Here is a 288,358-nt window from a genome sequence, read left to right as displayed (position 1 = left end):
GTTGTACAGCTGGATTTAAAAAGATTTAACGTGATTTTAAAAAAAAATATATCTTCACTGTTTCATCACTGATCAACTAAGGGAGGTAGCTAACAGAAAAAAAAATCAAGCCTGTTTTTAGTGTGTGCAAGCAAAAGTGACAAAAACATAAATATGTATACCAATATGGCATAAATGTTTACTCTCTTATATTAAGCTTTGACCACCTAATCTCTCAATGCAAATTTCAACATTTTTAAAGGGGAACTTCCAATTTTTCCATATTTACCACTTTAGCAAGAGCATGAAAATATTGTTTTTTTCTCCAACAACATGCCTAAAGAAAGTATTTAAATGCAATGAGATGTGCTTTGGTGAAATGGGATAAAGTGCTGCAGAAATTATTAACATAGGAATCGCACCACACTTCTTTTCAACCAAAGGTTTCACTTGATGAAACATCTGGGGAGGAGTTCAGCTGGGACCTGGTCTCAGTCACTCTAACTAATGAAAACTCTGAGAATTCTGTGCTGTGGCCTCGTAGACTTACTTGTCCATTGGCACCTGTAAACTGTGAAGAGGAACCAGATCTCGAGGTCTGGAAATTAGACTTGAAGTTTGGATCAAACGTGTTAATCTGAAATGTCTGCAGTATCGCTTGAGAGGAGTCTGTCTTTTTGGAAGATGACACCTGTTCCAGGAAGTCCTCCTCAGAGGGGGACACTGTCGAAGGGGGAGTGGTTTCATCACCTGAAAATGAAAATGAGTGCTGAGAGTCCCCGACTAGTAGTCCAAAGTGAGGTTTCTCTATAGTGGATCTCAATGGGGAGCTCGTCCCAGATTTGAACCTACTGGGAGAAGGTAACTGTTTCTCGGTGGAGAACAGTGGCTGCCCCGCTAAGGTTGGGTTTTCCGTGACCAAGCTGAGACTCTGGCTCGTCAGGTAGCTGTCGTTCTGACTGGTCCTCTCCAACGCTTGCTGGAGAAATTTGGAATATTCTTGCAAGAGAGTAGCTTTCTCAGTTGGTGGCTGAGTCGGAGCACTGGCAGCGCCAAGGCTCTCCGCTGGGCTGCCATCTGAGGAATTAATGGATATGCTTGACGTAACCTCTGTATCAGCCACGCTAAAGGAAATTTCGGATTGGCCGTTAGCTTTGTTGGAGTAGTGGTCCAACAGAGTCTGAAGAACCTCGTCTGGCAACACATTCCTGTCATGAGTAGCCTTAATCTCTGTGTTAATAGGCTGCGGTTCCAGAATGGTGGCAGGGACCGTTTCGTCAATGACTGCCGATACCACACTTTGAGTAACAGTTGGCTGAGAGGAGATGGTGCTCGTGTTCAAGCTGTAATCGCGACTGTTGTTGGCCACCGCTGCTTGAAGGTAGCGTTTCTTCTTGAGGAACTGCATGGCGTCGTCATAGTTTGTGCTGCTAGCCGCAGGCTTTGCTGGAGTTTCCACTGATTCTGTGTTGCTCACTTCATCTAAAAGGCTTTGCTTGTCCACGATTTCAAAGGTATAATGTGTGACTTTATTGTTTTCCTCAAATGAGGACAGAGTTGCTAGGCAAGAAGCCTGATCACTGGATTGTTTAAGGCTCCTCTTAGATACCTTCTTTAGGACTAGTTTAGGGGTTGCTGCCTCCTCTGGTGACAAGTCTTCATCTTGGTGTTGGCTGGTAGTTTCCTCTGGAAGCTCCACAGAGTATTCCCCAATCACATACTCGTGTTTGACTTTGGAGGACACAGCAAAAAGAGGCATAACATCACTTTTATTTAGTCTCTCTTCCTCTTTCATTTCATTTTCTTTAACAGTGGCAGTGAGCTCTTCTACTCGGCCAGCATTGGAAGAGCCAGAACTGTCGGACTTGTCCGCACACTTTTGCCGTTTTTTCTTGGGTAATGTGCACTCTTTGGTGAGAAATGGGCTTAAACCATCTGATTCATGCAGCACTCCACTTTTACTGGCAGCCTTGTTGCTCTTTCTCTCTCGGTTTTCATGGCACATTCTTCTGTGCTTTAAAACACGGTCAGTTCTGGAAAAGTACTGTGGAGGATAAAATAACAATTATTGTACTGTGGCTCTCAAAAGTAAAGGATGACTAAAGTTCAAACATATAATATTGATACCGTACTTCTTAAAATAGTGGCCAAGTTCATTTTTCATATTCATGGGAAGCTTTTTTCATAATGCAGGGCAGTTGGAGGTAGAAATAATTGTTTATCATATGTCGTATTAATTTTGCGACTTCTTTCTTTTCAACCCCATTACCATGGGATGGTTTGTTAAAAGCAGTAGTTCCTAACCAAGGTGCCGTGGAATATCATCAGTGGTGTCATGCGAAATTATCCAATTGAATTAACTTTGTCTGAAAATTAATATTAATTCCGAAAATATCTTTCTTCATCTAGCTATGCCAGCAATACATAGTAACAGGCAGAATAATTAAATGCAGGTACAATTTACCTATGTTTCCACCCGTTGCCATTCATTCAACAGAATATAAGTCATGGCCTTCTGCAAGTGTATCAGCTTTACATTCAATTAAACAGGCCCATATTTCACACAGAGACTGGGGTTTCACACTACTAAGTCCGCCCAGAGTGCTTGCTTTAAAGGTTTTTGTTTGCGTCATCATAACATTCTGTTTCCGCTGTTTTTTTTTTTTCGGTGACAAACGTATTTCGGTCAAAACACTGAAAACGCACTTTTATACCATTTTCAGCAAACACATTTTCGGTGCATCCTTAATTGAATCATTTAGAAAGGTTTAGTTTCAAACACTTTGCTATTGCATTTTATAGAACCACTGCTCTAAAGAATAAAGCTGAACCATTTTCAATTAGAACTGTGTGTTATTAGGACCAGCAGTGGAAACAATAACCAAATCAGGCTGTACCGTACTGAACCGCCTTGTGGAAATATGGCCAGGGTAAAAGGGATAACAGCTACCTTGGCATGTAGCCAACAGATCCAGGGACTATTTGAGGGATCTATTAAGAGTGGAGCCCACTATTTGAGGACAGAGTAATTTGATCCATGCTCCCTTTTGCCCCAAATTCTCATCATACATTACACCACCACATGAAAGCAGCCACAAAAGTAACCTGGTGACAGTAGTCGCATTGGTAGGGCTTCTCCCCACTGTGTGTCCGCTTGTGTCTCTCCATGTGATATTTCTGGATGAACTTCATACCACACTCATCGCAGCGGAAAGGCTTCTCACCTAAGTATAAGAATATACAAAAAATACAACATGACCAACTTAGATCAATAACGTCAAGGTAAAATTGTTGGGTTGTAACACTCACCGGTGTGGATTTTCTCATGTCTCTGAAGAAGGTATTTCTGAATGAAGCGCATGTCACACTGGCTGCACTGAAATGGTTTCTCACCTACAATTTCACAAAATAAATATGGGCAGATTTAATCTAAGATCTTGATATCTTATACTAGTTATAATTCTTCAGTTCTTTTTTACACACTGTCATACCTGTGTGAATAAAGACATGCCTCTGTAGATGGTAGTTGGTTCTGAATGCTGCATTACAGTGAATACAAACATGGCACTTGGGGCTTTGTATGCCAAATGAACCGTCCTCATTAATGCTTAGAATCTATAACCACAAATTGAACCATACAACACATTAGTATATGTTGCAATTTTTGGGAAATTGCCTCTACCATATAAATACGTACTTGGCTAACAGAGGGGTGTCAATTTTCTGCCTCGTTCTTACCTTTGCTGGTGAGCGCTGTTTCCTTTTCTTCTTCTTGGGACACACTATCAGGTCCTTGACTGCTTTTTTGTCCTTCTTTAGCTGGAGTGGCTGCTCAGTCAATTTTAATTCTTGCTTAATGTTGAGCTGTAACAGAAGGAGCATAGACAGAGAGGACATTTAGCAAACTCCATGACTCAAACAAATGCGATGCATGCTGAGGAAAATTAACCAATCATGAAGATGCCTTAAAAGTGAGCAAGGACTTGTGAACAAATCAGAGAAGCAATGGCAAATGGTTCAATTAAGCCCCTGCAGGAACACTCTTCAAGGCAACGCAGGTTTAGAAACAGCCAAGTAACAATAAACAAAATAATTATAGGACCCTTAGTTTCTTTTTCTCCGCTTAGTGATATTGTAAAATGATTTATTTTTCTGAGCAGCCTCTGTGATATGTTTTTATTTGAAATGTAGACATTACCTTTGAAGAGAGGAAAGTACTGTATGGAAGATGATTTATTTTTGCAGTGATAACGAGTGGACCTATTTTATTATTTCATTTTTTGTGATTAATGGAATGTAATTGCAGAAGTATATTTTTTTAACGGGAGTTAGAATCATTATTCCCTCTCTGTGTGATGTTCATTCAACCATGACTTGCGACTCACTAGTGTACCACTAAAGAGTGATGCAGTTAAATATGCTTAAGAAATTCAGTGGAGGAGAGGGGGCGGCAGTGGCGGCAACACATAGAGATACGATTCACGGGACTTCCCGGTGGTGGCCGCTGCGAGCCAGGACGCTGGCTTCGCGAAGCAGAGGTCCACATGTTGTATGTTTTGCTAGCTTGCCTGTGAGTATTTTTGACTTTCCACGGGCAATCTGCAATCGGTAAACTTCGAGCCCTGCTCTCTCTTTCACAACATTGTGGAATGGAGGCATCACAATGCATGACAGAGCAGTCTGGCATTACTTTTCCCAGGCTGCTTATTCACCAAGATTGTGCTTGACAGCCTGCGAATGTGCCACTGTTTTATTTTATTTTTTTTCTCTTGTAAAGACAGATACCGGATGAGAACAAAACTTTTGTGATAAAACATTTTTTATTCCAGACTGGGGAAAATAATACCTGTGTTTGTATTGACTGTGAACTTGCTGATAAGATAACATTCATAATGGGTGAATGTCAATATTTGCAGTCCCCGTGTTTGACTACAAGTTGGTGTTTGGTGTACTATCTCGGGAACTCAGTAAATAACCAGAAATGTTTTAATCAGTCTAAACCAATACAAATATAGTATGTTGTAGTTTGTTTAACATAACACTTAAGTATAGTTGAATGCCCCTAAAGCTGCCCAGAATTAATTTGTACGAGAGTTAAAAACGATGCATGACGTCGACTCATTATATCATCAAAGAAATTCAATTGTCATTATTTCTTACGGAGAAAACTGTTTGACCTAAGAGCTAACAAAAGTAGAAATGAAAATGTAATCGCTAGCTTTGTTTTTTATTTATCAGGAAGTAGCTTCTAATTAACATACGGACAAACATCCATCCATCCGTTTCCTGAGCCGCTTATCCTCACAAGGGTTGCGGGAGTGCTGGAGCCAATCCCAGCTATCATCGGGCAGGAGGCGGGGTACACCCTGTACTGGTTGCCAGCCAATCGCAGGGCACATATAAACAAAGAACCATTCCCACTCACATTCACACCTACGGGCAATTTAGAGTCTTCAATTAACCTACCATGCATGTTTTTGGGATGTGGGAGGAAACCGGAGTGCCCGGAGAAAACCCACGCAGGCACGGGGAGAACATGCAAACTCCACACAGGCGGGGTCGGGGATTGAACCCCAGACCTCAGAACTGTGAGGCAGACGCTCTAACCAGTCGACCACCGTGCCTACGGACAAACAAAAATATATATTCACTTTTGTTTACAGATAGAGCAAGTGTTTTTATGATAGCATTGCTAAAACCCAAAAAATCTAATAGTGTCGTACAACTTTTGCACAGTGCTGCTGTATATCAGTGACATATTTTCTGAAGTTTTTAACCAGCATGAACTCACAGGCAAGCAGGGCAATTTATGGGTGAGCTTCAGGGGGAAGTGCACCCCCATCTCGGCTCCTCCCTCTTCATCACCTCCTCCACTGTTCTTGGACATCTCCTGCATCATCAGCTGCTCCGGAGGTACCAGGTCGTGAGTCACTAGCGAGCTCACGGTCAAGTTCTCATCTTCATCTTCATCCTCGTCATCTTCTGCCAACAACGGGTGGTCTGCCAGCGATCGTTCCCCGAGAGTCATCACCAGTCCGACTCTCCCTCCGCTGTCAATCCCTCCGCTGCTACACTTAAACAGCATGCCCTCCAACCTGTCCTCAGTGTTCATCTTACATAGAGTAGCAACTGACTCTGTAAGAATAAGATACATGAGGTAACATTGTGTAGTATGAAAGTCTGATATTTGCAGTGCAGGTTACTGTGGTCATGCATACATCCGTTTTCTATAACACTTGTCCTAATTCGGGTCATGGTAAAGCTGGAGCCTATTCCAGCTGTGGTAGGACAGTCACGGGCATTCACACCTATGGACACTTTTGAATCTTCAATGGACCTAACGTGCTTGTTTTTCGAATGTGGGAGGAAGCCAGAGTACCCAGCCAAAACCCACGCAAGCAGAGAGAACATGCAAACTCTAGCAGGAAGGCCAGAGCAGAAATTCGAACCCACAACCTCAAAACAGTGGGGCAGATGGGCCAACCACTAGGGTGCTGTGGTCTTCATAGACTAAAATGTTTCTCCCAAGAGAATTACACCACGCACACCCATCCATGTCGTGCAGATCCACAAACAAGTGGAAAATTATGTAACAGGTCACCAATTTTTAATTGAATCGTCTCATCTCACAAACTGTTCTGCATAATGAGAACTGCGAAGTATCACTGAAATTGTTTGTTCCTGCTATTGATCGAAAAGATATGACTGCACAATGTTGAATAAGTTATGCAAACATGCTCCTAAGATTTAAATAAAACATTGAGTATTCCGTACAAGTTGGTATTTGCATGTTTTCAGGGGCGCTGACAACAGCATCTGGCTAGACACTTTGTAATTTCAACATTCCGCTTGTTTTTACGTTTCTAAAACGAGACACAACCAATGCTAACTTGCGATCGAGCCATCAATCTTAAACCGTTCGCGTTTGCTAAGTTAGCTCATGGGACACTTGGCAGACGTGTGACAACCGTACAGCAAGTAAAGACTGACCCGGGTGAAAGAATGGCAAATGGAAAGACGGCAGCCACTTGTTTCCATGTGTGTTGCCAACCTCTGTATGTTGTTCATGTAAAGTAGGTTAGGACTGACTAGTTAGCTGGTTAGCATTGCTGGTAAACGCCGTCACATCCAAATTTAGAAAACCACTGCGGAAACACTGAGTGATCTTTCAAAATAAAAACTTTCACAACTAAACGTCAGAACAAAATTGGTTATTTGAAATTATTTTATGAAATATGATCCTAGTTTATTACTAATAGACACGTTTATATTAAAATATGAAACCCAAAGAGGGTCTTCTGTAAAACACGTTACAGTTTGCGTTTTATTTTGAAAGAGTGGCCGGAAAATGCTCACGGATGTTGACGCTACTAGACGGGCCTGCATCAGGGGAGTTTGCTAGCTGCTAGCAAGTTGCAGCTAGTTTAATGTTAACTGTGCTTATATCCACTTATTTTGTTTCTCTTCACATGCAACAATTGACCGCTAAACGTAGCTTTTTTTTGTTTAACTCACGATTAACAGCATCCGCTTGCATTACCTGCCCAGAGGTGCGCTTCACTTTGAGAGCTAGTAGCGCCTTACGTTTCCTTACTCACTTCGCTCAATAGGCCCATATTGTACAGTACTCGGTTAGTAAAACTCGATAACTCGCTAGCTCGCCGACGCTCACACGATACCCTAAGTCTCAGTTGGCACATAAGATGATAGTTACACTCGCTTCTTACCTGCAACTCGTCCTTTACGCCCGCTTAGCTGTCATGATTGCTATGCAAAACTACAGTGTACTCAGTGTGCGGAATAATCAAATGTCTCACGTTTCACGGACACCTGAAAATATGGATTTGTCGCCACCGGGTGGTTTGTATGTATTAGTGTGCTGAACAGCTTGGTATTAATTACTGCTGTTGCTGTTTTATTCAACATTTCTACTTCCTCACTGGTCATATTACTTATTTATTAAGACAGTCAAAATTCTGGTAATAATATTCGATATGTATGCAATGACAGCGAGTTTGTAACATTTAATGAACACATCCATGATTTTGACTTCTATTGGATCTTCACTTTAAAAAAAAAAAGCACCACTATAATGACCAACAATAAAATACTTAAAAAGTTAAATATAACTTTACTTAAAAGTGTACTGGAAAGGTAAAACAAAATATGAACATGAACACATCCATGATTTTGACTTCTATTGGATCTTCACTTTAAAAAAAAAAAAAAAAAGCACCACTATAATGACCAACAATAAAATACTTAAAAAGTTAAATATAACTTTACTTAAAAGTGTACTGGAAAGGTAAAACAAAATATACACTACTGGATTAAAAAAAAGGTTTAAACATACATTATGCATAGCTATGAGCTTGATTCTAATATATTTGATTCTATTGCATGTTAAATGTAAAATTGTATTTAGATTTATTTTAGTGATTCTTTCTCGTACCACCAGAGAGAGCCTGTGCACCACTCGTGGTATTGGTACCACACTGAAAATTACTGATCTAGATTGTGAGGACCCAATGTTGTGACTCGTATGTTTTTAATTTGTCCTCTTGTTTTATATTTTCAATCTGTTGTGCATGTTTGTTGTTAAATTACCCATACATGTTTGCTTTTGATTGTATTTATGGCACTACTAACCTCATTCAAACATATAAATTGCGCAAAGTGGAGAGGTTTGTTTTTATACAGTCACTTCTAATGTAAAAAAAACAAACGAAACAAATACTTTCCAAAGATACTGTGTGCTCATGATGCACAGATGGATAATGGATGGATATATACTTTATTAATCCTGTGAGCGGAAATTAAATTGTGACAGCAACAGTGTTCACACAATAATGCATGCACAAGAAACAAAATTAAAACTAAATAAATAGGATTGAGGGGGTTATAATAGTTGCATTCATTTAACAATGTTTATTATTGCGGTTTGCATTGCTGTACATTTGCACTGCAACACTGCTGTGCTTCTCTAATATTTTGACCGTGTAACAGTTCACCACAATATGAGAAACATCCCTCAGCGTGTGTTGAATCTGGGGGTAACTGCATTGGATCTGTTTTTCTAATATTGAAACCTTCTGACAGATAATCCAAATGTTGCAAACACATCCAAGTGTGGTGCAATGCAGCTCAACGCAGCTACAACCACAACAATAAAAGTGTGTCAGTGTAAATGTGAACATGATTGTGTGAATGTTTGTTTTTGACACAGCTTTTTTGGGGGGGGGGGGGGGGGGGCCGCTGCAGGTGTACCTAATGTTATGGCAGTTCGAGTGCTTATGGCGCACACACGCGCCACGAGGAATTCTAATCAACCTGTTCGCAGCACACGAGCACATCTCCATCCCCCATGTGGCGAAGAAACTTATCTTTTGCATCTTAAGCCCCCGTGTGGCGCTCACAAGGCAGCCGCTGTCTGCGATTGTGAGCTGTCACCACACTCCTCGTCTCTGCCCACCGTCGTGAGAGTGGAAGTGAGGACAGACAGCCCACCCACTCACCACCGCCGCCACCCCCCCTTGCGCCGTCTTTAGTGAGGGGAAGCCCCTACCACGCTTGACTCGCTGAGTGGATCTCCTGCATCGTGCGTGTGCGTGTGCGCGTGTGCGTGTATGTAGCCCGGGGCTCCGTCCGCTTCAACAGTTGCCACCGGAGAGGAGGAGAGACAGCAGACCGAGGACGGAAGGGACGCGGAGAGCCACGCAGCTCCTGCCCCGGGTTCTGCTCCTGACATGCAGTCGCTCATCTCTCCGGTGACCAAGGCCATCCTCGTCGCGCTCTTCATCTTCGCCATACTCCTCATCCTCTACGTGATCCTTTGGTACATTTGCAGGGACGTAGACTGCGACCACGGCATCTGAGGATTCCTTTATTTCAAACAAACAAACAAACAAACAAAAAAGAAGGGGGAAAGGATATCACACATGGAGGAGCCCGGGGTCACCCTGTGAGTCTGCTCGTTTCTTTTAAAAATTGTGTGTGCGTGTGGTTGTTTTTTCCCCTTCTTTTAAGTTAAGTGTCAATGTGTGCGCGCGCCGTGCGTCAACCACAATCACCCCTTTTCCAACTTAAGCGCAACACCCACCACCTAATTACAATTTCGACATGTTGCAGACCCCCCGTCAGTGCGGAATAGTGAGAAAGATGTCATCAGGATGCACGTCAAGGCGGGCTCGGGTCGAGCAATGACCGTCAGTGACATTGCGGTATAGGAAGCACGCGAGTCTCTTAAGGTCAGGAACCAGCGATGTTTTCCTCGATTTGACAATATTGTCCCCCCTTTCCCGCCTCTCCACTTTTTTTTGGGCGGGGGGGGGGGGGGGGGGGGGTGCTGCAGCATTAGTTCATGTTCAGTTCCTCTTGGTCTCAGGGGAGGTTTCCACATGGGCATTTTACATACCACTTAACTGGGTTATCTCTATTTGGCTTCTTTGGAATCTTTCTTGCATTATGTCTCCAACTCCATATCATGAATATGCGTTTCATGCAATCTATTCCCTTTGACATCAGGAAGGTTTTTGTTTTTTTTTTCCATCTAGTCAACCTGCTACATCCAGTGCTACTTAATGATGTTCTCTTCCACACCCATATTGCCCACGGTTAATGGACGTCTCAATATTACAGGCATATTGGACTCCAGTGCCAGCATGCGTGCTATCACGTGACCCATAAAGCTATTAAATTTGAGGGAAATATGATTGGCATTCTCACATCTCCCTCCAGAGAGCCCTCAAATCAGGATAGTTTAAACATTTGCATATACAGTGTATTCCAAAGTGGAGGGTGCGAAGGACACATCAAGGACACGCTGCTTTCATAAAGCAGGAGGCTTCACATACTGTACAAATCGCTAGTTCATTCCCAAATGTCATCTTTTTGCACTCCTATAAGTCTATGCGACGTACATGCGAATGATAAGAGGGCAAAGTGATAGAAGCTGCCTGCAGTGTTGACACCTGTCTGTGCGTCTACCCATCGCTATTCCCCTTTTAACAGCCTGGAGGCAATAAACAGCAGAGCAGCTCACAAATGAAGTGTCAGTTGAATATTTTAAACCTTGGCGCACCACTGCGATATTTTAAAATCCATGAGTAACCTAAGTGCAGCCTCCTTAAACTGTTTCGTGAAGGGGAACAGGCCAGGGTTCTTCTGGTAGGGGCCCAGTTTGACCAGATTACAAAATGATTGCTGTCAGTTTTGAGTGGTGCCACAACCAACCTGTGGTGCCTTAAACTATAGCTCTCTCTCTCTCTTGCTTCTACACGCACGCACACACACTTGCATAATGTAGCTGTTAAATGACAGCTCAGACCCCACCAGTCTCAGAGTGTCTAATGACATAAAGGAGTGTGACAACAGTCAGTCTGATTTGAACACTGACCCGGTTTATCTTTGTTGCTCACCTTGGCTGTGGAGTGAGCAATGTACATTAAGGTAGGAGGGAAAAAAACAACAACAGCTTCCGTGTTTGTGTATGTGTGTGTCAGCGTAGTAGGGAGTTTAACACTGACGTGTGTGTGTGTGTGTAAAGACCTACCTTTAATTGTGTGAATTTTCTTCTGTTTTTAGAGGTTATCCAAACATATTTAATAGTACACGTAGCACCCCCCCCCCCTCCTCACCACACAAAAAACAGTTGGTGCCTGTCGGAATATCTCACCATTGATACACCTTGATAGAGGCAAATTCGATCAAGATTGAAGTCATAAAATATGTAAGATTGAAGGTGAATTATTGAAGTTGCAGGAAGTTGGTATTCTGGCTATGATCGTAGAACCCAGAAAAATTTGTGTCTTTTCAACGAAGCCCACTGATTTAGTCCTTCCAGTTCAATATTAAGCTGGCCTTCACAAAGGTGCAACAAATGTCAGTTGTCACAAGTGTAACCTAAATAGATTTCTATACTTGCAAAGGTTTTGGGCTTCTACTGGCAGTGTTGTTTTAATAAACCTTTTTTTCACAGCCGTCATTTTGACACAGTAAATGGGTCAATATTATTATTAAGTGCCTTTGTTGTCCCCATCGGAATCTCTCAGCCATCAAGAAAACGTAGCAGAATAACATTGAACAGATTGCATGTGTCCCTGAAAATGTGGCCAACCCTGTCGTTGTGGGGTAACTGTCCCTTTAAGACACCTTCTAACGTTGTCAGTGATATTATGACCAGCATTTTGTCATTCCTCAGTGGAAGCTGAAACAGTAGTTATTATTAAATATTTATACTTGTAGTTCTTAGTTTTCATCAACTATTAACTATCGTTCACCTACGTGTGTAGTTGGATGTTGTCAAGCCCAAAATATCCACTTTGCCCTAGTAAAATATCACTTGATATAAAAACCTTTCATACATTTGACATTTGTTAAACAGTACACAGTCAGATGGGTAACTGAATCATGTTGCTAAGTGAAGGTCCACAACATGCTCATAAAATGCTATCATCAGCCAAAAATGTCCAGCCCTGTCAGCAAGCTCACATATTTTGCTATTTGCATGTACTGTACATTTTCTGCTTGCAGTTCATTTATTTATTTTTAAAAAAAGTGTGGGAGTTTGACCAATATGCATTTCTAACAGCATTACAGCTACTTAATACAATGAAGTTCAATGGAAATGGGGAAGTCTCAAAGGCAAACTACGGTGATATTGACCCATACATCCATCCATTTTCTGAGCCACTTCTCCTCATTAAGGTCGCGGGCGTGCTGGAGCCTATCCCAGCTGTCATCGGGCAGGAGGCGGGGGTACACCCTGAACTGGTTGCCAGCCAAACCATTCGCACTCACAGTCATGCCTACGGGCAATTTAGTCTCCAATTAATGCATGTTTTTGGGATGTGGGAGGAAACCGGAGTGCCCGGAGAAAACCCACTGAGGCACGGGGAGAACATGCAAACTCCACACAGGCGGGGCCGGGGATTGAACCCGGGTCCTCACAACTGTGAGGCTGACGCTCTAACCAGTCATCCACCGTGCCGCCTGATATTGACCCAAATACTAATAATACAGATAGAGGATTAAACAAAAATCTGAAAACTGATTCTCACATTACTTTGTAGAGAGATAGTCCATGGTTCAAGGACGAACCTTTTTTTGTGTGTGTGCGAATTTGGATAAAGGTGGAGACATAGACATTTTTTGTGTGTGTGTTAGTTTTGTTACCATTAAAGTCATTATGGTCAATCAGTCATCAATCGAATTCTCCAAACCCAGAATCATATTCCTTGAATCAGGATGTTAAACAAAAACAAAAACAACAACCAAACAAACACAAATAGGAGACTCCTTTTTTTCTGTTGTTTTGTTTTCTTTTGTCAACAGTTCAACCTTGGTGGTTATATAGTTGTTTGCCTTGCATAGTTGTTTGAGAATATTTAAACTAACACAAATTACAGTTGTGCCTAGAACCCTGTAAGTATCATTCATGTTTCCAATCTAATTATAAAACCTTTTCACTTGCGTGCTTAGGCTCACTTGAGAGGAGAGGAGTTGATAGAAGTTGATCCCCAATGATGGCTTGGTTGAGGATGGAATATTGAATAACAGCAATAATCTAATAATACAATGTGTAGTTGTCGAACCGAATCAATAGCTTGCAGCAGTGCAATCCCCTCACAGTGCTCACTAAAATAGTCAGCACATCCACAGTGAAAAAACCCTTCAGCAGAACCAACACTCAGTTTTGGGATGGTCAGCTGTACAAACATTCTATACATGCGTTCTTGCCCACCTTCGCTGATGCTCCTTTTGTAATTTGTACTAACAACTTGTAATATGTCTCCAGACTCCTGAGGGTTTGGGAAATAATTTGCAACGCATTTATATAAAGGCACACCCTTCCATCCATCCATTTTTTGTACCGCTTATCCTCGCTAGGGTCACGGGCGTGCTGGACCCTATCCCAGCTATCTTTGGGCGAGAGGCGGGGCATATCATACAAAAAAGTGCATAATTACTTGTTGAGGAAATAACTTACCGTACATTAACTAAACAGGGTGAAAATCAAAATTCAAGTGCTCACTATGTCTAGTACAATGAATACATGTTTGAGTCTATCAAATGCATCAGGTGATGCAAAAGTAGAAATTATGACATTTATTTTGAGTTGGTATGTCTGTAGCTGTGACTATGAGGATGGTGACCGCCTCACATGTCAGCGCCATCACATCGCAGAGCATGACCCGCTGTGCTATTTTGTACATTTGTTATTGATGTAAGTAATGCGTGAATTGATTTCCGTGATAGAGTCTAATGTAAATCATCAGTATAAGCTTACTGTTATGAAGTTTTTGTAGATGTAGAGAAAAGGTAGGGTTAAGGTTAAGGGTTCAAATCTCAGCGCTGACATTTCTGTGTGGAGTTTGTATTCTGAGCACCTAAATTTCCCTCTGGGATGCACACTTAGTATCATTTGGGATTATTCATTCTAATTAAAACTCAAAAAGCACTCATTAGCCAAGGTCGAACTGTTAACAAGAGTTTTATGTGTGTTTGTTTGAAACGGAAAAAAATACATTAAGTTTCAATTTTATTCGGGTTGTAACGATACAGTATCAAAACGAAAATCATGATTGATAAATTGATGAATGATCATAATTGTGGTTCGACCCGTGGGTCAGAAAACAAGGTACGAATAAAATCTTACCTTTGGAATGGTGTTAAAGCCCTAATTCTTTATCCGTATGTGCCCAAAGATAAAATGGATTCTTGTTATGCATGTTAGAAACAGCCCACAACGTTTTTGTAATTGGTCATTAGTTTTGCTTACTTCTGCTTACAAACAAACAAACCAGCAAACTGTCCATCAAACAGTAATAAACAATAACCCTTGCCTTTATACTTTCATGCTTGGTGGAGTTAAAAACTAAATGATCATTCTGTCCTCAACTGTGTCTTTGGTCAGAGCAGGCAGAGAGGCCTTCTCAGATGTCCCAACGTCACAAATATGTCATCACCCTCAACTCAAATTGGCTCTCAGGAAGATAGTTGTCCTGAAGCACGCACACCTCAAAGCCATAAAAATAGATTGCAAGTGACTCAGCCGTTATGTAAAGTCCATCTCTTATAGGGCCGCTTCGGGAGCTTTATGTCAGTTTAGCTGGATGCCACTGGAGCTGAGGTGACACATGTCTTCTGTGTCCGAGCTTCAACACACACACACGCGCGCACACACACACACACTCTCACTCACTCACTTACTCATGCACAGAAATTACACAAGAGCTTCCTTCCTCCTTCCTTCATTTTTCACTTTCAAGTGTACATTCCCAAGTGTCTTTTTCCCAATAGACTAACGTGATACACTCAGGATGATGGAATCCCTTCAGGCTAAACTGCTACATTATTAGCATTTTAGAGCTCACTGGGAGGAAAACACCACTTCAGATATAAATCACATCCGCCAGCCCTCTGGCCAGGTAGCCAGTTCAATCCATACTGGTAAACTCCATCCAACACTATAATCTACACCCAAAGTTCAATGATAATTGAACTTTAAAAAAAAAAAAAAAAAAAAAAAAAACTTCACACACAAATGTATCTATTTTTCCTATTGCTTCTTTTAAACAGACGGTGATGCATACTCTCATTATATCATCTGCACTGACTTCCTGTGGGAACTCTGTAAGCTGTTTTATAATGAGACATCTTAATCATCTTCAATGCAGATGTGTTTCCTGTCGTATTAACACTGAGTTAATGTTAATGACACTGTTTCTGAGGCTTTCCCACCCTGAATTAGGAAACTCTCTTTTTAACCACACAGGGATTTGAGAAGACTCACAATTAGCACTTGATAGGACACTCCATCAAATGTTTGTTTGACATTTTAACTGTTATTATTATTATATATATATATATTTTTGCATTACAGTGGAACCTCTGTTTAGAAACAGTCTGGTTGACGAACAATTCTATTTACAAGAAAAATTACCTTGGTTTACACACTATTTTCGCTTCACGCCGCAGGCGTAAACATTACAGGCCCTATTTTCATGACCGGTGTAAATCCGGCACGGCGAGCGGTGCAACTGTGCGCCAGAGTCAGGTTAGACCGGTGTTGGTAATTTCATAAACCTGCGCAGCCAGACGGATGTGATAATGTGGGCGGGGTGTGCCTCTATGGATGTGTTTACTGCTGACTTCATTCACCGCCAAACTAAGCAGCTCCCCTCATTCCCTTTAAATGTGGCTGTATGACAGTCTTTACGGATACATCTCTGTGCCGAAGAGGACGATGCATAATCATAGCGATCCATGCATGAGTGGAGCACTGTCACCTCTCTTGTCCGGAGTAGCAACAGAGAATGTCAGCGGATACCCTTGTTAAACACAGAATGAGCTGGTGATAACCATTGGCAACTTAAATATGTCCGCGGACCTTAGTATTTGTCTGCCTGTGCCCTGATAAAATTCACCAAAATCACATTAGACAAGCAGTCTATCTTGCGCCAAGATTTAAACGTGGTCTATGTGTGTTTCCTTCAGACTGACTTTCGCCACCAAATTGTAACTCCAACGGGCGCATTTCCAAGGACACACCCTCGCTATGCTGGAACACCCAGCTTGGCGCAGACCAGTCTGCCAAAATAGCCTTGCGCTTGCATGAAAATCAGAATCCGCCGGCATTTGCACCTCGCCGCAGATGTGGTCCCACAGTATAAAAGCTCACTGGGAATAGTAACAGCAAGACTTTGTGGTCTGATGTTGCCCTCTAAATACCCTTCCCTTTCTTGCATTTTAATAGGCCGTCTTACACTGCACGACTACACAACTTTGTTTACATTCACTATGTATGTTGCTAGCCCAAAATGGCCGCCACATCCCAAAACACAACGCAGTTCCCAAAGCATACAGTAGACGACTCCTGTGGTGACCCCTGGTCGTAAATGTACAACAACATGCGAAAAGTCTCAGATGTTGGACAGTGATTCTGAAGCCAACACACCACGTTATCTCTTCCTAATAAAGTGTGTTTTCACTTATTTCTATATTATAATGTATTCATTTTTAATCACACATACATACAATACGATAAATATAACTTTGTCTTGGGGCTGGAACATATAGTTGTGTTTCAATTCATTTCAATGTGAAACATTATCTCTAGTTGCAAATGTTTTCAGTTCGCAAATGGAGTCATGGAACAAATAAAAATGATGTACTGAGGTTCCACTGAACTTTACAACAAGAGACCAGGAGAGGCGGTGTTGATTCATTCTCAACAACATGACATTAGGTGAGGCCTAAATCTATGCAGACTTTCTGCTATGGCACAACTGCTCCTGGTAACATTAACCTGCTCGATACAACCCTGGCAGGGAAATAGGAGTTCAGGACATTTAGCATCAAAACAATTATTATTATTTTTTTTAGTAAAGTGCAAAGGTAATTCCTCAAATAAAGATAGGGAAAATCACCATTTGGCTAGTACTGTATTTTATGGCACATAGAATTAATATTGAAATATTCCAAAATGTCTAAAAAGCAATACATTTAGTCAAATTCCCATCCCTGCTTACCATTATGCCATGAATCATCTGAGAGGGAATCACATTCTCCAATGCCTTGTTTCTCGTTTTATTTCCCTTTTGAGTCACACACCTAAAACCCAACATGTTTGTCTGTTGTGTGTGACTGGATGACCAGGTTAAACGGAGGGGGCGGTGAAGGGCTGGATGCCAAGGAAGCAGAGCGTGCACAAAGCACCTTGAAGGCTTTGTGTGTTCATGCGACCCTGAAGTCAGATGGAAAACAGAAAGGAACACAAGACTTCTTTTGATTTGTTAGGCACTAGGAACAGGTTTTAAACAGAAACAGTAGTGACTATGTCTGTGTGTGTGTGTCTGTGTGTGTGCATGTGAGTGCGTGAGAGAGTGAGCGATAGAGAGATAAAGAATGTGAGTAAATTAATGACAGACTTAATTGGTGCCTGCAACTATCCCTCCCATTGCTTCTTATTCTACGTCGACTAATGAAAAGTCTTCCACTCCCTGAAGACAATGTGAGGAAAACTGTGTTGGGATTTATTTGATGAATTGACACAAAAGCACCCACACAAACAGCCACACACTTGGGTGCACAAACACCACATTCATTCATGTATGCATCTACTGACACATGTAAAATAGCTACAGGCGCGCTTGTTTCAAGAAGCTACTACATGAAATGTGACTTTTTTCCAAATAGGAAACATGCACTTTATTTACATTAATGACTGCACATTCAAACTCATCTGAATTCATGTCCTGAATACTTGCTACTACACGTGTACACTGACTGGCCACAACATTAGGTACACCTGTACAAAGAAGTGAGATCCAATACAGAGGGTCAGATTAACAAAACGTACAGTTAATGTGTTGTTTATGGCGTTTGGTAAAAATAGATATACGGTATATACTATGGCGGCACGGTGGCCGACTGGTTAGAGCGTCAGCCTCACAGTTCTGAGGTGCGGGGTTCAATCCCCATCCCCGCCTGTGTGGAGTTTGCATGTTCTCCCCGTGCCTGCGTGGGTTTTCTCCGGGCACTCCGGTTTCCTCCCACATCCCAAAAACATGCAAGAATTGGAGACTCTAAATTGCCCGTAGGCATGACTGTGAGTGCGAATGGTTGTTTGTTTCGATGTGCCCTGCGATTGGCTGGCGACCAGTTCAGGGTGTACCCCGCCTCCTGCCCGATGACAGCTGGGATAGGCTCCAGCACGCCCGCGACCCTGGTGAGGAGAAGCGGCTCAGAAAATGGATGGATGGATGGTATATACTATAGCGTCTACAGTGTAGACAATGCTAAAGATTACCACCCCCCCCCCCCCCCCACACACACACACACACGCACATGCTCTTTTCTAAAGGCTTATCCTTAATAGGGTGTAGAATTTCTGAATGAATCCACTCATTTGGTATTCAAACATCCTATTTACTGTCAGAAGCTTTTACATGGTACATATCTGATACTGTATGTGGCGCATAGGAGATCCATCTGGTTTTGAATCTCTGTTGGAACATCTCTGTGTGGCGTTCTGCATGTTCGCATGGGTTTTCTCCGGTTTCCTCTCACATTGACTTGCGACCAGTCCAGGGTGTACCCCGGCGCTAGCCCAAAGTTGGATATGATAGATACCACCTCACCCCCGAGGAGGAAAGTGGTATTGACAGTGGATAGATGGCATCTGTAATACAATGTTTATTATTACAGTATGATCATAATGATGCAATTCAGCTTGTCACCAATTCACAGTACAACCCGAATAACAAACACTGTAAGATGGAAACCTTGCGCTTCATTATCTTTCTTAAGGCAAGTCTTGATACATTTCTAATGTTGGATCTACGGTACAAATTGACTTAATGTTATGCCCAGTGAGAGTAATGTAATGAACAATGAGAAAAAGAGTTCAGTACAGGGTCTCAAAAGTATGGGCAAACATAATTTCTTTCACAGAGTACCACTGCTTGGTCTGACTTGCCTCCTAACAAATACTAGATGCAGGAGCTTCATCCCCACCAGCAAAATACTGTCCTGCCAACTGTTGAATTGAAAGATGCAGTCACGCTCTGCCCCTTTGTGCTCCTTCTGACTGTAAATTGTAGTATTCCCTGTGGAGGTCTCTGCATGTTCACGTGCTGTCTCATTAGTGTCTGAGTTGTGAGTCCATCCCACGAGAGTCTGACTTTGTCTCTGTGAGGAACAGCCACAAAAGAAAAGGAAACTTGGAAAATGTTTTACCTCACCGCCACTGTCATATCCTCTTGGTATCTGTGATGAAACGTGCAGAAAACGTGCTGTTTTATTTTTGTAACAAAAGTCTTTCAGCCAACATATTTGGGCCATTTTCGGCCAAATATTTTTGGTCGCTGAAAATTTGGTGCATCACTACGATATTTATAATATGTGGATGAAATAGCAAAGCTTGCATTCATTCTCACCGGCGATGATCGTCACGGCAGGTTCAATTCAAATGAAAGGGAGCGCATGACGAGCCTAACCTCAAAATATCCCCCTCTCTTAATTATCACCCATGTCCCCTGTCAGGTCACATTCCCTATTAGTGGGCTAACACTCGCTTGGTGAATTGTGTTTCACAATGATAGTAAGACATCGAAGGACACAACGTCGCTATGAATGCTTGGCCGCCCCAAAGTTGTAGATGCTAGAAGATGCTGTGATATGGAAACACTGCCAAGCTGTTTTCCATATTTATATTGGTGAAGATGAGCAATCCAATCAGAAAAAAGCTTATTTACATGTCGTATTTGAATGCCAGGCATAAAAGACCAAATAGAATAGCTTGAAAAAGGACATTCTGGGCATTTCCAACTCAAATCATCTTGAAAGATTAGGACAAAAAAAATAAATAAAAAATGAGGGAATGGGCCCTCTTCCAATCAATTAATTAATAATTAATCAATTGACTATTATGCCGATGCTGAGTGAAAATGTGGCAGTTTTGGTTGAGAATCATCATGTACTTACTTTTTTAACACACACACACACACACCGACACCCACACAAACACTCATCATGTCCAGTGGCGCTAATGCCAGCCTCGATTTACAAAATGAGACAGGTCGGGTTTTGGAGCCAGCCAGTGGTTGTCATAAAAACTAGGTGACTGTTGGAGCTATTTTGATGCAGTTCACATATTGTTTACATCACACACCCTCCTGTCAAGTCCTATTTCCCGTATGCCCCCAAGTATGCGTGTGTGTGTGTGGGAGGGAGAGAGCGAGAGAGAGAAAGAGAGAGAGAGAGGGAGAGAGAGTATGAAGAGCTGTCTCCCTGACGTTCCATCATCCCAAATAATCATCCCACAGTCATGCGTGAGATGCAATTTCCTTTAAACAATAGCAGGCTGGCTCGCCTCGCTGACCCTCAACCTCTCAGGCTGCGAGAGAGCAAAGACGCACACACAATCACACACACGCACACACAATCACACACACATACACTCAGATCACATTAACAGCAACACGTGTGGAGGCAAAAATTATCATTTTTCCCCAGCGCTGTGGTGGTGACACAGTCTCTTGCTGCACATTTAAAAGGTTCCTAAGTCGAATAATTTTTGGAACCATGTCATTGAAATAGTTAACATAGCTAATTTATAGTTGGTGACACAAATCAATCATCTTTCTACTGAGAGGAACAAACTGAAAGGATGCTAAATAACCCCATATTTGCCCTTAAGAGAAATGGTTGAAGAGTTTTGGCTGGCCTACTTTGAATGCCGTGATAATTCAGGTGGCTCCTGCTCAGCACGCCAATCACAATCCAGCCCGGCAGTCGGTTGTCTGTTCACATTTGTGCTAATGCCGTGCTGCATCCATTTGCTTAAAATACTTGCCGATGACTGTAATGATGCTCTTATTCTGTCTCCTTTTGTGCCAAGCACTCTGCCCTCCAGTGTATCTGACAGTCTCAGCGTCCAAATTTAACATTCATGACACCACACTGACCATTTCAAGTCCTTAGAGATTTTGAGGATTGTGTCAACGTGGTGTATATTAATTGTGTGTGCGTAACTTGGGGGACATTGCCATGGCAAAACATAAAAATCGAGGCGGACCTCAGCCAAGGCTACTGTTGACAAAGATGAAATACAGAGTGGACCCTCAGAAAATCACAAATATTTAAACATGTTTTTTGAAAAATAGTTTTTAAAAACAGCTAATTTAATGCAATGCAAATGGTCAGTGGACGAGATTAAATTACGCAGCTGCCATATGTGGCCCGCGGACCGTATTATGCCCACGCCTGGCCTAGATGATAGACAGGGGAGAATTATGTTTCATAATGTTCAATGGGACACATGACTACAAATAATTTTCAATAACATTGTCTCATTTCAATCTTTTCATCTCTTCATAAAAACACCCCTTATCTTGATATTTAGAAATATATTAGTTAAAAAAAATTGGAAACTGGATGACTATATGTTCTCATTTGCCTTGCAGGCTCAGAGCGTTAAAATAGTACATGCCACGTTGAGTCACTTGAAATGTACAATTCTGAGCTCTCACTATGCATAATCACAATGTACTTTATGGGATTTAGTGGGCAGGATCTCTGCAGCTCTGCAAATGCTAGGTTATTTAAGTACAAATTGAGGGCACTTCTGGTTTAAAGGAATAAAGGAAATCTGTTGGTACACAGGTGGAATCAGTGTATGATGGAAGACACTCATCATTGTGGCATGGCTGCACCTTGTGTCGAATGAACCATCCCTTTACATCCATCATATTGCTTCCCTCTTCTCACTGACAGTCTTTTTGCTTGCTGCCCAAGAGATCATTCATGATTGAAGAACCAGAGCAACCAGTTTGAGCTTTCATTTCCCAAGATGTGCTCTAAGCATGTCTCTGGAGCAGGACCGCTTGTATTGTATGTGCATTCTCTCAGATGAATGCAAGGTTCTCTCCTGGCATTGTGTCACCCGTCTAGTCTCTTAATCGTACAATTGCAATGCTTCATAGAGCAAATTCATATGTCATACCCACACAAATAATAATTTTAAAAAAAGTACAAAGGAGAGCACTATTGATGTTAATTAATAAAACTTCACAGCCAAATAAATTTCGGTCATTTTCTGGATAATTATGAGGATACAGCATTTTTACTTTATGCTGCTTTTAACTGTACAGTCATTCACGGTTTTACCAACATAACCTTTTAGCGGGCGAAATCAACTGCTTTAGCCCATATAACTTTGGTGAGGTTCTGGATAAAGGTGTAGATATGTTTTTTTTTTTTTTCCCAATTTGCTGTTTAAAGTCCCTACAAACATTTCAACCGCAGAATTTAAATCGTATCATCATCCACATTTGTGACATCACCATCTTTCAGCACACAACATCAACTGTTTAAACCAAGGGTGTCCTAACTTTTTCTTCCGTGGGCCATATAGGCTCCAGAAAAATGGAAGGATGCAAAGGCCAATTGCAATAACTGGACATTCCTTCAACTTTAATGTATTAAACATGCTAAAATCCACCAATCAAGCAATTATGGATTACTTATATTATAGTTATTTTGAAAAACTGCTACTGTATGTCACAGCTTTCTGATAGATTTGATAAGGCCAATAGTTTTGTATTTTGGGGTGGCCGGCAGCCCTTTATCTCGTGGCATACCGCCATACCGCCATGTTATGGGCCCCCCTACAGCACCTGCAAAGTGGGCCCCCTTCAAAAATAATTTGTCAACTGGTGGGGATGCGGTCACAGTTTTGTGCACTGGTACATTCGCCTGACTTCGGTGCAGGCAGCGTGGATTCTTTTCCCACTCAGTGATGGTGTAAATATGAGTGAATGGTTGTCTGTATCTGTGACTCCCTGGAGACCAGTTTAGGGTGTATCCCACCTTTCGCCCGTAGTCTGCAAGGAAAGGTTTTAGTTCAGCCGCAACTTTAATGAGGATAAGTGGTAAAGAAAATGGATGGATGGTACCATAAACTACTTTGTATATTTTACAATAATTACATTTTTTTTTTTAAAAAACGTAATCTACTAATGACCTGGTCTATCAGCCTATTAAAAAAAATATTAAACGTTGCCTTTGAGAACAAAAGTTTAGCCACGCCCTTTTATTTATGACTTCACTTGTACTAAGGAGAAGATGAAAAGGCTGGGGGGGAAGAAAAAGAGTTCAGTTCGTTAACGGTTGAGCTACTTTTGAAATAGTCTTAAAGTGAAGTACCTTCAAAAAGTGTCTTCCTGTGAAATATTTGTGAGGAGGAAAGGACGCGAGAGTTGTCATTTTGTCAACTTCATATTGGAACGTGTCCTGCACACACACACGCACGCACACACTCTTAGCTCCTCGTCTATGCTAGCTCGGCTAGACCAAAACAAACAACCTAGATAGAATGTTCTCTCCCGTTTGCTTTCGTTTGGTGTCAGCTGTCAAGCTTTACCTGCTCGGCTTGAGGGTTCTTGTGGTTCAGCTGTGCAGCAAACGTTTCAAATTGCCAGGTTGGTTAAGTTTTACTTGATGTTGCCGGTTCGTGTTCGACAGCTCGCTACCGCGTCCAACACCACTTCCAATGACCTTGCTAGATAGTCTAATTTGCTTTTTACTGCATATTGTTCATGCCGAATATAGGATAAAAGCACAATAGTGATAATTGCGTTAAATGTATGCTCTCTGGCCACGTATATTTTGGTTGTCACGCGATGTAATGTTTAAATGGTCTCTTGTCATTATGCAGTCTGGTTGGAAATGGAGCACAAAACGCCCATCGGTTGCCAGTCAGTTATTTACCAGCCAATCACCACATAGCATAGTTACCGCAAAGCGGGTCCTCGCTTTACGACTGAGTTCCGTGCATACGACACTGACGTAACCAATTTTGTACGGCACATGCTGTTGTCCTGAGGTTGTCAAACTTTTTACACAAAGTAGCACTTCAAAATTTCTTCGCGTTAGCTGTTATTGTTGTAGGCCTGCATGAGATAAACAACAACAAGGTTTTATTGTTAAAAAGTATCATCAAGATAACATTATTTACATTCAGTCACCTCACATGGCTTTGAAATGGTCCTTAACATGATGTAAACGTCTTCCTTATCTGGTGACATTCTATCTGATAACTGTGTGTCCTCTTCTGCCTCTGCCAGTGATGCCCAGACAAGATGGCAAGGTTGCCATAGTGACGGGAGGAGGCAGGGGAATCGGCTATGAGGTCGCCCGCCACATGGCCAAACTGGGGGCACATGTTATCATAGGTACAGTATCATATTCCACATTGCCATCATGCAAACAGCATGAGCAGAAAAGATAAGCGGGTAAACACACATTTGACAGCGGTTTCAGATATTGGTGTCCAGCTTTTCACACTCAACATCATAAATTATGACTTGATTAATTACTTAATTTGCAACATAATGACAACGTGGATATAATTAGATTTGCAGTAACAATAGTAATAATTGTAATCATATTAATCCTTATATCATAATCTTCAAAGTGCTTTTCAACACGGGTCATGTGTTTTATAAATATGAACATAACAAAACACAGGATATAATTATAAATCCAACACAGCAATAATTCAAAGTGTTGGGGGATAAAGGTTCCAATAATAAACGTGAGTATGCTTAAGTGACGGTGGCAGTGTACTGGTCCACTCATTTTCTTGAGTCATAACCCCTTTCATCTGTTGTTGCTTTATATGCCATGATTTAGAAATGTGAGTCAGAATAGTCTTTCCTCGTGCTCTTGTACCTCCAGGAAGGTTTTGGAAACTTTTTTTTCCTGGTCCAGTCTGGGGAAGGCATGTCATTCAACTTAAATTTCATTGAGTAACCGTTTACATTAATTTTTTTTATTCAGAAAACAGGATAGATGGGAACAATAATAAAGACAAGAGCGGAAAATAGGCCCCAGAAAACCACTTGGTTAGGGTGGGTTTTGAGGAATAGGTGACGCCCAAGCAGTTTCATATTTTCTGAGGGTTAGCTGCTATAGGTAGTGGATTTGATGCCAAATATGTCTTTTTTTTAAAGGACTAACACAGTGATGCAGGGATGTTGCCATGCCAACTTTGCTCGCAAATATCAATCTCTTCTCTTTCTGCCCGTTTGTAGGGTTCCAATTACAAAAAGCTCTTTAACCTCTGTTTTGTTGTCGTGTTGAGCAGAGTAATTCTCCCCAGAAAATAGAACCACAGCTGAAAGGCTGCTGTATAACTAGTTGAAAGAGGCTTTGTTGCAATAAGGCCTTCTTTATTCAGCAACCTAGCAGAGAATTAGCTCTGTCCTCTGCTAGTTTCTTCTAAGTGGTTCACTCCATGTTTCAGTTAATTACAGTGGGAAAGTATGCATTTTTTTCTCTCCCATTTGTTTGTTCAGGAGTGCCATTTTTATAGTAGTCCTTTTTGCATAAATTTAAACAAAACATTTGAATCATGCCATAGAATAAGTCCACTTTTTGCTGATTTCATTTGTCTAAAGTCCCTTTTTTTCTTTTCAGAAAAGATTACTTGGAGTGTTAGCCTCACTGCACATTAGCATCAGTTTGATCGTACTGTGGAGATTGATGTCTCTTCTTTCGCTTTCATTACAATACCATTGTCATTATGAAACATAGTGACATTTCCAAAGAGCAGTGACTTTACCTTTTTGTATTCTGTATCAAGATGAAGTGAATAAAACGAACAATGAAAAATGTACACAGATTATAAAGCCGATAATATATCAAACGCCCTTGCAAAAAGGCCGGCTGTCGTATTGTTTATTCATTGTGTGATCTCATCCTCAACCACACACACATCAATGTACAGTACTTGTCTACATATCCTCTACACCAGTGTTCCCCAACCTTCTTTGCACCACGAACCGGTTAGGAGTCGGCATTTTTCTCACGGACCGGCTGTGGTGACGTGTATGCACACACACACACACACATACATACATATACACACACATACATAGATACATACACACATGCTTGCCTCACCTCTGCTTCCTCTTTTGCCGTTCGTGGTGGGTCCACTGTGGGCGCAATGCAGGAGTGGGGGTCGGAGTTATTGTAGACAGCCAGACCAAACTGGAGTTCTGTAGCTCCTCAATGAGAGTAGACTTTTAACTCCGTAAAAGTAGTTCTACTTGTGTCAAGCAGCAACCTACGACTGTATCTGTATCAGAGCGGACTTGGTGCGTGAGAGTTAACTGTTGTGATAAACCCGTATTTTAAGTAGGACTCCTGATATAGTGTTGTTTCGTTCGCGAACGTTTCGTTCAAAAGAACAAATCTTTTCAGTAACCATAATGAACTGAATTAGTTTATGAAATGATTTCATTCTTTGAGCTCTCCCGCCGTTAGCCAGCCCGCTCGGACCGGAAACAGAAGCGTTCGAGTCTCGACGTCTCAATTGAGACGTGCAGCTGGTGCGGCGGAGAAGATCCGGTCAATTTTCAAAATAAAACACATTGACACGCGAATTGCAATACAACAGAAATTATATAACTGGTCATTCATTCTCTGTGGCCTAGTAACAAACACCTCACGGCCTGGTACCGGTCCGCGGACCGGCGGTTGGGTACAACTGCTCTACACTATTCCCCACTGTCAGCATTAGGAAGCGTTAAACACCATCAGTGGAGTTTTTCATCCATAATTAATAGTTTGCCAGCGACAATAAGTCCCAGGTTGCTTTCAACGGGCTGTCATTCACCCTCAAAGAGCATGAAAAAGGTACTGACCCATGTGTTGTCCTTCCTGGATACATTCAAAACAGTAGAGAAATTCTAGTTATATTTTAGGAAGAGCGAAAGTAAAATATTCCCTCTTGTCTTAAGTTTCACAAGCAACTTTGGTACATTTGATATAAAACATACTTGACTTGCGCATTGGTATTCTACGTTTACTTTTTGACTGCATTAAGTAGACGCCCATGCATAAAATATTGAGATGAATCATCCGGGACCTTTCTAACTCCATTTTTCCAGACAAAGGTTTGAAAAATTTGTGACTTCAAGGTGACATTCTCCATTCCAATCACAAGCTTGGAAACAGAAAGTTTAGCTTTAGTCATTCAGCCTGCGTTTATAGAAGTCGGTGTCAGAGTATCCTTGAAGATGAAAGGGAACACAAATGAGACTTAAGCAGAGTGTATGATTACGCACATAAAATCAATACCTGAAGAACTTTAACATCTGTTGTAGTCTCAAACAATCCAGCTGAGATTGAAGCTGCTCCCTCAGCACCATCCTTTTATCCTGCGATGAGGTGAGAATGTTTATGATGACGTGGACGTGGATGCAGAGAGGGGTGCACATTTCAAGTGGGGTGGTAGTTTGGAAAGATAATATCCTTTGTTTAACAGTTGTACGATAGACTGTATCAATATCAAACAGAGGACCGGAACACCATCAATACAATGACGAGATGAAGATGAGATTGTGCACATGAACAAAAAAGGAATGAAGAATTAAAGTACAGTGGTACCTTGAGATAGGAGTTTAAGTAGTTCAATGACCACACTCGTAACTCAAAACACTAAATCAAATAATCTTTCCCCATTGAAATGAATGGAAATGTCATTAATCTGTCCCAGCCGCCCCAAAAAACAAATGACACTATAATATTGTTTTTTTTTTTATAAAAACAGAGTCATAATATAATTAAATATAATTTAAAGAATTAAACAGTTTGTGCATCATGATTTAATGTTGCAATCTAATTCATTGTGCTGCTTCTTATGGTGTGCCCATCTTGGCCACTGGGAGGCAGTAAAATACAGTCATGCAGATACAAATGAAGAATAAACTGTCTTCTACTACTACTGTAAGTGACTCAGTAAGATGCTGTAATATTAGGTATTTTTGTAGAAGATAAAGAATATATGTCTGCCAGTCTTGTTGTACTATCTGTCGACATCTGCTGCGCCACTGTTTTTGTCCAAATATCCATTGCTTCTGAAACTGTCTACCTAACTATCACTGTTTTGCATTGCTTGTTAGCCTTAAGTTAAGTGGACTTTCCCAAGACATAACTGTAAATACACAACATTTAATTATCTTTGTTTCATGTTTAGTTTGACAGTAAACTGCCAATGGCATTGAAAATGTTTAAAGCTTCTTTTCGGATGAATTGTTCACTGTTTTCCAAACTGCTGCTTGTGAAGTGAGTTAACTATAGTCCACTGCCACATACAGTTCTCGTATCTCAAGTTTGCGCTCACAAGTCAAAGCAAAAAAATCAGCCAAATGATGTTAGATGACTCATATCTCAAGGCACCACTGTATACTGTATATGCATGTGTAGATTGAATTCCATACCTGTACACATAATTTATACAGTTTAAATACATTCAAATGATAAACGAAGCACCACATGCTCATCCTTCATGTTTCTTATACAAACTCACATTGAAGTCTTTGGCACACGCTGTGGACATCTGGCTGTGATGCTACAGAAACTCAAAATGAAGGAATATATGGACCTGATGGCACCTTTGGAGCCCCTAACAGCTTTCTACACTATGTCTAAATTCAACTCCTTTTTTGGGTTACACTCTGATATTGTTATTGTTGACTTACTGTATTGTGGTTTTCGTTAAATTGTACTGAGCAGCCAATACAGAGTTGGGTGAAATGTTTTTATACATTATGAATCTGTTCCCTTTATAATTCTATGGGTCGTCACACGTTTCCTCTTGGATCCTTGGAAAGAGATCCTAGAAATTTGTCTTTTTTGTTTCCTGAAAGACTCCAAACCTATGTAATTGAAAATTTTCATTGTCTTTTAGACACCTCAGATCCTTAAGGGCCAACGTGTCGCTTTTGTTCAACATTCATTAAGAATGTGCTTTTTCTGTTCTTTTGAAGAGCATGCAAGTTAATACGTAGATGTTGTTGGAGCTACAATATAACGACTATTGTTTGGGAATGATCTTCTTATCCTGCGCTGTGCTAGAATGAGCTCAGAATACAGCTCCAATTCAGTTTGCATAGTTTCATTTCACAGTCACAAACCAAAAAAAAAAATCTAATCTCGCTAAATAAAATTTTCAATCATTCCACTTGATCGAAATTTGTAGAGAACATTCAAGATGCTGTGTGAGTGTTTTGCTGTCCCATTCAACGTCCACATTTACTTTGGAAATATGCATCAATTTTCACCAATAAAACAATCCTTGCAAGCAATGACCTTCTTCATGCTCAGAAAGTAAGTACACAAGCGTCAACATCGGAATGTGTAACACCCTCTCACTACTGGATTTATTAGGCAAAACCAATGCAGTATAATTCAACAACCACACAGTAAATCCTTCTTTTATGACAAATATAATCTTCAGAACGCTCTTTGAGGGAACTCTTAGTCCCTGCGAATTTGAGTTTAGTTGTCATTTTCCACTTGCACTTTTCAAGTTTTCAAACTTCCAGGGATTAATTAGTCCTGTCAGAATTGAACCTGACAAAAGTTAGATATTTGTTGACATCTCTTTATCAAAGAGGTTTTTGTTGTTGTTGAAACTTTCAAGGGTTATTGCTCACGAAAATATCTACCTCATTTCAATGTTCTATCTAAATTGGAGTTATTAAGTTAGTAGGCATCAGCCCATATGTTTCAGAGCTTTGGAGGTAGTGTCTGAACTGGTTTTCCACAAAGGTAATCACCAAATGGTTGGCAACTTTAGGGTAACAAGAGTTTTAATCAGCATTCTCAGTCACATTTGGCCCATAAGCAAATAAATATCAATGAATACGTTTGTCTTTTTTGGTTGTGGTTTGTGTGTGACTTTAGCAAGGCACCACCCTGAGGAACCTCATCCTCCAGCCCTGACTCAGCAACAGTACATCAGGCTAAATGATGCTGTGCCCTTGAAAAGGCCTGCATGATAATCCATGATTAGTATGTCTGTGAGTGCTTGTGTCTATACTCTGTTTCTAAGTGTAAATGAAAATTCCCTAGCTGGTTATTTGTGGGTATCGGTTTTTATAATTTTCACTCATTCTCTTAATAAAGTGATTGTGCTCTGAAAATGTTCAACCTGGATTTTTTTTAATAGAACAGAATGAGTATGAATGGCCTGTAAATGACCCGGCAATTACCGTCAAAAACAAACTAAAAGACAAATCACCTCAAGTGATGGTTCTTTTGAAAATTCTTCCCGTGTGTCTTTGATATCTCTTTTAAAGACGCATGCTTCATTTATATGCAGCGAATCTCTTTAAATGACAGTCACGGAGTTGGTCTGTGACCAGGGCATTTTTGGGTGTTATTAAAAAAAAGAAAAAAAATGGAATTTTTAATGTGTTGGAAAAGTAAGTGGTAAGTAAGTAAAGTGGTTACCTTCTTATTGACACGGTGCTGTGTGCAGTGGTGAAAACTTAATGCTTACCATAGTGAGGATGACCATCTAAAACAGCTCGTCTGATGTGTTAATTTGTCTCTTTTCCCTCCTCAGGTTGTAGGGATCAACAACAGGGTCTGGCAGCCATCACCAGGATCCATGAAGAGCACAGCGAGGCTAAAGGTGAGTGTGTGTGCGTGTCTGTGAATAAAAACATTACTTGAGACCTTTCCTACAGACAGAGCTTTCAGACCGAAAGTACTGTGGTAGGTAAGATACTGATGCATTTTGAGGATACTCGAGGGTGAAACAAGGGAATAAGAGTACTGTATTTTCACGACCATAAGGCGCACTTAAAAGTCTTAAATTTTCTCCAAAATGGATGGGGTGTCTTATAATGTTACCGAGTTACAACATCTATAAATGTTGTGTGATGAGCGCTCCGCTTGACTTTAAAAAAAAAAAATTTTTGATTAATTTATTTTTTATTTTTAGCATTACCTGCCGACATGCTGCTTACACAGAGGGAAAGCGGACGTGGCTGAGGACAGGGGAAGGATGCTAAAGCCACGCCCCCAGTAGGGATATAGCGCCGGGCTGTTTTTTGTATTATTATTATTATTATTTTTTTTTTTTTTACCGCTTTACTGACTGGGAGCATTTCCGGGGTGTGCATTGTGCAAAACAACATCGGTTTGGCTAAGTGAGCCCCGAGCAGCCGCGAGAGAATTCAAGATCAACGAATCCATGGTTCGCAAGTGGAGGAAGCAGGAAAACGAGCTTCACCAAGTCAAGAAGTTTTCGCGGAAAAAAACAAAACAAAACGCAGAAACAAGGCGAGGTGGCCCGAGTTGGAAGATCAGCTTGAGCAATGGATTAATGACCAAAGAATAACTCAGGGCTTGCCATCATTCCGGGAGGCTTGACGAACCGCTGGACATCGGTGTAAACAGGACGTTCAAAGTGAAGTTGCGAGCGGCGTGGAAGCGATGGATGACAGATGGCGAACACAGCTTTACTAAAACGAGGAGGCAGCGCCGGGCGAGTTACGCCACAATTTGTGACTGGATTGCGGATGATTGGGCTAACGTGTCTGCTCTCACTGTTGTTCGAGCTTTCGCACGGCCACGAGACTGACTTGAACCTGGTGTGTTTGATAGAGAACTTGCCCAGCTGTTCATTTCGGATACACTTTGATGGATTTGTGGATGAGGAGTGATCAAAAAATAACGTGAGTACATTGTTAAATACTTCAATAAAGTGCAACCGAACGCAGTTTTGCTCCCGCTGCCTTTTTAAAAACATTGTTTTACCGTGCAGGCATGCCACTGTATGTTTTAAGATAGCGCATGTTTTACCATGCCTGCACCCAATAATACAAGGGCGCCTTATATATGTGTAAAATACAGAAATAGACTCCGTAACTGAGACTGCGCCTTTTAATACGGTGCGCCCTATGGTCGTAAAAATACGGTAGCCCGATAGTTGAAGTCAGGCAAAACAAATATAGGAGATTGATTGTTCAGAATAGATGATACTGATCCACAGCAACTGCACATGCTTCACAGGACCATAAATGTATGTTGCAATATGAATATAAAGCCTAATAATACTGTCATTTCTAAAAGGCCTTAACCCTTTACCACTCTACTAAGAATGTTTAACCATTCATAATTGCTTCTTTTTAACGAGTTATGTTTATTTTTTATATAGGCTGAAATTTCATTACCTTGAATTCTCTTTGTCCACAGTCAGTGTATTTTGTGTGTTTTTGTGGCTGTGACACTGTTGGAGTGGCTGTGTAATTAGTGACTACCTAATTTCAGTATTGCTTGATTGACTCTTCCAATAATGGGCTAATCTTGCATCTGAAATCGCAAAATACCTTTCAAATTTGCTTAACTCTGTTAACTGAACATTAAGGCTTTTCTAGTTTTATTTTGACGATTTCACATCTGGGCACAGTGGATGACTGGTTAGAGCGTCTGCCTCACAGTTCTGAGAACCGGGGTTCAATCCCCGGCCCCGCCTGTGTGGAGTTTGCATGTTCTCCCCGTGCCTGCGTGGGATTTCTCCGGGCACTCCGGTTTCCTCCCACATCCCAAAAACATGCATGGTAGGTTAATTGACAACTGTAAATTGCCCTTTGGTGTTAATGTGAGTGTGAATGGTTGTTTGTTTGTATGTGCCCTGCGATTGGCTGGCAACCAGTTCAGGGTGTACCCCGCCTCCTGCCCGATGATAGCTGGGATAGGCTCCAGCATGCCCACAACCCTAGTGAGGAGAAGCGGCTTAGAAAATGGATGGATGGATGGATGGATTATTGTGAGAATTTTGCTGAGATTTATTTTATTTTTTTAATTGTATGGTGTTTTTTGTTTTTGTTTTGTTAGCGCCATCAGCAGGTAACAAAAATTGCAAGTATCCCCCCCAGCTGGGGAGCAACCTGCCTTAGCTGGCACTGCAGTACGAGCAGCTGAAGACCGGTTGGCTGGTGTCCTCCTTGTGTGTCAGTGGCTGTCAAGCTCAGCGACGGCAGCCATGTAGCTAGTGTTATTGAAGTCGATTTCCTCGAACGAGGCTGCGGCGGGATTGATCACTTCTTTTGTAATTGGCAGGCACTGAGGCATTAGGGACAAGGGGGTGACTGCTGCCAGATGCTTGTGCACTGAATGAAAATGTGTGTATATTTGTGGTTGAATGAACCGGTAATGGATTTTCATTAGTATGTGTGGCGGCACACTTAACATCTCTGTCCAAACTCCCTTTGGCATGCTTCCTTTTTTTTTGCACCAAATATTTTGGCCCTGATTAAATCAATCAGATAAAAGTATGATCTTTCATCTCTTTAAAAGGGGTAAAGCTACTTCCATGTTTGTAGCTGTTTTTTCTTTAGCATAGACCTGCATATATAAAATAGTACCAGTGTGAGTGTTATTTCACAACAATAGATGTACAGATTTGTGTGAGTTTGGGGAGTATTCTTCTAGCTTTTGAACATTTTGAAAACAAATCTGGTTGTCTGTTCCTGTGTTACCTACCCTTTGATTGCCTGGCAACCAGTCCAAGGTTTACCCTGGCTCTCGCCTAAATTCAGCTGGGAAAGGCTCCAGCTCCCCCGAGACCCTAATGACAACAAGCATAAGGTATAGAAAATGGATGGACTGATGTTGCTGTTAGTGTATCTTTAAACAGCGCTTCAAATAGTGTACATTTCAAGAACAGAATACTTGTAGAGCTCTAGAAAATCTGTTCAAGATAACATTTTCATGTGTGCATGCCATTGGAGTGATTACTTTTCGAACTTAGTACATGTAATTGCAATGAAATTCAATTAGGATGAGAGCCCAAAAATGACGGAAAGAAGTAGCCCGTACATTTGTTTGTCATGATGTACCATATATGTTGGTTTCTAAGGTGTAAACCTGTCAAATGGTAACATCGTTTAGCTGGCAAAAAAAAAGATTGCAGGAGCCAAAGGTCATATGAAAGATGGCCAATTAAATATTTGTGAGCAGATGACATTGGAAGATGGAAAAATACACTCCCCTCCAAGAGCATGGAACAGTGAGACCAATTCTTTCATTTTTGCTGTAGACTCGTTTGATTTGACATCAAAAGCCGAAAAAGAGACAGATCAACATTTCAGCTTTTATTTCCAGGTATTTTTATCTTGATCTGATACTCATCTTAGAAGATCGCACCTTTTGTTTTACCAGTAATCAATTTTCCATCCATTTTTCTTTTGTGTAAATGTTGGAACCTGTGACTGACAGGTGTGTCTTATTGCCCAAGTGTGTTCTATTACTTTGATTATTAAAACAATACATATGAATGTCTATGCTCAGTCTATCCTATTGTTTTAGAAGGAACAAAAATACATTGGCCACTCCAGAAGATTCAAACCACCCATGAGCAGGAACAAAACGAAGGCCAACAACAACAACAACGGAAAGAGACTGTTGTGAAAGCTTTGAAAAGCATCACAAAACTCTCATTCGACTTTTAATGTTCATATACCCAAACCTTTCAATCTACAGCAAAAGTAAAGGATTTGGCCTCACTTTTCAGTACTTTTAGAGGGGAGTTTGTTTTTGTCAAATAATTCATATGCTTATTCCTCACAAATGTTCAATAAAATATTTAGCACTTGAATATAATTTCTGTCCAATTAGTGCTAGGTGGATTTACCAATTAAACATCTAGGCTGAAGCTATACTATGAGTAGGAATAGTTTCAAAAGTATTACTATTATCCATCAGTCCATTTTCTGTAGTGCTTATCCTTACTAGATATTGTTGTTGTTATTATAATTGTTATTATTAGTGGTAGTAGTAGTATTAAACCGTTTGATCCATTTAAGGTTGCTTTGTCTAATGACCTTGTGACATCTTTGGTTCACTCGGGTCCGCTAGAAAAAAATCTAGCTATAAATCATTTTAGTTTTGATTATTCACACACACACAAAGATACAGGCTAGACACAGATACAAGGTGTTTATGCGTGCTTGCCACAGGCAGCTCTGTCTGTCCACTAACTTTAGTCACGCTGCACTTGAAAGTTACACAATCCGCCTCAAACCAAAAACTTGGATTAAAAATGTGAAGCAAGAAAACCAGCACATGTCCGTGTGTGTGTGCATGTGTGTGTAACAAATAATGTCTCTTAGCATAGGCGATACTTCTGCTTCTTACCCACACAAAAAAATCCATAATCCTAACTTCCCTCATGCATCTTGTCTGACAAGTCCTCACTTCAGTGAGATTAATACTAGAAGTGCTTTGCTTCTTCTTCAGCTTCTTCTGCTTCAGAGTTTTAAATATGAGTGATGGCAAAGACGAGAAATGTGATGAATGTTAATACGTCTTTGTTCGGGCTGCTAAATACAATATGTCTAAGTCAACAATGAATTTAGAAGGATGGAATTAATATCTTGTGTAAACTGATTGAGCTCTATTTTTGTGACCGGTGTAAATCAGTCGCGGCGGGCAGCGTAAATATGCGCGGAGGCGCGTTGCACCAGGTTTTGGTCATTTTGCAGACACGTGCAAGACGGTGCATTTAAAAGAAGGCGGTCTGCACCGAACCCGTCTCTTCTTGGAGAGACACGAGGCTTCGGTGGCAGGGGTCGGGACTGAAATTAGCCTACACTCTAATATTGCTAGCAGTTTCAAAACTTGCATATGGTGCATTTAATAGCTAAAATGTGTTATTTGTATTTCCATAATGAACTAAATTCTCAAGATGAACTATTAGAAGGTCAACCAGCGTCCCAGAACAGTTTATGGACAACTTTAGAGGTTGGTTTTTTGTTTTGTTTTTTTGTAATTTATGTGTTGGAAGACTAAATAATAAATAAATAAATAAAAGTAGGGTGCACTTGCAACCAAATAAATGGTATTGAATGACACAACCACATTGGACGTAGTCTTGATTAGGAGACTGTCATTGCATTAACACTGCAGGCTGGCGTTGACCGTCATGCTGCCTGCCTCCTGTCTGCTACCATCAGTTGAATAATAACAGCCAGTGGAGGAGTGAATACTGGCATGCTGCCCAGACCTAATATTCTTGACTATCGCAGCGTTGTTTATCCAATGTCTCTAAGTGAAACTAGAGACATTTACTTCCTTGTCTGGGTCTTAAAGAGGTGGTCTCAGAGGGGTTAGTTCATTGTACCTCCAGTTTTTATTTATACCCTTCATTTAGACAGAACTATATGGTTCAATCAAGGCCATATCTTAATATTTTTTTATGGTAAAAGACTTGATCCAAACAGACACGCTTTTAGTCAGCATATCGGTGTCTTTAATATCTGCCTTGAAGCATGCGTTTAAAGTAAAATCACCTTCCAGTAAGCAGGAGCACAAATGTGATGCGTTTACCAGAAGCAAATTTTAATATCAGCTTTAAGTACAGTATAATCCAGCCTAATCATTTCTACTGCAGCCACAACCAGAGCCCAAGATGCATTTTGAAGCCAGGTAGATTTATGCATCCATCATAATTTTCGTGTCGATCTTAGAAAGTTATTTAATCTTTTGCAGGGATGCTGAATTCATTTGACAGCTGCGGCGAGATGAAAGCCACAAATTGAACTCTAATAAGGCATTGGTAGAAGCCAACTTTCATATTAATTACCGGCTGTTCAGGGAGGTTTACTCTGGATGTGTCCAGGTATTCCTGGCAGGCTGTGTCAAAAGTGTAACAGCTGAGCTTGTAAATACAAGATATTTATTAAAGTTTGCTGTCCATCACTGAGGCCTAACTTAAAGTGTTGGAGTGTTTCAAAAATAAATACTGTTGAACCCAGTGACACTTTTATTAAATCAGAGCAGATGTTTGGGGAGATGTTGGGTAATAATGGTGTATGACCTGTTGCTGTATTATTTACTTCAAATATTTGCAACTTATAAAACAAGTTAATAAACTTTCTTGACTTGGTTTCTGTCCACGAAGGGGCTGTACACTCTGTTGCAAATGTTTTCTAAATTCTTTGAACTCCATCGCCTTTCTCACATGAAAAGGTATTTGCTAAGCCAGTTGAACGTTTTCACAGCGTCCTTTCAATTTTTCAGCTAAATCATGTTCTTTCTGGCATTTCAAACTCTTTGTTCACTTAAAGTACCAATGAATGCATTCTGTTCTAGAACACCCCCCTCACCCCCCAAAAAATATCACTTATCATCTGATTTTGTTGCATGTATTTCCGAGACCGACTCACAGTTTGATAAACTTATCTTCATCAGATATTAGCATTATGCTGATGTCATCTGAAACATCACAGATTGTCTTGCTTTGCCTATTTCAATTTGTAATTGTCAAGAAATTCTTTGACTTTTCAATTTTATTATGTCTGGGATGCCATTTGATCATATTGCTGTATCATATGAGTCTGTCCATCATAAATTTTCCATTGACTTACATATTTATCCAATGTAATATATAATAAGCAATGAAAAAACTGCTGTTTTCAATGCAGTATAATTTTTAGACCTACTTTAAAATGTAGCACAAGTGTCCAGGTGATGTCGAGGTGACATTGAGCTCTAAAGGCCTATGTAGACAATGATGGAGTGAGTCCTCTGTCGCAAGTCAGCTCTTGCACTGAAAGCTTTCATGGGTACCCCTTGGGTTGTCCACACAAGCATCAAAATTGCCACTAAAAATGGAACGGTCATTATCGTTCGTAGGAATAGACAGCTGTTCCGCGCAATTATCAAATATTATAGTTTCAAGATAATCATTTGAGTAATTGTAAGGCAGCTATTTTGTAGACGAGAGACTGGAAAATTTAAGATTAGGACGTGGTGACTCAGTCAGAGCATGGGGGTGGTTTTCATCTAGCCATGAGTTAACAGTGAATTACTGTGCTTTAATTAGTTCTTCATTAATTGATGAACAAGTTAATTTAATTGAAAATGTGTTAAAGAGAAGAAGTCAGCCTTGGGGTCCTTGCAGCAAAAATGAAAATTAATTTGTCAAATCAAAGCTCCTGCTAGTATGATGCTCAACTAATTTGGTGGGCTGATTTTGCTATTGTATGAATAATTGCAGTCTGGGCACGGTGGAAGACTGGTTAGCACATCCGCCTCACAGTTCTGAGGACCGGGATTTAAATCCCGGCCCCGCCTGTGTGGAGTTTGCATGTTCTATAACTATACCATAAAACACCAAAATAATCCCGATTGGTTCTATTTCACGTGGCCCCAGATATAACAGGTAAACTCGTGCAGAGAAGAGCCATCTTGTTGTAGACTGGTCACTGGTGTTGTGTGTAATGGTTGAAATGCAGACCAGCCAATGACAGTACCTGTCCACAACAGTTGGAGACATTAGGCAGACCTGAAGAACTGATGCAACAAGAGGAAGTATTCAGGAAAACATCTGATCACTGTAGTTTATGTATGTATGTGTATGTATCTGAATGGTTAAAAGGGCTGGGTATGTTTTTATACAGGTATTCAAAAGCAGTTGCTGTTTAGTTGTCAGTTTTAAATTATCCTTTCAGTTAAAAAAAATGTTCCCAATGGAGCTCTCTAAATATGACTGCCCTGCCTTGACAGGGATCCTTGGGGAGGGCAATGAGGGGGACAGGGGAATGCTGACAGACGACTTGCTACATCAGTTCATTCACCAAGGCTAGCTAGGGAACAACTGGGAATTGTATAAAACTATAAAAATAAAAAAAATATGTATGATACGTCAGTATAATGGCAGCTCTAGCCTGGCCAAAACGTCTTCGAGTACAACCAGAGCAGTCCAGTTGTGATCTATTCCGTGCCTCGAGAAAACTGCGGGCAGGAGGCGGGGTACACCCTGAACTGGTTGCCAGCCAATTGCAGGGCACATATAAATAAACAACCATTCACACTCACATTTATACCCACGGACAATTTAGAGTTTTCAATTAACCTACCACGCATGTTTTTGGGATGTGGGAGGAAACCGGAGTGCCCGGAGAAAATCCACGCAGTCATGGGGAGAACATGCAAACCCCCCGGTTTTCTCCGGGCACTCCGGTTTCCTCCCACATCCCAAAAACATGCATGCTAGGTTAATTGAATACTCTAAATTGCCCGTAGGGGTGAATGTGGGTGCAAATGGTTGTTTGTTTGTATGTGCCCTGCGATTGGCTGGCAACCAGTTCAGGGTGTACCCCGCCTCCTGCCCAATGATAGCTGGGATAGGCTCCAGCACGCCCGCGACCCGAGTGAGGAGAAGCGGCTCAGAAAATGGATGGATGGATGGATGGATATCCGCTCCAAGTCACTTCTTATGAGTCCATGCCATATCCCACCTTGAGCCTGATTTCCTGTTATAGTGTGTCACATCGTGATAGCGCTCAGGAACACGTAGCTATTAGGGTTCTATGTAAAGTGGCAATGTAACAGCAGTGCTGTAAGCTGCCTATATTGTCACATGAGATGCCACTGAGGCCGCTGTAAGAGATGATTAAAACTCTTTGATCTCTTACCAACGAAATGGTTAGTAGAAATAATCCCATTTGCAATGGCTCACTTATGTGCCTGTGTGTGTGTGTGTGTGTATGTGTGTGCGTGTGTGCGCGCGCGTGTGCATGTTCTCTCTAGTGGAGTTCAAGAAACTGGACCTAGCGTCTCTGCAGTCAATCCGTCAGTTCGTCCAGAGCTTCAAGGAGCGTGACTTACCACTCAATATTCTGGTCAATAATGGTGAGTGTCGGTGATTATATACACTCCCTGGACTCTGCATTAGGTACATCTGCAATCCAAATTCCCTTCACAGAAGTAACTACAATGTCACTCAGGAACGCAAAGAATACGTCCTTGAATTATGTCTGAACCACACCTTACCTATTGGCATTTACGAGGTAGAAATTGGATCAGTACTTTATGTATAATTCTGCTAACAAAAAATTATGTTAATGCACATTTTTGACACCTCAATATGTGCAGGTTTACCTAATATGACCTAAACCTGTGACCAGTGAGTGGACATCTTTTTATATGTATGCAATCTATAAATATGTAATGTGAGACAGAAGGTAGAGCGTACTGCATTTGTGGTGAAGGATGCACACATTCTATTAACATGCATTGTTAATGATTCAATCACAATTTAAACAACAGTCTTTTTGTTCATCCTCTGAAGATAATTTAACCATTACAAGAGTGCATCACCTTAGAGTTTTTTTTTTTTTGTGTGTGTTTGTTTGTGTAGCGGGTGTCATGCTAGTTCGTGAGGGTTGTACCGAGAATGGATTTGAGCTGCACTTTGGTGTGAACTATCTGGCCCACTTCTTTTTAACCTGTATGCTCCTGGACACATTGAAGCTCAGTGGCAAATCTGGCAACTTCTCCCGTGTGGTCAACGTCTCCTCCTCTGCGCACCGCAACGGCGAGATCCGACTGAATGACTTGAATTGCAGGTCGGTTCTCACACAATTAGCATTATTCCCCCCTCTCTAGCATGTCATATGCAAGCAGAGACACGTGTAAATGTCTGACAGTGTTCTTCCTCTTCAGACAGTGCTATTCAGCCCACGGAGCTTATTGTCACAGTAAGCTGGCACAGCTCTTATTTAGCTCCCACCTCCACCAGGAGTTGGAGCAGGGAGGTTTTCCAGTTAGTTCAAGCGCTGTGGATCCTGGTATGGTGGATACCTCTCTCTACCGCCACCTCTGGGCGCCCCTGAGCTTGGCACACGGTGTTGTGTCCCGCTTGCTTTTCAAGGTAGGCTCCTGCACACTGCCTCTTCCTCGTTTTGGCACAACCTATTAATTTTGAGGGGAAGAGTCACAAAATGAATTGCTCTCTCAATGCATTACTCCCGTTTATCGCTGGGGACACATTTACGACTCAGCTGCAGTAGGTAAAAATCTTCTTTTCTTTTTAATATAGCGTCAAACACCTTTCAACTTAGTACAACACACAAACCTATTAAAACACACGTTCTTAACACATTGTAAACATACTGTATGTGAACAAACACAAAAAACATTGCAAGCATAAAATGTACAGTACACAATATACTGTATGAATTGTAGTGTCCATGTTAGACATCCATGTGCCTAGGAAACGTGGGATGCTGTGTGATGTCGGCAAATTTGTGTCTGGGCGAGAGCTGCGGCTGACAGCAGTGAGTGTGATCAATGTCTTTTTGTTTTACTGTTCTCCCTCCCGGTGTAATAACAATGTAACAATAAAGCGCATCGGTGACTGCAGCTCTCCTTTCCCACATGCTAGGTTATTACAATAGGTATATTGTAAAATTCCATAAAAGAAAATCGCTTTGGGAAAAAATATGGGATATAGCAGGAGTGCGAACAATGTACCGCGGGGGGAAGGGGGCAAGTGGTTGGGGGAGTGGCAAATCTGGACTTCTCTGCTTAGGTTGCTGCCTCCGCAACCTGACCCCGGATAAGGGGGGAAAAAATAGATGGATATAATTTTGTCAGTTAGATTTTTATTGGGATGATAGTCTCTCAGAATGTTCTGAACTCCTCAATCCCAGTATAGAGCAGAATAATGGAGCCCAGAGGAGGTTTGCGTACGTCATAGGCCTTAGATGACATCACACCGTTCTTCTCTAGCCACAAACTGACTGACTTGCAACCAAGTGGCGCACTCTGTTTTGCCTCCATTAATTCAACACATTATTAATCAATCAATTCCACACAATTAACAGCATTATTAGGAATACATAGACCGACTTATTGATTATCATGCCCCTCTCTTATTTAAATCTTGTACAGTGCTACCTAAAAGTTTCATACAATTTGGAATTTGACAAAAATGAGGATGAGCGAGGAGAAGGAGCAGCGGGTGAAGATTGTGAGGTGGAAGCAACGATGAAGCCCAGGCTGTGGAATCATAAACGTTAACTGCTGATGTGGAAAGGTTTTCCAATTCCAAAAGTGTCCCGAAACAGATGTCGTTTGTCTTTTAAGTTTCCACGTGATCTCTAAAAAATAATGATAATAAATACAAGAAATCTTGCTGCCTACAGATTTAACTTTCCTTCAACAGATGTTTCTTGATTATGCAATTTTTCTCAAGATCCCACTAGAGTTAAAACAATCACTATGCCTATTGGCAGTATTTGCAGATTGTTTTTACAAGGTAACTCACAGATATATGAACATGTGCACACATACACAAAATGAGTCCATCACAGGGAAAGAAAAAGTGCTACTAAAAATCAAGGCAGCCCGCTCACTTTGCGTTAAATTTGAAAACGATCCTTGCGTAGCTTCAAGCGCAGGGCACAGGCTGCTGTTACTGTTCTAGGGATTTAATGTAAGGAGACTTGTGTGCGTGTTTGAGCTCAAACTGCAATTGTCACAGGGACTTGCCTGTGAGCACAACCTTTGGGATGGTTCTGCCCCACATACACAAACACATTAATCACACACACTCATGCATGCCAGTTCTTAACACGCATACACACACACACACACACATACACCATTCACGCCAGCATTGCAATGCACAAACAGTTTTTCTCGCCTGTCACAACATCTTACATCTCAAACAGTAAGATTTATGATAATAACGATGCATTCAAAGAAGCTGGGGTTTTAATGCAGTAATTAACCTTAAGAAAAAGTCCTAGCTGCGGTGTTAACATGCCACGTCATTCAACTAAACAGAGAGTGATATGTATGCGCGAATAATATAATATTTACACTGTAAGTGGAAGCTGAAGCAGGAAGGTTAGCACAAGGCTGAAAGTTATGCCCTGGTTTAGTTGAAGCGCAACTTAAAATAACACATTCCAAAAAGTGTTTGTCACGTACAAACTGACTTTTATTCTCCAAACAGCAAATATGAATAATTAAGTGCCATTGTGTTTGCTTGTAATGCTACCTCAACTAAAACATTGCTTTAAAAATCCCATTCAAAACCAATGGGTGTTAAAGTGTAAGTGGATTGAATTTAAATTATTGAGAAATGCTGTCATCCACAGTTAAAACATTGTCGTTTTTGAAGCAAAATGTCTGTACTCTCACATGTAGGAAACCTATTTGAATCATTGAAAAATTGCATAAGGTAAACCCTCGCGCATCTGAGGTTTGCTATTCATGATTTCAGCTATTTGCGTTTTTTTTTTCCAATAGAACCTATCCTCAGCTATTCGCTGAAAACACACACCATTTGCATATCTCTTTGTGCTTTCTGTAGCTCCCTAAGATGCCACGAGATGGCACTAAAGCACTGTCTAAAAGGGAAGTAGTAATTGGTGTCAAGGAAGTATGTTGAAGTGATCCATCTCGATGGTTTGCTCTTTATGTGTCGGTGTAGAACGAACTTTAGCCTGGTTTGTTAGTAGAAGTTCTGCAGAGCCTTCACCACATTTCCAGTGCATTTTTTTTTTTTTATCATCAATAAGCCATTTATTTTTAGGGGTAATGTTGTCCATCCATCCATTTTCTGAGCCGCTTCTCCTCACTAGGGTCGCGGGCGTGCTGGAGCCTATCCCAGCTGTCATCGGGCAGGAGGCGGGGTACACCCTGAACTGGTTGCCAGCCAATCGCAGGGCACATTGGAACAAACAACCATTCGCACTCACAGTCATGCCTACGGGCAATTTAGAGTCTCCAATTAATGCATGTTTTTGGGATGTGGGAGGAAACCGGAGTGCCCGGAGAAAACCCACGCAGGCACGGGGAGAACATGCGAACTCCACACAGGCGGAGCCGGGGATTGAACCCGGGTCCTCAGAACTGTGAGGCTGACGCTCTAACCAGTCGGCCACCGTGCCGCCGGGTAATGTTGTGTGTAATTATATTAAAGTGTTTTGATTTAAAAGTTTATATTTGACCTTTTTAGAGTAGGCGTCAATTGTGTTTTTTCATTTCATCAACCAAGCAACTGTTCATAAGTAAAACTTAAAAATGTAAGTTGGGGCACTCTTATGTCAAGGTACCATTGTATAATTATGTTTTTATTTCCACAGACTCCTATAGAAGGTGCTGCCACAGTCTTGCACGCTGCTCTGTCACCAGCACTGGAGGGCGAGTCTGGAGGAGGCTACTGGGCCAATGGACGCAGGGATGAGACAACACCGCTGACCTTTGACCCTCAGATTCAGCAGCTCTTGTGGAAAACCAGCCACAGGTTTTTGGTTCCACAGTAACCTTTACTGTATTTAATTGGGCCAATCAGCTTCTTTCTATTTATTTGCGGTTTCTGTTGAAAATCTCACAAGCCACTCCAGGACTGGACTTTTAATGGCTGTTTGGGGGTGAAAGACAAATTTTTTCTTCAATCTCGCCAAAGAAGAGTGACTGTGAATGGAAGCCTTTTCCCCATTGTGAGCTAGCAAACAATACACACATTCTAAATTTGGACCGCGATTTGATGTTGCTGCCATAAGTCTTTATCGGGTGTTTCAATTGTCATCTCTCGTTATTACTTCACAGTGGCACATCATGACACCTGCCTTATCACTTTTCTGTTCAATGAGGAGGTTGATCTACTTTTCCCAACACTTTTGCATCTTACCAATGTGATTCTAAACAAACAAGCCATGCTATTAGGAAGTAGATTTTGGCACACTGTTCAAAAATGTAAGTCAAAGCGTAGGATGCACTCCTGATTTCTCGCTACAGATTTGCCAAGTGATGTCACCGCTGAGTTTTAACACCTCAGTGATTCTTGGATCATCTCGTAATTAGGCCCATTTGACTGGGAGCACTTTGCATTTTAGTGCATTTTTCGTCTTGAAATGGCCACTTTTGAGTCTTCACCTTGTCCTCCTCTAGTCACGTGATTAGCTGTATTTAAAAAAACAACAACCCGCCAACTCTTAGAATTCCTACAAAATACCATCGTGAGAGATGCCATTTGCATGGCAACCAAATATATAAAGTAAGGTTGTTTTTTTTAATAATCCCCCCACCCTCCCTCTTCTGAAAAAGTGAAAAGGTATTGGTTTTGTTTTAGAAAAACACCATTTTCCCAAACCGAGATTTGTGCAGAAACAAAAAAAAAAAAGAAGAAAAACAATGGCCGCTTCAGTCTGTCCCCATTTTCCTTTGTGAAATGTGTTAATCCGTTTTACCTAATCAGTATCTGTGAGAATGTGCTTCATACACAAGTCCAAAATGAGTTTTGGCTCTGGTTTATATTGATGGTTTGCACAACAATGGTGAGATCTTACCGATTCCAGCCGGGAAGAAGAGCAAGGAAATGGAAAAACACTTTTTGTTGTTCAATTTTCAAGCTGTGATTGGTTCCTTGCTGCTTGCACATCTTCATTTGGCGTTTCTCCCAGTGCATTGTGGGAGTGAGATTTCCCAGTGGTGAGAATCTAACTCCATCAGCTAAGCTTCTACACACACACACACAGACACACACACACACACACTCATTCATAAACATTGGAGGAAGAACATGCAGGCACATTTATCTCAACAAGCACACAACAAACAAACACAACAGTTGTCGGCTCCTGTGATCTAACATTTTGACTGTGAAGATGGAACATTTTATCTCCCAAACAATTGTCACTGTACGTGTGTGTAATGATAACCATTCATGATTATGCTCACTTATAAGTGACTCAATATGAGCAATGTGTTGCTAATCGCAAACAGTACATAGACACACAATCAAGAACGTGTGTAAAACCAACCTGAATCCAGCCTTTTGTTTCCGATATGTCACAAACATCTAACTCTCTACACAGAAAACATGATCTTCAAAAATATGTCACACTTTTAAAGAGACAGACCTCCTCTCTTCAGAATCTAGGCCGTAGTGTGTTTGGGTGCTCAGCAACATGTATCCATTATTCACAGTAATGTTGTCTGGCACCACTCACACTCGTGACAGCTTTCAGACCAGCATCTCACTGGGCTAAATAGATGACCTTGTGTGTCCTACAAAAAGTGGCATAAAAAGCCAATGCGGGCTGGCTTCTGGAGAGCTTTTGACACAACACACCTATCACATTTCGGGGGGGATGCTAGTGATGCAGAAACCCTCACTTCATCATTCTGCTCAAGCAAGACAGTCGCTTATGTGAGGGTTTGAATGACAATGTAGTTCCTCATCCGTTAAATTAGGCTTTGATTAGCCTCCAATGACAGAGCTTAGCTGATATGGGTATCCTTAGTGAATATTTTATTTTTTTTGTCTTCCTCTTTATTTTGCAGAGCTGTCAGTGTTTTCACAGCTTTGCACTCATAATTTGAGGATTGTGGCACACACTTATCAAAGTAGCAGGTTACACCACACACTCACTTACCACAGTGACGCATGGTGGTGCGTAGTTGAGGCATCATCGTGCTTTGGGCTTTTATTTTCTTCAGCTGCAACTGGGGCTTGAGTCAAGGGGAATAGTTGCAAATGTCAGTCAGTTTTGGAACAAAACCCTCAGACAGTCTGCTAGAAAGCTGAAGAAGAGGAAATTCACCTTTCATTCAGCATACATCCAAATCAACAAGAGAATGACTCCACCAGAAGAATATTACAGTTTTGGAATAGCCCAGCCAGACCTGAATCCGAATGTAAATGTTCGAGGTCAGATATTAGTTGAAGTTGGGAGAATAAAGTCTAAATTTAACAAAAATAAAGTCATAATTTTAAAAGCATAAATGTATACAGTGAACATTCGCATATTCGCAGTTTGCCATTCACAAATTTCAACTCAATTTATAGAGCACTTTAAACGGCTGATACAAAGTGCTATACCTGTACATAAAGACCGAACAGTAAACATAAAAAACAATAATAAAACAATATTAATAGCTAAATCGCTCAATAAATAATAGATAATAGGATACAATAGAATATACTATGAGAATATTATTCAATTTTAGTTTTTTAAATTATATTTTAATTTTAGATAAGTAGCTGGAAAACTATTCGCTGTTTTTTTTTTGTGCTCAATCCAAAGCAATTAAAGTATTGCTTTGCTGCCATCTTGTGGCATCTTAGTGCCAAGGAACTATGTTGAAGTGGGTTGAGGAGCTTCACTTAGATGATAGTAGTTTAGTGGCATCTTGGTGCCAATGAACTATGTTGAAGTGAGTTGAAGAGCCTCCCTTAGATGATAGTAATTTGTTGCCATCTTGTGGCATCTTGGTGCAAAGGACCTATTTTGAAGTCACTTGAAGATCTTCATTTAGGCAAAAGTAGTGCTTTGCTGCAATCTTGTGGCATCTACATGCAATTGTAAACATCTTTAGAAGGCGTCAATTAATTTTCCCTATCCCCTGCAGTTCACTTTACCTGTCTTAAGATGGTTAACAAGTTACACTTATTTAAATAGAAGTTTATGACATATAAATAGTACATCAATAGTACATTTGGTACATCAATGCCATCATCAGTTAGAGTTTTTGTTTGCAATATTATGACTTATTTCTCCTGATGTGAGTCATCGCAGTGTCATTATATCTCTTAAAAACCTGATATTTTCATTTCGCTGTTCAAGCACATAACAAAACTAGTACATTGTCTTCATGAGAGCTTTTTTTAATATTTGCTTTCCATCCTCATTTTCTCAGTCTTGCCTCGGAATGAAACAAAGGTTGTAACTTGAGGGCTTTCTTGTTTGATTGTGTGGCTGCTATTGTAAGATGCTCCCAAAATAACAAAGCAAAACAAAACAACCGCGGGAGCATACACAGTTAACCTCCATCCTCTCACATTTCAATGAAGCTTGCACCTGAGCAGCAATATTTAAAAAGCATACAAGGCTGTTGCGTTAACTAAATCTGGTTAAAAAAAATCATGTTTTCATACTCCAGTAGGTGTTTTAAAGACACGACAACGCTTCTTTTTGCCAACTGAGCCCGCTCTTATCCAAAGATGAGATGAAGACGATCACGAGGCTCTTTTGTTGTTTTCAGTACTCTATGACCTTGTTGTAACACAGCATGTAGTGCCCTCTTGAACGTGTTCGACACGGACTGGGTAAAACATGTCAGGTGTTGAGTTTCAAAGACAGAATGAAAAAGGGCAGCAACCGCTCAAGTAAAACTGTCTGTGATAATGTCCGTGTGTGATTTACTCGTCTGTCCTCGTTTCAAAATGTTGCTGAAGGCTACGCACCAGAGAAGCTCTTTGTAGACTTCTTCTGATTGACCTGGAATTACATTTATATTAAATGTTCCTGGCTCAAGTTCTGTAAATCATAAATGTGTATATGTATAGGAAGAAAGAACATATATAATTATAGACAAGGGGCAGCCAGATGAACTGAATCCTTCCTCTGCAGATATTTTTGTGTCCTTCTTGCACTCCTTGCGTTCTCTCCTTAGTTGTGAGAGTCAAAGCCGACGCACATGATGTTTGCACGCTTTCCTCCTTAAATCCAATGTCAACATTCAGTCCATCTGGGCCCCTGTTGATTTTATGAAAAGTGCAAAAATGTTGTATTTTTTAACATGATTTCGTTGTTGAGATCTTCTTGCCTTTTGTTGCCTTGTAAAAGTAAATCTCCCCCATAATTGTGTAACTGTGACTTTTCCATGTAGAAATGAACTTGTTAAAACTGTGAAACTGTCTTGTCCCGTGCATTGCTGTAACTCTTAAAGCTGAGTGTGTGTGCGTGCGCATGCGTGCGTGTCTCGAAAAGGGAGTCCATGTTTTTTTTGTGTTTTTTTTGTCGATGGTTGTGACATTCCAGCAGTAGCCGCCACCTTTTCTATATTCCGAAGCCTCTCAATAAACATATCATGGTGTCACTCTCCCTCTCCGTCCTTGACAATGTGTGTGAGAGAGAAACTTGTCAGTCTGATGACACGCAGCATGAGACGCTGAGCCTGAGGCGCAGTCTGAACTTCAGCACCAGATCACACACCATCAGGCTCTCATTTGCTATAAGCGCACTGGAGTGAACTCTTCATCATTTTTAAGTGGCACATGCAGGCGCTTCAGCTAGTCACCAGTGACGAAGCTCTAAGCACAGTTACAGAATATGAACATTAAAAATAAAAATGTGGTAATATGACAGACAATCACGCTACAATTAAAAAATGTTAAAGGCCACATAATGTGTCTATAAAGTTGCACAAACACTCAGAACCATCATCATCATCGTGTGACAACGTGAGACACAAGCATACTGTAACAACACTGAGATTTCAACTCAATAAGCATCAGTTAACTCAACCAGTGTTGGGCATTTTCTTTAGATTTCAGAGGAATAAATGTTATGATCAAGGATGGAGATTGAATTTTTTGCAACGTGTTGATTCAATCAATAAGCAATCACTATCGAGACTGGAAAATAACTGTCAGGTATACAAAATGGTAAACAGAGCAATAAAAAGGTGTACCCACAGGCTTTTATTTGAAGTACTAGGCATGATGGGTGGATTACATTCTCTTTAAAATGGGGTACACACATACCAACCATGAAGAACGAATTTGAGCACTTTTCCTCCCTGTATGTATTATAGTCTCTGTGTGCATGGATGTGTCTCTAAGAGCCTATTGGCGTGGCATTTGACATTGACAAGCCTACGTGGGAGTGTCTGTATGAGAGCTGTGGTCGACAGCAGTTTCAGCGTGAGTGTGCCTACTGTGTTTTGCTGTCCTCCCAGCGTTAGATGAACAGCTGATGGCTGTGGATCTCCTCTACCACACGCGAGAGCATTACAGTAAGTACTGTAAAAACCCATTAGTTCAAACTGGGCTCACCAGATTACACATTGAATTTATTTATGCAGTTCAATATCTGAAACCGTTAGCGCAGCTACTAGCTACATGAATTACAACGTTTTGCAAACAAGGCTCTCTACTCTTCCCACCACTAAGAAGAAGAAAATAACCTTGAACTCTTGTAAACCTTTAGCAAATAAATCAGTCATCTCTGTGCTTCATTGGTAGTTACCTTTGGCAGGAATGAGAAGACGAGAAGGGCGGCTGCCAGCTCTCCTTGAAGGACAACGGCTCGTGACACACCTGATTAGGCAACAGAGCAGACATGAACCAGGCTCGCAGTGTTTGACAGCAGAAAGCACTAAAAAGAAAAACGTACCCGCCGACTCATCAATTGGCGCTCTCAAATGACAGGCTGCTAACATTCCGGCATATTCAAAACCACCTCGTTAGAACGAGGCGCTCCGTCCATTAGTTCTTTGAAACAATTTGAGTGCACATCCTGTGTGTGTGCTCTTAATTCACTGTCATCAGAGGTCACTCAAGCAGGAAATAGAAGGGGAGCGAGACGGAGCCACTGGAAATGACAAAATGATTGTCTCTATTCATGTCCCTGTAATTGCTGATCACATTCTCTGGACACTTTTTATAACAATTGAGTGTAATTCAGAAGGCTTTATAAACACTTAATGGATCCTTGTGTCGGCGTTAAGTGGTGGCTTTCCTTGAACACGAACGAGGAAGTGGCTAATAAGCATCACTTGATGTAATTAGTGACCAACAGCATTAAAGATATTATTCAGGACAAAACTGAAAAGGATATTGTAAAAAATGTTGCTCCTTATAAATTGATCTTTTAATAGTGTGTGATATTGTTCAAATGTGGTGTATTAGCCAGGCGGACCCAAACACAGGCTGACTAAAGAAAGAGATTTCCTATGACAGGTATTCAAGAAAAGTCCTCGGGTGCATGCACACACTGACCTTTCGCTCAAAGGCCCTTCCTTCCTTAAGATGGGTTCACACATACGATAATCAGGCCTAATTTTAGCATTTTTCCTCTCTTGCGATCAAAGTCAGCAAAGGCCTGATTAGTGGGATGTCTTGAAAAGATTATCCTGAGCGATTATCCTGTGACGTGGGGTGTGTCAAGACAGATTTTGGTTTTTTTGTACGCCCGATCTGCTTGGACAACGATTAAGGGCTGACATTGGTAAATTTTAAATCTGTTCAATATTTACAATGGTAAATTGTTGTAAGACAGGGACATTTAAATGTTACTACAATTGTTGTCTGTTCAGTTAAAGGTTTTAAAATAGCGACAATTTAAGCCTGGTGACATGAAAAAACTACATTATTTCCTATGGGTTTCTGAATTTGGGTTCACTTTTACACTCAGTGATGGTGTAAATATGAGTGTGAATAGTTCTCTGTCTCTATTTGCTCTTTGATTCAGCCAGTCAGATCGGACAGGCTCTCGCTATGGGTAATCCAGAACAGAAGAAAGGGTAGAGAAAATGGATGGATTGGTTTTAAAATTAGAACAACCTGCAAGTTAACCAGCATTAATAATGGACTGTGTTCGACTTTGGAGGTTCTTCTTGAGAATAATGGTAATTTCCTGTACTTTTTGGTCTTATGTAATCTTACATTATGTTGGAGCTTAGATAGTTGGGTACAATAAAAGACCCTTCGAAGGTGAATGCTGATACCAAACGAATGAAGACCCCTTGCAGCTCAGTGTGCCTTCAGGTCCTCGTATCGGCATTTTCTAAGTGCAAGATTAAGGCAGCCATTAATCTTTCAGACAGCAGTGGTTTGTGGGAAAGACTTGACAGTTCAGGGCTAAATGATACATGGACCTTGTCACCATTCTTGATAGAGGGATGGATAAAATGACCCACCCCCCCTACCCAATAAAAATTCAGCCTAACAGGCTGACAACATGACCTGAATAACAGATCCCTGCTGTTGTGTAAAACCAATTATTTGGCGAGAGAAAATGTATCACTGTTTTTCCTTTCTGTGGAAATGCACCCACGATGAATGCTGCAAAAAACACTCGGGGTGGGGGGGCAATAGGTACACCTGCGCAGTCTAATAAGCTAATACATGAACTATATCACATAAATGGTTCCTTGGTGGATTGGATGATAGAAGTCTTACCAGTAACACCATCACGTTGCCTCAACCAAAAGCAATTACTCTTTAATCAGTGCAGCAATCACTGTACCGTTGGCACCCTGCTTCTGGACACTCTGACCCTACGATCCAATTTCCGTTGGCAGGATCTGGACTCATTGCTAAACATACAGTACTGGTGGACCGGACAGTGAGAGCCTTTTCTGCTGACCTACATTTACAACATAAATTTTAATATTAGATCCATGAAATTGTATTAATTCACTTCCAAAATTCTATTCTATTCTATTCAGTTTGTAATGTTTCTCTTGGCTGCACTGCTTTCAGTACTATCTTGTATGTGAATGTTGGATTTTTTTTGTTCGCCCAATCAGATTTCAGCCTCTATTTGCTGCCGTGTCAATTTAATCTGCCCAGGACCTTCAGAATCAGTAGCGCTGGCTGATGTAACTTAAACTATTAGCACTTTAGTTAACACTGACGTCAGTAGTATTCTGTCTTCTAATTGGTTAGTCAGAGCAAAATTGGTTTTAGCCAACTCAGACGAGCGAAACACATCTGTAGCGTGCTGCACGCATTAATGCATTTTTTTACAATCAGCATCTCCGGTGGTAGTAGTAGTTTATAATTTTAATGTGCTATTATTATTAAGAGGTAGTTTAAGTTGGGTTTGTCCCCGCTGAAGGCCCAGGTAGCAAACAAAACGTTCCTCCACAAGTTCAGGTTTCAACGACCAATGCGAACCGACCTGATGGTGCGGGGCCATCACGGCAGGCTTCCTGGCAGCTTGGAGATTGGTCGTCTGTTCCAGATCGTCTGGACAGAAAGATTCTCCTCTAAATCTGTAGAAGACAGTTTGCGCTTCCCATGTGGTGGAAAGGTAAGGGAGTGCAGCTTATTATCATCATCTAAAATGGCTCGTTCAAACCAAAATGGCTGATTTCCTGTTCAATTTCCTGCATGTATTCTTGAGACTTTCATTTGTCCAGTCATGATAAACATAGTCACCCAATATAGAATCAGTGACACTGGTGTCGGGGGCGTTTTTTTTTTTTTTTTTTTTTTTTTTTTTTTTTTTACCTTTTAGGGGGCACTACTGAGGGAGTTCTGTGGCGCTCTGTTCCGGTTCCCCAAAATGCAGTACATAGGTACACCTGTTTTCACCAGCATTTAGACTCTTACAAAAAAATATATAAAAAAGTGTTTTCAGGCATTGCGAGTCCTCCAAAAACATGATTCTTTTGTCAGAAGAATACAAATAAACAGTGATTACAAGACAACCATCGCACTGCCTGGTTCCTCGGCCTTAATAAACGAATACTACTACACTGTCGGTCAAAACTGAGCAATATTATGAGCTTTTCAAAGGCCAAGTGTTTGTTGCAGCTCTACATTGAACCTCCACATATTTGTGGTTCGCTATTCACCAATCCACCTATTTGTTTTTTTTTCTGTGAAATCTATCCTTAGCTTAAAAAAAACAAAAAAAACACAGCGTTTGGTGTGTTTTTTGTTGTTGTTGATTTTTCTGTAATGCTCTAAGATGCCACAAGAGAGAGACAAAGATATTTGTAGCCTAAATCGGGGAGGAGCTAAATTTAGGTTGTTAGCGGAAGTTACGGCTCGACTTCCACGCATGTGTATATTTTTGCCCTCAATCAAAAAAGCTTGAACGACCAAATGACGGAGATATCGTTATTGCTTGGCAATTGTTATTTTCATGGGTTCCAAAGGCGACATACACGCCAGCGTCATTGCACTTTCAGTGCATTTTGTTGCAATCAAATGATCTGTAAGCCATTTTAAGGGTAATGTTCGAAGATGAGTTTTTAATTAAAGTAAACAAGATGGCGGTGCGAGCAGTCGATGCTCTTCAATTTTCAGCAACGTTAGGAGTAGTTTTAGCAGGTCTTTTTTCTGTTTATTTGTGTGTTTTTGCACTGATTTTTGCTGTTCCTGTGACCAAAGAAATCTATTATAATAAAATAATTTGGGGTCATAGTTTGTGGTATAGTTGCAGTTTAAACTATTAATGTGGGAAATTCTAAACATTTTTGGGGGAGTAAATTACTTACTGTAATAGGGATTTCATGTAATTCATTCAGTTGTGCAAGTGTACCAAATTTTGTGGCATGTATGTATAATTTGTAACTCAAACCAGGTCACCCACGAAAAGTGGGGTAGGCACATATTGAAAATTGGGCCAATTTTTATTTTTTGCATTTTTCAGTCAGAAAATGACTGATTGGCTCTATTTCTTCTTTTTGTACTGCTTCTTCTTTGTATTTTAGGGGATGCCCTGTGCCACTATAGTGCCTCTCACAGGTCAGTCTTGGTACTACGACAGACATCTGGTTTGGGGGAGGACACGATTGTCGGTTGAGATATTGCGTGTGGGTATGGTGTGCTGTGTTGGTCATGTGAGTACACCACACGGACAGCAGAGTAGCAAGAACATACCGTTAATTTTTCCTTGTCATATGTTGGGTGCTCACATTTTAAAACTGGGTTAACACGTTAAAAATCGGTATCTGTGTTCCTCACTTTGAGGAAATCGTATTGTATTAGATTGAGACTGTGAGGCAAATTTCTTGATATCTCTCTTGCACACACACGCATCCATACACTTGCAGCTATGTACTGTATAGGAAAGGATGGGATTTGCTGTCTAAAAATGTCTGAGGAGGAGGAGGAGGAATTAGTGAGAAGATTTGTGGAAATGTAGAGAGAGGCAAGAGAGAGAAAGAGGGGTGTATACAGTTCTCTCTTTCCTATGAAGAAAAGAGAAATGAGGGTAGACAAGGAAAAAAAACATCAGAGGGAACAAAAAGTCATACGGCTGCAGACAAAATCAAATAAGAGAGTGAATACAAAATTGCTTGCTATTCTGTAAGCAAGATTTATGTTTGTGCGATGACAGCAACGACCCAGTAAATCAGATAATTCATTTAAACCCACGTGAAAGGGACAGTTCGATTGTCTTGTTGTGTGAGGGCTTTTCACACACACACACACACACACACAGGCCCATCTGAAAAGCGGATGGCACAACAATCTCCAGGGCACAATGCTTCACTCCACCCACTCATCTCTGCTGAGAGAATGGAGAGACAGGGAGAAAGGAAAATAGAGAGGTGGGAGGGCAGAGATCTACAGAGAGAATGCCAGAACGAGTGGGTAGAGACCCACATCTGCAGGCGAGACAAGGAAGAGAAGAGAGAAGGAGCTCAAGGAAAGGAGTCAGGAAAAGAGGCAAGGAGGAGGAAAAGGAGGATGACAGTGGAGAGGCGAGAAAGGAGTGTAATGTTTGCGTCACATCTGCAGTGGAGGAGAAGTGCCTGACGCCATCAAACGCCTGCTGAATGACAATCTCCTCTCCTCGCTGCTGTCAGGTGGCAGACTTATCCCCGCTCCTTCCTTTTTTTTCTTTTCTTTTCGGGGAGGAAAACACTTTGCCTTCAGTGTCTTTCGGTGTCCTTGAAACTCAAACGCAGCAGGCTAACAATTCCGGGTGATTTCCCACCTGCCAATCCATCTTGTCTAAAACATTTTTTTTCTACAGATGTCCAGTCAATAACACAACATCGCAGGGAATTGTGAAAACACGAAGTGAATGCAGTCGTCACACAGATTTAAAAATGAGATGAGCTCCGTCGGGACTTCCTGCTCCCTTGCAGGTCTGAGGCCATTTTAAACCTCAGTAGAAGCAGTTAAACAAATTCATAAATGCATGATCAACAGGTTATAGCCCCTCTAATGATGGTGGCAAGGGGAATTAATTTGAAAGCTGCCAAATGGCATAAGCTTCCTGCCTCTCCACAGGTTTAACAAAATAAATACGATTATATTAACAAATTGGATGGGAGGGGCAACATCAAATTTTCACTGGGGTCCGGACTTTAATTACAGCTCAAACAGCACAGCATTATTGTGTGAAAAAAAATGGAAATGATATTATTGAAAATTAAATGAGAAACTTCTAATAATGCATTCTGAACAACATAGTGCTGTGTCATAGCATGGAATGTGGTCTATATAGTATAGCCTGTGGAAGTATGGTCGATGGCACATTTTACAAACTACAATTCCAAAACAGTTGAGACGTTGGATAAAATGTAAATAAAAACAGAATACAATGATTTGCAAATTTAGTGTTCAAACTGATGAATGTTATTGGGGTTTTTTTTGCAAATACCCTTGTTTTTTATTTGATGCCTGCAACAGGTTAACAAAAAAAAAACTGGAACAGGGACAACAAAATAGTGGGAAAGTTGAGGAATGCTAAAAAAAACAACAAAAAAAACATTTGGAACATTCCACAGGTGAACAGGTTAATTGGAAATAGGTGGTTGTCATGATTGGGTAAAAAATGAGCATCCCTGAAAGGCTCAGTTGTTCACAAGCAGGGATGGGGCGAGGTTCACCACTTTGTGAACAAGTGCATGAACAAATAGTCCAACAGTTTAAGAACAACTTTTCTCAATGTACAATTGTAAGGAATTTAGGAATTTAAACATCATCTACGGTACATAATATCAAAAGATTCAGATTCAGAGAATTTGGAGTCTATGACTTACTTACTTACTTACTTAGCGTACGGTCCATGGTATGTGGCTTTTAATGTGTGGCAAACGGTATGTGGTACTTACAGTCTATGGTCAAAGGGACATGCTATTTAGTTCATGGTCAGTGTTACGTGGTACCCGGTGTTTGGGCAATGGTACATTGTAGCAGTGAATGTTGCATTGTATATAATGTATGTTTCATGGCATAATGTATACGGTGAATGGTGCATGGTCCATGTTAACAGTGAATAAGCAAATAAAGCAATGATACACAGTATGTGGTGTAAATTTACAAGGGACATACAGTAATGTGTAGTATATGGTACGTCTGTTTTTTGTTCCTTTCAAAGTCATCGGAGCGTAGTCCTGTCAATACCTTCTTGGACTGGTAGAAAGCAAGACATGTAAAGTGAAATTGAATGTACGACTGTCTCGGCCTGACCCGTTTGTTGCACTGGTACTTTCGAGTGCAAACACTTCAACTAAAGACACTGCTGCTCCCAGGCTCCCTGTGCAATCCACCATTTGAGTCATTCTCCCTTCTTTCCTGGAACTAAGAGCAATTTCTAAAGAGCTCCTGGTCAGTCAAAAGGCAATAAATGAGCATTAACATTATAAACCGTCGCGCTGTGTCTTGCAGGCGTCGTTAGAGCACTAGTGTGACATTTTGGAAAATCAGTTGTTTGACGTCAGTCCCATGCTTTGAGGCAATTAGTGTCAGTTCATTCTCTATTAGGGCCAAGATACGTTTAGCCTAAATGGCAAAGAGAAGACGGTGATGGCTTTTAGCCATTGGTGGGCCCCTCAATAGCGGCGTAGAAGAACGTCTCGGAATCAATTTTTTAAATTGAATTAATTTCTCCCAGGGTCACCAACATAGATTCTTTATTAACTGTACAGGCAATGTTTTAAATTAATATTTTCTTCCATAAGAACTAGACACAGTTGTCTTTCTTCACTTATTGTCCACTTAGCTATAACAGCCAGGAAAAATCATCACATTTGACTTTCATTTCCAGCTCCTGTAAATCTCTTGAAAACAAGATGATAAAACCTAAAACCATTTTCTATAATATAGAAATGTATTCTATGTACTGGTCCTTGTAAGTAAAGAAGCTACGTACTCACACTGTACTAATTTGACTCCTTTACTTAAATCAAGAAAAACAAGTACAGACTCTGAAATGTAAATTACAGGTACCTGAAAAAATTATAAAAGTGATATTATATAATTAGGCGGCACGGTGGCCGACTGGTTAGAGCGTCAGCCTCACAGTTCTGAGGACCCGGGTTCAATCCCTGGCCCCGCCTGTGTGGAGTTTGCATGTTCTCCCCGTGCCTGCGTGGGTTTTCTCCGGGTACTCCGGTTTCCTCCCACATCCCAAAAACATGCATTAATTGGAGACTCTAAATTGCCCGTAGGCATGACTGTGAGTGCGAATGGTTGTTTGTTCGTATGTGCCCTGCGATTGGCTGGCAACCAGTTCAGGGTGTACCCCGCCTCCTGCCCGATGACAGCTGGGATAGGCTCCAGCACGCCCGCGACCCTAGTGAGGAGAAGCGGCTCAGAAAATGGATGGATGGATGGATATTATATAATTACAGTAATGTTACGACGACTTTGTTACTTGCCACCATTGCTCCTCCTCCGCCTTTGCTGCGGTCATTTTTCGTCACATGTCCTCTCCATCAATTCTATCAATAGTGATGTGCAATCAATCATGAGCTGAATCAATCAGTACAGAAGATTAGTCATTTAGGTTGACCTTCATCCTTGATATGACTTCTAGAGAAAATCACATTTGCTCCATCTAGTTGTATTACTGTTCTAGAAAATTGTAGGACTTTTACAACAAAGTAAAAACTCCCCTTTTGTTGGACTGCTGCCTGTATAACCAGATTTCAACATGTCATGCAAACAAACAAAATACAAATCTGGGTAGTTTGGTTTGTCGCGAGATTGAGGCCGGCCTAACAATGTGTGCTGTTCCTTTTCGGTTTAAAGCTCGAGACGATCACAGATCCGTGCGAAAGCAATTCACCTTTAGAGATAAACCAGGGTGGCTTGTGAATGTGATTCCAGCAGCTTGCACTGATTGTGTGGCTGAAACTTCCCAGAAAATGACTGGCACGAAGGGCTTTAGTGATTTACAACCCATGCTGAATAATAACCAAGCTGTTAATATGACAGATGGCTATTTTCTTCCTCTCTGGTGATACGATTTGAAACCCGTGGTGATGAGACGACTCGAGAGACCTTGGACAAGGAACCAATCAAATTGTTGTGTGGTTCCACCTGCCAGGCACCCTCAGGACCCTAAGCTTCTTGAGGCACAGAAAGAAACCTAACAAATTACCAGGGGAATTGGAAATGAAGCAGGTTGGATTTGGTTTGAAAGTAAGAAGAAAAGGAGGCTGTTGACACTATAAGGCTAAATACAAACCTGGCGGAATGTTGCTATTTGGTTTCATGCATTAGTCACTGACAAACAGTGGTGAGCAAATTAAATACAAAATGTGATGTAATCAGCATTAATTGGCATTCATTATTTGTATTACAAGACTCGAGTCTCTGAATTGTAATGTGCTATACTGCGTCTGTGTTCAAATGAATAAACTGATGGCCTTTAACAAGGCAAAAATGCCCAAACAACAGATTACGAATGATAATCATTTCAACAGGCCCGCATGTATTTTCTTGTTTTGCAACTTTTTTCCCCTTAGCAGAAACACAAAGCTCAATTGTGTGGTTTTATGACTTTATAGATGAAAAAACCCAAAACATTTTACTTTTAGTTCTCCAAATATCTCAATTCTGTCTGTTTAACATCTGGCCGTACACAAACAAAAACTAAAAATATATACTGTATTTGTAACCAACTACAGGTGCATCTGAATATGTTACAATATCAACAAAAAGTGTACAAAAAGACAATTTTCCACCTCAGTGGGCAATAAAGAATTGTTCTATTCTAAATATATTACTGTATATAAGTTCATTAAACACTACTAAATACTTTTCAGTACTTTTCAGAAGGCCAAATCCTACGTCATTTCTATATTCAAAAGAATGTTTTTTTGAGCTGGTGAATTTTGGATTTTCGTGATAAAAAGTCACAAATAAAACTTTTCCTTGATATTCTAATTTATTTATTGAAATGCACCTGCATATGTACACACATTGTCTCTTATTTGTTTCTGCTCCCCGCACGCACACACACACACAATCATAGTGAGACGTCCCTTTTTGTGTTACTATCATGTAATGGCTTTGTAGACGACAGCCCCAAGGACACCGCAGCACTGCGCACGACCCTAAAACGAATACTCTCCCAACCCTTGTATCCCCCGCCGCCACTCCCCTCGCCCGAGATCACCCACCATCTCACATGCTCATCCCTCCACCTGAACCTCCTTCCACTTCTTAATCTCGTCTATCTGTCTGTGTCTAATCTCTCGCTCCTCCTCAGGATGGAGGAGATGTATTAAAGTCGAAGAACATTCTGTGGCCCCTCAAACATTATCTGACACACACACACACTGTACTTGACGGGCTCCATTTCAAGTGAACATTTTTTCTCAAAGCGAACATTTCTTTCAGAAGTGGAGGAAACATAGCTGATAGTGTTTGTGCAGTAACTATATATAAATTGGTTGATGAAACATAGTACGTGGCAACATAAGACAGCATCTATACTATACGTCCAACTGTTCAATGTTTCAGTACTTTTTGCTCAACCTGCTACACCGACAACAAGGAGCTGAAAGGCAAAAATCACAACAGGTATTTGATCCAAGAAAATGTGAAATGACGTCCACGTCTATGCCTTTCTGTGACTCTTTGGGTCTCTTGTTGCAACCTGCTGATGACACTTTGACACGCTGAGCTTTTATTTTAATTATTACCTCATGTTTTTCCAGTGCGGCTTGTTTGTTAGCGGTGTCAAGCCTAAACAGATTTCCACAACATTTTGCAGAGCGGTGAAACATGAGTCAAAAAAAGAATGAGTTTGATGCAGCAATGTCATTAAATAACAAGTCATACAAGCTGTAAAAGAAGTCAAATTTCCGTTAGTATTTAGATTTGTTGAACTACTGTAGCTGCAGTGCTTTGGAATGGAATTTATACGTTTTTATGTTGACACTTCCAATTTAAGTTAGCACACAAATGTAAACTTTACTTCTGTTTATTTTTCCTGACATCTGGAGCAAGTGTGGGCCTGTGCATGTGTTTGTGTGTCTGTGTGTGTGCGTGTGTTGAAATCTGTTGTCTTCCTGCTCCACCACTCCTTAGACCTATTTCTTTTTTCTTATTTTACTTTTCTTGAGTTTTCCTGTCAGTCAACAATGCTCTCCTCTTACTCTGTGTGTGTGTGTGTGTGTGCGTGCGCGCGTGTGTGTGCGTGTTTGAACAAGGAAGCAGTTTTGCTGCAATTTCTTTTTCTTTTTCTCTTCACATATTTCATCTTTTTGTGTGCCTGTCAGTATTTTTGAGCTTTTCTGATTTTTCCCTGTCTCTTGCTCATGATGTAAGCGTCCCTATAGTGCAGTAATGAGGCATATTGGCTTGACAGAGCCTTGGGAAGGTCATGCTAAATGGAAGCATTGAGGAGGAAAGAACATGTGAGTCGTATGACTGTGAGCTCCTAATCACAAATCAGAATAAATCTGCACTAAATTAGCATAGTAGTCAAGTATCATCCTGTAATGACCTGCGCAAGGGAGGGGAGAGGAAGCTTCGGTGCATGAGATGTGTGCAAGTGAAATTTCTTGCCTAATCAATCAATCCATTGTGGCGTAAATCATCGACACCCCGTACAATGTGTTTCTTCAAAGTGACGAGGATGCTGCTGACCGTGCTACATTTGAGTCTTTATCAGCCTTTTGACTCAAATCATGATGCAGCTGTCAGATGGACGCACAGCATTGGGAGAGCAACACAAGTGACCTATACGCCTTCAATCGCTGAACCTTCTCATTGCAACCTTGTTTTAAATGAAACACTGAAGATCATATATCAATTAGACATTTTAATTCCCTCCTCATAAAATGTGAATTGGGGTGTTGAATAATTAATGACAATAATGCGACAAAGACGAAAACGTTTGGTGTTTCGTTTATGAATGTCCTTGTTAGGGTCGGGGTGAGCTGGCGCTTATCCCAGTTTACACCCTGGACTGGTCGTCAGACAATTGCAGGGCACATATCGTCGCTGACGGGCAGCAACATATAGTTAAATAGTTAAATTAGATTACAGGTTACATTTGAGTAAGACAGTTTTGTTAAAAATTGATAGCTTTAATGCTTCGGTGCAGAAGGAAGTGCATCATCCATGAAGGGAAATGCGTACAGATTCATTTGGGCCTATTACACTGCTTAGCTCATCGTTTTAACTGTTGCATCACTCCTGTCTCTAAGACCTTAGAAAATGAGTTTGGGAAGATGATGTAACCACATTTGTTTTGCTTTTGTGAAGTACCGAAGCCTTTTCGTCTGGTCGGGTGGTCAGCGTCAGTCCAGTCTTTGATGTTGACATCTACCTATTGCTTCCAATGTTTCCGTCCATTTTACGCAATGACAGCGTAATAAATTTGATAATTTTTTGGTATATTAAGTGATTAAAACTGATTTAGGGGTGGTGTTATGTGTGCAACAGTATATGATAGCGTTAGCATTAGTCTACTGCTTCAACTTCTGGGAGTGTGGCTGTTTAGCAAATAAGGATACACATTTTAATTACAAGAAAATAGACCAGTGCATAAAAAGTGGAGACTGTGAAATATAATACTCAAATGTCCAGAGCGAAGGGACAGCAACGGATAGAGCTGTGAGTTAGCATGTGCGTTGACTACTTGTCTTTCCTAGCCTCAAAAATTACAGTGACCTGCTGAAAATACTCGACGACTACACGAGTTCCCTGCTGATTCTCAGGTAGTTTGGAATTAGACACGTTCACCACCTGAAACTCGTTCACTTCAACCTGTCTGACCCTTGACATGAAAACATCAGAGCCTCTCAAATGTCAACGTTGTTAGAGAAGCGGAGCAGGGGCGGCTTCACCGCAACAGAGAGGCCGTCAGAGTGCAAACAATAAAATTGGTGTTGATTTGAGTGTTTGTTGAGACTCTGCAGTGCTGAGATGGTTCTCTACGTGAGGAGCTCTCTTAAGGCACTTGAGTGCACACACCTTTGACTGAGTGCTTTTAATTTTAGCACGCGTGTGCTTCAACCCACGTTGATGTGATTAAAACACAGTGGCGACACATTTGCAGTCGAATTGAAAATGGGTGGACGTCAAATATGCTTCTAAACACATCACGTATAATCATAATTTAAAAAAAAGCATTTTTGTGCTTATAATTAACACATTCAGTGCCATTGACGGCTTTAGAAGTCAATTAACAGTGGTGGTGAGTGGTTTGTACGTTCGGGTTTTGAATTTCAGCTCCGGCCTTCCTGTGTGTGTGTGTGTGTGTGTGTGTGTGTGTGTATGTATGTGTGTGTGTGTGTCGTTTGCATGTTCTCCCAGAGCTTGTATAGGTTTGATTGGGAAAGTAAATTGTTATTTGTCTCTACGTGCCCTGAGATTAGCTGACAACCAGTCCAGGTTGTAACCAACCTCTTGCTTACAATCTGCTGGGATGGCCTCTAGCTATTAGCGCTATAAAAATTGGATGGAATGGATAATTAGCAGTTGTGTATAACCCCAATTCCAATGCAGTTGGGACGTTGTGTTAAACATAAATAAAAACAGAATACAATGATTTGAAAATCATGTTCAACCTATATTTAATTGAATACACTACAAAGACAATATATTTAAAGTTCAAATTGATAAACATGTTTAGCAAATAATCATTAACTTAGAATCTTATGGCTGCAACACGTTCCAAAAAAGCTGGGACAGGTGACAAACAGAGTGAGAAAGTTGAGGAATGTTCATTAAACACCTGTTTGGAACATCCCACAGGTGAACAGGCTAATTGGAAACAAGTTCACCTCTTTGTGAACAAGTGTGTGAGAAAATAGTCGAACAGTTTAAGGACAATGTTCCTCAACGTACAATAGCAAGGAATTTGGGGATTTCATCATCTACGGTCCATAATATCATCAAAAGGTTCCGAGAATCTGGAGAAATCACTGCATGTAAGCAGCAAGGCCGAAAACCAACATTGAATGCCCGTGACCTTCGATCCCTCAGGCGGCACTGCATCAAAAACCGACATCAATGTGTAAAGGATATCCCCACATGGGCTCAGGAACACTTCAGAAAACCAATGTCAGTAAATACAGTTCGGCGCTACATCCGTAAGTGCAACTTGAAACTCTACTATGCAAAGCAAAAGCTATTTATCAACAACACCCAGAAACGCCGCCGGCTTCTCTGGGCCCGAGCTCATCTAAGATGGACTGATGGAAAGTGGGAAAGTGTTCTGTGGTCTGACGAGTCCACATTTCAAATTGTTTTTGGAGATTGTGGACGTCGTGTCCTCCGGGTCAAAGCGGAAAAGAACCCTCCTTGGAATGTCAGCAAAGGGCCGATTGTCGGATAATGCAATTTTTTTGTGGTGTGCGGGGTGTTAAGAGTGATTTTTCTTCCAGACAACAGTAAATGTTAAAACCTGTTCAATTTTTACTATGTAACCGTAGACGTGTCCGGTCAACACCGAGTTCGGCTGACCTACGGACTCCGTGATTGCGACATGAAACCGAACCATAGCCAGTTAGCTGTGGCCGGACACACAGAGGAGCAACTGGTTATGTTGAGTGTTTTTATAACATGGCTGCAATATACACCAGGCTCAATTTGTATTACAGGTCACCTTTGCAGTTTCTTCAGTGCACACGTTAAAAACTATGGAGATATTTTTCATCCCACATGATGAAATTATCAGTAATTATCACTGCGCTGCTGCATTAGCATGTCTCCTTCTAGCTGCAGAATCAATGTCAGATAGCACAGCTGCCACTCATCTATAGGGAACATGCTGATAAAATCATGTGGGCCAAGCTGTGGGGAAGCTGTAATAGTGTTAATAGGACGAGGGGCCTGCTGCAGTCGGTGTGATTAATGTGGAGTGAAAGTCCCCCCCGGGTCCAGTCAAGTGCTCACCTTTTGTTACCCAAACAAAGAAGGCTGAAATCGAATCCACTGGGGGAAGTGAAGCAAACCTTCTGCGTGAATGGCAGCAATAATGTTGGCTTTGTTTTCAATCAAGAGTCCAATTAGTTTTGTGAATATCACATGCAATAAATCATTTTGGTTGTTTCATTTCACCCAATAGAAAACCCATCTAAACTGAGGTGGACTGGTCACCAGCCACACCAATGGGCAATTCTTCAAAACGTGCAATGTTTTTGGAATACGAGAGGAAGTTCTGGAGAAAACCCACACAAGCATGGGCAAAACATGCAAACCCTTAACCACAGAAATGTTAGGCAGATGTGCTAACCACTCCTACACTACAGTGACTGCCAACAACTGTGCTGCAGCACATTAGTGTGCCTTAAGAGAGGTGTGCCGCGTGAAAATTATTACGTATTCACTACAAACGATGTATCTATGTTTATTTATCTATGCCAGCGAGGTATTTGTGAGTGAATTGAGATCTTAATTATGTCAATATCTATGATTTGTGACATTTTTGGTTGTTGGCGTGCCGTGAATTTGAATTTGAAAGAAAGCCATTTTCCATTTTGTACAAATCTGACAGCAAGGTTTCCTTTTTTGGGCACTTTGTCTTTGTTAGACCTCACTTAAACACTTATTGAAATAAATTGGACAACCTCAACACGCTCACTTTGTCTGAATGCAACAGTTGGTTGGTCACATTTCCGCTACCCAACCCTTTTTTGGGCCTCATCTCTCACCCTGTCAGGCTCCCACTTTGTGTGCAATGGCGTGCCCATTATTATGTAAATCACTGAAAACAGATATGATGGGCTTCCCTGACTGATGACTTTGATGTGACATTGATTTGGCGCATGTTGCTGCATCACACATGGTTGGGACTTGAAAAAGAAGAAACAACTCTTTTTTTGTTTATTGGGGTAGATATTTTGTTTCTGAGTGTATGGTCTGAGAACTACTATGACACGACTGCCGTGATTTGTCGGTAAGTAAATCACAGAATCAAACACAACGGAGGTGCATAAAGGGAGCACGAGGGAGGTCTAAGTCCTATTTCCAAGGTCATTATTTTATCTCCTCCGTGCTTCTGCTGGGGGGCTTCATGTGTGTCTGTCACCTCATAAGACAGCACATGATGGGCACCTTCACAGGTGAGGGGAATTCTTAGTGAAGGCAGTAAAGTTCACATCCGTTTTGGGTTTTGTTGACCTTGATGAATGATGATAGTGCAATTGGGTATTATGTGAAATATAGACATTTATATTTTGGTTATTGGTTTGTTTTCTTACCAGTTTACAGGTTTAATTTAAGCACTGATTAATGTACTTATACTTGTAATAGATAAAATAAAATCACAGACGTGCTTTCAGTTTGTCTTGAATGAAAAGCGCAGCCATATTGATTCTGCAGAGACTATTTTTGGGACACGAAAGGCAACAATGGAACTTTGAGATTGGAACCAGAGATAATTGTTATCTGCATAGAAATGAATCCACTGGGATCTTAAATTAAGCAAGGTTAATTGATTCAAAGGACCCTGGGAAAAGCAAGCATTACAAAAACAATGTGCTATGCAAGACGTGCTGTGTACTTTAAAGAAAACCAAAAAAAAAACAATAACAAGGTAACAAGCAGGCACGTGCTTTATCGGAGTGCGGTCATAAAAATCTTGCAAGAGATGGCACAAAGGAGGGGAAGTTGCAGAGTTTTGATAAGTTTCAAGTTAGAATATTTTTATGATTATTTTTTGGCTTTTATTTATATATTCAGTGAATTTGAAAATTAAAGTTCCCCTATTTGATTAGTAAGTGTTGATTCTGTCAACAAAACTAAATATGCAAGTTAAATATATAATACTCAATTTTATGAAGAATTTTGGCAATGGGTGTACTTTTTTTTTTTTTTTTTTTGCTTTAGCACCTGTCCCCTAAAATGTCTGTACACGTGCCTTGGTAACAAGTAACAAATAAGAGAACGCTCACAGATAAGATTTCTGACTGAATTACATTTTTCATTGCCCTTCCTCCTTTTCACCATCAATATCAACATAAGCGCAATAATTAAAACGTAGTCTCGTGAGATTTGACAGCGATATGAATGTCTAAACCTGACTTGTTTCATTTCCATGTTGAGATTCATTGAAAATATTGAAATACATGTATTTGCATACTCAATGCTTTGACATTAAGTTGGAGTTATTATTACATACAGTAAGTTAAGTAGAAACTGATGAAAGTTAAAAGGTTGAAGAACCACCACAGTTATTAGACCAATCAGAAATGAGACAACAATGTAATGACTGGTTGATTGGCTCACAAAGAAAGAAGGCAGGACTGAGGAGAGGATGTGGAACTAACGAGTGAGAGACAAATTTTAAAATGAAATTAATGGGTGGAAATGAATGTGCCCAAAATGAATCCGACAGACGCAGTCCAAGCAGGACTGTCACAGTTTAATAAAAGGCAAAGAAAAGAGATAAGAAGGTTCATAAATTCGATACTCATTAAAGATACATAATTTACATTGAATAGCTTTGTTTTTTTCCTATTTCATTATTTTTAATGAAGCCTCAGAGCTAATATAATTTCACTATTATGCGTATGGAACATGGGGGGTGGGGGTGGGGAGTATAGAATGTTTTTCATTCCGCTGCAGGATATTGTTAGTTATGCAACAGCATCACCAATTTGTATTGAATTTAAAAATATTACATTCACTTCAATTCCAGGAAGCTTAGCATGTTTAAATTCTAAAGGATCAAAATGTTCACATTTCAATTGAGCAGCAATACGTTTCCCAATAGTGGTATATAAAGTTGAAAATGTGCCTTTAAATTGAATGCATGTGTGATAGAAGGACATGTTTGAGTACATTTGAGAGAAGTCTTTCAAGGAGCAATTTTGTGTTCAGTGTCACATCGTTGCCGGTTGCAAATATTCGATTATTCTCTGCTGCATGTCATCAGGTCTGCATGCTTATATGCAGGCACTTCTAATCACTCATGTACAGTATGTGCTCGATGGTATTGCGCAAGCAGCATAGTATGTGAGGAAGATTCTGCATCATAATATAAGACCAATTCCCACTGTGTAACTTCCACAGTTGAGGAAAATGTGTTCCAGGGCGACCTCTGATTGACCGACTGCTGATGTCTTGTGTGACATCATGCATGATGGCAGTTAGCGACAAAGTTTTGTGCGATTCTCAGATTTTGGTAGAATTCCAAACTCTGATTAACCCCACAAAATTCCAAGCAAAAGCCTGAAGGTTTTGTGCTCACACTGACTGCTGTTTCGAACTGTTCATAATTCCCTACACCTTGCCTAAGGCCTTGGGCCCAGCTGAAGAAAAGCAGCCCCCAAGCATGAGGCTGATATGGTTTTCTTTTGGTGATGAGCATGTGTTTGTGCTAAACATACCTTTTGGAATTAGGGCCAAAAAGATTCAGCCTTGGTTTCATTAGACCATAATACATTTTGACTACGGCTGATGAAAACTTTTCCCGATCGAATTACATTCGTCAATGGAGTTGGGGGTTGTGAGGTGGGCGCGACAGCTTTAATGCCCACCCAACCCTGTTTGAATGCCCCCCACACACACACACACTCACCATTGTGTTGCTTTTTGGATGCTGGAATAAATTAATGGCATTACAATGGGGAACGTTGATTTGCTATACAGTGTTCCCTCGCTATATCGCAGTTCACCTATTGTGGATTCAGTGTATTGCGGATTTTTTTCCCATATTCATACTGCGCATAATTCACCAAATCGTGGGATTTTAAGTGTATTTTAAGAGGATGGTAGGATGGCTGGTAGAGGTTAATAGGAGTGTGGGGAAGATTAATAAGAGTCTAGGGAGGTTCATACAGCTTTAATATATGTATAAATAATCCTGAAAATATTTTGGTGCTACTTCGAAGATTTCACTTGCTGCGGGGGTGGTCCAGAACATAACCGCCACAACAAACGAGGGATTACTATACTAGTAAATTGAGTTACGACCAAGGTCACGAGATGAATAAAACTCGTAAATGAAGCTACAACTGTGACACGGCAAGAAGTGTTTCCAATATGTTGTTTTACGATCTTATTCGACTACAGTACCTGACAAGGGCCAAATATTGGAAAAAGCGCTCTACTGTAAATAATCACAGGTTTTCCCCAACATTCAACTCTGCATGTAGTTGCGTACTGGTACTGGTTTTGAAAGCAACCCTGTAGAGGATCTTGCAGCAGGGAGATGCTGTGACTCTGCTTTTTATAACCAAGTAATGACAAACTCACCAGAGCGCCCTCAATGCATGACTCATAAACGATATTATTTTTAAAATGCTAATGAACGGAAGATTATACAGCGTGAAGAGCGAGATCGAGCAAGGAATAGTGAGCTTGACGCTAAAAGCAGAGAAAAAGCCAGTGCTCCTCTGTATCTCGCTTGCTCTCTTTTTTCTTTTTTTCTTTTTTTTTTGCCAGAGCTGACAGTCATGCTTTCCCAGTGAACGTATAAGATAGTTTTCAAATAATCTCTCTTTACCCGCTTTCGTATTTATGACTTTGCGATGACTCAGAGAGGGAAAAAGAGGGAGTTTAGACGGCGCAGCCTGCAGCACTGTGAGAATGTGCGTTCCCCATTCCCCCCCAATCTCCATGGTGCAGTGTGAGAGGGCTAAACAAGGTTAAAGAGAAGGTCAAACAGAGAAGGACTCACTTAATCTTTCTCCTGTCGTTCTGGCCGCGCGAGACAACGTTCCCGCAGGGCACACTCAATTATTTGTCTAAGCAGAATACACTGTCTTGGTTTTATCCTGAAATTTAACTTGAGCAGAAGGGGGAAGGTGAGACGATCTGATTGATGGCGTCTAGTCGGGACCCTTTGTACAATTGCAGAAGCGTTTTTTATTTTATTCAGCCTGTTGTCTTTCCTATTGACCTCCTTTCCCCCCTATTTTTAATGACACACGCTGTGCTATTTCGACTCCATTTTTCTCATTTTGGAAATCATTTCTTTCATCATCTTTGTTGCACCCCTATATCTCATATTCCCCATATTCCATTTAAAGCCGCCCTTCTCTCCCCTCCATGCCTCCATTCACCCCCTTCAGAATTTTCCAACTCACACCACTCACTTTCTGTTTTTCTCCCGTTTTCCATATTCTGGTGTGTCACGCTGTGGTGAAGGTCATTTCTGTGTTAGAGGTGGGAGGAGGGCGTTGCAGTTCAGCGTAACTGCTGTCCCGGATAGCAGCGGGAAAACAGATGCACCAATGATAAGAGCTAGGAACGGTAAAGACTGGGGGGGGGGGGGGAATGGAGGGTTACGGAAGTGCCTGAAACGTGTGTCAGCATGCTGAGGAGGAAGCCATGCTCTCATACATGTTGCTTCATAGAATTAGTGGTAATAATTATACTGTCTCCATCCACCTGGTTAAGTATTGTAATCAAACTTTGCTAAGCCCTGTCTGTAATGTTTTCTATGGTGGCAAATGTGCGACTTTTCAAGCTGAGTTCCTAAATTGGAATATACAGTATATATATGATGCCTCAAGATGGCAGCAAAGCCCTCCTTTTTCTAAATGAAGCTCCTCCACCTACCTCAACATAGTTTTTTCGTACCAAGACGCCACAATACTTTTATTGCCAAAGCATTACTTTGATTGCTTCAAATTTGCTTTTATTCCTGTGGACTGAGCACAACAAGTAGGTGGGGGTTTTCAGCAAATAACGGAGGATAGGTTGCAAAAACGAGTAAAGAGGCAAATTTGCAAAAGCCAAACTGCGAATATGTGGGGGTTCACTGTAAATAATAAAATATTGCACAAATACTCAAGTTTCTACTGCTTTTGTTTTCCTCTCATTCTGTAGTGCCCCCAAGTAGCATATAAAGCTTTTTTGGTGTAGTGGTTTATTCATCTGACTGGTTTAAGTTCCCACTTTGTGGCGGTGTGAATTTAAGTGTGAATGGTTTTCTGTCTCTAAGGTTTACTTCACCTTTTGCCGGCTGTCAGCTGGGATAGGTGTACCAGGCTCTGTACCTTTATATAAAAGTGCCTCAAACACGTCATGTGAATTGCTCACCACTTTAGAGACTATCTTGTCTCATAACATCACCAAAGAACCTGCCCCTTGCTCATGCAAGCATTTGTACACATACAGACCTCAATTGTAAAAGAAACCCCCCTAAAATAAATGTCGTTCAGCTGTGTAAATAAACACATGCGGTCACTATTTGCTACTTGATGAGGCCGTCTGAGAATGAAGTCTGAGCCTGTCTAACAAATCAATCAATGTTCAGGGGTTGTGAAGATGGAGAGTGGTCTTAAATCAGATGCTCCTCGCATAATTCTCTGTCCTTCTGAAAATGGAACTAAAGGACAAAAATGACTAACAATGATGACGATACGTCAACAAAAGCAACTCCAAGCACTCAATAGATTTATTACGCGTCTTGGGCGATTCTATTGCTAGTCGTGCAGTCCTGCAGAGTCAGGGAGACAAGTCAGGCTGATGCCAGGGAAACCAGTCAACTCACACTACACGTACAGGACAAGTTAACAATTATTTTATAATTGAGTCAAAGCTAGAATTACGACAAAAACAACGGACCAACAATTACAACGAAATGGAACAGCACCCTCATTACTGTAATGGCTAACAATGGTGTCTTTTGGTTTTACTATGACAAAATGACTGCTGTGAAAAAGGTCATTAAAATACTATAACAAGGATTTTAGCAGTGCTGTATGTTTTAGAATATGATTTACCGATATATAATTAATTATCCAAAACTGTCAGTCTTCTGATCATCCCGAACAGCTTGTGGGCTTTGCACAACTCCTTGCGGGACAGTCAGTGGGGTGACCTTGGCATTCACGCACTAATGAAAACAATCATGGGAAATATGTTAATGCGCCCGCTTGGGTTTGCTGAAATAAACTGTGATCTTTAAAAAAGGCCAGATGCTCCTGTGAGTAATAACCTCCAACAGATGAATCATCACCCCATTAAGGTGCTGTAGTTGGCCCCTACACGCAAAACTGTTGATACGCAGCTGCTGTGTCACAGATTGACTATTACTATTACTTTGTCACTGAGTACAGATTATGCATGATTAGCATCCAGGTAACAACCAAACCCACAGAGGTGTGAACCTCATTAACATGCAATAATTCTGTCAAAGCAAAAACAAGAAGTGATATACGCCACTGTTGACCAAACCTGAACTAATTAATACATTAATGAGCAGAACAATTTAAGTGCATCCTGCACGGCTGCTGGATCAATGTTGATAATGCCTGTGCAGGAAGAAATATTCAGGGAGGAACCGCAATGTTTAGATAATACAGGAAAACAGTGCAAATGAGATGTACTAAATGGGGCAAAGAACACATACAAATGAAATGTCATAATTATTTTAATGGGGGGAATAAACATTTCTGTAACTATGAATAAAAGAACAATGCACTTTGTTAGTTGCCATTAAATTGTCCATCTGTTTTCACTACTAAGAGTACACTGAACTGCTTTGTTGTAGTCATATTATGCAAATTTTATTTATATGCAAAGGTTAGAAAAAATACAGTAGTTTCCAATATACCAAAAAAAAAAAAAAAATAGATTAAATATTCATGAAAATATTACAAACGGTCATTCCATTGGAATGTAATCTGTTGAAAATGTCTTCACTTTGCAACTGCAATTTACCCTGGCGGGTTGAATCATTTCTATTGCTGTATATATTATATATGTTTGCTACCCATGTAATTGGTCCAGCATGTACTATGCCTCTCACCCAACGTCAGCCAGGATCGCCTTCAGCTCATCTGTGACCTGAACGAGAACAGGCGGTATTAAAAAATGGATGAATATTTTCTACCTGCACGACATCATACTGAGTGATTGTAATATTTGGATTACCTTATAAAAAGGGAAACTAATAGATCATCTTACATCTCAGTACGATGTAACCCTAATAAACAGGATTATATTGTTATATAAAAAAGCCGAAAATAAATCATAATCAAAAATTCATTTTGTATTGGAGGTGTAATGAATAAAGTGCCCAGTGTCAGAACAGAAAAAAGGAAACGTTTTATGCAAGTCCAGCACTGTTCAATGCTGTGGGGGGGGGGGGACGGTAAAACTTTATTTATGCATGAACATATTTTCCCCACTCCTGAATTGAAAAAAAAAAAATCTCTCTTCACGCAGTGCTGTTTGAAATGAAAAACTATCTCCACATTAAAACATATTTAGTGTGTTCACAAAGCAGTGAACCAGCAAAGACTGAGCAGGAGGACTAAAAATCACATTTGATCCGAATCAGCTGATTCTGATTCATTTGATGACAAACATTGGGCCCAAGTGCTTGCTAGGATTTGATTGGCAAAGAGAGTAAAAAGGGTGGGGCTACATAAAGACCTAATCTCAAGCAAATACAATTATACACACATATACATCATACTATTAAATACGCATTGTTCAGGAAGGATAATTGAAAAGTAAATTTTCACTTAAATACAGATTCCCTTAATTCGGTAAAAGAATCTATAGAGTACATTTGAAACCAGACGTTACATACACTTGATAAAAAAAATAATAATAATAATCTTTTTTTCTTCTCACTGTCTGAAGTAAAAGTCAGTTGGCTCACGTTATATCTCTTTGCATTTAATACTGTTAGTCCTAGAAGGTGACTTTATTTGGGGAATTCGGGAACTACTGCACTGAAATCTGACGCAAAAACAGAAATCATGTATTTAAGTAATAGCGCTTGTGGTTTGTGAAAGAAAATGAACAGAGTAGTTTTTTTTAACTGTATCAAGGAACTCTTCCAAATGATTTGCATTGATATAATCATGTATAAAAAGACCATTTGAGCTAACGAATAGTGACTGTAACCAAAAAGCTTTTTGTCTCTGTCCTGTCACTACATTGACAACTGCCAAGTGACATGAGCGTTTCGTTTGCCTGCTGCTGGTTCAGAGGCCATGTTGGGGGCCTCTTGGTAAACACAATTTAGATGTCACCTTCAGTGTGGCTGGTGTGTGCGTGCGTGTGTGCCTTCCATAGCTACTCGTTAGCGGCATCAACACTGTGAAAAATCACTTTAATAAAGAGAAGCAGTTGGCTGGATTCATTGCTTATGGCTTGCCTGAGGGTTGCGCGTGACGTCAAACCCGGTACGTATTCGCTCCTTTCTTTTTTGGAGGGGTGGGCATGTGAGAGGAGACGTGACAACATTTTGGCTGAAATATGTCTGCCGGACAGTTACACCCTCCTAGTGTGTCTGTGTGTGTGTGTGAGAGAGAGAGAAAGCGAGAGAGAGAGAGAGAGAGAGAGAGAGAGAGAGAGAGAGAGAGAGAGAGAGAGACACTGCATTTAGCCATGCTAAGGGGCAGGACAAAGATACAAAAACAGAATCGATTGCAAGTGACAGAGAGGAGGAAGGGCAAAAAGTCGTTATTAAGTAGAGAAGTGTATCCTGCACACGCACACACACACACGCACACACGCACACACATGCATACAAACAATGACCAAACCTTGCCAAAGGTCTTCAGCAGCATATTTTGTGTTTCTCAGTATTTGTAGCTCTTGAAAACCAACAACAAACAGACTGTATGTACATGTGTGTGCGTGCATCCGTGTATGTGTGTAGCCTACAGGGCAGACATCATTGTCCTCAGTTCAATACTGCTGTCACAAGGCCATGAATTATGGAAGTGTCGGAAAGTGACAAAGCACGGCTTACAGCCAAGAGACACTTTTATTGAGTTTTGTGGTGTGTGTGTGTGTGTGTATATAAGGTCATGTCAGCCACAATTCCAATAAAAAGACATCTCGCTGTCACGCCACACCGGTTCCTCCAGTGCTCCGTTGAGGATGTATTATATTCAACGATTGCAAGTAGTTTTTAATAATGAAAAAATGCTGAGGGCCACCAGTCAATCTATGACAACTAGCTAATATCGAGCACCAGGAGATGTTGCTTTGAGCTTTGAGATAAAGCCAGGCGACTTGACTCAAGTTGACTTTTGGTGGTTTTTGTAGCATGGCACCAGAGCACAGGTTGAGCCCTCGTGAAGTCATAAATCCAGTCATATTTTAATCAGGTTTTCTTGAAGGTGCGGCATTATAGAGATAAAGGATATCAAAAGGAACGTTTGTTGCTTGCATAAAATAAGAAGAATAGTGAGGATTCTGTCAAGTTATACTCAATATTAATGTCACTCGAGTGAAGTGCGGGGGAAAAAAGGAAAGCCACAGTTGCCGATGCATTTTATTGAATGCTACATTGTCAAACACACAAATACAAAATGAGAGCACTTGCAATGAGCTACAGTGTTTACTTTTTGTTTCCTCTGTAGCATCCCTTCATCTACTTTGTTAAGACGGCAGTTTTATTATTGATTGTTGATTGTGTTAACAGAAATAAATAGATAAGTTAAATACATACTACTGTTTTTTTTTTTATTACATGAATAATTTTGGCAATAGGTGCCCTTTTTTTTTTTGGCCCCCAGCAATGTGTGTGCCTTGGCCCACCTCTTCCAAACGTGTCTGAGGAAGAGAACACGCCTGTGAATATTCTCATTTATCCAGTTGATTTCATTCTCAAGGCATTGAATCGACCCCAACTGGACTGTTCTGGTTGTGTTAGAGCAGGGGTCTCAAACGATATTTTGTGGCCCCCACCTTAATATGAAAGTTTAATGTTAGTGCGGCCCTCGAGTTATATATGAATGGCACTTTTACAGTGTTGTGTGCGGAGCTGACGAACCTACCAATCACGGTGGAGTATATGGCTCTCGGGGGGGGGAGACATCGACCGGGCTTGATGCAAGCAGAGAAACATTTTTCAATGAGTGAAAGTTACAGCAGCGTTGCCATGGAGATTTTTCTTCTGTGCCCGACTAGACAAACGCAGACATTCGTCCCAGCGCGCTGTGTTTACAACACGTCGCAAAAAAAAAAGTGTTTTAAGTTGCTGCCCAGCGTGACGTTATACGCCGTATATAGGTTATGTCTCTCTCTGAATAAATCAGTGATGCGTGTGCGGCATGGCAGTGGATGGGGGTTTCGGCGTGCGGCGCGTTCGGTCTGGTTGTGGCGTGCCCTTGCGTGGATCTGGTCTGGTCAGCGTCCTTGTTGATCTTATTTTGTGTTAAAAAATTAAAAAAAAAAAAGTTTGAGATGATTGGATTTTTTAAAATGTATTTTAATTTAAAAATGGCGTGGATGGGCCGCACGAGGCTGCGGCCCATCCTCAGCCAGACTCTGCCTCCAGCGGCCCCAAGGTAAATTGAATTGGAGACCCCTGTCTTAGAGGATGTTTCGCCTCTCATTCGAGCAGGCTTCATCAGTTCATGCAACAAGGCTTAGTTAGGACAGCCTAGCCTGAGTTGATGTGGAAAAACTCAACTACTGATGCTCAAAATTGGAGGCACGCCCCAAACCATGTATGGTATCGTTTTGCAGTGCACAAAACTAGACCCAAGCACAGCACAGGATCCCTGGTGTGAGTGCGTGCTAAATGGCAGCTGCTAACTTACAATTTTCAGTGAAAATGTACTAAATTTACATTACTCAAAGAGCTGAGAGCTTTAATAAGCGTGAATACACACACATACACACGCATGAATGTTCCCTGAAATGGCCCAAAGTTGCTATCTTAAAGTGTCATCCTGGAGCTGGAGGGTGTGAGATTGCGTGACTTCCGGAACAGAGTCAGTGTGTCCCCAAAAAGTGTTGTACTCTCACACATACGCACACACAAGTGAATGCCGACAGGTGACTGCATCCTCATTACTTCCACACACAAAATACGCACTGTTCCGCACATGGCTCCAAGTCAGCCTAGTGTGTCATAATACTCATGAGACTTCTTGTTCTCAACTTTTCATTTTCTCCTTGGAGGATACATATATGTAGGGTAAATAATCACGTAGCACTGTACCAGTTACACAAGATGGTTTGTGATTTAATAATACATTTACAAATTCGTCTCTGGGTTGCGCTCAGTTAGAAAGAAACAAGCGAGATTGCTTAAAAATGCATCAGAGGTCGCCCGCTTGAGCTGACCCAGAGCCATCAGAGTTATTTCGGGATTGTATGTTTCTCTGATTTCACTTCAGGGAGAACGAAGGAGTCTAGACGTCCTCAGCTCACCTACAGCATATGCATCCCCTTCTTTGTCACCGTTCCCTATTTTTATATAATGCTGGCTTTACAGAAGCATCTGTGAAACCTGCTCAATTTGAACTGGAGGCTGCAGCTTTAATAGCTTCATGAGATGGAGACGTAAATGGAAGCAATGAAGGGAGGAGGGGGAAAAAATGGAGGCACCTTCATCTCATCTCCAGTGAAGTTGAAGACATGGACCCGGGTCTAAATCATTGACGAATGTGAAACAAAAGCAGCAGGTCAGTGCTTGAATAGACGCTTTCCAATATCGCGGCACTGGAAATAATAACGAGAGGCTTGAATGCAGACTGCAGACAAATTAACATTCTTGCTGCAAATCTGGCTTAGTGTTGTAATATTAGCAGCCACAACAATGAAAAGTTTCCAGCTCGTCACGTTTCTAATCCTTGACCAGCTCTCGGGTCTTGTGTTATTACCTCCTCCAAACTGTTTTTTTTTTGTCCTTGTTGGTTTTAATTGTCCTTTTGCCACCATGCCGTCGTCTTCAAATCAGGTGTGGCAAAATTTAGTCACCTTGTTATTTGTAGGTCGCCACGGCGACGTCGGAGGCCCGCTGCACACCAAGCGAATGAATTGGTGCGCTGTGTGCTGAGTTCTGCAGCCAATTTTTTTTTTTAACGTTTTCACAAATGGTTAGACCGTCGGCAACTATTTTTGATGAGACTTCAAATTTGAATTGCAGATGAACGGCGTCGCAATGTCGCACATGTGACGGCCAGTCAAAAAATGCCATATTGTATCACATGAGCTTTCGCAACAAAATTTACGTTTCCGGGTACGAACAGCGATTCACCCGGCCGACACCGAGTCGTACAACTTGTTATATAGAACTACATAACTTGCTCCCACATTCCAAAAACATGCATGTTAGGTTCAATAGACTCAAATGTGTCCTGCCGTGAGATGTGTGTGATCGGTTATTTGTCTATAATGTGCCCTGCGACTGACTGGCGACCAGTCCAGGGTGTCAGATCGGATTGACTAGGAAAAAGGATGTTGAATGTATGAATTGGTTCCTTTTACAATTAAGCATAGAGAAGCCAATGGATGTTAACTTTGCAACTTATTTTAGGAAGGTCTTGCATTGTCTAATCTGGTTTCATTGTGAGTGAAGGCTTAGACATGATAAGGTATTTAAATTAAGTTCAAGAATTCAGATGGGATTAATTTAAAATGACTGCCAAGATTAAATCTCAGCAAAGGTTGCACAAAGAGCGGAAAAGAAAAAAAATAGTAAAACTCCAAGTTTAACGTGAGCCATATGTATATGCAGCCATTCGTGTCAATTTGTTCTATCAGCGAGTCTCTACACAGGTCAAAGTGTCACCAGCCTCAGAACTTCATCCCCGCTCATTAGGTTGACTCTTTGTAAAGCCGCCCTGGTGGATTTGACATCATTCCCATTTGCGGCGCTTGGAGGTCTGATTAATTCATAATTATCGTGAGAAAGAGAAGGAGAGGCGCAATTTGCAGTCGACTGAATAAAGAGAAGGGATCCCTCTCAACGACCAACTCTGAAGGTTGATTCTAATCAGTTTAAGACAAAGATGCTCACATTTGATTATTTCTTTTCATGCCTGAATACATTAATTGGATATTTAATTGTATCGGAGGATAGTTGGTGTTTTCACTTTACCCGATGACAGAATGTGGAACTTCTGCTGTGGGAGGATGTGGCACCAAGGCAATTTTGTTTCACTTTGTAGACATCATTCTGTCAATTCTGTCTCGTGGCTAACAACAAAAATGGCTCTGGCAGGATCTAGCAATATTGAGCAAATGTAAATATATACGACATTCCTCCCAGGCCTATTGTTACAAAGTCTGATGGATTTTGTTGATTTTGAACCAAAAATGATTGCAAACTGTGGAAAAATAGGTGCTGTCCACAGAAAAAAAACTTCTCTTTTTATGCAAGAATAGTCACAACAGCGCATGCTATGCTGCGTTGCAAATGTAGAACATTAAGTTCTGTATTTCTTTCCCTCTAATTAAACCTGCAGAGAGCTGCGCTGTCACATTTCCCCCGTTCTATTTCTCAGAAGTACCACTAATACATTATGCAAATGGTAATCCGTCAATCCCATCTCTCTCTTTTTATTATTTTAGCCTTCATTGTTCAGTCAGAAACAGCCGCTATCGCAATGGCATATTTGCAGGTACTGTCTGTACTTCCTTGAGCCTGAACACTAACTCCATCATCTCGTTTGACTTGCTCTCATATTTTATATTTGGCAACTGTCTCAAGGTTTCCCACTGCGAAACACCTAGTACGTGTGCCACATATGTTAATATAACAATAAGCAAGTTAAAGATTGAAGGAAGGAAGAGAAAGAAAGTACAATTATTGCAGTCTCTTTTAACATGCAGATACCGATCCGTTGAAATGAATTGTGCTTCAAGAATACAGAGGAAGTGTTAGGAGACTGCACTCCATGAACAGCCACAGCACTCAGTGTTACCGTAATGAAATATTTATATTTAGAACTTATTTGGGATTCTTCTCTCGAGGTTTATGAGCCAAATGGTCAAAAACGACACCCGGCCTCCCCAAGCTGTCACATTGAATGTAGGAATCACTTAAGTGTGTTCCGACTTCATGTCACAATGTTGAAGTTTCATCTTTGATATTGTGATTAGCCTCCCATTCTGTTGTGTGGCTGAAACAAAAGACGAGCCAAATGATTCTTAAAAATGGCATCGTCTATAATCTGAAAATGGTAAGAGGTTCAGACACGATTTAGGCTTGAGAGATAAGACATGATATCCAAGCGAGTTCATCATCTTAGGAAAAGAAATGCATACTGCAAGGATCCAATTGAATTTTGAGGACATTTACAGTTCAGTCAGGCCTGAGTATGTCTCTTCCTTCCAGCCATCTTTCTTTTATCATTATGGCTGTTTAGCTCGCTCTTCTCATGATGTTGTTTAAACGAATGCTTTGGCAATTTTACAGTGGTCTAGATAGGACTTAGAATGTTGACGACAGTACTAACTATATTAATATAATGATGTTGAGTTTGTATTCATAGTATGTGAGAAACAAATGAGAGAGGGAATGAAAGCAGGTATGCAGGCACTGTAGAGTTATTGGAATTATTTCACATATCTCAAAACCCCAATGCAATGCAAGGACAATTGACATGAATTAAAAGGAAAAAAAAACACTCGAGTACATTTGAAGTTCCGAGGGTGCGATTTAGAGGTGAACTAAATACTGTATGTAATTACACAGAGCTGGGTATAGAACACAAGGGCAGGGGAGGAGCTGATTGGCTAACACAGAAAGAGCAGGGTGGGACTGACATGACCAGGTGGAGTCGATGAGAAAGAAAAATAGTCAAACACACCAGAATACAAAATTTATCTTGAAGTAAGCGTAAGCATCATTGTGAAGTTTCAGGGGTGGAGGAGCAATATAGGGAAATTTAGACCGGGTTCATGTTGGGACATCTCAACTGTGTAAACTTGACTTCCTAAAAAAAACATTACATCTCAGGCCTGCTGAAGGAGAGATTGATTATTTATCTCTCATCAAATATTGCATGTTTGCACTTCCTGAGACCAATTAAAAGTGAGATGATTGAAAAAATTGGACTTCCTGTTGATTTATGTGTGGTTATAATAATTCAAATGTGTGGGAAAGGATTAGTATCCATTTTAACATGCAAACATGCATTTTTTTTTTTAACGTACATCAGTCCGTGTGAATACATTTTTAATTGGCCTGCATTTCCCAGGGGTTGAACTACACATTGAACTAATAAATGACAACGAGTTAAACAGATTCTAAACTCAAACTCTACAAACCGATGATATAGCACAGAAACACCATTTTGGAATGATCTTAAGTACAGTGAAAGTTTTGGTTAAAGCGGGATCTTATTATGTTAATGTATGAATCCAATTTTAAAAAGAATAATTGCATTCCGTAAAGATGAATTTATGAGCAGAAGCTCATCAATTACGATAATGCGATAATGGCATGTTCATTTACTTCAAACTCTACTGGTATGAATATTTTTTTCCAATAGTGATTCATTTTTATCCAAAGCTCATGCTTCTTTAAAGCCCAGGACGGCATCATAGATTTTGCCTGTGAGACGGTACTGGATGTTGGTGAACCCGGCGGCAACCAGCAGGGAGCTGTACTGGGCCCCTGTTCGCTCTCGACCCTCCGTCTGCACCAGCATGTTCAGGGAGTAGAGCTGCGCTGTGAGCGGGCCCGAGCCGTCCTCGTAGAGCAATGCCTCCACCAGCAACACAGCGCCTCCTATAGGAGAAATCAAGAACGGACGATAGCCTTGCTAGTTTGTGACATTACATGAATTGTGTCAGGATGTGTGATGCTCCTTGTAAAATTTTGGTGACACCAAACAACACCAACAGGTTGATAACATCATGAAAAAAAATACTAAGAATTTCTAGAAGTTCATTTTGTTAATACAACAAAAATACAACATTTCAACATGTATGCGAGGTCACAAGCTGTCCATGGATGAAAAATCCCATTTAATGTAGACATTTGTATTGCTGCAAATCTCATCAGATTAGTATTGTAATTAGTTTTTCTTATGTGGGATCCTATAAAAAAAAAAAGTACTCCCTAATGGCTTTAACTACTAAGATCCAAGAGGCTTTTAATTGATTTCAGAGGTGGTAAATGTTTAAGCCTTAGCAGGAGTCTGCGCACTTGTTTGATCTAAAATGGAAGCAGCAAACAAATCTCCAGCATGAAACTGGTTGATATTTACCAACCTGGTTTGCAGGCTCTGTGGACTCTACTGAGCAGTTCTACACAACGTTCGTCTTTCCAGTCGTGGAGGATCCTGGCGAGGATGTAGAGGTCTGCCTCAAGCAGGGGGTCTTTGAAAAAGTCCCCTAAATGGACACACGTGTTTAATTAAAATACACTATAAAGCCATTGTTTATGCTGTTCATCCTGCTCAGGGTTGCAGGGAGCTGGAACTTATCACAGGTGACTTTGGCAAAAGGCATGTTACACCCTAGACTGGTTGCCAGTCAATCACGGGGCATATAAAGACAGAAAAACATTCACCCTCACATTCACACCCACGGGCAATTTTTAATCTTCAATGAACCTAACACGCATATTTTGGAATGTTGGAGGAAGCCGTAGTACCTTGAGAAAACCCACGCAAGCACATGGAGAACATGCAAACGCCACACAAGGAGGAGATTCGAACCCCGAATCAGACAGACGTGCTCACCACTAAGGCGCCCTGCTGCCCTGAATTTGAATCATTTCATGATATTTTTATAACGTGTGATAAACGCTGATACCACAATGTTTCGGGTAATGAAATGAAGTCAAAAGCATGAGATGTGCATAATTTCAAAGAGCTAGTGACACAATTTCACGTCACGGTTTGGAAAATGATTAGGGATCCAGCATTGAATTGAAGAATCTGAAATTAATGCAAGTTATGGAGAAGTGTGTGACTACGAGTAGTGCTGTGTGCATTCACCAAGAAGTATTTTTTCCAGAGTGATAATGAAGTTACCTTCAATGAAGCTTATCCTGTGGTCAGCCTCCTTGACAAAATGTTCTCTGGATGTCTGCACCACCTTGGGGAGGTCAAAGATCCTCACTGTGCACTCTGGGTAGGCCGACGTGCACTGCTTGGCTAATGCTCCGCTGCAGCCTTGGGAGAGAACGAGAACACACAGAATTACTTTGAGTCAGTGCACCATGAAGACACACAACCGCAATTAAAATCCTAGGAAATCACTCACAAGTGGACAAATAAAGTCAGTCGAGCGGAACAGATGCTTGCAGGTATGTCGCCATTATTATTTATTATTGCATGATTTGTATTCAGTTGTGTACGGCAGCCTTAGAGACACGGTTCAGCTAACATTCATGCCTACAAAGCAGATCGAATTGAACTGAATTTGGAATGACAGAGAGACAGATGCATCGTACGCAAACAAAGCAGGGACTGTTCTGTTAGAGAAGAAGCTGAAGGACCCTAACATGTAATGCCAATAGAATGGACTACAGATTTGCTCGACCCTAGTGAGGAGAAGCGGCTCAGGAAATGGATGGTTGGATGGATGGATGGATAGATAAGCAGCAGTAGCCACTTTTTAATTCTGTGCATGGAAAACGTCTAAATTCAGTTGTTATACCATATGCGTGACAACACAGGTAGAGGTTTTACTCAAGTTTGCAATTTTGTGTTTGTCCTCACTAGGGCTGCAGGTGTGCTGGCGCTCCAATGGACAACTTAAGAGTCTTTAAGTAACCTAACATGTATGCTTTGGGGTTGTGGGAGGAAGTTGGAGTACCCGGAGAACATGCAAACTAAATACAGGACCAGAATCTAGATTGGAACTCAGATTCTCTAGACTGTGACTGGGAGGCAAAGTACTTTTATTCTTAAATGTGGTACGAGGCCTCCCTCTAGTGGTATGTGAAAGAATCACTGCCTGAGAGTAGTTCAGTTGTATTTAACTTTGAAATTCAATACATTTGCATTGAATCTTTAAAGTTTGTTTTTAAACCTTTATTTAGCTATAATTTATGGCAATATATTTTCATTAAATCATCATTTAAGTACAGTTTTTGATTTTCTTATATTTCGGTGCAGTTCTAATGTTCCAACTCTACATGACGTTCCAGCTGCTTACAAAAATATTAAATGAACTTTTTTTGAATAAAATCTCCGTGTCATTTTTGGTGAACACATTAGGCCTACTCCATACTGCATTTTATGTAGTTGGTGTAAAACGTTTGAGAGCCACTGGTCTATACAGTTGATAAAGGTTTTATGATTGTGATAGTTTGAGACTTTTCCTTCATTTTTTTTAGGCTCACAATGATTGGTTGCAGGCAATAATACAATTCTTATGCAGTTAAATATTAATGCCTCTGAGTTTTCAGTTGTGTCAAGTAGATACCCAACTATTGTTTTTCTTTAAGGCGTATTTCTTCCTCAATACTGCCATTACAGATTTATAGATTAATGTTGATGATCACACACTCAGCATATTGTAACACTGCGAGTTAACAGTTGGGCCTCATCCACATGAAAGGTGCTGAAATCGCACACATACACAGCATGTCAGGGCAGAGTGTGGCTATTAACTTCATACTTTTTTTTTTTTTTTTTTTTTTTTTAAATCAACCTCAATCTGAAGCAGCAGGACAGCAAAAAGAGTATGAATTTGATGGAGGGACAGAAAAGCAGTGAGGTGGAAAACAGGATCAAAAGATCTAATTTTGACAAAATGGCAACTGTTTGTTTGTTTGCGTGTGTGTGTGTGTGTGTGTGTGTGTGCGTGCGTGTGTGTGTATTCTGCTTTCATTCTTTCATTGTATGGCACAAACCTTGACCTATTTCTTCTTGGGTATCCTATGCTGTACCCCTTTATTTTTCAACATGAACTGCTATTACCTCCGTCAATATTCCTACAATTCTGTCTTTTGACACACACACACACACAGAGAGAGAGAGAGAGAGAGAGACATTGGCCTTCACATCAAACAAGGGTCAGAAGAGGTTGAAAATCAAAGAGTAACACAGGGGAGTAAAAGCAAGCCCAACACGACATCACAACATATGAGACCCAAACTGACCTGGATGAGTCAGTTTGTTAATGACCTCCTTTTATGGGAGCTCTGTGACTGTTGCTGTGCACTTCATGTAAAGTTGTCGTCTGGTTTTAAAGTTTTTGGATGACATTTTTTTTTCTTCCAATTTTCCCTTTCAAAATAATGGAACAAAAAATACAGGTAATCAAATAAAAAATAGTACGGAAAGGTCGTACACCGAGGACTCCCTGTAATTTGTTCTTGGCTTTAACTTTTTTCTTTAACTTAATGAAACTGTGAAGGTAATTTTGTAAGAAACATTCTAACCTGTCATGGAAGTGTAAAAATAAGTTAACCTCTCTTAATATTAAGATGTGAAAATAATAAATAATCATCTGTATGAATGACAGATGACGGCATAATATGTAGGTGAGACTTCACATTTCACTTAACAATGTTCGCAATTGTCTCAAAAGTGTAAAAAGAAGTTAACCATTGATGTACAGCTTCATCTGTTCAGTAGTCCGGGGTCTCCGTCGTCGTATTTTACACTTCATTATGCGCCACACATTTTCAAGGGGAGACAGGTCATGACTGCAGGCAGGCCAGTCTAGTAACACGTGCAGAATGTGGTTTGGCATTGTCTTGCTGAAATAAGCAGGGGCGTCCATGAAAAAGACGTTGCTTGGATGGCAGCATATGTTTCTCCAAAACCTGTATGTACCTTTCAGCATTAATGGTGGCTTCACAGATGTGTAAGTTAACCATGCCATTGGCACTAACACAGCCTCATACCATCACAGATGCTGGCTTTTGAACTTTGCGTCCATAACAGTCCGGATGGTTCTTTTCCTCTTTGGCCCGGAGGACAGGACGTCCACAATTTCCAAAAACAATTTAAAATGTGGACTCGTCGGACCACAGAACACTTTTCCACTTTGCATCAGTCCATCTTAGATAAGCTTGGGCCCAGAGAAGCCGGCTGCGTTTCTGGGTGTTGTTGATAAATGGCTTTTGCTTTGCATAGTAGAGTTTCAAGTTGCATTTACGGATGTAGCGCCGAACTGTATTTACTGACATTGGTTTTCTGAAGTGTTCCTGACCCCATGTGGTGATATCCTTTCCACATTGATGTCGGTTTTTGATGCAGTGCCGCCTGAGGGATCGGAGGTCACGGGCATTCAATGTTGGTTTTCGGCCTTGCCGCTTACATGCAGTGATTTCTCCAGATTCTCTCAACCTTTTGATGATATTATGGACTGTAGATGATGAAATCCCTAAATTCCTTGCAATTGTACGTTGAACATTGAACATTGTCCTTAAACTGTTCGACTACTTTCTCACGCACTTGTTCACAAAGAGGTGAACCTTGTCCCATCTTTGCTTGTGAATGACTGAGCAATTCAGGGAAGCTCCTTTTATACCCAATCATGGCACCCACCTGTTCCCAATTAGCCTGTTCACCTGTGGGATGTTCCAAACAGGTGTTTGATAAGCATTCCTCAACTTTTTCAGTCTTTTTTGCCACCTGTCCCAGCTTTTTTGGAACAATAAGGTTTATCAGTTTGAACATTAAATATCTTGTCTTTGTAGTGTATTTAATTAAATATAGGTTGAACATGATTAGCAAATCATTGTATTCGGTTTTCATTTATGTTTAACACAACGTCCCAACTTCATTGGAATTGGGGTTGTACATCTAATCTCTTATTATAATAATTCATTATATCAATTTTGTATGCTGCGACAGTGGACTCAATATTCATCTCTGCTGCTTGGCACAAAGTCGTACGGCCGGAGGAGCTGAGCAGCAGGTGTGTGCAGACGTAACAGATGTTGGGTGAGAGACAAAGACTTAATGGGACACTGTGGTTATGCCCTTCGCACCCCTGCTGTCCATACACACACATATTTGTGGAGACGCACCCTTATTATGCATATGATATGATATGAATATGAATATGAACACAACAAGCTGCACTGAGAAGTGCAGAGGAAGGATGTCCTTGTGTGTGTGTGTGTGTATGTGTGCATGCATCCCTGTTTCAGTAACTTCACAGCTCCCTTGTGTGGCCAGTTAGGGTATCACATGCAGTTTGTATTGTCTTTATTAAATAACCACTGTACATTCTGAAATACATGAACAATATAAGAGTGCAGTAACCCCCCTCCCCTCCAAGTGAAATCATTGATATAGAAATACCCTACTTAAATATACCCCAAGCATGTTTTTATAGCATTGGAATTTTTTTTAGAGGTCTTTAAACACACTTCTAAAACAATACAAAACACATTTAAACATCATATATTGAGAGAGCGAGAGCAAAGGCAGTGGATAACACAAAAATATTGTACAACCGGTGTAAAAAAACAAAAAACAAAAAAAATGTAAAAACTATAACAACACTTATAAGGGAAAAAAACAGTTACTAAAACAATACTAAAATGGGACCGTGAGGTGTGAACCACGATGTAGCGGGGGTTTACTTTTTTTTTTTTTTTAATGTCGTAAATATTCCCCCCCCCCAAAAAATTCTGCTTGTACAAAGAAAATACCTGTGTGCTTACTTTTGAAATACGTATTCATTTAACAATGACTTTAAGAGGCAAAATATTAGAAGTCTCAGTTTGATGCAGTGTATTTGTACAACCACAATAACAAAAATCACCTTATGTTGGATCATATTTCAAGTGTTGAGGTGTACCTAATAAGCTGTACTGTGAGTATATTTTAATACAATTCAATCAATTGTAATTGACGTGTACCTGCAATAAATTGTGATTTGAGGAATACTATACATTGAGAAATAAGCAGTAATCAGCTTTTTCCTTGATAGAATTCTGTTTTGATGAAATTAGGGAGAGTGATTAAAGTGTTTGATATTTACTAAAATACTAATTACTATCCTCTCATGTCAGTAAACTGTCATGAAGGCCATCCATGTACCTACTGTAATTGGAGTCCCTGTGAAGTGTGACGGGACAACCATTGACGGCATGAATATGTATGTGCACCTCGGCCAGCTGTCTCATTTAACACATGATGACACTGACAGTTTGAAATGTTAATGGCCGTGGACCGACGACCTCACTGAAAATTACTTTAAGGTGATTAACATAACACACGCACACACTTACCGCCGAGGTCACAGATGACCTTGAAAGGCGCAAGGTCAAAGGCCGTGAGCACATCTCGGCCACAGATGTTCCATATGGAGTTCATTAGCTGCATGAACTTCACCATCTCCTCGTCAGACCTACACACACACACACACACAAACGTCAGTGTTATTTACTGCAGTCATCTCACACTAATGTTTTGACGTGTCCCTACATTGAGCTAAGAACTTATTTATTGCATGCTGTTACCAAAGGCTCCACAATACACACACATACATGCGCACTAACACACGCAGTGTTTCTCCCCTTGCAGAAAAGCAGCACCCCATGGCGACACATTGTGTGTGTTTGGGAGAGACACTGTGCTGCAACTTTGAAGAGCCTGTGGTGACTGCTGCTGTTCTGAGAACTCTCCACCTCATCACCCAGCACTTTACTATGCCACGAGGCTCACATGCGCACACATACACACAAATCAAAGCTTCTTCTGTTCTGTACCACTACAGACTTGCAAGTGTACCAGACTTGAGTGAAGGAAAGGGGTTTTGATACACAAGCGAACTTCGAAACACACACTGACCTCCGCAAGAACTCTGAAAGTGACTCGTTGTTTTATTGCTGCCGTTCTACCCCAGATGGGAACAAGCCAAATGACTCTGGGTCCAAATAAACGACCTGTCAGTTGTAATTTTGGCAATGTTTTATCAAGATGTTTCACCCCCAAATACAACAAATGACTTTTAACAATGCAGGTGGATACTTTGGTGACTGGTTAGAGCAACTGCCTCACAGTTCTGAGGACCAGGGTTCAAATCCCCGGCCCCGCCTGTGCGGAGTTTGCATGTTCTCCCCGTGCCTGCGTGGGATTTCTCCGGGCACTCGGGTTTCCTCCCACATCCCAAAAACATGAATGGTAGGTTAATTGAAAACTCTAAATTGCCCGCAGGTGTGAATGTGAGTGCGAATGGTTGTTTGTTTGTATGTGTCCTGCGATTGGCTGGCAACCAGTTCGGCCCCGCCTCCTGCCCGATGATAGCTGGGATAGGCTCCAGCACCCCCGCGACCCTAATGAGGAGAAGCGGCTCAGAAAATGGATGGATGGATGGATGGATGGTTTCCAACCATTTCTGTTCAGAAGAGATAAAAGGATTTGCCCCCCCAAAAAAAATTGTCAAGAAATCTATTCTTAGCGGGGTGCAATTTTGAAAGGTAGAGTTATAAAATGTTGTGGTGTCGGGATTAAGCCAGCTTCTGCAACAGAGTATAGAAGAACTTACTGAAGAATATTTGATTTCCATTTTAGAGATAAAGGCAGAAGTGTGTTCAACTGTTATATCTGCCCAAGGTGGCTAGTACAAAATACATTTTGGTTTATAGATTGATTACATGGCTTCTTTCGTAACTTGAATTGTTCCGTAGCACTAAAATGCCACCAGATGGAGCCAAAGCAATCCATTTATGTTAATCAGGATTTTGGCCTAAGCACAAAAACAGACAACAGGTGAGGTTTTCAGTGAATAACGGAGCACAGGTTCCAAAAGAAAATCTGTGAATAGCGAAATTCAAATACGTGTACAGTAACTTTGTTGTTGAGGTTCTAGAGCTTGTCAGCACACGTTTTCTTTGCGGGGTACATTTTTGAGGTGAAGCCGTTGAAATTTTGTTTCTAAGATGGTGGAAATTTGATCAAGGAAGGCTACAAAAAGTATTAATGAGTTATTGAAAATGACTATTCTTAACAAAAATGATACACTACCTTGACACTTACTGCTGGTTCCCTACTTAATGCCAATTTCCTTGTTCACAGGAAAAATTAACTGAGCAAAAGATGCAATAGAATCTCTGCGTTTCTGTCTGGGGTCCAGATGCAGAACATCTACATATTTCCCCTTGAAATGACATTAATTCCAGTGAGGGGTTTAAAATCATCTGACCGTTTTAGAAAAGACGTCATTCACTTTAAGCAAAGTGGATAAGTGATGCAAATAAGAGGGGGGCATTTATGTTGCTTTAATTTTCTCATTATGCAATCTCGTACGTGCTCTGAATCTCCAAACGTGTCTAAAACTGTGCTTTCTAGCCTTGTCGCACGCTCCTTTTTTGTTTTGTTTGTTTGTTTAGTTCTTTCAGTGTTAGAATTTGAGCCATATTCCAGACTTGGCTGTAAATTATTCAGGTGCATTATGCGGCTGGTTAAATGGCAAGGAGTAAACAAGTGTCTGAGTCATGCAGCCAAGCTTTGAATCATTCTGCTGCTGCTCCAAGAAAGCCCTCAATGACTTCCGTGCCTGTTTCCTGCGCTAATTTCCCCTCAGTATTCTCGGGGGAAATCAGCGGGGACAAACAACTGCGGCTCCTCATTTCGCCATTGTGAGCAGGTGTTGATATTTAGTTTTCTATCAATTAGGGGTGAATTACAAATTCATCATTCCGAGTACGGATCACATTGTTGCTGCACGTATCATATTTGGAATATTCTCAGATGGAGTTCGTCTTTTTAAATGGCACCATTTCTGTGGGATAATCAGACGCTCTGCATGGTGACATTATGAAACCTCTAGAACACAGCAATAGTGTAATCAATGAATAAGGTGCAGCAATGAGCAGGATCCAAATACACTAGATACATTGGATTATACTGAAAGATGGGCTAATTCTCACTAAACTCTATAATGATGAAAACGTAGTTACAATACTGTGTAAATATTTTAAAAAATAGAGCATCTTTCACAAGCAATCTCATGAAGCTTGTTTTTTTTTTTTGGCGTGTGCAAAATTCTCTAAATCAATCAACTTTTTGGAATCTCTGCATTATTCATTTTCAGCGGTGAGACCTGAAAAAGCACAGCATGGAAATCCCCTCCCACCATGTGAATGCCAGTTGCAGATAAGACAGAGACGACAAGTGAACCCAAACCTGTGTTACGTGTGTGTTGTTCACCCCCCAAAAAAAGATAATTACCTGTAGAGAGCCTGAAACAACTCTTTGGAGCTGACACCGAAGGCTTTCTCATGTTGATTTATTCCCTCCCTGCAACATAGAAAAGACACAATGTTCTTATTTTTATACTATAAATCTTGTTAGTACTTGTATGCAACTGGTTGGATTTACATACAGGCTACTGAGGGTGTCGGTAAGTGAGATAAAGTCACATTTAGACAAATTCACACCTATGGACAATTTAGAGTCTTCGATTAACCTAACATGCATGTTTTTGGGATGTGGGAGGAAATCAGATAACCCGGACAAAACTCACGCAAGCAGGGGGAGAACATGCAAAACTCCACACAGGAGTTCAAGAGCCAAGATTCAAACCTCGGACCTTTTGACTGTGAGGCAGACAAGACAAGTCACTGTGCTGTCTGTCATAAATCAATTTTGGAAAATAGGCTATAATAATCTTCTCCTTTACATGTATGTTCAAACAAGTAATTTTTATATTCATTACTTTCCAGGGTGTGGGGTTCTTCTCTTCAGAGGATCGACACCGCACACACAAAAAAGACAATTAATGAATTCAAATTAAATTTGAATATAGTCCTTATTAACCCAACCCTGAAAGACATAATTCTACTGCATGGAAAATATTTGATGAGTAATTTCCGAGGCTCAGTTACAGTGGCTTCATCTCCATGGTAGCATTTTTTAATGACTCTTCTTCAGTTTCAGACTTGAACAATGTCCGCTACAGCTTCTCAGAGATAATGATACTGAAATCTATTTGGGCAGACTGAGGCTTTAAAGTTCAATATCCCAAATATGTGATAAATAAATAACTATTCAGTCATATCTCAGCCATTCATTTTCTGTACCGGTTAATCCTCATTAGGATCAAAGGTGAGCTGGAGTCTTTCCCAGCTGAGACGCTGGACTGGTTGCCAGCCAATCACAGGGCACATATACAAAAACAACCATTCTCACTCACATTCACACCTAAGGACAATTTTAGAGTCTTCAACAAACCTAATATGCATGTTTTGGGGATGTGTGAGGAAGCCGGAATAACAGGTGGAAAATCAGGCAATCACAGGGATCGGAACCCCAGTCCTTAGAACTGTGAGGCAGATGTGCTCCCCACTCTTTCATTGTCATTCATCGGTCATATAACTTAAAACCCCTCAGGTGTAAAAACTCTCTGTTCACTGACCTGACAGCATCAGTCAGGTAGTGCCAGCAGAGGTACATCGTTCTGGAGCTGTACTGGACAGAGTCGTAGAGGGTTGCAGGACCAGAGCGGGTCAGGTAGAGGCTGGCCTGCTCAGTATTACTGTAAGACACTGACATAGACAGGAGGAGGAAGGAGATGAGCGCAAATGAGTTCTTGCAGGTGTCGAAACACCATTTCACCTTTCAAGATGAGATGTGGGGGAGGTGGAACGAGAGACGAAGGGCTGGGAGTGTCGGGCCTGATTGTGTCATTGGCATCTTGGTATGAACTAAATTCATTGAAATGTGGCAGTGAGATTCTTAAAACCTTGAAACCTTGATGCTTCACTTTGCTCGGTAACTCTCCTAAATGTCCTCAAAATTGGTAATATGAATTTTTCAAACGCAACCAACACTCTCTTAACACAACTGTCTTTCCTCAACACTTATACCATTTTGAGTCGGGCAATACCCATTCAATAAATAAACATTCATTGAACACAAAATGAGGTCAGGGTATGGATGTGTTTGCGTTTAACTATCCAAACTATATCAATTAAGGACAAACCACACCACAGACAATTTTTTACAACAAGGTATCAGAAAGCCATTTGCCAAGACATTTTGTACTTGTTTAATGGTCAATTAAATCAACAACAACAACAACAACAACAAAATACACGTTTGGAACTTTTGAGCCAAGACTTCGCTCCACAATGAAGTGGGATTAAACCCCCACTTTTATTTGGCTGTTTTCTGCCAGTTAACTATGACAGGTAATGTTTCATTTGGCCTTTTCTGGCCAGTGTTTGCCTATGTTCAAAATATATATCATGGCTCACAGCTCTCTGAGTGTCAAGTGTAATGTTATGAATGGAAAGTGATATCTATATCTGGGTTCAACTAGAAACATCCTTCAAGCTAATTTTCAGCAGGGTGTGACTTTGTTTGTCATTGAGGTTGAGCTGGGAAGACTGTGAAAAATGTTAAATCAGGCTTTGGAGAATGAAATGTACATTTTTAGCAAAGTGTGATAACGGGCCAGTTTGACAGACCTGAAGCAGACACTGACAACACAGTCTACACTTGACCTTTGACCTCAGCTAATAAACTCATATTGTGTCAAATATTATTAGTTCTTGCTTTGTACAGAAAAATAAACCCTGAAAGTTTGACAATCTGTCGAAGTTGTGACCAGAAACTTAATTGATCTGACATATTGAGTAACATCTAGTAACAATCGAGCTTTCAGAGACAAAACTGTAGTTGTTGTCTAGTATTTAATTACACATTACAGACAGTGCATAGTGGTCCACTCACCTTGTCCGTTTTGCTGGTGCATCTCAAGCAGCTGAAGGCCTCCACAGGCCGCCAACAGCCTCTCGGTGCCGTCCAGGCTGGCACCGAGCGCCTGGCTGATATCTTCTGCAGACAAGGGGCGCCCTGCACCCAACAACACGTCGAAGACGCCAAGCTCGCAGGCCGTGAACAGAGTCTGGCTCGGAGGAGTGAACGATTGAAAAAGCCTCAACCATGTCATGAGTGTAATAGGTGGGGAAACACCATAGTGAAGCTTCTAATAGAATGAAGGTTCTAATTAAAGCGGCCCATCCACACAACTACAACTGTGTAGGTTATTCCATTAATTTTTGGGCCAAAAAATTACTCTGATTCCTTCTCGATGTGCTGATACTGTATGTATACAGGTGTGTCTCAATAAATGTGAAAGTGGTGCAAAAGTCCCCTTATTTCAGCAGTTCAATTCAAACAGTGAAACTATTAAATATGTTTTGTAGATTCATTAAACACACACTTTTCAGAAGGCCAATTTATTAAAAATAATAGTGATTATTCTTGTTTCATATGTAATTTTCTTCTTTGCCGAGAAGGTAAATTCGGGGTTCCTTAGCTATAATGGTAAATGTATTAAGTTAATACAAAACAAAATCATCACTGCACTGTTGTTGCCTTGTGATCGACTGGCGATTAGTTAGCCAAGTCAGCTGGAAGAGTCTCATTTACACTGTTTAGGATATCGAAAATGGATGGATTTCTGAACTAAATTACGTTTTCCACAATAATCAGATTTATTGAAAAGCAGTACACTTCTCTATCCAGAAAGAAAGGCACACAAACAAAAAATATTTTTCATTTTTGAACAAATAAATGTGACTTGACCATTAAGTTTTAGATGTAATCTGTTGAGCTGTATTGCTTCTTAGTACCGTGCACTGAGAAACACTCATATCGGGAAGTGTGTGTGTGTTACCTTGGAGACTAAGAAGCCTTCCATATAGTCCAGTATTTTCCTGGGGTATGTTCCAGCAGCAGGCAAAACCTCAGTTGAGTCCATCTCATGCCGACCTGCCATGAACCACAAACTCAGTGTTCCTCTTCCTGTGAAAGAAGCATCCCCTTCAAGGTGTCTGTGAAGTGGAGAGCAGACCAGACTAAACCACAGAAAGTGCCCATCGAGCAGTGGGCTAAATTGATTAGAGGGCGATAACCCAGATTAGAGCAGGGGCTCACCCACCACTGGACCGTGAAACAAAACACTGCAGCTTTGTTCACGATCATTCAACACTCCAATGGAGACTTTCACTGGAGCCGTTTTAGAGGTTTCCTTGTGTGCAAAATGACCAGTAAAGTGCTTCGACTTCCTTGTGCAATAGCAGGTTGCAGATGAGACTACAATCTAGGGACATACATCTTAATTAACTACATCATTTTACCAAGACATCTTGGACAATTTTACACTTCCAACTTGTGGGACTAGTTTGGCGAAGGCCCTTTTCTGATCTCTGAGCATGAAGCTCATCAAACACCTTTGGGATAAACTACAACAAAGATTGTGCGCCAGTCCATCTCGTCCAACATCAATGGCGTCAAATGATCTGAATGAATGGACAAAGAAAATCCCTGCAGACACATTAATACATTTCCGTGAAGAGTGGAAGTTATTGGCAACTGGGAGCCCAATTCTGTATTTTCTTCTGTCTACTTCTGTATGTGGCCAGGTGTTCCACAAAGAAATAGAACAAACATACATCAGCCTGTAAACTTTTGCACTTGCATTGTTTTTGTTTTTTTAGTTCATTTGAAAATAAGTTATGAGTAAAATCATAGGCAACCAGTATAAATAATCATACAAAGCCTGGAAATTTTATTGTCACTGCCTTGTGGTGAACATGCTCCAGGAGACCGTACAGTACAGATTTGACAAATCCAAAAACTCTAACCCAGCTAAAAGCACTGTCTTGACTCACTAGCATCCTTATCAAGAGCTACGAAGTTAGCATGAAGGCAAGGCCGAGAGTTCTTTCATTCCTACCGTTGTGGAATCTGTGCCACTTGCTTAATCAGCTCCTGAAGGTAATCGCTCTTTCAGCTGAGCCTTAATCTCACAAGTCGTTCATTAGTCACATAAAGCAAGTCTGTTCTCTCTTAGTCACAAGAAAGCTTTCGAACATTCAGAAAAGCTAAAAAAAAAAAATTGTTTTTAAAAGAAGAAAATAATAAAATAAAATAAAGAAATGCTTTTGGGGAAATACAAATGTGGTCAAACCATTTAAGAGTCATTGCTGTGTTTGTAAATCCTGAGTTTTCTTCTTGGGCTACTTAAAAGTACGATCACAAATATTTGAGGCAGCTGAGAAAAGTCTTCAAGTGTCAGTTCACATTTGTATAGGAGCAGCATCCAAGTTGTTCGTTTCTCCCCCCCAGCCTTCAGTAGCAGCTGAAGTGGTCCCGGAGCGTTGATGTGCACTATTTCTAAACACAGTAGGTGCTCCAAGTGTATTAATATGAGTTAAATATGAGTTAAATATCTGATGTTTCAACCTTAAAAGGTTACTAATGCAGATGAACTATTTGTTTGTATTCAATGCACAAATGCAGTTAAATGATCATGAGAGGAAAAGACAAATCCACTGGTATATTAGCCTTAAATCATGTTATGCTGTTTGTTGTTGTCCCGTGAGGGGTCGCCACAGTTTTTACATTAAATGCCCTTCTTGATGCAAATCACTCTTTTTCTTCCCCAATCATGATTTGGGACTGGTAGTGGCTAGGCAATGGAGCACTGGCAGAGAATCAAACCTATGCCAACTGTTCACATTTAAAAGTCTATTTAAGCATTTCTTCCCATGTTTTTTAGTCTGGTGGATTTGTTGGACTGATTATACATTACAGTTGTTTAATGATGTATCCAATACAATGCCAAGTGAGTGTGGAATCGAGTACTAACAATGTACATGTACGCTTGTGTTAGCAACGATGCACAAGGTGTTACCGTGTTCATTTGACTTCAAGAAGGAACCAAAAGCTGAAATTTGAGGAACCTCGTGGTGAAGAAGAAGAAGTGGGCAGTTGAAATGTGTGAAGAGGGCGTAGAGGAGCATGTTCATCTTCTGGAGTGACTCCTGTCTCTACTGTAGCTGCGTCTCCTGTATCCTCGACTGTAGTGACTCCTGTTCCTGCTGCTGCTCCTGGAGTTGCCTCTGCTGTATCTACGGCGACTGTGCCTGCGGCTCCTTCCCCTGCTGTAGCTCCTCCCGCCGCTGCTCCTGCTCCTGTCGCGGCTGGAACTTGTGCTTCTGCTCCAGTGGCTCTGGCTGCGCCTCCTGTTGCGGTGCGGACTGTCGCTTCTCCTGTGACGGCTGGAGGTCCTGCGGTGGCTGGCGCTCCTTCTCCTTTTGCCGGCGCTGGAGTGCCGCCTCTTCCCCTGGCTCCTGGAGCTCCTGTCACGCTCCTCGCTGTGCCTGCTTCTCACCTCCTCTTTCTTCTTCTCCCCCTTATTCTTCTTCACACCATCACCTCCTTTTCTCTCCTTTGTCTCTCTCCCTTTCCCTGAAATTTCAGAAGGTTTGGATATAATTTTCTGTTTGCCCTCTGCTGCCTTCACGCCGTTCACCTGGCCCAAGACCACCAGGGACATGTTCTCCCTGGCAAGATCCGGGGCCTCCTCGCTCCCTCCAGCATTGACCTGCTCCTGCGTGTCAGGAGGTCTTACGGGCTTCTCGCTGCGCTTCTTCAACATGTTGGACAGCAGCTTCTCTCTCAGCTCCTTCTCCCTGCGTTGGAGGTCAAGGGCCCGTTCCTTCTCCAGCTCCACCTTGAGGAGCTCCTCCTGCTGCTTGCGCCGGCAAGCCTCCAGCTGCTGGCGTCGGGTGCGTTCCTCCTCCTGTCGAGCCTTCTCCTGCCTTTCCTGCTCCTCGCGTTCGGCACGCTCCTTATCCTGCTGCTGCTGCTTGGCGGCCTTCGGGGAAAGAGTAGAAGCAAATTTCGACATCGGAATGGAAAAACAAAAGACAATCTTATGCTCAATCAATCACGGGTGACATTATTTTAATAAGTAATAATTGATCATGTAAGAATTTTGTCCATCGTGTACAAAGTGGGAATGCGCTGTATCTATCACTAACCTATGCTAATGCAGTACTAAAGTCATAATTACAGACAATATTTGTATGAAAAACAGTAAGTACGGCGGGAACCTAACATGTCTTTGTGTGGTACGTGCCCATATATTTCTGCGCCGCTGGGCAAACTAGTTCATCGCATGCTGTATGTAACCTCAAAATGTCAGAATTACAGTAAATATGTCTATGAAGTACAGTGGTAAATAGGGGTTGACTGATTTCAGATTTTTTGGGAGTGGATGGTAAGGTGATGATAGTTGAGTCATCGTATCGATGACATCATTGAAATTTTGTCAGTTGTCTACTCGCAGTCTGCGCAACTAAAATTCACGCTCCCTGCCGTCCCCGGTCGCTCTTGCCCCATCCCGATGCGCTCCTTTAACACCAATTCATACAACACAGCTGCAGTACAAGAATTCCACCAGACAACCTTGGTAAGAAACTGCACTGCCATGAGGTCATGTCAGGTGCATGCATGCAAAGGTTTTCCTCCAGCAGTACCTTTGCTCTGGCCAGCAGCTCAGCAATCAGCCGGATGGATTCCAGGTTCCGCTGAGCCAGAAGAAGCCTCCTTTCCTCCATGGCGATCTTCATCTGAAGCTTCTTCTGCTCCTCCTCCTGCTGCTTCTTCACCCTCTTCATGTTCCTTCTCTCCTCTCTCTCCTGCAGCTTCTGCTCGCGCTTCCGCTGCTTCTCCTCCTTCTTCCTCTCCCGCTCCTCCTCTTCCTGCTCCTTCTGTTTCCTGGAAAAGAACATGTTTGGGCTTGGTCAATATCTGCTGGATTCTGATATTCTCATTTTTTAAACACTGGGTCGCACCGCTCCTGCTCTTTACGTCGCTCCTCCTCTTCCTTCTCCCGCCGCTTCTGCTCCTCTCGCTGCTTCTCTAACTCCTGCAGCTTGAGCCTCTCCAGGTTTCGCTTCTTCACAGCTGACTCACCGAGATGCTTGGTGGTGTCAAACGTCACCTGGCGAGAGCACAGACACGAAATGTTGTTAAAAATTCTAAATAATTAGTTTATTGATGACCACATGACAAAAACAATATTATTAGTTGTGTTGTTTTATATTGAGAGACTTAGGGTTTGGTGGGGAAGACGGTTTAAGATGGATTAAAGTGAAAAACTGTGAAATCTCCTTGATAATGAATCATTCCAAATTCAACTGAAACTTAAACTTCGGGGTGAGGGGAGGGGGGTCACTCACCCCCAAGCAGAGTATGTGTATCATAGTTTACCATTACTATTCCAATTTTTGTATTACATATTATGAAAGTATGACAGTTAAGAATGTTAAAATGTTACTTATATCAACTGAAACTTAAACTTCGGGGTGAGGGGAGGGGGGTCACTCACCCCCAAGCCGAGTATGTGTATCATAGTTTACCATTACTATTCCAATTTTTGTATTACATATTATGAAAGTATGACAGTTAAGAATGTTAAAATGTTACTTATACATGTTACGTAAATATTGGTGGTGCATAAATGTTTTATGATGGTGACAGTTTGATCTAATTTCCTTTATTCCCCTTGGGAAGATTTTCCAATTGAATCTGAGGTCTCCAAGCATAACAGAATGTATTGTGTTTGACCACTGTATGATTGAACAAAAGAATCCACTACAATGTACCTTGTTCTTATCTCCCTTGTCTCTACTGTAAGTACAGATTTGTGCAACAGCCCTTCAATACTTATGTTAATTAGCCTCCCTATCAACACAACATGAGCAGCTTTGATTCTCATTACATTAAAAGGTCTTAAAGGAGCCCAGTGACTCTGAGCTGAAATCAGCTCAACTGTGTCTTACACTTGTGGCCTCCCACACATTTCACAATAATAGGTCTAATTTACTAGTGGTATTAAATGTTTTATTAATAATATGTTTGAAAGGTGCATAGTGGTCAAACAGTTCATGATCAGAAATGAAAGGAGCAGTGTACTGGCTTATGTGGCTTTTAGCAGCAAAATAGCGGACTATAACAAGCTTTTACAATTAAGGGGATTTCGTGTACCTTTATGTTGCAGGCGACTGCCTTTCCATCATCTCCTTTCAGCATCAGCTTCATGCCACGCAGCGTGTCCATGGCCTTGGTGAAGCCACAATACTCGTGATACTGAACATAAGCCTCAAAGTTCAGATGGCCCCCAAAACTAAAGGTGTTAAAGTTCTTGTCCAGCATCTCCTCCCTGTATGGATCCAGCATGGGGATGTCCACATTTCGCACCTGAAACAACAAGAACTGTTTCTTTATCATCATTACAGAGGATGTCACAAGCTTAGAATACACAGGGGGAGTACAACCAGTTTTCAAGGAATACAGTAAAGCGTAAAGAATTCAAATAGATTCAATAACAATAAAGTAGTAGGCTACTTACATGCCTACCATTTAACCTGTAAAAGTGCTAATAAATGAAAGAAATGTTTCAGATGCTGTGTTTTAGGAACACAAGTTGGTCAGGTTGTTCGAACATGAAATTAAACCTCTTAAAATAAATTCTTGCTTTTTCGTGTTTTTGTAGTTTCAGAGGTTGAGCAACAGAAAAATAAACTGGTCAACGGTGACATTTTTACTATACTGAAGGTGTCCCTAAAGGGGAAAGTCAACTCCCCCTCTTATGTATACTTTTGTGTTGCACACCACTCTCTTTTATGTAACTTTCTAATGCTAAAGTGCCATTTACTGTTTGGGTTTTTTTCACTTCACTTTTTGGTTTTGATGTAACATTAATGCTTTGTTTCAACTTCATGCTATCTCAGCACAGCTGCTTATGTTTAGTCTTTGAGTGGTAGAACAGATTTGAACGTGTCCGAGTTGCTAGTAGTAATGACTTGCTGGAGGCATGTTTTTCAGATTACTGTTTTTTAGTCGCTTGACTTTTTAAAACCAACCCATGGAATTTCTCTTCTGGATCTGTTTGCCCTTTGTTCCCTGCTAAGCTTGCCAATTTGTTACATTTTTGGAGCACATGCAGCCTTCCTTCATTGAACTCAGCTCACATATGAGCAACATGATACTGAGAACTCAAGCAAGATAGTTTTTTTTTTTTAACTTCCTGAAAAGTAGCGGTTTTGGACACGCAAGGATTCTGCCTGAATTCCACAAACTAATCATTTTCACCTTCACAGTTTCACACCTGCCGGAGAAAAAAATTCAGACAGTATTAAAACAGATGTACCTGGCCAAATGCCTGGAACACAGCGATGAGGACCTCCTCTGACGGACGATCAGGGAAGCCGCTTTGTTTCTGGCTAAACCAGCGGCAGGGCAGCCCTTCCAGGTGAATGGTATCCGGCCGCTCACCCGGTAGAGTCTCATTCATGTCTTTGGCATCTCGAAAGAACGAGTCCCAGTCGTGCCTTGTCGGGAAGTCCATTTTGTTCTCCACTGCACGAACCTGGGATTTAAAAAATACATTATGAACCGTTCAAGCTGTAGCCATATTATTTTTCGCTTTCGAAAAACACTTATCAGTCCTGTATGTTCTCTGATATTAACCACTGGACAAAGTTCACGCTGCATCCATATTATTTTTAGCTCTGAAAAAACACATCAGTCCTGTATGACGTTGTCTGACATTAACCACTGGTCAAATCCACCAACAGGTGAGCAGGAGCCTATCCCAGCTAACATATGGACAATTTAGAGTCTTCAACTAACCTAAAATGCATGTTTTTTTAAATGTGGGAGGGAGCAAAAAATGCACGCAAGCACGGGCATAACATACAAACTCCACACAGGAAGGCCTGAGCCGAGATTCAAACCCCGAACAGACGTGCTAACCACTCTTCCAAAGTGCTGCCCATAAAAATCCAATTCAGCCTAATAATAGACATAACTGTCATTTTTTTCACTTTAAGTAACAGGGAATTGATATGAACTTTACAAATATGCCTGTAGGTTGAATGAAATACATTTTTGACACAAATATCTGATCAATGTAGGGTGAACAAACTGTAAATATACACAGTACACTCAGACAATACCTGTCATACTCAGTTTGGACTGACAAAGTAAGAGAGACTTGTGTGACCTCCGCGTTCCAAAATAAAAGCCAGGCTTACCTTCAATACGTCAGTAAATCCACTGAGTTTGATGCTCTTCCCATCCAGGCGGCTCAACAGACTCTTCACAACCATTTTGTTTTCCACTTCTCCCTCAAAGCGAATAAAGTCCATGGTGCTCTTAGAGACCCGCAGGGCTGAAAACTGGTCAGGCACCACCATGGCCTTTACCCTCTCCATTACCTCCCAGTTGGAAATGCTCTTTCCCGGCAGTTTGAGTTGTGGGAGCGTCACACTGATGGTCATTTTGGCAATGGGCTTCAAGTACATGTTGTACTCAGCAGAGAGGCACACCGCCTCTGTGGTGTCATGGACGATGGTGGTCATTGTAGCAGACTGCATGGAAACCTGCTTGGGGTTCAGAAGACAATTATTATTATTAGCCAATTGGATGATACAGATTAATATTCAAAATCAAGTACAGTATATTGTGTTTTTTAGGCTTGAGTTTAACTTATTTAGTGAATGAGGCACAAAATTGACTTTCAAGCTAATTTTGGGCAAAATAAAAAATATATTGTTTACGTTACATTATAATAGATGAATGAATGAGTGGTAGTAGTAGCTGTCTACTACAACATGATTTTAGAGAATCCGTTTTCTCTACATGTACGAGGCGTGTAAGAAGTAGAAGTAATCCCCCTGGAATATCACGCATTTTCCCAAGCATCTCTGCCATGCCTTCATGTACTCCTGAAGGACCCTCCGCAGCGCTGTTGTCACAACCATTTTTATGTCATCAACATCTGAAAAAAAATGGCCCCGCCTTGCTGAACCTCTTGATCTTGGGAAAGAGGAAAATAATCACACTGAGCAAAGTCAGGTGAGTAGTTCTTCTTGGCCAGAAACTGTCGGATGCTCAGGGAACTGTGAGCAGGCGCGTTGTAATGTTGAGTCAGCCGCGAGTTGTCCTGCCCCATCTATCTCCTCTTCTCGCGCACTGAACGAAGCAAACGCCGCAGGATCACTTTGGAGATGTGCTAGTTAAAGTCTGGCCCACAATGAGGGGTGAAAAACTACTAGGTTGAAGTTTGGGTTTGAAATACATCTTTTGTAACACCAGGACTCGTTTATTTTTTCCTCATTCTCAGTCATCTAACTAACAATAGGGTGACTTCAAAGACTGTGTTAAAATTAGTTGCTGTATTTGTAACCTTGATGCCGCTTTTGACAACAAATTGGGAATATTTAAATATCGGAAAAGTGACGAACAATATTATCTTGAATTAGGAAACACATATTTTAATCCGATAGTACAAGTAGCTAACGCTACCGACTGCGAGGCATGTAGTAAATGCTTGATACAGGCTAAACTAGTTAGCACGAATAGTTCCTTGACTCGTACTTACCTAAAAAAAAAACGCCCGTGTAATTTGAACGAAGTTCTTAAAACTTCTCTTATGACGAAAAATTCAAACTGTCACACATTTGGTAACCTTGCGGTGAAAGACAATAAAACGAATTTGAGGGAAGCCAAATAACCCGCAGCAGCAAATGAATACAAGCAAAGCCACTTCCGCATGATGTCAACTTTGACCTCGGAGCGGAACGACGAGCACTCACACAATACCTCGTGGTTCTCTAGTACAGCGACACTAGGCGGCGATGTGTGAATATTACATATTATTAATTGTGTTGTTTTTTTTTTGTTGTTTTTTAAAAATATATATTTAAAAAAACACAAACTATATAAAAGTACATTTATTATTATTATTATTAATCATTATTATTATTATTATGATTATTATTATCACTGATGGTGTAGAGGTACATTCGCCTGACTTCTGTGCTCAGTGACTGTGTGAATGTGAATGTGAATTGTTGTCTGTCTCTATATGTACCCCGTGATTGACTGACGATGACTTTCGGGTGTTGTCTGCCTTTCATCCAGTCAGCTGGGATGGGCTCTAGCTCCATGAGACCCTGAACATGTTTAGAAAATGAATGAATGGATGGATTGGATTTTTTACTCATTTTGTTTGTAGTTTGTAGCTTTACAGAATTGCACTGCATACAGTTAGAGATCCCACTTCTCTCTTTGCAATTTGTTGTATATTTGGCTCTGTCAGTGTGACTCACTGAATACCGCTCTTGGGGACTTAATGGGAGATAGACTGAATATGGATTAGTCCAATAACAGAGCACCAATGGCACCAATTCCCTGAAAAGATGGCAGGGAAATTTACATAACAGGCATTACTCCCATCACTGTGTATGTAGGTCAGTAGCTGCAGTCAGACAGCCTCTCTCTCTCTCACCCAATAAGCAGTCATGTAACAGATAAAAGCGGCCTAAAGCAACTATGAACTCTTGGAAAGACTGGAGTAATGCAGTGATCTCCCAAATTAATTTAGTCTAAATGATGGGAGAGAATATAAGACATCCGAAGACTTACTGCATTTACCAAGCAGTGCCATGTGAAACCACACAGCAAAATTAGACTCAACATTATATGACTTAGCATATGAGAAGCCCTGGAGAACATGACACAAGCATATTAAATGTGGTGAACAGGTGCACAGTGATGCTTATACAATATTGAGAGCAGTATTACACAGTCAGCTGTGGGTATTGCGCAATTGCTGGACATCAGCTCATCAATTATTCAGCTTCACCAGACAACGGCAGACTGATGTCAGCAGGGAGCGTGTTAACTCATCAGTGTCTTGAGTTCATCATTAAAGATGAGGAGATACGATACTAAGTATTGCTTTATTTCACATTTAAGGTTGGGACAGACGGAAACAATGAGAGTGGTTTTTACCCGATGGTAACTTCACAGTATTAAGTAAACAGTGTTTCCTACACTCATGCAGGTGAAAAGTGATGCACACATTTTTACTATACAACAACATGAGGCCAGGTGATTTGTACAACTGAGGAAATTGAGGTGATCAGTGCAGTATAAATGTAATGATCACCTCATTTTAAGAAAGGCTCACATACATGACAAGCACTTCAACAAATCACACAGTATATTCTATCTACAAACACCCAATGATCAAAGCTGTACAAGTTACACCGGTTTTAAAACGAATGCATTCCAGAGTCTTGAATGTGACTGTGCTTGGTTGATTGCATATTTACTATTGTGTGCTACGCTGGTTGTCAAGGTCCCTGAACTCATCGTGTCATATTTACTGACATTAATTCAGCAGGTTTCAAGAGGCACAATATGAGATAAGTGGGGAAAAAAACATTTCACCATTTCCAATCATGCTTGGAAGAATATGCATACTTGGTAGCAGAAAAAGCACAACAACAAAAATATTAAGAGTTGATGTGTGTTAGAAAAAAACAATATTGCCTCCACAAAAATGTAAAACAGCCTGGTTGTGCTACCGATTAGTGTCTTTAAATAATATGAATAGGCCAAAGCCAAAGCATCCCCCATCAGTGCAACCACATGACACGTAATTTTAGAGAAAAGCACAGGGAAACATGAACTGGGTTTTAAATGTTAATTGTGTAGGATTTTAAACAGCAGTTGTCATGGTTATAGTTTGAGCAAGTTCTTCACTTATGTGCTTACAATCTTGAAAGTGACAAGTGCAAATAGAACAACTGTACCAAAGTATAAAAGAAGAATAATTCTGAACAATTAAATAAAATGGATGGAAAACCTCATACTATATATATTAAACACCATTTTTGATTAAAGTGATCAAATCTTCCACCAGTGTGAAATTACAAACTTCCCTTTGCGCCATCCCACAAATAAAAAATAAAAAAAACACATTCAAGGATGCATTCATTCATTGTCATTAAAATAAATTAATCAGATAGTGTATCCCAAAAAAAAAAAATTAATTAAAAAAAACTAAATAAATTAGTCCGTTATTGAAGGTTTGAACAATAAGAATAAAAATCTAATGCATTTCCTGGAAAAGCAGGGTCAATTACTTAAAAACATTAAAAAGGCTTGGCTGTACAATATATAATAAATTGAAGTTATAAAAATCCTATAATATAAACTCATGATAAATTACTAGGAGCTTTAGAGCAGCTTCATCCAAATAGGTTGGAGAGGGGCCGTGTTCGCTGTGGGGTGCTGCTGGCAAGCTCATCGCCTCTCCCTACTTCGCCCGTGTCCCTGAAGGAGGCGCTATGTATAATCTGTGCCCTATGTCGCCCCCGATGCAGCCGGGCATTCAATTTGCTGAGAGACGACTTCCTAAGCATCCCCCCCTTGGTCCTCCCATTTGCGAGCACCTCCTCGGCGTCCCCGGCTGGTGGGCTAAGGAGGCGCAGCGGGTTTAGAGCTCCCTGGAGTACTTTAGGAAACCTCCAGCCACGTGCCCCGCCGCCACTGACGTTGGCGTGTTCGGACTCGGCTCCCGGCGAGGTGACCGCTCCTTGGTCCTGCAGGTCTGCAGGCAGCGGTGCGGGCAGGTACTGAATGGCTCGTCTGCCGCTGTAATCCCTCACCTCGGGGTCCGCCTCCCAGTCGGACAGCAGCACGCGCATCACCTGACCGTTCAGAAGGACAACAAGCATGCATTTAAAACGCTTCCTCTCTGCCTTTTTTATTAACATTTTGCCAAAAGCAGCACAGTGGACTAGTGGTGTCCAACCAGGGTGCTGTGGGACACAAGTGTGCTGTCGGACATCATCAGGGCTGCCACCGGAAATGATCCCAATTTCACTTAACTTCTTTGAACCGATTCATTTATGAATTACAAATACATCATCATCTAAACTAGCGGCATATAGTGGCAGGCAGAACATTTAAATGCCCATCCTTTTATTGGCAGAAGGTACAGTAAACCTGTGTATCCATCTGGTGCCATTTATATAAAAGAATATAGTCCGGTGTCCTGCGAGTACATCATATTTGTATTCGATTAAACAGGGCCAAATTTCACACTGAACAAGTCAATTTGTGAGTAAATTGAGACGAGATCATCATCATTTCAGTCCTCGTACATTTTGTGACCTTTTTGTTTGGTGGTGTGCCGTGAGATTTTTCCTTGACTCAATAAAAGGGTTGGGAAACATTGGTCTAACCGCATTGTGGCAAACTGAAGTTTCCACAATCAGCAGCATAGGCTCTCAAAAGAATGGGGCAGTAGTAATAATAATATATATTTGAGTACAGTGAACCCCTGCATATTTGCGGGTGAGCATTCGGGAATTTGCTTATTCCCTGATTTGGGATTTTGGAACCTACCCTCAGCTCCAGTGAATTTGCTGATAAACTCACCTATTTGCTTTTTTTCTGTTCAGGACAAGGCAATACAAGTGTCGCCTTTGTGCCACCTTGGAGCTAAAGAACTAAACTGAAGGGAGTTGAAGAGTTCCACATCATCATTTTAGGGGTGGCGTCACTTAATTGCAGATTTTCCCTATTCGTTGCAGGGAACAAAGCCTTTCCCCCGTGAACAGCTGCACGTCATTGTATCCAGTAGTTATTGTGATCATTTTATCACATTAAACCTTTCTGATAATGCATGGAAATTTCACACAAAACAAATTAGAAATGAAAGGGTTTCAATGGGGCAGCACCATGGGCGAGTGGTTAGCACGTCCGTGCCCTGCAATTGACTTGCCCGACTTACTAAATAAAGTGTTCAGTGCTTTATTGGTTTTAGATTGTTTTATTGTTCTCAGCTAATGTAATTTTACATTTTATGTGTTTAAATGAATTGTACATCACTGTGATCACCACTGATTAAGAAAACGGACGGATGGATTTTGGATTTTCTCCAGCGACTCGCACTACTGTATAATCCGGTTGCATCTTACGTGAATGTGTCCATGCATGGCTGCCAGGTGTAGAGGTGTGTATCCAGCGCCGGACCTCACATTGACGTTGACGGGCACGGCGTTGCCCTTAGCGAACGTCAGCAGCTGGGAGAGCAGCTCTGCCTTGCCCTGCTTGGCCGCCCAGTGGAGGCAAGTGAAGCCGGTGACGAAGTCTCTCTTGGTCACCAGGCCGGCCTCCACAGCCAGGAGGGGCTGCAGGCTCTCCCACAGGCCGTCCGAGGCGCACAGCATCCACTCGTGCTCCATCGGGTCCAGCGTCACCGAGGCGCAGTCCTCGTCGGTGGCCGAGGAGAGGAGAGACGCCGAGTCGCCGTCGCTCCTCATCGAGTCTCGAAGGCGCGGACCCCGACTGATGAGAGACCGCCGAACCTGCAGAGGGAGGAAGAGGGGTAGAGAGATGGAAACAAAAATGTCATTTTCATTCATTTCCACTCCCATTTCCCCATTGTCAAATGTCATTATGTAAACAGACGACGATACTCCAGACAACAACACAGTCTATATCTACTGATCCATCCATTTTCTCCAGTGCTTGTCTTCATTAAGTTCGCAGATTGCTGGAGCCTATTCCCAGCTGACTTTGGGCGAAAGGCAGGGTAGGAACTTGACTGGTTGCCAGACAATCGCAGGGAACATATAAATAAACAACCATTCACACACACACACAATCACACCTATCGACAGTTTAGAGTCTTCAATGAACGTGCAGGATTTTGGAATGTGACCCCAAACCTCAAAACTGTGACTGAAAGGCAGACGTGATAAACATTAGTCCATTGTGCTACCTAGTTTCTTCTTCTTCTTCTTCTTTTGTGTGTGTGTGTGATAAAACTGATCTTTGCAATTGTTCAGGAGTAAACTAACTTTTATGTGCATATTATCATGATCTCACATTTAACTGCTCCTCTCCAGTGGCCAAAGACCCAAAGAGTGAAACTGGCATACTTTTGAGTGAGTGAAGTAGCAGCTGGCTACTTCACTCTTATGTTTGACTTTCATTGTGTTTTAACTCAATGCCAAATGGCGACACTCAACACAAAAATTCAGTAAAATCTTATTCTTGCGAGTAATCTTTTTGCACACAAAATGGAGAGCAAGTGAAAACATTTGAACCATATTTTTAGTATGAATTTAAAAAGTCCAAATTATCCCATTTCAGCCTCTCAAATGTGAATACTTTCTGATTTCCTTAGTCCTCTATGAAAGCAAACAAATTAGCTTTGTGTTTTAACCAAAACAAGAAATTCAAGAACAGATGTAGGAAAACTGATCAACTTTTTGGCCGTTTTTCTGACATGTTTCGGATCAAAGCAGATCCCAGTCGTTCCCAGCTCAACTACAGGACACCCATGAACCAAATCCACATTCGAGCCTCACCTGAGGAGAACAATTCATCATCAGCTCGATGAAGTTCCTGCGGCTCCCTTTTGGTGTGTTGACATCAAGACCGTGGTCCAGGCCTTCTATGGTGCCGTCTTCAGACAGGCAGCTGGTCAGCAACGCCCGCTGGGACCCTTTGGACACCCTACGGGCCCCTCGGACCTGCTGGCTTTGGAAGGCGGCAGGATGGTCCAGATCTGGCACCCCGATCACCGGGGCCGACTCGCGCCGCCTCCTCTCCCTCAGCTTCACTTCCACGACGGCTCCGACAGAAGCGGGAGTAGTGCTGAGCTTGTTGGTCTGGGATGGGGCTTCATGTGGGTCGTAGCTGTCGGACTGCTTGACGTCATCCATAATGCAAGAAGGCAGACTGGTAGCTCCTATCAGACCACAGAACAAGGTTTTTAATGTCATTACTTGTGGATGATGCTACCAAAGTCAATAAACCGAACCAAAGTCCAGCCCAGGGGGCATTTGAGTTCTGCAGTTCCTTTATTGGCCCATATTCACTCATCTATCCATTTTCTATATCGTGTATCCTCACTAGGGTCGCGGGTGAGCTCGAGAGCCCCAACCTCAGAACTGTGAGGCGGATCTGCTAAACAGTCACTGAGCCCATATTTTAAAAATAAAATTACACACGGAGTGCATGAGAAAATCACAATTTACATTTACTTTTTATAGGCCTCTCAAAAAAACGCATAGGTAACATTTACTTGTGCTCACAAGACCAATTTACATTACGTACAGAAAAGCAAAGCAAACAAATATATATTTCACTTTGTTCATTGTTTCCCTTACTTATGAAAAATACATTCGTAGACACCATGCGCAACAGTGAGATAACAGTAATACAATGCTTGCATTAAGCTTCATGTTGCCTTCTTTCAAGGGGTGTCAAGTACCAGATAGGCTGCAGAGAGTGAACCCTACTTGCACAATTGTGCAGTATGCATGCACATTGTCTAACACCAAAACATTTGGCCACTGAACATGAACGCAATAATCAACAACTGTTTTTTTTAGGTGCAAAAAAAAAAAAGAATGGAATGGAATACAGTCAACGTGGCAGGTTGTAAATAAACCAAAACAAAGAGGATGCATGGAGATCAACACTCACCTGTTTGCTGTCCGTTGCTGCTGACGAGGTTGCTGTTGTCCGGTGTTCGATGCACGTTCCCGTTGCACTCGGTTGCGTGCTCGTGGCTGTCCCCGTCCTCACTCAAACGCACGTATTTCACGCCGCTTTCCAGTTCCACGACACCGAGCGTGTCCACGACGCGTCTCAAAACCTCCTCGTCTTTCGACGGGTCACTTCCACCACCCCCGGTCGCCATGAAGTGATCAATCAGCTCCATCTGTTGGACCCTCCCTCCTCGCTCCATTAGGAACTCCTGCACGGCTTGAACCGTACACGGGGACGCCATCATTATCATCATCCACACAAATCAATTAATTACATGACACCAAAACGTTTGGAAATTTGTCGGTTGCCATTTCGGGGTTGTTGACAGCCGGTGACAGCATCCTCACTGGGCCTCCTCCTTTACTCCATCGCGGGCGGATCAGTTTCGAAAGATGACCGATAGGGGACGCACATTGCCATTAATCGCCGTCGTCATCATGATACGTTACAAGACTCCACGTAAATTCACCTTTCAATTATTGTATACAATTTCACCGCCTGTTGTCGTACCTGAGGGAGGCAATGTTTTGTATAATGTGTTTTTTTTTCCAGGCACTGATATTGATTGTACATTAAATTATTAGAAACGTGGACAACAAAAATGAACTGTGAGTTCGTCAAACTGTATAGTTTACAAATCTACCACATTTTGAATGCATTGAATGCAACAAGAGAAAGGACTGTACCAATTTGAATAGAAAGGGGACTCGTGTAAAAATGTGTTCGATAAATTATTATATAGAGCACATTTATACACTAACTCTTTATTTAAGGAACAATGTGTACATTAATAATATAATGTATAACTCCCACTAAATTAGACTTTTGAGTAGATTCACAGAAACCAGATGAGACCTAAATCCTATCTTCTCTAACTTGGTCTTGTCCATCCGTGGTGAGGCGGTCCCATGCAGGAGGATTCTTTTGGGGGAAAAAAATAATAATTTGACTCTTTTAAGAAGTTTTACAGTATTTTGTCTCATCTCTGTGGGGAAATTATACATTTCATCGAAAAAAACATGGCTTCTTCCGATGTTGCTCGGCAACCGGTTTGTATTTATCTCTTTGTACTTCGCTCTAATAAGAATCCTAGTCGAGCAGGGAGTGTCTATCTGGAGCTACAGTGAACTTAGCTAGCCGTACAACGAGCACAACTTCTCCTTATAGTAAATTAAGTAACGTTCCCGTTAAGATAATATTGTTTGTTAACACAAAACAAAATGCGTGTATGTAACTGTACGTATTCACGCCAAATTGTAACGAAGAAAATGATTCGCTCATCGCCTCATAAAAGGGCTTTGCCAGAGGGGCGTTAGCTGCCTTGAAAGTAGCAATCAACGTCATCCAACTGACTGCTGTGAAGTTTGGCAGTCAACGTTGGTATTCAAACATGGAGTTAGTTACACCGAAACTGCAACTATCAACGCGTTGTAGCTCTAAATCAGGGGGTCAAACTCATTTTTGTTCAGGATCCACAATCACCCCCGTTTGAGGCCATGTGGGCCAGACCAGTATTTTGTATTTGTGTATTAATAAGCTATAAATAACAACTATTCCAAGTCCCCCACCATGATTTTGGTGCAAATAATTACAAGTACATTCGGAAAATATTCACATTTATTAATTGTTATTATCCTGTTGCAAATCATATGAACAATCTTGCCCTTTTAACAGTACTGTGAATATTTTTTTTTTCCTTTTACACATGTGCAACTTACAGATGAAAGTGGATTTGTGTATGGACTGTTTCTAAAACAACTTTAGTTAGATTTAAAGAAATTTACACACATTTCTGGAAATCTTAACAGCCGCAACTGTTGTCGTACAAGAGCGGCTCCAACTACCAGAGACAAATTCATTGTGTTTTTTGGACATACTTGGCCAATAAAGATGATTCTGATTCTGAATACATACAAGTTGTGGCAGCGCATAAAAAAACATTCCCACGACAAGCCAACCTCTTTTGGACTGAAGCTGTTGACTGTTATTTTGCAATATTCCGTCTTAAAATATTTATACAGGAGGTATTTATTTTCACCAAAGTATCTTGCAAAAGTGGCACAGCATTTTACACGAAGAAGGTTTACTTTGCTCCAGAAACCTTTACCCTTCACAAGTGCATCGATATCGGTATTAAAATCCTGAGTTGCAGCCAACTTCAGAATGTCATTTAAGTGGTAAGTGGTTGTCAGTGCACCCTCCAGTGGACAAAATTAGCAACAATAGTTACTGTATTGAAATATAGCAGTGGATGTGTTCTCTATCCCCGTTGCCGGTTCGACAGGGGTTCCAATCGGTTCCCCCGGGCCGTCCGTTTGACACCCCTGGTCTAAATGATCAGAATATACAGCACAGCAGTACTAAGGTCTTTGATGATGTGCAATTTTTGTTTTCCATTTCTGTAGTGTGTATCTGTGTTTTCAATTTAGTGGATGGTTGCAATTGATGACTTAAACACATTTTGAAAACTTTTATTTTGTGTGTTCGTGTGTGTGTGTGTGTGTGTTCGTGTTCAGGATAAGGGAGTCCGTCCTCTCTCCCTGGCAGGCCACGTCGGCTTTGACAGCCTCCCAGACCAGTTAGTCAACAAATCCACCGATCAGGGGTTCTGCTTCAACATTCTCTGCATCGGTATGCTGCCTGACATTCATACTGTAAATATGAAAAATACATTTACATGGACAGCAATGTTTCAATATAATCCCAATTAAGGATATACTGGGAGTAAGACACATGTCATGATATTTTTTTGGAGGCGTTTAACCTAAGTAAGGTCACAACCAGAGTAAACAGTAATGATGTTAAAACATGAACTTTTGTCACTTTAATTATCATATTGTCGATATGTATGCACCTTCGTTGGAGTTTTATGTTTCAGTTTTCTAAATACTGCATGAATGTATGGCAGTGCATCTTTTGTTTCGGGCTTTACTAGCTGTTTCATGGGAAAATCTTTAACTAGATGACAAAAAGAAGTTCCTGGCTTAAGGAAAAATGTGAGAATGTAAAGCAGAAGTTTGCATTGGGGTTTGAAGAGATTAAGAGAATGTAACATGTTGCATTCTGGAACAAAAATCCATCCATCCATCCATTTTCTGAGCCGCTTCTCCTCACTAGGGTTGCGGGCGTGCTGGAGCCTATCCCAGCTATCATCGGGCAGGAGGCGGGGTACACCCTGAACTGGTTGCCAGCCAATCGCAGGGCACATACAAACAAACAACCATTCGCACTCACATTCACACCTACGGGCAATTTAGAGTCTCCAATTCAAGCATGTTTTTGGGATGTGGGAGGAAACCGGAGGGCCCGGAGAAAACCCACGCTGGCACGGGGAGAACACGCAACCTCCACACAGGCGGGGCCGGGGATTGAACCCCGGTCCTCAGAACTGTGAGGCTGACGCTCTAACCAGTCGGTCACCGTGCCGCCGGAACAAAAATCATTAAAACGTTTTAACAATGAGCTAGAAATAATGATGTTCATGGAAGAAAGAAAGCAATTGTCCTGCTCTATACCTCTTTTGACAATGTATCTGTCGTTGTGAAAAATATTAGTAAAATGAAGTAGCACTGCAATTATTAGTATGAAATAAGTATTATACAAATAAAGGTCCGAATAGATTCCTGGTACTGTAAAGTGGGTAATTGAACAAATAAAAGCCCCTTGAAGTACATTATAGGTAATTTCATTTAACAAACAAGACATTTGTCACCTATGTTGTCACTAAGGCTTTGGTCATCAGTCTTTGTCTCTTTCTTTCTGTCTTCAGGTGAAACTGGTATCGGCAAGTCCACCCTGATGGACACTCTGTTCAACACCAACTTTGAAAACTTTGTGTCGTCCCACTTTGAGCCTCAGGTGAAGCTGCGGGCTCAAACCTATGACCTGCAGGAGAGTAACGTGCGACTACGCCTCACCGTGGTCAACACGGTGGGATTCGGAGACCAAATGAACAAACAGGAGAGGTCAGAGATTCGCCGGGAGCGAGCGTGTGATTTGTGGCCGCCCGGCACCACCGTTAACCATCAACCGTCTGTCTGTCTTTCTGTCTCTGTTTTGTAGCTATCAGCCGGTGGTGGACTACATTGACAGGCAGTTTGAGAGTTATCTGCAGGAAGAGCTCAAAATCAAGCGCTCCCTTTTCAACTACCACGACTCGCGGGTGCACGCCTGTCTGTATTTTATCTCCCCCTCAGGCCACTCCCTCAAGTCCCTGGACCTGGTCACCATGAAGAAACTGGACAGCAAGGTAGGAACATTGGTTGGATGCTAATAGCTCTCAGATACCTGTAATTGGCAGGCTACGGGAAAATGGCACTGAGCTAACAAATAGACACTTGGGCTAGCTACAGTGCTTGGATTATTTAAAATAATCAGTGCTGTTACTGGGCTGATGTTTGTTAAAAAATGTAACGGGTCACTGTCAACTTTCTTCCCAAGCAGAGGGATTATCTGAGAAATTCTTAGCATACAATGATGTTTTGATGGCAGCGTACTGTATTACTATGCCTGGTAACAGCCACCGTATTAACATTGTGGGTGAGCCTGTGTGCTTCAAGAAGAGTATTGTGGCTGCTTGTTTACTTTTTAAAGTCACTGGAAGGACACTGCAAAATACTGGGGGTGGGAATCTCTCTCAACTTCCCAATTTAATTCAATTATGATTCAGGGGGCTAATTGATGCATCTTAACATGCTGAGATTTTTTCTATGAATAAACTTTTTTCTTACTGTGTGACTACTCAGTACTTTTAAAACAGTATTGGAACCACTAATCTTTCCCACAAGCGAAATAAATTACAGATGCATGTGCAGTGGTGCCTTGCGGTGCGCATTTAATTTGTTCCTGGGCCACGCTCATAACTCAAAACGATGGTATCTCAAATCATCTTTTGCAATTGAAATTATTGGAAATGCCATTGCAGTGGACCCCCGTATACTTGCGGTTCAGCACCACGGATTCACTTACCATATTTTCACGACCATAAGGCTCACTTAAAAGTCTTAAAATTTTCTCCAAAATGGACGGGGCGCCTTATAATGCGGCGCGCCTTACGTGTGCACCGAGTTCCAAAATTTGTAAGTGTTGTTGTGTGACTTTAATGAGCGCTCCGCTGGACTGACTGGGAGCATTTCCTCCCGACACACTGCTTATATAGAGGAAGGCGGACGTGACTGAGGACAGCATGCGGACGTTAAAGGGGGAAGTGTGCGCGTGACAGAGGACGCTGAAGGCACGCCCCCAGTAGGTATATAGTTCTGGTATGTGCATCGGTTTAGCTAAGGACACCCGAAAATGGCACCTACGAAGAGACACGCTTACGAAGCACAGTTTAAACTACAAGCTATTAGTTACGCGGAGGAACATGGGAATTGAGCAGCCGCGAGAGAATTCAAGATCAATGAATCCATGTTTGGCAAGTGGAGGAAGCAGGAAAACGGGCTTCGCCAAGTCAAGAAGACAAAGCTGAGTTTCCGCGGAAACAAGGCAAGGTGGCCCGAGTTTGAAGACCAACTTGAGCAATGGCTTAATGAGCAAAGAACAGCCGGGAGAAGCGTCTCTACAGTCACCATTCAACTGAGTGCAATAACTCTGAGCTTGACATTATTCCAGGAGGCTTGACGAAGGAACTCCAACCGCTGGACATCGGTGTAAACTGGGCGTTCAAAGTGAAGTTGCGAGCGGCGTGGAAGTGATGGATGACAGATGGCGAACACACCTTTACTAAGACTAGGAGGCAGCGCCGGGCGAGTTACGCCACAATTTGTGAATGGATTGCGGATGCCTGGGCTATCGTGTCTGCTTGCACTGTTGTCCGAGCTATCGTAAAAGCCGGCATCATTTCTGAGGAGCCGCACGGCAACGAGACTGACTCCGACAATGACGAGAGGGAACCTGGCGTGTTTGATTGAGAACTTGCCCAGCTGTTCATTTCGGATACAGAACATGAGGACTTTGATGGATTTGTGGATGAGGATTGATCAAAAAATAACGTGGAGTACATTGTTAAATACTTCAATAAAGTACAACCAAACTCAGTTTTGCTCCCACTGCCTTTTTAAAAACATTGTTTTAGCGTGCATGCATGCTACCGTATGTTTTAAGATAGCGTATGTTTTACCATGCCTGCGCCCAATAATACAGGGCGCCTTATTTATATGTTGAATACAGAAATAAACCCTGTAACTGAGACTGTGTCTTATGGTCATGAAAATACAGTAGTTTTTTTTTTTTCTCCCCCAATTTTTTTTCATTTGTCAATTATAAAAAACGTTTATTGGCAGTTTTATCCCTGCTTATTCAATAATTTTTGTTTAAAAAAAAAAAACATATATATATATTTTTTAATGCAGTTATAATGCATTCCGTTCAAGCCTCCCAATAAAAAAATTAAAATATAATAAAACGATATTCAAATAAACACTGGGGAACAATTAGGAAAAAAAATGGTGATTAAAACTAACATTGGCATGCTGATTCCAAAATTGCAGTCAGTTTTTTTGTAGCACGTCCAGTTTTTTCTCCACAGCTTACCCTCCAGATAAGCAAAATTCCACTGATTAGCTGTAGTAAGACTTGCAAGCTGATTACAATTTGAGTTATCTACAGCTACGTGGCAGCTTGTTTTTTCAGTCACAATTACAATGCACAATTGAGACAGTGCGGTGAGAGGTGTGTGCCGTTATCAATACTGCAAACAAGAAAGCTAGCATAGTAGGAATTAAGAGGATTTGTGCTGCCTTTTCTCTTAACCTTGTAACCATGGGCATACCATTGTAAGTTCTATTTTGTTTTATGCGGGTTTTTTTTAGTTGTCAAAGCTTGTAACTATTCCATCTTAGTGTTTTGTTTACATAGGTATATATTTCCTTTGTTCAAAAACTTGACGTGATAGAGAAAAACTGAGATCAGTTTTGGATTGCGCACCCAAAAATGAGTTCAAAACAGCTGTCAGACCTAACTCAACAAAGATTGTGTTTTTCAGTGGCAAAAACCTCATCAGTGTTTGTAATCGTTAGTATTTTGAGTTAGGCTCTATCACAGTCTTATAACACGCAAGTCAATTTACACATCACTCACATTAATAGCGAAGTGGTCACATACTTGTCATGGATTCAATGTGTAAGGAAAACAAACATTCATTTGTAGAGCAAGATTAAGCATTGATTCAAGCTACATGGGTCATCGAATCGAATTGTAGCCCTCTGAATTGTAATCATATTGTGAGGTGGCGAGAGATTCCCACCCCATGATTGTGGCGGTGGTCACAACCTTTCCCATGCTCTCTTGTGTGTCACTGCCGGGAAGTGCCAGGAGCCCAGGATTTGCGTGTGAAAAGAGTCACACAAAAAAAGCGCTGGAATGTCACCACACACACACACAGACACACACTCGAGTTGTCCTTTTGTGTCACTGTACAGACAGAAAGACAGACAAACAGACAGGCGAAGAAAAACATTTGTTGCTGAAGAGAGAGTCAGCCACGCAGATTGTTGTTTTGTGGTCTGCTATCACTTGTGTTTTTGTATGTGTGTCTGACCAGAAGCTCGAGCAGAAAAAACATTCCTCTGCTTGACAAAATGACGCACACGCATACAGACAGACAGGAATGTGGTGTGGCTCGGACAGCAGAGTGGGCTGCTGAGCCACAAATAACCTCAGTACACATTTTCATGTGCGTGCACTTTTGATGATACTTGAGTCTGTTATTGAGTCTGCCTCTTTAATGCAATATTTAGCAGTCTCACAAACTAAGTATTGCAAAAGATCTCCTCCTGCTCACATCGCACACTGTAGAGAAGAAACATCATGCTTAAAGTTCCCCAAAGTTTCCTGGACCGGTCAAAAGTATCTTAACTCCCCAAGCAGGATCTTTTTCCAGTCCTGAAAATCACCCACAACTAAATTGACACAACGATTCCAGTGAGCTAAATGCACAATAATGGTCCTGCAAAAGTGTCTGGTTCCTGTGACTGCAACATCTTGGATGTCCTTTCAACACAAAAATAATCATAATCAACTTAGATTTACAGGGAATTTGCTTTAGCATTGAACATCCCTGAACGTGCAGTAAATAAGGATCGAGCAAATAGTGAATAGCAAAAATCAACGAGTAATTGATTCCCCCTAAAACTTATACAGTGGAACCTCAATTTAGCGCACTAATAGGGGGAAGGGGTTGGCCATTAAATCCGATTGTCTGTTAAATTGAAGCACTTTTTTATGGTCTAAAAACACCAGTACAGTACATAATTATAGTCTTGTACTTCTTTTGTAGGCTAAAAACACGCAATATAGTACAAAACTATTGTAACTAAATTTAAAGAGGCTTTAAAATGTTTGAACACTTAAAGATTATCTAAACTTTCCTCACAGGTGCATGAAAGGGATAATTTTGAGTTTCAACTGGACACTATTTTATGTCTGTTAAATCTGTAGTCTGTTAAATTGGGGTCTGTTAAATTATGGTTCCACTGGAAAAACAAAAAAAATAATTGCCTATGCATGCCACAGATGGTGCCAAAGGTGCCACTTTTTTCTTAGACTGGGCTTTGGCCAGGCACGGTGGACGTTTGCATATTCTCCCCGTGCCTACGTGGATTTTCTCCGGGCACTCTGGTTTCCTCACACATCCCAAAAACATGTGTGGTAGGTTAATTGACAACTCTAAATAGGTGTGAATGTGAGTGCGAATGGTTGTTTGTTTGTATGTGCCCTGCGATTGGCTGGCAATCAGTTCAGGGTGTACCCCGCCTCCTGCCCGATGATAGCTGGGATAGGCTCCAGCACGGCCGCGACCCTCGTGAGGAGAATGCGGCTCAGAAAATGGATGGGCTTTGGCCAAATGGGATGTGCTCACCTCACTTTAAAAAAGTTCCTTGGCACCAAGATGCCTCAAGATGAACACTACTACTGTTATGTTAGACAGGACTTTGGGCCCATCTTGTAGCATTTCAGAAAGAGAACCAAAACAGCGTTTTTCACCAAATAACAGAGGATAGGGTGCCCTAAAAAAAATCAGCAAATAGGTGATGAACATGAAAGCAACGAATTGTTAATAGCTTGGGAACAACGCTGTATCTTTGTGATCCTCACTTAAATTGATCAAATCTTCAATTATCTAACGCGCGTCTTTAATCCTATGATAATGAACTTTATACTTCATGTCATCGTATAGGTGAACATCATCCCCGTCATTGCCAAAGCAGACACCATCAGTAAGAGTGAACTGCACAAGTTCAAGATCAAGATCATGAGCGAGCTGGTGAGCAACGGCGTCCAGATCTACCAGTTCCCCCTGGATGACGAGACCGTCGCCAAGGTCAACACGGCTATGAACGTAAGCGGGCGTCTGGCCCCGTGAGGCGTCACCCTCCACGTGAGCTCTGCAGTACAAGTCTAGTATTTTTTGTGTTTCAGGGCCATCTGCCGTTTGCTGTGGTGGGCAGCACGGAAGAAGTGGCCGTGGGCAACAAGATGGTGAAGGCTCGTCAGTACCCCTGGGGGGTCGTCCAAGGTGGGTTTGTGGATGGCCATCAACTCGAGTGAGCAATGTGCACAAGGGGTCCTCGGTTACAGCAGTCGAGGTTATGAACAGCGCGTCTAGGCAAAAGAAGGAACGCTCAGTTACAGACATGCATATTTTAGCCTGTTTTTTTATTTCATTGATTTATATTAATTGCCAACAAATGTTTTTCACCCAAATACAGTGCATCTTGATGTTTAATTAATTAAAATGTCCCTTGAAAATCTGACACGCAACACCTTATAACGACAACTTAGACATGTTTCTGTACCCTTCCCCAGATCTGTGCCTCGAGACAATCCCGTTTCAGAGGTCTACAGACAATTCTTTTGACTTCATGCATGCGTCATGCTTTGTCCTCTGATATGCACTGAAAACTGTGAGACGCTATATAGACGCGTGTGTGCCCTTCCAAAGCCGACCACGGGAGGACTTCAATTAAATAGTCGGAAATGCTCAGTGAAAACAGGATGCAGCTGAGCTCAGGCTGGAAATATTTATGCTCAGAGTTACTCCAAATATTCACAATTCCCTCCTTGTGGGTTCATGTATTTGCTTTTTTAAACATTTTTTAAATCTTTCCTCTGTTATTCACTAAAAACCTGTTAGTGTTGATGAGCTTCATTTGGACAAAAGTGGTGCTTTTCTGCCACCTTGTTGCATCGAAATACTTTTTTTGGGGGGGGGGGGATAGCAGGGGAACACTTTACATTTGATTTCTTTTTTTTTCTTTGGTGAATTTGCAAACGTCTAGAAAAAACAAAGCTTTTTTTCTCATGTTGATATAATGCGGTGTTGTGTGTAATTTGATCAATTTTAGAATAACTGTCACATAAAATGTGGAGAAATTAGAGCGGCTACACTGTGATTACTGACTTTATTGCTGCATTAGTCATTCTGACTTTGAGTACAGATTTGTGTCACGTCGCCACTGTTGAAACGGACCTCTGTCGTCAACTGAGAACCCTAACCCTGTATATGTGGACCATGTGATATATCACTATCGCCATGCTTGTCTGCCTGCCATCCCATAATAATACCAGTGTGTCCCTGTGACTAAAGTGGAGAACGAGAGCCACTGCGACTTTGTGAAGCTGAGGGAGATGCTGATCTGCGTCAACATGGAGGACCTAAGGGAGCAGACGCACACTCGCCACTACGAGTTGTACAGACGCTGCAAGCTGGAGGAGATGGGCTTCAAGGACACGGACCCGGAGTGCAAACCCGTCAGGTGACCCACCCCCCTACAATCACGGCTGAATCTGGGTGTTCCCAAAAAAACTGAGTGTACGAATGTCTGTGTGTGTCCGTGTGCAGTCTGCAGCAGACCTACGAAGCCAAGCGTCACGAGTTCCTGGTGGAGCTGCAGAGGAGAGAGGACGAGATGCGGCAGATGTTTGTGCAGAGGGTCAAGGAGAAGGAAGCGGAGCTTAAGGATGCAGAGCGAGAGGTCAGAAATTGCTGGTGTCATTGCCATTTTATTGACTTATTTGACATGGTGATTTTATTGATTTTTTTTACAATTTTTTTTGTCTAAAGAGCATTGTATATATTTATCCATCCATCCATTTTCTTCCGCTTATCCGAGGTCGGGTCGCGGGGGCTGTTGCTTTAGCAGGGTAGCCCAGACTTCCCTTTCCCCAGCCACTTAATTCAGCTCTTCCGGGGGGATCCCGAGGCGTTCCCAGGCTAGCCGGGAGACATGGTCTTTGCAGCGTGTCCTGGGTCGTCCCCGGGGTCTCCTTCTGGTGGGACGTGCTCGGAACACCTCACAAGGGAGGCGTCCATGAGGCATCCTAATCAGATGCCCGAGCCACCTCATCTGGCTCCTCCCAATGTGGAGGAGCAGCGGCTCTACTCTGAGCCCCTCGTGGATGACCGAGCTTTTCACCCCTGTATATATTTTAATAAAACCAAATTATTTTTGAAGAAGTAGAGGCAGGTTAATCCTGAGAAAAACATTTTAAACGCTTGTTTGGGATCAGGAGAAATTAAGCAAATCCCAGAAGGGGGAAAAACATAAATAGCACAAAAGGTTGGAATGTTGTAGAAATCTTTTTCTATAAGTAAAGGGATTGTTTTTTTTTTAATAACCACAGCTTGGTCCTCCTCTCCACATTTCAGTTGCAGAGCCGCTTTGAGCAGCTGAAGCGCCTCCACGCCGAGGAGAAGTCGGCTCTGGAGGAGAAGAGGCGACTCCTGGAGGAAGACCAGAGCTCCTTCGGCAAGAGACGCGCTGCCGCTCAGCTGCTGCAGGCCCAAAGCCTCACCGCCAACGGCAAGAAGGACAAAGACCGTAAGAAGTAAGGAAGACTTTGATGTACTCGCTTCTACTTGCCTCGAATATAGTAAACCCCCGCTATATCGCCGTTGGACTGTTTGTATGATGTTTTTGTGTTATCCATTGCTCTTGCTCTCTCTTAATATATTATATAGGTTTGAATGGGTTTGTATTCTTTTAAAGGTGTGTTTAAAGACCTTAAAACAAGTTTGAAGTGCTGTGAATGCTATAAAAACATCCCTAGGGTATATTTAAACAGGGTATTTCGAGGGTGTTGTGGTTTGAGTGTCGCTGTAATCACAAGCAGATGAATATTGATCAACAGCTGCATGATGTATTTGACTAAAGCGGGGTACACACATACTGATTTTTAACATCTTACCTGATTTTACCTGTGTGTGCGTGTGTGTACATTTTCACAAACAACCCCCGGTGGCAGCAACAACTTTGCTCCTCCCCAACATACAACACAAAGATGTTAGTCTCTCATGGAGATGCATCAGTTCAAAAACACTTTGTTGGGATTTGGGAGTTTAAACATTGAACAGGTTTAACATTTACGGTGGTCGGACCCGAGTGTTTTCCGAGCAGATCGGGTAGGAAAAATCACTCTTAACACAATGAACAACACAGAATCACTCAGGATAATCTTTTAAAGCGGTTCGCAAGCCCTTACATTAAATGCCACCTGAAAAAACAATACATAGTAAGCCCATACATAATAGGTAGTGTCAATCATGTCAATCATAAATGAGGCAGAGGTTTTATTCCCCAAAAAGTATATTTAATATTATTGTAAGCCACTGTGACATTATGTTACAGTTTGAACATTAACATAAATAAAAAACATATTTAAAGATTCAGGTAAAATTTATTGCACATAAAAGTTGAATAAAAATTGTACCTAAATAAACAAACAGTTCGTTAAAGGAAAAAAATGCACATGTATCACACTAAAAAGATCAACTAAACTGCACTTAACAAATGTACTGTACTGGCTTTAAGGGGGGAGGAAGAATTGAAACCGCTGTAACATAATGACAAGTTTGAATATTTAATTCTAGACTTTACATCAATCTGATTGGCTTGCTCGGTATCATCAGATAATTAGCATTTTATGCATATCCGCTGATCGGCTTTGATGTCATAATTTTCCCATCCGATCAATGATGTCATTGATCATCTCTGCAAAAGATTTTTACTCCGCGTCGGTGGTCGTCTATTTTTGAATCCAAAAGCTAGTTTATTTTTAGCCTTGGCACGTGACTTGACATAGTCTGACTGTAAAAACCTGACGGCCAATAAAGTTAGATTTTTTTAATTTTATTTTGATCTTGTCGGTGAAAAAACGTCAGCAGTTTGACCTGACTGAACTTTAAACTTAAGTCAGTGGCCAATCCTTGAATGCCCCCTAGAGGTCATTGATGTTTTATATTTTGGCTAAAATGCTAGCGAATGCCTATTGAAGATGCTCAGTGTACAGTAAACAAGTGTATACGGTAAATGAACAAGTCATTTAATTAGACATTTCTCCATCTTGTGATCGGATCGGTTATCGTTTTTTTAAACTCGGTGATCGGCCCCAAAAATCCTGATCGTGTAAAGCCTATTGAATTCCTTGCTTCTTTTGCATCCCACGAGAGTGTATGTGTGTACCACCAGTGCCACTAATGCCACACTATGCTCGATACATCTGAGAATCAGGACTTTGCTGACTTTGATCACGAGGGAGGGAATTGCTTACATCTGCCCTCATTTGTGTGTACCTCGGGTGGAAGCACATTTCTAATTTGCATCTTGAGCTGAAAATATGGGAAACTCTTTGTGACCCCTCGACAAAAAAAAAGAAAGAAATCTAATTGTAATTATGAAACTTGCTGCTTTAAAACTGATTGTCACTACATTGCTGCCTCTCTTTTTCCGAAACTAGTTCTGGCTTCATGTGAAGAATTCAGGACAGAAACTCCAGTCTGACCAGCGACATCATTCCCAAATCTTTGTGGCCAGTCTCAAACACTAACCTGAAGTGCCCCCCGCCATCATCATCATCATCATCATCATCATCTTCTTCATCACCACCAGCAACTCATTAGTGTGTTCTATGTGCCAAAGTTAAGACAATACGTTTCATGTGTACACTTTGTTTTTGTTGTTGTTGTTTTTTAATCTAATGTGTGGGTTTTAAACTTTCTTTTGTGTATGTATTCTTTTATGATATTCTCCATGATACCCTCCTTCGTTTGTTTTAGAAGCGCGTGGTCGCTTGTGTTTGGGGTTAATAATGGACCTGTAATGGTTTTAATGGTACATTCATGTCTTTGATATTGTAATCCAGTCACACGCAGAGTGGCTGCTACACAACAACAGTATTTTTACTATTTTCAATAGACATCTTTGATCATTAAGTGTCAATCATCCTTAAAATTATCTTGTGTGCATCAATCTTTGATCTGATATTTTAATAACTATATAAACCTTTCAACAGTGTTTCAGAAAGCTACAAGCAATGCCTCAGCAAGTTTGAACTTTTAACTAAGTTATGTTTCCCCAACTTTGAAAGGGTTACAGCATATTTACATACGTAGCCTATACTGTTGCGTTTCACTTGCTCTCCTTGTTTGTGCTGACACGCACTTGGTTAAGTGTGCACAGCAGCGCTGACTCATGGGGGAAGAAAAGTGGGAGGAGGAGACGCAGAATGAGAGGGAACAGTACTGTACTTTGATGCACTCGTGTTTGGGACAAAATCCCCAGACTCGCACCTCGTAGCATTTGAACACAAGTCAGTGGTGCTGCTTTCTTATCGTGACACTTTTATACACTTACACTTGTGTTCCACATGTGTTACACGTGCCTTATGTGTGTCCATCTTACTGTAGGGGGAAAAAAACAAACACTTTGTGCTTGTACACGCAGTGAAACACTGATGCTTGATGGAGGGAAACTTTTTATATTTGTACTACACGTATTTATGAAATAAACAGTGTTACTCAGGAGGTTTGTCTCTTTCACTGCCGTGGACGTCTATTGTCAACTGGAATCCAACCGTTCACACTTTGGATTTGAGATCAGCAAGGCTTTCGAGCAAAAGATAAAGATTAGGCAGTGTATTTCATCTTGTGATGTCGATTATTGGTGAGAGATGATAACACGGAAGGTGGACATGTTTAGGCACCTCAAAGAGTATGTATGCAGTATGTATGGTAACAGTAAGTGTCGTGGTAGGAAGTAGAAAGTGTGTTGCGATTGTGGGTGGGGGAAATGTAGTTCATGTAGTGAAAGACGAACTCTTAAAAAAAAACACCGACGTTCAACTTGAGCCGTGCTGTGAGTTAGCGGCACTCACATAGTGTTTCTTAATAGTATCGCTCTACCAAAGTTATTAATTTTGCCAGCAAAAGCCCTCCCTTAGTCTTGTTTTTGTTTCTATAGTTTGGGGTGCCACAAAAAAAAAAGTGTCGAAGTCACTGTTATGCGTGATGTTTCTTTTCACAAAAAGCTCGTTTTCTCAGCTTTTTCGTAAAGCCAACATGTTCTACTGCCTATTACTAAAGAATGGTAAAAAGTTAAGAGTTTTAAATTTGACTCTTGGTAGAGCCCAAACATCCTCTGAGCCCTGAAAGTAAAAAAAAATACAAAGTCAAAAATGCTGTAGGATGGCTGGCAATACTGGGAGCTCTGCCTTGAAAACAGCTGGCAGTGAATGATTTTGAAGTTTGCCCAAACATATTTTCATAATCGGCAGCATCGGCTCTGACAGGAACGAGCGAGTAGTAATAATGTAAATTTTTATTTATTTTTGATTGAAAATAATATGGGCAAATGAGCAGCTGCTTGAGCACCAGCTAGCGGCTATGTGTGCACGTGCCTGGGCTTAAGGCCAAGCAGTATTAAAAAAAAAAAAAAGAGATGTATGGTTTTCAATGTCTTCACACGATTCCGACTGACTGTGATGCAATTCTCGTTTGAAAATAAACATCCAGTTGAAGGAAAAGACAAGGTTGTCTCAGCTTTGCCTTGTAAAACCAGTTAAGACCGCCGCGCGTTTGAAAGGAAAAGATGCAGGGGGAGACTTGTCCTCGCCCGCAGTGTCTCACCTTGCACAAAAACACACACACACACACACCCACACAATCTGGCAGACAGTTATGGCGTCAAGTGTGAGAATGAGGATGGATTCCCTGCAGGAGGCCGCAGCACCTTGCGGACGGGCCCTGGTAAGGAATGGAAGCATCACACGCAAGGAAAGAAGGAGGCACCTTCACCTCCCAGCGTGGGGTAAAGCTGTTGGCTGCGAGGGAGCGGGCATGGCGCAGTTTCCCATGCACAGTTTCCAGAAAACTTTCTTGAAAAGAACTTTCAAGTCGTCCACGCACGCTTTTTGCTCGTCACTCTAAATGCTAATGAGGCTTGGAAACGGGCCTGGAAGTTAATGGGGGAGGGCAAAGGAGAAGGAGATGGGGGCTAAAGAAGAAGCTTTATCTTTATTAAACATCCTTCACCTGCTTGTCTTTCACTGCAGGCTCAGCGGACACAACATTAGGTACAGCTGCAAAATCCAATTGCATCCAATACAAGACGTAATACTTACATAAATACTTATAAAAAACATGGAAAACTGTTTAAGCATTTATTGGATATCCTTGATCCATCTTAAATGTCCATACGCTCTGTGTCCTGACCACTGAGATGATTGTTTTCACTACTACTGCCACTTTTGTACTAGGATGAAACCTGTAAACCTTACAGTACAAGTAAACTCAGTAATTTGAACTAGTAATACACTACTAGGTCCAAGTAGTAGGCATTTGTCACACACTAGTTGCCTCCCGGACACTACTTGGAGCACCAAAATGCCCACTAGCACTTTTGCCTCACTAATAACATGGAGTTGTGCTAGTAGTATGTCAAAGTTGTCCTATTGGTGTGCCAAAATGTCACACAATGGTGGACAAAATGTGACGAACAAGTGTTTCTACTAGTGTGGTGAATTGTCTGACGATGTAGAACAAAGAGCATACTGGTACATGACTTTATTGAAAGTTGTCCTAACACTTCAAAATCCTTGACATCCAGCTCAAGGTTTTACTAGTTACTAGTATAGTCTGTGTCCTCACTAGCAGAAAGGTTAGCATACTAGTACAAGTACATGTTGCTACTGTGGCAAAACTGTGCAATAATCCCCAGCTGCCTGCTATGAGTACTACTACTATTGACATAATGAAATTCAGCTAGTTAACAGTGTGAACAAGTAGTATAGTTGAATGCAGATGTCAAAGGTGCTGAGGTAACCCCGTTTGGAACCCCTACTTTGAAACCCTAAGCCTGTTTTGAAACCCTACTTTGAAACCCTGACCCTGTTTTGAAACCCTACTTTAAAACTCTAAGCCTGTTTAGAAACCCTAACCCTATTTTGAAACCCTACTTTCAAACCCTAACGCTGTTTTGAAACCATCCTTTAAAACGGTAACCTTGTTTTGAAACACTACTTTGAAACTCTAACCCTGTTTCGGAACCCTACTTTGAAACCCTAACCCTGTTTTGAAACCCTACTTTCAAACCCTAATGCTGTTTTGAAACCCTCCTTTAAAATTCTATTCTTGTTTTGAAACCCTAACCCTATTTTGAAGCCCTAATTTGAAACCCTAGCAATGTTTCGGAACCCTAATTTGAAACCCTAACAATGTTTTGGATCCGTAATTTGGAACCGTGACGCAGTTTTGAAACCCTGCTTCGAAAGCCTAACCCCGTTTTGAAGCCCTACTTTGAAAGCCTAACCCTGTTTTGAAGCCCTAATTTGAAACCCTAACCCCGTTTTGAAACCCTAATGCTGTTTTGAAATCCTAATTCGAAACCCTAACCTTATTTTGAAGCCCTACTTTGAAACCCTAACCCTGTTTTGAAACCCTAACACCGTTTTGAAACCCTACTTTGAAACCAAAACCCTGTTTTGAAGCCCTAATTTGAAACCCTAACCCTGTTTTCTAACCCAGGGACAAATGATTAAAAAGAACCAAAAACACAAATTTAACAAAATGTCGATGAAAACTGAGCATTACTATCTTTGTATAGACAGAAGCTTCACACATACATGCAAAAAAAAAAAAAAAAAGACCATCAAATATCTTTTTAAAATCAAAGGCATTTATTGCGAAAAATGCACTTGACATGGAAAAAAACAATCAAGTCAACCACGGCTCATCAGTACAAGACGATGGATCATGATCACATGGTCGAGTTCGGCCAGCGCGGAGCATGACTTCAATGGCACCAAAGGCCTGTAAATATTCTGCACAATATAGAATTAGATAGACTTTTTTCTTTTCATTTGACTGCTTGCTGTACACAAAAGAGACCTGACTCAGTCCTGATGAGCGTCCACGCCGCTTTTTTCTTTCTTTCCATGTGTAGAGCTACATACAGAGGCCTCCCCCGAAACACACACTCAAAACTCACTCACACACATTCGTACCCCATAAAAAAACATTTTCACCGTATCGGAGTGATTTTGACATGCAAAGTTCAGTTTGTTGTTTGTGCTGTGCTTTTCTTCCACGTGGACTACTAATAACTTGTGTAACTTGCGAGTCCAGTTTTGCTCCACTTCAACTTTGACCTTAATCTACTTTGCAGAGTTGCTCCAGATGCACGGGATTACCCACAATGCACCGCGCCTCCCTGTCTCTCTCGTCACTGCGAGCGAGAGCTTCTTCAACTCGACGCGTTTGTGCACTTTTTTGTTTCACTGTTTTCAGGGAATCGAGGAATCGGTTTGTGCTATGAGTGTCGAAATATTCCCGTTTTCCAGTTTTCATTCCAAGAAATGTGCTGAAAAGTTCTCCAAAAGAAGACACCTGGGAGTTTGCTCTTGTTAATGTCTTCAAATTTATCGAGGTCTTGATGCAATAGGACTCATGAATAAACGCCTAGGAACTACTTTTATGATTACCGCCGCCAAGCATGGCAGAAAGATAAGATTGCCGATCCAAATAAAGTGTTTCTTTTGATTGCTGTTATCGTCAACTTGCATTGGGGGTCAAGCAAGCAATGCAGTAACCGGCCAAATCCAGCTGATACTGCACCTTCAGGGCTGAAGTGAAACAACACAGCCGTACTTGTCACCATTTTTCAAACTAGTACATTTGTGGTGCCTTGACTTATGCCTTGACCCGACATTTTGATCTCTGACAATTTTGCTTCGATTTGTGAACAAAAATTCAAGATACGAGCGCTAGATGCCAACTTAACGGACTTAACTCACATCACAACATGCAGCAGTTTGGCACATAGCAGTTAGCAATGCTTTACAAAAGAGGCTTCGAGCTGTTTCATGCCACTACTATCTGGTTTACTGTTAAACTAAACATAGAACAAGAGAATTAAATGTGTATTAGAAAAACAACTTATTATGAATCTCTGCTAGCTTAATGCTAACACAAAATGCAAAAAGCCATAGTAAGATTGATAGTTGTAGTGTCATAACCCTTAAAGCAAAGGGATATTTGAACTCAAACTGTGAAGCAACATATGTTGACAGATGCTTACTGAGTCAGTTGTGAAACTCTTCGTGTGTCAATGATTGTATTATGCTGCCCCCTGGTGGCCAAAGCGCACACACTGTGGGGCTGGAACGGATGAATGGAATTCCCATTCATTTCAATGAGGAAGATTGATTTGAGTGTTTTGAGTTACAGGCGGGGTGACAGAACGAATTAAGCACGCAAATCAAGGCACCACTGTTATTTGTTCTCGTCTTTTCCATATAGATCAAACAGTAAAAAAAATTTGACACCGCCCAGTAAAATAAAACTGCTCATATGTAGCGCTCATTATTATCCAATCAAGTCCAAGTTAAATAGTAGAAAGTACATCTGGAAACATTTGAAGTAACTGTAATTAACTACCCAAAAGTTTGGCTTCAGGGCAAAAAACAATGCAATTCTTTTTTGAACAGATGACTCCATATCTGTTTACAGGGACCTTCAAAATGTTGCAGTAGACATGCCAGGCCAGTAGGTGGCGATGTGTGCACACCAACTCCTCCTCTTCCATGATCTCATCCAATACCGTTTTTAAATAAACTTTGATGGCGCATACAATTTACATTTTGATCGTAAGAATTATGAATCCCTTAGTCTTTACACACGTTTTAAGTTCAAATTTCAACTATTTTCAGTTTCAATTTACATGTAGTTTTTACCTGTCCAATATAACAAATATTTCTTTAAATCTTCTAAATTATCCAAAAAAAAAATCATTTATTTTCAAGGGTGATTTTTACCTTCTTATATCCATCACAACAGCTTCACGTAGGACTGTAGGGCTTAGTAAATAAAAAAATAAATAAAATAAATGCATGCTGACCCAATCAATGAGCTTTACCTACGGCCAACAATTAAAAATCTGCCTCACTCACACTTTACACACACATTCAGGATATTCATGCACATTCCATGTTCCTTTTAAGCCCTTCCCTTGTCACCGTGAACAGAACCTCAAGCCAAACACACACACACACACACAAGCACATACACGCGTCCACACATTCTGAGTCAAACCCTCGAGTTTGGCCTGGCTCTCCAAAAAGAGGGGGAAAAGGTAGATAGTGTGACAGATGTAAACTGGCTTGGACTGACTCTCAGGACATAGAAATTCATAAAGCAGACTGTACACTTACTGAAGCCTTGTACAAAAATATCAACAAGATCAGAGTTGCTTTCAAAGTTTTGGCAGTTGTAGAATGAAAAGCTTCCGTTCACACCGTCGGACTCTTTTGCGTCTCCACCTCATCTATACGACAATAATTTTCTTCACACTGCTGCTATGTCCTCTAAACTGTAGAATTTGAGGAGTTTTTTTCATTTAGCTAAACAAAAAAAAAGCTTGTTTGAAGCAAAATAGTTTTTACGTATCGGTTGACAATGGTCAAATCACATCGAGTGCAGATATAATGTTAGGCTGTATGAAATATCACCAAGTGCAATCTCATCTCTGCTTCCATTACACAAACACAAAAAAACAACTTTAACAATACAAATTAATCATCCCAAAAGTTTGTATACTTTTTTTTTTTTTTTTTACATTCAGCAAGCCATTTTCTTCCTCACTTAAAGCCACCATGTGCATGGGGGAAACATTAAATAGAAGAATAAAACCATTTCAGATCAATAAATATAAAAATCAATGATCAAATTACTTGTTGCACCTTTGTTTTTTAAAATACGAACAAATCCAGTGACAGATCACAGTTTAGGACAACACAAATATCAATCTGAACATTTATAAAAACAAAACAACAAAAACAAAACAAATAGAGAAAGGAAAACAATGCTACACACATTTTTCATCAACACATATTGAGTTTAAAAAAGAAATGTGTGCTTATTGCCACAAACACAATGATCCTGGTATGGTTCTTTGCAAAGAAAGAACGCACCAGAGAGGAGTTCTGAGGTCGCAGTTTGAAGCCGAGCCGATACTTTTTGTGCTGGTGGACGACACCTGGGAAGCTTTTGTATGTGTGCTCTTTGAGTGTGTGCGTGTGTGTGCCTTCAGTAGTCGCAGAGAGGAGCCCCTTTGATGTGGCGCTCCCGGGACGAGGACGGAAAAGTGCGGTAATCCTGGTGAAAGTGTGCTGGATTGAGACAGATTTCTGAAGACGTCTTGTGCTACCGTCTTTTCCTTTGATTTGTAAAAAGTCCACAGGAGGAAGCTTGTCGCTGACACTCAAATTTCAAAATCTTTGTTTTTTTTTTTTTCCAAGGTGAACAGCTCCTTAAGGCAGATTGGAAACCCCAATATCAAGCCAAGTGATTTTGCCCATCTTTTTAAAAGCTCTCCACGAAGCTGCCAGGAAACAGGCCGGTCCGTCCCGTCCTCTGCAGGGTGCCTTTGTACCAGCCGTCGTCTCGCTTCTTGTGGACGAACACCACGTCTCCCTGGCGAAGCTCGATCTCTGCCTCGCTCTGGGGCGGGTAGGGCACCACCACTCGGTACCTGCCCAACACATGGCGGTCAGAATGAAGTCAGTAACTGAAGCGGGGTACATGCATACTGATTTATAACGCCTTAAACCAGTGGTTCTCAAACTTTTTACAAAAAGTACCGCCGGAAAAAAAAATAGCACTCCCAGTACCACCATCAAGACCAATATTAAAATATAGTAGCGTAATAGGCCAAAGTGTTCATCCAAAAAATTAGACTGAGGTTTTATTCCCAAAAAGTATATTTCATATTATTCTAAGCCACTGTCACATTGTGTCCAGCTTGAACATTAAAACTAAACTTAAATATAGGAAATAAACTGTATAGTGGTGGCTTAATTCAGTTTAATCCATTCCGTGACCATGCTCGTAACTCAAAACACAAAACACACTCAAATCATCACTCCAGCTCAGATTGTGCACCTTCTGGAGTGTGCGCCATTGCCACCAGGAGGCAGTATCATACAGACAGAGGCATACTGAAGAAGAGTTTCAAAACTGACTCAGTGAAGTGCAGTAATGCTAATTTTAGTTTTTTTTTTTGCTGAGGATAAATAATTTATACCTGTGAGTATTGATAAATTGTCTGACTACATGTATTGCGTCATAGTTTGTGTTCAAATATCCATCGCTTAAAGGGTTATAATGTCGTGATTCATTAGCCTGTCTATGGCGTTTTTCATTGTGTAATTACTATTAAGCTAGCGGAGATTTCTAAGGCAAATTTGTGTGATTATTTTAAATAGCGATTGTAAGTTAAAGCAAAAAATTGGTCAAGCGGCGAATTGATTCCCAAAAAATTTGTAAGTTGGGGACCTCTGTACTTACAGTAAATAATCCTTCATTTAAAATACAGTTGCTCATAAAAGTTAAATAAAAATTGTACCTATATAAATGTTTCATTCTGAAAATTCAATGCAAATGTATCGAAGTAAAAAGTTAAATACAACTGAATTATACTTAGGCAGTGGCTCTTTTGCATACCACAAGTTTGAGAATCAAGTGGTTTGAAGCAAAATTTAACTGCTTGGTGGAAATGTGGCATTTGCTATATACTAACTTTCATAAGGTCTTGTCAGTGAGAGCACCCACCTTTCCCTGGACAGGGGTTTGGGTTCGGGCCGGAGCACCATGAGAACGCTGCTGGCTCGCGTTGGCGGGGGCGACATTGGAAAGTTTGTATCCAAGGATCCCGATTTCCTGTGCAGAGGTTCCAGGCCCACGGCCCCCGCCATGTCGATCTCGACGGGACACGAGCCGGCCCGCCCCTGAGAGACCATAGGACACGATCCGGAGCGGGCATGGTGGTGGTGGGCCAGATTGGTGGCCACCGTGCCTTGGCCAGCCAAGGCGCGATCGTGGGTGGGCGGGGAGGTGGGCGGTGAGCGTGGTTTCTTCTTGGCCGCTGCCCCTGACAGGAGCTTCAACAAACCTCCTGCTTTCCTCTCCTTCTGATGGGGGCAAGAGAAGGAAAAGTTAGGCAGAGATGATTACTACTATCTTCTTCTCTTCCTTTCGGCTTGACCCGTTAGGGGTCGCCACAGCGTGTTACCCTTTTCCGTGTAAGCCTCTCTCCTGCATCCTCCTCTCTAGCACCAACTGCCCTCATGTCTTCCCTCACGACATCCATCAACCTTCTCTTTGGTCTTCCTCTAGCTCTCTTGCCTGACAGCTCCATCCTCATCACCCTTCTACCAATATATTCACTATCTCTCCTCTGGACGTCTACAAACCATCAAAGTCTGCTCTCACTAACTTTGTCTCCAAAACATCGAACCTTGGCTGTCCCTCTGATGAGCCCATTTCTAATTTGATCCAACCTGGTCACTCCGAGAGCGAACCTCAACATCTTCATTTCCGCCACCTCCAGCTCTGCTTCCAAAGTGGTTAGTGAGAGTGGCAGTGTTACCCACCACTGTTGAAATTCACCCGCATTTGGCCGGTTGGCGTGTGTTAATGTCAAGCCCTGATTACCAGCCTATTTTATAGGACCTTTACCACCTCTGCTTTCAATGGACTGACTATATTGTATTTCCACTGCCTTGGAGTGTGCCACATGGCAGCTGGTGTTCTATGAACCACACAGTGGCAGTATAAACCCACAGAACTCTAATGTCAACTCAGCAGGAAGCCTTATGGAGCATTATGTAAACGCACAATCTAATTTTGCACTTGCATGTTCAGTCTCACAGTTGCAGGAGTTTGATTCATCCATTGATAAGGTCACATTCCAAATAGTGGTAGGAAGGAGACCGACCACATGCTTGCGAGAAGTGCTGCTCGAGATCCCAGTTCCTGCCCACCCGTCAACCTAATTCCTGTACCATTTGCTCACCCACGCTCAACAGTCTTGAAGAGTTTTTCCAGTAAATTATCCCAAAGATGAATACAGACGCTGACAGATCGCACGGCTTGCGGTAACTTTTTGCTGTCATGAATGTTTCTTCAACTATGGAGGCCGAGCAAAACGATTTGGTGGCAAACTCCTTTTCGTTGCCGGCCATTTGGTAGTTATGGTTTCCCTCAGGGGTCGTTATGATTGTGAAGCCATATAAATGTGGAATCGCCCCATCGTATCATTACATAGACACAACAAATGGATGGGTACCTAGTTTTGAAATCAGACGGCAATGAAAATAGTTTGTTAAAGTATTGTTTGATTTATTTTAAAAAGGGACTTGCTCACAATTAATGAGTAAAAGTGAAGAAAATTAAAAAAATTGTAACAGATCTTTAGAAAGAAACAGTTGTTTGAGCGAGCCACCTGTGATCATAAATGGGAGCAAAAAGCCTTCTTACTCTTGCTCATTGCTTATAATAAAATGAAACAGATTTTTTTTTAGGACTCACTGAAGCGCCATCTGACAAGCATCCATTGTTCTGTCTCCCAAATGTTCAACATGTGTGTGTTGTGTGTGTGTGTGTGTGTGTGAGTGTTCATAGCTGTCTGCCAGACATTATCGGATGTGCTTCATCATTTCCTGTAGATTCAGTTACACTGGAACAGCGGCCGCTGAGAGCAACAAAAGGTATCAAGTGTGATGATGAGATTCAGCGTGGATGATCATATGATCATATTTAGGACAGGAGGTGACAATTAATCCAACTGTTGTGGACTGAATTTCCCCATACCGCTAGTGGTGCTGAACAATTTGAATCTAGACCAGCAGCTGACAGACTCATCCTCAGACAGTTGACTGAAGGGTTGCATTAATAGTAAAAAAGCCAGCATGTCTGTGGAAATGTCTTCCTTACTGACGAAACAAGACACACTATAAACACTTGACAGCAACTTATTTATTACTTTATTCAAGTGATAAACAAGAAATTAAACCCATTTCAAGTAACTTGTAGGTGGTGAGAAAAATTGTGATAGAAACATGCGAAATTTAGATACATTTTATCGATTCTTATAGATTATTTCCACCAGTTGAAATAAGAACTAGAGCGCCTAGTGCTGACACAATATGGGCTTCAGAAACAGCTCTGAGTCAATACATCGCTTCTTTATTTTAGACTGCAGAGCTCAAGTTAGACACAATTGGGATATGTGTCACGACAGCGTAATTCCACAAAAATGCATGGAATCAGACCGGAATCAGGCCTCCTCCAAATGTGGACACAAATCTGATAACTCATATAGGTGCCAATATGAGTGCAGTATTCTATAGATGCACAGATTGGATATACAGTGGATATAAAAAGTCTTCACACCCCTGTTCAAATGCCAGGTTTTTGTGACATAAAATAAGAACACCAAGATGAAACGTTTCAAAACTTTTTTTCACCATTAATGATGTTCTACAACCTGTACAAATAATAATCATCATTATTTTTTTTTTTTTATATTTTTGAGAGCGAAAGCTGAAATAATGTGGTTGCACAAGTATGGACACCTTCTTATAACTATGGAATGTCGCTGTGTTCAGAATTACCCAATCACATTCGAACACATGTAAACGGGAGTCGGCACACACCTGCCACCATTTCAAGTGCCTTTTATTAAACACAAATACATTTCAGCTGTTCTAGTAGGCTTTTCCTGACATGTTCTTGGTTTTTGGCCGAAGGATTTAGGTTTTGTGCTAACAATGACTATGAACGATTATGAATTGAACTGTTCATAATTCCCTCTAACTTGACTAAGACCCAAGTTCCAATCTGAAGAAAAACAGCCCTAAAGCATGATGCTGCCACCACCATGCGTTACTGTTGGTGTGGTATTCTTTTGGAGATGAGCAGTGTTGTGTTTGCACCAAACATACTTCTTGCAACTATGGTCAAAAAGTTCAACCTTGGTTTCACTGGACCTTAACAAAACCTGGCATTTGAACAGGGGTTGGTAGACTTTTTATAAACACTGTACCTTGTCAATGAGCTCGACATCATTCAAATACACCACTTGGTGACATATACACACCCGCATCCACTCAAACAACACAAATTAACATGCTGAAAAACACCCGCATTAAAAAAAGCAAAATAATAGCAGACGGTGGCCAAAGGAGTAATGAGGTGGCTATCCTCATTTAAATTATTAGGTGGGAAGAGTCAGGCCAAGAAAGCAAAATGGTATGTAACATTTAATATTAGCATGATTTACATATTATTGTTTATTTTCACATTGTTACTGAGTGGTGTCAACAGTTATTTATGTACAATTTATGTTCTGTCAGTGGAAACACAACCATAAAGGACGTGTCATTTGAAAAGCACATGGAAATTGGATACAAGTATTAAATCGGAATTGGGCAATTGGATCTATAGGCTAATTCTATTCATAGGTTTGTGATGGGGTTGTGGTCCATACGTACAGAAGGTACTGTATATTTGATTGCCAAACCATTGGGACACCTGACAATTACACTAACAAGAAGTGAAACTCATCCAACCGTGCCTGTACGCATTCCTAACACACAAGAGACACCCAACCAAATTGGACAGACACGAAAATAGAGTACAAATCAAATCTGTAGCCGTGGCAGGAGAAGAGGATTCATTAATATCCGGGCCTCATGAAAAAACAAGAGCCATCTTAGAGTGGGATGATATAAACAAGCCTGCTGTTCCACCATCACAGAACTGTTTGTCAGCTAGCCATGTAGTTAGATTAGCTGTCCAACACAGCGGAGCCAGCAGTGAAAACAAATGGAGCTTAGACAGATGCAGAGCTTTTCACTGCCATCATTCAACGTGAGCATGTCCCGATTTGACACCCCGGGTTTCCACGCAGCAGACGAAGGCGGCAGAGGAGGCGGTGTCGAGACGGAGTTCAACATGAGTGCCATAAGGTGCGGGAGACTTACTGAAGCAGGTCGAGCGGGGCCACGCATGTATACATAGCAACACACACGGTGGCGTCACTTCAGACAATTCCAATGCTTTGCTGCTGTTAAAGCAGAAATGATTCAATAATTAGCTCTGTTACGTTTCACTGCTTTTGCTGGAGGGCTACAGCGTGGGCCAATTGAGAAACTATTACATTTTCAGAATGCTCTCCTGAACAAGCAATAGCCTTTTTATATTCAATTTGGCAAGTTTGTTTTGGAGATGGGAGTGTTAGCGAAATACAGGGTAATAGGCTGCCTTTGCAAGGGTTGAGGTGCTTTGTCTTTGTCTAATCCATCCATTTCCTCTTGTGTTTGCAGGTGAGTTGGAGCCTATCAGAGCTGTCTTTGGGCAATTTACAGTCCTCAGTGAATCTGACAAGCATGTTACTGGAATGTGGGAGGAAGCCAGAGTACCCGGAGAAAACCCACATGAGCACGGGGAGAACATGCAAACTCCGCAGAGGAACACCGGAACCGAGAGTCGAAACCTGAACTGCGAGGCAGACGTGCTGGCCACTAGAATACCGTGCTCCAACTCCATAAAACATCATACAATAACTTCCCATTGCAATTTCAATAATTTTTCAATATCAGACACCTACCTTCTCTGGTTTGGGGGCGCACTGCGCAGGTGCGTGAGAGGGACCCGGTGATGGCGGCTGCAGGGGGATGGCCGGTTCCCCGTTAAATAGCACCGCTGCCACGTTGGGAGGCGTGAGGCAAGACAAAGGAGACGACAGGGGGAGGTGGGGCCGCGAGGCGGGGGACGACAGAGGCGGGGGCCCCAAACTGGGTCCGGGAGACGTCATGGAGAGCGGGCGACCGGATTGGCCGGAGCAACGTGAAGGTGAGGAGCTCTGAGAGCGCAGGGAAGATATCGCCACCGTGGGGCGCTCTGGGCTTCCACCAGGAGAACTATGGACTAAAATAGACACAAATATATTTTCTGCATTAATATAACCGAGAGGACCTTTCACTGAAAGCAGGTAGTAGCCATTAGTCCTCATTAATTCTGGAAGGGAACATTTATCTCCATATTTCACTTCTTTATAGACACTATACTCTTAATTAGAAATAACATGCGTTATAAAACCAGGGTGGCAAAGTTGTTCGCACTGTAGCCTTACAGCATTATGATGGTTTATTATTTTTCACCACTCGAACGAATGCGAGGGAATTTGACTCTAAAGAAGTTGAGCAGCCAGATACACTACTCATAAAAAGTTGGGGAATATTTGGCTTTTGGGGGAAATTTCACAATGAGCCTGAAATACACTTTAACCTTTACTGTACATGTGAACTTAATTTCTTAACTTTTGAATGCACGTCCAACAGTTGAAAGGTTCAGTACTTTTGCCAACTTTCTGACGAACCCAAAAATCAACATTTACTATCCATTAATCAACCAATACATTTCCTGCTTCAATTTGATTTGGTACTGAGACAGTCCTCAGCCTCCTGCTGTTCACATTTTGACATCATAAACGGGGTGTGTCGCAGAGTATCATCAGCAGGTTGCAACAGAGAGACTGGAAGAGTTACAGAAAGGCATAGAAGTGGACGTCCTTGAACATTTTCATGGATCAAACACCTATTGTGAATTTTGTCATTCAGCCTCTTGTTGGAGAACAGCAACTGGTACACACACAAAAACATTGAACAGCTGGACTTGTGCATTCAAAGGTTCAGAGAAGGTCAAATTTAATTAATCTGTGAAGGATCTTGTGCATTTTAGGTTCCTCCTGAAATTTCACTCCAAAGCCTAATATACCTAACTTTTTATGAGTATTGGATAATTCTTAACCATGAAATTTCCCAAGCAGTAAGTAGCTGTCTTAAAACTAATCTCGCTAATCAGCTTCCATCTGTATGTGGACATTAGGTAGTAAAGGTTAAGACCAAAAACCAACAACAACACATATGCGTGCATAGTTTCGAGCCACCTGCTGTAAAACGCTGCAGTTCTCAATGTGGCTTGCTGCTTTGTAATGTAGTCCAGATGTGTGAGTGCGTATGGAAACGAAACAACCGGAGACCAGGGTTAAAAGCGAAAGAGGCAAGAGGCTCTGTCATTACGCCTACATAGAACACAAAAACAAAGTGATGTCATTCGGCAGTGCGTTTCTTTGTGCGGCCCAGTCTTTTCAGTGTCAAGCAGTGCTGTGTGTGTGTGTGTGTGTGTGTGTGTTCACACAACACTACTAACACCTGCTCCACATCATCCTCACATGCCATGCAGACCTGCCAAGGTTTATTTACTTGCTTCCAACTTTGCCCTACAGCGCCAACATAGCAGCAATGTTTCTATTTTAAAGCAGTTTTTGGGTTACCTTTGTTTAGCTCTCCTTAGCCTTTCCTCCAGGTTTTCACATTATTTGGCATGTGCCTTCTCTGCTGATGTATTTTAAGCAGGTAGACAAATCACTCATTAATTTGACTGCCTTCTATGTAAGTTTGTATTTTTCCTCACATTTTCTCAATTATTTTCAATTTACCGCAATGTCTTCCCACTGCTTTTCCAGGCTTTGTGCATGAACATGGCCTCAGGTCTAGCAGGCTGTTAACACTGGCTGAACTCACGAAGCAAGGATGGCGTGGTGGAAGATTGACCTCTGACTATATTAACCCATCGTACAATAAATGATGTATCTTTGTTCATCTATGTATGCCAGTGAGGCATAGTGACAGACAGAACAAATGATGAATGGTCTTCTATGAGATGGCTGGAAGTACATACAGTCATTAATGTATCCACTTTTTGTGACATTTTTGTTTGTTGGAGTTCCGTGAGATTTATCAATTGTAAAATATGTTCCTTGCCCCCATAAAGGTTGGAAATCACTGCTCTCGTCAGATCGTGTATTCTAATCAGTCAGGTCAAATCAACATTACATGACAGAAATAATGGGTGCTAACTTACTGTAATTAAATGACTTTATTTTTTAATTAAATTACTTCAGGCGGCACGGTGGCCGACTGGTTAGAGCGTCAGCCTCACAGTTCTGAGGTGCGGGGTTCAATCCCCGTCCCCGCCTGTGTGGAGTTTGCATGTTCTCCCCGTGCCTGCGTGGGTTTTCTCCGGGCACTCCGGTTTCCTCCCACATCCCAAAAACATGCATTAATTGGAGACTCTAAATTGCCCGTAGGCATGACTGTGAGTGCGAATGGTTGTTTGTTTCGATGTGCCCTGCGATTGGCTGGCGACCAGTTCAGGGTGTACCCCGCCTCCTGCCCGATGACAGCTGGGATAGGCTCCAGCACGCCCGCGACCCTGGTGAGGAGAAGCGGCTCAGAAAATGGATGGATGGATGGATAAATTACTTCACCCACACTGAAACTTTAGAGCATGATTCGACAGAACAGCGGCATGTTTACGTCCAACCGTTTGTGGTCCCACTAGCTTGCTAAGCTACATAACGTTTTGTTGCCTGCTTGCGAGCCGTATCGTATTCAAAGTACGGGAACATACCGCAAGCAAGCCTTAAATGAACGTCCTCTCCTGTCCTGAGCACCACCAGCACACGTTTTCCCCATTTTGTCCTTATAATACGAAGTCGGCGGGCTCCACTCTTGTTGTCGTCGCCACGGTAACGAGTGTATCCAGTCATATTTGAGTTGACAAGATAAAGCCCAATGATCGTAAAAAACGGGATACAATATTTTATTGCAGTAGTCTGACATAGTACAATCGTTAAAGAGCAAATTTGTCTTGTAGTCTGATCTGGGCATTACGTCTTGTCTGTCTCAGACGTGTTGTCTGTTCCACACCGCCGTTTTAAAAATTTTTTTTTTTTAAGAACTTTATTGGCCGTCAAATATTTCCAATACTACGTCAAAAGACGTGCGACAAGGCTAAAAATAAACTAGCTTTTGGACTCAAATATACTCTGCAACGCGGAGTAAATGTCTTTTGCGGAGCCTCGGCGAATTATGACATTAAAGCCGATCAGCATAAAATGCTAAATATCGTCCGATACCGATCAGCCCGATAACATCGGTGTAAAGTCTAAAAACAACAACATTCTTCAGAAAGATGCATTTGTGGAGCCAACATTAAGTGGAAGACTTGCCTTTTTGACAAAGAAGAGCTAAGGTACAGTACACTCAACATTTTGAGACTTTCCAGCATGAGTCCATGTTATTCCTGGAGTACTGTGTTACTGCAGGACAAAACAACCTTGAAGCACATGGCAGCTTCATTTGAATCATTTATATATATATACACATTTTTAGCTGCATATTTTGAGCTCCAGAATTTTTGTTGAGAATGCATTTATAGGTGACATTTTGTTGACGAGTAAAATGAAAGTAGCAAATGTAGTAGTAACTTGGTTTAGCTTTACGGCTCTGTTTAAAATTTGAGCTCCAAAGATTTTTCATGATACGTAAAGTCCGTGGCACCTCTACATTGAATGTCTCAGGGGTAGAAGGATATGGAATTTCACCAACATTTTTTGCAAGAAATACACATTGAAAGTAGTATAGAAATTTGCTGTAATAGATGATTCATGCAAGACTTCAGCATTTCGTTAGCGTAACAGCATAATTGGCCATGTCATTTTTTACCGTTTTCGTAAAAGAAAAAAACAACAACATAAACTTGAACAAACACAAAGAATCCAGGATTGTTATGATCTGGATGACTGAGCACCTATACAGACATAAGGAAAAAAAATAAAATAAATTTAGCCAGCACATTGGTATTTTATACTGATATTGTGACAGTAAGTTAAAAAATTATGGTATTAGGCTAACAATATCTTTCAAGACAACAGTGACTGTCGGTACTTTTTCACTGCCTTTTTTTGTGATACTGATTACAAATGCTATCACAAAACCCAAAAAGGAAATATGTGACGGCCACCATCGAATCGGAAATAACACACAATGTGGCAACAACACCCACTTGCTGTTAAGTACAATATAGTATGGCTAAGTCGACAATAATAACATGAGGAAAACAGAAAATTCTCTGGAAAAAAATTTGCCGTTCGTCACATCATAGACTTACTTTTTACAATACGTCCCATTGGAAAATTTGTTAAACCGAAGCACAAGTCGCTAAATGTTCTGCAATTGATTGTTTAACCTTAGACGTTCCACTGTAATGTTATTTTTATCCCAGAATTAATAAATAAAACCAATCATGTTGTCTAACAATATCAAATCATCCTGTTGTTACAATGATTTCTCAGTGTTGCAAACATTCAGCATTCATTTGCGCATCTGTCAAAACATTTTGTAGCCGATCTTGACGTGGGGCAGCACAACGGTGCAAAGGTGACGACAAATGTGTTTGTAATCAAGTGTTAACTGATTACTTTGAAGCGTGTGCTGATTAGACAGGCCTCAGCGGGCAGACGTGCCACTCCACCAGAAACATCTTAAGATGCACAGCAGTGTGCAGATTGTGGTGATTGTAGTATGCCATGACACTGATGGTAGTTTCTGTTGCTTTAATGGCAGCAAAGAAAATGTTCCTCGCTACAACCTGTGATACACAAACCTCCACTCAATTGTATCTATCTGCATAAATCTGGTGTTTGGTCCCATTTGAAAGTGTACGCACCAAGATTTTAAATGAGTATTGATTGAAAATGCGTTTAGTTGTGCTTACCCAGCTGCATTGAGGTGCGTGTCTGGTTGACTGAATGCTGACTGGAGCGCAGGCAGTTCTTCAGCTGGGCGGCAGCAGTCTGAGGCGACGAGGCGGGACTGACGCAGTTGACCAACGGCGTGGAGGGACGGGACGAAGAGGGCCCCGGGGACCCTGGAGAGGAGGGGTCTGAGATTTTACTGCCGACCTGACCGCAACCACCACCACAACTGCCACCATTTCCTGGACTGGACAAACATGAGCCCCTCGTAGCACCAACTCCAAACGTAGCCCTTTTAAACAGAAAGAGGAGAGTCACTTGTCATTGGATGGTGCAGGTTTGAAAAGACATTTGATCCACACTACAAGATGGGGAGCAACAACACTACTCTAATTCCATTAGAAGAAATAACTGTAGGGTCCTGTCAACCCCCACTATTCAGGGAGGATAGGGAATGTGAGTAATTGACGCCCTGCCCTAAAAATATTTATAATTGCCTATGTTAATACAGACCCGACTTGAGTTTTTTAAGATTGGAGCTGTCATACGACTCCCAGTTGAAGTTTACTGGCAAACTAAAAATAAAAAAAAGAGAATTGCACATTGTGTATTTAAAACAACCACTTAACTGCCTTGAAGTTCGCTGTCTTAATGGTAACACATAATGGGAAATGCCATAGACAGGTTAACAAATAGAATCTACAGTATATAGCCGTGTTACAACGCTTTCAGGAACATATCTTACATCAATAGCCACAAAAAGTGCAGCTCCACATTCTGTAGCATACTGCCCCCAAGAGGCCAATGCGCACACACCAAAAGGAGCAGCACAATATCCATTAAAGTGAAGCAAAAATGTGACCAAAACTGTTTAATTCTTTACATTCTAATTTGATGTAATTATGTCATTACTGTATGTTTAAACAATAGGCTATAATAGTTTTATTTTTATTATCAAAAACACATTACAAAAAAATTAAATTTATTTTAAAAATAAATGTCTTACAGATCATTTGATTTTTGAAAAAAAATGAACCAGAAGCACGAGGACACATGCAAGTACCTGTATGTATCTTGTAGAATCTTAGGGTTACAGTGTTAAAGAAAAAATACAAAAAAACCCTGAATATATGAGTTTAAAAAAAAAATCAAATAGCTGAGGCTATTTTGCTCAGAATAACAGTCAATAGGCGGGCTTTAACTGTTTTTGGGACAAACCACTTCACATAGACCAGCGAAATAGGGCAAGTAATAGGCGAAGTGACTTTGTTAATAAACACTACACTCATATAAACGGTCTGTCCTCACAGTGCCCTATTGAAGACCATATGTTTGTGTGTATGTCACCTTGGCCTCTACTGTATGTGGAGTTATGTATCTTGCAGTATTGAGTACAGAAAAATTTACCCTTTAATGTAGCATTATCTGCAGAAATGCAACAACTGCACTGGGGTCCAGCATTGTTGTTTTGGTTGTGATGCCTTCAATTCTTTTTACAGAAGAGTATTTTCAGAATAATGGCAAGATTTTCAAAAATCTTCACTTGGTTTACCATCTCAAATTGCCATTGTCATGTAAGCCAAAACAACACTATTTTTTAAATTGGTTTTCAGCTAAAAAACAGCACTGCCTCTTACTGTTGATCACATTATATGACGGAGCAAGTCGCTCGTGTTTCTGTCTGCAGAAAATGAATGGCGGCCCAGTCAGCTGAACTACACTGACTGCACCATCCACTCTCTTATTGCTGCCCACTGACTACCAGTCATATACAAGAGTCATGGCCTCATGTGTGCTTGATCTTGTGTGCGAATCAACTTGAGTTTTAAAGCATCTATAAAGAGGACACTTGCAGAGAGAACATTTTGACTGGACCTCGCTTAAGCCCCGTGTACATAGCCGTTTCCCATCAGGAATATTGCTCTTTTGAGTAAACTGCACCGAAACGGAGCAGCGGAACAGAATGTTATGTCAGGAGCGGCGGCCACCGTCGTTGCATTGATGCATGTATAAGTGGGACAGCTGGAAGAGCTCCCTCAAAAATATCTTGCACTAGGGTGACATTAAGCTGATGTTGTGAAGTTATGTATGAATCCGCAAGGCATGGTGGTGGACCGATTTTTAACGTGTGGTATTACACAATCTTTGATCACAACAAGCTTTAGAGACATTTTGAAGGGTAACATGAGGGATGGTTTTAACTTCATGGTGTGGCGACGCGGTAAATAACAGGACGAGGAGACGAGAACCAGTCATGTCACTTTACTCTCCACATACAAACGGAGTGCTTTTACATCAAACAGCCAATCACTCCCTTTGAAGCCAACAACTCCCTTTCACTCTTTCAATGTCTCCTTATTGTGGGTCACCACAGTGGTAAACATTTGTTTTGGCACTTAAAGTTGTTGTACTCACTAAAGTATGATACACACACGAGTCTCACCCCCGAACATGATGTCTGTCGTAGTACCAACACTGTGCCACAAGACTGGTGGAAAATACAAAGAAGAAGAAGTCGCAGTAGAAGATAGTAGAGCACTTTAACTAAGTGGTGGGTGGATCGATCCAAATATCGATACATATGTTGGTATTGATATTAATCAATATCAGTGTCATAAGATTGTGTCAAACTTCTGTTTCTCTCCGGTATGCGCTGCTAGTAATATATATGTATCCAATAGAAATGTGAAATTATAGTGAATACATATGCTGGAATTTAAATGTAAATAAATCAAATTAATATACTAATATCGTACATTTTGTGTTAACTGTAAAAGGGATACTGCATACTTGATATATTAAACTACCGCACGTTTTTCATGACAAATAAATATTTAACATTGCCCAAATCCATTCCTTTTTTTAAACTACTGGTAATACACAATCCAAAGAAAAAAGGCACAAGAACACCTAAAGTTCATGAAAATTCATTCAGATTTAGTCATTTCAAATGCATGACATCCATCCATCCATCCATTTTCTGAGCCGCTTCTCCTCACTAAGGTCGCGGGCGTGCTGGAGCCTATTCCAGCTATCATCGGGCAGGAGGCAGGGTACACCCTGAACTGGTTGCCAGCCAATCGCAGGGCACATACAAACAAACAACCATGCGCACTCACAGTCACACCTACGGGCAATTTAGAGTCTCCAATTAATGCATGTTTTTGGGATGTGGGAGGAAACCGAAGTGCCCAGAGAAAACCCACGCAGGCACGGGGAGAACATGCAAACTCCACACAGGCGGGGCCGGGGCTTGAACCCCGGTCCTCAGAACTGTGAGGCTGACGCTCTAACCAGTCGTCCACCGTGCCGCAATGCATGACATAACAACTTTAATTAATAAAAAAACGTTGATATCGAAATTGGCGATACAGGCCCGGTATTAACCTTAACCTTGCAGTATCACACACCTTTAATAAATAGACTGCTGTTGCAAATTCTCTTCAATGTTATTTTTATTGTGGCGAATGACTTTTGAATGACACATTATTGAACTAGCTTCAAGTCGCTTCCTCATTGGCTGTCACTCAGTTTCTGGTCCCAATCATGGAGATGGTGGCTCTGCAGCTGAACAGACACAAGGATTTTCTATTGTAAATTTTGAGGTAGAATGTTTACGATTGTTAGCCCTGACCATTTTCCGACCGGACAGGGCAGGAAAAAAAACACTCTTTAAGATACCACATACCACAAGATAAGTAGTAGAGACATCTGACAATTGGGCAGGACGGATCACACGCATATGAAAGAATATATATATATTTTTAACAACAACAGCATATTTAACCGAATAGTAAAACGTAAAAGCTGCAAAACGTAAAAGCTGCAAAACAACCCTACCAATCATTTTGGCACTGCATTTAAAATAGTCAAATACAGTAAATTTACTCAGGCTAACAGGTAAGCATCAAAGAAACAAACAATGAATCCGAATTTAACGAGTCCAACATGAATTCAAAATTGTGACATAAATACTTAGTGTGGACATGCCACTATATTTCAGTTTGGAGGTGAACTTGTGGTGAATCTCTAGGACAATACAGTCAGTCAATTAAATGTCCCCTGGTGTGTATGTGTGTGGGATTGTGTGTGTGTGTGTGTCAGCCTCTCCTCATTATAATAAGTATCCTTGCAGCTTCATAAGTATGGAGGACGGAAGCTAAACAAAGAAGGAGTGTTCTTGTATAAATATAACAAATTGTCTGGTTTGATTGTACCCTCCACCCCACTAATTATTGCTATATATTGCATTCAGTGGAGAGTGTTTAGCGTCTTCTGCATCATGTTTTTCTTCGTTTGCATTGCATCTTTCCCTCGTCTCATGATTCTGGCATTTCTTTTCCTCTTTTCACCTTTTTGTTTGTCCACATCCCACCAACCTCATTTGTTTTCATCATCTTCCTCACTCCTTTCATGCCTCATTTTCTTTCTGCCGGTCCCAGAGTCGTCATTATCTTTCTCCCGCTTGTTTGTGTTTCTATTATTCCAACGCTGCTCAGCTTTTGTTTCTCCCTCGTTCATAGCCTTTCACTGCATCATGGGGCAGAATGCAGATTAGCCGAGCAGCCACTTGAAATATGGCCCTCCTCAAAGGAATGACGATGGCCATAAAAATTAACAAATATACAACTATGACCTCAGCACACTTGCTTTTTAATCTCATGCGGTTTTAACAGCGCCGGGTAGTTGGGTTTGAATGCTAACAGCAGCAGTAATAACAATTTTATGATCATGATGATGATGCCGATGGTAATGATGTACTCTCACTATGTGGTAGCACCAGAATGGCTGAGACAATACCGTGGATCCCTTCAGATCCAGCACAACACATTCTAGGAACATGGTCAAACTCAAATTTGTCCAGATTAGGAATCTATATTTTAATGAATGACAGAAATAATACCTTGCCATCGTGAAAACCTTTAATAACTGGCAAAGTTAAAGTAACATTTCAACCTTCTTATGCAATAAAAAGTTAAGCACTGCTGTTACCAAAACAAACATTCAGTCATACCTATCAGGATTTTATTTTTCATTGCTTGTATGCCTACCCACATATTTTTCCAACTAGATCAAATCAGGAGGAACAATGCTCAAATTTGTCCTGATCGCCTGTATATGCTCCGCTTAAGCAGAGCAGCAGTGTTGTTAACTGTGTTATTAGCGTTAGCTTCCGATAACAGATACTGTACATACTTGATTGTTTGGTGAAGCTGCGGAACGTCTTTGATTACGTGTCTGCTGCCGGCGCCACATACATGGATCTGCACACTAATTGACAAGTGTAATTCGGTGACTTGGTGATGACGTGCCGTCTCAACAAGTCAAAATGCAGTCAATGTGTTGGCTGTCGTTATGGTAGCCAGGGTGTGCTTGGCAGTTTTTTCGCCAAAAGTAAAATTCAACATTCAACGTAAGGGGTTCCGTTGTATTAACATGCCATAGTTTCAAATTTTCAATGGTGTCGAAGGCATATTTGAAAAGTCCAATTCTTTTATCTGTTTCTTTTGCAAAGGCATACATGGTTTTTTTCGGGACATTTGTTTGAAAGCAGCGCTTTCCTCCGTGAATACTAAAGAGTGATTCGACAAGGATAAGGTTCTCAACCACTATCAGCAAAACAGTATTTACAATGCACTAATACAGTATCAGAAGCATGAGAAATGAAATACAACAGATGCGCCCGGGGCATATTAAAAATGAATGTAGATGTTTCTACTGTGACCATCTGAATAAAACATGCCCGTTAAATGTGAGGACGACTATATAATAGGCCTTCATCTTTCCTGGCTCCCAACACTGACCTGGACACGGGGGTGACGTAGTTTCCCGGGAAGACGCCAGAAGCTGCCGTTCTCAGTGAGGTGCCTTTGAACCATCCGTCTTGACACTTCTCTGTCACCCGGTACATCTCACCTTTCCTAAGTTCGAGTTCGTCAGCCTTCTGGGGCTTGTAGGCGTAAAGCGCAAGGTAGCTAAGAAACAAAGGTGTTAGAAAATAATACATTAACAGAAAAAAATAAGCGGCAACTCCACAACATCAGTGCTGGTTATTCTTACGCTCCCCCCACTAAAACATAATATGACAGAGACAAAACGTTCTACATGAACACATCAAACACATGGTTGTACAAGTAGATTACCACAATGAATTCCGTTGCAGATCTTCCAGATTTTTCTTACCCATTCCAATAGACATGGAGAGAAGCACGACTACAGGGTAATTGCTCTACCGAACGGGAAACTTGCAAACTGCAGTTACTGTCCTTACTACTACAGTATAATAAACGCAAAATATGACCATGATCCAAACCCACAGTCAAATATTAATGTTAATGAAAACAAAATTTAGGTATATAAGTAAAACCTTCAACCTTCAACAAACCAGAGAAGACTCCAATATTCTCGAAGAGATGTATAACTAATTTCCCAATGTATCTGTCATATATGACAATATGAAAAGTTAGACGTTTGTATTGATTTTCCAAACTAATGTGCTACCTGTAAGCAGTATTTTTCTCTCCCTGTAAGGAACTGCTCCGTAAAACGTGCTTTAACAGATGAAAATGAATCCATAAGGGTGAAAAAGAGCATAGAAGAGACTTTTGTTTTACCTGCCAAAGACTACATTGGGAATGGTGCCAAACTCTTACTACCAAGAGGAGTACAATGAGTATTTACAGTAGCACCTTTCTGTATGGGCGTTGAAGTGGGCTCATGAATGCAATATTGTGAACGGTACAAATGAGCTTCTGTTGTTGTTGTTGTTGATGGCAAACGACGAGACTAGAGTAAACCAGCTCTATATGCTATTGCTTGGTTGCCATGGTAACAGATGTGGGGATCATATTCAGTCTTCCCGTGGCAACAGGAATAGTTGTCAGGTCAAGATTGAAACGTCCACCCTCATCAGCAGTACAACCCCACTTCAGACTCACATGCCCCAGACATGCAGGACTAAAATGCAGGCTGAGGTCTTGTTTCACATTTGGGGAAACGTTAGGTTCTAGTTAAGCTTGTAGGTTCTAGTTAAGCTTGTCAAATCTGCTGAAGTGATAGAAACTTGCTTTTACAAAAGTTGCCAATGCTGATGCATGGGACCTGCATCACTTCTAGTGGGGTAAACTCACAACTTGTAGCACATTTATTTTCCAGAACACTCAATTTGACACTTAAAGCGAAAGTTTGCGATTAAAAAATTAAAAAATCCCTTTTTGTCACATTTGTAGAAACAGTCAAAATGACTTGACAGTAGTACATCTCTGACCACATCTTGTGCCTGTAATTTGATTTTCAAGAAACCAACGCACCCGCAGAAAAATAACCAAACAACCAATAAGAGGCAAAAGGTGTGACTTACGAGGTGTCAATCATTTGTTGCACACTCGCAGGCAAATTCATTGCGGGCGCTTCCCTTCCCTACCATGCTGATTTTTTTTTCACAAATCATACTTATCATGTACTACTGTCAAGTCATAATGACTGTTTTAAACAAATATGCCCAAAAGTGTTTTTATTTATTTCATATTCTTTTCTAATTGCAAACTCTCCTTTACGGTTCGAAAAGGGGAGAACTGGTTCAATGTCTTGATTCTTGACGAACCAAAAAAGTATTCAGCGGCATACCCGCACAGCTAAAAAAAAATGTGGAGTGTGACTGTATATATCCAGAAAAATATGCCTTAAATGTTGTCCAAATTCGTGATTTTCAACTGTCAAAGGTCACTGATAGTGTAGTGGTTCGCTCATTTGGATTCTGTGAAGGCAGCGTGGGTGCAGTTCCCACTGAGTGATGGTGTGAATGTGAGTTTGAATAATGGTGGTTTGTCTATGCTTGCCCTGTGACTGATTGTCGACCAGTCCAGGCTGTCGCCTTTAGCGCACAGTGAGCAGTTAGTGTTCAATTTCCATGTAGAACAGTCACACCTCCTCTTGACTTCTTTTCCCCAGACATGGACGTCCCTGGTGTCGGCGGAGCATTGGCCGTCTCGATACATCCATTTAAGCATTTAACAATGCTTAAATGGAAGTAACTTAATGTATAAAAAATATATAATGCATGAATGAATGAATGCTTAAAAATAAAAATCAAAGAAAGTGCAGTTTATATGCCATTGATTCTTAGTCGTCAGCCTTATTTTGAAACAGGGCGTCACGCAGCCAAGGTCTTAGTGTGTTATTGTTTTTTTGTGTCTTTCACAGGCTGTCTTTTAAAGTTGTTTTTAAAGGCTTTTCTCAGTGTCATGGTGGAGGAGTAGCTGCTAGTCGTAGAAATAGTGGCACATGGCCAATATCTCGAGGCACAATGGAAGAAATGTTTTTTTAATGCTTGCAAGAAAATGGCATCTAAAGTGAACCTGAGAACTCAGGCATATTCCGTGTTGGGAAAGAAACAAAAACCATAAAATCCAGGTTACAGGAGGGAGAACTGTCTGATGTTAACTCACATGTTGAGAGGCAGCTGCACCTTTGCGTGGGCCAAGAGCTCTGAGGTTATAGATGCCACTTTTGGGGGCACCAGTACGCCTGCCGAGGAGGGAGAGGGACCTGGAGACGATGCATCCTAAAAGCATGCAGAAAGTAGTAAACAAAAATGTAATACCTATATTCTGTATGTATGTGTCTGCAGCTTTCCACCTCTAAATGCATCCTGGGTATTAGACCAGAGGAGACAAAAACATTGAATACAAGTATAGAAGCAACCAGAGGCAAATAGTAAGTAACTCTAGGCAACAGCTATTTAAGAAAGTACCAAATATTTTATTTAAATGGAACTGTCAGAGTTGGTCATTGCAAAATGTATCAATGATGTTAAAAAGCTGTGTTATTTTCCAGGAAGTATATCTCTTCACAGACCTACGGGTAAATATGGAAATTCCATCACTGTGCAGTATGCATGATGCCAGTCCACTTGGCACTTACAAGTTATGGGCAAATAAAACAAGATGATAACACCATATGAATCAAATAAATGGAATGGCCTTAAGATTGAGAATGGACATCACATTTTTTAGCCAAAAAGGCAGTTAAAATCAATTACAATCAAAATGTCCTCCTTCAACACTACAACATTCTGCATCATTTTTCATTTTCTGTACGTCATTATCCTCACAAGGGATAATGGAGCCTATCACAGCCGGGGTACATCCTGCACTGGTCGCCAGCCAATCGTAGGCACATATATAAACAAACAACCATTCGCGCACACATTCACACCAAAGGGCAATTTAGAGTCTTCATTCAACCTACCATACATGTTTTTGGCATGTGGGAGGAAACCGGAGTGCCCGGAGAAAACCCACACAGGCACGGGGAGAACATGTAAACTGCACACAGGCGGGGCCGGGATTTGAACCACGGTCCTCAGAACTGTGAGGCAGATGTGCTAACCAGTCGGTCACCGTGCCGCCATTCTGCATCAATTTCAATAAAAGCTTTCTAGATGAACTCTTATAAACTCTTGTCCATTGTGAGTTTTTTTTCCTTATAAAACTTATTCTTTACTAACCCTCCTCCCAATGTAGGTCCAATGGTGTAGGTAGGCTGAACTTGGTGGCCATGTAATGCCTATATTCCATTGTTATTATTCTTATCGTCATTAGTTTTGGTCCTACAACACCTCACCACAATGTTCTTCCATTAGATTGGAGAAGGTACAATAAACCTGTTTCCACCTGTTACCAATCATTAACTGTGTGTGTTGTGCATGTGAGTGTGTCAACCTGAATGCGTGCTGCGGCCCTGGGGTCAGAGGAGCTGATGAGGACTGGGTGGGAGATCTCCATACTGTGTCTGTTGTTGAGCTGGGCCGCTCGCTGGGTGACGGACAGAGCAGAGAATGAGTGCCTCTTTTTAGCGTTTTTCTTCCCTTCGCCTCTCCGATGTCCCGAGCCGTTTCCATTGGAAGGCGAGGTGCTGGGGGAGGGGCCGAGAGAGCACGGAGCCAACGGGGCCGGCTCCGAGCTCGGACCCGGCACGCTGGTCGTCGTTGTCGGCTTGTCGATTTCCATCAGCTGCTTTGCCGTTTCGTTTAACTGAGGAGAAGAGAGAAGTGGAGGACATGATGACGAATGTTTGTTTTTGGTTTTTGAGTGTGTACTCAATCCGTGTCGTGCTTGAGCCCACTTGACACCTAAACTCTGGTATGTTTGGTTGGTGTGAGTACTTTGTAGCGTTCGGAACACTTCCCTTGTCTGGCACGCTTGGAAGAGGTGGGTGATTGGTCATGTACGTACATAGAGCAGTGTGAGCACAGGCATGGGATCATCTGGAAAGGTTTCAAACATCGTTGTGTGTCCTTTCATCACCTTAGTTTCAGCTTCAATTTTATCTTAGATTTAGTTGTTTTTAAATATCCATCTGTTTTTGATAGCCCTTGCCCTCATCAGGGTCACCGGTGTGCTGGACCCGATTCCAGCTAACTGTTGGCGAGAGGTGGGGTACACCCAGGACCTGTTGCCAGCCAATAGCAGGCCACATATAAGCAAATGACCATTCACACTTGAGGACAATGTACAGGTAAAGTGTTAAACATATAACCCCAACATATATGTTTCTGGAATGTGGGTGGAAGCTGGAGTACCCGCTGAAAATACTCGCAAGCACAGGTAGACTCCACAGAGGGAGGCCGGAGTTGAGATTTGAATGCTAAACTGAAGAACTGTGAAACAGCCGGTTTTAAACTTTAGGTTAAAAAAATGGAAAAAGTATGCTGTGTGAGACTGACGATTCTAGTGTAGCATTTCATTCAATTATGGTAGGGGTCACAAACATGGTGCCCACAGGCATCAGGAATCCCCAAGCACCACATTAGCAGCTTGCAGGCTTGCTCTAAAAATAGCTCACCAGTGAGATGTGTCTATTTTTTTGTGTGTTGATATTCTAAAAAAACAACAACAAAAAAAACAAAGTGCCACTTCCCATCTAGCTGCATATAACATTTTGTAGCTATTCTATTTTTAAATCACACTTTCATTGGTGTAAATTACATTCACACCTACGGGCAATTTAGAGTCTTCAATTAACGGGTTTTTATGAACACATTGCCCTACTACGCTACTGTATTTTATGTTGGTCAAGATGGTGGTACTTGGAGAGCTAAGTATTTTTTGATACTTAGCTGATACTCGGTCTAAAACGTTTGAGAAGCATTTCTGTTGAGCATGACAAAAAATAACGTTTCGGGAGACAAGCTGGGGGTGGTTGGGGGGGCAACGACGATAAGGAGTTGATTTACCGCAAAATAATCGGAGGAAATTTATTATTTGTATCAAACTGCCCTGTACTATAGCTCTCAATTTCAAAAAGGTTAATGACCCCTGCATTATCATGAGATTTTGCTATATATAGTCGAGCTCCACATTAATCAAAGCCTGGCCATATTTTCAGCTAAATGGTCCAGCTCATGTTAGAAGTTACCAGAATCCTTTAGAATGGTGCAACATGCTGTAGTCCAAAAAGCTCAGAATTATGAAGAAGTGTAAAAACATATAATCAATACTGTAGCCATTATGTTTTATAGTATTTTGCCACTTTCTTGAATCCCCTCAAGATAAACGATACACAATTATCAAATACAAAAACACTTTAATTTAAACTAAGGTAACTGCATGTTTTTGGTGAGTCACGATGACAAGGTCCTCAAATTCAGTGAGCAAAACTTTGCAGATTCACAATAAGGCCAAAGGATTACGTAATTACATTTATGTAACACCTGGTTATTATACACATTCCAAATGTCATGCACTCTGCTACAAAGACTTTTTACAAGCTGGAGTGTGTCTGTGGGAATTTCTTTACCATTGGTATAGACAAACATTTGGGATGTCACAGCTCACTGATGTTGGACATGGGAGATGGACTTGGCTCACCAGCTCTGTTCTAGTTCATCCGAAAGCTGTTTGGTGGGGTTGAGGTCATAGATCAAGTTCTACCACACGAAACACATCCAGTCATGCCTTTATGGACCTTGCTTTGTAGACTGGGGCACAAAAAGGCTGTGCTAAACAGGCAGAATTAATAGTCATGTAAATTTTCACCACTCACCCAAGAACCAGTTGGATGGGGAAGGAGCATAATTAGACATGGTCACATAAATTCTGGTGACGATTGGTCCTCAGTTTAGTGACACTAAGCAACGTTGAGCTTCTTTACATTAAGCATATATAGACTGTCCCGACATGGGGACAAAAAAAAAAGAATTACGTGAGCACGTGCACACAGAAAATAATATTTATATGAAAAACTTCATAAAATAACAGATACTACTTCATGTTTTGAGCATATGAATAGCAGCAAATTGATGGTGCGCATAATATGTACAAAGATACAAGGGTTTTCCTGATTTCTGGGGTTGATTTTGGGGGTACGTATTATACATGAGAAATTACGATATTTGTGGAGGACAAATAACGTACTGACATGAGCTCTTACGCACTGGGCATGTAGCATATTTCTACTTCAGTTACAATACAGACATTGTTCTGGGCAGAGATATCAGACTGCCTGCCAGCACTGAGACTGAGGGCATCCCTCAGTTCTTAATCTGCGTTGGTCATTTGAGCTCTGGTACACAATCAGCTCATTCTCACAAGCACAAGTGGCAAATGTGAGCCATCCATGGTCGCTCCATCGCTGTGACTGGCTGCCACATTGGACAGTTGTTTATCAACGGGGATGAGAATGCCGGCCAGCTGAAGAAGCCAAAGCATTCCGCAGCGGCAGCGAGAGCAACTTCAATACAAATGACATGGACAATGTGCTCATCAGTTACTGGGCTTCGTGTTAGTTTAGGCACATGATGTCACTGTCACAGGGTCAGGCATCATAAAATACTCTAAGCCTAATCAAGTCTTCTTTCTCCAGAGCTCACACTTCTTCATTTGAATTTTGCCATGAGCTACCCATACATGACAAGTTTTCTCTGATGTGACCATTCATGAGCACTAGTCTCATGTTGTACATTTCATCTCTGACTTGTGAATGTCATTTAAATCAGTGAAAAAGGAAACTTTAAACTTGAAAATACTTTATGTAGTAGACTGGTAGTCGGCAGGACGTGTGGGCCGCTCCGGCTACACTTACACTTTTTTTTTATTTATTCTGTATGAAATAAAGCCAATAAAAGGAATTTAATGGGAATACTGTCCTTATGACTCAGTTTATATTTGGAGATCCAGCAAGAAAAAAGGGAGTTTCACATAGACATAATATTGATGGCCCAGCCAATAAACAAACCAAAACAAATATACCACTCGTAATTACACCACTACAATGAATGGAGTAGTTGTTGCAGTTAATGGAAGCCTTACATGAGATTTTCTTGCGGTAATCTTTTTTTTTCAAATAAAAAAAAAAAAAGCCAAAACAAAACAAAAACAAAAACAAAAACCCAATTCCAAACGGTTGTCGTTTAATGCCGGCCGGCACCATGTGTGAAGTGTAATCGCTCCTCGCAGTTGTTGGAAAGCATCGTAAACAAATAGCGGTTAAAAAGGCCGCTGGTGACAATATAATCCACCAATAAATATAACAGCTAAAAAGCTGTAATCGCCGTCTCACAGTGCCTCTCTGAACAACTCAATATTTACCCCCCCCAGTCTCTCTGTGCAGCCACACATGGTGGTTGGGGACCCTGCTCTACAGTACAGGAAGTCCTCGATTTACGAACGAGTTCCGTTCCTACGCTGGCGACGTACCCCGAATTTCCGCGTAAGTCGGATTTCACCGTTAAAGTCGAACTTTACGGCAAAATACTTCTGTTACGGGTATTGTCCCACGTGATTGTGACAGCAGTGTGTGTGGGCGTGTGCGTCGATGTGTGAGTGAGATGGGATTGTGAAGGGGGAAGGAGTGCACGCAGGTGCGAGTGTGTGCAGTGGCAAGTGTAATGACGGCAACCGGGGAAGAGTAGCCATTAGCGGAGGACCCGTTGACGTTGAATGTGCAGAGGAGCTAATAAAGCCATTAAAGCAGCAAATCGGTGCTTCGTGCCTTTATTGTTGCCGCCACCCAGCTCAGCTGTGCAACGAGAGAGGGGAGTTAACCCCGAGGAGGACAACCTCGGCACTGGAGAAGGCGTCTCCCCTGTGTCTCCCGACCACGGTCAGGTGACCGTAGCAGGAAAGGTTTACACTTCGCTGAGTCCTAATGTCAAAATAGTTGTATGCCACCAGTCATAGCCTAAAATAAAGAGAGAAAAAAAAAAGAAAAAAAACTGTGACAGTGGCCGTTTAAATACATTTGATAGCTTTGTGGAAGTCAGGGGAAGTAAGAGGAAAAGTTCTTAAATCGAGCGTAGAATGCACACAAGGCCAGACTTGACTGGGAATGCCCACATTTTAGGGTTGCTTCACCCCAGAGTGCATATTTGGCATGAAGGTCTGTAAATGACAGACCGATGGGAGAATCTGCGCAGCCAGAAAACTGAGAAAACTGTGCGTCTTTTCCCTTTACGCACATGGAAGAATATGCCCATATGAGAGCAGTTCTTAATTAGAGTGGAAACTGCAAAGATGGACAATTCGTAATTGGATGAAATATTTTTGTGGCGGCAGCTTCATGTGTGATTTCATGTGCGATATTACCATGTTGTGTACAATCTCAGCAAGCACCAAATGATGAATGGGTGTGTTTTGTTTTGGGCTTTTAATTGTATTTATTTTTAACACAAAGAAGGACTGATGACATTTTCAAAATAAGGAACATCCTCAACAGGGGGTGTTAAGCAAAGAGTCGAAACACAACTACTAAGAGTTGTTGATTTTACACAATTTTGGTGCACTAGCATCATTTTGACCCCAGTTGTAATATAATTAGTTTTACTGTTCTTTGAACTGTTTCCAATAACACTGCTTAGTGGGTTGTTACGAAACTTTTATATTAAAACATCCAACAGCAGACGTATACACAACTCTTACAGAAACCTAACTCAAACAAACAGCAGATTCAATAACAGGCTGTACTGAAAATATTGATATTGCTGAACTCAGCCTTTATTATTATTATTTTTTTTTAAGTTTTCTTTCATGTACACTGCAGACTGCGTTATCATCCTCAAGGATGAACCACTTGCTTGCACTCACCAATTGGAGAAGGCTGGGCTTAATCGGGGATGGAGATAGGGGGATAATAACAAGGTGCACAGAGGTGCTGCAGTATAAACACACTTCCCCCCCCCCCAAGTGTTAAAGCATTGGAAGCTGTTCAAGTAGACATTCAAATTACAAGCAGGTGCATGCGCATTAGAAATTCACCATTTAATTAATGAAGACTTCACCAGTAAAATAGGTTCTTGTTAAGCACCTGCATCGCTTTAGAGGACATTCAATTAACTTGCATTAATTTCCAGGAGACTAACTAAAACACAAGCACACACTGAGGAGCAGCGATACATCAACTAAAACAGTAAGAGACAACATCAGCTTTTGCCCTCTGACAAACTCCAATTATCTTTGCTCAGCCTCACCTGAGACTTTCCAAACACTCCCTGGAGGGAAAAGTGGAGTTATTTCAAGAGAGATGGACCGAAAGAAAAAGAGCAACCTATATTGGCTCAATTTCCATATTATTAATATGCTAATCAAGCCAAATCATATGCTAATGAGCATGATGGATTGAAGCAACAATTCTCATGGGATAGACTAGAGGACACAAACACAAACTCTCCAGATGCAGAAGGTCAGTGAGGCAAAGAACACCAGCGCTTTGCGAACTTCAAGTCAATCAGGTCTGGTTTTACTGACTTTATGCAGACACACACTCGCCTGGCACTGTCATCACTGCGGTAAAGGCGATAAAGGTGCGTGTGGCGGAGAGAGAGCGGGAAAGGAGATATGCCTGATAGAAACAATTCAAAGATTACTTAAATAAAAATCCAAGGTTAGCTACTACGCTTTGAGATAACTCCTTTTTTCAAATTTACTCAGAGGGTGAATCATACCAGAAGTAAAACCTATAGGGTTATATCTGCACTGAGAATGGGCTGACTGCATACACATGCATACACACACTTCCTCTATCCACAAACACAAACATCATTTTTTTGTATACATCTCTTGATTCCCAAAAACTGAGACATTAGCGGACTTTAGGAGACACACTTGGCTCTCCAACAATCTTAGCATGAAACATTTTACTGAATTCAATCCTTGACGAGAGCGGCACAGTGGCCGACTGGTTAGAATGTCTACCTCACAGTTTTGAGGACCGGGGTTCAAGCACCTGCCCCGCCTGTGTGGAGTTTGCATGTTCTCCTCGCGCCTGTGTGGGTTTTCTCCGGGCTCTCTGGTTTCCTCCCACATCCCAAAGACATGCATGGCAGGTTAATTGAAGACTCTAAATTGCCTGTAGGTGTGAATGTGAGTGTGAATGGTTGTTTGTTTATAGGTGCCCTGTGATTGGTGGGCAACCAGTTCAGGGTGAACCCCGCCTCCTGCCCGATGATAGCTAGGATAGGCTCCAGCGGTCCCGCGACCCTTGTGAGGGTAAGCGGCTCAGAAAATGGATGAATGGATGGAATCTTTGAAGAGAGCTTTAGGCTATGCTTTCCAAAACCAAATACATGTCTACTTGTGACCCCACTTAAAACGGATATCTGAACACAAATAGCAACAAATGTAGACGGATAATATAACAATTCTCACAGGCATATATTCTTATCCTCTGCAAAGAACAACCAATATTACTACCGTACTGAAAAGCTGAGAGAGGAGCTCAGTCTAAAGCGCAGTATATCTGTATGTCTGTCTTATACTGCCTCCAGGTGGCCAAGGTGTGCACACCAGAACGAGAAGAAAAATGTGCATTGAAGGTGAAACTGTGACCAACCCCCCCCCCCCCCCCCCCCAAAAAAAAATCTAATTATGTCATTACTGTATCTTTTTATTTAAAAAAAAGTCTTATATTATATTATCAGTGAAAAAAACAAAATATTTTTCTGTTTTGGGGGCTGGAGGCTGGAACGGATTACTGGCATTTTCATTCATTGCATATATATATAAAATAATATATATAATATAATTTGAGATACATGCTTTTTGAGCTCCATGCATGGTCAAGGAACGAATCAAAACTTGTATCTTAAGGTACATATAGATGCTTTTAAATTCAAGTCACAAATTTCTGGGAAAAAAAATTATCTTATAAATTATGTAAAACATATAGCATATGTCGGATATAGCTTTGTTAATCCAGCATCAAATGATAATGTGTGTGTTTTGCTTTTTCTTATTCTTAAGAAGAACCATCCTCAATAAAGGTTATTAAATAGGAGTGAGCCATTTTCACCCAAAACATTTTTCCCCCCATATTTGTAGTAAAATGAGCTGTAAAAAACAAACAAACAAAAAAACAGCCATCTCTGGCCCCATTTTGTGACTCTAATTTGATATGCAAGAAACCAACGTGCCTGAGGAAAAACAATCCATCAGAGACAGAACATGTGACTTATAAGGTGTCAATCCTTTGTCGCGCACGTTCATCACATTATTTTTTAAATTGAAAACTAAGATAAGAAGAATGTGAAAAAAGGAATACAGGGTGGGGTTTCCATGCACTAAAAAAAGAAATCACACATCCTTTTTTTTTTTTTTTTTTTTTTAAATCGTAAAAAAAGAACAATATATATACACAAACATATGGCCCACCCTGCATACACCGCACATGAGCTCTGCCCTGTAGATTGGCAGGGAGTTCTATTCTGTTTTGTTCTTTTGTGCTCTGCAATAACTGAATCCGTCCTTTTCACATCATAACTGATTATGAGCAGGCTCAGAGCAGCGCAGCAAACACTATGAACTGGAAAATGAACCATTGCCACCTTCTTACCGCCACCCACAGCTTGTACTCTTATAGAGCCAGAAAATGGCAAGGTTAAATCGTTTCAAAGTCCTCACACCCTGAAGCAACCTTTTTCATCTGCTCCTCTCGAGCTGGTGCTACCGAACCCTGCATAGGAAAAGTCAAAAACACACGAGTTACTGCCGGCGGCACGGTGGGCGACTGGTTAGACCATCTGCCTCACAGTTTTGAGGACCGCGGTTCAATCCCCGGGCCCCGCCTGTATGGAGTTCGCATGTTCTCCCCGTGCCTGCGTGGGTTTTCTCCGGGCACTCCGGTTTCCTCCCACATCCCAAAAACATGCATGCGAAGTTAATTGAAGAGTCTAAATTGCCCGTAGGTGTGAATGTGAGTGCAAATGGTTGTTTGTTTGTATGTGCCCTGCGATTGGCTGGCAAGCGTTTCGGGGTGTACCCCGCCTCCTGCCCGATGATAGCTGGGATAGGCTCCGACACTCCCGCGCACCTTGTGAGGATAAGCGGCTCAGAAAATGGATGGATGGATGCTTATTGCCTGCTGTGCAAAATACTAACCATTATCTTCTGGTATGCCTCCAATGTCCTCCAGTTTTTTAGAAACTCCTCCACATTTACAAGTCCCATACCATTCAATATGCTTACTAGATAACAAATTCCAATCTCCCAAGAAGCAATAGACAAAATGGCATTGCCATATACATTATGTAAGTTACCTAATGGGATAAACTATTTAGGAAGTTATGTAAGAAATATCTTCTTCTTTTTTTGTCCATCGTCTGATGATAGATAATGGTTTTGTTGTCTAGACATCCTTCTTCTAGTCCATCATATCACCCTTTTTGCTAATGGTTCTAAAATGAAATCATCTTTACATCTGGACGATATTGACCATGCTGTCAAATGATTTGTAAATGCATCTGATTATTCTGTTTGGTACACACAAACACCAGCTGAAGTCCAGATGGGTCTTATTCATTAGTCTCGTTGGTGTTCACTGCTGCCGCACACACACACGCACATGCACATGCACATGCACATACACACACCCTCGACATGTCTTCATGCCCCTGCTGTTTCAGAGTGATGGAGAGGTCTAAATTATTGATGAAACTCTATTTAAAAGGAACCCCTTGGATTGACGGATATCTGACCCTTGGGTACGTGTGGGCCGTGCAAGAAATATTGACACTGGGACCATGTTTTCTTAAGCCAAACAAGCCTATACTATAGAAGTAATGATTAATTTCTTATTTTATTTTTTTCAAGCATACCATTATATGCCACTATATGTAGTACACCTACTGTATACAATATAATGTGATCCAATACAAGATTTATGTTTGCTTTCATGTAAAAATCAGTAGTTTGGTTACTTAGCTAAATTAAAGGAATCTCTCTGAAGTTTCACCTAATGATATAATCAGTGAGTTTGTATTGTGTAAAGTGCATTTTAGCTTGTTATGATGGTTTTCCCAAAAATAACAGTTTCCAAAGATGCAGCTATTGGTTCTGCCACAGGTTTGCTGTTTCTTGATGTTAGTGTCTGCGTGCATGCATGCATGTGATGTCTCTAGGTTTACCTCCACGTAGAGAATGGGGAAGATACCAATCTTGTCTCCCAGCATGCCTTCTGCCCAGTTTTCATCCACCCTCCTGATTACTGTCAGGACTTCATCCTAAGAGAAGTGGACGAAACACACACACCCACACACACAGGCACAAAACACAAAAGACAAGGACCACAGTTACATCATTTCACATTACAGTGCAGTACAGTTAAATCATTTCAAATATTTTAGTGTCATTTGAATTTATATTTACATTCAAATCACACAAATATGTCAAACTACAGCTCTTTTAAAACAAAACATGATCAAAACACATCTATTTTATGGTTTTAAAAGATGAGTGCCTTGAGATATGCGACATATGAGTTCTTCGCGATACGAGCTGTGGTTCGGCCGTATTTGAGATTTGACTTGCGTGCAAAAATTGTGCTGTGAACTCAACACATAACACATAACACAACACAACAAGCAGCAGTTTGGCAGATAGTGAACAAAAAGAGGCATCAAGGTGGTCATTGCCACTTCCACTTTAAGTTTACTGTCAAACTCAACGTAAAAAAAGAGAATTACACATTGTGTACTTAAAACAACCACATAACTTTCCCTTTAAGTACGCTATCTTAACGTACACATAATGGGAAACACCATAGACGGGCTAACGAATAGCATTTGCTCTTTTAAGTGACGGATATTGGAACACAAACAGTGGAGCAACAAATGTAGACCAGATTATATAAAAATACTTACAGGCATATATATTTTATCCTCTGCAAAGAACTACTAATATTACCGTGGCTTACTGAGGACCTGAGATATTTCCATGTATTTCTGTATTAAACTGCTCCCACGTGGCCAAGGTGTGCACACCACAAGGAGCAGAACGGGGTCCATTAAACTGAAGCAAAAAGTGTGGACTTTTTTTTTTTACATTTCCTTACATTCTAGTTTACTGTCATTATGGTTATATATACAATACAATACATACAATAGTGTACTATTTTTTTGCTTGTTTTTTTTTGGAGGCTGGAACCAATTAACGGCAAATCCAGAATGAATTCAACTCTTATCTCAAGGCACCACTGGGTACATTTTTTCATAAAAGCAGTAGCAGTTTTGAAAAAAATTATATGTAATGCTAAAGAAATACCCATGATGAAATCATATTTATAGCAAAAGAACAATGGTGCTGTCTCCAACTGTGTAGTTTCTACATCATCTGACAATGAGCAGTGAAAACCACCTCATACTTACTATGTAGAATAAGTACAAGCTTTTTTTACATGGCCGTTCTTTTTTGAGCGCACGCTATAGACTGCAGCCTTGTATAGCTCAAGGTACACTTTGAGTTTGGTTAAAGATGATATTTTTGGAAACATGAGGGTAACCACCCAAAGACAAAGCTGTATTTTGGGGTGCGTACGAAGGAATGTTCTTACTCTACTCTACATGACCGAACCAGAGGGAGCACTTTTAGTCGACTTGGTGTCCAAGCTACTCAGTGCTTTAATGCATGTGACTGACACATGGAGAAAATAACAATGTCAAGCCAGGGAGGTGGGTGTAGACTTTCAACAGTCCAATAGCATGCCCTGTATTTACTCCTGCTTATCTGTCTACTGTATTCTGCACATCTGATAAACTTTCTCAGTAATATCCCGTAAAACAGAAAGTGGCATGATCAATCCTTTCACAACAGATGAACACACAATGTGTGTTTTTCTCTTGTCACGTGAATATGAGGGTCTTGGCAAGACCATTAGGGCCGGCAGTGATAATATAATTCTACTAAATGACTTTGTATTAGTCATAGTGAGTAATTACCTTTCCCACTGAGAAAACAATCACACACACACTGGTTTTGCATGACAACACATTCGGCACACGGCAGGGGAGTACATATACAGCACAGTGTGATCTTCTATCAGCTACGTGTTGATTCACTTAGTCTTAAAGCAATTTTAATAAAACAATGTGTCATCATGAGGATGTTATTGCAAGAGTGTTCAGTAAAAGTCTCTCATGACTCCTTGCCGGCACCTGCTGTGATGTGTGCAGTACAATGTAATCACTCTTTCAGAATGGTGAGGTCAGGAGCCTTTTACAAACGAGCCAGTGTAATAGCAGTACCAAATGATAAGCTTTGAGCAACATAACAGAACAGGGTGTAGAAATTACTGTTTACACCAAACCGAGCCTGGGAACATGCTTTCGAGGAGCGTGCTCTCTCATTTTGTTCTCATCGTTTCCTCTCGAGCTTTTCGGAGGAACATAGAGAGTATAATTGAGTAAAATCAGACTGAATTGAAAATTGCATTCATTTTTAAGAGGAAACTTTGGTGGGAAGTGTCAAAAAAGCCTGAAAGGTCTTGGAATTGATTTTTTCATATTCAATGCAACGCTTTCAATAAATATTTTTCATCCCTAGAGATTTTAATTTGCATGTCTGGACTGTATCAAAGTAGAACATTCTCAAATTTAATGAGGTAAGAGTTCATATACACAGTCGTAGATGTGCCGCAAAAAGACAGCAGTTCCCTCAACTGTTTTTTGATTTTCCAATGCTTTCTGCTGTCATTTGAACACTGGTTATGCATACACATACTGGTCTTGGTACGGTTCCAAACCAATTTGTTAAGATTCAGTTGTAGTAAGATCTACTCTCTTTGAGTTGCTCAATGATGGCCAATGCTGCAGTCTTTCAGTGCAACACTTTCTTCAAAAAGGAGGCCAATTTATTTAGTCAGTAGAAATTTTGGTTAGTTTCAGGATGCCAACTGTCAAACCACTGCAGTCTATTTAGATGATCTTTCTCTTTTAGTATTCTGAAGGTGTTCCTAAGTTTTGGAATCATGTGTTCTTAAAAGGCAAGCTGTTATCTCCGTTCACACCCATAATGTTAATTACCAACTTCGTTTTGATCACGAAGATGACAATGTCCTTTTATCCAAAGAGATGAGGCACGTGGTATCGGTGAGCATCAAAGTGGCCCGAACAAAGCCCTCTCTAATTCGGGATAAAAGTGTCTTGTTGAAGAAGCCGTCTCGTGTACCTCAGAACATAATAGCTACGAGCAACTGACCCACCGCCGAGATCATTGTCAAGAAGAGAACACGACAGATGGAATCCTAGCTGAAACATGGCCTTGATTATTCACGTCACTTTTCTTGAAAGATTTCTTTGGGGTTTGTGCAGATTGAAGTGTTCCTAGTATTTTAGTACCTTGACTTATGAGCAGCCGCAATTACAAGTTTCTCAAGTTATAAGACATCGCTTGTTTGTTTTTTGTACAAACCCAAAATTTGATATCCGAGCCACTTCAGCCAAGTTAAAAAAAAAAAAAAAAAAAAAAAAAAGGACAGCCATATTTGCTGATGCACTTTCAGCCATTTATTGAACGGGACAAGCAGTCAAACACACAAATAATAAACGAGACAAATTGCAAGGAGCATTGGAGCAGACGTGAGCGCCTAGAAAATGGCCAACTGAAACTGGAGTCAGAGCTTGTGAGGTCACTCACTAGGCCACTCCCCCTTAAAGGTACACTGCACAACTGTCTGTGTGTGGACTTCTGAAAACCAGTTTTATATCTTTATATTCTCCTTGATTATATTTTTATGTTTATAATTTGCAAAAACAACATCCATCCATCCATTTTCTGAGCCGCTTCTCCTCACTAGGGTCGCGGGCGTGCTGGAGCCTATCCCAGCTGTCATCGGGCAGGAGGCGGGGTACACCCTGAACTGGTTGCCAGCCAATCGCAGGGCACATAGAAACAAACAACCATTCACACTCACAGTCATGCCTACGGGCAATTTAGAGTCTCCAATTAATGCATGTTTTTGGGATGTGGGAGGAAACCGGAGTGCCCGGAGAAAACCCACGCAGGCACGGGGAGAACATGCAAACTCCACACAGGCGGGGACGGGGATTGAACCCCGCACCTCAGAACTGTGAGGCTGACGCTCTAACCAGTCGACCACCGTGCCGCCCAAAAAAAACATTACCCATAAAAAATGTGACTTTTTTTAGGGGGGTTAGCTGTTTATTGGCATTCCAATTCATTGTAATGGGTAAAATTGATTTGATAGCCTATACAAGTCAATCCACTCTATGCGGAACGCCACGTGACCAAACCCGGAAAGCGGGACTTCCTGTAAATGCTACGTTAAGGAGCAACTAAGCTTTCATTACATGATGGTTGGAAGCCGGACTTGATCAAATTTAGTTTTCTTTATAGCTGGTGCCTTTGAACAAAAGTTAAATACATATATACCATTTATTTATTCAAACAGTCAACTGAACCGGGAGGAAGTGCTTAGACCCATTTTTCTGAATACGGAAGTATAGTATGTTGCGTATATACCGTACCGATTTGCGAGCTTGATCACGGAACAAATAAAACTAAAGCCAAGCTACCACTAGAAAGTCATGGTTTTCATTATCAGGTTCCCCAATGAAAAGTAAAACAACACCATTCCTATCTAGATACACCACAGAGTTCCCTTACACAGAGCACTTCACAGTTTATGAATGTGCACCAGTGTGTTCGTGTGTGTGTCACCTTGCTGAATGCCAGGCAGTCTTTATCTTGGTCTTTGTTTTTGACCTCAAAGTCGTACAGTGCTTTGCCCTGGGGCGGAGTCTGGCTCAGGGGGCGCAACAACTGGATGTAACTCGCCGGCAAGAACCCGTGGCAACCGTTCAACTCCCCGTGGTACCAGTTGTCATCAACCTTGCGTCGCAGGATGATGATGTCACCCTTGGAGAACTGTAGATCACCTGGCTCCTTGCCCTCGTAAGAGTAGAGAGCTTTCCCACAAGGCAGCGCTGGGATATTCTGAAAGAGATTGGAAGAGATTCTCCAGTCATAAGTTCAATAGCCGTTTAAAATCACTATAAGGTTCATACTCGATTAACTGAAGAATTCTGTTGAATGTGAGGAGTTGTTGAAGCAATTGATCCAAAGTTGAGTGCACTACTTGGCTGCGACCAGCAAATGTGCTGTTGAGTCAGTGTCATTGAATTAGTGGCCTAAGACAAGTGCTAAGACTGGAAACTCATCAAAGTCTGAAAGAAGTTTTGTTTTGAAAATCAAGATTCACATCTCAGTCATGTGATACAGGAAAAAGTAAGGAAAAATGTACACTATGTGTTTGGAGAGCTTATTCAAAAAAGGGGAACAGGCCAAATAATGAGACAGACAAAAAGGTTCAAACTTCCAAGAAAAAGAAAGCTGCATTTAAGAGACAATTTGAGCACTCCTACTTAAGGTTCCGTGCTAGTTGACACCAACACAAAACTGATTTGCATAATATTTTGTGACAGGCTAATGAGAGTTAGGGTTATGAAGCCATGAAAACTGCTTCAACACATGGGCCCAAGCGCTTGGCACTAAAACACAAGGCTTTGGAGTTTACTTTTTTTTTTTAAGAAAAAAAAGATTACCCCAAAATGGACTGGCTCGTAAAAGGGAAGTAAGCACAGAGCTCCCACTAATTACAACAACTACATGCCTCGTAATGGTGACTTCAATCATTTGTTTTTCCTTGTTTCTATGCCGGTCTGTCAAAATATGTCTTTGCTTAAAACCAGTCCGAGGTGCACAAAATGAGATAATGAATATTGACTCAATGCCACAGGAGTTCAGAACATTCAGAGAGAACCAGTCATATCTTCTTAAAAAAATATATACTTAAAAAAAAACTTTAATTGAATCAAATGCCCACCCTTAGTTTATTATCCAAAATTGTGTTTAGAGCTCTCAAGAAAACATATTTGTGCTCTTAACTTGTTGCTTTCCACGGACAAATGTTATTATATGCCATTTATTGGACAGATAGCATTACGTGCCTTCTCAAAACCTCTGAGGAGGATTAAAAGGAATACTGTCTTGCAGTAGTGTCACAGAGTACAAATTATTCCAAAAAACACCTACCAAACTCTGAGGTTCCAATTTCCAGTGAACTGTTGTTTCATTACGTTTTTCCATTAAGGAGGTGAAAGTGCTCCTTTGTGTGAAGACTGGAACAAATTGCTTTCAACTGAATTTTGGTAGTGTTGGTTTGTTTCCATTGTTCTGTTTTCATTTTAAACATTTGTGGTACTTCACATTAAAAAGTTGCAAAAGACCCAAAATGCTATGCTGCATTACATAAAACAATATGGGTAAAGAATCCAAGGCAATTCATCTAATTAATATAACTAAATTAGTGACATTAAAGAGGGATAAACCAATACCAGATACTGTACAACTGTACTTGTACTCACACTCGCAAAAAAACTCCAATACCACTTTACCAGCTTAACATATACCTTCCGGGCAAGTGGAGTAGTAGCCATGTCAGTTTTGTGGAAATACTTTAAGGGAAACACAGATGACAACACTAGCCAACCCGGAGTCGGCCGAGCAGCGCAAAGCAGAGGTCGACAAACTCGGCGCCAACTGGACGACCCCTCACCGCCAACCGTGGGGCAGCTGCCTTGGTCGCTACCCGAGCGGAGTTCATCATCCATTTTGCGGGCCGTCTGGCATGCATCGAGTTTCTCAAACTCCACTCAGAGCTGCTTGACTCCGGCCGAACCAGCAGCGCTCTCGTCATGCAACCGCGGCGGAGGAGCCAGGCTGACGGGGGCACATCAAGTAAAGAGAAGTAAGCGATAATGTGATAAAGTATTACTTCAGTTGTCCTGATAATAGTTTTATGTAATAACTGAAATACCTTGTGTTCCAGGCTACATGTATGTAAGTAAAATGTGTAAGCAAGACAGTTAAAAAAAAATAACATCCATTCCATTTTCCGTACGGCTTATCCTCACTAGTAATGGCATTATCGAGTATCAGTACTTCGTATCAGCGAGTATTCAAATGCAAGTCCTCGTAATTGTAAAAACTTGCAATTGTATTTGGTCTGAAAAAAGTGCTATTGTTGCATCACTAATTAGACATGAAAGGGGCTTTATGGTAGAGACAATCCAAGTGGGCAGCAACGGGCCAATTGACATGTTATGCTTTAAAGAAAACTACTGTATCTGAAAACAATAATTGTCACACAGAGAATTGAGATACTCTTGTCATGCAGACTGATTCTCTCCGGATGTCACTTAAGAAGCAAACAGCCAGAGGCTCTCCCACCAGACTCTCTGAGATCAGTGGTGATGCAATGTTAGGGAAAAAAAAACACAATAGCGGTGAAAACACAGTCACTACTTCTGCTATCATCCATTACAGCTAGTGCAAAATCTAGGTACACTATTCATTCAAATAATAATAAATAAATGCTCTCTCAAGTGCAGAGCAGCCAGAGACAAGAATTAATGGGGCAAAAGTAGCATTTTAAAAATTCTAAGATGAATGTATTTGTTTCTTTATGTCATTCTTCTAAACAGGTTCGAACAGGTTTGAAATGGTGTCTGCCATAGAACTTACTCAGGGTCTGGACGATCACATGCAAACACATTTTGGTGATAAGAATAAGACTTTGTATGCGAACATCTGACCTGATAACGTGCATGGCATGTTATGTTTAACCATACTAATGATAAACCGCTGAAGGACAATTGGACCTTTCCTGCAAACTTTCACATACAGTGAAGCCCCATAGGTCATACAATTTTACCATCTGATTTTGGTTGAGTGTTTAAGAAGGAAAAAAACAACTGTCCCTGTTGTGTGCCCTGTTAAGTGACAATAGTATTGCTGAGCTGTGTGCACCTTGGCCTCTTAGGGGCAGTGTGGTGCATATGTTCAGATAATACTTCATCAGATAGAAGACCAGAAGAAGAATGTCACGATTGAACTGCATTAAATATAACTCGTAGAGTATATATCTGTGAGTATTGTTATATTATCTGTCCGTGTATGTTGCTGCAGTGTTTGTGTGTGAATGTTCATTATTTGGAGTTAAATAAGTAACCTACCGCGACTTTGGCGCGATTTCTGTTAGGCTGTCAATAGGATTTTACATTGAGTGTTAGCATTAAGCTGGTGATGTTTCTAAAACTACGTGTTGAATTAAAATATACAATGTGTTTAGGTTTACACTCAGCATAAACTGGAGTGTCAATAACCAGAGTAAAGCAAGCAAAGTTGGACTATTTTTGAGAAATGCTCAGTGAGGGCAGAATGAGGAATGCTCAGGGAGGGCTGCGTCATGCGATGCACTTTGCTGTAAACTGATTGATAAAATTAAGGGGAAAAATGTCTTAGGAATGTGCTAATGGCTGTACATACAACAGTATAACTGTGCATGAAAATAAAATAATTTTTACTTTAAGTCTGGTTATACTAGTACATTTACTGTAAATAATGGTAGACTTGTCTGTGCAGATTCTCAGTGATCCGGGTCATGGTAATTTGGAAAGGTTGAATCAAGGTAACCGGACTGCTCTTGTTTGTTGAGGACTTTTCATCTTCAATCCAAAAGTCTTCTTCAGTTCTAAATTTTTGCTGTAGAGTCCCTTTAGTGATACCTCTGTGTGGTGGTCAACAATAGGGTGATGTTGCCCCAGTGTGGTTCGTGAAATGACTGTACTGCATACCTATAAGTCATCAAGTCAACATTTATGATTATTATTTTTTTGAAAGCTTATTTATAATTTAATACTTTCAGAGCGCTGGAATTTTCATGCAGTGACATGTTTGTGCATTACTTGCAGGCCAAATATATATATATATTTCTGTGTGTGTATTTGGATGCGTGTGTGTGTGTGTGAACATATACGCAAACACGTTGACCAATGCTGAGGCTTCCATCTGTTCCGATCTTTCAGTGTGAGTCTGTCTTGATTTACATTGCACCCTTGCAGAGTGACTTGTTGGTCCACTTATAGCAAACCATGCATCCATGTTTGGGTTGGAGGTTTTCAATTCTTAAACAAAACTCACAAAGCTTGTAGTCATACCTCATCTAATGTTACTGACGCATAAATCGAACATGCCAAAGCAAACTCTTCAAATTGGAGCAAAAAAAAGCAAATGGAGGGCACCTGATGTAGAAAGCGTGACTTTGGCTTGGCCGCCGATATGATGTGAAGAGTGATTCTTAGGGGGTTGAATAGAGGAGATCGCAAGGATCCTCCGGTCATGATGGTAGTGTCAGCATGTGCTATGGAGTGCATCAGTGCGTGGAAGTGACTTACAGAGGTTAGCCACCGAGGCCTGGAGCTCTTCAGTCTAAATGTTAGGGCATAAAGACTTTCCAGGCAGATAGAGAGAGAGAGAGAGTCATTACCGCACTGCAATATTTCTATCACTACTAAGTCTTCTTACATGGTTAAGAAATTCACTGTTAGGATCTCATTCCAAGATCTAAAAAATCCTGGGCTGCATGAAGGCTCTGCGCCAGGGGATGAGGTCGTTCATAAGAAGGAAGACCAAAGAAGCCGAAGGAATCTGGTTAAGTTCAAACATGCCAGCAGAGGAAATATCTAATGACATGGATGTTTTGTGTGGGTTTTATACAGTGTTTTAGGTTACATCTAACCGCATGTTGAGGGGGTAGTGAGGCAGCAGACACTGTCAAGCTGCTCTGAATGTTATTTTTTTATACAAAAAAAAATAAAACTCTTGACCACTACTACTTCTATTTTTCCGAATTTTAAAATTTTGCACCTCCCAAGGGGTTGGACACCCCTGCTCTGGTGCAGTATGATACACACACACACACACACACATAGAGAGATTTATTAAAAGGGTCTGAGTCTGTAGGGCTCACACTCACACTGAGCTAATTAAAATCATTAAATAACAGCTATACTCAGCTTCTGTACAAAAGCGGTTTTCATGTTCTGGAAAAATACCATGTAGGCCACTCCGGTCGGTCATTGTTGGACAACGGTACGCAGACCTTTTCCTGCAATTATGTATTGTAGCCAGAATCAATGACAGGATTAGGAGGTTCAGTTGTTGTTGTTGTTGTTTTCTACACATGATTGTAGTCAATCCATCAATAGTCTATAGTTTTATTGTATAGTTGAGCTGGAGTCTATCCCAGCTTACTTTGGCGAGAGGTGCGCTACACCCTGCACTGGTCACCAAGCCAATCACAGGGTACCTGTCACACTTACATGCACACCAATGGACAATTTAATAAAGTTTTTAATGACCCCAACATGCATGTTTTTGTAATGTGGGAGGAAGGTGGAGCACCCAGAGAAATGCCATGCAAAACACCGCCGTGCTGCCCTTGATTGTAATATTTAAAATATTAGCATATTGTTCCAAACAATTAGCTTTTTTCCCCCCAATTGAATTGTGTTTTTACTTGGATAGCGACGAATAATTCACTTTTGCTTTCAAATGGTGAATTGTTTCAACGGCTTCGAGTCAAAGCACCACTCGCTCTCTTTTCCATCGCTTCCATGTGAAACATCCAATTAGCGTATATAACACAGCCGAACAATTACACAACAATGATTAACAACAACAACCACATGGTAAGCTTTTGGTTCATCTATTTACGAGGATATGATAAATGAGGTAATCATTTATTTATAAATGGGGAGTAGAAAGGAGTGGAAATCAATGGGAGAAAATTCATGCTTTGTGAAAGGGAGATTGTGGCTTTATTGTTTGGTGGACATGGTGCCACTGAGACCAATAAGAGCACATTTGTTGAGTGGCGGTACTTCACAGCCTCTTGACCCACTGAGCCCATCCTCCATTTGCTCCTCTGTTTATTTCCAAGTGTACAGCGGCTGACACAAATATGACTCAAACATGAGAAGGAGACACGAGCGGCTGTGGTATTGACATGAAGCGTCGGATGCCAGGAGGACCGTTGTGGATTGGGACATTGTGCAGTAGTTGTTCGCGATGAAGGCTAACAGTTACTGGAAACTGCTTCCTATTTTGTGCATTTGGACACACAGAGGTGTAAAGATGCTGCTTTCCTTTTTCCTGTTACTGGGATCTAATAAATAGGAAATACCGCACTTAAACAGTGTCTTACTGCTTACTCTTTTTTTTTTTAAATACATCTGAGCCCATGAAAATGGATGACATTTACATAAAATGGCTGTAATTCCTGAAGGGTAAATTATAAATTTAAATACGGAACTTCTTAAATTAAAGCCCAAAGTCTCCATTCCAGTCGCAACTTGACTGTTTTATTTCAAATCCATCGTGGTGGTGTGTAACTGCACACTGTATATGCAAATAAGACAATTCTGTGTTAGATTCCCAACATTTAAGTGAATAGAAGGCTAACAAGGGCTTCGCGGTTTCCCTAAACAATGTCAGAAGCACAGACCGACTGTACATTTACAACCTCAATTCTAGTATTTGGTCTTGTTCTTGTTATTCTCTTCATTTTGTAGCTTTTCTCTTAGCTGCATTGCTCCCAGTAGTGCATGTAAATGTTAGATTTATTTGTCCAAAACTTTTGACAGCCAACTTGGACCAGCAAAATATGTCTGTAGCCATCTGCACACATTGATATATTTCTGGTATGATTGTGTATTGATGTATTTTATAACATTTTTTTCATGTTTTTGTCATGGTCTGAGATAAATATTGAATCTGACCTGCTCCGGATAATATACGCGGCAGGGTTGTGCTGTTATATTACGTTGTTATATTGTATTGATGGTTTCTAATGACATTGACATGATAGGGGTCCAAGTCGGTTAAGTCCCCACTGAAGGCCCAGGTACGAAATGCACGGCCCGCTACTGGAACCTCCAGTACTTTGGGTCAACATTCTTTGGCATTTTCTTGGTACCACTGCCAGTGCCATCACTGGACAACTGTGCAGTTACTATCCAGGTCCCATTACATAGAACCTAATGTAATTTTAGAGGCAAAAGAAAGTTCACCTCAGGAGGTGTATAAGGGAGGGGATTTGAGGGAGCACATGAACACACTTGTTACATGGATTTGCCGCAGCAACGGCAATCACGGCCAATCAAGCGTGAATTTTACACAAGTAAGTGGGACAGCGTGTTCCCCTCAGCTAATACCCCAGTCCATTTTTCTCTGACATTTTTATAATGCTATACAGAATTTGACTCAGCGGAAACTATAATTCTAGTTGGCTGCCGCAGTAAAGTCACTAAGGTGAATTATAAATCAAAACCTGACGCCATGATAAGAGAAGGACCAAAAATGTGGTGTCATATAATGTGCAGGGTTCAAAGGAGGGCTGCTGCAAGTGAGAAAGCACTGGGTGCAGATCTATGAATTATTATATTAAACAAGGCCGAAAAAAACTCAACCAAGAAACCACAAACTGATGTCTTCTTCATTTGTTTGACAGTAGCCAAACAATTCGAGAAACATTGGACTAACTGCAGGACTGGATGATAACAATTTTTATTATACAGCACTGTATCTTTGCAAAAGTCAAATGTGAAACATTGAAATTCACACACACACACACAAATCAGGGACCTATGACCTTAGAATAAGTGGAGTGAGCCCAAGATGGCATTTCAGTTCATTGTTCTGAACCACCAGATTACCTCCAATCGAAGAAATTATAATATAGCATTTATCCATTTTCGACAGCGCTTGTTCACGATTGGGTGACAGGTGAGCTGCACCCTATCTCAGATAACTTTGGGTGAGAGACAGTGTACACGTTCTGGACCGCCAGCCAATCGCATGGCACAAAAAAACGTAAAAACTAAATAAGTCTGGGGTTACATTTTAAAATTTCCAATTATTGAAATGAGTGCCCTGAAAAGGGTCAAAATCATCAGGGATTGTGGAGTTTGCATCTTACCGACTTGCAAAGTTTCAAATTAAATTTAATGCTTGATCTCAAAATTCATGTGTCTCACTCACTGTTGAGACTCCATTTAGGAAGGTTTCACTTCAAAGGAAACATTTGCATACCGTGTATAAGAAATGCCACCAAGCTTCAGCTCAGGTGAGCAGTCAGAGAAATAAGGAATTAAAAGGGGCTAAACCGTATAGTTTGGAAGGCATCTTCTTGCCTGGATTCACTCATCTGTCAGCCGTCGCGCTCGCCAACACTAACATTCCCATGCCGTGCCGGTCCCGAGCGCATGTGTGTGTGTGTGTGTGTGTGGAGGATAGCCGTTGGGACAGGATGTTCTACTCCACTCACATCCTCATCCATTTTTATAAAACCAAACCATTTTGTCCCTGCAGACTGTCTACCGACCTCTCGTTCTCCCTCTCCCTACACACACACACACGTGCAGGCACACACACACATTTTAACTGTGATTGCTCTCTTGCCTCTTGCTCATCTGTCCTTGGAGGGGCATTGGGCCTTTTTTTCCGAAACGTGTAAGTGCGTGTGTGCACGTGTGTGTGTTCCGAATGTGCGTGTGTGTAGAAATAATGTAGTAAATCTGCAGAGATCTTTTTCCAGTCTGCTGTGCGACCAGCATTCTATCATGCTGAGCTTTTTTTTATTGGAGCAGACACACAAGTGCAACACGCAGCTTGTGCGTTAAGATCATATAAATGTGGTTAATAGTAAGAAGTGAGGTTGAAATACAGTGAAACCTTAACATAAAAAAATACATTCACACAAGGTATTAATAGAAAAAAAAACTTGAGTTCTACATGAAAACACCCAGTGTGAAAGTAAATAATGTTGGCATGTGTCAGCAGATCAGCAGGTTCACAAAAATACAGTAAAGTACATCACAGATATAAGCACACGCGGCTATCTGGCAGCCATTCAGTGCACTATTGATTCACTTTCCATCTATAATTCAAGATACAACATACACCTCTGTTTAAGTGGCAAAACACGAACACACTAGCAGCAAGACAAAAAAGAAAAAAAAAGAACCCCTAGTGATGTAAAAACTTAAGACACGCTGCAACATGCAGAATTCTAGCCAGCGGCTACCACTGCGACTACAGTTTCAGCCCTTTCTTGCCCTTTTTTTCATTCACCCCTCCCACTCAACTCAAACTGTCAAGACGTCTTAGGTCATTCATTCCCTTTCATTTCTTTTTTACAATCAAGAAAAATCCATTGGGGTCATTAATGGTGTAGTTGTTTTCTAGCGCGGGTTAAATTCACAGTAATTCACTAATCTGTTTTATGTCCAAAGTCAGCTGGGGGAGGCTACTGCTTTTCGCAACTCTACCATTGCCAGTTATATTTAAATATTCATTGTAGCAGAATATTGACAGAATTCAACCTGCTTGAATTCTACAAAGTACTTAATAAAGATAATCACCCACAAAAATACAAATCTGCCAATATTCTCTTTTGGATGTGTAGTTTCTTTGTGTATGTATGGATATCCAATTGTTGTTGTTGTACATATTATAGTATAAATGTGTACAAATTTAGCAAAAGGTCTTGGATGTCAGCATGTTAAATTCAATAGTTTCTATGAAGAAACAAGTTTTCAAAAAGCCCCAATATTTGAAGTTAGTTAAGTGGACACAGAACTGAGCTATTTGTCTGAATTTAAATCACGTGTTGACTTTTCTTTCTCAGCTTGTTATTGGGGTGTCTGTGCGACCTCGACAAAGGTTAAGGTGATTGAGACATCATTTTGCTTCTGTCCTCTCCATCGCAGCATTGAGATCATTCTATCAGTTAGTCAGTCCTACAACAGTACATCTTGTGGTCTTTTCTCAGTGACCCGTCCGCATGCCACATACAGACAGTGTGGGATGCGATGCCTTTATTCTCTACGGGCGCTGACATTTTTATTTCCATATTCTGGGCTCGCTGGCGAGATCCAGTCCACTATTTCACACGTAGGCTATATTAAATTAGCTAACACTGATACCTTGTGTTGGCGATCGTAGACGTGCTGGTAAAGTACGTGAGTTAGTTCTGCTTTGCAGTAGACACCTTGGACTTTATCTTCCTTTTTTAAGTATGAAATTGATCCCAAACTTTGGACATTCTCTGTTTTTTATAGTCTTTTGCTCCCTGGTGGTGCCTTGACATACAAGATCAATGACCGGCGAATTATGACATTAAAGCCGATCAGCCGATCAGCATAAAATGCGAATTATCGGCCGATACCGACAAGGCCGATAAAATCGGTGTAAAGTCTACTGATTGTGACTATATTTTTTAGAAGAAAATCATCCAGAATGGACACTGGATTGAGATGCAACTCCAAAAGTTGTAATGCATATTCATCAGAATCATCATCACAGACACAAAATTGTGCAACTTTTGTTGCACACATTACAATGCAAACAATTCATCCAGTAATGACATGCATCAAAAAGCTAATTACCCCCCCAAAAAAGATAATGCAATATATTATTGCTTCATCGTATTGGGAGGCTGTTGCATCATTAAAAACATCCTGTAGCCTTTTAACTGATGAAATATTAATAGACAATGTGACATGAGACCTGATGGCTAAATTGAGGATTACATCTTTCCATCAGTCACAGTGCAATGATTGCATTGTGTTGTACAAAAGCAAGGTGGAAATGAATGATTTGAATGCGTTGTATGATAGTTAATGATATATTAAAAGGTCAGTCACACACATTTACGAATATGTACATTTAATCAGTTAGTCATATACAAATTAGCAGTCAACTGTACTGCCCAACAAGTGAAATGCAATTTGGATATGGCCATCAGGCTGCACCGTCATGATCTCAATAAATGTATTTATTAATATGTTGTGGGGAATCAAGATGGGGTTTTCATTCGTCATCATCTGTTCTGTGTGGACATACAGAGTTCCCCTGCTACATTGCAGTTTATTGTTTACGCTCACACTATATTGTGTGTTTTTGGGTTTTTTTCCCAGGGCCATCTTAACACTATACTTACTTACTGTAACGCCCTTACATGTGGGAAAGGAGAGAGCCACGGTCACCGATGCACTTTCAAATTACAGTATTTATTGAATGCTGGGAGAACAGTAAAACAAAGTGAGCACAGTCACGCAGAAGCTGCTGTCACTCACAGTTCTCGCCCAGACACTTAACGCTTGCCTTCATCACATGGCATGGCATGGTACACACATTACAGAGACACAACGAAATGTATAGTATTTTCTCTCCATCTTATCCTGGCAATTTGTTTTATTCTGTTCAAATATGCTAACAATGTGTTTAAAAGTGTTTAAACTGTGTCTTTTAATAAGTTTAAGTGTGTTTTAACAAGCTTAAATGTGTTTAAAGCATGTAGGAGTGGTAAAATAAATTTGTATGGTCTCTGAATATCGCAGACTTTCTCGTATTCCAGCCATGTCTGGAACGTATCTCCCGGGATTACAATATTTTGAAAAAAGCTTTTTTGATGAAGTCAGTGGCAGTTTCTGGCATGTGCAATATATGTGGCCGCAGACAGCAGCATGGCTGGGGGCGTGGCAACATCTCCCCAAATTCTTTTTACATTTCCAAGTGAAATGGTTCTCTATTGTGTAATAACAGGACATGTCTGAAAAAATATTGATTTGTAAATGCAAATAAGAGATAAACAAGTAGCCTGCGGTTGACTGCAGTGTTGTTTATTATGCCTCCGCAGCTCCCGCAAACTCACATTATGGCAAGTGAGGACGGTACACTCTTAGAAGCAGCTAAGGAAACAAAAGGCAAATCCATAACACATTGCAATGTCAATCACTGGCATTTTGTATGGGAAATTTGCATCTCCTTGCGCGAGTTGCCTTGTAGACTGGCCTTAGAATTGCTTTTATAATTCTCTATTTGTTTCGTTAATTCTAATTATTATTTGCTGTTTTTGCATTATCTTTTTATAATTCCATATGATTTCAAGAAAATATTTCCACTCCATTGTGTTTTTCATCGGTGTATGTGTTCGTGTGTGTAGGTGACTTGCTAGGACTGCTACTGATTTCAATTTACCAAAAATTAATTCATTTATTTCTACTGCATCTAAAATGAGACCCGTCTGCCCGCAGGGTCAAAGCCTCACCAGAAGAGGAGGAGGCCGAGTCTCATCTCCTTTGGTCCCTTCCACTGGGTTTTCATTATAAAAGCTGCTCTTTTCTGCAGCCTCCCACTGTGACTCAACTGACGGATTTCATTGTGATCATACTTGTGAAGTAACTCAGTTATTCACTTGTGATGACAATGAAGGAGTTTTGCATTACAGCTCAAAAGTCGTATATTTGCATAAAAAAAGGACGATGGAAATATTTGCATGGATGGGAAAGACATATGCAGGGGGCAGGTGACGTTTCTAAGGGTGACAGGTCGCCATCGATGTGTCCTTTCTATTCGGTCCCTCGCCTCGAGAAGCCTGTTACTGCGGCGACAGGGTGCGTTGAGTGACAGATGGTCGCTGTGGCGTGTCGACGGTTGTTATGAGTACTTAATGTGTCAGTCACACTAACAGACAACTAAAGAGCTTAAATGATACACTCATAGTCGCAAGAACCTGCTGATATTCACTCAAGGTTTGGAGTTAATAAAGTGTGCAAGATTTGTGAAAAAAGGATTTCAGTCATTCGGAGGATGTCTCCTGGAACACATCTAAGCCATGACACAAAGCGAGACACCTTCCAACCCTGAACATGATAAGCAGCTCAGGGCAATGAAATGTACTTTGGCCTCACAAGATTTGAAGAAGTGGAAAGAATGGAAAAGTAGATGCTCACAGGATAATTTTCTTGGTGAAAAAGAAAAAAAAAACCTGCACTATGTTAACACATTAATTCTCTAGAGAAGGATATTCTCCAGTTTAAGGCTGCCACTATTGAATCAGAATCAGAATCAGAATCAGAATCAGAATCAGAATCATCTTTATTTGCCAAGTATGTCCAAAACACACAAGGAATTTGTCTCCGGTAGTTGGAGCCGCTCTAGTACAACAGACAGTCAATTTACAGAACACTTTGGAGACATAAAGACATTAACAAAAAACAACAACAAACAACAATTGTGCAAAAAGATGCAGAGTCCTCAGTTCGAATGGCTAATATCGCAATAGTCCGGTGCAATGACCATTGTGCAAAGGGCACTGAGACTTCAAGGAGTGTATGCGGTTTAAAGTGACAAGTACTGCGATAATCTGGGACAATGGTTGTGCAAATGTTACAGATACTCCTCAATCAGTGTGCAAATGGAGCAGATACTACTCTGGCATGAGTGGCCACTATATGCAAATAGTGCAGCACGGCGAGACAACTACAGTGAGTGCACGAGTAATACATAATACAGAAATGTGACAACGAACTCAAGTCAAAAAAAAAAAAAAATCTTTTTAGAATTGATTCTCCTATTGATTATTGATCGAGTAATCAAATAATAATCATCCCCCCACTATTACTAATTTTACCATACCATTTCAGATAAAAAACACTCAGCTCACTCATACTTATCATTTTATATGTACATTACACAGCTAACAGTATCTTAAAACTCACTTAAAGATGCTCCTTTGTTGTTTTTGGCAAAGTGTTTCATTGGCCCAACACTGTGTCCATCTGTAATAAATCTCTGTGTGAAACATGGGTTCAGGTGACGGTTTTTTTCCCCACATTTTTTTATACAGTTTGGGAAACAGATTATTTGAACAGATTAAAGCAAAGTCAATTTGTAGCAGAAGGACAGGAAGAGAAACGTAGGGAGAAGGAAAGGAACAGCTCATGATCCAAAGCATACCACATACAGTAAGTGCTGAACATGGTATGGCATGCACATGTATGGCTGCTAATGGAACTGCTGTTTATTGATAAAGTGACAAGGTGATTTTGAGGGGTATGTAATAGGATGATATTCTACTCACATTCAACTTAATGCTACAAAATAAGATAGCTGAATAATGATGCTAAATATAACATGAAGCAGCTCAAGACTTTTTGAATACAAATGAATATATATATTTTTTTCCATTGGCCAAGTCAGTCACCAACTCAATAAAACATAGTTTCCCAAAAAGTAAAGGAAAATGCATCAAGACCCCTAAACAAACAATAAGGTGGCTGCAGTAAAAGCATGGCAAGCTCACAGTTTGGTGATGCCCACAGGCTCCTGACTGCAGGCCGTAATTAACTACAATAGATTTTCTTATGTTATTATGGACATAAAAAAAAATATGTCACTCACTTTTAGGACACTGCATAAAATGGTTGTCAATCCTAAATGGTAAATATGTGTGAAACCTATTAAATTAAGGCTGAAGTCTAGACATCAATCACATCTTGAATGCCCAAATACATTTGGACCAAATTACAAAAACAAATTCGTGAGAGGAAGAGGAAAAGATGAAGAGTCTGCTGCCTGCCAACAAGCATTTCCAAAGTGTTATAAATTATCTTTGTCCGTGGCATTTTTCCAAACAACATTAGATGGGGCAGAGTGACAAATAATAGATTGTTAGGTGTCAATCCATTCAAATTGAGTTTTCACTTATCTAATAGTCTGGCAATATGTCAGAGACGGTTTAAGCATGTCCTCATAAGAGTTTAAAGCAGAGATTGATTACCAACAGGACAATGTGGAATGCTGCCCAGGTGCCTTGGAGACCAGGGTTACTCCAAGCTATTAAGGTGTACCTCATTTAAATAATTGCACATTTGTAAGATATTGGGAGAACTTAAGTGCAATACCAAGTATGCTCTCTCATTTAGAATCACTTATCTGATCTTGAGAAACAATCAGAAAGGAATGGATTCAACAAATGATTTTTTCTACTGAGGCAGCACGGTGGAGGGGGTTGTCACATCAGCCTCACGGTTCTGAGGTCAAAATCCTAACCCTTTTTCCTTTATAATTTGAAATGCATTGATTTTACGCCTCATAAATGTACCAAGGGTGAATATAAAGTTGAGTATTGTGGATATCTTGCTACCAAGCATGTCTGTATTGTTTACGGTTCTTGAGCTACAGGGTACATGTATTTTTACACACTCTGGAGAGCAAAAAAAATGGTTTATGAGCAATAACTTGGAAAAATAATGATGAATGTATTCAAGTCAAACATATATATGTCTTTTGCGGATATTGTGGTAATAAAAAAAAGCATGTCTGTAGCTAATATAATTCTTGAGATACAGCACGTACATACCTCTGAAGGCCTACGTGTGAAAACAAAAATCAGTCAGTTTATCAGTCATTATTTCACAAAAACATTTGCTGCTTCATAAATGTTGAAACCAGATACAAACTTGGGTATTGTTTGCGTTTTGATCTGGATCTGTTACAGTTCTGGAGATATAACATGACAATTGGACTTTGTTTGAGTCCGAAAATTCTACATACTCAAGCCCTAACGCTACAATCTTGTGATCTTATTTGTGAAGGAACTGAACTGTTCTTTAACTGTTTCATATGTCCCACCAGTACGTAGGGCTTAAAATCAATGGATTTCAAGTTATCAAGGAAAAAAACAGATTCTTGGGGCGGCCATCTTGGATTTTGGGGCCTCCATCTTAGAATTTTGCATGGCCGGCGGTATTTTTTTAAAAGGGTGGGATTTATGGAGAATACCATGTACCAAATTGCCTCCTTGTATCACCATTTCACTTATCTGCTCCACGAATATGTTTTCACAACATTGTAGGACATCGAATAGAATTCATATCGTTGAACGTTCAACGTTGAGTTCAAGTAAATCAAACTGGTTAAGCTGTTTGTTATACATTATAATCTTTACTTATATTTACTCTTATACAAAGATTTTGTTGCCTTTTAAATTCGGCATTGGGCAGCAATTTAGCACACACCAGCTGAATGAATTTCAGTTTCATGAACCACTATACTATCAATGGCCAGCTCCATCCATCCCTTTTCTGAGCCGCTTCTCCTCACTAGGGTCGCGGGCGTGCTGGAGCCTATCCCAGCTGTCATCGGGCAGGAGGCGGGGTACACCTTGAACTGGTTGCCAGCCAATCGCAGGGCACATAGAAACAAACAACCATTCGCACTCACAGTCATGCCTACGGACAATTTAGAGTCTCCAATTAATGCATGTTTTTGGGAGGTGGGAGGAAACCGGAGTGCCCGGAGAAAACCCACGCAGGCACGGGGAGAACATGCAAACTCCACACAGGCGGGGGCCGGGGATTGAACCCGGGTCCTCAGAACTGTGAGGCTGACGCTCTAACCAGTCGGCCACCGTACCTCCATTTTAATCTGAGGTCATCTGGGTGGCATCAACAAATCTTAACCCCGGAGTCCTCCTGGGAGCTTTGCAACAGCCCTGAACCATTGTGGACGCTAATGAAAGATGTTATGATAGAGTCTGACAGAACAGCTAGCACATCATCTATCTCGCTCTCCTCTTACACACACATCAAAAACATGAACACTGTTGTGGGAACACTGATGTCAAGAGGAACTGGTGAATCCCCCCCGGGGCTCCCTATTGACAATTTACTGCAAAGGAGGTTCTTCTAGCATGATGTGAGTCTTTAAAATAGCGTACACACATATATGGGGCAATGACGGCAAAGGTGTTTGGATGGGAGCTGTTGGCAACAGCCAACCAGCAGGCTGCATGGTGTGATGACTTTGATTGAGGGCTACCGTTTCCACTTGGCATCTCCTCTCCAACACCTTTTCACTGCATGCATCCTCCACCTGGCATGTTTCCCTTATCACATCGACAGTCACAGCGGTTTGCTGCAGGCTTTTTCCATTTTTTTCTCTGCTCTTTATTCGTCATTGGTAATTCCATTCATTTTTGTGGCAAACAAGTGAGGTCAGCGCTGAATAAAAAGCAGTTCAGAAACAATATAATGACCTTATTTTCATATTTCAACATTACACCCCGAATTACTTTGTTACTGGTTGTAAGTGCAGATGTGAATGCAAAGAGTGATTGTCCTTATTTACTTTATCAACCTTGTACACGCTGAATACATACGGAAATACAACTAAGAAACTAAACCTCTCCATGAATACCAATAATCTATCAAAAATGTGAGAAAGAATTTGACTAACAGACCTGATTGGATGTAGCGAAATGCTCATGTGTTGCTTCTAAAAGAAATAAAAGGTCACACAGGAGAATAAATTTACCCTAGCAGCTTGCTGGTAAACATTTGTTGAAATTTAACTGTCTTAGGAGTTTTATTTCAACCACAGTGTGAAAGAAGAGAACAGCTGAAAATTCATCATGTAGATGCAGTACATAAATAAATCTTACTAATAATATAAAATGTTGTTTAACACTATGAACAAAAACCCTTAATCCACCCACAAGAGTCAAGATTTGTCGCTGCAAAAGTGCAGGCTAACGCCATAGTTATTATCTTAGGTGAAACAGCCAGGTGTCCCATTATTTCCGTTACATGTATTTTACATTAAGAAATTTACGAGGAATAGCCAACCATATCAACGTGAGCATCCATACTGTGAGCTGTAATATTGCACGCGGCATTGACAATGTCGACAGCCTCAAGGATAAAAACAACATCACCCAGAATAAAGCTCTTGCCTTTGGCTACCCACATCAAATTTGAAAGACTGACTTTTGTACAACTCCCAAAAACCTATTTCTACATTCTTTTTTAAATAAAAAGTATGTAATCTATGCAGTTTGTCAGAACAGTACAATAGTTTTCTATTTTCATGATTTGCTGATATAATGACTGGTTGATAACCAGTCAAAGCAGTTTACTCCTGCCTACTTTGTCATCCACCCACCAATTATTTCTAGCTGGTATCCATAGACATTCATTTTTTTTTACCTTGTGGAGTTGAGAAAAAGAACACAATGTTCGTACAAATAAACATATTTACTAATTTAATACTAAAAAAATAATTCTTGAAATTTTCTTTCCAGTCTCCCGCATTTTTCAGGGATTCAAAATAATGCATAGTCAAAAGCATACTGAGGGCAAGATTTACAAAATAGTTATGCTGCGTCAATGTGTCTTACCCTTTTTAGTTTGGCAGTCATTACTGGCATGTATTCAGTCTTTAGTCGATGAAAATAGCTGTCATTTCCCTCCCGCAATCTTCCTTGTGGCACTTTGTGAATCCCTTTTTACGCTTTAGTCTTCAGAGACAGAACATTTTCCTCGAGATTGATAAGGCACGAATTGTGTGCCATTAGTAATGCTCACTCCAGCACGCCCGCGACCCTAGTGAGGATAAAGCGGTACAGAAAATGGATGGATAGTAATGCTCAAAGTTGTCTTCAACCAATCTTTTGCTATGAATCTTCGATGCATATGCAACATGCATAGAGAGGAATGCTGGGAACATTTGCAAGAATAATACACACACTATAATACAAGCTGAGTGCATCTAATTGATGAAATTAATTGTTGAAATTCAGGCACAAAATGTCTGTTAGGTGTGATAGGAATAGGTACAAATCACAATAGTTACATTTTGCTGGAAGTTCATGATCATTGTACATAGTAAAGCACATTCATTATATGAATATTAATTGTTAATAAAGCATGGAACATAATGTCTATTATAGTTTTATGCTGCAATGTTCCCACAAGTCTACTATAATGCAGTTTATACAGATGCACCTCTCATGTACAGCATATAGGATTAATTGAAAGAATGCACAGTATGGTCTCCCTGCACTTGCTAATTAATTTACACCAGATTGAACAGCTAAGAAAATCTGATAATTAATGCAGCCGACGGGAACACTTTATCTGGAGATAATTATTCTGCTGAGAAAGATGTAAAAAGAAATTCACCTGGCATATTTTAAGGTACTGCAAAATTTCACTTAGACTCGGTGAAACGGTTGATTGAGGCAAACTGTCACTCAAATTCAAATCTACTCATTTGCCATCTTACATACACATGCTACTGTAGCATATATCAATCAGATGAATCAGTTTCTCTCTTATGTTCAAAACACGCACCAATATGCTCATTGCTGATGCAAAATGAAAGAAAACGGAACAAAACAAAACAACAGCAAATGACCAGGCAATGGTATAAAGGTGATCCAGTCTCCAATGACGTTATGAAGCACTATTCACACCAAAAGCTAAGTTACGACAGAAAAAGCTGGAACAGCAGTTCCACAGTAGAGTAGAGTGCACAACATAGTGTAGTCTATGTGGGACAGTACCAGAAGTGGTGAGGGTTAAGGTTAGGTGGTGGTACATAGCTCAAAAAGATTCACGTTTATTCAGCTTCATACAGCTACTCATCAAACTGTAATGATGATAATTTGTTCTTCGTAGAAAAACACTCACTAAATTGTGGTTCAAACTGTATGCTGGATTGTTAGCTACAGTGTAAATGAGACAGAATATTCTGTATTCTGAGGGAAGTTGGGTGACAGTTCAATTGTGGATAGTTTGATTTATACCAAAATGCACAAATGTTCCTGGAAACCTCCAAAAACCATACTTGAAAATGATACCTGATTTAAAAACCTGATAAAGTATAGAAGAGTACTGCATGCTGTTAGATTTTTCATGATGTGTGTGTGGGGAAACGAAATTCTCCATTATTGCCACCAGGGGTTGAATGACTAACGTTTTTTGGGAGTCGATGCAAATGTGATGAAAGTTGCGTCAGTCATATTAGTCATGATAGAAAAAATTAAACATTTGTCTGTTTCACTGGGCACAAACAGCTTTTTTTTTTTTCTTTTTTCTTTTTTTTTTAGTACTCTCGGACCCATACAAACATGAAGACTGTGTTGCCTTTTTGGCCAGTTATTCCGCTGCTCTACAGAGCATTATAGTGCGGCAAAGGCAGCAGATGACCGACTTGAAAGTCTTCTGTAAATTGGCCGATTGGAAGCTGAGTTACCAAAAATACATGATTTGGTATGAGTAGACTTCAAGCTTTAAATGACAATGCGGAGTACTAAAGTCGACTCGTCGAATATGCATTTCAACTCCTGGATGATGCCAAAATTATACATCTCCTTTCACCTTGTTGCTTGGAAATGCTAATGACTTGCGGTTTGTACTAGCCTAATGTGTCTATGTGTGAGAGAGTGCCAGTATCATCTCATATAGATTTAATGATGGAGTCAGCGCCCATTCGTGTTATCCCAGGTACACACGTGTGATATCTGAGACGACTCACCCCTCTGACACAGACATGCACACATACCTATAGCGCCTTGTACTGCTTCATATCTATTTTCATGTACGGAGAAGGTGAGGTGAGACCCTGCACGCCGTTACAGGTCATCTATCATACAAAACATGGACCAGTCAACTCCCAGACTATTACCAAACCATATCACACCCACCCACCATGTTTGATCTGCAAAGATACCTAAAAAAAAAAAAAATTGGTCCTGACCTTTGCGGGGGCTTATGAATCATTTAGCATAAAAAAAAAAAAACGATTGGTCCATTCACCTTTAAAATAGGGTGGAGTCTGACATTTGATCAGTGTTGATGCACTGATGGAGCTGTTGGTCAGTCAGCACAGTGATGAAGAGATTTCGTTTGTGACTGCATTGAAAGCCTTTTTATTTGACGCTGAGTGACAAAGGAAGGGTGAATGAAAAAATGTGCAATTGGAAAAACAGAAGAAAGAGCAGTGGCAAGGACATCCCAACATCCCTTGAGCAGCTCTTCATTCCTTCTCACTGCACTCTTATTTTCTGGTCAAAGTTCGATCAGCGATCATACAGTTCGAAGGCCCTATTTCAATTTGTTTTGCAGGTGTGTTCCTCGTGGTGATATTCAATTTTTGATAGTTGCGCCTGAACGGCTCTGTAATGGCGTGTAAACAGGTCAGCAATCAAGATGACCAAGAGAAATTAATCATGTCAGTGTTGTTAAAACAACTATGTCAGACCCCATCCTGAGTAAAGCTTTTAGGAGTAAAGTTCTGTCTTAGTATCTGTGCACATGCAAGGGTTTTATTGTCACGATCTAATCGGTGACACCGCCTTCATAACAGCATTTTATTCTCAAGTCTATAGTGCGGGCGTGTTTGTTTGTGCGTCTTCAGCATTTCTCTAGGCAGGCAAGAGCTCTGGGGGGAAATGACAATGAATAGTAAAATGTGGAATGACAGATGTAGTAATTGGGAACATGGTAGGTTATCTACACAATTTGCGTCTGGCGGGAAAGAAATACCGAGAATGCTGAAATGAAATTTGACTGCCAAGCTATTTTGATCAAAAATCCACAGAAGTAATGAGTAGACAGAAAGCAATGGGGACTGGGATATCAAGCATCTTGTAGCTTATTTGTTAACACCGCACTATCACAAAATAGACTGTGACAAGACGTACATACCACTTTGCATGCAAAGGTTGCAATTTATGATAATGTCGACATTTAACAAGTGGAATAAAACAAATGATCCTAATGAGCCTTCAGACACACGACACCACCAAAGAAATTCATTTTTAACTACAATTTCTTCCATTAAAAGAACAATTGCCAAACTGGGTTGTTTGCTTGTGTTTCAGAAACAAATGCAGAAACAAAGTATCTAATAAGCTCTCAGGCACACCGAAGATGACACCCCTCCAACATTGTTCCATTTTCTGTGTGTACACCTAAATCCTTTAAACATAACTACAAACGTAAGGACCGAGCACATAGGAATTGAAATTAGAAGAAAGCAGTAGTGACGAGAAGGCCTGGCTCACAGTCTCACAATGATTTGGTCAAGTTCTTCACTAAACTCATGGAAGCTGAAATTCACTCACAAAAATGTATGTTCACCTACATATATATACTTGTACATTGGGAAAGTGGAAGTTTGCAATTTACAAAAAGACACAGGAACACCTTTGGTCATATTTGTTAAAAGTGACAGTAATAAACCTGACAGTAGAACATTAATAAAAGAATGTATGAAAAAAAAAAAAAAAAAACATCCCTCTCTGGCCCCATCTGGTACATGAAATTTGAGTTTTATGAAGCCACTGCGCCCAAGGAAAAACAACCAATCAGGGACAGAAGGTGTGCCAGATGGCGTGTCAGTCATTTGCCATGAAATTGCAGGCATAGCCCCGCAGCCTCACACTGACTTGTTTCCATGGGCTTCGGGAACTTTGTGAAACTATCGTGGAATATCCACCAGTGAGCAACAGAAGTTGAAAAGAAGGACAGATTCTGAGACAAAATAAGAATGAACACTGCCTTTCAGAAGTAAAGGGCCCACAAGCAGTATTCAGAAGCAATGAGGAATTAGGAACATTTCTGCTTGACAGGTCAATTTATCACCTCTTTTTCATTTTTAATTCAACGTACATTCCAAAAATAAAACGTTATCCGTTTTGTGTCATTGTAACACTCTACTACAAAGAAGTCATGCTACCAACGTTGCAGCCATGACAAATGTCGACTTGTTTTTCAAAGGTTTCAAAACTCCAAACTCCCCCCTTGAATGTTGACTATTGAGAATATTGCCCAATATGAAAAGTGTGCATGACAGTTCATTCAGAAGATAGATTAGTCAGTAAATCATTTTTACAACCTTACTGATTCCCTTTCCAAAAAAACAATAATAAATTGACAAACGGTCCTTGAGTCAAGCACTAAAACGTGGTGCTTTGCTTCACCGTATTGACACAAGAGAACCATTAAGGGTGCTGAGTAAATAAAGATAACAAGACAACAGACTTTAAATACGCAGTGACCGCAGTACGCATACCCAAACATATATTGATCAAATTGAATGTGTGTGCCCTCATTGTGACTCAATGTTAATCTCATCCATGAATGCAAAACAAAATATGCAAATACTTGTAATAATTTGCAACAATGGCATTTAACAAAATCTGCACAGGCACACGCATACACATTTCTGTGGCCTAATGTGTGTTTGTGTGATACCCCAGAGAAAAGGCAGGAGACAGGCAGGGATTGGGTAGCAGCACGTAATGACTTATGGGGCCTGGGGTGGACAGGATCAGGTGGCACATTAGGTGGGTGGGCCATGAATCTGCGCGCACACACACACACACACAAACATACACACACTGGCAGCATTAACAGAAAACCCCTTCGCAGTAATGCATACTCACAGTTTGATCCAGAAGGGGACAATTGCTCATAATTGAAACACCTCACATACACACAGCCTTTGAAATACTTTTACATGAAGCCATACTTGCGCATCCCTCACATAATTCTCCTGACTCATCTTGACTGGCCCGTAACCCCCCAAACCCCCCAACCATTAGCGCGCTGTACGAAACCCGCGTGAGGTTCAGCGTGCACACGTATCCTCAGCTGTTCAGCTCACTCAATCGTCTCAAATGCTCAAGCGCATGACCGAGCTCACTCCTTCACCGTTTTCCCAGGATGTTTTGTCTGTCGTTGCCTTTGAATTCTCTTTGTTAATCATGTTCATTAATTGCAAAAGGTTGTAGTGGAGTGGAAGGAAGACGTGATCAGGAGAAGCAGCGTGGCAAATAAGTCAAGCATGCAGGCCATTAATCTATTCGTCACCTGAAGCAAAACCAGGCTGTGGCTAAGTGGTGTTAATATTTTAGTTGCTGCTGGGAGGAATGTGTTTTTAACATGATGGTAGCATGCAAAGGGTAATAGCAAATTTGCCTCTGCCATTAATCACTCAAGTGTGTCCTCAAAATAAGAAAGCTGGTTTAGGCTGGAGAACAACTAAAAAGATTCAATTCAAATGTTCGTATAACAATGCTTAGTATGAATAGATGATCATTAGTGTACAAATTACAGATGTAGCAAGTGCTATGTAAAGCTGTCACTACGTGTTTAAACACACGGTTCAGTCTGGTTATCTTATCGTCAACTCTGCATACACAAGGAAGGTCTCAGTGTCTTGGAGATTGGAGGGGGAACGATCAGTAACAAAGCAAATATTCATCAAATCCCATCAGAGGTGCATTATTCATCACATAGGGATTTGAATTATATATGTCCATCATCAAATATTTACTTTATTTGAGTTTTCAAGAACCGTGGATGGGCTGGAGTATTCCTGTGCGGCAGTGAAATGTGACAGAAAAGAAACGAGGTTTACATTGGTTGACTTTCTTGCATGTTATACATTGCTTCATTTCATGTTACACGCTGCTTTATGGGTTGATTTTTACAATGATGGGATGTTTGTAAACAGTCTTTACCAGATGCTCTTTATCCCCTTCTTTATTGTCTGTAACAGGGTGAAAATAAGGACGAGGAGGCAATGTGCTCAAACTGTAATCTCTTATATAAATGCAGACAGAGACCACCTCATGCCTGACAAACACTTTGGATTTGCAGCCAAGAAATACAGGTGGGCAAAATAATGGAAAATCAACTATTTCTACAACAATCTGAGCCAAGAGCCAAATCTACTTTACTTTTCCTTTGTGAATTATACTGCAGGATGGGGGTGTTTATGGTATTTTGTCCATTGACAGTGAACTTCTTCCAGTCAATAGTGGATTTATTTCTCCCAAAATAGTTGGATTTGGTGGTGATGTGAAGCAGATTAACTGTGTATGCATGTGTGTGCATAGGCTATAATTCTCCTTTAAAGAAGATTAAACCTTTATTTTGGCAAACATCTTATTCAGAACTGATCCTTCCTTTTACACACACACGCAGATACGCTGCACTGCGGGTGGGGGAAGCGTGCATGATGGGAGGGATAGCGGGAAGTCGTCTACCAGGGAGCACAGAGAGAATGACGGAACAAACAAAACTAACAACAAATTGACTTCACCGACTCATCAAAGGAAAACCCTTGACTGTCTTGGATAGAAGAAGGTAGGGATTGTACCTAAAACCAAGCGATTTGGGAATGACCTGCTCTTCCCCAGAGGGCAGGACTGGAATCAGGACGGATGTAAGGGGCCACGGTGGGTCAGCTAACACCTCACTGATGGAGAATTGGAGCGAGCCATCTCTCTGTTACTCTGACTGCATGAAGGCCTCTTTCATATCCATCTGCTAATGTGGGCTCCACTCTTCAGAACTGAAGTCAGTCGAGCTACAGCATGAACTATCAGTGTTCTAAGATTTTTTTTTTTTACGACAGTTGGTAGAAATCACAACTGATCAAAGAACTTGATAAGAGAGAACTCATTAGGCATTCAAATCAAATAGGATTCAGGGATTCATGAGCCTCTTGTCTGCATTTTCACTATAGATGGTAGTGATGTCATTTATGTCCAGGAATATTTGGACAATGATGGTTTTTGAATGGATGAACTGAATATTCTTCAAACGCCAAGTCAGTTGTCTGATTTCAAGCCAACAGAGAATTGTTTTCACCCTCTGAAGACATGTGAAGGCCCGGCAAAGCGTGCCCAGGGAGGAAACTCGGAATTTTGTAGTCTATGGGCTCCACACTTCAGTCAGTCATTGATTGCAAATTATTTTCTTTCAAGAATGAAAAATCATGGGTCTTTTTACAACAGCTTGCAAATTGACGTAAAAGTAAGTTTTGTGTTCCGTTCAATTATTGTTGTTGCTCAGAAGTAGCGATTCTTTGTTGACTGATTCACAGACTTCAGGTACTACCCTTAAGGAAGGATGCCAATAAGTAGGATGGTACAGATCAGTTGATTAGGTATGCTTAATTCTTAACATCAATGCAAATGATAACTTGGCTACAGTGTAAGTGTTTATTTTATTTTATTATTATTATTTTTTTACATTATTTTAACTTTTTCTCCTGCTGTGTGGAGAAAAGCATTCTCCTAATTCGCAAATGAAAACAATTAAACCAAATTAAAAGACTATTACTTTGAGATTGCGATTGTCTCATTTAATTAGAGGCAAAGACACAGTGTAAACTGTACTCTGGATTTTATTGCCAGCTTGCCTTTTTTTAAATTAACTTCGTTACATTTTAAGGGGACAAATTAGAGTCGCCTTCACTTTTTTTTTACTAGAAAATCTCAATAGACTTTAGATGCATTGAACATTTGCCTGTACAAAGGCAAGAGCACTGCCACTTACTCTTGTAAGCTTTAACAAAGGGATGTGAATTAAAGGTCCAACACTGCTTTTCCACATTCCTGAGTGCCTCCAAAATTACAAGTAGTGCACAGCATCCTAAAAGTTCATTGTAATAAATCAGACAAAGTGTTCTTGAGCACAGCAGGCTTCCTTTCTTCTTATTCTGTTAATAATACGTGAGCTCTATTTGGATAATTGACACTAGCTCTGTTGTGTTTTTCTTTCGTAAGTAGGAATAATAATAATTAAAAAAACAAACTATTCCACTCCATTCCATTCCATTATTTCTTTGTTGTTTTTATTTATTTTTTTTAATTTGCAGACATAAGACTGCATACCAAAACATTACATAAAACAAATAACACAATATGCCAAATGCAGGAACTGATGCATTTTCCTCTTTCAAGTAGAAAGTTTTTTAAAAATCCAGTCCCCCCATTTTATTTTATTATTTTTATTTTATTTTTTATTTTATTTGTATTTTAGTAAAAATAGCACTCTACAATATTGTAATTTATGAAAACATACAGAAATTACATAATTAAATAGATGTAAATAATTAAACAATTTGTGCCGTACTCTTTGCTTTAATTCAATGGTCATTGAGCTGCTCCTTCTGATGTGCATACCTTGGCCACCTTGGGGTAGTATAATAGAGAGACGCACACGAAGAAGAGTTTCACAATTGACTTAGTGAGCTGCAGGAAAATTGGTCGTTTTTCGCAAAGGGTAAATAATATATGTGCCTGTGAGTCTTATATGTGTTGCTCCACCGTTTGTGTTCAAATATCCGCTCCATAAAAGGTTATTTTAATACTGGGACACTAATACATTTTGTTAATCTGTCTCAGAATTAATCTTAAATGCCTTCATTAAGGCAAAGCTATGTGGTTATTTTAAACCCACAATGTATTATTCTCTTTATGTTAAATTTGACAGTAAACTTGAACTGGGAGTGTCAATAAACAGCTTGAAGCACTTTTTCTTTTTTTTTAACTATTGTTCATTATTTGCCAAACTGCTGCTTGCTGTTGAGTGAGTTCAGTTGAATTCACTGCTACCTTACAGCATTCATATCTAAAATTTTTGCTCGCAAGTCAAACCAAAAAAAAATAGCAAAAAAACTGCTCATACGTATCTCGAAAAACTCATAAATTGGGTCACTCGTATGTCCGGGCACTATTGTATATGAAATCCTAGTTTTAATATTCTGATGATACAAATGTACACAATTCAATTCATTGCAGAAGATATTATATATGTTGTACAAAAACCGTTAAGGTTGATAACTAGCCAATAATGGTAGCGGAAACTGTACACGTAGTATAAAGTACGTTCAACTGGATGGATGCTTGGCTGCTTGTGCATGTCTGGGCAACCATGACCCAATTCCATTTATCTGCTACTACTTAAAAACATTGGCAAGAGGAAGGCCAACTGTGACAGACCATTGTTGAAAAGGCCTCATGTTGTCAGCTCACAGTAAACAACATTTTATAGCTGTGACTTCTAAACTGTGAACCTTCCTCAATGCACATGAGTAACACATTCACCACTTCAGTTACATCACAGAAAATAAAAGTCACAACATAAATATTAAGCATAGCACACTTTAGGAGTCTTGTATTTATGCAGTTATTACTCTGTGTTAATACATTGCGATAATGATCACTCAGTGTAACATTAAGAAAATTAAGAATCTTTCCAGTTTCAATTTCAGTGGAATTGAGAGAAAGTGACAGAACATGTCCTGGTGTCAGTGGGTGTTTTTGTCCTGAATAGAGTGGGATGTCGGGGGTTATCAATTTCACCACTAGGCCGCAGCTGCTTGTTGACATCATCACTGCAGGACATCTGACGGCAGCTGTGAGGCCACAGCGAGAGAAGCCCGCTTCGGTCTTTGGCTCTATCCTCTACTGTGATGGTGTTCACAAACTGATTTAGCGCTTGGTAATATCAGTGGAGGAGTCGTCACATGTTTCACAGGCCAAGCCAACAAAATGTATGTTTAATACAATCAATGGTTAGTGTCGAGGGCAGGAAGAAAAGTCGTGAATGAGGCCGGAGTGGGAGAAGTTGGATTTGATTGAGAAACAGTCAGGTTGGCATGATAGCAACTTGTCAATCATTACACTGAATTCTGTTTATTAAAGTACATCTTACATTTAAATATTTTTGTTTAAATTAAGTATCATATAGTTGTGTCTGAAATAAATTAATTGAAAATATATCATATTATTTTACTGTATTTTTTAAAAATACATCCTAGAAACCTGGTACTCGTTGCAGTTGAATAAATAAAGTGCCCATGCTCACCCTAATACAGTACATTTACCACCAGTAGAGGTGTCCCATGTTGACCATTTTAAATAATTAAAAATTGCCATTTTACATTAGCTGTGTTTTGTTTTTCTGCTTTTGGGTGGCGACTGGTTAGCACAATTGCCTCACAGTTCTGGGGACCGGGGTTCAAATCCTGGCCCCGCTTGCATGTTCTCCCCGTGCATGGGTGGGTTTTCTCCGGGCACCCTGGTTTCATATATATATATATATATATATATATAAAACCAATTGTTATGTGTCAGAAGCTGAAGAAGTCGAGCCAATGAACATACAGTATGTGTTAAAAAACCCACCTTTTAGTTTGTTGTACAAGCATTGCACACAACTGATGAGTAATGTTAGCACTGGCACTTATAGCGAACATGACAGTAGCGGTACAGTTTGGGCGCTGTTATGTAAAAATAGCTATCGTATATATTGTTGCTTGAAAGAGACAAGCAGGAGGTTCAAAAAGCTGTAATATCAAAAATCCAAGGACACAATGATGCGCACATTATAAACATTGGATGACCAATAAGAGTATAGTCTACACATCCATAGGTTTAAAAAACAAGCAGCGTTATTTAAGGCTCTAACAGTCAAGACAGGTGAGTTGTTACCTCTGCGTGATGATAAAATTGTATCTGTGAAGAGACAGAGGCAACATTTGACTTCCTTTATTCATGAGCTGGATTTGCAGCTAGAAAATGACCCAATGTGTTTATCCCAGCATGCAAAGCGGGCCCAGGAACCATTAAGTGTACACGCAGAGGATGCATTGTAGCTGGGCGACCATGGGCTTGGCTCAGTTTCCCACCACAAATTAGCCTCCCTAGAATCAATTTGACTGGAAAGAGAGCACTTCCTCGGCAGGGTCTTGTGTGGTGCACCAATGGGCTCCCGAAAACTAGCCATTGTGATTCAACCGCATGAAATAATTCACGTTTAAAAGAAAAAAAACAAAAAACCTCAACCTCTTTCTCACACTTTTTTTTTTTGTCTCAGTAATAACCACAACCTTCCTGAACAAACACACTGAAATACAATCTATAACAAGTTCAACTTCTGCACACACACTGCCAAAAATACAGCGCAGGGAGGTGGTTGCAGCCATAATTGAGGTTCCGTCAGTCAGTCTGAGGTTCACTCAATCAACAAGGCCATATTTCCTGTTTCTGTCTCAGACGCACACATACACACAGTATTTAAGATGCTTTCCATACATATTCTTTATGTGTACCAATTACTGTATATGAGGGAGACTGTGTCCAGACATGAGACCACAGTAGTACAAAATATACAGTATGTGCGCTGGGGGCAGTGGGGGATTTGTCTTGCCAAAGCCGTAAAAGAGGGGAAGCTGGTCCTGCATGACACACGCGCACACACACACACACACACACACACACACACACACACATGCACACACACACACACACACGCCATCTTCCTCCATCTGCCCACAGTGCAGGTCAATCATAACCTCATTCGGGCAGAGAGAGACACATTCAGTCTCCTGCTGGGACACATTCACTTCCCCTCTATGGGAACTAAACCAGTCTAAACCAGATTACCTTGCACTGATATTAAAGTAGAGTGAACCAAATCACCCTCATGGATCATATAGGTCGAAAAGTGGATTATTAAAACTTGGATTATTTTGATCTAACTATCAATATGTGGTTTAAAAATGAAAATTTGGTAAAATAATGGACTGAATCAGATTACATTACAGTGACCCCACTGGGATGATCCATTTTAATAAATGTGAACATATGTTTGCATTTCCAGTTAAGCCACAATTTAATCCGTTACCATATGGACATTTTACTGAATATCCTTGATGACTATGGGGAAATTAAAGCTCAATTAATTGATTGTTATTTTGAATTTTTTTTTTTTTAAATCTTTCAAAATGTTCTGAACTTCTGTTTTGTTTTCAGCAGAAGAATACTGCCCTGAGGAGTTGCAATGGTGGAGGTATGCATGTATGTAGCTCAACTTCCCATCACTGACGTCAGGTTGTTCTTCTACTGACGACAAACTAGTAGAGACTGAATAATCAGGCACATACAGTATGAAGGTGTAGCTAGAGTCTACAACATGATGGAAGAAGCAAGCCTCATTGCTTGGCCCGCAGGATGGAAACTTTTTTTTTGGGGGGGGGGGGGGGGGGGGGGGCTGGAAGAATGGAGAAGAACGTGGCTTTGTTCAAATTGCGCAACAAAGACTTTGCTCATCACCGAAGCACTTCAAGCCTATGTTGCAGCAGGCACGGACACCAGAGGTAATATTAGTATCAACAGTCAGTATGAGGCTTGTTTTTCAATCATGCAAATGTTTTTGGAAACATTTTTGCTCAGGAAAAAGATTTCCTTGAATTTACAGCCTACTGACAAACCCTTGAAAAAGCCTGTCACTCAAAAAAAGTCCAGTTGTAGGATTATAGTGGTGCCTTGAGATAAATTGTGCGCGATACAAGCCGTCGTTGGGATGATTTTTTTGCTTTGATTTGCAAGCAAAATTCAAACATTTGAGATATAAGTGCTGTATGGTGGCAGAGGACTAAACACACTGCACAAAAAACAGCAGTTGGTGAACATTTTTCAAAAAGAGCCTTCAAGCTTTTTAATGCCACTGTCAAACTAAACATACAACCACAAAACACCTTCCACTAGATTAATGTTAACACACAATACAAAACACCATAGACAGGCTAGCAGCATCGATAAGTGTTCTGACTCTTTAAACGGATATTTGAACACAAATGATGCATCAACACATGTAGACGGATAACAATATATTTATACTCATAATACACATAAATTATTTATCCACTATAAATGGCTAGTATTACTGCAGCGTACTGAGTTACTTACAGTAGCTGTGAATCTCTCTGCGTGATTGTATTATACTGTCTATCGGTGGCCAAGTAACACACCAGAAGGAGCCGCAATGACTTATCATAATGTGGAAACTGTTTACATTCTAGTTAATTATGTTAATACTACATGGTTTTATAATGTACAATAATATAGTGCTATTTTCCATATTGAAAAACATTTTTTGTTGTTTTTTTGGGGGGGCGGGGCTGGAACACTCATTTCAATGGGGAAAGATGATTTGATAAATGAGTGTTTTGAGTTACAAGTGTGGTCACCGAACAAATTAAATTCATATCTCAAGGCACTCTTTTTATATTGAATGATTCCATCACATGACATGATTATTTTAATGTATCATTTTTGACTGTGTTTCTTCAGGACAGTGTTGTGAAATACCTCACTAAAATGACAGTTTAAACAGAAGGCTAACACACAGTGTTTTTTGTGTTTTTATTTTTGCATAAGTAAACTTGGTACGTTCCGGACACCCCGTTGGTGCAACTCGTGGGGCGGAGTTTGTCATCCATTTTGCAGAGCATAATTTGCAGTCGCCGGTATCGGTGTGTTCAAGTCAGAGTACGAGTACGGACGTACAGTATCGGCACTAATCCGATACGCTATCGTATCGACGGCTCGCAACTTGTAAAACACGCACACTGGCACACTTGTAAGTCAAGGTGCCACACTGTATGATATTTTGTGTCGTATGTATGCTTATTTATTGCTTTTATCCATACTGGATAGGTAAACCACAAACAGCAAGTACTTGTATCTCTGTATTAGTGGCAAAGATGCAATGGCATGTATTTCAACAGATACAACTTTACCATGCCGAAAGCTGTATAGAAAATCAGGCCTGTTTTAAACCAAAACGTCTTCTTCTTGCTAAGCTTGACAGTCGGCATTATGGCCAAAAGTAGAACAGCAACAAGCCCAACATAATAGTAAGTATAGCGTACAAACTCAAGCCGCATCTCTCAGAAGCATGGGACATTGTTAGCTTCGACATTTTTGCAGGTGATAAACTCGTTCAGCGTAAGTTATGGTTTAAATTTTTAAGTTTTTAAAGTTAGTGGGTAATTTGGAGCATTTTAATTGTAGTCGCAAAAGCCTTAGCAGGCCTACCTGAGAGACGGTAAATTGAATGTTTTGCTATTTGCTGATGATCCATTCATTGCAATTCAGTAACACTCTCCAGTTTGTCCATATGTTCCCACCCTCACACCTTTGTTCAAACCCCTATTAAAAAAAAAAAAAGTACTGGTTGAGGTTTGTGAAGCGTGACGTGGCAAACATTGGTGCTGTGACACTGGCATTGAGAAAAATTGCATGTAAATAAAGGCACAGAAGAAATCAATTCATACCTCGCAGTCTTTAACAATGTGCCACATCAGGGGTACAGAAACCCCAACAGTATGCATCCCAAAAGCAGTCTTCCCATAACTGCTGCTTTTTAAACAATGTCTGTTTTTTCTTGTCCTCCCCCTTAATGGTCCTTCTCCAAAGTAGAGCATTTCTGCTGACTGACATTCCTGTTCTCAGACAGACTACATTCCTAGCCTCAAGCTGTACATGTCTCTGAAACCACAGCGATATACATGCAACTAGACAAATGCTTGTGTCCATCCGAAAGATATGTAACACACACACACGCACGCACGCACGCACATCAAGCTGATTGAGCAGTCTGTAACACCAGATGGCTCTGAACCCTGCAGATGTTTGTGTTGTTGTTGTCAATCGTGAATAAAGATGGCTTGTTTGCCATAATTGAATCTTATGACTGGTGTATAGTTCATGATGCAGCACACATAAACGTACAAGGAATGTGATTTAATGCTTTGTCCCACACCAACACACTGGTTCATTATTCACTTGTGGTCCATCAATGGACAGCTGGGCTAGACTGGTGTCCCACTGGCAGTGTAAATGTGTGTCAGAATCAGTGCATGTGTGTGTGTTTGTGTTTGTGTGTATATGACATATGGAGCTAGTTTGGTCTTTGCTCACAGGGCCAAGGATACTCTTTACGGTAACGCCACACTAAGTTTTAAAGAATTGAAAAAACATTTATTGAATTTGCATTATTAGGAGGTTATATTCACTAAAATCCAATGCCATTTCAATCAAAAACATCTTAAGTCAAGTTACATTTTGACATAAGAGTCCTTATGTTATATTTATATTACAGCAGCTTCACAATTCTTAAATCCATTAAACTTGTGACTTTCTGGAGCTTTTCTTTTTCGTCACACTTGCCACTCTTTTCCTGTGTGGTTGTCACGTTTACTCACAAATAAAAGCATACAATTATACCGGTGATGGCGGCACGGTGGCCGACTGGTTAGAGCGTCGGCCTCACAGTTCTGAGGTGCGGGGTTCAATCCCCGTCCCCGCCTGTGTGGAGTTTGCATGTTCTCCCCGTGCCTGCGTGGGTTTCCTCCGGGCACTCCGGTTTCCTCCCACATCCCAAAAAACATGCATGAATTGGAGACTCTAAATTGCCCGTAGGCATGACTGTGAGTGCGAATGGTTGGTTGTTCCTATGTGCCCTGCGATTGGCTGGCAACCAGTTCAGGGTGTACCCCGCCTCCTGCCCGATGACAGCTGGGATAGGCTCCAGCACGCCCGCGACCCTAGTGAGGAGAAGCGGCTCAGAAAATGGATGGATGGATATACCGGTGATAGCAGACCATTTTTGTGATATTATTATGTTGGGATTCAGTTCCTGATTCTAATCCACTACCCGCATGGATTAGAAACCCTGACAAGAACACAACGATTTTAGCGACGGCAACAACCTGTAAGAATAAATATCACCAGAAATATCAGATTCTAGCAGTTGGCAAAACAAATAAAAATAAAAAAATCACACTTTGGACTCTAAAGTATTGTGTTGTTTATATTGCTTCATTCAAGTGTGTTTATCTGCATGCACCATGGGACAGAGGTGACTTATCGAGGACAGGGACATCACAGGGAACAACAAAGGCAGAAATGTAATTTTCTGGAGGCAAATGAAGAGAACGAGCGTGACTGAGCGGCTGCGCCTGTGGACTTTCCTTTAATACAGCCATGATCATATAGAATACACAAAAGAAACAGCCAGGCGGGAAAAGCTTTCCTGCTGACATTGTTTTAATGTCTCACAAAAGTGTGCGAGAACGTGTATGTGTCGAGAGCTGCAACAGCTGAATTCAGCAGATATAAAAGAGCTCTGCCGTGTCACTCAAAACCAGAAAGAGAAAAAAAGAGCAAATAAGACAATTGCAGTACGTCAGAGGTAGAACGGAAGGAACCATTGGGGAGATTATATGTAATTTGATGTAAGACATTTTAATTAACTTTGTTCTTCAAATTCTTCTTAAATCATTTTACTGTTTTTCTATCCATCTGGATGTGATCCAGAGTGTGACACTCTTCACAATTCCAATTTTACATTGAGAATGCCATTTAACATTCGGGTGCTCATGTAGGATTGTATTATCTCCACCAAAGAGGTTATTTTGTATATTTGAGTATGTTTATGTGAGACTTCCTCACCACACTCTCCAACCACAAGTACAGATAACTTCCACAAGTACCAAAAGTTTTATTCAAATCTGACCCCCTTTGCACATTTGGCAGCAATTTAATTCGAATACAGAAAACCCCAGTTAGCATGTTAAGATAATTATCTCGCTGCATTAAATGTCACAAGGCTATAATTTCAGTTTCTAAACGTACATGTACCCAAAACATTGCAACATGTTTTATTTTGAATGCATAAATCAGCAATCTTATGTAGTTTTTGCACTTTATGAATTGTAAAAAGCAGCAAGCAGCAAAAAATGAATTTCCATGCATCCGACACCCAACAAAATGTACTTTTATAAGGACTAAGATGACAGTGATAGTGCGCAAGGAGATGTGTCAAAAGATTTGACGTATTACCCACATTCTCTGCATAAAGGGTAATTATCTTGAATTAATTTTCTCTCTGCAATCTTATAACGAACATAATATGACCACACTTCTGCTGGCCTAGTCTTCTTTGCCATCACCTAGGCTGCCTTCTGCCATGTTTCCTCGCACCATAACCATTTTAGCATGGTTTATCACAATTCACAAATAATATAATCTCTATGTTTTCTGACTTTGAATTAAAACATGCATCAACTATTTTAGTCATTTAGATATCCGGAAAATCAGCAACGGAAAGCATTCTGGATAAATTACCCAAATAGCAGAATCAAAGTGTCTCTGCGCTCTTATTTCTCTTGTTTTTGCACTGATACAGCTCTTTCTCTCAGGAGGACTGCAAACACAGCAATTCCCTAGAGCAAATGATGAAGAAAGCTGTGACAGAACCTCAAATTATTCAAAACGCCACCATGTCGCCATCTTTCCTTTTAAGTGAATGTGAAGTTGGACTTGAGGGTGTTAAAACAGTGTTGTGCAAGTTGGTGGGTCGTGGGGTGGGGGGGGGGGGGGGGGGTCATCAGGCATCCAACTCATGGGGGGCATCTGAACGGGTTGGGTGTGCATTAAATCCCCCACCTGCCCGCTGACGAATGTGTTTCAACGGACCTTTTATTAAAAATAAGCAATGCAATTCAGGAATCGGTGATATCTTTTGCATTTAATACAGGGGTGGGCTCATCTGTATTTCTTGTGACTGGTCAATTCTGTGAGTTACAATGAGTACACTGTGGAGGTAAGAATATTTCTTCTCTCAAAATGAAACTGCTGTCACAACTTCATTTTAATATTGCACACCAAATCAAAACACCAAATGATATGTTAGTAAATGAATTGTATTGTGAATATCGAACTACCCAAAGATTGAGACAACATTAAGTAATTAAGCAGTGTGAAAGTCAATGAGGCAGATTTTATCAAGGTGTTTATAATGTCAAAAAGTCTTATTTAGAGTGGCTTAAGAGTTGCAGGTTAACAAAAGGAGACAATCACACATTCTCATTAGACCTGTGAGTAGGCTGGTGGGGGCGAATTATGGTTTAAAAAAAAAAAAATCATCTTCAGGTACTGTAGCAACAGTGTGTTACCAAGGCGTTGTAACATTTTTGGAATGTCAAGTCTAAAGTAGCTTGGGAAGAAAATGTTCCTGCAAATGCAAATTGGAGTAGGAAGTGCTGATGAGTTGCAAATGTCAAAGGATGACATTTGTTGTATACACTATATCAATTTAGTGAACAGCTGGAATCATGCCATGCAACAATAACAAATTGATAACTGTGTAGAACAAGTAAAGAACAGCATCCTGGGTGCCCGCATTTCTCAACTAGTGGTACCTTGAGTGTAATTTGTTCCATGACGTGAAATGTCATTAATACACTCCAGCCTCGCAAAAAAAAAACAAAAAAAAAAACACCACATTTTTTATTGTTTTTAATGAAGAAGCTATTCCAGTTGGTCTTTTCACACCTGGCAATTAAGAAGGCCAGATTTCTCATTAATATACGATATGTAAATGAGCTTTGCTCTGACTGGATCACCCGTATGCCCTAATTTAAATATGGAAAACAGCTTCGCTCTGATTGGCCATTGGCGAATGGCGATATCTCAGCGGCCTGGTCAAGCATTCGTAGCGACCTAGTGTTCATTGAATTTGAACTCGGGGTGGGTATCATCCTCTATCATCATGAAGCAGAATTCCCCAAGCATTGGATTGTTTGCACACAACTCACAAGTCATAACAATATGTGTGTCACGTGGGTGAAGTAAAAGAGAGGCGTATATTGTGAAAGCAGCTCCCATCAGAATCAGGCGTTCATCTGTCACGTACATTTTGGCGAAACATGTATGCCTTTACTGTATATATGACACTTGCATGGCTTGTGGCGGCTGACCAAGCAGCTGGCTCGCTTGCTCTAAACCTGGAAAATAAATTGAAGCCATTTATTTTTCAACTTTTCTGAGTTTGGGAGGTGACGCAAAGTTTAAGCGTTGCAAAAGACGCAGCCGCGTTGCCATTCTTTCTGAGATGAGTGGGCGTGTACACACCACAAAGAATTACTGAGTTCACTTTTGACGGTCGTTTTGGAAGTGTTATGCGTTTATTGTCTAGCATTCAATCGACAAACCGCATAGATGTCAAACTTAAACCAGGTCACAGACTCATTTTAACCTTTGTTATGCATAAAACAGTCAAAAAAATTGGATTCTGATGGCATGGGACCTTTAAAGATTGATTTTTACAGTATCATTCAGTTACTTATATGATCAGACTGAAATGTATTACATGTATTGACAATATTAGTGACCTTGCTAGTGTCCTAAACAGACACCAACTTCCAGGTGTTTCGATCTCCCACTGTCGGTGATCATTTTCAAGTCGGATCTAATTCACATAGCGTCCAGCAACTCGCAGGGTCGCACTGAGCAAGGGTGGGGGGCGCATGTGGCCTGCCAGTTGCCCATGCCTGCCCTAAATAATTTCATTCATCCCAATAATGGAGATGGCAGGAGGCTACAAGCAGACAACAAGTTTTCCAACAGCAGAAGGAAGAAAAAGAAGGTGTTGTTGCCCATATATTTTAGATTTATTAATTTAACAAACAATTACAATGGTGTCTCGAGATACATCTTTAATTTATTCCTTTATATTTTTGGTGAGGGCCCAGACATATATTGAGTGTGTGCACGAAAGCTTTCAAAACTGGTTTCACAGCAGCTTGTGCCATTGTTTGTTTCCTCTAGAGCCCTGAAATGTTTTCCTGATCACAGTAATTTGTAAATCATTTCGATAGGACAGGTTCCTTTCTTGTCTTTCACAAAAAAACACAATGGATTTGAACAGAGCGAAGATAAAGAGTGGCGCAGTGGTTGAGGGGAACCGGGGAGGCTGCAGTAAAAAAAAAAAAAAAAAAAAGCAGTTGATAAGGACAGAAACGGGGTTAATGTATGAAAAAAAAAAAAAAAGTATTTTTGGAGAGGAAAAAGGGAAAGCCATGGTCACGGGGTCTGACACTGTCCCAGTTTTACGACAGCGTCTGTATCTCCTGTGGCTCTCCTGAACATTTCCACCCGCTTGATTAATGCTGCCATCACAACCATAGCCAGCATCTTTGAAGACGGGAAGAAAACTATGGTGAGCCACAAACAGTAGAACGCCACTTAGTTTAAGCCCAGTTATATTTTAGCCTTGATTACATGAAACAACTGTTCTGAGACTTGCATGAGGGTTGGAACTGGGACATAATGGATGTTCTATAGTTTATTATGGAACGTAACAAATCATATGTATGACAGCAAAATGAAGAACTTGGGTAGTTGATGTCCCCTTTTTTTCAACCATATTAATTAAACAATTAAAGTGTTTCAATGGATAAGTGGAAGCAATTTGTCTGTTCCACATAAGTCTGATAAGCTGTGATATTTTGCAAGTCTGTCACTGTTAGTTTAGCATCAGTGTAATTCTGTGTAATTTATGAATTAATGTGTCACACATGTTCAAATCCCTAGATGACAGTTTTGGAAAGAGGCATCAACTGAGGAAAATGTACCATTGCAAATTTTTGAATAAGCCTAGTTGTTGAATCCATGTAAATTCACTCAACTTTCAGGAAAATACAGAAAATGTTCAGAGAGGGCGACACGGTGACCGACTGGTTAGCACATCTGCCTCACAGTTCTGAGGACTTGGGTGCAAATCCGGCCTCGCCTGTTTGGAGTTGGCATGTTCTCGCCGTGCCTGCGGGGGTTTTCTCCGGGTACTCCGGTTTCCTTGCACATCCCAAAAACAGGGTTAATTGAACATTCTCAATTGTTCGTAGGTGTGAATGTGAGTGTGAATGGTTGTTTGTTTATATGTGCCCTGCGATAGGCTGGTGACCAGTTCAGGGTATACCCCGCCTCTCGCCCGAAAATAGCTGGGATAGGGATAGGGATGGGTTTGCGTGGTAAACTGGCAGCGGGTCCTCAAGCATGTGTCAATATTTTCTTAAAAATGAGACTGCTAGCACGGTCACTTGTAAAATATGCAAGTCTATACTGAAGTACAACAAAAGCACAAGTGCTATGTAAGCCCATCTGGAAAGGCATCTGTTTTTTATTTTTTTTTTATTGTATACTGTTCTTACAGTATATATACTGTAGCGAGAAGGGATCCTGCAGTTGTGTTACATGACTTTGTGTTGGTGTTGTACAAATTCCGAGTGTACTATGAAAGCATCTGAATGGCATTAGATGAACAAATCGGGGGTGGGGCATCATGTGCCACTCATGACGGCAGAGCGAGTGAGTGAGCAAGCTTGCGTTTGGGCTCGCCTCTTAAAGGCACGTTTTAAAAGTGTGTATGAGGAGTAAAACTATTACAAAAAATTTTTTTTATGTTTTTTTTAATATTGCCATTTTTTCGGGGGGTCTGTAACATAACTCCTGCGATAACCGTATATCGATTATTGTATATCTATGTGTGTGTTTAGTTAAGGTGAACAGTTATGCGTAGGATGAACCTAAATGTTGTTTGCAATTTCTAAAAGAAGACAGATATTGGACATTGGGCATTCCAAGAGGTTTTCCAATGCAATACGTAGCTGGTGCCAGATCAACGGCTTGATGACCTGCGGTGCTTTAATCGAGCTGGCAGGACTCGGTAGAGAAAGCCTGAGATGAGTTGGGACTTCAGCCAGCCGTCTGAGGACCCATGAAGGGAATGAATAGTGAGTTGAGTAGCAAAACGACTACAACCATTTGCTCGAAGTTGCTCTGAGAAGGCACAAGCATCACTTAGACAAAAAGATGGGAGTGATGAGGGAAAAGGGAAAGAAAGGAGAAATGACACATGACAGTGATGCACAGTGGTGGCGAAGGATACTTTAGTATTCAGATGACACTCCTCTTTAGTTTGAGGACTGTCAACACTGGTGTCTACTGGATGAATCTGCAGAATATCCACACTGGCAGCATATTAACAGCGGTATACGTAGTCTAAATTGTTGCTCACTGAAAAAATTAAAACTGACAAAAGAAAGAATAAAATATTTTTGAGAGTCCACCAACAGAATTCATAAAATAAATTCAACACACTGAGCCAATCACTGCGATCAAACGATGTGCCTCTCAATGAGATTTGTGCACCTGTCGACAGGTTTTTGGCCCACACCTTGTGAGTAAACTGCAGTGCAGCTGTCAGATTTGAAGGGCACCTTCTTCAGACAGCTCCTTTTGACATTGTAGATGTTCAAAAGAATTTAGATCAGAGTGAATCAAAGGCCACTTCAGAAAAATCCAATCCAATTTGTTCCTAACCATTTTTAGTTGTGACTTTTGGTTCTTTATTCTGTTGGAGGACCCATGACCTGCGTCTAAGAACAAGCTTTCTGACACTGGGCAGCACATTTCGCTCCAGAATGCCTTCATGGTTTGGAGAATTCACTGTACCAAGCACAGATTGAAGACATACTGTGCGGGACGCAGCAAAGCAGTCCAAGAACATAACCAAGTGTCAACGTCACTATGAAGATTGAACATTGATGAACATTTTGATCATGTGAACATTTTGCATGTGTCCCTGACTGGAATAACATACCTGCAAATAAACGATGCATATCCTCATTTCATTTATTTAAAAATGTTGTCTTCTGGTCTTATAAATAACTGTACTTGTCAGATATAATACCCCCACAACACAATTAGCATTTCTGTCTTTGTTCATAATTCTGCCTGTTTACTGCTGATCCATCGACACAAGCATGAACATTATTGCAGTACTTTATGTTACTATATACCAACCTTGTTTGCCTATTTTGTTTTTTGTTCTTGTTTTGTTGTATTTCTACTGTTGCTTTGTTTTGTTTTCTTGTTCTTGTTTATTTGTTTTTGTTGTTCCGTTTCTGGTTTATTTGAGAAATAGTGATTATTCTGTATAATCACTGTTGTGATTATTCTGTATATTGTTATAATGTAGGATCCCCTCGCAAACAAGATAGCATTATGCCATGGGTCTCCTCCTAATAATTAATAATAAAATCATTTATATATATATATATATATATACATCTTAACAGAAAGTTATCGAGAGATTATGTCTGTACTGTAGTTGTTCGGAGGGTCTGAATTGATGACTATGATTCTTTTGAAATATGTGTTGTGCACCTAAGTCATCTTCACATTCTATTTTCTGGCACATTAGCCTTTTTGGCAAGTGACATTTAAATTCATGGGTACATTTCACAAAGCAGTCAAGATGTCTTTTCGCTGCCCTGCTTTATCATCCAGTTACACACATGAAATGAAGCACTACTTAAATGATTTTGAAATATCACTTGCATTGTCATTCTCATCAGCCAGTATCCTTGACATGTGGTAGTATTGCAATAATGTGATTCAAATATAAGTGAGGTAAGAGTGAACAGGACGATCAGTGATGGCGATCTGTGATTGATTCTCACTGCGATTTCCAACCGAATAAGGACTGCAACTCTGTCTGCCACACAAATGTGTAGAATGTGAGTCACCCAGGACAAAAGAGAAAGCCCCATACTTACACAATCCACTAACCAAGAGAGCTACAGTTCTTATCTGTTCCTTTTGTATGAACACTGCATGTGTCCTTCATGATTTCAGTCCCAAACAGTTGAGATCAATCAGTTGCATCTTTCATACCAGAACAATCCGTAGTGTGACTGCACCTTGTATATCTCTGATATATTTTTGACAACTATCAGTTGAACCAATATTACTGTGTGATTTCCTGAAGGGCTGCTGTGATGTGTGAGTACAAAAGACGTCCGACAGGCTGATGCACTGTTATCTTCTTTCACAATATTTCTCGCGGGAAATTGTGCACAAAGTTGAATCCGTGGTGGCTTTTTTAATTTAGCATCGGATCTGATCGGATCCCCGCAATATTCCCAAATGGCTTGGAGGCGGAATCCTCGCATCTGCAAAATCACAACTTTTCAATGAATCCAATAAATGGCATCTTGCTTGAGTTACCTAAATCTGCATCGTTGAAGTTGGTCTTATAACTAATTCGCAATCATATTGCACACTAAGATCAACACAATACCACCCCCAAATCACGTTCTATTGTTGATTTAATATAGTAAAAAAATAAATAAATAAATGAAAAAAAAATTGCTCCTTCATTGCTGTCATTGACTATAATGCTATACGGACACTTCGCCACCACCAGCCATGCCCATCAAAGTCTGCGCTTGCGCCAAACTTTCAACAACACAAAAAGGCTGTGGTTACATATCTTCCCAAACTCTTCAAAGTTCCAAGAGCCATGAGTGATAATAATAATAATAATTAAATAATAAATGATAATAATAATTAAAACAATGAGTTGATGAAGCGGTGTAATAGGCGGAAGAATAAACTTACCTTTGTGGCTGACGCCCTTCCTTTAACAATGGACTATTACAGCTATCAATTTTTAACTAAATTTACTCAACTTTATCTAACCTAACCATTTTCACTCATAATTGTCTACAAAGTACAAAACATCCAGAATCTTAATCTTGAAGCTACATAATGCTGCACGGCTCACGCGGCGTGACAAAGAGGTGGAGTTTTATGACGCTTCTCAGACAGGGAAGTGTCCAAGAGAGTTAATAGATTTGATTTCAACCGATTTTCAACATTTTAAAAAGATGACGTGGGGACAGGCTAACAGTGTTGACTTGTGCAAAAATATGTAATTGACCATATTTGACCATACGGGGTTTCCACCAGAAAGCAAAGATAGCCTTGTCTACCCTTTACTATAGAATAATGCATTATTTACAATGCATTATTAGTCTGATGTTGTTACATTTTATTACATGTCAGCTAGTCCAAATTAAAATATCTTCTCCCAGCAAAAATTGCGGCAAATTGAAAAAAAAATTGGACTGAACCTTTTCCATTGGCCAAAGTGCTCTTATGTACAAATGCTAGTACCTGGTCAGCTGGGGTTTTAATCCAATACCCTGGGTGATGTAAACAAATGTTTTTTTTTTTTTTTGTTATCATCATAAAAATCTACAAGATATTATCACATAGCAAACTGTAGTATTTAGAACATTTTATGCTTTTTATACTGTTTTCTGATATTTCTAAATTTTCCACATTACATTATTAAAACCCCAATTGTAACATCTAATAAACCCTTGGCACGAAACTACAAAAAAAAGGACACCGTCTACTTCACTTCCGACAGATTCGCACAACAGGGATGTGAATTTGAGTGCCAGACTGATCTGTCTATGTTGCCATGGCAACAAGTCTTTGGTAATACGTCTTCTGTCTCCGACTCTTAAAGAAACAATCGCATGAATAAACCAGATATATGTGCAAATAATTTTTTTAAGGAGAACCTTAAACTACTTATGTTCCCATCACTTCCAAAATAAAACTGCCAATTTTACTTTTTTAGTTTACATTATCCCTGTCCTAGGGTTAGAAATTTGACACACCACATGAACAGACTTTGTTCTGACTTTTCCGGACACACACACACACACACACACGCGCACACACACGCACACACACGCACACACACACCTACCTACACACGCACACACACACCAAACACCAAAGGCATGAAAAAGGTGTTTTTCATGCCTTTCAGAGAATTTTTTTGATTCTAACATAAATTAAGCAAACTGGAAGACTCTGTACAATAAGGCAGAATCAACAGATTTTCTTCACGCAGAAAAACATTTATTTACACTGCTCAAGTAGATGTTGATGTACAAATTAAAGATGAAAATTAAATTTGCCTCATTTCTTTGCTTTTTTGTTTTGGCCTCCAACTTGAGCCAGGCCCATCTCCACCTGCACCTGATGCTTGCTTCAAGCTGTGCCACATGAATAGCATCCTCCTCTTTAAGCACTCTCATTCTGGAAAATAATTGACTAAAATCATTGTCTGTTTCACTTCATTTTTCACTATTACCAACTTCAAAGGCTAATCCCAAATGTATCCTTTAGGAAAATATTTTTGGCCATTTCTGAATTTAGTTTTAGTTAGTTAATTCTGTATTGTGACATAATCCCTAATAATAATAATAATAATAATCGCTCCGTCGTTTAATAAATTTAACATTAACATCCGTAAACTAATTAGATAATTGCAGGCACATTTCCTAAATAATATAAGATGTACTAGCGGATCGGCTCTTGACGCCGATTTTACGTGTGCTTGGCTGTTCTGCTGGGACCGCAAACATGGCCACGACCCGCAGCACCTCAACGCGAAAATAAGAGAGAAGTGCAACAAATACGAAACTGGCTGATCAGATGAGGAAAAATGTTGCTTAAACATAAGAGTAGCAATAGAGGATGTCCGCTCCAGAGGTGGGTAGAGTAGCCAAATATTGTACTCAAGTAAGAGTACAATAATGTAACTCAAGTAAAAAGTAGTCCTCCAAAAAAAGTAGTCCTCCAAAAAAAGACTTAAGAGTAAAAGTAATATGAAATAATTACTCAATATGAATGAAATAATTACTCAAGTACTGAGTAAATAGCACACACAATTAAAAACTGCACGGTGTTTTATCAAGTTATAAGTGAGCTGAAATTTCCACAGTGCCAGACAAATACTACAATACATGAAAGCTGTTGTTTTTGTTCGTCTAAATGTAAACAAGAGTAGCGCGCCGTAGCCTTCGTGGTAACGACGACCTTACCAAAATGGTGGCCACATACGCACGGCGATCAGCGGGACAGGCTTATCTAGTGTGAATACCTATGCCCGGGAAACCCAATAGAAAACGTCGTGTGAGGTCATGTGACTTACTTTTGCCGTTTGATTGGTGAACTAGACTTAAACGTCACTAGCACTTAAATTAGATTGCCGCAAACAGCGTCCAATGCGGAAGTCGAAGTCGTAGCCCCGCGCACGAAATAGTTGATAAATAACCAATAATTGATAAATAAAAGTAGCAAGTGATATTTAGATCATTGTAACGGAGTAAAAGTACCGTTACTGCTAGCTGCCAGCGTTCAAGGAGTACGAAACAGCCTATGACGACAGCGATGGCGACCCGCGACCCCACACACACACCACACCACCACCACCACCACCCCGGAAAAACTCATCGGATCTACACGATTCACGGTATTGGCCTATTTTGAGCTCAAAACGGCAAATTTCGACCAAAAGGCGACTGATTTGCATGTATGTAAATAAAAAGATCCACAGTGAATATGTTTTACACACCCACCAACAAAAAGCACATGCCACCAACATACTTAGGAGCATTTACTAGAAGCACTAACACATACCTGTGACTCATACAGAACCTGCAATGGATGTTTAGGCGCAGACGTCAGAGCGGAAAGATGATCGCAGCCATGAGGACTGTTGATCACAATGTCCCAAAATAACCCGGAATGTTCTTAAGTTGACCCACAAAATGTTGAACTGTTTTCAAAAGCATAGCTTACAGGCTAAATATGAACTATGTGATGTACTGTTCATATTTAATATTTTATTCAATACAATTTCATGTAGCGATTGTTACATTAATTCTGAGCCGTTCAAGTGGCGCCTCAATTGACTCATTTTTTGTGAAGAACATTTAGCAAGTTGTGAAGGAAAAAATATTTTGTTAAAAGAAACTGAACAACCATCGAAAGTTCAATCAGTCCCTCCGGCAAAATTGGGGGGATACAGAGATGACTGATTTCACAAAGACCAAAAACACATTGGTGGTGACGGATTGAATTGGAGAGCCGTGACAGTGAACAGCAGGTCTATGAAGAGAGAAACCTGTATTCAGTGCCATGTATCCCACTTCTTTTCAAATGTGTGTGTGTGCATGCACTGATTTCTTCTTTTGTTTCATCACAACACTCGTCACGTTTCTGTTTCCTGCCTGGTTTAAAGTGGGTGGTGGGCACGTTTCAACATCTCCCCATTAGAGAGAAAGCTGAGAAGGATGAGAAGAACATGCAGAGGCCTTTTGGAAACACAACACGAAAGAGCTGCGACATAACGCGTAAGCACAGCACACACCTGCTTACATTAAGGAGAATCCACAGTCCTCCCACAAATCCATTCCCCCGGGAGAACAATTTCCCTTTTTGCAGCCCGTCATGACTGGAAGTCATCCATTAATGCACGGACAGTTAACATTGTACTACACAAAGCAGATTTAACAAGAACTACAGTACAGAACTGACTCATCATACGTTCACCACACTGTCCCAGATAAGAAGGGAAGGCAGCATTTTGGCTAAAAACAAAGAACACATTATGAATAATCACCTGCAGTGACATGAAACTTAATTCAAACTGAGGTTTTATATCGACATAAGAAGCACAAATATACAGTATGTAAAACCTAAAATGGCACTCGGTGAAGAGCAGAGCCACCAATACAGTGCAACCTCTAAATTCTGTGACCCTGATAGCAACTAAAAAGGATCTGCTCTCAAATCATCTTTGCCCTACTAAAATGAATGGAAATTAGATGCAGCCTACACCCAAAAAAAAGCAACAAAAATATTTGGCATGCGTAAAATAGCACTATATAATATAGTAGTTTAATAAAAACATATAGAAATAACTATTGAATAGAAAGTAAAGAATGAAACAGTTTGTGCATACAGTCATGTAGTCACAAACAAAGAAGAGTTTCACCACTAATGTATGCTACTCAGTAAGCTGCAAGTTGTTGTTGGCAGAGGATAGAGAATATATGCCAGTGAGTATTGTTATATTTTCTATCCAAATGTGTTGATGCACCCTTTGTTCAAATATTCATTACTTAAAGTATTATATCACTGCCATAAAGATGCTATTCGTTATCCCATCTATGAATACATATAAAATCATAATAAAACTTAATAAAGGAGAATGTAAAGAAATAAACTGAAGTGTAATCAAGGTGTGCTCAGTATTAGCATCTACTCCATGCTCTGTGCAAGTGTTTTCATTATAAAATTGTGTGTTAGACAATGAATAACAATTTTTATTTTTTTCACTTCACTCGAGTGGCAGTGTATCTGAAGCTCACTCATAGCTCAAATTTGGGCTTGCAATAAAAGGCAAACAAAAAAAATAAACCGAGTGACGTCTCGTAACTCGACAAACTGGAAAGCCGGTGACCTTGTAAATGACCTCCTCTCTATTTAACACCTTACCTACAATAAACACCTACAAGTACTCTCTACAGTTGAATAATGAACCGTGAGGAATTATAGCAAATGCAGAGCCTATACAATTGTTGTCTGATATCAATTTTACTGATGAGGCAGTGATTAAACATGATAAAATTATTTTCAATCCAATTGGCAACCTTTGCAACTTCTGTGGCTTGGATATTGTGTGGAGAAAATTACACACCCTCTGAACCTGTCAAGACAAGTTAAGACTTCTTTCCTAAATTATAATTACCTCTCAAATAACACTGTTGTGCTCAAACAATTGTCCATTGCGCATAACGGAAGAAGTTTAACAAGCATTACGTGTCAGTGCATTGATTTCATTAAAAGCATTATGTCAATTCACGCCTGACTTTAAATCCATTAAAAGCAATGTACCAGACATTGTTGCTGCTTAACTCTTGCTCATTGCAGCTTCATCAAGAGTCTGAGTGGTGATGCAGTGATTACATTGAAAAAAAGAAGTTTCACTTCATATTGTTTAAATGCTGTGTATCAGACTAGTTAACTGTACACTCACTGATAGTGTTTTAAATGCCATCAGTGAAATGCGGGGGTCTGACCGGTGACCACTGACATCTCACCCTCATTTCCATAACAACAACTGCCCCACAAATGAGGGGGTTGACCTTTAACCTAATGTCTATGCGTATACGTGTGTATGTGTGAACTTGTTTGACTGGGGGATGGAATTGATGAGATTCCACCCATATACCCGTGGGAATCACAGCCAAGCTCCAAAGCTTGTTTAGGCTTTAGTGCCCATTATGTGCATGCACGTGAATACACGCAGAACGCACACAGATGCATACACACATGCAGACAAACAAAACAACACACATTCTTTGTCATTGTACATGTCAAACCATAAACTGCCCTTGACCACCACCTTGCCTCCATGCATCAATCCATTACCTGTCCTGCTTGCACATCCGTATGGACAGGATCGAAGGTGGATGGGAAAGAGGAAAGGGGCAAGGATGGAGGCCGATAGGAGATGACACTAACTTGAATTAGGCTGAAATGTTCCCCGGTAAAAACAGAAATGTGTTATGGACAGAACTTTCACATGGGGGACATATTAGCTGGTGCTGTGAATGGTTGCCTTTTGACATGGGGTTGGTGACATTGTTTCAATTTGACCTAAAAGGAGACTATCATATTATTAACCACAATATTATCATAATGGCACCATATTATATATTTATATAGCCCCTTCAGCAAAGAGTTTTTCAGTGTATGCACACACTCACACAGGGGTTTTGGGTTTTACTCAAACATTAAGAGAAAGGGGACACATTTGGGGTTGTGTCTGGATCAGACTACAAGACAAATTTGGTCTCTCACAATGGCACTAGGTCAGACTACTGCCATAAAATCCTGCCGTGTGAACAATGGCAACACTACATGGCATACCGTATATTACGATATCCAGTCTTTTACGATCATTGGGCTAATCTTGTTAAATCATGCTGTCGGGGGAGGCCGGACCGGAAAACGTGTCATCGCTACCTCATACATCCATTACCATAGCGGCAACAACAATCGATGCCTACAAGTCCGCTGACCCCGAAGAAGAAAGTAGCGAAAACCAACGAAGAACCGGTGAAGACCAGCGAAGAAGAACGCGCACGAAGGCGTGCTTGTGCCCAACGGTGTGGCAAACAAAAGTGTGTGTTAACTTTAAATTACCAGTCACCTCAGTGCAACATTTGGAATAAGATTATATTGTGCAAAGGAGGCTTTCACGATGTGTAGAAGTCTGACGTGCTCCCTCCCGAACCGAGCCTCAGCCTACATCGCGCGGAACTTCACCGAAGTCAAGCACCTTTTCATCTCGCCTTGACCAGATGACGTTTGACACAAAGGTTAAGGAAAAGTGGTATGAAGGGAAGGAGATTTGACCCAGTAACCCTTTATCCATACTTGACTTGTGGACATATAGAGGGGAAAACCCATTACGTACCAATTAGTATGGAGGTACTGGTTGCTGGACAGATGCTTCCAGAGAACGATGTCAAAGTTTTGACTTTGAAATAATCACGCGTGCAGAGACTGAATACTAAATATGCATGTCCTCATTTTTCACAGGTGTTTTAGATGGAATCACGATTGTTTTCCAAAACAATTCCACATATGTTTGCACTCCAGGCTCCAAAATGATGCTGTCTGATAAACAAACGACCAATACGACAGTCCTGGAGATGCCCTTGAACAAGGTACTGAACCCCCCCAAAATGCTCTGTACCTTACCAGTATCGCTTTAGTAATTTATCTTTTTTTTCATGTCGATGCCTATCCCTGCAAACACAAATTAAAAAAAGTTGTTCTCAAAATGTGGGATACCTTTTGTACAGTTTTGGTACCTTCTATTCTTTAAGCAGACGCTCAATATTCAAGGTTAGAGGCCTCATGAGTACGAAGAAAGCACAGTGGTTCATAGGCTCATTATTACAACTGATAACAGGCCATTTCCTTTTGGTGAAGCATCCAACTAATCCTTACACGTAATGACCAAGACGCACACAAGTGGGAATGAAAGGGCAAAGTCATTCTCTTCCTCTGAAGATAAAAGACGGTATTTTTCATTACCAAGGTAACCTCAGACGTCACTAAAGTATCCCCCAGGTACATTAATTTGATGGGAATGTAAATAGCTTATTAGTATGGGCTTCTCCCAGCTCTCAGTGTTGGTGGTTCTCTCAATAAATGGAAGGTTGTTGTAGTGAGAAACTCCATGTATCATTCATTAGTGTCTAGACGCTCTAATGAATGATACATTTAATAATTATAGTATCTGCTGTATTCAGCAGTAACTATCTTAAGAGGAGTCATATTATGTCTGTTTAGTACCCAATGTGGGCACAAATTATAAAAAGAACCAGAAGTGGCTATGGGAAATTTGGGATCAATTCTCAGATTTGTTGGTAGGTTTTGGTATCCAGTCATTTAAAATCCACTACTTTTGATGTATGCACAATGCCTCATACTAATCATAGGAAATCAGTGCCAGTAAAATTATTGTACAAGGCTGAAAGAGGCTTGTGATAATCTAAAGTATTTACTTTTATGTTTGTATATGTACTGCATATGCATTGTGGACAGGTCGATAAACATGACCATTATTTCTACAGTAAAACCTCAAAATTCGAAAGGCAGAAATTGCCTGCAATGACTGCCATAGGCCCTTTGCACAACGAGTAACGTGGCCAAACCCAAATGAACTGTTGTGCAGTGTCCAGGGTTGGGCAACTACCTTTCATGAGAGGCCAACCATCAGCGACTGGTTTTTCCGCAAATCAAAATTTGGTGAATGGTGTCGCAACATTGTAGATGTAACAGCCAATCAAAAATGCATGTGAGGTTCCACAAAAAAAATGTAAAAAAATAAAAATAATTTAAAAAATCCAGGTTCTACAATACTCAACTATATTTATAATTTCATATATACCTGTGGCTAGAAAGCAAAGCATGGAGTCTCTGTCGCTGAAATGCATGTATGCAGTCAGAGAAAGGGGCTATCAATCATTGCCAACAGCCTCTGAAAATATACACACTCTCTCCTTTATTATGGCCTGTTTCCTTTCTTTATGGCAATCAGCTTCTTTCTGACAATCGCACCATATTTTTTTGTGGTCTCAATCAATTATATATATATATATATGTTACAGTATACTTTATGTGGAGCCTCAAAATATAGGATCACGGTTTTTCTGTTGCAGCAGGTAGATGTGTGATGCTTGGTGTGCAGCGAAGCGTCACCAACTGTAATTTCTTTGCAATGGTCCTCTTCAGTCACGTTTGGCCACGTTACTCAGTGTGCGGCAGGCCGACAGGATGAACTCTAACAAGGTTGGATTATCAACACACTTACAAACTGATAATTAAGAACGGCACTCAATTGATTGAAGTTTGTCAATACCAAAAGACTAAGGGATCTTGTGCTATGATTCATCTCCAGAAAAGTTCCTTTGCTTATTTTTTTTAGTAATCCTGCAAACAAGTAAAAAACTGGGGGAAAAAACATACTGTAACCTCCTTGGTTGAGGTGAAAATATCCAAGTAATACCATGAATGTGTGCTGAGGTTCATCAGTACCAAGATAAAATGACAACATTTGAAACACAAAGATAAATAGTTAACTTTACAGGACCTCCAATCCTGTTCTTCAGTTTGCATTACACTGATGGCACAGTCACGACAACTCCTCACACTGCTGCCTCTGCTCTTTGTGGTGCTATGTCAGCAACAGTAATATTCTACATAATTAAGAGGCTGTATTTCAGGGCAATAAAATTGTAATACTTGACATTTCATTTTCCACATTTGAACAGCTTAAAAAAAATAAAAATAAAAAACAGTTTGTAATAAGTTACCATACAAGCTACTAAAACCTTGAACCAAGAGCACAAAACTGGTGTACTGAAGCCTTAAAGCATTGCTAAAAAAGAAGAAAAAGAAAAAAGTGCCCTCCCTCATGTATTTTAGTAAATATGTTATGTGGTTTGATGTGCAGCCAAAAGTCAGTTTATTTCTTACTTTTAAATGTAGCAGGTATAGCAAAGCATTTTATTTCAGCGGAGCACTACCATGTTTGAAGTGAGTAAGGAATTCATCAATCTTGACAAAGTCCTATTGGTCAAAACCCAAACAGCATTAAAAACGCTGGTCTTGCTGCAGACTCAGCATTTCTGCTTTCGCTTCTGGTTCCATAGCAACACCTTATTTACACTCCTCACCACATGAAGTAGTGTTCTTTTTGACCCATTTGACACCCTCGATAATAGTGTGTGTGTGAGTGTCATGTCGGATTTTAGTCCCCTTTGCAAGGCCCCGTGTTCTTTGTGTGCCGGGGGGGGGGGGGGGGGGGGGGGGGGGGGTACGCACACCAGCCCCATATCCCGTGGAGGAGATTAATTCTCACTTTTATCATGGAGCGTCACTCTCAGGGGAGTTTGGACTTGGGCAAAATGGCTACAGGGGATTGCGGATAGTAATGGTTTGTGTGTGCGTGTGTTTGTGCATGCATGTGTGTGTTCAGTCAGTAGCATTAAAGGCTACACACACAGTCGAGTGGTCTCTCAGTGGGGCCCTAAAGCAAACACAGACGGGTCACACCGCCGTGCAATGTGTGTACATTTCTGCGTGTGTTTTAGTGGCGGAGAACTGACTAATTTATTGATTAGTTTGTTAAATTTATCAATTCTGCGCAAATTAAAACTAAATTTGTGCACTCTCGCGCAAGGAGTGTGTCTCACACAATGAGTCAGCACATATCTTTGCTTCATGCACACGCACTGTACCTGTCCCGAAGGTTAGGTATATGGAGTGAACGGAAATGGGGTGTTAAGTATTAGTGGAAATGTCACAGAAGGTTTGAATTGCGTTTCATCGCCATAAACGACTGGCTGCTCACTGCAACTGCACTTCATCACTCCGAATCGCACCACTGCATCAATCAATGGTCAGCTTACCGTATAAGTCTTATTGTAAAGAGAGCGTGTGTGCGTGCAGGCAGAGGAGGGCGCTGTCTTTAGTAGCCTAATTATTCAGTGTCCCAGTCCTTCCTGGGAATTTGTGTAATTGCTGACAGCAAACACAGACTTACACTTCATGACAGTGAAGCCCAACTATAACACAGTTCATTATCTGCACCCCCGCTGTAACGCACATTTTTAAGTGGGCTTTACACGATCAGGATTTTTGGGGCCGATCACTGATCAGCGAGTTTAAAAAAACGATAACCGATCCCCGATCCGATCAGAAGATGGAGGAATGTGTCTATTTAAATGACCTGTTCATTTACTCCATACTCTATACACTCTACTTGTGTACTTAATTGCTCAAAAAATTATATTTATAATAAATAATGTATCTTTGTTCCTTTATTCATGCCAGTGAGGCATAGTGACAGAGAGAACAAATGAATGGTCTTCTATTAGATGGCAGGAAGTAAATACAGTTATTAATGTATCTATCCAGTTTTTGTGACATTTTTGTTTGTTGGTGTGCCGTGAGATCTTCCAATTGTAAAATATGTTCCTTGCCCCCATAAAGGTTGGAAATCACTGCTCTAGTCTGATCGTGTATTCTAATCAGTCAGGTCAAACCAACATTACATGACAGAAATAATGGGTGCTAACTTACTGTAATTAAATTACTTGATTTTTAATTAAATTACTTCACCCACACCGAAACTTTAGAGCATAATTCAACAGAACGGCGGCATGTTTACGTCCAACCGTTAGTGCTAGCAGTAGCTTGCTAGGCTACATAACATTTTATTGCCTTGTTGTGAGCCGTATCGTATTAAAAATACGTGAATATTCCTGAAGCAAGCCGTAAACAAACGTCCTCTCCTGTCCTGAGCACCGATGACCGCCAACACACGTTTCTCCCCATTTTGTCCTTATAATACCGTCGGCGCGATCCACTCTTGTTGTCGTCGCCACGGTAACGAGTGTATCCGGTCGCATTTGAGTAAACAAGATAAAGCCCAATGATAGTAATTTTTTTAATAACTTCTTTGGCCGTCAGATATTTACAGTACTACGTCAAAATACACGCGACAAGGCTAAAAATAAACTAGCTTTTGGATTCAATTATGCTGTGCACTGGGCGACGTGGAGTAAATGTCTTTTGCGGAGCCGATCAAGGACGTCATTGATCGGATCGGCGAATTATGACATTAAAGCCGATCAGCATAAAATGCTAAATATCGGCCGATACCGATCAGCCCGATCAAATCGGTGTAAAGTCTATTTTTAAGCAATGGGTTTTTATGTGCAGTACCAAGTTCTGTCACAACGCACTGGGCAGCACTGAGATCCACTGAAAGGAATGCAGCATGTCAATAAGAAGAAGAGGCAGAGAAGGTTTGCAAATAATCTGCAGTAGTAGTCGTCGTACCCACTGAGGAGAGAGAATATATGCCTGTGAGTATTGTTGTTTACTTTGTTTGTATTTGTTGCTTGTGTGTTGAAGTAGCAGATGTTTGAAGGTTTATATTTACCATAACAGCTATGCCAATTTCTGTTATCCTGTATATAGATAGCATTTCACATTAAACGGTAGCATTACGATAGCGGACTTTCGTCAGACAAATAATATGGTTATTTGAAGATTTCCATGTTTAAATATACAATGTTTAAATGTCTTTTGTTATATGCGTCGTATCCCCCCAATGAACAGGGGCTCACTGTACAACCAACTCTGTGGGGTTCTATCATGCCTTGCGCACAAAAAGCAAGGTGCAAAAACGCATGCTTGGGTGATTTTGCTATGGAAGAAATTTAGAGCCCTGCCCTCAACCAACCACCAACAAACACATTTGGATTGGACTAGAACAAAGATTGTGAGCCAGGCGCTCTTTCGGGTTCTTTCATCTCTTGCTGATGTCACAATCACCTATCAACAAGCCCACACTAAAGAGTTTATATACTGTATTATAATACAACTAAGCACTATATATTGTTGGTGAAAGACAAAGAAGCCAATTTTATTGTCCATAACAAATGGTGGCTTTCTGCAATATGTTAGAGAGCTAGTGCAGTCGAGGCACATGAAAAACATGACACTAATATTGACTAGGGGCTACAAATATTTATTGAGTTTATTAGAAGCCAACCGGCAGGAGTGTTTATGAAGTGCGACTCGGAAAAGATGCGTTCATAAGCAGATGCTCGAAATTAAACTCTGACAGCATTATCGGTGGGGACCACTAAAGGCATTAAATGGCCATCATGAGACTCCGCCTTGGCGTACGTAGCTCAAAACAAGACAGTGATTTTCTGCCCTCGAGAGTTCACTTCCTAGTCTGGACTAATGCAGAAGCAGGTGTCTTGGAGCGAAGCTTTATTTAACATTGACTTTATGTACTACAATGCTGGATCAACCTGCTTCAGACACCAGGAAAAACATCTGAGTCATGCAAATCGCATGCCAGTAAGTACTAAGTCAACTCTTGATCCGCAAGAAACACCTGCTGATACAGTACATCACAAACTACTCCTTTCTCCTTTTTATAAGAAATAAGACCAGCATTCTGTGCAATGGTCATATCCTTGCATTTTCTTGAATACAAAAGATAAAACTATAACTATGCACTCTATTATGCTGCAAAAACAATGCACTGCAGACGGCCTGGATTTCTTTGCTACTGAGCTCATGAAAGTTGGTTTTCAAAGGATCATAAGACAAAATTGACACTCAAAGTCCATCTATGCCAAGTCAGACCAAAGATACAGGGGCACAACTAAACAGTTTCTAGACAACACACATTATTCAGAAGATGACTCATCTGCAGTGCCATTGTACTGTTCACTTGAGCGCATTACAGTGCAGTCTCCTCCTGTCTGCATGTTCCACAGCGCGGTGCATGGATCGTGTTACCAGGTAAGTTTGTGATGCATCCCTATCATCAGACAATCTGTGATGTTATACGTCAACATGTGCACCTCTACAAAAGCAAACAACAAGCAAACCATGGTTGCTTTATAGCTATTAACTATCAGAGGTAATCAGGATAGAAACCATATCTTGAAAGAATATCTGTGCACGATGTATCCAATGTTATGCACTGCAGCAGCAGAAGCAGCGCTGCCGTCATCATTGTTGACACAACAGTATAGAAACACAAGTAGCAAGAAGTGTGACATCAGATGAATTCGAAAAGTGCAAACAAAAAGTGAGGAGATAAGCTACCTTTACAGGAGAGCTCCGGGTAGCGACGGGCATTTCTCTGACGGCGCTGCCCGCGGGAGACGCCGATATCGCGGCTGCGCAGCCCTGCAGCGAGCCCCCGGCCACGGGCTGCCTGCTGCCCGCTCGCTGAGGCCGCTGCTTAATGCCGTCCAGAAGGCGAACGAGCAGGATGTTGGCCGGGAGGTCGTCCACTCCGCAGTCCACCAGGATGCGACACTCCGGGCAGCGGAGCTCGTTTCGGGAGCTGACGATGTTCTCCAGGCAGCGTCGGCAGAAGGTGTGCTGACACGGCAGCACCTTGGCCGTGGTGTCCAGGCGCTCCAGGCACACCGAGCACTCCAAGAGATCCAGCAACGACGAAGACTCGTCCATGTCGGCGGAGAGGGTGATCATTTGGGCTTCAGGCTGCGTGGAGACGCGGCGGCGGCGGCGGCTGCTGCTCCTGCTGGTTCTCGTGGCGGAGGAACGGACCGCGGGAACAGAACATTCTGGGAGGCGAGCAGACGGGAAGCGGTCGAGGGACGCCCCGCGTGCGTCGTCGTGCACTTTCCTCCCCCGAGTCGTCTCCAGCGTGTTTGTGTGCCTCCCTCGGCTGTGCTGGAGGCGCTGAGGTCACACTCTCATCGCCATCCTCCTCCTCCTCCTCCTCATCATCATCCTCATCATCTATCGCAATTGTGGCGCGTGCGCAAAGCTGAACTGATAAAGACGAACGAGACGACACAACCTGTCAATCAACGCAAACTCAATGACTAAGCACGCAGATCGGGAAGTAATCACAACATCATCGTCAAATTTCTTTCTCCACACATCAATCCGGGCAAAAGGACATTGCCAATTTCATAACATTAAAGTCTAGAGAAAAGGTAAAAGTCCACGTCTGTATCACAAAGAGAAGAAGCGTGTCATAACAGACAGGCCGGCCACAACATTAGGTACACCTGCAAAATGAAAAACAACGCTCAGTTTTGTTATCGTTGTGGTTTAACTTCAGCGTGCTGTAAAACTGCACTGTATCACGTTAAAAAAATTCTGTCGTAATTTACCTGCTATTGATGCAGCTCAATCTTTTATCTCTTATTAGTACATAATGTTATGGTCTAGTGAGTGAAAGCAATCCATGTGAGAAATGACAAAACTTATTTGTGCGCCTTAGTTTTTCAAACAAATACTGTGCATAATTTTTTTTTCTTCTATTACCTGATCGGATGTACTTGCACAGAGGGGCAACGGTGTTCTCTGCGGAATAATTGGCTTTTAGTGCCACCTTCTGGTGAAAATTAAGTGTTTGTTTTGTTTCATTCTGATTGGACTCAGATGGGGAACATCGATAAAGGGTTTTTTTTAGTTTTAAAGTGTAATAACGATTAGACCATTGAATAACCAAGATTGAGTAATTAACAAACATAGAAATTGAATGGATATTTGCAGGGGGGGCATAAGTAGGAAAAGTGGTGAGAATTCTAAAAGGCCCATCACGGACAGGGCCCCAAGGCACCCCCCCCCCCCCCAAAACCAAAACAAAACTGGCCTGTACCACCGGTTATTAGCAACATTCACAGCCACTCTCTTTTTATTGAACATCTGCACTTTTTGTTGTTTTAGCTTGCACAGGTTGCTAAAAATATTGTCATCTGCTAGTACAATATTGGCACCCACAAGTAGTTGCACAGATGAAATGCAAGCTACAATGTGTGTCTGTGTGTGTGTGTCTGTGTGTGTGTGCACGTGTGTGTGCTATGAATGTAAGCCTATGTTACCTGTCCACCTGTTCAGACCTGCTCCACTCTCACAATCATTCAGTGCCTGTGGGATCAGAAGTGCATGTGCTCATCCTTGTGTGTCAGTATGTGACTTTTGCGGGTGAGAGGTAGGGGGGCTAATTCCCACCCACGATGAAAAGCTCAAGGTAGAGCGCTTATGCAAAAGGTGACAGGTGAGTGTATGTAGAAAATGTCATGGCAATATTTTATTACACAAGAGCACACCAGAATGTCCCTTGATAAAGACAACTACAATGACGATCTGAAACATGCCTGACTGACTGACTGTTGGTTAATATTGCCATAAAGATGAGTCGATTCAGTCTCAACTGGCTGCCCGTCTAAATAAGAACAACATGACATCAGCAAGGGGAAGATGAGTGACATTCGTGCTGTGGCAACTCCTCCGAGCAGTATTATTTGGCTGAATACTATAGTCAAAATAAGAATTAGCAGATATACTGTGCTTGGATATAAGAAGCAGTGGCATGTAAAGGGGGGGCGGCATCCACCTTGAGGGGGGTATCTAAACGGGTCAGGGTGGGCATTGAATCCCCCCATCTGACGATTGTTTATCCAGGGTGAACAACTTCAATGCAGCTCCCCCCTCCCCCCCCCCCCCCCACACACACACAAGCACTGTCGACAATAGGTTCTAAAGGTTAAAAAAACGTCGATCTTTCAATATCACAAAAACCTGACATTCAAATTAAGGTGTGTAGATTTTTACATCCACTAATTCAGTACAGTATATTTGAAGGTGTATCTATTGTGGTGGCTGATGATGTATATAATGGAGGGTGCAAACAAGGTTTAGTTCACATATATGTGCTAAAATGAAATTCTGATTGAACTGCAATGAGATTGTCTGGTACTCAAATGAAGGTCAAGTACTAGAAATCGGGGTCCCACTGCATTAAAGCCACAGGGACGTGTCATTTCTTAAAGCTCTATTTGCAGCCCAGACCAAGACTGTGGAATATTGCAATGCCACAGTCGTTCGTCCACCGAGAATGTGAGTCTGATGTTGTCAAGCCCTGATTTTCAATGCCTCACTCACGAGTGCTGGCAACAAGCCATTCCTCATCTCTCCCAGTCTTTTTCATAGCCACCCAGGTCTTATGGTCAGTATGTTTCATCTGCTTTATATAAATGTCCACAGCAAATAATAGAGAACTAAAGCGAGAAGTGCTCAAAAGGGATTATTGAATGAAAATCCCCCTCAATCCATTTCGGCAGCAGCGAAGAGTGATAAGAAGCTATTTTGGAGATGCTGAGGTGAAACCGAGGCAAGTCAATTGTTTAATACGGATGCTAACATATACATTTACACACATCCATGCTGTACAAATGCTGCAGCCATTAAGTCGTGGAAAGGTTAATTTACAGCTCTATTTATAGGCTTTATTCAATCTATACATCCACACTGACATCATAACAAATATTCACACAAGCAGCACAAACATGTCCACATATACAAGCATTTGTTGAAACACAAAGTTCTAGTACCACCTTTAATTGGCAAGGTATGAATGCCTGGAGTTTGTCCAAGTCCCTACACCGCATGTATGTATTTAGTTTTACTGTGTTGCAATAAAAAAAAACAGCATGCATGGTAGATTAATTGAAAACTCTAAATTGACCGTAGGTGTGAACGTGTGCGCAAATGGTTGTTTGTTGATATGTGCCCTGCAATTGGGTGGCAACCAGTTCAGGGTGTACTCCGCCTCTCTCGCCCGAAGATAGCTGGGATAGGCTACAGCACGCCCGTGACCCTAGTGAGGATAAGCGGAACGGAAGATGTGTGTGTGTTGCAATAAACAAAAGCAATGAGCAGTCCTGATCACTATTAATGCACTGCAACAATTAAAGAAGTTTGACACGTGATGTCCTCACCTGACTTTAGCTTTATTTGCAATTTATTCTTTCCCTGATACCAAAATCAGCAACAATACTGCGATTTACTGTGCTTTTATGTCAAATATCATTTAAAAGCAAAGTCACGTGTGCATGTGTTGCATCTAAACCATACAGTACATCCCCTCATTCACCAATGGCCTGGGCTCATGCAAAAGTAGGTTAGCTGATGCGGGAGTTACCATGGGAACCGTCTCTTTCTTCCTTGTTATGGAGTAGTGAGTAAACATGTGAGAATGAAGAAGGCCAACACGGGTGTTAAAAGGTCAAACAGTCTACAGTTGGCGAACTTGCATAAATGGGAGACTTTTATCCAGTTTGAAAAACTAGAGGATGTTTGACCCTGGATAGTGTAAGTGGTATAGATGATGGATGGATGGATAGATGGACGGATGGATGGAGAACCTTGTGTATTTGTTGACTGCAAAGTCCTGTCGATGTATGCAGATGAAAGCCAACATTTTTATGTTATTTCCATTCATCATTTATGGTTTCAAATTTACATTTTCCCCTTTGTTTTTATATTTGAAAAAGGATTACATATTTTTTTGTACGTCCCATGGTAAAAATAAAACATGAGGCTGCATAGGTTTTTGATGATTGCATTGAAAAATAGACTAACTTCATTATAGCGAGCAGTAAATGAGGCATGCTGTTCTCATTGAGCCACACTTTGATATGTGGCAATGGCGGTTAAGAACAACAGTCTAATGCAGGTACTATGTAGTCATTCCTTAACTCTGCCCCCAACACGAATAAAAGCAGATTAAAGCAATCCACACAAACTTTGTTTTAAAATCTCGACGCATTTCAGCATTTCGTGTATAAACGCAGCCTACCTTTTGAGAGGTGTCAAACTCACTTTTGTCGTGGGCCACATTGTAGTTATGGTTTCCCTCATAGGGCCATTGTTACTGTAAAACCATATAAATGCCTCTTCATAGTATTACATATACACAACAAATGAATGGATAATGAGTTTTGAAATCAGAAGTCAAGCATAACAGTTTGTTCAACTGTTAAAGTTATTGTAAAAAAAGGCATTGGTAACAACATTTTTTGCAACATCTCAGTAATTATTTACTACATATGACGATTAGAAATTTTGGTACAGAAGAACCATGGAAGTTGATGCAAATGATTTGCTTTTGCGGGCCACATAAAATCATGTGGCGGGGCGGATCTGGCCCCGGGCCTTGAGTTTGACACACCTTTAAGATAATTGATTTTTTTTTTTTTTGTAGAGAGGATAATTAGGACTTATATATGTTTCTATTTTGTTTGTTTATAAACATATTTACTGATATATATACTGTACATAGCACATAAGTGGTGTTGCACATGTTGAGGAAGCTCACAGTTCAAATCTGGATAAAAATATGTATTCGTAACCTATTTGTGAACATTTTGCATTGCACTGTACCGACTCGGCTGAATGCAGCTCTACTTGCTATTTAACGCATTTCCATTGGCACAACCAGGTACTACGATGTAATAGTTCTATTACTTTGTCATACTGGGTTCCAAGTTTGCCAAGCAGATACCAACTCAACAAAACGCTCCACTATTACACAACTCCTCTGGGCAGCTTTATTCTGCTTAATATGACACTGGCATGAAAACAGGTCCTCAGAACATTTGGAGAGCTTCTCCGATTCCATGCAAACTATTGCCCATCTCCACTCAATCTCCTTCATCTTAATGTGTTGCTTTTAATTTGTTGAACAAATGCTTTATTGTCGTTAATTATGCTCCATTGTATGTTAAAATACCCAATAAACATCCCTCATCTTATCACATTTAATCTTATTAAGTTGTACTGTGGCCCATTTATCTCTTGTACCATCCATCATACTGAATACAGATGTGTGGCTGTGTACATTTGTTGTTTTCATTGTATCGCATTACTCTTCTTGTTTATCATTTCCTCATCCTGTATTTACCCTCTCATCTCATCTAATCTCTTCCCCTCGCCACCTCTTGTTTTTCCTGTCAGGAAGCCCCTGGCTCAACATAAATGACAAGCTGAAAGAGGATGTAAAGAACGAAAGATAAAGTGAAAACCTAATAGGTTTGTAAGTGAGGGATGGCAACTGAAAGGGGAAAAGAACAGGTGGAAGAAGAAGGAGCGGATGACCACCAAAGAGTAAGGATAAGAAGCAAGGAGACAAGAATATGGTCAGAGAGAAACACAACGAGACGGCGAGCGTAAAGTAATTACAGGACTCCCTGAGTTTTCAAAGCACCTCTTTTATCTCACCCTTCCTGTGGCGGAGAAAACGAGCAGTAGTGGAAAGGAAAGAGGGGAGATGAAGACCAAGCTTCGGTCCTATTGACACACACGTATTCAGTCATCGCCTGTGTGTATGGAGAGAGAGAAAGAGATTTAGGAGTATTCCTGTCACATACTAGAGGAAAACCTTCAAACTGCCCAGTCAGGCTCATTTTCAAATTTGATTTGATTTGGGTATGTACTGTGTTTCTATGCATTGAGTCTTTATATCATGCTGCAAAGAAAATCAATTCCATAGAGAGATCCAGTGATAGAGATGGAAGGATGACCATTGACCAGGTATTAATTATTTGTATTTAATTTTGTGAATTGATATGGGTGTGGAAGTACGCAGTATTAAAATGTGTGTCTTTAGTACTACTGCACCATATGTAACAATGTAAAAATGGCACTGAAATTTAAGTCTTCAATTTGTGGTTCATTATTATAATGAAATCCAAGCTTCCTGCTGAAACCTGGACTGGAGGAGCAAATATTGACAGGATTACTGCTGGCAGCTTTTCTGGGAGCTGACAGACCCCTCAGGTTTAAGTTTCACCGTGTCCTAAAAATCTCCAAATCACAAAGTTTTAGTGCCAATTGTGAAGGAAAAAGTTGAATTCTCAGGCTACAGCGGATTTTGTAAGTTGACAAGTGATGTGCATGCATGGTTTGACTATACACAGACTGTAACTACTTGCATAAATGAATCACATCATTGTGCTAACTCTAGTACATCGTACTGTCTCTAACATGCAAAACAAAAAAAACGCAAGGCCGAAGAAAGCAAGACGTCAAAGTCCAAAGTAAGCCATGTCGATTGCATTCTTCAGTGTGAGAGGCATTGGCCACTGCGAGTTCTGCCACATGGCCAAACTATCGAGTGACATGTCCACAAAGAGATCCTGCGGGGTTTGCTTCATTAAGAGCTTCACTGTGACAACACAATTGTTTACAATGCCCTGAGCATCCGACAATTCATGGCCGAGAAGAACATTGCCATGCTGGAGCAACCTCCCCACTTACCCGACCTGGGTCAATGTCATTTTTTCCTCTTTCCCAATTTCTCAAACAGCTCATCAAGGGGACCCGTTTGAAGGTGTGGACGACAACAAAATGGCCTTGATGATGACGGAGCTGTGGAGGATCCCTGAGAAATCCTTCCAGGAGTGAATGAAGGCATGACAGAGAAGGGCGGGGAAATACGTTAGATTTAGAGGGATTTCTTTGAAAGGGAAAAGATAGTCTGGATTTGAAATACATCTTTTGTGATATCAGTCCTGGAACCTTTCTGACACACCTCTCAAAAAAACCTCCTCACTAAAATTGACTACAGATTTTGACGTTTATACAGTGTTGTTATATTTAAACCTGTTTATTTAGCAACTTGGGGGCACGGGGTGGGGCGCTTTCCGCCTGTAATAAGGGACAGGATGTGATGGATCACGGGAGGCAAAACTGCTAATGAGAATTTTGGTGTTACTAGTAGGGTCCAGGATGCTACAAGGGCCTACTAGTTGGGCCTAGTACTGTAGGTAGTGCAACACAGTTGTTTACTAATAAGGGTTACTAGTAACTAACCAGTCGTCCAGTGTCGCCAAGGCTTTCCATATTACTATCACCTATTTATGGACAGTAGAGGGCACACTCGAGTCATGACCTGCAGCTACGCTCATTCCTGCTAGTTTACCTGCACGTATCCGTCTCAGGGGGGAGAAACATGCCCACTTTTTCCCGTTAAGGAGGAGCCTGCAGACACGCGCAACATGCACACTAAGAAAAAAAAAATCAGGCTGACACTCAGATTCAGCTGCTTGGAGTGAGGCATTCATATCGTCAGTCAGTCCCACAGTGATGCTGATCACAGGTTGATCCTGCTCAGAACGGACAAGGACTGACAGCTGATCCATTAGTGCAACATCCTCGGAGAAAGGAGACTGGCGTGCCCCCCCCCCACTTACCTCTCGAGAGGACTGCAGGTAGGACGTCTGAGAAGCTGTGGAATGCTGGGACAGATTTCTGCAAGACTTGGGGAAATTCCTGAGCAGTGCTCATTCATTGCTTAGCTTTCATTTTTACGTTTGGCTTTAACGATAACAGGCAATGTGGAAATCAAAGTATCTTTGTCACGTTTGTCAGTTTAGTTTTTGGTTAATGAATCGCTCCATCAATGAGATAACATTGTTGTATTTGACTGGTGGATGTGCACTAGCCAAACATATGCAATGCAGATGTTAAGTTTGCCTGCCAAGTGCATAACATTGGAGAAATGCTGCTTTATTTGCATGGATGACATGCACATCCCTAAACAGACAGTGTTTAATGCTTGAAAGGTTGGTGCCAAGGTTGATGTTGGTGCCAAGCTTTCAGCCTAAGCTAACAATCAATTTAGTTTGCTTCATCATGGGTTTGATAATCTGTAATGCTCTGCTTCATAACAAGGCCGTCTTTATGTTGTTGTGAGTGGCTTCGCTATCAACTTATTTCATCCATCCATCCATCCATCCATTTTCTGAGCCGCTTCTCCTCACTAGGGTTGCGGGCGTGCTGGAGCCTATCCCAGCTGTCATCGGGCAGGAGGCAGGGTACACCCTGAAATGGTTGCCAGCCAATCGCAGGGCCAACTTATTTCAATGGCCCCTAATTAGTAAGACCATTCCACGGGTGATTGCTTGTGTATGAGAATGTATTTTGGGGGCTATGTGTGCGGTTGTGAGCGTGCACACCTTCTGCCTGTCTGCATAATTGTTTTCTTGGTGCCGCCTGACTGTCCCGGGGCCCCCAGGGGAAGTCCTGCCCGCAGACAGGCAGCTCGGCCTGGGTGGGGACAAGCCGGGTCCTGCCGAGCTTCTGAAGTCTGCTGGCTGACTTTGAACTGCAGCTGCTGAAGGTGGAAATCTATCTGTCCCTCCCACCCCCCACACACATACAGCCCCCCAAACCTCCCCTGTTGCCATCAAGTCTTTCATGTTCACAGGTAGAAAGGCTAAAGAGGAACCCAGAAGAGGACGGGGATGTAATCTTCAAAAGACATACCTTTGAGGCTTAAAGGGGTAGTAGTAGCATAGAAAAAAAAACAGAGCATAAAGTCTCGTTCTCTCAAACTTGACTGAATTGAATACATAAATAGTTTAGTCACTCACCACTGTTGCTTTACACAAAATCCACATAATAACCCTGTTTAGTGGATCCGTGTGTTTCCTTGTGAAATATATTGAGGTGATTTATGTTTAAATGTCACAGCTGATTCTCATCCAAAACGCATAACCACAGTGAAATTTGTAGAGCTCCAGGGGCCCATTTGTTCATGTGTTACACATTTAAGACAGAATGAACTGCATTGATCAGCATTATATGTGGAAGTAAGGTTAATTCAGCTCATTTGTTTAGTATCGATTTAATTTAATTTAAAACACAACAGTGGGTTTTCTGGTGGGTAGAATCCTACAAATGTTCAACTTTCCCATAATCAACAAGCTCATTCAGTTTAGTTGTAGTACTCCACTAAATGCATGTCAAATATATATATATATAATTCCATGGAGCTAGTACTGGTTAGTCTTGTCTTCTATTGCCACTTTGCTCCCCAAGAGGCAATACTGAGTCTTGTCAAGAATTGAGCGGTCACTCACGTGTCAATATACACCCGTTTGTATAATGTATTCCATGTATGCAAATACCGTGGACCCCCACATACTCGCAGTTTGGCACCTTTTTTTTGATATATTTTTTCAAAGCTTTATTTTTTGTTCTTTTTTGGGGGGACATTTGTTGCTATATATATATATAAATATATACACACACACACACACTGTACAGTGGGTATGGAAAGTTTTCAGACCCCCTTAAATTTTTCACTCTTTATTATATTGCAGCCATTTGTTAAAATCATTTAAGTTCATTTTTTCCTCATTAATGTACACTGAGCACCCCATACAGAAAAAAATGTAATTGTTGAACTTTTTGCTAATTATTAAAAGAAAAACTGAAATATCACACAGCCATAAGTATTCAGACCCTTTGCCGTGACACTCATATATTTAACTCGGGTGATGTCCAGTTCTTCTGATCATCCTTATGACGGTTCTACACCTTCATTGGAGTCCAGCTGTGTTTGATTATACTGATTGGACTTGATTGGGAAAGCCACACCCCTGTCTATATAAGACCTTACAGCTCACAGTGCATGTCAGAGCAAATGAGAATCATGAGGTCAAAGGAACTGCCTGAAGAGCTCAGAGACAGAATTGTGGCAAGGCACAGATCTGGCCAAGGTTACAAAAAAGATTGTGCTGCACTTAACGTTCCTAAGAGCACAGTGGCCTCCATAATCCTGAAATGGAAGACATTTGGGACGATCAGAACCCTTCCTAGAGCTGGCTGTCCGGCCAAACGGAGCAATTGGGGTAGAAGAGCCTTGGTGAGAGAGGTAAAGAAGAACCCAAAGATCACTGTGGCTGAGCTCCAGAGGTGCAGTTGGGAGATGGGCGAAAGTTCTAGAAAGTAAACCATCACTGCAGCCCTCAACCAGTCGAGGCTTTATGGCAGAGTAGCTTGACGGAGGCCTCTCCTCAGTGCAAGATACATGAAAGCCCGCATGGAGTTTGCTAAAAAACACCTGAAGGACTCCAAGATGGTGGGCAATAAGATTCTCTGGTCTGATGAGACCAAGATAGAAATTGTTGGCCTTAATTCTAAGTGGCTTGTGTGGAGAAAACCAGGCACTGCTCATCACCTGTCCAATGCAGTCCGAACAGTGAAGCATGGTGAAGGCAGCATCATGCTGTGGGTGTGTTTTTCAGCTGCAGGGACAGGGAGACTGGTTGCAATTGAAGAAAAGATGATTGCGGCCAAGTACAGGGATATCCTGGACGAAAACCTTCTCCAGTGTGCTCAGAACCTCCGACTGGGCCGAAGCTTCACCTTCAAAAAAGACAATGACCCTAAGCACACAGTTAAAGTACTGAAGGAGTGGCTTCAGAACAACTCCGTGACTGTTTTTGAATGGCCCAGCCAGAGCCCTGACTTAAACCCAATTGAGCATCTCTGGAGAGACCTGAAAATGGCTTCCCACCAACGTTCACCATCCAACCTGACAGAACTGGAGAGGATCTGCAAGGAGGAATGGCAGATGATCCCAAAATACAGTGAAAAACTTGTTGCATAATTCCCCAAAAGACTCATAGGTGTATTAGGTCAAAAGGGTGCTTCAACTAAATACTGAGCAGAGGGTCTGAATACTTAAGGCTGTGTGATATTTCAGTTTTTCTTTTTTAATCAATCTGCAAAAATGTCAACAATTCCGTTTTTTTCTGTGAATGTGGGGTGCTGTGTGTACATTAATGTGTAACTTAAATGATTTTAGCAAATAGCTGCAATATAAAAAAGAGTGGAATACTGTATAATAATATAATCTCTGAATACTGTGAACCCCGCACCTCAGAACTGTGAGGCAGACGCTCTAACCATTCGGTCACCGTGTTGCCATTATAATATTATAATATATATAATATCACACTGATTCCGAAATATGTAAATAGTAACGTTAATTCGCTTACTTACAAATCCATGCAAAGTCGGTGATGCCCGATGGTGTGGGCATTTCGGAACAGTAGCTGCATCTTCTCCAACTCAGATGTCTTTAATAAGGTGGGGCTTTTCCCAGCAAGGTTCTCTTCGACACGACTTGTCTTGGCAGATTTCATTCTTACCCTCGCTTGAAGGCTACAGGAACTCTGGTGGTCTTTTACTGCCTCGACCTTAAAATTACTTGTTCCTACCACAAAATTGTTTGTTTTATTGTTGCCTGTGGTGTACATGCTGCAATCCCGACAAAACATTTAACCGCATTTTTCTGATCAAGCTCAACCCATTCACATCCTGTCAGCCATTTGGTGTTGAACTTTCTTCTTTTTGTTTCACACAGTTTTTCGGTATACTCATCATCCCCATTCATTTCTTCTTCTTCTTCTTCTCCTCAGTTGCTTTCCATGGTAACTCACACTGAAATCTAGGCTTGCCTTGCACGCAGCCAATGCACTTTATGCATCTGTGACCGGAGGCGTTCCTGCCCGGATTGTACCCCAAATTGCCTAAGTGGGAGTCGAGTGTGACCCCCATCAGGAACGCCACTAGTAAGTTAGGCTAGTTAGTTTTCATTACTACCCGCCAAAATGAATTTTAACCCGCATTTGGCGGCTTGGTGTTAATTTAGCACCATGGCTGTGTTGCATGGCTAGGATGTCACCACACTATTAACATAGCTAACTTTGCTGACGTAGTCACCCCGCCGGTGCAAAAGTAACTTTATTGCTCGGCAGAAACATGGTTTATGGTTTTAGCCCTGACACGCTTCCAATAGACAGTTGAACATATAAAGTTGAACGGTTCACTAATTGAACAGTTCGGAATCTGAGCAACATTTATGGGATTTAAAAAAAAAAAAAAAAAAGAGTGTTGCAGTAATACACAGTGTCGTATTATGAAGTGATGGCATTCACAAATGTGCTGAGCCGAGTGAGAATGGGGCAGCAAGGGAGAGGGGAGAAACGGGTGCTTGCGCTTAGGCACGGTACAAAAGAACTGGCACAAGTGTGTGTTGGATCTGTGTGTGTGTGCGCGTGGGTATGTGTGTGGTTGCGTGTGTGCATGCGTGCGTTCGTGTGTGTGTATATGTCTATGTTTTTAAATATGTATTCAAATGGCACAACTAAGGGTACCAGTGATAGCAAAGAGAAAAATATTCTATGATGGGCATAGAACTGTAAATAGAAAGCAGTAGTACACACATTTCTGTCCTGGCTACTAAATATAATATGGCTAAAGCAACAATGAATGATGAATGTTTTTCACATCCCTCGGTCAGTGTCAAAGTTGAGAACTTCCTCTGAATTAGTTCTTTTATGAAAAAAATTATTCTAAAGCCGAACAATTCAGAGGCCATCCAGCATCCCGGAACAGATTGTGTTTGACTTTTTGTGAGACGTTCCAGTGTTCAGTAAATGAAAGCAACCTGTTGTCATAATTAAGACTTCACTACTCTCATAAAAATGATTCAAGCCCTTCTTTTATTTTTTGTTTAATTTTCTAAAACAAATCTAATTAACAACTTATACATGTACTTCTTGTTAAGATGACGTAATACTTTCACTTTGACATTCATGAACTTAAAACAAATGTGTTTCTTTTGAAATTGGAATTGGGACCGCCCATTGCAACGCTCGGACACTTGTTCCTTGCGCTCTGAGCTTGCTTTCTTTATCGACATTCGACAATTTGTGGTGGTGCTGCTGAAAGACAGAAAGACAGCTGTAAATTCCCTCCCTGGTGAGTACTGATTGTTTTTATTAAATTTTTTAAAAATAACCTTTCCCAAAAGACCGCGAAGACCGTCAGCGTAGTATTATGGGCTAGCTAGCTAGCTATGCTAGGTTTAACTGCTCAGATGGCCTACACTAGAATGGAGTTTGAGTCGGACTACTCGTGTTTGTAGTTACCCTAACTAGTGTTTTAACCGCAGAACATGTTCTGGAAAAAAAGTGTACACGTACGTACGGAAGCTACGAACGTGAATTATTAACTAATAATTTGTTTTGGCAGAAGCCCCCTCCGCATAGCGCCCCACCTCCCACCCCCACCACTTGTGGATTCTGTTGAATGTATGTATGAATTGAAAGTTCAGCGACGTTTGTGCTTTATTCACTTATCAAAAAAAGCTGTATGAATGCAGGGCGGGTCATTTATGGGGCATTTATAATACAGTTTATTGTTAAAACACCAAAGGGTAGCTAAATAACCCATTGAGAGATGAGCAGCACTTGGCACGTGACCTTCTTCCCTCCTCACTCCCTTTTTTTCTTTCCGCAAGCGAATCAAGTTGGGCGAAAGCAGTTAAGAGTTTTTGACAAAGTGTTGTGCGTACATTAAAGTGGGTACAGTACTTATTGTTTACATTAACTGCACTGGCCTGTTAATGCAGTATTTGATTTGCTAATACTGAATCAGTGCGATTTTTAGCTGCTGCACCACTGTTGCGTTAAGAGTTTTAGCAAGACTGCTCGTCATTTTATTCTATCCCACTATTTTGGCCTTAACAACTGATAAACCATTGCTTTAAACAGCTGAATGTAATTTTGTATGTGGATTTCTGTTTGTTGTCCCCCGTGTGTTGCATTTTAATAAATTGTTTTGTGTGTTTTTTTTGTTGTTCAGCCTGCGGTAGCTAAGGAAGGAAGGAAGGAACATCACCACCACAGTCATAAAGATTTACACAATCCGAAAAAATGGACATGAAGAGCCAGAGGATGTGGGGATTGTGATCGAGGGCATTAAAGTCCGCAACAACGCTGGCAGTGTCATCATGGTGTTGATCATGCTGTTTGGGCTCATCAGGGCACTTCAGCTAGTCTTTCCAGAAAACCTGAAGTACATCTTTTGAGTATTTCCAGATGATCATTATGAATTTAGATGGACCCAAGCTAAATGCAAAGGTACAGCAGCTGAAAATCTAACTTTTTTTCACAAGGGACAGTCAAGGGTGTGTGCTCACAGTCCACGACTGTCATTGAAGATGCTTTTCTAGTACTTAAAATGTGTTAATTCATGATGCACTAACCCTTTATACAACTACAAATAAGCTTAAAAATGTAAGCATGTAAAGTTCAAAATGCATTTCCAAAGAATGTAATTTTATTTTGTGAGTTGTCAATAAAAACACATTTACCAGATTTCGTATTGTGTGAAATAAATTGTGGGGAGGGGTAAACGGTAAAATAATTTATTTTAGACTAATTATAGTAATTTGAGTTGGACTGATGTGAATCAATTTAGGCCACTTAATGTACGTATTTTACATTGGTTGTATTTGATGAAAATTGGTTTGGCTGACTCAATTATATCCCATTACATGGAACTACTAAGTTTGAGTTGGAGTTACACAAATAAAATGGAAGGAAAACCTGCCCAAAATTTGTGTTCATCCAATGAGTCATTTTTTTTAGTGTATTTCACTTCACTTCATAAAGAGAATTTCTATTGGGACTCATGTGAGAGCACTTTCGTATTCATCTCCTCGTCATCTGAAAAATACTAGACTCTTCAAAGGCTCCTTCAGTGGATCTGCAGGAAATTATTTGACCATGCTGCTCTCCTACATCACGTTTGTTCAAATTGACCAGTTTTAATCTAATCATGCGAATAAATAAAAAGCAGACAGATGCCGCTTGAAAAAAAAAAAAGGCAAACAGTGACAGTCTGAAAAAGATACTGAGTCACCAGATTATTGGTGGGAGGCGAGTTCTTCGAGTGGGTTAACCGCAGCTGTGGAGCCTCAAGCGTCATGATTTCTTGTCACCAAGTCACCACTGGGTCATTTTGCTTTACTCATCTGATTCCTATGTTGCCTTGAAAGTTAGGTGAGGGCATGGTCGTTTTTTTATTCCGTTTGTCTCAGGAGAAAATGTAACATTAGCTGAGAAGAAGGAGAGAAAAAAAACATTGGCATGAATCTTACTGTTAGCCTGAAAATTCGCTCGAATAGCGAATTGTGTTTTGAAGAATTCTCTGACCTCCCAACAGCTTCCATCCATCATGTCATCATCTATCAAATTTATGCAACCACAGGCATCACTGCCATAGTGCTCAGATTTGTCAAGGAAACTGCAACTCCAATTTAAAACTTTTTTACTCTTGACTATAAGGTCTTATTCATCACCTGAGGCCTCACAATGAATCCACCCACTCACTGATGTAAGATCTTTGAGGCAGTGTGTCTCATGCATTCTTAAATGATGTTCTGATTTTTTTGTAGACAGACGGCCAAATGCTTTAGCTGCAGGACAGTTCAACAAGGAATACAAATGCATTCCAGGCTGCAGATTAAGCTTCCCACTTACAGCCACGACAAAATAAACAGAGACAAGTCAGACAGACAAGTGGGAGACATTGTGGCCCTGCAAATCTAAAGAGAAGCAAACAAGGTATCAGGAAGAGGACTCGATGAAAGACACATTACCAGTAGGCAAATCATCAAAGAGAGAAGACTTTTGACGGTGTGCATGTGTGAGTGTGCCTTCTTTCATGTGAGTTTGTTTTTACTCCGCTCTGAGTGGGAAGTTGGCACTTAGTCTGTAATTAAAGCAATCAAAAGATGAAGAGAGACGAGGAAATGTATGCATCTGTGTATGCATTTCCTCGCATTACACACATCACACAGATGAGCTTGTGTCTTTTACTCAGAGGTGTGTAGAGTAGGCAGAAAGCGAGAGTAATGTGACTTGAGAATAATATGGCTCAAGTAAAAAGTACTCCTCCAAATAATTATTTGAATAAGTACTCAGTGGAAAAAAATACTTGTAGTAAGTGGTGAGCAACATTTTTAGATTGTCGACATGTTAGATTTGAACTAAATCTAACAGAAAGTCTAAAGGTAAAGTTGAATGCGGCTGAAGTCGTACAGTTCAGAATTCAGCTGAACTCTTAAGCCACACAAAAATTCATGTCATGTATGACGTCAACGAAAGGCTTGTCAAATGTTAAGAAAGGAAGAATGTTTTATTGCTTCTATGTTCTACAGTGGTTAACTTGTGTGTGACAGTTATGTACTGTATGTCAAAAAGCGCATTTGCAAAGCGCCATCATCATTAAAGTTAATTTTTTCAATATGATCAGTGGTTAACTTATTTTTAGAATATGACAATTAAGAATATGACCTATAGGGAAAACTGTCTCAGCAAACAAAGCGGTGATCAATCAGCATCCTGGAACTGATTGTGTTCACCTTTAGAGGTTCCGATGTATTTAAACTGACCTCGAACGTTTGAGGTGTCCCAATTGTGCAGCACATTAACTTACAACCATGATTTTGTAGTGGTATTGGAGGAAAGTGGTATTTTGCAAGGAAATGAGGTCCAGCTGTTGTTTGACATTTGCTTCTGCTTGCAAAGCTGGAAATCACTTAACGTGTGTGTTTATTTTCACGTCCAGCTTAAATGCTGACGATGTTGCTAATGAACTGTGTTCATCTTCGGGCTCATTTAGCTCCTGACATTCTTGATGGGTGCTCTGTTCAATGTCCACGGAGAAGATTTGTATAACTAGAAAAGTGCTATACTAGAACTGCAATTCAATTGCTGTCACCAAAACAAAATGCCAAATAAAAAATGTAACAGCAATACAATGTTGCACATTAGAAAAATCCCCATAAACCATTACTTATATGCTCTCTTGGGTCTGTGAGAACAATAAGAATCACTTAAGAGGAATTTGCATCAACAATTCTGACTACGGTTACACCAGATTGTTCTAGTAATCCAATTTCCGATTTTGCTTTCCATATTCGGATAAGCACATGGCAGTACCATAACCCTGACCCTATACACATACAGGCGCAAATATAAAAACACACTACCCACCAGTAATATTTGGTTAAATGTCCCCTGAAATGTTTCACCTCAACCAGACACCTTTGTAGCAATTCTGTCTGGATATTTTCAGTTCTTCTTTGTATTGGTTGGTTTTCACAAATGTTTCAATAAGATTTACGTTATGGGCATTGGGAAGGCCATTTTATCCATATAAATACTAGTTTTGATGAGTGTTTGTGAACATCGTTCGAGTTTTAGCCATCTAGCTGTAGATTTGAGTAAATCTGAGAAACAAAATGGTTTGAGGAAGACCTGAGACCTGAATCCAGCCTCAGTCCGTGACGATGCTATAACAATATTGCTTTGTTTCATGATGTTACCTATGATCTTGTCTTGACAAACGTATTTGGAGCGGAGCAGTGTCAAATAATGGCTCACCTTTCCCGACAAGATGCATGCATGTCTTTAACAAATGGGGGTGAAGTGCTATGTATTCGTGTTATTATTGATTATTTAAGTTGGAATATGTTTCTTTTATCCACCAACATACCAGAACGAAATTCCTACTCGACAATAAACTTGTTTGTAATGATAATCATTACCTACAATGACCCGCTGCCTGACAACCTTTAAAACCTACTTCAGGGCCAATTGCAAAGGTGAAAGCATTTGACGTTTGAGTGACAGATGGACGGCCAACCCTCTATTTATTCTCTTTAGCTGGCTCCTCATCCTAGAGACAAAATGCCAGCCGCCCATTCCTCCTGGATGATTAGTTAGGAGTGTCCCTCACTTTCCATCACTTTGATGTGTCGTGGCCAAATAACAACAATTGCACATTCTGTATTGCCATTGAAAGCCAGATGCTTAGTAACATTTAGGGATGATTGTCTTCATGGAATATTATTAGACTAAATCACTGTTTCTCTAATAATTATAGCTTATGAAGGCAGTTATCACTGTCAACTAAACCTAGTGATAACTACAGTCAATAGAAGTAAAATGAAGCACGTTGTTATGGAAGATTATGGAAACCAGGTGGAGTACAGGTTGATGCTAGATGCTGTTGTCTCTCATCTCAGCCCACTGAATGAGCCAGTGGATTTATATAGTTGATTTATTATCTGCTGTTAAACCTGTGCATAAGATTGATTGACGTTAATTTGTGCACATGCTGCACAGATGTGAGGGCACAATGAAGAGGAAAGTTGGAACTGTGATGTCAGTTTTGGAAAAAAAAGTCTGGAAATGATCTACACGGTATGTCATAGATGGAGAAACACATCGAATCATAATGTTAAGTCACAATAACCTTTTATTCTGCTGTCAAGGCTCCCAAGTCAGAGGGCTTGATATATATCATGTGCTAGTTATTTGGCTGAAAAAACATATAAAACATAATTAGATTTGATGGGTTGAGTCATGAAAATAAGTTAATTGTCTTTTTTCTGGCTACAGAACTCCGTGGTGGATATGGAGAATTGATTAATGTTGGAAGCAGCACTTTCAAAGACTAAGTGGCTGGCAGGTTCCCGATCTTCTTACCAAATTTGATGCCTGTTGACCAATCATAATTACAACCAAACAACTTGATGCTATTATCAAGTAAAGAAGAAATGCCACGTAACACTACTTCATAGATGCACTATGAAAAGACAAGGCATATGCAAAAAAGGACCATTTCAATGGGAGACAGGAGGTCCAAATAAAATTTCCACATGCTGTTAATTGAGTTGACATAGGAAATCAGTAAATAAAAAACACAACTACAGTAGGATACTTTTTGCCCTTTGTTCTCTTTTTAGAGATGTGTATGTGGAGATGATATCCTTGCATAACTTGCACACTGATAGTAAAAAAGCCTAAAGAGCCTAACCCAAAATCTTACAACAATTGTTTTTTTTTTGAAAAACACATTTCAGTAAATCCAATCACTTAACTCACCAAGGCAGGACTATGTTTCATCCAATAGATGGTCACAAAAACAAAAACAGACCTTTTTGACCACAATATTTGACCTTTATTTGAACAGACAGGCGAGATAAGGGGGGGTATTTCTGCTACTTATTTGGTTGTATTTGTATTGTGGCCATCACCTACCCTAGATAACCTAAATCCAGATGACTGAATATTCAATGTGTGCCTACCAAATATTCACATGTATAACAAACCAATACCTTTTGTACCCTTCCCCTAAATACCGTATATTACCACCCAGACAGTGTTAAATTGTATGCCTTACCCAGCACTTTAAATTGACACATTTAGCTTCAACTTTCACAATGCCTATGTTTGGTTGAGGCCCTACAATTCTGCCAAGAAGACCTGGTAATGACACACCTAAAAACAGAGGCGATATTTAGCTAAGCTTATGCGGTCGTTGGAAGATGAATAACCTCAGGGCCTAACTTTCATCCCAGACCTGCCTCGACACACAGAGATAAGGTTTGGGGAGATGAAGTGAGGGTTGAAAGAGGTAGTAAGGCTTGTCAAGAGACACAGAGAGTGTCTTCAAATACTGCTGTTACTGTATGTGTGCTTGTGTGTCAGATTAACTCTATAATGATTTGCCTTCAGGGGCTTCATACACATTTGTCAGTTCTTCATTTCCTGCTATCCAGCCTTTTATCTCATCAGCAGCGATGCACACATTTACAGACACTCACACACAAACTCACACAGACTGAAACCGGTTGTGGCCTGACCACAAGGACTGCCCTCAAAGACCAACTCGTATGGACTATATATATATATATTGTGTGTGCGTGAATGTGTGTGTGTGTGTGTAGTCAGTGATTATGGAGGATCGAACCAAACAGCTCAGGAGAATTAGCCATCAGTGAGGATCACATTTTTCGCGAAGACGAGTGAAATCTTAGGATGGAAATTTGGAACTGAACAAATATGTTGAACTGAAAAGAGAAAACTCAGGTTTTTGTAATCACAATTTACAATTCTATTTGATGCTTCAGGCAATACGAGGGGCATTTTAAGTTCAGTTGATCCAGTTTACAGTCTACTGTAGAAGAGAGGGACAAGACACAGCAGGTGAAATAAGTATTTAACATGTCACCATTTTTCTCACTAAATATATTTCCAAAGGTGCTATTGACATGAAAATTTTACTAGCTGTTGGGAACAACCCAAGTAATCTATACATACAAAGAAAGTAGAACAAATAAGATCAGAAATTAAGTTGTGTGTAAAAATGTGAAATAACAGGGAAAATTTATTTTTCCATATAGTATCCATATTTTATTTCACCTTGTGTTAGTGTTCCAGCATTTCACTCACTAATTGATACATCAAACCTTCCTGTTTACTTTCTTGTCCACATTTGCACACAGGCTTTGTACACAAATGTATCAACTGATTCAGACCAGAGGGGGAAAAAAACGTGAACGCAAACCATTTAGGACAGGTTTGTGTTTCCATTTTTGTGGGAAACGTTTGGAGAAAGTTTTTTGTTTCAGAAAGACTCTGACCCGGCATATAAAGGAAGGTAAATAAATCTGTCCTATGGGTGAGTTTTGTGAGCCCTGACCTTTAAAAGTTCCATCCATCCATCTTCTGTACCGCTTATCCTCACTAGGGTTGCGAGCGTGCTGGAGCCTCTCCCTGCTATCTTTGGGCGAGAGATGGGTTATACCCCAAACTGGTCATCAGCCAATCACAGGGCACATAGAAACAAACAACCATTCGCACTCACATTCACACCTATGGGCAATTTAGAGTCTTCAATCAACCTGCCACGCATGTTTTTGGGATGTGGGAGGAAACCGGAGTACCTGGAGAAAACCCACACAGGCACGGGGAGAACATGCCAACTCCACACAAGTTAATTGAATAAATAGCTACAGAATTACATGGCAGAGTAGCTGGATGACAAAAAAATTGCAGCCTTGTTATGTGTCAAAGCTTGACAACAAAAGGTTTGTGCCTTGCAGAGCTGGACCCTGCCCAGTGTTGTTCAAGTGTGAATGGCTAAATGAAGCACTGAGCTCTATTCATGAAGAAAAAACAGTGCTCCAATAATGCAGTCCATTTACTCTTGCTGTCATGAAGGCGCCACTTCGCTAGCTACTGCACACATGTGCAACATGTGGCTTGTCAGGCAGACGCCACCATTCAAAGTTTGTTTGTTTTAACCTTGATAAACAGGCCTTTTGGACGTTTAACCTCTTCTTGTACTTAGACAGTGAGTGGATGTCCGTAATCTGAAGTAATTAGGATGTTTCATGCCCCTTCAAAAGAGAAAATCTAACTATTTATTCTCAGTGAAGTCTACAGGTATTAGTGTTTTCTGTCTTTTCCATGAGTAATGCCAACTGAAAGCAACTTGCAGGAGTAATGAGCTCCATAGCTGTAATCACGGCAGTGATTGTGCTCGCCTACAGTATACAGTTCAACTCCACTATTTACAGTCTTTGGGTTTGTGTTACTAATTAAAATTTAACTACAAAGGGAGAAGGGACTGTCAGCTAGATAGGGAACGCATTTTTAGAAATGATAAAAATATACAGCAGGCTTTGAAAAATGTGGTAAGTCATACACAGAATGTTATTTATTTACGAACCTTGAAATAAACTTAAGAGTTTTTTATCAACATGATTTTCAATACAAGTTGCCTTTGTTTTTAGAATGTTTGGAAGCTGCTACATCCCACCACTGGAGAAACAAACAAATAAAAACAGCGCCCCATTCACAGTAGCTAAATAGTAAGTGCACAAAGATGCAAGGTTTTCTCACAGTGAGGTGAATCATACTTGGACCTTTTTTAGGGCTTTTATATGTACCTATGACTCAGCGGTGGTAACGTGTCATTGCTTTGCAAGTCCTAAGTAAGTCCCAAGTCAAGACAGGCAAGTCCCGAGTCAAGTCTCAACGAGACATGCAAGTCCCGAGTCAAGTCACAAGTCCTACACTCTTTTTTTTTTAAGCTGCCCTGTTCAGCTGCATGGCCTTGCAGAATGGTGGATCTGTATGTCTTTTGTGCTGGAACAGTTTTGCTGTGCAACAGGGGAGTTTGAAATATTCCTTCTGCTGATTTTAAATTTTATTCTGATAAAAGCGGCTGAGATGACAATCAGCACCTCCAAATCTGAGACCATGGTTCTCAGTCAAAAAAGGGTGGAGTGGCCGCTCCAGGTCGGGGATGAGATCCTGCCCTATGTGGAGGAGTTAAAATTGTTGGGGTCTTGTTCACGAGTGAGGGAAGAATGGAACGGGACATCGACAGGTGGATCGGTGCAGCGTCTGCAGTGATGCGGACTTTGTATCGGTCCGTTGTGGTGAAGAAGGAGCTAAGCCGAAAGGCGAAGTTCTCAATTTACCGGTTGATCCACGTTCCTAACCTCACCTATGGTCACGAGCTGTGGGTCGTGACCAAAAGAACAAGATCACGGATACAAGCAGCCGAAATGAGTTTCGTCCGCAGAGTGTCTGGACTCTCCCTTAGAGATAGGATGAGAAGCTCAGGCATCCGTGAGGGGCTCAGATTAGAGCCGCTGCTCCTCCACATTGAGAGGAGGCAGATGAGGTGGCTCGGGCATCTGTTTAGGATGCTTCCTAGACGCATCCCTGGCGAGTTCTTCCGGGCACGTCCCACCTGGAGGAGACCCCGGGGAACGACCCAGGATACGCTGGCGAGACTACGTCTCTCGGCTTGCCTGGGAACACCTCGGGATCTCCTCGGAAGAGCTGGATGAGGCACGGGGAGAACATGCAAACTCCACACAGGCGGGGCCGGGGATTGAACCCGGGTCCTCAGAACTGTGAGGCTGACGCTCTAACCAGTCGGCCACCGTGCCCTTGAAGTAAGTCTTTTTAAGTTAATGGGTTCAAGTCTGAGTGAAGTCACGAGGCATTGCTGTTCAAGTCCAAGTCAAGTTTCAAGTCTTTTAATATATTGTCGAGTCTAAAGTCATCAACTTCATGACTCGAGTCCACACCTCTGCGATGAATATTCTCATTCATTCATGTCACTGTATTCTCAGAGGCATTAAATCAATCACAACTCGACTGTCCTGGTTGACTTAATCCGAGCAGGCTTCATCAGTTCTTGCACATAAACTAGATAGGACAGCTCAAGCCAGAATGTTGATGTGGAAATTCAACTATTTATCCTCTAAATTAGAGGCACACCCCAACACAAGGCTTTTAACTTTTACAGGCTTTTAGTTTACTAAGATTGTTCCTTTGGATTTCAGCAGCGAGATGGGATATCATTGCATTATTCCCACCACCATCACATTCAATCTTGTGTGCATGTCTGTGTCCGCACGTGTGGATAACGACGCAATGTTGAGGTTGACCTGACGTAGTTTTTTTTCCTCTCCAAATGATTGTTATCACTCCAAAGAGCAGACAAGGCAAGATGCTCAATTTTCTTATGTAGAGGCTTGGGGTGTTTATTTACTCAACTCCAGATGGGGGGAGGTGTCATTTGCAAATTATAATCTTTGGTGGTTTAAATAATATCTATTACAATATATAACACAAAGGCACAGGCAAGGAGAAGCCAGGTGAGTTATTAATTGTTTGTCAGTGATAACGCCACCCTGTTAAAAAAATAATAATAATAATTGGGAGCAGAGGTTAGCCCACAGTGACGCGTGCTTGCAGATATGAGCTGATGCAAGGCCATGGGCTGTTCTGCTACTAGCATTACATGTTTATTGGCAATGATGTGATAGTTGCACTTCAGTGAACTCATCTGGGCCACACACTATCACAGCTGGCAGGATTGCTCATACTCACTCACCCCTTTGCAAAGGGAGAATGTTTGCATTTCTAAATGTATGTCTGAGTGACCATTATTTGTTTGATGTCTCCCAGGAAGTGAGAGCAAACATGCCACAGAGGAGAGGAACAACAAAATCCATCTTCCTGTCTTCAATTTTAGTAAGTGTTCTGAATTTATTTGCCTTCCTACCTGGCAATTCAAATTTTGAATCACAGCAAAAATAGTGGTCAATGGTTGGCAATGCATAAAAAGAAGTTGCCAAACCACGCACGCTGCGTGAAAATTCAGTTTTGGCTGCGTTTCTTGGTGTGCAGCGGGCCTAACAGGAAGTCCGGGACGCCTGTCACCATGAGGTGCTCTTGAGCAAGGCACCGAAACCCTACTCAAAACGGCTCCCTGCTCCCTCCCAAGTTCCCCACTGCTTCAGTGTGTTCTTCACTGCTGTGATGGGTTAAATGCACAGGACAAATTATGTGGATATGTACAAAGTATATAATTCATGACAATAAAGATGATTATTCTTCTTCCTATTCTTATTTTAGCCTGGCATCTGCTATTTTTTCATTCCTGCAGGTGGCAATAAAGTTTCATGTTGTTGAGAGCCACACTTCATGACCTTATCTTTTCCAAAAGATAAAGCATACAAAAAATAAGAAAACAAATAAGACATACTAGTGCTGGCCTGGCCAACCCGCGGCTCGCGAGCCTCATGCGGCTCTTTAACTAGTTTCATGCGGCTCTTCAGGAGCTGTCACATGACATGCGTCAAAAATGCTTGGCTGGCGCTGTCATTCACTCCCCCTACAGCTAGATGGCACACTGACCATGTAAGCCTGTTTGAGTGACGTCAAACGAGCGACGAGAGAATCTTTGGTGTGACATCATTTGTGTTGTAAACAATTTCCGTCAAGTTACCTCTTGAAATGGCAGGGAAAAAAAGCACAGCCAAACGAAAATATGAAGAAAAACACAGGACGTTTTTGCCAGAGTGGGAGAGTTTATATTTTTTTGTTAAACGTAATGGCAAGCCGATCTGCCTTATATGTCACGCAGCATTAGCGCATTTCAAAGCTTCAAATCTTCAGCGTCACTTCAGCTCACTCCACCCTAACATCGAACAGGAATTTCCAAAAGGGACTGAACTTCGCAAGAACAAGTTGGTCGCTTTGAAAAGCAAGGCAGAAAAGCAGGTGCAGTTTTGCAAAAAATTTACAAAACACTCGGAGACCGTAACGCTTGCATCATATCAGCTGGCTTGGAAGCCAGACTGTTTGAAAGCCCCGCTCGTCACAGATGAGGCTGCGGCTGAGTTGGAGATGATCGACCTTTGTGAGGAGGATCAACTGAAAGCTGTTTTAAGGGAAGGGACCGTTGAGTTCTGGAAAAGTGTGCCAATTGAAAAATACCCCAACATCAAACGAGCTGCGCTTAAGATACTGTCCATGTTTGGGTCAACGTACGTCTGCGAGTCTGTGTTTTCTACCCTGAAACATGTGAAATCAAAGCATCGATCTGTTCTGACTGACACTCATTTGAAAGAATTGCTTAGAGTGGCAACAACAGAATACAAGCCAGATTTGAAGAGGATTGTTCAAGATAAGGAATGCCAGAAGTCTCACTAAGCAGCATAGTAAGAGAAAGATGTTATTGAAAATTATTCTATTATTGTTTGTGGACTTGCTTGAACTGAGAGTTTGTGTGTGTGAGACAGTGCACACAATGTTAACTGTTGAAAATTACTGATATTATCATGTTGGTGTGGTTATTTTCATTAGATTTGGCTGAGCAGAGCTCTGTGTATGCGTGCATACATGATTAAAAGATGATGTTTATGTGTACCCGTGTATGTGGCTCTTTGCAGTAACACAGAAAAAAAAGTGGCTCTTAGTCTCTGACTAGTTGGCCACCCTTGTACTAGTGGATTGGTTTATTAGAAATTTTATACACATTTGAAAATTTCCTAGCAGGGGGGTCACCAGTATTAAACATGCATAATTTATAGCACTCAAAAAGTTAGTCGTTCAGTCATTTAATTTGGTTGAACAAATTAAGTACCCCGCCTCTCGCTCAAATTCAGGTAGGATAGGCTCCAGCTCACTAGTATCCCTAATGAGGACAAGCCCCATTAGAGATTACATGGATCAATAACACACACATGCACACGTCCATGCACACAAGGCAGGTAAATCACAACAACGTGTTCCTTCCCAAAACTCTCAGAGGTGTGCTAGATGTTATAACAACCCTCAAAGATTCTGTTTACAATTAATCACATCTGCCTTTTGGCAACAAAACCACAGTGTTAGATTTAACAAAACATCAGAGTTTGTGTTTTAATACTTCTGTGTAACCCGATGAAACTATTTTGAAGACAAAGGATGAGCAACAAATGGGTTGGATTAGCAATGCGTGAATTTATATATATGTATCATTTGCATATGCTACACATAGTGTAATAGGATAAAGCTGGGGGAAGATCACCAAAGGTTTAATTTATTAACAAAAGTAAAACATGCTTCTAATGACAAAATGAATTTAGTGCACTATAGTATTGTATTGTATACTACCACATTCTAGTGACATCTAAATACATGAATCGTATTGAAAATTCTGCCTTTACTAAAATGATAATGCTCACTTGTGATTGTCACATCGCAGTATTATGCAGTGCAATCCAAGGAAGTTGTTAAAGTAATAGTATAATGTTTGGAAATGCAGAATCTTTAATTCTTGTTGGATCTGCTTAGATTGTGCAGCCATACCTGCTGAAATACTGTATACAATGTATGTATGTATGTGTCCTTACATGCATTTTTGTTTTCAACTGTTCCATTCATTTACAATTTGTCCCATTGTTACATTTAACGTAACGGTCCTTGCAGCCATGTTTGCATTAGTGCATTATGTGTCTATCATACTCTCAACAACTTTCATCCTGCCACTGATCCATTAACTCCCACAATGTACAATCTTTCTTTGTCTCTGTAGGTGTGTTGTATGCTTGCAAGTGCAGAGTATTCCAGCTGTGGAGAGTATGAGTTCTTAAACCAGACCAGTAACAGCTGTCAGGCATGCCCACAGTGCCAGCCAGGACAGGAACCACACATGGTGAGATATTCACACATGTATAGCTAGTGTGTAAACCCGTGTGTCACTTGTCATTTGCCTAAGTTAATATTTCAACCATAAACTAATTTTGATTCCACTCCAAAATAGAGTAAAACATTCATTCAATTTGATGTGCAAATCTTTCCATCTCAGGACCCGTAAAACATTCATGTCATCCCCGAATCATATAACAATGTCTTGGAACCAATGTGTGGAATACACTGAGACCACCCACCGTGTCCGCACACATTCAACATCCTGTTCAGTGAAAAGCGACTTAATTCAAATTAACAGTTCCTGTACAGTTAATCGCTTTCACTGACGTTAATGTGAAGGTATGTGTCAAGGTGAATGACGCGCATTAGTTACAGTCATGTTACCACTGTGGCTGTCTGTCCACATCGGCAAAAAAAAAACAGAGCAAAGTTAAAACGCTTTGTTGGGCACCTAGCGGGTGGGGCCTTCTTAAGATTGAAACACCCCTACGGATAAATCGACAACAGAATGAAAAGGAAGCTCGTAGAGAAATTGCTGGAGTCGTTTATGCATTGCATCATAAAGAGAGTTGCATCAATTAATGAAAACATGGATTTTATTAAGATTACTGGAATCTTAGAACATAAACAACACTGTCTCACTGAACATCAGCAGGTAAATAGCAAATAAATTGCCTCATATAATGCATAAAAGCTTCAGTCACAATTAGTTACTCCTGCATAATATAAATAAATTGAATATAAAAGCATGTTCAGAGATTAAATAATTTGACAATATGGTTAGCATTGTGTTTGGAGTATGTTTTGTACAGCTGCAACCATGGTGTTTCCTATATTTAAGTAAGATAATATAAATACTGTCAAGTGAAAAATGTTACTCTTTGAGTAGATGAGATAGGACAAGCACTTTGAGAATAATGAAAGATCTAATTTCATAAAAACTTGCCTGCAACAAGACAGTTCAAATATAACTTTATGACTGGTTTCTAAGAAGTGTTTGCCTATTTCTCTTTCGGCAAGGTCATATATATACACACATGAACAGGCAGTTATCATCCGCCTAATGCAACTGACCCCCAACCTCCGACATCTTGCTCACAGCAAAGTAATAATATAAGAGAGGAACAAGGTCTACTTTCTTATCTTCACACTAAAACAAAGATTAAATGAGGTTATAATTAACATAGAACCCCAATTCCAATGAAGTTGGGACGTTGTGTTAAACATAAATAAAAACAGAATGCAATTCTTTGCAAATCATGTTCAACCTATATTTAATTGAATACACAATAATTGAATGTTCAAACTGACAATCTTTATTGTTTTTAGCAAATAATCATTAACTTAGAATTTTATGGCTGCAACACGTTCCAAAAAAGCTGGGACAGGTGGCAAAAAAGACTGAGAAAGTTGAGGAATGCTCATCAAACATCATGTTTGGAACATCCCACGGGTGAACAGGCTAATTGGGAACAGGTGGGTGCCATGATTGGGTATGAATTGATTACTCATTCACAAGCAAAGATGGGGCGAGGTTCACCTCTTTATGAACAAGTGCGTGAGAAAATGGTCGAACAGTTTAAGGACAATGTTCCTCAACGTACAATTGCAAGGAATTTAGGGATTTCATCATCTAAGGTCCATAATATCATCAAAAGGTTCAGAGAATCTGGAGAAATCACTGCATGTAAGCGGCACGGCCGAAAACCAACATTGAATGCCCGTGACCTTCGATCCCTCAGGCGGCACTGCATCAAAAACCGACATCAATGTGTAAAGGATATCACCACATGGGGTCAGGAACACTTTGTAGTGTATTCTATTAAATATAGGTTGAACATGATTTGCAAATCATTGTATTCTGTTTTTATTTGTTTAACACAACGTCCCAACTTCATTGGAATTGGGGTTGTAGAATATATTTAGAAGTGCAAGAAATAATTTTTCCTAACAAATATATATGTGATGGACCTGCAACCATTCCAGGGTGTACCCTGCCTCTTGCCAAAGTAAGCTGAGACAGGCTTCAACTCACACCAGTCAATGGATGCATGGAAGACAATATATATTTGAAACATAATATTCACCACTCCAAACTACAACCACAATTTGAAATACTAAATTAGAAGCTCTCTGACACTGTGTCAGTCAGCAAAAAGCTAAATTTTTGATGCAATGGGTTATTCAAGTTTTGTTTTTAACTCTCCAGAATGCATTGCATTACGTAATCTATTCCGCTAGCGTCTCAAGAATATGACTGACTACACTGCAATGTGCTATTTTCAAAGACTGGTGTGAACTTGCCAAGTCGGCTCTCTCAAGATTCTTCAAAGTTCTTAAAGACTGTCAGGAGACAACAACTTCCTTCCTTTTTAAGCAGAATTAATTACACTATTATCAACTTCCTTTCTCGTTTAGTACCCTAATCCAATAAGCACAGTTCTCACTGTACTTATCCCTTGTTTCTTCAATGAGGACCTCTGACTCATCCCTATTATCGCCTAGACTAATGTAGTCAGTTTCGAGCCAAAGAGAGCGAGGTTAGAAAGAAACAAGGATCAATCAGAGGAGCGTCGCTCCTACACTTTCGCCAGCATGTCTGATCCCCACGGAGCCTCTAATTTATGTGTTAGCTCTCAAGTGTGTGTTCAATCATGGCGTAACCACAGGGTGCATCGTCACACTGACTTCAGAGAGCATCTGCGCTTGCACGCGCACACACGCGCACGCGCACACACACACACACACGCATACGATACTTCAGGAAGTCGAAGCTGTTCAAGCCCCCCCCTTTACCTGTTTTTTGTATCCATATTGTGGTTAATGCAGCTGGTTTACATATCCTGCCTCTTCCGTACCCCTCAGCAGACACAACATTAGGTATACATAATCCCATCCATCCATCCATTTTCTGAGCCGCTTCTCCTCACTAGGGTCGCGGGCGTGCTGGAGCCTATCCCAGCTATCATCGGGCAGGAGGCGGGGTACACCCTGAACTGGTTGCCAGCCAATCGCAGGGCACACATAAACAAACAACCATTCGCACTCACATTCACACCTATGGGCAATTTAGAGTTTTCAATTAACCTACCATGCATGTTTTTGGGATGTGGGAGGAAACCGGAGTGCCCGGAGAAAACCCACGCAGGCACAGTGAGAACATGCAAACTCGACACAGGCGGGGCCAGGGATTGGCCACCGTGCCACCCTAGATAATCCCATTACAGTAATTCCAATACAAGAATCATAGTAGATAACACACTAAGACAAAAAAACTGAAAATGACCATTCCTAATGAGACTATGACATAGCACATAAACTGTCATTGAAAAGAAAATTGCGTTGAGCTGCAATGATGTGTAAGCTTATCCTATTTCCCCCACCAAAAAAACATAAAAGCGCATAGTAAGTCTGAGTGACGAGACTCTCCCGAGGGCCCAACACTGTTTAATGTAAGAGCCATGAAGGTCAAAGTGGAAGGGAAGACTTATGAGCTTCCTCCAAGAGCTGATCCCCTCTAGCCTGAGGCCAATGCTCACTTCAGTAACATCCTGTTTGAGACATGATAGATAAAAGACTACTTTGCTACTTTGACTTTCGAGAGAACCAACATAAGTTTTCCAAGTTACGAGCCATCGCTCTATTGTGTTTTTTGCTTTGTATTGCATGCCAAAATTTTAGGTATGAGCGAGCTTCAGCTACAGACACCACAGCATCCACCCAGCATGGCGCCTCACACTCATAACTTGAGACATGAGTACAGTGATAGGAACCGAGCCCTACCGTGAATCTGCAAGTAATGTAATTGACGAACACCCAAAAAGTGTTTCAATTGCCGATAGATTCCAAAAGATGGCAGAAAAACTGTTTTCCTTCTATTAAACAAGGCTGTGGCCTGACTAAAAGTGGCAACGCCATTATTTTGGGATTTTCTAAAAAACATGGAATGAGCACTTAAAATGCCTCAAAATCCTCCGTAACAAATACATTCAGGGGAAAATGTTTTTATTACTGAACCTCTTATACTGCCTACACTGCTCTTCTCAAGAATAATGCTCCATTTGGGCTATTTAAGCCGAGTAGTTAGGGCAAGTGACACCATTTAAAACGCCATGGAAATTTTAACACGTCAACTTGGAAAATCCCAAGAATGTCAGCCTGTACAAGCTTACCAGTGGACATTTTTACCTGAAAGACAAACAGAAAAGGGGTTCCCCGAGTAACAGACGCAAAGAAAAGGGTTAAGGAGACATGTTGAAAAATAATGAAGTTAGACTGTTTTACTCTAATTTGAAGGTGTTATTTGACCAGCTTTTTTTAATTATTTTTTTTTTACAGGCGATATATATTAAAAAATACATAAAATCATTCCCCAAAAGGGACAAAACAAAAAAAATAAAATAAAATTTTCTGGAACCCATCATCCTATTTTCAAAATTCTTGGTGCTTTGGACTCAGGTTGAAGTGGCTTTTAACTCCACTAAGACATGAATTTAGAAATGCTGAACCGTTAATATGTCTGGGTTCTTTACATTTAAATTGAGTTGTATGCTCATTCACTGAACAAATTAAACTCATCAGTCAAGGTAACATTGTATACACCCACATGAACCCACACAAAGATGGAATTGTGTCACTGGACCACAGTAACATGATCGCTAGGTTCATCTTTTTCAACCGAATAATAAGATACTCTATGTCAACAGGGACAAGCTGACAAATTGTTTGATGCCCCCTTCCATCACTGTGTGTGTTCTAGACCTGTGGCTATGGTGTGAAGGATGAGGACTTCTCCTGCGTACCATGTCCACATGGGAAGTACTCCAAAGGCAAATACGAGATCTGCAGACGACACAAAGACTGTGACGCTCTCTACAAAGCCACAGTGCGTGCCGTGGGAACGCCAGACAGTGATGCAGAGTGCGGACCTTGTTTACCAGGGTAAAGCAATACATAGGATACACAAACACAACAATAAAATGTGATGAGAACGTTTTCCAAGAGGAATGGCAAAAGGCCATTTTGTTAATAACAAAATAAAATGAGTGAGTATGAGAACATAATGAAAAGTTGGTTGAAGACAATTTCTAATTTGGGGACAAAAACAACATTTTAGAGATGCTTATTAGGAAAATGTAATTATATGCAGAGTTCTGTGTTTGCTTGAACATAACAATGAGTCATTCTCTGTCTAATGTGATCCAGGAATGTACGTGTTTTTACATTGGGTTCAATATTTAAAATATTTAATTTATTTTGGGGGGATTAGAGCTTAATTCTTTATAGCTGCCTCAAGCAACATTTTAAGGTTTATTGTCATTTAACTAAAGAAACCCATCATTTTCTAGTTCAAAAGCAGAAAATAAGCTTATTATAGTTTCACTGAATAGTATGGCAGCTTGAGCAGCTAACAAACAAATGTATTAAATCCACCTCACTTAAGCGCTTTTGAGTGCCAACATGGCTGAGAATAAAACATTTTGTCAGATTCTACAGTTGTACAACACTATAGGATTTATATCACAATAGCTGCATCTTAATACTGATTTGCCTTTGTTATATAAGTGATATAGGACTCCCACGATATGGTCCAAACTGAACAAATTATATTTTATTTGTATCTATCTTCAGGTTGCAGGACATTACTTTCCCATTACAACATATTACTAATAATATTCCAAAGATGAATGGTTTAATAGTACCAGTAATTCACAGACTCTATCTTGTCTCCTTATCTTCAGTTTCAAAACAGATCTGTAGCAAGCCATGTTTTTGTGCCTTCGGGCTACATTTCATTATCTGTCAGGTCTTTGTTTTATAAACAGTAGAACATACTGTACTCTACTCTGTCTCCTCAAAAAAAAACTTTCACACACTGCACTTCTGCCTGGTGCCTTCTGAGAAGATTGTCTTTCAAAGCTGATTTTAAACTTGTGATGGTCTCTGTTATAATACTACTCTCTATTTTATGTCTTGTCTTTCATGCAGGTACTACATGCTGGAGAACAGACCGAGAAACCTCTATGGGATGGTTTGTCACTCCTGCCAGAATGCACCACCCAACACCAAAGAATGTAAACACAAAAATCTACTCTATTTATTTGTGTCCTTTGGCCACCATTTCTATAGCTTTAGTCTTTGTATTTCACCTGTAACTCGACACCCAATTAGAATAACCTCCTCGACTGTGCATAAATACATCAATAAGTTAGAAACACTGGTGTGGAGTTCTACACCATTTACTGGAAACGCACTAAAAAGAATTGATTATTTCTCCCAACCCTAGAAGACAGGCACACACTTGCCTTGTAAATTTTAAATTAGTCTGTCTTCAGCCCTGCTCTTTGTGTGTGTGTTCGTGTGTGTGCGTGTGTGTCTTCAGTGACTACAAGACAAATGATTAGCATGTTAGCACTTGTGTTGATGCTTTGGTAGACATGTTTGTGTCATGTGAATTTTAGACTATTTTGATACATTCTGGCTCCCTCCCATGCCATTTAATAAGTTAGAGCCATTTAATAAGTTAGAAAGACACATAATGCGGCTCAATAAATGTTTGATGATATTAGTTTTGTCACTACAAAAATGCACAAGAGCCCGATATTCACATACACACTGCAGTGCGTCCCAGGTAATATATATGCGTGCAAGCTCCCTCTCTCTCTCTCTCTCTCTCTCTCTCTCTCTCTCTCTCTTTCTGTCGGTCTGTCTGTCTCTCTCTCTCGCTCTCTCACACACACACATTCAATACGTGAATAAAACATGTATGCCACGGCAGGCATTGTGAGGTAAATTAAACACATGGCTTAGGTTTAGAAGAGTTGTAGGTGGCAAATGTGGGCATTTTTCAAATATGCGACTGTCTCTCCCAAACCACAAGCACTGTATCAAACCATAGTAGGACGCTACGCGCAGTATCGCAATGAGCCCGAGTCACAGTCGATCAGGTTTCTCATCTGAATCGCGAGATTAGATTTGCCCCCGTCCGCTCCCAATACACGTTGTTTCACAACCATCCCGTTTTGTCCACAGTGGCCTGAATTGAGACTGCCACGGCCGCAGGGAAAATCGTGTAAAGGCAGCCTAATAAGCAGGAATCCTTGCTAACACAGGCAATCTGTCCTGTATTTAAACCTGAACAACCAGTTTGTGTGCGTGTGTGCATGTGTGTGTTTTCAGTCTGCAATACATGATTAAGAGAGAAAACCAAAAGACCTTAAACAGAGTTCCAGTTAAAGCTTCTAATCTTATTAAGGGAGTGTAAACACATACGGGAAGATGTTTAGAGTCACGGGGCAAATAAATGTGTGCATTCTTTTTTTTTTGTGTATTGTGTGTATGAGATCAGAGGTTTGTGTTGTGTGGATGCATGTAAAAGAGGTATTCACATTCACATTGGTGAGAAAAAATAATTAAGTGTTTGCTTATCAATGAGCTCCTATAAAGTTCAGTTAGAAAAATGAAAGAAAGGAAAACTGATGGCATTGAATAGACCAAAGACATCTAGCAAGGCCAAACATTCTTGTACTTTCAGAGAATTGAGAGATGTACTTTCAGAGAAACGTAACTTCAAAATATAAAATGTGAATCAATGACAGCATCTAGATTTTGATTTTGATTCATAAAGAAATGAAGAAACACGTGAAAATCTTTAATGGAGAGAATTTCTACCAATAACACAATTAGTGTTTGTTTCACAGGCATGCAGACTAATGGGCCAGTACAAAAACCTCAAGTCGATCCAGGCAGCACAACCGTGTTCCCCCATCTCCAAAAAGGTACACACAAACACACAATTACAGAAAATAAACACACAAAACTGAATGCAACTCATTATGCTTTGTCATCTATGTCTCAGATCCAACAGGACAAAGTCACTTAGCATCGGCTCTCATTATCGCCATGTCAACCATCTTTGTCATGGCTATTGCAATTGTTCTCATCATTATGTTTTACATCCTGAAGGCCAAGTCAAGTGGGCAGGGTGAGCACGCATAACACACATATCCATGCACAAACACACACACAGAGTGTCAACAATTCACCGCATGTTCTTATAGACACTCACATTATGCATGAATCTGTTTACAGCATGTTGCAGTGGACAAGTGAAATCAGTCGAAGCTCAGACCAGCAAACAAGAGGACAAAAAAGACATCCCTGGTAGGACAGAAAAGACATACATAGACACATATGCACACCCACAAACATACACCAACACAAAACACACTTTTCACAACAGTAAGAATGTTTGCATGCACACTCAACCTGGTTTGAATTATCTTGTAGCTGTGATGAAACATACGCAATTGTGTTCCTTTATATCCGCGTGATCCTAATTTTGCTATGATTTAAAGTCATATACAGTATTTTGGTTTCCGATTTTAAGTTACCTCAAGTATTTATCACTTCACATTGATTTTAAGAAGCAAGTAAAAAGTGTTTTTCCTCCTGAAGCATTATTTTGTAGTGAAAAGATAAAGACTAGATAGTAACATCTGCTTTTTCATTACAAATTGCAAATATAAACCACTAACAGTATAAGTTTCCGTAAACACACGTGACACCACTTCAAAAAGAAGAGCCTACAAAATACACAACAGATTTTGTTTAAATGGAATCAAACTAAACTGAAAATCATACGTTAAGTGTAATGACAGTATAAGCAGCATAATATAATATAAGTATAATTTATTAATAGAATTTCCATCTTTGCTTTAGTGATGGAAAATGAGAAAAAAAGAAAAAAGCCTTTGCAATCCAACAAGGCTAATTGTGGCTTATTCTAAGCTGTGCTTTTTCATAAAATATATGAGTGCGAATGGTTGTTTGTTTCTACGTGCCCTGTGATTGGCTGGCGACCAGTCCAGGGCGTACCCCGCCTCCCGTCCGAAGATAGCTGGGATAGGCTCCAGCAGCCCGCGACCCTAGTGAGGATAAGTGGTCAAGAAAATGGATGGATAGATGGATGGATATTCAATTATCTTTCACGGCAAATTAAGTTTTTAAGATAGCAATATAGGACATACAACTCTCAGTTCATGCTTAAAAACGCAAGTCTGTATCCTTATACATGGGAAGCTCTCAGATCAATTCAGAATATGACCAGGCTTCCATGGGAAAAAAAATCATGTTTATCATCATTTCTTGTGTGACAAAAGGGCATTTTAAAAGTGGGATATGAAAGGAACATTGTTCCACCTCTCGCCTTCAAATGGCCTTGCGCCACTACCATTTAAGAGTATTTGTTGTTGATGTTTTAGGTTTCAGTTTTAACAGTTGTGAACTTTTTATATGTATATGTCTGTAAAGAAAGTTGAAATATAGTTGAGCTTTATGATTGTGTTTGACCTTGGAGGTTCCTTAGTATCTCATAAAACACATTTCAACATCCAATTTCAAGTCAGTCTAGCAAGCGTGCATGAAGAACGATGTTTCATGGCATAATATTCAGTACATGTGAGTGTGTTAGCGGTGCACTCATACCGAGCATGTGCAAATCTGTGTATGTGGATACGTGTGTGTGGGCGACCAGAGCTGCAGCGTGATGAGTACATCCTGGTGGAATGTGGAACCTGCCCAGATAAAGTCATGCATCCCTTAAGGCACCATTTCTGCTGACAATGATGCTCTGTTCTCCTTCATGTGCCGGCTAACTGTTCCTCATGTTCTGAACAGAGGTCCACACACGCACATGCATACTATACAACAGGGCGGATTAAAAATAGACTTAATAATATAATCACTAAAAGCTTGGCAATTTATAGACTTAATAATATAATCACTGAAAGCATGGCAATTTAATAGGCTATAATTCACAATAAAACATGTTGGCACTTAAAGACAGGATAATATTGTGTGTGTATACATGGGCGAGACGCCATAGCTCCAAGCTCGAGCTGTCATTTATATAGACTGAGTTAATCAGACTGCGAGATGAAAGTCAAGGGTGCTTACACACACACACACACGCACGCGCACGCACGCACGCACGCACGCACACACACACACATATATTTTTAGTGTGCAGACTTTAATAGGTACAATCTTAACCATTCCACAAAACCTAACCCTCACTCCAGTGCTTGCTTAAATTAACCACGCTCAAAACGCAACCACAGCAACCAATATGAACCCACAAAACCTTTAACTGCAACGCTTGCAGCCAGAATTGGTATTCACTGTAATTGGTTTTTATGTACCACATCGACTCCAGTGCCTAAAGTGGTGTTATCTTCTGTGAATAAATATGTTCATGGTTCAAATTTTAACCATGCATGTAAGAAAATGAATTGTAGGAATAAATTGAGACTATTGATTTCCTCAAATAGTGGTATTCATTCCAATAGTCGCTGTGCTTCAATTAATCACTCTCTATTTGAGCTACCATATTTTCACGACCATAGGGCGCACTGCCCAGTTTCTGTCCATTACCATGGCAACCAAGCACAGCAGTAAAAGCTGACTTCTCGTGCCCCGTTGTGCGTATCGCTACCGTGGTGGTACCCTTTGTCTCTACATTGTGGTTCAACGGGATGTCGAAAGTGAGCGGCACCTCGTCCATGTTGTTGATGTTGTTGGGCTGGATGTGTTTGTCGGCAATCTTTTTACTGCAGTAGGAGCGGAAGATGGCCAGCTTTTCCTTGTAATGCGCCAGAAGTTGCTGCGCCACGGTAGTCCTTTCCCGGATGGATAGATGGCGCCGTTTCATGAAACGAAAGCACCAAGACGGACCTCCTTGAAAATGTTCGATTTCATTTCTTCTGCAAGCGTTATTGCCCTCAGTCGAATGGTGACTGTAGAGACGCTTCTTCTTTGCTCATTAATCCATTGCTCAAGTTGGTCTTCCAACTCGGGCCACCTCGCCTTGTTTCCGCGTAAACTCAGCTTCGTCTTCTTGACTTGGCAAATCTCGTTTTCCTGTTTCCTCCACTTGCGAACCATGGATTCGTTGATCTTGAATTCTCTCGCGGCTGCTCGATTCCCATATTCCTCCGCGTAAGTAATAGCTTGCAGTTTACACTGTGATTCGTTAGCGTGTCTCTTCGTAGGTACCATTTTCGGGGGTCCTTAGCCAAACCGATGCACATACCGGAACTATATACCTACTGGGGGCTTCTTTAGCGTCCTCTGTCACGCGCACTCTTTCCCCTTTACGTCTGCATGCTGTCCTGAGTCACGTCCGCCTTCCTCTATATAAGCAGCGTGTCGGCAAGAAATGTTCACAGTCAGTCAAGCGGAGCGCTCATCACGTAACAACATTTACAGATTTTGGAACTCGGTGCACACATAAGGCGCACCGCATTATAAAGCGCCCCGTCCATTTTGGAGAAAATGTAAGACTTTTAAGTGCACCTTATGGTCGTGAAAATACGGTATGTCATCTTTTATCCCCTCAAGCAACAATAAAAGGTAATTGTGCAAAAAAGAAACACTGGTAATTGTATAACTTGTACCTTTACTATGACTGATACCACCATTTCACAGTAAACTTCTATCCCACAGTACAGCATCTGTAAAGCTGGAATCTGTAAAGCTGAGGTTTACGGTGAAGTTTAGAGAGAAAGTGCAAAGCTGTTAAAACTTTCAACACTGTAGTAGTTCGCAGTTTGTTTTGTTCAGTACAATTGCATTTTCACAGCAACTCCTTGTATTTACAGTGAAATGTTTGTACAAAAAATGTCTTCTCTTTCAGGTAAGGTGGTGATCTACTCAGAAAAAGATGAGTTTGACAAACTTCAGGCCTCACCTCAGATGCCAGTTAAAAGGTAAGAGACGTGTTTCATTCACTTATAGTCTGCTGATTGTTGGCCGTAAGTGCGTACAGAGAGAAGCAGAATAGAGAGGAAGGTTTTTTTTGTTTTGTTGTTTGTTTTTTTAAAAGCCCAGCTTGACAGCCAGCATGAAGACTGGGGATTCGGGTTGGCAGGGGCACTTTAGAACACCTCATTGTCGACCGTGAGTGCACCCATATCACAGAGAAAAAGCGGAATAGTGATGTAAAAAGATCTTTTAAATGTCCGACGTGACAGCCAGCATGCGAACACGAGAGACAGGGTTGCTTCGTTGTTGTGACATGGAAAAGCCCCACAACGGCTGTATGCGGATATATTTTTGCTTTTTAGATTTTAGATGAAGTAGCATCTATTTATCAAGGTCATAGAAGTGGTATTTGATAGACAGTTGAGCAGGCCATGGTTTCAGCACAGTCAGCGAACATGGCCAGTCTTTTGTGAGGGGAGATAACGGCTTGATTTTTCACAATCTTGAAGCGTGATTTTACGTACTTTTCTAACGATTTGTATTTTATTTTTATTTGATCATTCAAATTTGGCAGGTTTGTTAACACCACTCTTATTTGTGTAGTGTCAAATTTAGAAGAAGAAGAAAGAAAAAAATATTTGTATTATTATTTTCCCTCGACAGGCACCTTAAGTAGTTTTGTATAAGTTAGTTTTATTTCGCGTCCCGAAGGTTATCCAGGTTAGTCTACCGGTACTTATAGGTACTCTGGAAAGGAGGAAACTTCCATTCCCTAGTAAGACATCCCAATTATTTTTTCGGGAAATTTTAAAGGTAAATGACTGCATATTGTTGTGCATGTGAATAACACTTAAATATACGTGTGGCAGTGAAAACGATGCCTCGTCAGAAAATGAGCAGTTGCTGAGCCGCAGCATCGACAGCGACGAGGAGGCAACATTGGAGAAGCAAGGCTCCGCAGAGACAAACAATCTGACCCCCAATTCGGGCCTCATCAATTTGGGGAACAAGCCAGACCTCTGCCTGCTCACTGTGGGAGTCCTGGACACCGATCACGCATGCAACGGGACCGCCAACCTTGCCGCTAGCCCCAAGAGCAACCTCCCCAGTCCTAGCCACATGGGCAGTGTCAACCACATCCCCAGCGCTAACCACATCAGCAATGTGACCGCAATCAACAATAGCAATAAAAACCCAGGGGTAGGAATGTGGATCCTTGAAATATGTACTATACATTTATGATTATAAACAGATCTGCAGTTCTGGATCATCTGGCTCACATAGCGTTTCCTTTATTTTACTACACAGATGTTACAGAGTCGCAGGAAAAAGATCCTGGATCTGTATGCTAAAGTGTGCAATGTGACAGAGGGTGAGTTGCTCAGCAGAAAAGAATCAATGATGAAATTATGATTAAGATTTGTTGATGAATGCTACTATTGACAATACACCTCCGTAGATGCTACATTTTAACATGTTTCACTGATTAATGTGGGAATGAGCCAATTGAAATTGCTGTTTTGTAAAATCCACGAGGGGCCAATCAGATCAACAAGGTAGCGTACTTCTGTCTACACAAATCGATACGAGTGTTGCTATTATTTATAAGATTTTAGTGTCACTTGTCACTTTGTCACTTCACAGTTCTGCTGTTTGGGGTTCACAATTTGAATATGGGGTCTGGCTTTCATGTGGGCTTATGTGCACTTTCTCCCACATTCCAAACACATGCATGTAAGATGAATTGAAGACTAATTGCCCACATTTGTGAATGTGAGTGTGAATAATTGTCTATATGTGGCTTACAATTGGCTGACGACCAGTCCAAGGTGTGCCGAGCCTCTTGGCTTAAGTCAGCTGTGATAGACCCTAATGAGGAAAAGCAGTTTATAAAATGGATGGATTTCACATTTGCTTACGTGACCGCCAAACAAACTAAATGGAAACTTGATACCAAACTCCGACATAAAATCTAATATACTGTATCTCTACTCCTTAGGCCTGAGCCCCACAGAGCTTCCCTTCGACTGCCTGGAGAAAGCCAGCCGCATGCTGAGCTCCTCCTACAGCAGCGAGGCCGCCGTGGTCAAGACATGGAGGCACCTGGCTGAGAGCTTTGGCCTGAAGCGCGATGAAATCGGTGGCATGAGCGACGGCTTGCAACTCTTTGAGAGGGTGAGCACTGCAGGATACAGCATCCCTGACCTGCTCACCCGCCTGGTGCAGATCGAGAGGCTGGACGCTGTCGAGTCACTGTGCTCGGACGTTCTGGGAGGCAATGACATGGCGAGTGCGGGTGGCCGGCAGGGCATCAGCAGTTTCCATAGCCAACTGGTGTGCCCGTCACCATGCCAGCCCCCCTCGCAACGCTGCGCTAGTGTCTAAAAACACGAGAAGCAGAAACTCTTAAAGTTGAAATCTGCCTTAATGGAAGATGCATACAGTGACTAGACTGTACCCTCCCTCATCACATGAAGAACGTTGGTGGACCTCAGTGGATAAGTCAAGAAGATGCACATTAAACATTGTAATTAATATTGGCTACAGAATTTGAGAAAAAGAGTTTGTTTTTTATTGCTAGTAGGCTTCTGTACAGATGGTTTCACATCTGTTAGAATTTGAACTTTATGGAAAAAAGTAGCAACAAAATCATTGAATTAATCAGGACAAAGCTGTAGTTTCTCGTAATTTACAAATATTTTACATTTTCTACAGATGCATGCTTCCAAATGTGTAGATAAACTTTGTAGAAGGCCCTTTTCTATGTGGAAAACCTTAAAAGTTAAGAGTCTTGATCCCAACTCCATCAAACACCTTTGAGGTGAACTAGAATAGATATTCCTCCTATTAATTTTGTTGTCAACGTTTCAATCAATTAGTAGTAGTAGTAGTAGTAGTAGGAGAGTACGCTATATAGCTTTCCTGGATGTGGAAAACATGTACAATGCACACTCAAATGTAGCGTTTTGTACAGGAAGGGTTCACCAACTCATATGTACACGTTTGTACATTTGCACATGTAGTCATAGATTTACAGACATTTCACACATGTGCCTTTATAGCTCCACACACACGGAGCAAACATCAGTCTTACACCAACGACTTCCTCTTCAGCAACCTTGTATGTGACCCCAACCCAACCTCCATACCCCTCATAACTTTTCCTTCCCTTTTTACCTCAATGCTGCCGCCAGATTTAACTACGGGTGTGTAACTCCCCAGGGCCCCTAATAGTTTAAAGTGTTGTGGTTTATATAGTGGGTGCAAAGTGCCTGTGATTTCCACCACCCAATTAAGCATTTAGGGCCATTTAACCAATGAAAGTCCAGTGGAAAAGTTGTAAAAATATGGAGCCACAGCAGGGGCATGACTAACTGGTCAATCCAGCTGACATGGACAAATGGAGGTGGAATTTAATACTACAACAGCAAGAACACAACTCAAAAGACAATGCTTGATTTTATTCCTTTATCATCAGCATCAGAATCATGTCGGTGAATCAGAAGCACAAGTTTAAGACTCACTCCACTTTGTAACTTTTTTTAAAAATATTTTACATTGTAATATCTGAGGCTGGACTCTGTCATTCTAGCATGAATTCTTATATTTTTTACAGCAATAAATAAAAACCTCAAACTATTAAATATAGTGCCTTGTTCAAGCTATGCCATCTTTGTGAAATCCACTTTGCTGTTTGCTGAAATGTTCGTAAATGATCTAATTGTTGGACTGAACTTAAGTGGTCCCCACAACTGTTTTTAGACGGGCAACATCTTACTTGTTATAGAGTATGTCAGTCCTGAAGAGACACAGAACATTAATGGGATACCTCAGTGGCACCAGCCATGTAGCAGTGTCATAGAACTTATGGAAAGAGACTCAATTTCATCACAGAACCTGTCTGATTGTATATATAACTTATTATTGTACATAATATATATTTTAATAAAAAAATGTATGAAAAAATGGCTTTATATTTGACTATTTAACTATTAGATGCACCATTTAACATATTTTCATGCAGTAAAATACCTCATGTTTTTTCATGATACAAGGTGACTTTTAGTGTTGTAAGAGGTTGCCTTTAAGAGAGACAGTGAATTGTCCTGCAATGCAAGGAGAATGTAACTTTGTTTTACCAGATATTTTATAACAAAAGCATAATAGCATAATTGCCTAAGTCATGTTTGAATGTTTTCATATAGCAAAAAAACTAAAATCAATAAACAAGAAAAGTCTAGTTGCCTCGATTTAAACTTTGCCGATCACCATGGACTGGATGACATGCAGCTCCCTTATTGTGTTTAAAACAAGAGTAATAAAATAAAAATATACAAATCAAGTATTAACACAACTTTGATGATGATGAAGCTAGACTATGCTAGCTTGACTGTTGTGATTTCCTTGCTTGGACCCGTTATTCTGTACTCAGGTTTAGGAGTAGGACCCGATAAGTTTTTTATTTATTCCTACTTCTATTAGTATCGAAGGCCAAAATCAACTTCTTTTGTTTGTGTTTGTTTTGTTTTCATCTTTTTTTCTTCTTTTATATTATAACAACCAGTCCCGTTTGGAATTGTTCATATATGTTCAATAAAGTTCTAGAAAAAATTAATCGGCACAGACATAAAAAACATTTTTTAGCAAGCACATTGGTATGTTTTTATTGCTATTGTGACAGTAAGTTAGATCATTTGAAATGTTTCAATAAATTTCTTTTATTGGTTCTAATTAGATTGTGCCGGTCAGGTGAGTGTAAAAACATTGCAACCAGTCTACATCATGTGAATCATCTGTGAAGGCACTGGCGGTTCTATATTGTCAGCTGAGTCAGCACACACTGACAGGGTTGATTAATATCTTCGAAACAACAAATGGAAACCCACTCATCGCAGTTGCCAGTTGACTCCCTCGACTCTTAATTATAGTGCATTAAATTTGACACATTAACCAGCCAATTCATTTAAAGAGAAATCATTTGACTGCAAGCAGGAGAGAGTAGTCAACCATGTTTTCATGCAGATAGGATTTGACATGTTCCAATCTGTGTTGATCCCACATACTGTAGCTCTTGAAATGCAGCATTGGACTGTCAGATGGTGGTACAGTACTTTTTGCCTGGAGCCTGACCCCATAACAGCATGTGTGAGCACATTTTGAAATGATAATTACATAGTCGAAAAAGTCCTTGTCCATATTTAAGTGATATATTTTAATCAACATAAAAAAAAAATTCAATTAATTTAACTGCCTTGCTTGAGGTTGTTGTGATTAGTCGGCAAAGGGCAAAGGCGGTGCAGAGAAACTGATCTTTGACTGGCTCAACTTTGCAGAGTAGGCTAGGAGTCAGAAGCTTAGGGAGGGTATCAGGAGCTTGCCTGTTAATTCAAGATGAAAAGAGCATGATAGGGTTCTTTGGAGGTCAGTCTGTTTAATAAAAGGCCATTTTCCCGCCTTGACATTTCTCATATACTCTTTACGAGTCCCAAAGTGGACAGTGAGGCCAAATTTTATACTGGACACTTTCAAGTTGCCAACTGGGAGACAGGAAGGGGAGGTCTACAACGTATCTTGTCTGCAAGATGATGAGATCAAGTTTTAAGGGGGCAAAAGGGGTTTTTAAAGCTGAATGCGGAGGCTCAAGCCATCTAAAGCAGTAGCTGACAGTATTGTGACAAAAAAGAAACGGTCTGTTAAATGATCACAATTTGTGTAGTGTACCGAATGAAGACCTTCAAGCTGGTCAAAGGCATGTCCCTTCTATGCAGGTGGGAAGTGGTAGGACCAACACATTTTACCTTTATTGAAGACTCTTGATGTCGTATACAGCGAGGAGGACAGACGGCAAGGCGTATTCCACAATGCAAGCTTTTATTAACAACCCAGGGAAAAAACAAGGCTCCTTGTCTGCTCGGCGACACTTGGATAAGTTGGGGCAACATTGGCGTAACATCCTGTCAAAAGTCAGGCTTTCAAAATAAAAGCATTTCACACTTTTTTCAGAATCAGAATTGGTTTTATTGCCATTGTCAGTGAAAGATAGATTCACAACTATGAATTTTTCTCGCTCCGATGGTACAACATGAAACATAGATGACAATAACAAAAATAAATAAAAATAAAAATGTAAGTAGACTAAGAAGAAAGAAAATAATGTTCCATTAGCATAAAAACTGCAAAAATCATCAGGTGTAGTAGTGAGGTTTTAATGGGTGATATCAGTGTATTCAGTGTTCATGATTCTGATGGCCTATGGGAAGAAACTGTTCATGTGGCGGGAGGTTCTGGTCCGAATGGACAGTAGCCTCCTGCTTGAGGGGAGAGAGTCGAACAGGCGGTGTCCAGGGTGACTCGGGTCATCTGTAATCCAACCTGCATGCCCCTGGGACATGGAGACGTACAGGTCCTGGATGATGGGAGTCCAAAGCCGATCACCTTCTCAACAGCATGCACAGTGCACTGCAGTCTCTGCCTGTCCCTGGCAGTGGCACCAGCGTACCACACGGTGATGGAGGAGGTGAGGATGGACTCGATGCTGGCCATGTAGAACTGCACCAAAATCTTGGTTCGCAGCTTAAGTTTCCTCAGCTGAGCCTTTTTGATGAGGGAGGTGATGGTCGGCTCGCACTTGAGGTCCCAGTTGATGGTGGTGCCCAGGATGCGGAAGGCGTCTACGATGGGGATGGAGGAGTCGATGAGGGTAAGTGACTTGGAAGCTGTGACTTTCCTGAAGGATCATCTTCATTCTTTTTCTGAGTGTAAAGCGTCAGGTTGCTGTGGTTGCACCAGGGTCCACCTCCCTCCGGTAGGCAGACTGATCACCATCTGAGAGATGCCTGATGAGGTTGGTGTTTTTTTTAGCTCGATGGTGGCTTATTTCACAGTCACACTCAAAACTATTATGTGCTTGTTAATAGAGTGCGATTGTTAAATAAGCCACGATGTTGCCCAAGAAAGTGTATTGAAGCTATTATGGTGTGTGCTTTTAATATGAAGGTCTGACTTTGGACAGGATGAGCTAGCTTTATGTTTTGCCAAGTGTTGCAGAGAAGACCAAAGGGATTATTGCATTGAGTTGTTAATAAACCTTGCATTGTGGAATTCGCCTTGCCATCTGTATACACAACTTACAAAATGGTTTTGATGAACATGCATCGATTCCAGGAATGAATGGCGGAGTCATGCACTTTTTTTTGTAAAAAAAAAAAAAATAAATAAATAAATAATTCAACTGAACGGGCGGCACGGTGGCCGACTGGTTAGAGCGTCAGCCTCACAGTTCTGAGGTGCGGGGTTCAATCCCCGTCCCCGCCTGTGTGGAGTTTGCATGTTCTCCCCGTGCCTGCGTGGGTTTTCTCCGGGCACTCCGGTTTCCTCCCACATCCCAAAAACATGCATTAATTGGAGACTCTAAATTGCCCGTAGTGTACCCCGCCTCCTGCCCGATGACAGCTGGGATAGGCTCCAGCACGCCCGCGACCCTCGTGAGGAGAAGCGGCTCAGAAAATGGATGGATGGATGGATAAACTGAACGGATGCAGAAAAACCGGTACAAAATTTAGACCTCAAAAAACATTGTAAACCGAGTTATACTAAATAGGGCATACGAAAACCGAGGTTCCAGTACAGGTTTTTTTTTTATGGACATAAGTTTTCCATAAAACCTTTAAGGTGCAAATCCGGCAGTGGTAAGTGAGGTCGTTAAACACCCCAAGGGGTGTCAGTTGGGATTATTTTTTTTAATAGTGGCTACCATTTTTGGCAATTCGACACTTCAAATTGTAAGACTGCCTCTACGGTCTTTGGTCGAAATGCAACGTTTAGTCCGTATTCGTAAGCTTCTAGAAGTCGGACAGACATACAGTTGAAATGAACGTAGAGTACAGACAGATGAATGACCCTCTAGCCCTAGGTCATTATGCCATTATACCTGCTAACTATTATTTACGTTAAGTATATGATTTGAAAATGTGCAAATAGTGTTAAAATAAGTCTAGTCCAAGATGTTTCGTCATGAAGACAGGGTGTATACCAAATTTGAGAACTGCACAGTATGTAAAATAATAAAAACATACAACACATTTTGGGAAGCTTTAAAGCAGAGGTAAATGGTGTGAAACGTTGCACAGCAGCTGACACTGCATATTGTTCATAAAGCCCCATTTACAGTCTGGTATATTAGCAGAACATTCATGTGCTTATTACATTACTTCAGCAGCATGCACACTGTGGCTGGTGGAAATAATATATATTTTGTGGTCTGCCACGTCAAACTGCTGATTGTCTTGACTTTATGGCTCAGCCCAAGTGGAACCGCTAATGCTTCTCCCCCAACAACCAAATAGCACTTTAATGAGCTTAACCAGCCAGACCGGTGGAGGGGGAGCTCTTTATGGCAATTTAAAGAATATTTGGACGACAGAAAAAACCCCAAACATCAATTACTATCAGTGCATAAAGTCGTGTGGGTGATGCATCGCAGAGTAATTTGGCAGTTATATGTTGGGGAACATGCACCAGACACTGGCAAGCAGAAAGTCATGAAAGTAAATCATTTTGTCCTTGACAGTTCCCAGAGAAGACACGCACAATAACAGCCCCTTCAAGTCTCTAGAATGATACTTCCCACAATACAATTTCCGTTTTACGGACCTTTACAAGGTCAAATGTATTTTTTAGAAAAACAGGATAAATCCCATTGACTTTTTGCTAGATCACAAATACCACACAGTGCAGATTAATTGACACATATATTTATTTAAATGTGAATAGTCTGAGGAACATGTTTGGACAGTCAAACTTAATGTAATAAGGTCTTGATCACAAAGCTGGATTTGACCTATTACAGTATCTAAATTTCTCCACACGCAACCACAAATTCATATCAGTCACGATTGCAGAGGAGTGTGGTCTCTTACTCTTTAACCCTGCCAGCAGTGTGACTGCATGTCTCGAGGCTATAAAATCTCCATCGAAGCCTGTGTATTGTGGAAAAAAACCCGCAGAAAATAACATTGTGTGCTAACCCCCCAGGAGAGGAACCGGAGGGTGTCGGCTACAATGCATGCAGGGTGATGGGCGAAGGCTTGGGACCTTGGCAGTCCGATCCCGGGCTACAGAAGCTTGCTCTATATACGTGTACTTTTTACTTACGTTACAAACGTAATTCTTACACAGTTATATCAGTGCAAATATGGGTAGTTTGAGCAAATATTGTAAAGGTTTTCAGAGGGTAGATGTTTTCACTAAAAAGATGAATCAGAATCATCTTTATTTGCCAAGTATGTCCAAAAAACACACAAGGAATTTGTCTCCGGTAGTTGGAGCCGCTCTAGTACGACAACAGACAGTCAATTGACAGAGAACACTTTTGAGACATAAAGACATTGAGGAAAACAGTCACTGAGCAATAAAGGGTTGCTAGTTATCTGGTAATGCCGGTACACTTTTTATTTATTTATTTTTTTTGACAATTGTGCAAAAAGATGCAGTCCTCTAGCACTTAGATCAGTTCGAATGACTAATCTCGCAATAGTCCGGACAAAACCTAAAGTGATGTTAATGTTAGATCATTAAATTTTCCATAAAATTAACTACCTGCATCTTTGTGTGTGTTTGGGTTCAAGAAAAAAAAACCTCTGGATGTCTAGAACTCTTATCAAAGTTTCCTAAAGGTTAGCAACCTTCAGATTACGAAACTGATAAAAAGGTTTCTCGTCGTTTTTTTAAAATCCTTCCAGAGTGCATGAAGACGTGGCAGAGAACCCTGGGTCAGTGCATTAGACTCTAGGGGGATTACAAACGTTGAAGGGGAAAACTTTTTGTTTGCTGTTTGGATTTCGAAATATATCTTTTCAGACAACAGTCCTGGAACTTTTCTGAAACACCTCATGTAGTCTTCTGACTTTTATTATGCTAGAGAGTTGAAATAATGTGACTTAGATATCATCAATCATTCAAAGTCATCAGGGTATGTGCATGAAATTTGACAGATGTCAAACCTTATTAATACCACAAGCTCCAAAACAGAGGGACACACGTTGGTTGTATCAGACTTTGTGATGATAATTGTATTTGATGTTAACGTTAACTGTAACCATCAGACCACAGCATCTTTCACATTAATGTGGCAAATGTGCACCTAAAACCTTGAAGCGCCTAGATATCAACCATTTGTTTCTACTTAACTTGCCTTAAAACACAATCTTGAATGGCCCTAAACTTCCACAAATATACCGAGGGAACACTATCTGAACAACAGAGGCATTTTTGGCCAGCAGATATGTCATGCTGGCATCAATTCACAAGGAACAATTGGAAAATCTGATTAAAAAAATGAACTAGATTGAATGTTTTCAAACAACGAAATATGATCACCTTATCTTGAGATTGGAATTTGAACAAACTCAAGAATACCCAGTTTTGCACACACACAAAAAAAAATCACAGACCATTTGTCCTTTCAACAAATGAAAAGCCAACCAGGAGAAATTACAGGGAACAAGAGGATAGAAGACATTTCTTGCCTGGACGAAATTTGCACTAAGACAGGCAAATGAGACATCAAGAAAGCAGCGGCAAAAATGTGTTACTGAACTTACAATTATGAACTATTACCAGAAGCCCATGTAACACTTCAATCGACATGAGCATTTACCTATTGACTGTGGGAGGAACCCAGAGTACACAGAGAAAACTCAGGGAAGTCAAGGGAAAACATGACATGCAAACTCCACGTAGAAAGGCCCCAGCCTAGATGCGTACCTGCGTCCTCATCTAAACCACCTTGCTGAGGGGCAGTCGTGTGTCACTTCGCTTCCCCAATTAAAAAGATCATAGAAGAAAAGATCAGAAGAATAAAACAGAAAAGTCATTATGTAGAGATCCCTTTAGTAGTCCCAGAAAAAGGAAATAACATTTTGGCTACACGCAAAAGGTTTAATATACAGTCAGCACCCACTACGCTGTGTGAATGGTGTGTGTGACGATTATTAGACTTCAGTTTTTCAGTCATTCTTTTTACTAGCAAACTCCAAGTGTAAGTATTTCTTTCCCTATCCTGTCTGCCTTTATTTCATGTAGTAAAGGCTAACAATTAGCAGGCTTTACAAGAGTCTGGGTCACCATGAAAGTCATAGTCAGGCCTCTGGGCCTCGTTACCTCTGCTGTGCATTAGCATATCACACTTTTAAGAGATGTAACCTTACAACCCTGGTAAATTCCTCATGTGGAAACACTGCAGATGCTGTCTGGTCCAACACGTGATATTTTTGGCCAAACATAAAAGCAGGGTGACCAAAGTCTAATATTGATCTACTTCTACATCCAAAAGAGTTAATGTAAATATATTAGTAATTGTCTAGAAAAGGTGTGAATCCAGTGAGATGAAAGACTTTGGTCCCAATCTAATGTAATCAACTCATCAAGTAGTTAGTACAAGAACACTTGTCTCTTCAACCAACTTTACATGACAAGACATGCATCCACTCATTTTCTAACGCTATTTTCTATACCACTTATCCTCACTAAGGTCACGGGTGAGCTGAAGCCTGTCCCAGCTGACTTTGGCCAAAAGGCGTGGTACACCCTGGACTGGTCGCCGCCAAGGCAAATCGTAGGGCACACACGGACAAAAAAAAAACATTCATACTCACATTCATATCTATGGACAATTTAGAGTCTTCAACGAACCTAACATCCATTCAAGCCCAATTACTAATGAGGAGGAGGAGGGTGACTATGCCTTTTGAGCCTCAGTTTGTTTTTCCTCAGTGTCCAGCTATGACGTCCCCAAGATGTAGACCTCGGAGGCCGATGATTACTTTAGGTGTGTATGTGAATGGATAGACGGAAGCATGAAGCAACAAACATAATGTGGTTGTGTTGTATTGTGTGTAGCCTATCTGTGTTAATTTACAAACACAAATTCTTAAAAAAGACTTTTGTCAAAAGTATCAGCAAATTATTAGTTGTTATTTTAAGAGTGATATAAATAGTTGAATGTGGTGAGTTCTGAATCAATGAGACTCTTTATACTTCAAGACCATATGTTGGCTGTCCAGAACCAGCGCCAGCACATAATCTCCGAACAGGTCAGAAGGTGACACACACAAAAAGTAATTTAAACCCTGAATATGTTTCAAATCAATTCTCCCTTATGCAGTCTTAAAACTCGATTATAGTCTTGCAGCTAAAACATTCCAGGGATTTACTAATAATGACACAGTTAGCTGGGACTATAACTGTAAAACCTCTTCAACCTGCCATCAAGGCACCAGACTGTGCACTTGAACTCACCTGTTTTAGCAGAGGCCCTTCTTGCATGCATCGGTGCAAGATAGAAGAACCGTGCCCCGTGCTACGTTCACTCCTGGTGCATGATGGGACATCATGCTATGCATGATGGGACATCCTCTGATAGCAAGCCGTCATGATGACGTCAACTACGACTCCATCATTAAAACATGGCGGCTCACTGTCAGAGGATGTCCCAGCGTATAGCACCATTGTATAGTTGTTAAACTGCTGTTTTATGTAAGTTAGTCCCCTAATACCATAAATAGTTGTAATAATATGAATGTTAATAGAGTTTATATGTGTTTATTCCCCATCTGCTGCTTTTGTTGTGTCCATCCATCCATCCATCCATTTTCAACACCGCTTATCCTGGTTAGGGTCGCGGGACGCTGGAGCCTATCCCAGCTGACTTCGGGCGAAAGGCGGACTACACCCTGAACTGGTCGCCAGTCAGTCGCAGGGCACATATAGACACGGACAACCATTCGCACTCACATTCACACCGTCACTGAGTGGGAACTGAACCCAAGCTGCCTGCATCAAAGTCAGGCGAGTGTACCACTACACCATCAGTGACTCTTTTGTTGTGTCTTAAATTATTTGGTTTTTTTTAATTATATTGCACCAGGAGTGATCGTGTTATCCGGGCGATTGACCTCTCTAGCTTTCAGTGGCGCAAGCTGGCTTATGTGCCAATGGCGATGTGGGAGGTAGAAAATACCTCCATAAAGCCACAGTGTCAAAACAAAACACGAGAGTGCATCACAGCCTGGGTGCCTGGATGGATGAGTTGCATTCTTGTATACAGTACAGTAACTGCCAACTTTATTAGGTACAGCTGCCTAGTCTAATGACATCTAATACAAAAGGGTCTTTGTTTTTCATAACCTTCCTCTAAATGTGGTTGTATCCACTATGCACTAATAAACTTGGACTTGCACTTTGTGTCGTGAGGCATTATCTTCCAATAAGCCTGATGTGGATTTGTTCTGTTGATGCTTTTAATGACTCTGTAAATGTTTGGACAATGCTACCTTAAGGTTTTCACTGCTGTGCATGAAAAAAAGATGAAACATTTATTGTGGATGCTCAGTGCAGTTGATGTAAAGTCAAGGCAAGCCCAAACCTGGTGCACACACTGGCGAGAAATAGAATCCACACATTGAAAAGGTTTTGAGCCTAGAGAAATAACGATAGGGGGGTTTATATAATATAATGTCAGGAGACGTGAGAACATAGCCTGAAAGATCAGTGGCCAACATTGGACCTAGATAAAACGCCAGTATTCTTTTAGATTGTAGAATTCAATGTGATGTATGCAATGTGTACAATATGTTTGGTTCTTGTAAATGTTGAAGCAAACCAGCTCACATCTGCAGCAACAGCTGGATAAATAATGTCATAGAACTTTAACTACTCCATTGAAAAGTACTATAAATAGGAGTTACTGGCTATAGTAACAAATACTACCGTGTCCAAGTCTTTATGAACTGCTCTCTAGGGTTCAAGTCTGTTGGGTTTAAGTGTATAAATTATCAATTTCAGTTTAAAGCAATTTGAATATTAAAAAGCTTCACCATGAATCAAGACTTTTTACTTTAAACCTGAACCTCCATGAAGTGCATTTTTTCCCCATTCACACTATACAAATAGTGTTATTTTGAGCTGCACACCTTACAGACATCCGCAAATTAACGATTGGATGTATATGTCTTCAAATTATTGTTGTTGTTCTTCAGCAGTGTTATTGCACTAAAGGTTATGTCTCTGCAACTTGGTCTCTGTCTTCATGTCATTGGTCATGTGCTGCAGTGAGATACAAAATGTCAGATATCCAATTATCTGGAGAAACCATCTCCATTTGTGGTTTGGATCAGTCTTGCAAAAAACGGATTTCATGTGTTTTTTTTTTTACTTTGGAATTCATGAAATTAAACTTGATAAAGCTGGATATGACAAAAAAAAAAAAAGATTAGAATTATGTTGGAGTGATGATGTGGGGACAATGGCCTCTTTGGAATGGCCTGTTCCTGGAGGTTATTCCAGAAACGTCATGGAAATACATGGGGAGATCTTCTGATAGGAAAATGACAATACATTAAAGAACACATACTTAGTAGAATGGTCATTCCTCAGCGGCACGGTGGAAGACTGGTTAGAGCATCTGCCTAACAGCGTCTGACGAACAGTTCTCAGGACCGGGGTTCAATCCCCGGTCCCGCCTGTGTGGAGTTTGCATGTTCTCCCTATGCATGTTCTCCCCATGCCTGTGTGAGTTTTCTCTACAGTACTGTACCGGGCGCTCCCGTTTCCTCCCACATCCCATGCATGGTAGGTTAATTTACAACTCTAAATTGCCCGTAGGTGTGAATGTGAGTGCGAATGGTTGTTTGTTTGTATGTGCCCTGTGATTGGCTGGCAACCAGTTCAGGGTGTACCCCGCCTCCTGCCCGATGATAGCTGGGATAGGCTCCAGCACGCTCGCGACCATAGTGAGGAGAAGTGGCTCAGAAAATGGATGGGTCATTCCTCAAAATTCACTCTAGTGCCTGCTGTCAGTTATTGTTGTTATACAACCCCCTAAAATAGGAACAATATGCCTACCGTGATATTCATCAAATAGAACTGCTGAAAGAACAAATCCAGTCTGACAGGAAACCAGTAGGCTTCTCCTCTAAAAGATGCATGGAACCAATAAATCAGAACAGAAAGATACAGCTGTGATCCAAAATGTATGCAAAGAAAAAGCACTAGAGCGCTGCTATCTGTCAATCTCTTCACCATCTCAGGCAGCTTTCACCTTTGTCTCCATTGGCTCCCATGATATACAATATTCCCCCTTTCTCCAATGATGCGGTCATACTGGTCAGATTTCTGACAGATTTTGGACTTAAAGCGCATATGTTGCAACAATCGTGGATCATGTTGATTCCTGTTGAACATGTATGGCACTGATGACCCTAGAGACCCGAAGTAGCATGCTGGGTCCTATGAGTGAGCTGACATTGGGGGACTCTGAGGCCAGAAAGGTGTACTGATTGAATATAAGGTAAAACCAAGCTACTTATCATCACCAAAGACAAAACATACAGATGGAAACTTCACAGGCAACTTTGTGCAAGGTAACAGGTAAGAGGCTGTTCAATACAAAGCGGGGGCAGCGGGACTTCAATCGCTTCTCATTACAGCACAAGATGGAAGTTGACAGGTTTTCAGCAGCAGACAAAGCACGAAGCCATGCAGTCAAGGGACATGCAGTGATAAAGTGTACGTTCTTCGCTTGAAGTACATAGAAAGCCGCCTGTTGTGACTCCCCTACTTATGTGGGTTTTCTCTAGATACTACAGTTTCCTTCCACTTTTCAAAAACATGCCTATTGCAGACATGCAAACACCAAAGGCATGAAAAAGATGACCAAAAAAAACATTTTGGGGCGGGGGGGTCTGGGGGATCCCCCGAGTCCCCGCAGAGAATGTTTTACAATTTAACATAATTTAACCAATCTGGAAGACTCTAAAGAGTACAATAAGGCAAAAAGTAATTATTATTATTCACGCAGAAAACTTATTTATACCACTCAATAAATGTTGATATGCAAATTTAAGATACAAATTAAATTTGCTATTTTGTTCTGGCCTCCAACTTGAGCCAGGCCCATCTCCGCCTGCACTTGATGCCTGCTTCAAGCTGTGCCACATGAATAGCATCCTCCTCTTTAAGCACTCTCATTCTGGAAAAGAATTGACTAAAATCATTGTTTCACTTAATTTTTCACCATTACCAACTTCAAAGGCTAATTCCAAATACATCCTCCAGGAAAATATTAAGTACATTTTTGTTTTGTTTTGATTGGCCATTTCTGAATTTGAAATGATGTAATCATATTCCTTAAAAGCCTTCCGTCGCTTAATACATTTAATACATCAGTGAACTAATTAGATAATTGTAACTGCGTTTCCTAATTAATACAAAATGTACTAGCGGATCAGCTCTTGTCGCCGATGTTACGTGTGCTTCGCGGTTCCACTTGGGGCCACAACCAAGGCCCCGACCCGCAGCACCTCAACGCGAAAATACAAAAGACCAGCGCATCAAATACCACACTGGCTGATCTGATTAGCAAAAATGTTGCATAAACGTAAGAGTAGCAATAGAGGATATCCGCTCCAGAGGTGGGTAGAGTAGCCAAACATTGTCCTCAAGAGTACTGTTACTTGACAATAATGTGACTCAAGTAAAAGTAAATAGTAGTCCTCCCAAAAATTACTTAAGAGTAAAAAGTATGCAGTGAAATTATTACTCAAGTACTGAGTAAATAGTGAGTAACTTCAGATTTATTTATTTTTTACCACAGCATGAACATCAGTAAAAAATGTTTTTAAAAATTACAAAATAAAATGTGAATGTACAAATTCTGATGTTGCTGTGTGTCTGTGTTTGTGTGGGTGTGTGTGTGTCTGTGTGTGTATATGAACAGTCAAAACTACAAAAAAAAAAAACATCAGCAATTTACTGCACGGTATTTTCTCAAGTTATAAGTGAGCTGAAATATCCACGTTTGGGCAGACGGTGCCAGACAAATACTACAATACATGAAAGCTGTTATTTTTGTTCCTCTAAATGTAAACAAGAGTAGCCCACCGTTACCTTCATGGTAACGATGACCTTCCCAACATGGCCGCCACATACGCACGGCGATCAGCGGGACAGGGTTATCTAGTGTGAATACGTATGTCCCTATGCGACTGATTTGCTATTTAGTTCATTGAACATTTAATTTTCCTTTGCTGTGAACAGTTGTTTGTCAATATGTGCCCTGCGATTAGCTGTCAAGCAGTCCATGGTGTATCGTAACTGCGTTTCGCCCGAGTAAGCTGAAATAGGCTCTGAACCTCACAAAACATAAAGTGCCTTCTTTTGGAGAGGTGTGCTCTGATTTAATTGAAGAAATATCTTCAAAAAATCACAGGGCAAGAGGCATGGCCATTGAAATACTGGCCATGCAGACTTCTCTGTCAAGCATGAAAGCACATAAACAAGCGGTTATAATGGGTATGCTTTGAAAAGGCAGATTTAATTATGTTGCTGACGAGGTGTGTCAGAAAGGTTCAAGGACCGGTGTCACAAAAGATGTATTTCTAATCCAAATTAAAAGTTTTTTTTTCAAAGTAATCCCCCTGGGCCCGGTTGTTCAAAACTCGGTTAACTTTAACCGGCTGTAAACTTGACCTGAAAGTTAACACACCTCAGGGCCACCGCTAACATTTTAACAGTGTGGTTAAATCTCAAAATTGCATTCGCGGCTAACGATTCGTTTCAAACTTGGTGTGTATCATCTCAAGACATGGGACATTAAAAGTTGGGAAAATAACATATATTTCATAGATTTATTCAATAAATAAAACATAACTGTGATCTATTTGGACATTTGAACGATCTTACATAATGAAGTCAAAAACAAATATTGGAAATAGATAAAGATTGCGTCTGTATGAAGCACGCATAAGATGAATATATTTTCTTTTCTTTCTTTATTAAGAATAGTTATGTCCCACAATGAAGTCAGTTTTTCAGTAAGAGATATTGACAGAATCATATTACATCCATGTGAAGCACCCGCAAAATATCTGTTGTAAAGTTGTTACTGATTTTCTCTGTTCACTGGATCATTGAATACCATTTAAAGTTCGTTCAAAGGGACATGGCAATGATGATACATTTTATATAAATACATGTAAAAGTCATTAGTGTTTATATTGATTATTATATTTCAAAAGATTATAAATAAATAAATAAATAAATAAACAATAGAAAGTACAATGAAACCTAAACTGGCATTCAGTATAACAATGATAAAAGAGATGAGTTCATTTTTTGTTTTTTTTTGTTTTTCAAACCATCCTTATCAAAATTGGGTATGATAATTATTGCTTGATATGAAGCATAAAATCAATGAATCGTCTATAAAATCTCCAGTAATTGTAGATGATGACCCTTCTCTGTATTCAATCTTAAGTACAAAACAGAGAGCTGTACATGTTTGGAACATTAATATTACCGATAAATTCAGTGAATTTCATTTCACTATGATACCTATTATTAAGATAGAGAAGCCATAATTGTTCCTGTCGACTATGTTACAGTGTACAAAACAATAATAAGGTTATGGTTGTTTAATCTTACAGGAAAGTTCACCAACATTTGTGTGAAATGGCCCGGGTCTGCTCACGACAGTTTTTTCGCTAAACCGGAAGTCAACAAAATGAGGAATTGTGGGAAATATTGGCGCTGACCAGTGACGTCAACCACACGGTTATCTTTGACGCTGCCATTATCTAGCAACGTGACTAACCATGTTTTGAACAACGCATCTTTAACGGTCGGTTAGCTAACGGCGGGTTAAGAATTTAACCGGTGGTTAGGGGTTTAACCAGTGGTTAAAGTAACCGAGTTTTGAACAATCGGGCCCTGGCGTCTAACACACTTTTTCAGCCTTCTCTACCAAGTCTTCATGTACTCCTGGAAGGATTCTTCTGGGATCCCCTGTAGCTTGTCATCCACGTCTTCAAAACGGGTGCCTTTGATGATCTCCTTAATCTTGGAAAAGAAAGGAAAAAAACACACACAGCCAGGTCGGGTGCGTACGGAGGTTGCTGCAGCGTGGTGAGGAAATTTCAAGATGCAATGTCATGGTGAACTGCCACGAGTTTTCCACCAACAACTGTCACCTCTTCGCATGCATGCAACCAAGCAAACGCTCCAGGATCTCATTGTAGTAGTGCTGGTTGATCATCTGGCCCCTTTGAAGGGGTTAACCCGTAGTTTGTAATTTGGGTGGGAAATATATCATTGTGACACCAGTCCTGGAACTTTTTCTGACACACCTCGTATGACAGGCATCGTAAGATTAAAAACGTAAAACGTTTTTTTTTTTAATTTCCTGCATCACTGTAATCACAGGCAAGATGACCGACCGGTTAGCACATCTGCCTCACAGTTCTGAGGACCGGGGTTCAAATCCCGACCTCACCTGTTTGGAGTTTGCATGTTCTCCTCGTGCCTGCATGGGTTTCCTCCCACATCCCCAAAACATGCGTGATAGGTTGATTGAAGACTCTAAATTGCCCGTAGGTGTGAATGTGAGTGCAAATGGTTGTTTGTCTATATGTGCCCTGCGATTGGCTGGCGACCAGTTCAGGGTGTACCCTGCCTCTCGCCCGAAGATAGCTGGGATACTACAGCATACCCGCGACCCTGGTGAGGATAAGCGGAAAATGGATGAAGGGACTGTAATCACATTTTAACGTGATTAACTAAATTTGTGGTCTTAGTGTAATATAAACTGGCAAGTGGCCTATGTTTTGACTATTAAAAATATTTGCTGTACATTGTATTAAAACCCTTCTGTTGCCATATTAACCAATTCTTCCATAATAATAATAATAATAATAAAATATCTTTGCTATAAGCTTTTCTAAATACTCAAAGTTTCCTTACAAGTAAAAGTTAGACAGCAATTACAGAAAGTTAAAAAGACAAAACAGTGTGTGCATCCATCAGGGGGCAAATCCAGTTTTGATGAGTCTTTAGTTGGGATTAAAATGTCTGTAAGGAGTCTGAATTTTTTGTTGGTAAAATTAACCCTCTTTGACTGGTTTTCCAGCCTTGAACAATGAACTATCGATGCTAATCAGTACGATGACAACACTGTCTCAAAGTCACTGATCGCTTAAAGTCACAGCTATACAAAAGCACTGTGTAACAGCGTCATCTTCTGGCCGAAGTATAAACTGCTAAATGTGAAGTTTTGGCAAAATTCAGGAGCAAAGACTTCCTCTCTCCCAAATTTAGGATTTGAGTAAAATGCTGTAAATTATTTTACTAATCATCAAGAAGGCACACATTTATACATCATTGTCTGTTGTCTTAATCATTTATATTGTATGTGTTGATGTTATATCAATACATGGTGTTTCTTTCACACATACAAACACCAAAGGCATGGAAAAGGTGACCGAGGTCCCCCGGCCCTCGCAGATAATTATTTTTGTTTATTTTAACATGAATTAAGAAATCTGGAAGACTGAAGAGTACAATAAGGCAAAATAAACAAATTTTCTTCATGTAGAAAAACATTTATTTACACCGCTCAAGTACATGTTGATGTACAAATTTAAGATTAAACTTAAATTTGCCTTATTTCATTGCTTTTTTGTTTTGGATTTTCAGGTGTATAGCACAACTAAACACAAAACAAAATACTTGTTCTTATCATAATAAGCTGTCGAGGGTATTGTGGCATGTTTCAGGGGTTTCACAAATGTAATGATTCATATTTGACTGACATTAGCTGTTGTTTAAGCATGACCCACCTCTCTTGTAGGCTGAGTCCCAAGGTTTAGTCACAGGTCTGCAATGCGCGTCAAGATCTTGGCGACTCCCATTATTGTCAAGTCTGAAATAATATCATATCTGAAACTTGTTACTTTGACACTAGAAGTTATTTTACCTACAACCCCAATTCCAATGAAGTTGGGATGTTGTGTTAAACAAATTAAAAAAAGAATACGATTCGCAAATCATGTTCAACCTATATTTAATTGAATACACTACAAAGACAAGATATTTAATGTTCAAACTGATAAACCTTATTGTTTTTAGCAAATAATCATTAAGTTAGAATTTTATGGCTACAACACGTTCCAAAAAAAGCTGGGACAGGGTCATGTTTACCACTGTGTTACATCACCTTTTCTTTTAACAACATTCAATAAACATTTGGGAACTGAGGACACTAATTGTTGAAGCTTTGTAGGTTGGAATTCTTTCCCATTCTTCTCTTGATGTCAGCTTCAGCTGTTCAACAGTCCGGGGTCTCCGTCGTCGTATTTTACGCTTCATAATGCGCTACACATTTTCAATGGGAGACAGGTCTGGACTGCTGTCAGGCCAGTCTAGTACCTCCACTCTTTTACTACGAAGCCACGCTGTTGTAACACGTGCAGAATGTGGTTTGGCATTGTCTTCCTGAAATAAGCAGGGGCGTCCATGAAAAAGTTGCTTGGATGGCAGCGTATGTTTCTCCAAAACCTGTATTTACGTTTCAGCATTAATGGTGCCTTCACAGATGTGTAAGTTACCCATTCCATTGGCAATAACACAGCCGCATACCATCACAGATGGCTTTTGAACTTTGCGTCCATAACAGTCCGGATGGTTTTTTCCTCTTTGGCGTGGAGGTCACGACATCCATAATTTCCAAAAACAATTTGAAATGTGGACTCGTCGGACCACAGAACACTTTTCCACATTGCATCAGTCCATCTTAGATGAGCTCGGGCCCAGAGAAGACGGCGGCGTTTCTGGGTGTTGTTGATAAATGGCTTTTGCTTTGCATAGTAGAGTTTCAAGTTGCACTTACGGATGTAGCGCAGAACTGTATTTACTGATATTGGTTTTCTGAAGTGTTCCTGAGCCCATGTGGGGATATCCTTTACACATTGATGTCGTTTTTTGATGCAGTGCCGCCTGATGGATGGAAGGTCACAGGCATTCAATGTTGGTTTTCGCCTTTGCCGCTTACGTGGAGTGATTTCTCCAGATTCTCTGAACTTTTTGATGATATTATGGACTCTAGATGATGAAATCCCGAAATTCCTTGCAATTGTACGTTGAGGAACATTGTCCTTAAACTGTTCAACTATTTTCTCACGCACTTCTTCACAAAGAGTTGATCCTCGTCCCATCGTTGCTTGTGAATGACCTAGCAATTCAGGGAAGCTCCTTTTATACCCAATCATGGCACCCACCTGAGCCAAGATTCAAACCTCAAATCTCAGAACTGTGAGGCAAACATGGTAACCACTAGTACACTATGATTCCATAGAATTACATCTGAAAAAAATGCTTTCTACATATTGGCCAATTAAAAAAAACAACTGAATTTATTCCCTTGCCTCTCAAATTTAAATTGATAAGATATTCAGTAAAGACTGCACAGGATGTTGCACACAAACAAACTTCTGTGGATGGAAACTCAATCTCTTTGACAAAGGTATGACTTAAGAATATCGTTTAATCAATTGTATGTATGTGGCAGTCTTTTGTTGGACTGATTTCAGTTATTTTTACTTTAGCAGTTCCTTTTTTAGCTGCTTGGGTGAATGCTAACACTTGAATTATTGAGCCTGAATTCAGTTACAGACATTGTAATAATGAAACTGTAGGCACCATTTTTCAATAAGCCGTTACATAAAATGGATGGATGGATAAGCACCAACCTGCTCCTTCCTCGATTGTTATTTTTGCTCTTTTTTTGTCGAAGTTCGACAGTTGAGCGTTAGCAGTTTTTCCCAATCCATTACTTTGAAATCAATACACTTCTGGTTTTAGCTAAAAAAATAAAGGTTTTGCAGTGAGTAGTACATTATTTTGAAACTTCTTTTTCCGTTTTTACCTCACTTGTGTGTACTTTTCTTTTTACTACCTTGACTCGTGACAGATTGTTGATCGCCTCCTACCTTGCCAACAGTAACAAGTGCCTCATCTCAGAATTACAATAAATTTTGTTTAAATAATCACATAAGTAAATGATTTACTAATTATGTTTTAACCAATCAGCACACGTTGCATTTGAACGTAGCTATTTTTTGTGTAATTCTTGCAAAAACCCAGAGGGTGTCAGTGTTGCCATAGTGTTCTCTCAGGGGACCAGTACCCTTTATTATTTTTATTTAGTTACACAGTTACAGTACAGTTTAGCAACAAGAGCAGGAAGGCAATAACGGGCATCTATCAAGCCATCTACTTGATTGTTGAAGATTCTGTTTCCACAGAGTGGAAAACACTCCAATTTTACTATGCAATATTCAGAGGATAACTAAGTGAGGTAACGGGTTGGTCGTAGTCTCTAGAAAATCAGTGCATGTGTGTGTTTATATGGGTGTGTAAAGTGATCAAGTGTGAGCAAACAGTTTAGTGGCAGGAGGCCAGTTATCTTCTTGTACCTCCTGTTTACCAACAAATAAGACAAACGCATACGATGTGACCCAGGGGACAAAACAGACAAAGGCAATCAAGTCCCATCAGTGAATTAACAGCATAATGTTATGTTGTAATGCTGAGGCAATTATACACACACACACACACACACACACACACACACATTACAGTGGCAATGGTAAAGCACTGCTGAGAAAATGATTGCTTTTCAATTGGCATGACTCTCTGCAGCCACAGAGCAGCAGTATGTATGCTAATACAGCTTTCAGGGCTTCAGAGGGGCCCTGGAGCAATTACTCTGCCTCAGAAGACTGGAGACGATACAGAAATCTTTTTATGAGCATTTCACTGTTAAAGACTATTATTTTTCACATCTCGGGGATAAAGTGGGAAGTAAACAGAAAGAAAAAAAAAATCAAAAACTGCTCGACAGAAATTGATAAAGTGTAGATAACAAACCGATAGGATAAAGGATCCGCATCAGACTGAACAAACCACAGAAATGAAAATGTATTGTCAGCTCCAGTGAGAAGCATGACACAGGTGTAAGGACATCAGTGATACGAATTATAGGTTCCACAATACCCCCCCCCCCCCCCCCCCCCCAAAAAAAAAAAAAAATACAATGAAATAAAACTGTCAAACTACAGTGTGACGTTTTAGGTTTAGAAAGCTATATAAACATATAGTCCAACATTTTATTTGATTGAAAAGTACACGAGCTTGAGATAAATGCTTGGTTGTACTAGTACTATTATCGTACGTTTTGTTAGTCATGCAATTAACATGATTAAATCTTTGATTTATCCTCATAATAACTACAATATAACCCTTAGGTTAATTTTACTAGATTAATTTCTCGATATGTAATGGATACATTAATATTTTAATGTTTATCTTTAACACACTGTGCAGGGCCTATGGGGTTTTGGAAATGTATTGAGGGGAAGAAGTAAAAGAAATCCTCCTTTGCCAACCCACCGACTAGTTTTTTTTTTTGCTTGGGGGTGGAGGGTTAGTTAAACATTTAAATTAGTCTAATTATTAAAATTTCAAATATATACTGTATTATCTAATCACGTGAAGTATCTGATAATAACAGTACCTAAATGACAAAATATAAGGTCAGACACATACACATACAAAAACGGATGTGATTTGATCAAAGTCCACGTAATCCTTTATACAGTATGTCCTGGCATGTAAATTGTACAGATTGTTATAGTTCTAGGGAGCTGTATACTATTCCTGTTTCGATCAGAGCATGGATGTGTTGCTTTAATTTTTTATTTTGCTGACAGACTGTATTAATGTACTTTGTAACAGTTACTTCAGCCATGGAAGGCACTAAATATACGATCACATTCCCTGATATAGAAGTTAACTCTGACGCAGAATGAATTCTTGTTTGTGTGTGTGTGTGTGTGTGTGTGTGTGTGCGTGCGCGCGTGTCAGTATACGTGTATGTGCAAATTTTGCAAAAGTAAAAAAATGTGAAATGAAAAAATTTTCTCATGCAATTAATAGGGGAGATTGCATTAAAAAAAAAAAAACAACACACATTTTGTTTTATTTGTTAAAACTGACAGTCGTGCATACGTAAAATGATCTGTGAAAGAAAATAATCCCATCTTGTCCATCTAATTTGATTTTTAATAAATCACCGCACCCGAGGAAGAACAACCAATCACAGACAAAAGGCATGACCAATGATGTGTCAATCATTTTCTGTGCACTCACGGGCACACTCAGCGGGATCCCCTGCAGCCTCGCACTTACATGTTAACTTCATGGACTTTTTCAGGAAAGCTACTGAACCTATGAAGAATGTCCACTTCCGGAAACAAAAAAAAAAGCCCATTCGTTGTTTGCTAACAAATGGGCATAAGACCAGAAAAAAAAGAATAAGACCAAGGGAGCCCAGGCATCTGAGGGTTCAGAACGCAGAATTAGCAACATTATCATTATTGTACTCTTCATCATTTATGACCTCTTTTTGATTTTTTTATGTTCCAAAAAATAAAAACTACACGCCGATAACATTTTGCGTAGTAACACTTCGTATCGAAAAAGTCATGTTACCAACTAAGCAGCCGTAGCTAACGTCGGCTTGTTACACTGCTAATGGTAGCTTAGTATTGCTAGCGCGGCTGTTTTGCTGAAGCTGGAAGTGCGTTCTCTGTGACTATCACGACTATACACTTTTATTATCAAACGCCATTATGAATGGCCATGTTTGAGTATCGTGTTCGTGCACATCAGTGAGGGGCACGGCCTTGGTCAGAGACTCGAAGGGGAGAGGGATTAGTGAAGTGAGGCTACAGTCGAAACTTGCTTGCAGTTTTAAAACTGCAAACTCTCCTTTAAAAAAGAAAGTGAACTTTTTTATAATGTCTTTACTGAACATATACCTGGTCCACAACAAATCAAAAAGCGAAAAACAACCAATCAAAAGGATGGCAACAGTAGATTTCATCCTTCGACAGATGTACAGGTATATGTGCAATAAGCGTAGGAAGAAGTAATAATAATAATAATAATAATAATAACTTATCAGGTCCTACCCCTAATTCTGAGTACAGGTTGCAGTTGATTGCTGGACTGTTTTCTGCTGACGATGCATAGGAGAAGCCATAGTCTGTCACCTGTTCCAGTACTGGCCTTCCCAATGGTTCACAAGACAATAAAGGACAAGGATCATATGATACAGGAGGGAGACATGACGAAGGACAGAGGAGATGGCAGTAGAGACCAGCATATCAGAGGGGACCTTCCTCAGCGACCCTGGCAGTGCTGTAATTCCTGCAGGATTGTGTCATGTGGGATGTTTCTGGGTCGTCTCTGGGCCCGGCAGCCCTTTTTTGGGAATGTCATGTTTTAACAACTCCACTGCCGTTCTTATTCCTGCTTCTGAGGGACTGTCTGGAAGTTATGGAATGTGTGTAAGGCGGCAGGCCAGATGCTTGTATTAGGAAATAACCCGTCTGTCCAGTCTGATTGACCCTATATATAACACACATGCATGATGGACCACACTACCGCACAACCTTTGATCCAATTTTGTAATGCTTTTATGTACGGACAAAGGCTAACGATTTTTTGTCCATACCCCCGTGAAAAGTACTTATGAAATGGCTACTATAAACCGAAGGAGGAAACTAAGAGACACGGGTACAGTTAATGAACCGTGAGTGTTCATATCCGTGTGTTTATCTTACGGTCTGAAGGAGGATGTGGAGGAGTGTGATGAAATAAAGCACAACAACATAAAAGGAACCTAACTATTCCCTGAAGACGAGAACATTTATGAAACTCTCCAACATCACAGCATACCAAAGAACTTGCTTAAAGAACTAATAAAAATACTGTAGATGGATAAAGTGCATTCAGGTAGATAAATGGTTAGAAAAAAATGATGACGTATGCCAGGTAAGAAAATATACATTTATAGCATATAATAGCACTAGCGCTTCTGCCTCACAATCAGAGGTTTCGGTTGGGACCTTGGGGAGTTTGTATGCTCGTTCCATGCTTGTGTGGATTTTCTCTGGTTATATTCACGCTTCCTCCCACATTTAAAAAATATGAATGTTAGGTTAAATGAAAACTCTAAACTCCCCATAGGTGTGAACGTGTATGGTTGTTTGTCTATTTGTGTCCTGCGATTGACTGGCGACTACCCCAGGGTGTATCCCGCCTCTTGCCCAA

General features: G+C 40.7%; 8 protein-coding genes and 1 long non-coding RNA gene across 17 annotated transcripts in view; 3 read left to right on the top strand and 6 right to left on the bottom strand.

Moving 5' to 3' along the window:
- znf148 (zinc finger protein 148) overlaps positions 1–7,823 on the bottom strand; it is a 9,728-nt gene extending 1,905 nt beyond the window's left edge. The window contains exons 1-7 of one of the 2 annotated variants that reach the window (XM_061792642.1): positions 7,707–7,823; positions 5,771–6,114; positions 3,718–3,843; positions 3,471–3,594; positions 3,289–3,372; positions 3,085–3,203; positions 1–2,023 (exon numbers count right to left, since the gene is read on the bottom strand). The exon at positions 1–2,023 is cut by the window's left edge and continues 1,905 nt beyond it. In XM_061792642.1, coding sequence (XP_061648626.1) covers positions 413–2,023; positions 3,085–3,203; positions 3,289–3,372; positions 3,471–3,594; positions 3,718–3,843; positions 5,771–6,091 — 2,385 coding nt within the window. In that variant the 5' untranslated portion in view covers positions 6,092–6,114; positions 7,707–7,823 and the 3' untranslated portion in view covers positions 1–412. Of the gene's footprint in view, positions 2,024–3,084; positions 3,204–3,288; positions 3,373–3,470; positions 3,595–3,717; positions 3,844–5,770; positions 6,115–6,969; positions 7,685–7,706 lie in introns of those variants that run through there. The other variant, XM_061792644.1, reaches the window with a different exon arrangement.
- Positions 7,824–9,799: 1,976 nt separating this feature from the next.
- On the top strand, positions 9,800–48,972 carry LOC133486795 (dehydrogenase/reductase SDR family member on chromosome X-like). 4 transcript variants are annotated; one of them, XM_061792446.1, is made up of 8 exons: positions 9,802–9,940; positions 10,108–10,226; positions 24,609–24,716; positions 30,905–30,973; positions 39,883–39,984; positions 40,493–40,700; positions 40,798–41,005; positions 44,232–48,972. In XM_061792446.1, exons 3-8 carry the CDS (start codon positions 24,611–24,613, stop codon positions 44,409–44,411), a joined length of 873 nt encoding a protein of 290 aa, XP_061648430.1. In that variant the 5' UTR covers positions 9,802–9,940; positions 10,108–10,226; positions 24,609–24,610; the 3' UTR covers positions 44,412–48,972. The 4 variants fall into 4 exon arrangements, with proteins under 4 accessions (XP_061648429.1, XP_061648430.1, XP_061648431.1 ...); XM_061792447.1 differs by lacking the exons at positions 9,802–9,940; positions 10,108–10,226 and adding exons at positions 23,586–23,963; positions 41,348–41,411 and having other exon boundaries at positions 44,232–44,370; XM_061792445.1 differs by lacking the exon at positions 10,108–10,226 and having other exon boundaries at positions 9,800–9,940.
- LOC133486797 (uncharacterized) lies at positions 18,805–24,593 on the bottom strand. Its single transcript, XR_009791128.1, has 3 exons — positions 23,906–24,593; positions 23,689–23,775; positions 18,805–19,162 (listed from the first exon to the last, which is right to left on the bottom strand). It is a non-coding gene; the product is annotated as an uncharacterized LOC133486797 (long non-coding RNA).
- A 31,311-nt stretch (positions 48,973–80,283) lies between the features above and the next one.
- Positions 80,284–94,813, bottom strand: asmt (acetylserotonin O-methyltransferase). The gene is made up of 9 exons (XM_061792582.1): positions 94,295–94,813; positions 94,031–94,187; positions 93,082–93,256; positions 91,763–91,892; positions 90,577–90,645; positions 87,633–87,751; positions 82,462–82,602; positions 81,695–81,817; positions 80,284–81,209 (listed from the first exon to the last, which is right to left on the bottom strand). Exons 2-9 carry the CDS (start codon positions 94,130–94,132, stop codon positions 80,992–80,994), a joined length of 1,077 nt encoding a protein of 358 aa, XP_061648566.1. The 5' UTR covers positions 94,133–94,187; positions 94,295–94,813; the 3' UTR covers positions 80,284–80,991.
- Positions 94,814–94,897: 84 nt separating this feature from the next.
- akap17a (A kinase (PRKA) anchor protein 17A) lies at positions 94,898–102,788 on the bottom strand. Of its 2 annotated transcripts, none has more exons than XM_061792581.1 (7): positions 102,596–102,788; positions 101,247–101,597; positions 100,361–100,579; positions 99,196–99,408; positions 98,001–98,149; positions 97,683–97,923; positions 94,898–97,018 (listed from the first exon to the last, which is right to left on the bottom strand). In XM_061792581.1, exons 2-7 carry the CDS (start codon positions 101,586–101,588, stop codon positions 96,164–96,166), a joined length of 2,019 nt encoding a protein of 672 aa, XP_061648565.1. In that variant the 5' UTR covers positions 101,589–101,597; positions 102,596–102,788; the 3' UTR covers positions 94,898–96,163. The 2 variants fall into 2 exon arrangements, with proteins under 2 accessions (XP_061648565.1, XP_061648563.1); XM_061792579.1 differs by having other exon boundaries at positions 101,247–101,594.
- Positions 102,789–103,952: 1,164 nt separating this feature from the next.
- sowahca (sosondowah ankyrin repeat domain family Ca) lies at positions 103,953–110,145 on the bottom strand. Of its 2 annotated transcripts, none has more exons than XM_061792423.1 (4): positions 109,513–110,145; positions 108,390–108,772; positions 107,052–107,381; positions 103,953–105,716 (listed from the first exon to the last, which is right to left on the bottom strand). In XM_061792423.1, the coding sequence occupies exons 1-4, from the start codon at positions 109,829–109,831 to the stop codon at positions 105,255–105,257; spliced, it is 1,494 nt and encodes a 497-aa protein (XP_061648407.1). In that variant the 5' UTR covers positions 109,832–110,145; the 3' UTR covers positions 103,953–105,254. The 2 variants fall into 2 exon arrangements, with proteins under 2 accessions (XP_061648407.1, XP_061648406.1); XM_061792422.1 differs by having other exon boundaries at positions 106,992–107,381; positions 109,513–110,141.
- A 314-nt stretch (positions 110,146–110,459) lies between these two features.
- Positions 110,460–124,381, top strand: septin10 (septin 10). The gene is made up of 10 exons (XM_061792424.1): positions 110,460–110,627; positions 112,095–112,209; positions 113,348–113,543; positions 113,641–113,827; positions 118,757–118,918; positions 118,999–119,095; positions 120,167–120,335; positions 120,422–120,554; positions 121,229–121,407; positions 123,316–124,381. The coding sequence occupies exons 1-10, from the start codon at positions 110,598–110,600 to the stop codon at positions 123,329–123,331; spliced, it is 1,284 nt and encodes a 427-aa protein (XP_061648408.1). The 5' UTR covers positions 110,460–110,597; the 3' UTR covers positions 123,332–124,381.
- A 3,126-nt stretch (positions 124,382–127,507) lies between these two features.
- LOC133486861 (E3 ubiquitin-protein ligase SH3RF3-like) lies at positions 127,508–223,569 on the bottom strand. Of its 2 annotated transcripts, none has more exons than XM_061792619.1 (10): positions 222,426–223,569; positions 166,241–166,516; positions 161,692–161,787; positions 152,018–152,329; positions 150,743–150,858; positions 148,100–148,270; positions 142,316–142,587; positions 137,301–137,620; positions 132,461–132,819; positions 127,508–131,381 (listed from the first exon to the last, which is right to left on the bottom strand). In XM_061792619.1, exons 1-10 carry the CDS (start codon positions 222,816–222,818, stop codon positions 131,213–131,215), a joined length of 2,484 nt encoding a protein of 827 aa, XP_061648603.1. In that variant the 5' UTR covers positions 222,819–223,569; the 3' UTR covers positions 127,508–131,212. The 2 variants fall into 2 exon arrangements, with proteins under 2 accessions (XP_061648603.1, XP_061648605.1); XM_061792621.1 differs by having other exon boundaries at positions 132,461–132,816.
- Positions 223,570–230,159: 6,590 nt separating this feature from the next.
- Positions 230,160–265,290, top strand: edar (ectodysplasin A receptor). 2 transcript variants are annotated; one of them, XM_061792911.1, is made up of 12 exons: positions 230,160–230,356; positions 246,578–246,643; positions 249,474–249,593; positions 254,349–254,530; positions 255,578–255,663; positions 257,290–257,367; positions 257,448–257,573; positions 257,681–257,752; positions 261,285–261,357; positions 262,222–262,552; positions 262,661–262,724; positions 263,352–265,290. In XM_061792911.1, exons 2-12 carry the CDS (start codon positions 246,593–246,595, stop codon positions 263,735–263,737), a joined length of 1,569 nt encoding a protein of 522 aa, XP_061648895.1. In that variant the 5' UTR covers positions 230,160–230,356; positions 246,578–246,592; the 3' UTR covers positions 263,738–265,290. The 2 variants fall into 2 exon arrangements, with proteins under 2 accessions (XP_061648895.1, XP_061648896.1); XM_061792912.1 differs by lacking the exon at positions 230,160–230,356 and adding an exon at positions 230,370–231,267.
- Positions 265,291–288,358: the final 23,068 nt, after the last annotated feature.

The sequence above is a fragment of the Phyllopteryx taeniolatus genome, chromosome 12 (genome assembly GCF_024500385.1).
Source record: "Phyllopteryx taeniolatus isolate TA_2022b chromosome 12, UOR_Ptae_1.2, whole genome shotgun sequence".
In the NCBI taxonomy this organism is placed as follows: domain Eukaryota; kingdom Metazoa; phylum Chordata; class Actinopteri; order Syngnathiformes; family Syngnathidae; genus Phyllopteryx; species Phyllopteryx taeniolatus.
The sequence above is the reverse complement of the archived record's forward strand: the minus strand, read 5'-3'. Positions and strand labels throughout refer to the sequence as shown.

Coding starts and splice junctions, on each gene's coding strand:
- LOC133486795 (XM_061792444.1), top strand. CDS start 23,858: ATGTTCTCTCCCGTTTGCTTTCGTTTGGTGTCAGCTGTCAAGCTTTAC. Junction 30,974..39,882: donor AGAGCACAGCGAGGCTAAAG/GTGAGTGTGTGT, acceptor TGTTCTCTCTAG/TGGAGTTCAAGAAACTGGAC. Junction 40,701..40,797: donor CTGAATGACTTGAATTGCAG/GTCGGTTCTCAC, acceptor CTTCCTCTTCAG/ACAGTGCTATTCAGCCCACG.
- asmt (XM_061792582.1), bottom strand. CDS start 94,132: ATGGCAGGTCGGCATGAGATGGACTCAACTGAGGTTTTGCCTGCTGCT. Junction 93,257..94,030: donor AAGGCTTCTTAGTCTCCAAG/GTAACACACACA, acceptor CCTCCGAGCCAG/ACTCTGTTCACGGCCTGCGA. Junction 82,603..87,632: donor GGTCATCTGTGACCTCGGCG/GTAAGTGTGTGC, acceptor TTCTCTCCCAAG/GCTGCAGCGGAGCATTAGCC.
- akap17a (XM_061792581.1), bottom strand. CDS start 101,588: ATGCAGTCTGCTACAATGACCACCATCGTCCATGACACCACAGAGGCG. Junction 100,580..101,246: donor GATTTACTGACGTATTGAAG/GTAAGCCTGGCT, acceptor TTTAAATCCCAG/GTTCGTGCAGTGGAGAACAA. Junction 97,924..98,000: donor CGACGTAAAGAGCAGGAGCG/GTGCGACCCAGT, acceptor GTTCTTTTCCAG/GAAACAGAAGGAGCAGGAAG.
- sowahca (XM_061792422.1), bottom strand. CDS start 109,831: ATGATGATAATGATGGCGTCCCCGTGTACGGTTCAAGCCGTGCAGGAG. Junction 108,773..109,512: donor CAGCAACGGACAGCAAACAG/GTGAGTGTTGAT, acceptor GTGGTCTGATAG/GAGCTACCAGTCTGCCTTCT. Junction 105,717..106,991: donor CCATGCATGGACACATTCAC/GTAAGATGCAAC, acceptor CTGAACGGTCAG/GTGATGCGCGTGCTGCTGTC.
- septin10 (XM_061792424.1), top strand. CDS start 110,598: ATGGCTTCTTCCGATGTTGCTCGGCAACCG. Junction 110,628..112,094: donor CCGATGTTGCTCGGCAACCG/GTTTGTATTTAT, acceptor GTTCGTGTTCAG/GATAAGGGAGTCCGTCCTCT. Junction 120,555..121,228: donor TTAAGGATGCAGAGCGAGAG/GTCAGAAATTGC, acceptor TCCACATTTCAG/TTGCAGAGCCGCTTTGAGCA.
- LOC133486861 (XM_061792619.1), bottom strand. CDS start 222,818: ATGATCACCCTCTCCGCCGACATGGACGAGTCTTCGTCGTTGCTGGAT. Junction 150,859..152,017: donor GGGCCGCAGCACGCATTCAG/GTTGACACACTC, acceptor GCATGCTTTTAG/GATGCATCGTCTCCAGGTCC. Junction 131,382..132,460: donor AAACCCCTGTCCAGGGAAAG/GTGGGTGCTCTC, acceptor TGTGTTGGGCAG/GTACCGAGTGGTGGTGCCCT.
- edar (XM_061792911.1), top strand. CDS start 246,593: ATGCCACAGAGGAGAGGAACAACAAAATCCATCTTCCTGTCTTCAATT. Junction 255,664..257,289: donor ACCACCCAACACCAAAGAAT/GTAAACACAAAA, acceptor TTTGTTTCACAG/GCATGCAGACTAATGGGCCA. Junction 262,725..263,351: donor AGTGTGCAATGTGACAGAGG/GTGAGTTGCTCA, acceptor TCTACTCCTTAG/GCCTGAGCCCCACAGAGCTT.